The 247,131-nt window shown below is 41.6% G+C and overlaps 13 protein-coding genes and 6 long non-coding RNA genes across 68 annotated transcripts; 10 read left to right on the forward strand and 9 right to left on the reverse strand.

Annotated features, from left to right (window-relative positions):
- The first annotated feature begins 13,959 nt into the window (after positions 1–13,959).
- ntn2 (netrin 2) lies at positions 13,960–57,894 on the forward strand. 5 transcript variants are annotated; one of them, XM_082544078.1, is made up of 7 exons: positions 13,960–14,273; positions 26,667–27,922; positions 40,268–40,456; positions 44,834–44,983; positions 47,382–47,435; positions 52,261–52,335; positions 52,419–57,894. In XM_082544078.1, the coding sequence occupies exons 2-7, from the start codon at positions 26,872–26,874 to the stop codon at positions 52,802–52,804; spliced, it is 1,905 nt and encodes a 634-aa protein (XP_082400204.1). In that variant the 5' UTR covers positions 13,960–14,273; positions 26,667–26,871; the 3' UTR covers positions 52,805–57,894. The 5 variants fall into 5 exon arrangements, with proteins under 5 accessions (XP_082400204.1, XP_082400207.1, XP_082400205.1 ...); XM_082544081.1 differs by lacking the exon at positions 13,960–14,273 and adding an exon at positions 15,102–15,435; XM_082544079.1 differs by lacking the exon at positions 13,960–14,273 and adding an exon at positions 15,840–16,778.
- Positions 57,895–61,619: 3,725 nt separating this feature from the next.
- LOC309712901 lies at positions 61,620–92,339 on the reverse strand. 2 transcript variants are annotated; one of them, XR_014278446.1, is made up of 4 exons: positions 92,231–92,339; positions 90,714–90,788; positions 90,579–90,622; positions 61,620–61,679 (listed from the first exon to the last, which is right to left on the reverse strand). It is a non-coding gene; the product is annotated as an uncharacterized lncRNA (long non-coding RNA). The 2 variants fall into 2 exon arrangements; XR_014278447.1 differs by lacking the exon at positions 61,620–61,679 and having other exon boundaries at positions 89,814–90,622; positions 92,231–92,338.
- A 5,629-nt stretch (positions 92,340–97,968) lies between these two features.
- Positions 97,969–118,384, reverse strand: LOC309712897 (alpha-1,6-mannosylglycoprotein 6-beta-N-acetylglucosaminyltransferase B-like). Of its 12 annotated transcripts, none has more exons than XM_082544072.1 (18): positions 117,319–118,383; positions 116,843–116,906; positions 111,459–111,588; positions 111,220–111,368; positions 107,269–107,333; positions 105,669–105,842; positions 105,423–105,590; positions 105,160–105,329; positions 104,774–104,905; positions 104,192–104,325; positions 103,491–103,595; positions 102,767–102,900; positions 101,400–101,555; positions 101,176–101,322; positions 100,919–101,035; positions 100,728–100,802; positions 99,179–99,339; positions 97,969–98,866 (listed from the first exon to the last, which is right to left on the reverse strand). In XM_082544072.1, the coding sequence occupies exons 2-18, from the start codon at positions 116,883–116,885 to the stop codon at positions 98,695–98,697; spliced, it is 2,232 nt and encodes a 743-aa protein (XP_082400198.1). In that variant the 5' UTR covers positions 116,886–116,906; positions 117,319–118,383; the 3' UTR covers positions 97,969–98,694. The 12 variants fall into 12 exon arrangements, 11 of the variants coding, with proteins under 11 accessions (XP_082400198.1, XP_082400197.1, XP_082400193.1 ...); XM_082544071.1 differs by having other exon boundaries at positions 97,970–98,866; positions 116,843–116,958; positions 117,724–118,383; XM_082544067.1 differs by having other exon boundaries at positions 97,970–98,866; positions 116,843–116,958.
- Positions 98,814–99,230, forward strand: LOC309712902. The gene is made up of 3 exons (XR_014278448.1): positions 98,814–98,883; positions 98,989–99,057; positions 99,146–99,230. It is a non-coding gene; the product is annotated as an uncharacterized lncRNA (long non-coding RNA).
- A 4,726-nt stretch (positions 118,385–123,110) lies between the features above and the next one.
- tbc1d24 (TBC1 domain family, member 24) lies at positions 123,111–137,145 on the forward strand. 2 transcript variants are annotated; one of them, XM_082544083.1, is made up of 8 exons: positions 123,111–123,705; positions 125,814–125,903; positions 128,319–129,425; positions 130,383–130,541; positions 130,841–130,904; positions 132,031–132,126; positions 134,543–134,789; positions 136,121–137,145. In XM_082544083.1, the coding sequence occupies exons 3-8, from the start codon at positions 128,440–128,442 to the stop codon at positions 136,273–136,275; spliced, it is 1,707 nt and encodes a 568-aa protein (XP_082400209.1). In that variant the 5' UTR covers positions 123,111–123,705; positions 125,814–125,903; positions 128,319–128,439; the 3' UTR covers positions 136,276–137,145. The 2 variants fall into 2 exon arrangements, with proteins under 2 accessions (XP_082400209.1, XP_082400210.1); XM_082544084.1 differs by lacking the exon at positions 125,814–125,903.
- A 3,042-nt stretch (positions 137,146–140,187) lies between these two features.
- On the forward strand, positions 140,188–147,730 carry atp6v0cb (ATPase H+ transporting V0 subunit cb). Its single transcript, XM_082544281.1, has 3 exons — positions 140,188–140,500; positions 145,070–145,253; positions 146,736–147,730. Exons 1-3 carry the CDS (start codon positions 140,425–140,427, stop codon positions 146,941–146,943), a joined length of 468 nt encoding a protein of 155 aa, XP_082400407.1. The 5' UTR covers positions 140,188–140,424; the 3' UTR covers positions 146,944–147,730.
- Positions 147,731–148,235: 505 nt separating this feature from the next.
- Positions 148,236–151,923, reverse strand: nubp2 (nucleotide binding protein 2 (MinD homolog, E. coli)). Its single transcript, XM_082544280.1, has 7 exons — positions 151,816–151,923; positions 151,270–151,385; positions 150,186–150,384; positions 149,757–149,911; positions 149,404–149,514; positions 149,127–149,196; positions 148,236–148,696 (listed from the first exon to the last, which is right to left on the reverse strand). Exons 1-7 carry the CDS (start codon positions 151,829–151,831, stop codon positions 148,557–148,559), a joined length of 807 nt encoding a protein of 268 aa, XP_082400406.1. The 5' UTR covers positions 151,832–151,923; the 3' UTR covers positions 148,236–148,556.
- A 1,396-nt stretch (positions 151,924–153,319) lies between these two features.
- On the forward strand, positions 153,320–159,267 carry spsb3b (splA/ryanodine receptor domain and SOCS box containing 3b). Of its 2 annotated transcripts, none has more exons than XM_082544511.1 (7): positions 153,320–153,432; positions 155,480–155,615; positions 156,106–156,286; positions 156,814–157,001; positions 157,100–157,202; positions 157,281–157,406; positions 158,226–159,267. In XM_082544511.1, the coding sequence occupies exons 1-7, from the start codon at positions 153,392–153,394 to the stop codon at positions 158,726–158,728; spliced, it is 1,278 nt and encodes a 425-aa protein (XP_082400637.1). In that variant the 5' UTR covers positions 153,320–153,391; the 3' UTR covers positions 158,729–159,267. The 2 variants fall into 2 exon arrangements, with proteins under 2 accessions (XP_082400637.1, XP_082400636.1); XM_082544510.1 differs by having other exon boundaries at positions 153,331–153,432; positions 155,447–155,615.
- A 1-nt stretch (position 159,268) lies between these two features.
- Positions 159,269–162,519, reverse strand: eme2 (essential meiotic structure-specific endonuclease subunit 2). Of its 2 annotated transcripts, none has more exons than XM_082544513.1 (8): positions 161,986–162,519; positions 161,272–161,393; positions 161,089–161,187; positions 160,871–160,995; positions 160,688–160,751; positions 160,111–160,226; positions 159,838–160,027; positions 159,269–159,761 (listed from the first exon to the last, which is right to left on the reverse strand). In XM_082544513.1, exons 1-8 carry the CDS (start codon positions 162,404–162,406, stop codon positions 159,606–159,608), a joined length of 1,293 nt encoding a protein of 430 aa, XP_082400639.1. In that variant the 5' UTR covers positions 162,407–162,519; the 3' UTR covers positions 159,269–159,605. The 2 variants fall into 2 exon arrangements, with proteins under 2 accessions (XP_082400639.1, XP_082400638.1); XM_082544512.1 differs by having other exon boundaries at positions 161,089–161,190; positions 161,986–162,518.
- A 1,952-nt stretch (positions 162,520–164,471) lies between these two features.
- Positions 164,472–176,780, forward strand: mfsd1l (major facilitator superfamily domain containing 1-like). Of its 4 annotated transcripts, XR_014278492.1 has the most exons (15): positions 167,004–167,086; positions 170,257–170,360; positions 170,678–170,778; positions 170,874–170,983; positions 171,067–171,122; positions 171,225–171,368; positions 171,466–171,624; positions 171,706–171,821; positions 171,958–172,058; positions 172,241–172,352; positions 172,583–172,720; positions 172,859–172,998; positions 173,783–173,894; positions 173,991–174,877; positions 176,501–176,780. XR_014278492.1 is itself a non-coding variant. In XM_082544508.1 (14 exons), exons 2-14 carry the CDS (start codon positions 170,270–170,272, stop codon positions 174,144–174,146), a joined length of 1,536 nt encoding a protein of 511 aa, XP_082400634.1. In that variant the 5' UTR covers positions 164,472–164,561; positions 170,257–170,269; the 3' UTR covers positions 174,147–175,176. The 4 variants fall into 4 exon arrangements, 3 of the variants coding, with proteins under 3 accessions (XP_082400634.1, XP_082400635.1, XP_082400633.1); XM_082544508.1 differs by lacking the exons at positions 167,004–167,086; positions 176,501–176,780 and adding an exon at positions 164,472–164,561 and having other exon boundaries at positions 173,991–175,176; XM_082544509.1 differs by lacking the exons at positions 167,004–167,086; positions 176,501–176,780 and adding an exon at positions 164,473–164,555 and having other exon boundaries at positions 173,991–175,176.
- A 16-nt stretch (positions 176,781–176,796) lies between these two features.
- On the reverse strand, positions 176,797–179,643 carry LOC309713137. 3 transcript variants are annotated; one of them, XR_014278507.1, is made up of 3 exons: positions 178,600–179,643; positions 178,035–178,126; positions 176,797–176,891 (listed from the first exon to the last, which is right to left on the reverse strand). It is a non-coding gene; the product is annotated as an uncharacterized lncRNA (long non-coding RNA). The 3 variants fall into 3 exon arrangements; XR_014278508.1 differs by lacking the exon at positions 178,600–179,643 and adding an exon at positions 178,283–178,382; XR_014278509.1 differs by lacking the exon at positions 178,600–179,643 and adding an exon at positions 178,264–178,382.
- Positions 179,644–179,753: 110 nt separating this feature from the next.
- LOC309713132 (uncharacterized protein) lies at positions 179,754–184,292 on the forward strand. Of its 7 annotated transcripts, none has more exons than XM_082544531.1 (3): positions 179,754–179,796; positions 182,792–182,836; positions 182,929–184,292. In XM_082544531.1, the coding sequence occupies exons 2-3, from the start codon at positions 182,797–182,799 to the stop codon at positions 183,654–183,656; spliced, it is 768 nt and encodes a 255-aa protein (XP_082400657.1). In that variant the 5' UTR covers positions 179,754–179,796; positions 182,792–182,796; the 3' UTR covers positions 183,657–184,292. The 7 variants fall into 7 exon arrangements, with proteins under 7 accessions (XP_082400657.1, XP_082400652.1, XP_082400651.1 ...); XM_082544526.1 differs by lacking the exon at positions 179,754–179,796 and adding an exon at positions 179,824–180,834 and having other exon boundaries at positions 181,350–182,836; XM_082544525.1 differs by lacking the exon at positions 179,754–179,796 and adding an exon at positions 179,824–180,831 and having other exon boundaries at positions 181,350–182,836.
- Positions 184,293–184,382: 90 nt separating this feature from the next.
- Positions 184,383–187,888, reverse strand: LOC309713136. 6 transcript variants are annotated; one of them, XR_014278501.1, is made up of 4 exons: positions 186,672–187,888; positions 186,286–186,407; positions 186,060–186,151; positions 184,383–184,892 (listed from the first exon to the last, which is right to left on the reverse strand). It is a non-coding gene; the product is annotated as an uncharacterized lncRNA (long non-coding RNA). The 6 variants fall into 6 exon arrangements; XR_014278503.1 differs by having other exon boundaries at positions 186,286–186,402; positions 186,622–187,888; XR_014278504.1 differs by having other exon boundaries at positions 186,305–186,407; positions 186,622–187,888.
- Positions 187,889–188,021: 133 nt separating this feature from the next.
- Positions 188,022–192,701, forward strand: LOC309713131 (uncharacterized protein). 8 transcript variants are annotated; one of them, XM_082544518.1, is made up of 4 exons: positions 188,193–189,192; positions 189,711–190,253; positions 191,150–191,194; positions 191,287–192,701. In XM_082544518.1, exons 3-4 carry the CDS (start codon positions 191,155–191,157, stop codon positions 192,063–192,065), a joined length of 819 nt encoding a protein of 272 aa, XP_082400644.1. In that variant the 5' UTR covers positions 188,193–189,192; positions 189,711–190,253; positions 191,150–191,154; the 3' UTR covers positions 192,066–192,701. The 8 variants fall into 8 exon arrangements, with proteins under 8 accessions (XP_082400649.1, XP_082400644.1, XP_082400645.1 ...); XM_082544519.1 differs by having other exon boundaries at positions 189,711–189,936; XM_082544520.1 differs by having other exon boundaries at positions 188,193–189,164.
- Positions 192,702–192,791: 90 nt separating this feature from the next.
- On the reverse strand, positions 192,792–195,336 carry LOC309713134. Of its 4 annotated transcripts, none has more exons than XR_014278493.1 (3): positions 195,082–195,336; positions 194,469–194,560; positions 192,792–193,301 (listed from the first exon to the last, which is right to left on the reverse strand). It is a non-coding gene; the product is annotated as an uncharacterized lncRNA (long non-coding RNA). The 4 variants fall into 4 exon arrangements; XR_014278494.1 differs by having other exon boundaries at positions 195,032–195,336; XR_014278495.1 differs by lacking the exon at positions 195,082–195,336 and adding an exon at positions 194,715–194,814.
- A 4,994-nt stretch (positions 195,337–200,330) lies between these two features.
- LOC309713135 lies at positions 200,331–203,469 on the reverse strand. 4 transcript variants are annotated; one of them, XR_014278497.1, is made up of 3 exons: positions 203,148–203,469; positions 202,539–202,630; positions 200,331–201,371 (listed from the first exon to the last, which is right to left on the reverse strand). It is a non-coding gene; the product is annotated as an uncharacterized lncRNA (long non-coding RNA). The 4 variants fall into 4 exon arrangements; XR_014278498.1 differs by having other exon boundaries at positions 203,098–203,469; XR_014278499.1 differs by lacking the exon at positions 203,148–203,469 and adding an exon at positions 202,785–202,884.
- Positions 203,470–204,748: 1,279 nt separating this feature from the next.
- ift140 (intraflagellar transport 140 homolog (Chlamydomonas)) lies at positions 204,749–232,413 on the forward strand. 2 transcript variants are annotated; one of them, XM_082544514.1, is made up of 31 exons: positions 204,749–204,894; positions 205,310–205,473; positions 205,557–205,778; positions 206,596–206,717; positions 206,801–206,931; positions 207,426–207,601; positions 207,770–207,861; positions 207,938–208,044; positions 208,168–208,310; positions 208,576–208,779; positions 208,884–208,956; positions 209,052–209,143; positions 209,261–209,388; positions 209,490–209,607; positions 209,726–209,847; positions 209,946–210,072; positions 210,152–210,283; positions 210,440–210,475; positions 210,815–211,047; positions 227,924–228,101; positions 228,467–228,657; positions 228,769–228,864; positions 228,944–229,076; positions 229,271–229,411; positions 229,533–229,661; positions 229,811–229,993; positions 230,085–230,288; positions 230,472–230,684; positions 230,860–231,026; positions 231,172–231,313; positions 231,474–232,413. In XM_082544514.1, exons 2-31 carry the CDS (start codon positions 205,327–205,329, stop codon positions 231,651–231,653), a joined length of 4,362 nt encoding a protein of 1,453 aa, XP_082400640.1. In that variant the 5' UTR covers positions 204,749–204,894; positions 205,310–205,326; the 3' UTR covers positions 231,654–232,413. The 2 variants fall into 2 exon arrangements, with proteins under 2 accessions (XP_082400640.1, XP_082400641.1); XM_082544515.1 differs by lacking the exon at positions 210,440–210,475.
- Positions 216,525–226,936, reverse strand: tmem204 (transmembrane protein 204). The gene is made up of 3 exons (XM_082544532.1): positions 225,674–226,936; positions 223,471–223,626; positions 216,525–217,842 (listed from the first exon to the last, which is right to left on the reverse strand). The coding sequence occupies exons 1-3, from the start codon at positions 225,951–225,953 to the stop codon at positions 217,598–217,600; spliced, it is 681 nt and encodes a 226-aa protein (XP_082400658.1). The 5' UTR covers positions 225,954–226,936; the 3' UTR covers positions 216,525–217,597.
- Positions 232,414–233,105: 692 nt separating the features above from the next.
- ccdc78 (coiled-coil domain containing 78) lies at positions 233,106–237,640 on the forward strand (the record flags this gene model as incomplete). The annotated part of the gene is made up of 13 exons (XM_082544586.1): positions 233,106–233,171; positions 233,941–234,072; positions 234,161–234,247; positions 234,346–234,702; positions 234,823–234,873; positions 234,964–235,052; positions 235,301–235,379; positions 235,524–235,649; positions 235,729–235,925; positions 236,246–236,420; positions 237,245–237,288; positions 237,394–237,475; positions 237,562–237,640. The coding sequence occupies 13 exons, from the start codon at positions 233,106–233,108 to the stop codon at positions 237,589–237,591; spliced, it is 1,515 nt and encodes a 504-aa protein (XP_082400712.1). The 3' UTR covers positions 237,592–237,640.
- Positions 237,641–247,131: the final 9,491 nt, after the last annotated feature.

Consider the following 247,131-nt stretch of genomic DNA (forward strand, 5'->3'; position numbering starts at 1 on the left):
AGAGATACGTTTCACTGGTTTCCATTCGGGGTGACTGAAGAGATTTCACATATCAGAGCGATGACGCTGAAGTATTCTTGCAATATTCGTGTGTTTTTCAACCGGAAACCCCTGAAACTGTACCTCGCTTTATTAAAATAATAAAGGGTGAAAAGACTTTTGCAAATGACATATTTTTTTACAGTGTAGACGGCTGGGCTCCGAAGTGGAGTGGAGTTACAAACTACTATAAAGTTTCGGTGACTTTGTGTGGACTGTCTGACGCTCCACGCCGTCACAGCGATTTTAGAAAAGGCTGATTTACTACGCTGCTTAATGCGCAACGCATACCTCAAGCGCCTCCACAGACCTGGCATTCATTTGTCTCAACCGGAGAGCGCGCGAGAGAGAGGGAGAGCGAGGGGGAGAGGCCACGCACACGCATTCATCTCCAACTCGCTCATGCGCTTCGAGGTGTTAACATAATGGCTAAAATATGATTCAGACTTTTCAAACAGTGTCAGATGATGAAATCGCAAGAGCAGACGCGCAAAGCCTCCAGTGTCTGGGGTCTCTCTGTGTTTTTTACTCTGGAAGCTCCACACAAGTTCCAATGAGGTATTTGTATAGAGGTGGACTGGAGCAGACAGGCGCCTATTCAAGTCTGACCGCCCTGGAGAGAGCGAGGGAGAGAGAGAGAGAGAGAAAGAAAGAGAGAGAGAACACAAAGCCCATAAAACAATGGTCAACTGTTTTTGACGTTAGCAGACTATTAATTGGAGAGCCTGGGCATGCTGTCTGCAAGTTAAAGAGATATGGGCAATTAAACGCGCTGGAGACGCGCAGGGAGGGAAGGGGGGGCAACGAAGTCCCGTGAAATCAAAGAGCTGAGTAATTTTCTGTAAGTAGGGTTTTCTAAATTGTGTTTATATTATTGGTCTAAATACAATCAACGAGTTCAACAGAGCTATGACTAAACGTCTGAAAGCGGAGTGTTTCCACTGAGCGCATTTTGTGTGCCTTTAAGCCATTTGTGTGTTTTCTTGCGGCCAGAGCCGCATTTGACACTTGCCGCCCGGTTATTGTGACAGAACCGCTTAGGGGGGGATTTGGTAAGCAGAGGGGAAGAACGGCAGCATGCCAGCGAAGGAGGAAGAGAAGGAGCGGGAGGGGAGGGGAGCAGGGGCTGCTTTCCTTACTGTCAGCTTCTTTCTTGATGATGTCTCGGGGTTTTTAGAAACTGCGTCTCTGACTCGACGGCGCCACTCAGCCGCCCCCTCTCGACTGCGCAGAATGAGGCACTTTGGGAAACAGTAACCCTTTCAGGCTCTGCCCGGAGAGTATTTTAGAAGCGTGTGAAAGGCAATACGCCGCCCTGGCTCCAGCCAGTTAGGTGCGCACCTTTTAGAAACAGACCTTGCCAGCTAGTCAGATCACTGGTTCTCAAAGTGGGGTCCGGGGAGCTCCATGTGGCCTTTGTGGGGATTCCAGGGGGGATTGGGTGCTTAAAATGTCAAGAAAGTGCTTCATTGACAAGAAACAACAACATTCAATTGCAATTACGCACATTTTGGCACTCTGACCATGATCACAACCGCCAGATTTCTGCACTCTTCTTCAGTGGCAGGTTTACGACTTTGTTTGGAGATTTAAACTGAACAGAAATGTTCAGTTTGATAACTGATAACTGTCCTGAAGTTGTCATTTAATTAGATAAGCTCACATATCTCCTCGCTCAATCTGTCCGCCTGAAGTGTCAAATCCAGTCCACATCCACTAACTTTATCCCATTCTACAAATAGAAACCTTTTCAATACAGAGTTAATATAGAAGCGTCTGATGCAGCCGTATGTTAAAAGTGGACCTGTGTTCTTTTTCTTACACCCAAGGGAGGAAACAGTCCTAAAATGGGTAACTGTGCTGTCTTTACTTCTCCCCCCAAACTACGAGCTGGACTACAAACGGCTTTACATGCCCTGATCAAATGTGTCCATTTTGTTTTTAAAATCAATAAATCAGAAAATTTCATCATGAAATTGGGTTTGTAAATTTATAACCCTTTTATTGGCTATGAACAGACTTTTGACTGACATCTTATGCTGGAGGAAATCAGAAAAAAGAAAAACCCTTCCCATCAACACACTCATCATCACATTGTCCTTAAAAATGTCAAGACTCGTGTGGCCTCACCCCATCAGATGCTCAGCATCATCATCGTCTGACACCGCCCGTCTCCACATTCGTCAGCACCGACCTCCTGCGAAGTGAGCTACAATAATAAATATGGTTTGGTAGATATGTGCACACTCCGTACATATCTACAGCCTCACGTGAATGTAAAAGAACTCCCATATTTGCTGGCTGTAAAGAAAATTAAATGAAAGCCTGGAGGCAATTAGGATGGGGATGATGGGGGAGTAGGTGGGAGGAGGGGGTGACATGCTTAGTGGTAAAGATGATGAGTCTGTGTCTGCCTGATGATAGTCAATTATTCTGATGGATTGTGGTCAGATTGGGAGTGACTGTGTGTGTGGGTGGGTGGCAAAGGGTTTGAAGTGACACATCCTTACCTGTGTGGACACATCTTTATAGAAGAATATGTGTGCAAGTGAGCGTGCATGCTGATTGCATGTATGCATATAATCTTCCACAGGCACATGCACAACTCCAGTGTGTGTGTGTGTGTGTGTGTGTGCAGTGGGCTGACAGACAGACAGAGATGGAGACGAGGGTCTGTGGCTGTGAGTAAGGCCCAAACCTCATAGTTGTAAAAGCCAGTGAGTCAGCACTGGTGAGGTTATTGATGATGACAGGGTATTAGATTGAGCACTGGGAGGAGGGAGGGCACACACACACACACACACACACACACACACACACACACACACACACACACACACACACACACACACACACACACACACTTTCACCGCAGATGATACCCAGAATTCCATCACACCATCATCCATGGCTTGCGGTGTGTGATGGTATGTGTGTGTGTATAGGTGTCAAGCATTTGTTCATGTTGTACACGAGTTCTGTCTGGTAAGTGTGCCTGCAGAGCGTGTGTGAGAGAGAAGAGCAGAAGCTACTGTGACAGTGGGTTTTCCAGGTCCCCGTTTCTCTCAAATGCCTGAAATGGATGTCTGTGTTTTCATATGTGCTGCCAGTTTAAGATGGGAAGTCTTCAAGGAACTCACAGATGCCTCTCAGCAAACCTCTGCCGGGCTGATCCAGCTTTTATGATGCCAGGCATCCATCGCCGCGAGAGCTCGCAAAACCTGACCTGGAGTCAGTAGCAGTGGGCATAGAATTCATAACATGCCATTGCATCAACACAGTGGCCCATCTTTGCAGACAAACAACAGGTGACTGTAGTCAAATAACAGGTGTTTGTAATCAAACTCCAGCCATTGCCAGCAAGTGGTGCTTATGGTAATTAAGCAGAAAGCTGGGAGATGAGCACAGTGCTACTAAGAGTCATGAATGCATTCATTAATACAGGTCTGCAGACTCTGAAAACTGGATTGCTGCTAGTTTTGGTCTGGATGTGAGGTTCAACTGCATAGCTTCAAATCAGAAGAGTGCAAATGCCTTCTTTTGTTAAAAACCATCCTCTTACAGCAGTGGCTCCCAGACTTTTTCATCTAACATACCTCACAGGCACGTCAGATAGACTCAAGAAGCCCCTCATCAGTACCACTTACCACGCTTACTTGAACTAAGCTCCAGTTGTATCTACACTTCTTCCAGCTTACCTTTCACTCCTAGTGATGGCATTCAGCTCACCCAGGGTTAGTGAACTTTATCAACTGTTTATTCATACTGTTTCCTTATTATGCCAATCATTCATTCATTTACTTATATTACTGATCAATGGAACATCTATTCATTATGCTTAGTGACAACTCTCACGAGCTGTGGCCAACAGTGTCAGCTAAACCTCTACCAAATATTCCTCTCTATTTATTCAAAGTGTTCAACTAGTTTTTCAAATGTTTAGACAATCCATGCATTTCTCTAATTTTATGTGTTTATTTCTAATTTCTGCTGATTAGCACACCTTCAGTTAATAACTTCCTGCTTATTCATAGATATATCTAGTGTTTAACTAATGGCTCAGTCACTAGAGTCAAAATAGGACAGTGACCTCCTTGAGAACAGGGAAAAAAATCAACGGTTGCGCTGTGTTTGCATTGAATTTTTGTATTTTTTATTGTTTGTTTGCTTTTGGAGATTATTGTACTATGATGCAACAACTAAATGGTTGCCCAGGGGTTGAGCGTGCAGCACCCTTAACCTCTGGCCGTCGACTGTCGACTGCAAGGTGATTACAGCGCTCATGTGATGGGAGGCAACCTGTCTCCAAACAGTTGTCGTCTGACTCCGACTGGCTGCAATCATTCTCAGACAGATTGGTGAGTGTTTGAAAATAATTGCCGTCTAATTTATAAATGCAAACAGGTTGCAATCAACCTGCATGAGTCAGTGAGTGGAACTTATCTGCAGCCTGTCCCTTTAATATGGGGGACTCTACTCAACTGGTTGAAAAGTGGTGCTATTCTGGTTATGTTTCTTATTTAAAAGCATGGTTACTGAGCGCTTATGTCTTTTTTTTCTAGTTAAAAATTGGCATCCTGCAGCATGTATGTCAGTATTTGTGGAGGAGTTTCTGAATTTCCGTTTCAAATCTATGTGATTCTGGCTGGACTCTGGATGTAAGTAATTAATCTGGATTTCTGTGCATGTAGACAGAAACAGTTAAATATTATAAACAGCAATTGGAGCGGTAATTGCCAGCTTGACCCCCATTGGAAAGTGAAATGATAGCAGACTGAAGAAGAAGACAGCAACAGATAAATAGTGGTTGGAAACTTGCTCCCCATCTTCAAAGCAAACATTTCAAAAGAAACAAGAGCAGAAGTTAAAGTTGATTGCAATAATTTTGGTCATGTTCTGGTCTCCAACCATTGTTTTCCTTGTGTGACTGCAGCATAACATTTACTGTAACATTAGCATTTATCTCTTAATTTAACTAACTGTAAACACTTCTGCTCAGTTCCCCTCACTTTTTAATGAAGTTGTATTTCTGTTGTGGTTTAGCTGGACTAATCTTTCCATATAACCTCTGCTTTCTGTACTCTCCCTGAACCCAACTGCTCCTATTAATCACATATTACTATTAGTTTCCATTTCTAATCTGTGCATGTGAGTAATGTGAAGACTATAAGAGAACTTGTGTCTATTTTATGTGATTTGTATCCTTAAATGCACCGCAGGCAAACACATGCAGTGAGATCCTGGTCATTCTATATGCTTTCTCGCTGCTACCATTTTAATCAGTGTCAGAGTCACATTTCTGTAGTCACGCTTGCTGATTACTCAGTTTAACTCTTGTTAGATGTAACAGATATTTTAAGCTCAAAGTAAGGCCTAAAAATAGAGCTATGGGTGGTGTGGCGTTCTCAGGGCTGGGAATAGTGCATATTCTAAGCTCTGTTTCCATGGTTACTTGTGCCTTTATCGCCAATAAAGGTCTCAAATTCAGAAAATAGTCCCTTTGCATCAGTGTATACATTCTTATTCATTAAAAAAACTCAGTTAATTTGCCTTTATTTCATTTTTTTTTCTCTTCCCACACACCACTCAGGGGAGAACAACAAGGAATAAAAAGCTCACATATATACACAACACACACTTTTCTATCACTCATCACCAGCACACACAAACACTCCAGTGTCCTCATACATAAACGGTTTCTGGTCATCGTAGCAACACACGCAGGTAAACTATCTTTAAATTGTTTACCTGACCACTCAGCCCAATCGCGATACCAATAACATGAAAACAAACACACACTTGAATTTTCCCCCAATTAAAATCTATATTTTCCATCTCCGCTCTGCTCCCTGATTGCTGCTTTACTCTCTTCGCTAACACAAACACGCACACACACATACACACCTCCCCCTCACAGCCTGTCCGGCGGCTGTCTCCCAGTACCCCTCTGTGCGCCTAGATGGCATGCTGAGAATGTTTACTTTTGCCACAGTGTGTATTTACAGAGCCTAATAGTTTTTTAGGCCGCAATGGCGCCTCACTTCGTAACATGTGTACAACCCACCTACTCCTTCGAACTCCTAAACAGACACACACACACATAGTCTCAGACTCACACAGAAAACATACAACACCCCCCTACACCGCCGCCGCCACCACCACCACCAAACAACAAATCAAACCTCTGGTATTTGGGGTTTGGCAGTGGTGCAAGCTCGAATGCAGGCAGGTGACACGATTAAGCAGCAGCAGCAGCATGCGATATTACCTCCTGTGTGATTGGAATGAATGAAAAAAAGGGAAAAACAAGCATCTGAGGGGAGCGTACTGTGACAGGCTGAACGAATGCATGGGGTTCTTGGAATGAACGGCCTCGTGGTGTTTTGAAGGATTGTGCGTGGTTTTGCGGGAACGCGAAAGATTAATGAATGTGTCCGAAGCACCGTGTGAGCAAGTTTGTGAGGCAGAGAGTGGATGAAGTTTACCTGGATAAGCAGATTATGCAGACAAGATGGATTTGAGACGACTCCTTCCTGGTTAAGAGATGGAGAAGCTATCAATAATAATGAATGAGCACATTCATGGACTTAAAAGGTAAACAAGTTGCAACAAGAGTTATAACAAGAGGAGACCGGGGGTAATCATACAGTAAGGCATCAGTTCATTCATTTTCTTAACCACCCGGACACTGGAGGACAGGCGGGGCGCCCCCTGAATGGTTCATCACAGGGCTAACTCAGAAAAAACAAACAGCCATTCACCTTTTTGCAGTGAGCCCACTGTACTGGAGCCACCCCGCCGTGTGCGGTATTTTATTTAATAAGACAACTGCAGTGTTATTACTGGGATGGCTGGTGTTATGTATTATATTAAAACACAACCACAAGATTCATCCCTTAATAATAGTTAACCCATAAGCGGTTACAAAAATGCTCTTTAATGCTGTGCACTGAACACAGTAACCCTGATAATTAGACATGTTCAGACATGTGTATGTGTGTCTTTTAATGTTGTTTCTGTGTCACCTTAGTTTCCTGAAAGTCAAAAAAACGATGGTACTTTGCTTTCAAGTTACTTATTGACTGGAAACAAACTGGTATATGCAGCCCTCTCCAGTGGGCGATTAAACCATCTAAATGGCAATACCCAACTCATCTACAGCTCCTGTCTGGCACGTTATAAAGAACGATCCACCAACATATCACCAGATCATGGGGCAGTTTCTCTCCTGAGGCTGTAAGATGTCTGAAGTCATCCTCCAGCTTTGTTTAATGACTAAATTACTTCTCTTTTCTTTTTGTGGTTTTGGATCTTTTATTGTGTAGCAGTATGGGGCCCTACATAAGCAGACAATTAAATGATCTTGAATCTAGAAGCCTAAATTTGTCTATTCAGTTATGATCTATTAATATAAAATTAATGAGTCCTCAGCAGTCACCATACAATGAGGGAAGGGGGTTGTGTACAGAACAGGTATTAACTGTGGATTTTAAAACACTTAGGCCATTGTTTTATCTTCGTCCTTCCATTAGACAAAGAGCTTGAGGCAACCAAACAGGTGAAAATAAATAACTGGCTCTTTTTTCCCCCACTGGGCAACTATGCAAGACTCGGCCCGCCGAATCTGATGTCCTGACGCCTGTCTGTCTGTCTGTCGTATTCAGCTGAGGTGGTCTATTCAGGGTTAGGGACCAAGGGACACAGAAGCCCGAAGGGTGTGGACATGCATGTGTGTTGTTGGTCTCTCAGGGGGAGGGAGGTGGCACTGTGAACAGCAGAGAATGCCTGGTGATGGGTTACCAAAAACAGAGCACGAGGGGACAATAGGACCTGGGACATTCCTGACATAACCCCAACACACCAGGGAGGAAGTGGAAGGGGGGATTTATTGGTGTCAATGGCCCCTTGCCCCGAGAGGAGGAACGGGTGCCTCTTTTGTCCCCTCTGGCGTTGGAGATGGACTGAATCGAGACGCCTTGCAAAGAGAGGACGCCACTAAACACATACACACATAATCACTCCTTTGAAAGAAGAACCACCAATTAGGGAATGGACATATATGGCTATAGTGGTTTAGACTCAAAGAGGGAGGCTGTGTGTGTGTGTGTGTGCGTGTGTGCGTGCGTGCGAGTCTGTCTGCATGCACTTTTCAATAGGATCTGAATGTAAAGGGAGAGGCAAATAGGATGCTTTTCAGCACAAAGTGCACAAGGGCTGACCCCATGGGAACACCGCTACGAACTTGTTTGAATCAGAGAGCATTTAGTGGCATTTAGGAATGGTTCGAGTTACACTGAATGAGCCCACAAAGAACGGGACAATGTAATACTCTAGTAATTGGCTGGACAATTGTGTAGTATGTTTCACTTGAGAGAAATGAGTCTCTCCCTGAGTCAAATGAAACAACATCTTACTGTTTGCAGTGATTTTACAAAACAACAAAACATTAAGATGCTTTAAAAAAAAAAAAGCATCTCTTGTTTTCCTATTTTAAAGATTTCCTTGTAAAATTCATGCCACCCATTATGCACTTTAATATTTCTCAACTGATGAGAAGAAGCATCGTTTTGGTAATGGGAGGGCTGGTTTTAAATTGCATTGTAATTACTGACCCACCCTGAGCCTCCTTAAAGCTTATGCAAACCATATTGAAGGTAAATACCTCTTTTGTGAACGGAAATGACTACGGAAAGCTGACCGCTGAGCCCTACAAAGAATAATGTTTCTCCATAGACACTTGAGACTTGAGCCGTGCAGGAAAAATCAATGACACACTCAATAAGGATTTAATTTAAGATGATTGATTTAAAAAATATGAATATAAAGTATCTGCTGGTCTGAAGCCAGTCAAAAATCACACATTTTAGGGTCTGATTCAAATATATGCTTTCATTTACACCACAAATGACTTTTTTTTTTCAGGCTTTATACCTGCAGGGTGGTAAATTGATGACAGAGAGCTACAGGTGGGCCTGAAATCCTCGGGTAGAAGCTTTTTATCCCAGGAGCTACAGCACACCTGGGATCAGTCTGGCAGCTTTTCTGTGCAGGCCTGCTGTTAATCTCCACTGTTTTTGACAGTATGGATTAGGCCTTGGTCAGTGGTCACCTATTTTAGCTTCAGAGAAACACGCTAAGCTAGATCAACACTGTCATCTAGTGGGGAAATGAGGAGCTATCTCTTCCAATAAAATGTGTGCAGTATAATAAGCTTGTAAAGCTGTATGACCACACTGTGGTTATCTGTGATAAGCAGTTAAGAAGCTGACCTTTTACTGTTTTACAAGCTTGAGGTCTGTATTACTGTCATGTTCACATAGCTGTACTGAAGTGTTTATTTTTTGGGGTTGTTAACTTGACCATATTTGCCATGGATTGCATGGGATTGCAATAATCAGATTACTGACTCAATGATTAAGGACGAACAAATACATAAAATAACCTATTCTCAGTTTAATATTGCAGTAAGTTGTCATTCAGACTGGTTTGCATGGAAAACTCCGCAATATAGCATGCATATCAGCTAAAATTAGCTAATTAAAAGTGGAAAAGGCATTAAATTATTTATGAGGTCTAGTTGTGTGCAGTAATGGAAGTTTTGAGATGATCCCATAAAAACCGTGCCAGCGTAGCCTGTACTTATACTTCTAATCTAATGTGGCTCAGGCTGGGAGAGCAGCATGTCATCAGGGATGATGATTAATATGTATTCAGATTCTGAACACATTTTAACGACCACAAAATCACTGTGACTTTCACTTTTGAAGCTAAGTCGCAATTCCGTGGCCTACATACTAAACTTAGAAGATAAAAACAAAGGATTGATCCTATCGCGCTGATATTGATGTGATACCAACACCAACACTGGTTGCCTGATACCACACAGGTCATAAAACACAATAAATTTCCAATTATCCTGATTTAGTGTCTTCGTGTTTTGCAGAAATTGCAACAATTCTTTCCATTTTATAAGCATATATTGAAAAGCTTGCACTGGAGGAAATACTAGAACACCTAAAGTTTTCCTGGAATCGATTGGAGCTTTATTAGCCCATTATTTACCATCATATGCTTGACTTCAACCCTTACCATCATCCACTTCCAGCTCACTGCATTACAAATAATTGAGAAAGCATCTCTGTAGCCTTGGGTGGCATTGTTGTAGCTGTACAATTTATTAGCTAATCAGCAAGACAGTGCCAGATTCTGCTGCTCATGAATATCAGGGTGGAATGAAAACCAGAACATGAGCTTTCATTATAGAGTTTTGACTCTTTCAGTCGTTCTACATCTTCAGAACACACATAGAGTTCAAATGGGAACTCCCAAGCACTTCCAGCTGGCAACACTTTGGGATAATGATGCTGGATTCCACACAAATGAAGGGTCTAAATACCACCAGAGAGGCACCTGAACCACCTCCTTAATGCACAGACATGCATACATGTATGACTTCCAAGTCATAGCTTCTCTCTGTGGGTTAATCACACATGCACTACATACCAAGTGGGAAAGCCAATTTCCCACCGTCAGTCCTGACAGTCACTGCTGTCAAATGTAAGCAGCTACCCCCCAAGAAATCCCACATCAGGTCAACAGCATCCCCCCACAGAGCACACATCCTTTGAGTCTTCAGCAGCGCAGATTGGGTTACAGCTGATTCCAAGCTGCGACCTCAAGGTATCCTCATTTAAAAACTCTCCATGGTTGAGTCATCAGTGTGAGCTCGGAAGAGGCCACCTTCGGCGGCGTAACGTCAAAATGATGGATGGGACAATAATACCGATAGAAGAGCTATTGATAGCTCTCTTTCCTTAATGTTGACATGTTGATATTCACACCCCAAGCACTGTGTCACATGGGCAAAGAGAGGGCCTGCACTCGTGCACACACAGTGGACAAGGACATGATGGTATTATACCCATTAATATCACTTCCGTTCCCACTTAGGTCTTCGGGTCTTGAAGTGACAGCTGAGCCCTGGGCAAGTGAATGTGTGAGATGTATACCACAATGCCGCCGTCTTGACTTCAGTTGAGCTGGCAGAGGGAAAGTAAACATGCGGGGTTCCCCAAGAGACTGCTGTTGTAATTGGGGGTGTGCTAAAATGGGCTCGAGTTGTTTATTTTTTTTATTTTTGACCCTAATTGCTCCACATTATTGTTTAACAACAGTTGAGATTGCTGGAAGTCTAGATAAGGGGCATAATCTGTTTAAGGTTCTGCTCCATTCACCTCCACGTGAGCTAATGATGCTTAATAATTTAAGTATTTAAAGGTTATATAGACAAATGTGAGCCAACACTTCCTGAGAGACTGAAAACTCAACCAAGCAACAACCTTTTGGGATAAAAAATGAAGTTAAAAGGCTTGATGCTAGCTTCAGGAGTAGCATGTTTTTATTTAACTCGCCTATTTAAACTGTATTAAGGCTTTGAGTGAAACTTGGGTGCTATGTTATCTTGTTCAGCACTACGTTTTGGCTAAGTTATTTCAGAGTGAAAACAGGACATCAACATCCTTGCAACTTGGAAAAATTGGTGGTTTTACTGTGTTTGCATTGAATATTCTCATATTTGGCAACCATTTACAAATAGATGCGATAGTTTTGATTGCAGTTGTCTAAGTTGATGCATCTTTTAGCAATAAGGGACTCATCTCAACTGGTTTTCAGCTGTTTGCATTGTGTATTCTGGTTATATTCCTACATTGCTATTTCATTTTGCATTTAAATTGACATCCTGTAGCATTTATGTCACTATTTATATAACTGAATCAAGTGTACAAGGTTATTGAGTATGTAGATGGCAACAGATTTGCAGTTTTTGCTTATTTATCGCAGATTCACTCCATTAACACAAACAGATTGCATCTAATTTGAAACTTGAGCTTATTCAATCAAGACTGACTGTGCGTTATCCTCATTTTATTTCCATCTTGATGCATGAAAGTCCATTTGCAGACAGCAACTGACTGCGAGTGGTTGCAGACCTGGATTCTACGGTGGCCCTGAGAGGTCAAATGCACTGCCTAATAGCACACATGTATCTATAGTATTATATGACTGATGCGATTAAAGCACATGTTATTTTATGTCTGTTCCTGCTCACAGTTCAGATGAATCCTCAGCTTCTTTTAAGTGCACCTGAGTGCAATCCTTCACATGCTTTGGTTTCTGTTACATCACATCATTGTCTCCCCAAAAGACGTTTTTGTGTTTCATTTTTTTCCATTTCCATTGTGTTTCATTCAACTTTTGCTGTGTTTCGTGTGCTTTTGTGGCATTTTTTCTATTTGCTGGTGTTTTCTTAAGTTGCTGTGCGTTAAACCTCTCAGAATCCCGTCTTAGAAACAACCATTTGAAAGGCAACTCGATCCGAAGTTCAAGTACACACGGTTGAGCTAATTTTAGTCGTGCTGCACTCTCCAACCAATTTGTGTCTGTAGCCTTAAAGATACTGACACAGTTTAAACACAGTCTAAACATTTACATCCTGTTTTTGCTCAGAAAATTAGCATCCCATTTATTGTCACAGTACAATACACATCCCAGTTATTAACCACTCTGGATAGAAAGAACTAATGTTAGCTGATAGCATCCTTCTTGTCCAAATATGGTCATTTCTTTTAACATTCTTGTTTAAAAAACAAACAAACAAACAAACAAACAAAAACAATTGTAGAAACCAAAATGCCAAACTGAGGGTTTCAAAATATCAGCAAAAAATTGAGTGGGTGACATCAAAGTGCCTTTGTGCATCTTTAAAATACAGTCTGTGGGTTCTACAGATATTAAAATGTCAGCGACAGCTCATAAGTTCTGCATGTTAAAAAGTTTCTTACGCCCACATTTTCTTCTATAGGCCAGCAGGGGTGAACTCCTCAGGTCCTTAGTAAACAGTTTCCTATGTCCTATATTTAAATTTAAAGTATTAATAAATGCAACGTTATGTTCATTTTTATAAATTGTCATCTTCTTGTGTATCCAGCAGAATGATAAAGCTTTGTGGGGCCTAACTTGTGATTGATAACTTATAGTATGAGCAAAGAGTTCCCCTCTGTGCTCATGACGTCTGCTTTTAAAAACTAACAGTGAGAACGCTCACCTCAAGGATTAAAAAATAAGACTTTGCAAATCAGTCAGTGCTAACAGAGTGACTTTATCTGTGATTAAGTGCCAACAGAAGATTTCATTACATTCTGGTGAGTTTCCTTGTGTAGCTATAGTGAAAAAAAGATGGGAAAAGCAGTAAATGAAAAACAAATAATCCAAACAATCAAATAATATGGCAAAGTGATCTGTTTAATTCAACAACTTATCTGAACCTATAACACAGCAAAAAGAAATCCCGACATGAAATGATAGTATTTTTTCTTTGTGTATTTTACTTTATTTCAGCTGTGAGCTACAGACTTAAAAAATGTGTCATCACGCTGAAATCTGTTTGATTAGTCAAAAACGTTAATAATGATGATCGGTACTGTGTTAGTTCATATATAACGCTGCTTACTTGGGTAACTGAACGAAACAGCCCTAATCTTAACAGTAACACTTGTTTTCATGCTAAGGCATACATGTCTCCACGGTGGCCACGCCAGCTGATCCAGTTATATCGTGGAAATGCTCTCTTGCTTACTGCCATACAAACAACCACGAATCTTTTTTTGTCTCAGAAAATCTGAGGCTGATAAAACGTCAACAAAGGTGCACCTGGTGGAAATCCACTCAACTCACCAGCTTAATTAGTGACATGACTGGGTATCATTTTCACGTTATCTTGCTCTGAGGCAATGCAGAGCCGCCACTAGAACCCCGTGATAAGGAAAATGTTCAGTACTATAGCGCCACCTAAGTGTGAGTTGCATTTATGTACTTTGGGGCAGATTTTTTTTTTTTTTTTAAGGCACAGGTTATTAGTCTGACTGAGTATTACACGGTATTCGCCACAAGAGGGAGGCCCGTCTCCACTGAAAGCCAATTGGGGGTTTCCCCTCTGGATAAGGTAAGCATCTCTCCTTGCGCCCGACAGCAGGGGTGCCAAAAAATGAAGCGAGGAAACAGTCGGAGGCTGACATTTTCTCCAGGGTGTCCGCCACAGGGAACCTAGTGCCGAGAGCCCCCGGGCTTGGAACAGACAGACGGGGTTGTTTTGCAGACACAATCAGCAGACTGATCCAAGTGCAACAACTAAAGGACCGAGGAGAGCTCCCCGCTTGAATCCCATCTGACAGCAAGTGAGTGTGTTGCCTGTTGTTAGTCTTGCTTTCTTTCATTCTGTCTTTAACGCAGTCCAGCCTCTCCCACTTGTAACTGCAGAGATAATCTACCTAGATTACTGGCTGGATGGTGGAGCTCCTTTATTTCACAGGAATGCGTCAAAATTGTCCCCTCTCTCAAATAAAACGCGTGAACGTGGACTGCACTGCCCCCGTGTAAACAGAAACGCTGGCAGCAAAATGCCCCTACTTGTTTTTTTTCCTCCTTTTAACAAACCAAAGAGTTTGAGTATTTTGTGTTTCGGACAGTTTGTTGGATCAATTGATGAAGGCCTGCTGTGTTTGTGTCAGCTTCTCTCCATTTGCTGCCCTACTTTCTCAAACGTTTAGCACTAAACTCAAGTATTTTAATTCAAAACACTGGAGAATATTTGAAGCGCCTGTATCGATGTTCAATCTGCAAATCTGAGAGATTTTAATAAGACTGGGATAGAAATGCATCCGAAATATTAAGATTTACTACAAGATCCCATTTAGAAGCTTAACTCTTGGAGAGTTATTTGGAAAGAGTGGAGACAAACCACCTGAGATTAAGAACTAAATTGCTCTTATATAAATAAAGTATTAATCGCTGAACAAAAGGAGTCAGATAAACCTTTGTTTTAAGTTTTCTGGAAGCAAATCGAAAAATCCCAATATTCTGTCTCCACTGCACGGCTCCCCTGTATGCTTGCCCTTGCTCGTCACTTACTTTCATCAGACTTCATTAATTTTAGCCCACTTTCTGAGCCGTTGTCCCCTTTGTGTTTAAATCCATTAACTGATTTGAGTAATTTCCTTTCCCCCCCTCTCCGTGTCTCATTGTGTTCACTGATACTGTTAATTAGTATTGGCTGCAGGTGTGCTCCGTGGGCGTAGCGCACGCGCACGGGGTTGGGGGTTAATGCCTATTAATTTTAATTATCCGCGGCTTTGAATTCGTGTTTGAACGGTCTTTGTTTGAGATGAATTACTGGATGAAGGCAGGGCGGTTCCGGGCCCGGCCAAGCTGGGCCATGCTGTTCCCCCCAGAGGATGGTACAGTAAATCGCCTACAGGAGGAATGTTGATCAGCTTACAGCGGGCCAGGAGGTTCTCGGGATTTGATCGACCGCGATACTAATGACCGGCCTACCCACCGGTAGGCAGGCTGCACCTGCAATAACACGTAGAGCAACACGCGAGCTGTCGCCTATAAATTACCTGGAATTATGAAGTGAACTGCGGCCCGTCCTCGCGGTTCTGCCGGGCTGGTTTTACACGTGTGACAAGTTATCCTCTGTGCTTACATTAAATGAACTCTGCCCAAAAGTCCCGACACGGCCTATTTTATTTGGCCGTTTTGTGATAAACGTCAGCGGCTCTAATTGCCGTTACCTACGTCTGCGATACCTGCTTTAATTCTCAAATCCCCGAAAATCCATTTGCTCCCCCAGTGCGCCTTTGGGCACGCGCTCCCCAGACGGGCTGTATAAAATTGCCAGCACTCATCACGACAGACCGCATGCTCTTTAAAGTCACATGAAGGCAGTTAATGAGTTAATGCGATGCTGTCATAGCCGAGGGCGCAGGTCCACATTTTCTCTGCCAGAACGAGCCTCTTTTTACACAAGCGCACAACAGGCAGTCCTGGTGTGTTTGATTCCATGTTACTATTATTAATAAAGGGGGGGAAAGTCGGTTCCTCGACGCAAATAAATCCCGCGTGTGCTGGACTATTATTGGGATTAATAAGTCACAACATTCTGCATCTGCCTCTTGTTTGTTTGGCCCCCGCTAACCCCTGACTCTGTTTCAACAGGTTCAGCGTTGTGCGCTCATTACGACCTCCATATGGCTGCCTGTGAACACAGCCCGGCACGTAGCGTTCAGAGCAGGCAGCAGAGTAACTGCCGGTCCGTAAAGTGGCGGAGATGTATTTGTTGTAAAAGTGAGACCGTGGAATGAAATCAAATGATATAAGTAGTGTTTTTCTTCGCGCATATTTATTTCTTTTATTAATTGGGCGCCTCTTCAAATTACAGGAAAAATGAAACTTAAGTTATCCAAATACTGTGCGCTATTGGATATGCAGATCTCTCTCTCACACACACACACCCTCACTCTCTCTCACCCTCACTCTCTCTCTCGGGTGCGCTCTTTCTCTCTTGGTTTTGGGGGAAATCTGGGTTTGATTTTAACGGGGAGTAGCCTAACCCGGGCTCTCTTTACATATGGATGTACTGGACGCTCTTCAGTCGCTCTGAGCTTCGGACGGGGATGAGTTCGGTGGTTCATCTCTCCTCCCGCCGCTATCTTCTCACTTGTGCTTAACTATTTTTTAAAAGGAGACGAACGTGAGAAAGTACGCCTCACTTTTTTCCCCTCGTTTGGAGAGGACGGTTTTTGACGGAGCACGAAACTTGATGCTAAGGTGGATCTCTCGCTTGTAGGACGTCTTTTAAAAGTACTAAGTCAGCGGCTCTACCGTCTTGTGACACTGGGGTAAGTTTATAATTTGCGGCTCACCGTGCCTGTTTGTTCCACACACCCGGCGTGTGCGCGTCTCTGCGGAGAGCAGATCTCAATTTTACGCACCGCTTATTTTCCTAGTAAGTGACTCACGGCGCTCGCTGTGACGGGCTGTCCAAACCTGCTATTTGTTTTAAACGCAGGCAATGACTGTTATTACCGCATTACAGACTGAGGTCGTGTAAGTTTCGGGTTGCTGAATCACCGGGACGCGCTGGATCAGAGCGGCGGACATCACGAACAGGTGTCAGCCTCCACGGTTTACACCTGGCCCACGTGTCGCCGCAAAGGAAAAACAACAATGTCAGCCCGTGCCGAGGTGCAAGAGGTGAGCTATATGAAAGCCAGCTTGCATGCAACAGCTTCCAGGTTCGGGCACTGGCGCGTAATCGGTGCATTGGCCGCTTCTAATATTACCCCCTTTTCCGTTCGACGCCACCACGTGCAACTTGTGGTTTAAAAAAAAAAAAGGGACATTTATGCATTAAAAATGTTTAAATTAAGACACAGTAGCTCGTTTGGAGAAATAACTTGTCTTTATTATTAAAGGTCAGGAAAATCTGTCTAAATCAGGGTTGGCAAACATAAGTCCCAGGGGCAAGAATCGGCCGCCCAAGACTCCAATCCGGCCCACTTGATGGAAAATGTGTAGGAGGACATGAATATATGACTTTTGACCGTCCTTTTACAAGTTTTGAAGCCTTTTTTTTTTTTTTTTTTTTTTTTTTACTGATCCAGACCTTCCCCATTACCATTCATACTACCCCAAAGTAAATAAATAATAGATTTCTATCATTTTAAACATTACTGCTACACAGAATTTAAGCCCAAAGAGTTGTGCTGACAGATTTCATACATTTACTGCAGCAGCATTTCTTTATCATTTAGAAATGCTGTTGAAATTTGACTTTCTTTTTTTTATATTAAAATCTCTCTGGGTTTAAATGTGTAGTTAAGCTTCTGCACACTGACAGAAAGGGGAGTTTCACTGGTACGGCCCACATAAGATCAAAGTAACGTGTATGTGGTCCGTGATGTAAAATTAATTTGATACCTGTGCTCTAAACTCTAAATAGCAAATGATGATAATACATTTTTGCACTTAAGTCCACTTCCTGTCAGGGTGTGATGGGGAAACAATAGCCTTTACAATACTGATGAGGTTCACCCTCCCCGAGCTCATCCACTTCTCTGCTCTCAAGCAGGTACAAGCCTGGAAGCGAAAGCGAGAATCCCATACCGATGGCTTATCTTAACTGCTTCAATAGACTTAAAGTATCCCCCTATTGCGCTCTGAAACAGTGTCAGCCACTTGACCTACTTCTCACTCTCGCCGCAAACGCCTGGAATCGGTGCACGATGAGGGCCTCTGAAACCTTGCCGCTCGCCAAGGTCAGAAAGAATGTGAAATGTCAAGTCGAAGCCAGAGGAAAGCAGGGGGAGTTTAATGCATCTGAAGCAAAGGGCTGTTCATCTGGAGTGCAGCCACTGCTTCCCTGTTTTTGCAAATTAATCATCATTATTTAATTGCATCACACCCTGCTTCCATCAGTGACAGAGCGAGGGAGGTAGAGCCAGGAGCAGCTGAAGGCACATGATGTGGAGGCTAATCCAGAGCAACATAGTGCAGATTTTTATTAACTCCTTAAAGTGCGGCTGGATGGGGATGGTTAAAGCTGCAGTAACATAAGCAGACTGTTTTCTTCTGCCTTGAAGAGCAGGATTCCTCTGGATCTTGGCTCCGTCCACCTGAGCGAGTAAAGTCAACACTTCCACTATATTTTTCCTTCTGTGGCTTCAGCAGTTTGACGAGAGCGGGAAAGTAATGCTATATCTGTTTCTCCTAGTCGCATACACTGCTCTGTTTTTACTGTGTGTAACTTCATCCCCCTTGAGTCGAGCATTCGAATAAACTGTGCAGGCTGATTAATTAATAAGGTCTGCTCAACCACGAGCCTGTGGGAGAGGCTATCATTGAACTCACGATGCAGCTGTTTGTCAGGAGCTACCATATCAGATTCTGGTAGCTACAGGGATAAAACACAAGATCCAAGAATTAGAGTTTGATTTCAATCCATGAAGATATATTCTGTTTCCAACCTTGCATTTATATGCAGCCCATGAGCTGAATGTGGTGTGACAGAGTACCCACATTACATGCACTCACTCAGGCAGCATCTGTCTCCACTTCAGAGGTGAGAATGAAGTTGAAATACTATCTTGACTGCTGACTGAATTGCCTGTGTGATATCTCTCTGAGTGACAAATTAGGTGTTTGTACTTGCTTACCTTCTCTGTTAAAATACCCATCATTCATCAGCGTGATACCCAAGATGGCTCTCGCTGTGGGAAGAGGACCCAGAGGCAGAGATTCACATTTTATCCCACCACTTCCTGCACCAGCAAACGCTAGGCCTGCGTTTGCTAGCTGCAGATTTCATCCAGATGCAGTGTGTGTGTGTGTGTGTGTGTGTGTGTGTGTGTGTGTGTGTGTGTGTGTGTGTGTGTGTGTGGTCCACATGCGTATATCTGGCCCCACTTATTTCCTATCAGTATACTTATCTGACTTGGATACACACAGACACATCCATAGTGATGGAAAAGTGTTAGTGCCTTTACACTATGACCTCTGACCTGTGGGCAACTCCCCTACAGAAATCCCCCTGGGGTGTAGTAACATCGCCCTCAAGGGAGAATGAATAAAGATGGAGAGGAAAGAACAGGAAGAGGTGAAGCAGGCTTGTCTGAGTCACAAGCTTTGGCATCTGATAAAGTGTCTTGTAAATACAACTTGTTTGTCAAGGAGTGTGTTTAATGAACGCAACCTTCGGAGTATTTCAAGGACTTAATAAAACGATTTGCACCCCCTTTGGAGTTCAAAGTAGGTCCGTGCTTTTGGCTGTGGTGGGGTAGAGGTTGCTCTTATGCAATGGAAAAAAAAAAAAGAGGAAAAGAGACCGTTTTTCCTGTTAGGGGGGCTTTTGGGAAAACCGCGGCTCTGCCTACCGCAGCCAACCTTCAAAGGGTTTTAAAGGAGCGTTCACCTCTCTTCTCCTTAAATCCTTCCATGCCTCTGAACGAGTTACTTCCTCTCATACCCAGAAACGGCTCACCTGCCTCTCAAGCTGCGGTCTGGGTTGTGCTTATGTCCATGGGAAATGTTCCGTAGGGCAGCCCTCCAGTCCAACCGCTTCCTGAAAACACCACACTTTGGGAAGTTCAGCATTTCTCACATGTCTGTATTATCGCTGTAATCCTGCTACTTGATAGCTTTCATCCAGTGTTAAAGGAATTTGTTAGTCTGCCCGCCATCGTGGTCCGAGGATATCATCCATCTTTTTCGCTCGCTCTCTCTCTCAAGCTCATCTTGACAGCACATGTAGGGGAAATATTTCTTGTATTTGAAAACAGATCACAGCGTGACATAGGTGGCTATAAATCTTTGGACGCCGGTCCTTGTACTCCAAACTTTTACCCTGTCAGCTAAAAATCCAGAAAAAAAGTTTTTCCTCGTGGGAGCTTCATGGAGAAATTTTTTTTTTTTCAAGAAAATAGTTCCACATCCTGTAACGCAACATACTTATGTTCAGAATGATCCATGATCCATTTGGCTGTGACTCAAATAGATTCAGAGTTTGTAACTGCTAACTCACATACTTTATTTTGCAGTGTGATTTAAGGTTGAGCTTTCTGTAGGATTTAGTCTTAAAATCAGTTATTTTACCACAGATGTTTGGTTTGTGTCACTGACTAAATGTTTTTAAAAAAAAGGTCAAAACTAAAAAAGAAATTATTTAAATGCATCATATTTTATTATATTTTTTTAACTGTAGAGCTCATACTCGTCTTCACCCTACTTACTGTGTTTTCTTCTCGCTTTTTATGAGTGCAGTCACATTTAAAAGTGAAGCAGAAAACACATGAGTCGGATGTGTGGAGGCTCTAAGTTGGAAAAACAACTAAAACCAAAGGTCTTGTGTATTCATTTGATGTGTATTTTTGCCTGTTTCTGTTCTCACAGTTTAACCCTCTTTAATCCCGTGTAAATTCATGAGTAATGCCTAAAACTTTCTGTCTGCTCATGTCCTCTCCACTCCCTTACGCTTCTCGTTTTCTCACCGAGAGCAGGCTCACCTCACTGAACCCTCTTTTTAACAGACAAAAATATACAACAAGGTGTCCTATCAGCAGTTTTCGTGACTTTTTGCACTAAATACAAGGATCAGCAGCTCAGTACAGCTTCCCGTCCAGAGTCTGTGAGAGCCGTCTTAACTTCTCTGTCTGTCGTCTCTCCTCCTGTTTGGTTCTGGATCAGGTTCTGTTGATTTAAAGAACTGCTGTCAGACTCGGGGCCGGCGGTGTGGGCTGGGCCAGAGAAGCTGCTGCATTCCTCTGCTGGGCGTTCAGGGTTTCTCCCTGTGGTGTCTCTTTCTGTCAGATAGAAAGGTAGAGAATTTTTTTTTTCACTTGGATGTTTTATGATCTTCTGTGGATCTGCCTGCTGCGTCTCAAGCCACACAGACACTTTGAAACGGCTTTGTGTTATCCCAGAAACAGCCAGTACTATCTCATGGACTTTGCTTTAGCTACAGGAGTTTGATATAGCAGTAAGGTGATGGTGAGTAGTTTTGAAGGTTGGAATTGGAGGATTTGTCACATTATATACACACACACACACACACACACCCTCTGAGGAGACATAAGCAGGCTTTAAAAATTTGTTAGTGATCCCCGTGCTAATGACGCCCTCAGCTGTGAGAGGTTACACCCCTCTTTCCTCAGCCCTCCCCCTGCCTCTTCAGTGCCTAATGAATGCTAGTGAGGTACTCAGACTTTCCTTCACCCTCACGTACTTACACACAAACACACACACACCAATGGTAGGATCTTCATGACCGTGGAGATGGACATCATTAAGTGGGATTCAGGCTGATAATATCTGACCCCTGTTACCTGAAACCTGTCAGTCATGTTGATTGGTCTGGACAAGTTTGTTTATCTTTCAGGTGTGTGTGTGTGTGTGTGTGTGTGTGTGTGTGTGTGTGTGTGTGTGTGTGTGTGTGTGTGTGTGTGTGTGTGTGTGTGTGTGTGTGTGTGTGTGGGTGCAAAGTGGACAGGGATGTGATTCATGATTAATCAGAACTGTCATTTATGGCCGGTTCCATTTTCTCAAATATATAAATTTATGTTATTCTCTCATAAATGCCATCAATTAATAATTTATAGGTGTGGCACAAAAGCTAAAATAAACCTTGTGAAACGTGACTACTTCCTGATATCTGAAATAGAACACTAGTAGTTGATAAATGGATAAGATTGAGGGGATGGAGTAGATGTAGGGGATTCCTGTTGCTTTCCTGTTCAGCGGTGTAATATTCATACAGTGTATCTTTCCATGCTGATAATGAGAATGGAGGTAGCCCTGTTGTTAGCCTATTAAAAATCCCATCATGATTCCAGGCAGCCGGTAATAACCCCATTAGGGATTACTATACAGCAGGCTGGAGGGTTAGCAGGGTACCAATTTGGACCCCAGCTTGCTGTCATCTGAGACGGTCGTCGCAGAAGGCCTCCATTCAGTCCCACTTTGAGTGCAGCCAGCACACCGTCGCTCCAGAACAGCAGGAACGGCTCCCAGTTGGGATACAAAGTGGCTCAGCTGGTCCCTCTCCTATCCTCACCTCCCCTGGCGCCCTCCTCTTCACCCAAGCCAAATAAAGCCTCTCAGCCACTTCTGTTTTCCTAATCTGTGAACTCTGACAGAGGCGCCCACGCTTGAAAGAGAGACAACTCAACATGGGATGATCTCCCGGTGACAGCGAGAAGCTGAAAAAACGTTCCCAGGAATGTCTCCGCTGAAACCACCAGACCACCCTGTCATCTTCCTGTTCTTCTCTTCCTCCCTTTCTCTCTCGTCTGTCTTCCTGGATTTCTGCTCCCTCTATTCGTCGCCCACATCTCTTTAATCTAATTTCCTTTCCCATTGCCCCTCATCATCAGCCTTCCTTAATTGGGCTCACTGGTTTGATTTTTAAACCGCTGGATCTGTTCCGACTGCCAAATGGCCTGAGTAATCTTTAAAAACATGCTATGCAGGGGGAGAGTGAGGGCTTTCACTCTAAAAGCCCCATATTATTTTCATTCTCTCATTTCCAAAGGAGTCTATATTACTAATAAGCAAATAATTTAACACTGCCACAGCCCAGGATTTGGGATCAAAGCATGTTTGCACATTCAGGATTTTCATTGCCGTTATGCCACAGAGGAATGTTGTTGTGACAGTTTGCCTAATGTGCAGTTTGTATTTATCACCGCACTTCGACCAGCTAATCATTTTAAAATTACTTCTTTTTTTCTCACTTAAATGATGCCAGTAGGTTTGCAAGCAGGCCAACTTTAACGTGAAATGCAAAAGCGTAGCTATTATAGGAGATCAACATGGGAAGCGATGCATTACCCTCAGGTTAAATGTAACATCTTTACACTCAAATGTAATTAATTAGTGAGCTTGGGCAACGTGGCAGCCAGATTTTCCAACACTTAAACAGAGCCAGGATAACTGCTACACTCACTTGAACGAGAGTGGTTTTAATCATCTCATTTAACCCTTGGCAGGAATCATAATGTAAAAATATTGCATGCATGATTTTATTTTCTCCCACAACAATAAGAATATCTCTTTACTAGAACAATGTAAGCAAATCTGCAAGTCTTTTTGTTTCTCTTTAAAAGCTGCAGCCTCTCCTCGCTAACCCAACATTTCTGTGTGGGATTCGTCGTCTTAATCAGAAAGACGGAGACACTGGACTGCAGCTGTTGCTACTTGAACCACATTTAATGAGAGGCTAAATCTTTCCCACTGAGGGGAAGTCGTAGCTTGTTAAACACACGGCCAAAGCTATAGGCAGATAACTTTTTGCTGAAACAGATTCTTAGTATTTAAAAGGTCAACCTGCTACACCTCAGTGCTGATGTCATAGCAGAGATTAAAAATACCAAAAGGCTGATTTTAGTGGAAGTGAGATAAGTCTCTCGTGCATGCTGGCAACTGTTTCGGAGGGCGGACTGAGTGGAATTAAACAGCCGTGTCACTGTACCGTCTCTGTTTAACCTACATGCTCGTCTGTCAGACGCGCCTGACAGCACCAGACCCTGCAAGAGTCCCGGCAGGCACTTGGGCCGCACCATATTTAGTCATCCAAAGTCCAGACACAGACCCGTGCAGTCCTCTACCTTAATCTGTCTCCCCTCCATTGCACCCTCTCTCAATTTTTATGTCCTTCCCTCAACTCCCTCCCTCCATCTCTGTCACTTTCCCTCTTTCTCCTACTGCTCCCATTCATCTCTGTCCTTGCTTGCCCTCCCTCCAGTCATTTCTGCTTTATCACTGTCGTGCCCCTCACTGTTTCTCTCCTTCCCGTGTCCCTTTCCTTTCTTGCCTACCAAAACTCTTATATATGATTATGCCATCTATTTTTCTTTGGTCTGCTGTCCACCCACCAACTCTTTCTAAACATGCCCATAAAATCTTCAATCCTGTGATAATTTCTAGACCTTTTTCCTATTTTGTTTCCACTCCTATTTCCTCTCTCCTTCAGAGACTCCCCACAGTTTATTTTCCCAGATGAGCATGCCTCTGATGGAAGCCCGGCCTGGATGCTAATGAGTTGCTAATTCTATCGGCCGCCTCTCTGCGCCCTCCCCACTGAGTGTCAAGCCCACCAGCCTTACCATGACCGGTCTTTTGATGGAGTACGTTTGGTTGATGAACTCCCGTCTGTGTAACCGCTTTAACCTCCCTGACCACAGACACATGCAACCTATCTGTGTCCTTATCTATCCTGCCAAGACCTCTTAGTCCAGTCATTAATGAGCAGACCCATCCTCTCAATCCACTGTGCATAGTGTAAGAGGAAATGTGTTGTTTTTATTCTTATGCTGAGGTCTTTAACTTGCCAAGAAGATTATTTCTGAATGTCTGCTTCACATCTCAGATGTGTTAGGTTGTATTTCCCTATACTCACATATAGGGAACTTCCCACTATATCACTTTATACTAAATCCTACAACTTATGCTGTCATGTCCCAAAAGTTCTCTGTAATTTTTCTGAACTTTTTATTTGAAGTTGTGATGCATACATACAGTAGGTACAGAAGGACAACAGAGTACGATTGCACCTCAAACTATCTAATTTCACATTAAGATAGGGGCATTCGGATACTCTATAATACAGCCCACAACCCTTTTACAATACTGTGTAGATACTGCATTTCCCTTATGACATTGTATGTTTAAATAGAAAAACACCTGTATGATATTTTATCTCCTTTCCTTTCAAATACTCCAAATGTACCTGTTACTTTAAAATTATTAACAGCATACTTTTCTTCTTTTCTTTAAGAGTGAAAACTGTATCCAATGTTCTCCTGCATGTATCCATAACACACACATACTGAAAATAAAAAAACCTAAACCTAAAAAAATTACCTGCTTAATGTTGCTAAAATTAACACCACACAGGTTACACTCTGTAATGCGTGACAGAGATTGATATCGATATTCATCACATTAATTTTTCTAAGCATCTGAATTTATGCTTGACAATCAGCTGAATGGTGTTTAAGCACAGAAGAGGCATCCTATTTATTAGGACACGTGGGTGTTATTTTTTGTTTTTGTTTTTTTTGAGGATTTCTATGGACAAAATCCACAAAAATTGACTTTTTTTTTTTTTTTTTTTGATTGGCCACAGATGAAGCTTTTTGTTCTACAAAGATGAAGAACGATTCTGTAGTATAAGAAAGAGTGTGGGGGTAGAAGGAGGTGGGTGTGATGCATTGTAATTGAATTCAAACGGTTGAGGTACCTTCCCAACCCCTCCGCTGTCACTTTTAAAATGAGGCTCTTCTAGACTTGACATCCAGGGAAGTAAAAAGGGGATTAAGGAAGAAGAAACCTCAGGCCATATACATCTCTTTCTATTGTCTGCTTTCTTTGCTCTGGGGCTTTTTCTCCTTGTGCCCCTCGATCTTTCTCGGGGACCAAGAGGCCTCTCGTCAAGCACTCAGCTTATGAAAGAAGCCAGCCAGGTACCTGTCTTGACCCATAGATTTAGTCTGTGAGACACTGAGGCCTTTCTAAGTTCTTTTAAAGTGGAGTTCATTTCTCAAATACCCATCACTTTTGGTGAATTTTCTGGTTCAGCGAATAAACACAATGCTGCCTTCTTTGCGGTCAGCACTGTGTCACAATAGCGTTGCAACGGTTGATTTCCTGTAAAATTCCTCAAAAATTAGCAAGTAACTACAGCCTGGCCTTCGTATGTAGAATCCACCCCCCGTCTTTTTCTCTTTTTTTTCCCTTCTAGGACCAGCGCTTGCAGCAGTGCTTTGACCAGGGTCACACACGGTTCACTGCTCTGCCGCACCACCAGGGATTATGGGGTGACTTCTGCCATGCTGCTCAAGCATGACCAGAAGGCTTGGCCAGTTTTGACCTGAATAGCGTAGGACTCGAGTAGTGAATGAGAGGCCGGCATTGAAATTCAGGATGCAGCTACTTGCAGTCACTTATGTCTCTCTTTAAATGGTCACATTCTCTCTCTCGGGCCCCTCATCTGTCTGATCCTTTGACAGGCTTTCAGTCAATGAAAACATTCACTTGTGGCCGTACAATGTAAAAGATTTTATTTAATTTCCTTTATAAGGGGAAGTATAATTTGGTTTTAAAGATACACAACATTGGGTTTTTTGTTTGCTTGTTTTTTATGCAGTACATCAATGCCACTTTCCATTTTCTATCCTGTTATGGTAAAATATGTCGATGACATTGACCCTTGTGTTTATTTCTCTCTCTTACAGGAAAGGCTCTGGTCAGCCTGAAGCGAAGGGTCACTGAGCTCAGACACTCTTCTTCCACTGACTCACAAATTACACACTCACGGGGGGGGGAGTCACACACTGACACATCAGTGCAACGACGCAGACACTCAGTTTACACACTTGGGCAAACACACATACCCTCATCCTTGCACATAGACATCCAAACACAGGCCCCTTGAGCAGGATGAGGGAACCTTGGAGGTACCTGCTGGGCCTGTGCCTCCTGGCATGCTCAACCTTCACCCACAGTGCCGCTAATCCCTTCACAGGACAGCAGACTCCTCCAGACCCCTGCTATGATGACACCGGTGCAGCACGCCGGTGTATCCCTGAGTTTATCAATGCTGCCTTCGGCAAGGAGGTGATGGTTTCCAGCGTGTGTGGCCGACCTCCCTCCCGTTCCTGTAGCGTGGTGGAGCGGGGCGACGAGCGGCCTTCTGTACGCACGTGCCAAATCTGTGACGCAGCCGACCCTCGCCGTGCCCACCCGGCTTCCTACCTCACCGACCTCAACTCGGCCCACAACCTCACCTGCTGGCAGTCGGAGAATCTGAACACCTCTCCGTACAATGTGACTCTCACCCTTTCGCTGGGTAAAAAATTTGAGATTACCTACGTCAGCCTGCAGTTTTGTTCACCACGACCCGAGTCCCTGGCCATATACAAAAGCATGGACTATGGCAAAAGCTGGATGCCCTACCAGTTCTACTCCTCGCAGTGCCGCCGCATGTACAACCGACCCAACAAAGCAACCATCACCAAGCAGAATGAGCAGGAAGCTCTTTGCACAGATGGTCACACTGACCTTTACCCGCTGTCTGGAGGGCTTATAGCTTTCAGCACTCTGGATGGACGGCCTTCTGGTAAAGATTTTGACAACAGCCCAGTTCTTCAGGACTGGGTCACCGTCACTGATATCCGTGTGGTCTTCAGCCGGCCGCAGATGCCCCGGGAGTTGGTACTAGGGGCCGGAGGCAACACTGGAGGGAGGGATGATGACCCCATGGCAGTGACATCAACACTCCCAACTTATTTCTATGCAGTGGGAGACTTCCAGGTGGGCGGGAGGTGTAAGTGCAACGGCCATGCCTCACGCTGTCTGAAAGACAAGGAAGGTAAACTGGTGTGTGACTGCAAACACAACACGGAGGGACCTGAATGTGACCGCTGCAAGCCCTTTCACTATGACCGACCTTGGCAGAGGGCCAATGCTCGCGAGGCCAATGAATGTCTGCGTAAGTCTCTCTTCTTATCTGTCATCCGTTATGTGCTTTTAACAATGTTTTAGTTTTTCTGCTCTAGATATCTCGTGGATATAATCTGGATATTGCATGGGATCATTACTTCCGGTTGCAGACAATCATAAAAAAGTCTGAATTTGAACAACACTGTGGCGCAAAAATCAGTGCAACAGTGGCTGCATCTAAAGTTCTGATTGCATGTCTTAGCTGAGCAGATGAAAATTAGGAAATGCCTGAAAATTTCAATGTTTGTCTATTTTGTTGCGTCTTTTCACGGCACAGTTATTTTCAGGACGTGAGCTGAACTGAGAGGGCACCAAAAATGATTTTATACAGAAGCAACACAGAGAAAGAGCGAGCTGTAGAAAAGGATAAATATGAGTTGGAAGACCCGTGTTTGACTGTCATAAGAGTAATTAATGATGTTGCCAGAACATTATGTTGTTTATACAGGTGAAGAGTTGTGCGCTGACAACTTTGGCAATGTCTCTCAAAACACAAGCCCATACGTTCCTTTCATTTCTCATCAGCCTCTTGCATTTACTGTTCCAGTAGAGAAAAACAGGGCTACTGCACTCAACTACATCCTGAACTTGTCTATTTAAAAAAGGAAAAAATTGTTTTGCACAAGCAAGTCTAAACAGTGGATGACAACAGCTCGACTCATTGGCACACGGCTACGGCTAAGACTTCCAAGAATGTTATTTGGCAGCGTTTGCCGTCACCTCACAACACACTCAGTAAAAGTCATCCAGACATGCTCTGAAAGCATGCCAAGAAAAATCATGGCAATTTCTGTGGCAATTTTTGTAATGTAAGTAGATTACCTTTGTATAGGATCAGGCCTTTCTATGACACCAATTTTATGGCTGTACAAAGGTCTTGCTTACATGTCACATTAGCGTTTTTATCAGGATTCATCCTCTAATGTGTGGCTGTTTCTTTGGTGGTTACACATATATATATATATAATTATTATTATTATTATTTTTTTTTTTACAGCGTTCTTCTGTTGGTGTGAATAGACTTACGTTGAACTCAATTCAGGTCAATTTTGCTTGTCATAAAAATGTGTTAGCGTAGCAAAATAAAACCATATTAGAAACCACTGTCCCTGCTTTAACCTTTATGAAATAAAATTACAGCCAGAGAAGGAGGGGGGAGAAACAGGAGCAGAACATTGAAAAACTCAGTATATTTTTCTAACATGTTGTAATTGCCCTGTGAGCTGGCCTGAGTTCATATTTAGCATTGAACAGAGCCAAATCTGTTTAAAGGGGGCAGAGAGTGACAGAGCCAGAGAAGCGAGGCCGTTCTAGCCTTAGACTGGACTTAGAACTGACACGGGAGATTTCAACCTTACTTTTGGCTTTTCCTCCTCGACGCCCTCGCTTTCTCGGCTCACAGATGCAGGCACACATACACCTAACCCCTTTCTGTAACAATATCCTGTCAATCCCTGAGTGATTTCGCCCTCGTACTTTTGCGCACGCCCTCCTTCAAATGTCCCGTAGCCGTTTGTGAAGTGTTACGCCCGCTTTCCGTAGATCTCATCTCTGTGGGATTGATATGTCACTTTTACCCAGAAGTTCTGGCCTAAATAGCCCGGCTCCACGGGCCAACTACGATGACCTAATCCCGGTGTTGATACAGGGCAGTTAAAGGTCTTTGCTAGTCGCACGCTATACCTGATCACACATCCTGATTTGCCAACAAACCAGTCCCAGTTGTCCCTAATTTCACGTTCCACAAGCTTCTTTTTTTTTGCTTTTTTTACAGCCTATTCCACTGGAACCACTTCCAAAATATTCTTAAAGTAGCAGGAGGGCCTTTTAAAGAGGCTTCTCAGTGTATAAATAAAGCCCCTTAAGAAAAGAAAATGCTGCCGTGCCTTGTCGATTTCCCTGCTTGCTTTTCTTTTTGAGACGTTACACAAACTGATTGGGGGGGGGGTAAGAGTGGTAAGTTACATAGTGGAGGAGTCCCTTAGGTGTCATAAGAGGTCCTGGGGTTGTTTGGGTTTGGAGGGAGAGTCTGAAAGGTCACGATCCTCCGTGCAGGGGTGACGGAGTTAAGCTGATTGGGAGGTGGTTTGTGGGTAATGAGGAATTCAGAGTGGGCAGATTTGGAGCCACATCAAAAGCTGTTTTGCACCCTGCCACTGAAGCCGAGTCGGCTCTTGAGAAATTATGTGCCTCTTGGCTGATTTTTTTATTTTTTTTAATTTTTTTTTTACCCTTTCAAGTTCCTTTTAAATGTTGTGAAAGGTTTTGGTCTTATCGGTCTTGACTTAAATCTTAACATGCACAACGTGAACATCGCCTCCAACAGAACTTGGGTTTTGCTAAATGTTCGACATGCCCCGCACCAGGATTTCTGTCTGTGCTCTTGGCAAACTCGCATAGCGTCTCCAGACACAAGCCATGCGCACACACGCCCATCTGCCGCCTCCCTCTCTATGAATCCTGCCTCGAGACATTGGTTTACAAATCCCTGCTGTAGTAGTCGGAGAGGGCAGCCTCGTAAAGGATTGTGTCTGTTTGTATTGAGGGAGACATGATGGAAAAATCTGTGATTTATCTGCTCGGCGTCCGAGCCACAGGAGAGAATAAGGAAACAGATGGATAAGAGCTATTTGGTTAGTGGTTGTGATGGAGTGTGGGCTTTTCTGCTGGCGTGGCCGGTCTCGTAATGTAAATACTTTATGTTAACTTAAAAATATGAGACACTAGATCATGCCATAAATTGAATCTGCCAAAGTCGCACCGTAAGATGAAGAGCCCTCTTGTGGAGTCAACGACAATGTGACATCCTGAGTAGATGATAATTTATGGTCTCGTAGCTCTCTGTTCTTGGCTGTGTCCACAGCCGTCTCGGCCCTGTTTGGCTGCAACAACAAGCTGCTCTATTCTCGAGCCCTTCCTCTCCCTCATTTGTACTCAACCTGCAGGAAGTCCAGAGCACTGCTGGGACGCTGCGAGCTCGGGGCCAGACACCATCCATCCCCCAGTGGCCCACCGAGCCAGATCTGCTTCCAGTGTTGAGCCAGGCGCGCTGGTATGCATTAAACAGGGAAGTCATTTAAAGACTGATTGAACTGCTGTTTCGTCTGATTTGCCAGAAATGCAGGTGAGCTGCGGTTAGCAGCGAAAGCTGAGTGTTTCTGCTCTGCTGACGTCTTTGGGCATGGTGTTGAATGTTTTGAGTAGGAAATTTGACACACTGGGTCCACGGAGGGAATGAATGATATGGTATTCTTCTTTTTTTCTGCACAAGAGGGTTTAATTTTGAAATTAAACAACCAATCAGTCAAAGACCTTTTCACTGTAGACTCTCGTTATACCTCAGGCCATGTCATCACCTGAAGGAAATCCCACAAATTAGTTATTACCTCTGAAAAAAGTTATTAGCTGTTATATAATACGTAGATGCTATTAGATCATGTCTGCTTCACTAATGAAACAGTGGTCTTATTAAAATGTGACTTTTACAGCGGAAGAGGAAGGAGAAGCAGAACGGACAGATTTTTGCGAGTCTTGTCACAAACCCTCTCAAGCTTTTCAGGGGGCTTGTGGCTTTTTGTGGGCTCAGCTTATGTTTTTTGGAAACTATTAGCTGGAATTAGGGGGACATTGACAGATAGGTTTCTTAGGGAAAGCAGTGTGATCCAGCAGTGGTGTCAAAGCAAGAGGCCGGCCAGCAACACATGCTCAGAACCATTACTCTGATGAAGCTTTCAGAGCTGGAAACTCTGAAAGACCACAGAAGCGCAAATTCGCCGCTTTTTTTTCCTCTTTTTTTTTTTTTATATCTCTTTTTCCACCTTTTCATTTCTCTCACTGACAAGGGGCAGATGGTTATTCAATCCTTATTAGAATTTCAAAATAGGCCTCCATCCTTTCACAGCACCCCTCCTCCTCGTCCTCCTCCGCCTTCACCTCCGCCAAGGCCAAGCAGAGGTCAGGCCCGCGTTCCAGTCATGGAGCAGATTCATCAAGACACTTTTTAGAAACTTACTTGTTAGAAATGACCTCATCCTTAAACATCCCACACATGAAAGCATGGCACAGTATGCGTGAAGATGCATCAGCGACTGATTTCACAGATGAGCAACGTTTGTGTGCTTTTATTTTGAAATGAAAAGCTAACATCACCAGAGCACTTGGTACCTTAAACTGGTACAACATGGTCAGCTGAACTTTTTTTTTTTTTTTAATTATTATTATTTTAATCTGACTGTAGAGGCCATTATGAAATGAATCTTAGTAAGATGCTAAATATAGATGGCTAAGGATGTACGTTTGTTCCATTTTCCTAATTTCACTAAGTGACCTCCGCTGCCTTTGCCATGGAGGCAAAGGGGGAAACGATGCTTCAGTTACTTTTGTTTGTATGTGTGCTTGTTGAGGGGGCGAGCAAAAGAAAGTGATTTTTTTTTTTTTTTTTTTTAAAGAAACCTCCTGTGCTTTCAAATAATTACACAGCCGCAGAATGTTGTTTTTAAAATCATGCCTCTGGGATAGTTAGCGTGAGACACGAGAGTTATGGTATGGCGAGGCCAACAAACATAACATTAGGCCTCTGAATTCTGTTTTGGTGGGGTGCGCGCGCTTTAAGAATTTGAAGCAGGTCCTTTAGGACAGCAGGATTTGGTCACTTTGACTGTAAGCTTTGCTCTTTGCTTTTATTCCCTCTGTCAGTATTGCAGCTTTGGTTCGTGGCCAACCCGCAAGGGACTGATGCAGTTCTCATTCGGCAAAGCCACCCATAAAGGCTTCCTGGCAAGAATGAAGCGCGGTTAAACAAACGTTCAGGACAGCAAAGTGTCAAATAACAGCGCTTAATGTCAGCCGGGTTAGAATGCTGGATGCTCCGCGGCTGCCCGAGGCCAAGGGAGTGCGCGTTAGTGTGCGTACGAATCTCCTCGCGTCTGTGCATGTGTGAGAGCCACATGTAATCTGGAAGTGTGATGTAGCATTTCATCCCGGTGCCAAAGCAAACTGGTGGAGCTGCAGTGTGTGTGCCCACCCTGCTTTCCCAGGCCCACATCAACTCTCACCCACAGATGGTAGCAATCACCTCCTGAGGTGCCCTTCACCTCCAGCGTTGTCTTTGCTCTCTGTCCTCGTTGTAGCACACACTTCAGTGTTCCCTCTTCTGCCTGGACAAACTCACGCCTGCTGTTTTGTATTTCATCTATTTCGCCTCACTGATATCAGCCTCCTCCTTCTATCGCTGAATTCGTCATTTCGTAATGTTTTTCCTCTTCATATGTTGTTGCAAGTGTTTGTGTTCTCTTGCCTGGAAAAAGAAGAAGAAAGAAGTAGTATTTTGGCTGCCAGCCGGTATTGCTGGTGGCAACAAGTTTCAGAGGGTATTAAAAGAAAGTATGTTTTAGTATGCGCTCCCTTTTAACAGGTTTTCATTCATGTCTATACCTGACTCAGACGGTGGGGAAATAGACTGATCTAAGCAATCAGTCGCTGGCATCGTTTGCATTTTGTGTACTGCATTTGAAGTGAAGTCAAAAGAAGACTGCATCCATCTCCACTGAGGAAGTTCAGCCCATGAATACATCTTACAGACCGGATCTGTAAGTCAGGCTACCTCTGCTTCTCACTGCTGATTTAAACATCACCTTTACGACTCCAAAGCCGCTTCAAATGTTCAGCTATTATTGGGGTTTGAGCCACGGTTCTCCACCATTTCTGCTGTCATCTCTGGCCAAGGTGGTGAATTTTCACAGTATGTTCCATCTGTCACTTTCTATTTCTATTTCTAACCCAAACAGGGCATCTCGTGCAATGCCCAGAGGCTACATCATGCATGTGTGTGCCAAGAGTCAAGGCAAAAAGTAAAAACTGCTGCACTTTACATTGGTTCTTACTGATTCTCCATGATGATTTGATTGCACAACATCCTCTGCTGCTTCTCCTGATTGCATCTTATTGACTGTGACAAGGAAAAAAAGAGCAAGTAAGAGACGGAAAGCAAAGGCAGTGGCAGGACAGAGATAACGATGTAGGGATGTGAAGTGGACCAGTGAGGGGAAACAGAGCTAAGGACTCAAATCTCACTGACACCAGGCCCCCAACCTGGCAACCCTCCAGACTAATCTTGTTAAAATCTCTCCCTGCCTGATGCCATCCAGAGAGAGAAAGTGGAGATGCAGGGAAAAAGGTGGACGAGAGCGAGGGCCAAGGCAGGAAACGAGCAAAGGAGAGACGAGCGACCAGCATTTGAGATGGGGTCTTATGAAAGTAAAAAGAGAGGAGGGGTAGCAGAGGTATTAAGGGGACTCTTAAGTTCAAAAGGGCTCTTGAGAGCTTGCTCTTAAGCCAGCGGCGTGAGGCTAACCACAGAACCCATCAGAGGGAGGGGAAGTCTAAGAAGTGGTATCATATCTGAAATTGAAAGATGTCTGTGTGTATGGGGTGGGGGGGAACAAGAAGCTCTTGCATACTGTACTGAGTGTGTAATGCACCCAGCCGGATTTCCTGTTAGTCCTCAGCTCTGACTCTTTAAGTCATTGTCTCAGCTTGATGTCCACAGCTCATTAGAGTCTACAGATCCAGCAGAGCTTACATCTGCTTATGACTTTTATTTTATTTTTTTTTACCCTCAGTCCATATTATTTTGTGGGCAGCTATTACCTCTTGAGGCACTTATCACTGGTGTGTGTGTGTGTGTGTGTGTGTGTGTGTGTGTGTGTGTGTGTGTGTGTGTGTCCACACTGTACACTGGCTTGGCTATAATAAGGAGCTAATTAACCGGGTGTTCCCCTTGGTGCCCTGAGCAGGTGGCTGGAGCAGCCAGGTGGAACTCGGCCCAAACACACACACACACGCATTGGCATACACACATACACACACATGATGGCAGCAGCCCATATAGCAGAGCCTGTTTGGCCAGGCGAAGAGAGCACCCAAGGGGGGCTGCTGCAAGCAAGTCTGGACTGTGGCATGGGCCAAGAGGGGAAAGGTGGTTGGTGTGAGCGCACTCCAATTTTCAAGGACCAATTTTAGCCATGGGATTTGTGTTTCGCACAGGCATCCAAAATCAATTGGCTGTGCTCACTGTATACGTACGGCTTGGCTTTTGTTCGGCCTGAAGGAAAATCGAGGTTAGATTTATCCCGGAGATATGGAGTGGATGCAAGAGGGGTGATGCACTCACAAACACGCTCGCATTTTTTGTTGTTGTTGTTGTTGAGCAGAGTCTTTAATGGCCAATTTGGCATTCGTACTTGACGAGTCAACACGCGAACCTCTTCGGAGCACATTTCCTCGTAGAGGCATCTTAACACAATAACCGATATTAAGTGGTGTGGTGTGTGTTTAATTTTTTTTCCTCTCGATCTCGAAATATTTCCTCTTGTTTTGAAAAACACAGATCACCTAAGATGACGAACTGTGTAGGGGGAAGGTACCGGGTCGAAACAAGAACCGCAGATGAAAGTTTTGCACTTGGCACCGTTCGGTTTGATGACAGTGTGGTGAAACAATTCATTGCTCTAAAATTTTCCAAAGGGTTCTCCTCCTCCCTCCCTTTATTTTGGTCTCCGCATCCCTCCGTTTGCCAAGCCTGTAGCCTGTGTTTATTTGATTTCCACGACAACACGAGAAACCAGCTTTACGCATCCTTCGAATTGGACACTGACCCACGGAGGAAAATCGTTCACTTTGGGGGGCAATCACAGACTCTTTGCTGACTTTGCTGCCACCCACAGAAGTCCTCCCCCATACTGAAATGACTCTCCCCCCCCCGCCTTCCTCCTTTAGATAAAAATGAGTCTTTATGCACAGCACTACTACGGAAGCTTTGATGTGTTAATGAATTGAAAAATGGTCTTCAACAGAGTTCAGTTATCCCCGCTGAGCCTAATTTGGTTGAGAGGGTGTGCAGTGGTGGTGATGGTAGGGGGTGGCATTTTGGTGGGAGGTGGTGTGTGTGTGTGTGTGTGTGTGTGTGTGTGTGTGTGTGTGTGCGTGCGCGCGCGCGTAGGCACTTCAAAACAAACCCATAAACATTCCAGGATCTTTGGGGCAGCTGTAGCTCTGAGTTAACAGCACGCAGGGTGTGAAGTGCAGGAAAAAAAACACATGCAGGTAGCATAGAAACACCTACTTGCTTTTAATTTTTTTTTAGTGCTGATTTTCTGGGATTTGTTCATTTTTCTCCTGCACTTTTTTTTTTCTGCATCCATCCCCATTTGCGTCGTTCTTTTACTGTCAGATACTAAACTTTTTCCAATTCTTTCTTCCTGTGACAAAATGTCTGGATGTCGTTAAATCCTTTGCAGCTACACGTGCTAAATCATTTAAAGGTTAAATTCTGGAGCTTTCTTTTACATTCTCCACACTTAAGCGTGTCCAAGCTCAGTCCGGTCTTTGTTGGCCGATCTTATTGCACAGCTGTAAATCTAGAGGATGCCATAAGAGGTCCGCTGGTACTTCAGCTGGGCAGAAAACGCGATCCATCGCTTTCATGTTCTGCTACAAGGTGTTAATGGTCACAAGTGCTCACAGCTGTGTGTGTGTCTGAGATGCTTGATCACAATCACAGACCCCTACCTCCATGCCCCCACCCGCTTTCCACCCCTGCAGCCCCAGCCACTCAGTGTGACGTGTGTGTTCTTTGTCACATTTCCCTTAGAAGAAGTTGGACAGGCTGTTTAGATCTTCACATGCACACACACACACATGCAGGGAGTCTCTCACCAGTCGATGTATATTGTTTTTCCCACTCAAACCTGGGACCAACCATCTCGCCATCTAAGAGCAGACTAAGGGTTAAAAGGCTTTGAACTCATTTTTCAAACTTTGTTCAGGATTAAATTGCCCCGCTCCCCTAACACTGCCTTCATATTCCATTTTGGATAATTCTCCAGGGTTGAGAATTAATTCTGATCTTGGACTCTCCAGAGTATGAAAGCACAGCAAATAAATCCAGCAGGGTCTCTACACAAACAGCGCTGCCTTGATATGAATTTATACATAAAACAGTATTTTCATTAGCTCGAGGATTCCATACAAATTGGGCAACATAATAACCAGATGGAATTGGGAAACAGTCTGGGAATGTGCTCCCCTTTTTCTTCCAGGGCCCGCAAGAGGGTGAGTCGGGGGGAGACTTGGCCTCTTTCCCAACCAGGTGCCAGGCTTTCCTTTGAGTGTGGACAGCGATATGTATTGCTCACCATATGTGGGGTACTTATTGCTTAACATTTGCGCTTGAGGGATTCTCCTCCAGTGAAGTTGTCCTTTAAGTGATTGCAAAAGGCTCAGATCATTGAACTTAATAGAACTGGAGAACTGACCTTGGCTGGAGCAGAGAAATGAAAATCATCTGTAAATTATTGGGAAATATGTCTTAAAGGTCACACATTATACCATTATCATTATAAGTTCATCTAAGTCTCATATCTCTCAAGAATGTGCATGTCAAGTGTCAGCTTAAAATACAAAACGGATTTCTCATCCTGCAGTGGTTGTACAAACACGGTCTTTGCTGTGTTTTATAAAGTTTCCCTTAAATAAAATAGGGGCCTTGGCAGTGGCAGCTTATCTGGAACAGCGCTGTGCCTTCTCCTGCCATTGCAATAGATATCTCAGAACAGGAAAAGTAAAGCAAAAGAACTTTGGTTACCCGCCATAAGCCCAGATCCTGTAAGTATAGACTTACCCACTGTCTTGTAACAAAACTCCAGAATTCAGCCACACGTCTGAACCAGAACTGGACCCAGAGCAAGGAAAGAGTCTTACAGAATGAAATGCTGCACTAAATTTTCACATAATAGAGTTACCATTTCTGAAATCACTTGCATTATGGCTATTTATTTTCCACTTATGTACAATCGGGCTAACTGAGTTTAGCCCGCACTACAGGACATGAAGAGACATGAAAATACCCACTTGTAGCAGGCTCAGTATTAAAGGCATTTTTTGCTGGCCTTTTGTATTCTAACACAACGCTGGTGAGTAGGCGTATATACTCAGGTCGTGCAAATAGTTGCCAGATTAGCTGTGCAACATGCTAACAGTGTTTTCCGATCAGGCAAGAGTGGGTAAAGTGTACTGCATTCATCCAACACTAAACATTAGTTTGATTGTAGTATTTTTTCAGATGTATAGCTAAGAGCTTTACAGAGCTACAGGCTCAAACCAAAAAATAAAGAAGTAAAGGGTCATGGAGTGGTGGGGGGGGGGGCTTTGTTGAAGATGAGGACTGTGTAGTTGTGACATGACGTTATGGAAGGCCCTTATAAGTCGTTTTTAAGGTAGTTTCTGAACACAGTTTGAGTAAATCTCTATTTTTCTAAATCACTTATAGTCCACCTTTACATATTTGTAATGAAATGGGTACTGAGATCTCATTTTCTACGAACTTAGAACTTTTAAACTTATTTTGTTACGTGTTCTACAACTGGTTTCTTATTTTGTCAGTAGTAAACTTAATTACTGAAAAGATTTATATAATTGAAAATAAAAAAAACTGATATTTCCCAAATCTTTGGAACAGCATTGTTGTTTTAAAGGAGTGACAGAGTCATTTAAAAGATGATTAATTATTAATTGGTCTTTATATAAACACTAAAAACTTATAAAAGCGGGGGTTTAATACATAGAACATAAAAGTGACGTTGGACAAAATTTTATTCAGTAGTAGTGGTGATGATGATGATGATGATGATGATTATAAACTACCTGTTTTCATTGCCCATTATGGCACTTAATTACTTAATTTTCTTATTTATTTTACTGTTTTGTGTCTGTGTACAATGTATTTGTACATACTGTCTGTGAAAAGCTCTTACAAACTTTTATTTACTTACTCAACACAAAGGTGTAAAGGTACCATGTTGTGGTTACAGGTGTTGCAGGTGTGTTATGTACCATTTTTATGCTCTTTAATTCATACACAGCCGTAGTACCTTAGTAGCTCGGCTTTTTGCCTAGCAACTTCAGAGTGGTGACGTGTCCTCATGAAGTGACTGCACCTGGGCAAGAAATAGCTCTACAAACAAACAAGATATAATGTGTTAATTAGTGAGGGCTGGCAGATTTAGTTGCCGCCGGTCAGAGCCAGGCTAGGTGTTTGGCCCTCGTAAGAGGCTGTTCTCGCTAGCTTCATGTTTATCCATCTGGCATGAGGATGGTGTCAAACTTGTAGCCCTGCAAATATGATCATGTATACACGGAGTGAGTGGGTAAGACAGAAAATATACATTTCACATGTTTCTGTAACTGACCCCTCTGCGCCTTACCCTCACCCAGTGTGTTTTAACTTAGTCTCTGTTGCTACATCCTTCTTGTTTTATTCTAAACATTTATTGTGTAGTGAAATCTATTTCCTTGACGCCTCTCCAGTTTGACTAAAGTTAATGAATATCACTTTCTGTTGTGATCCTCTAATACTTCTGCTTTGCCACAACTGTTGACATTTTCACTCAAACAGCTCTGCTGTTGTTTACCGCTTTTCAAATGCATCTGCAGATAACTTTGAGCTAAAGCTAAGCTCAGCGACAGTTGACTTTGAAGCCACGGCCAAGTCTTCAGGTTCCAGGTCTGACTTTGATTTAACCAGCAGAGGTTCTGGATCAAAGTCTTACACAAGCAAGAAGTGTGGGTTTCTCATTAGACTTCTCAAATGCAAAACCCCCACGTTTAGATAATGAAAAGAGTTTATCAATAATGTCAGAGTTGGTGAACGCAGTTTTATGCTGAGGAATCAACGGAAAAGACTTGTGAGCAAAAGAGACATTAAGGAACCAGCTGGATTTCAAGGGTAACTGGGAGAGCTATAACCACCCCTCACATGTCCCATATATCCTGCTCGCCTCATTTAGAAGACAGCTAGCTCGAGCCCATTCCTATATCTGATTTGGTCTCGCTTTTAATAGATCTAAGAAGTCTTTACTCATCAGTGATTCATGAAATTAATGTCTCTCTTTCCAGTGATTAATAACTAATGGGCTGAGAGAAGCCGAATTCATTAATTATGAAATGGGGAAAATGAGCTCTGCAAATATCACTTTTGATTGATGAGTTCTGGAATAGCAGCCAAGCCCACAGATGCAGCATAGATTATAAACCACTTATTATTATTATTATTATTATTACACTGCCTTACTTGAAAATCTTTCCCAGCTCTCTTGTGATATACATACCCCACCAGTAAGGATATATTTTACTGCTGAGCGTGCTCCATGTGAACATTTCAGCCTGCTAAATTTATGTTTGAACCCTAAGATAAATACTGAGAAGTTATTGTAAACTTTTGTATTTATCCTCCTCACCCTTGCCAATACCATAACGGCTTTGCTCTTTCCCTCCGCAGCGTGCAACTGCAACCTCCACGCCCGCCGGTGTCGATTCAACATGGAGTTGTACAAGTTGTCAGGGAGGAAAAGTGGCGGGGTGTGCATGAATTGCCGCCATAATACCGCAGGACGCCACTGCCACTACTGCAAGGAGGGCTTCTACAGGGACATGGCCAGACCAATCACCCACAGGCGAGCCTGCAAAGGTGAGAATCTAACAAGAAGTAACAGTAGTGTTTATGAAGAACTTTATTACTAATTTTCCAACGTGGCTTTCAAGATAGTCTGTGCTATTTGCTGCATGAGCTCATTCCTCCTCTATACTTCTATTAGGCTTCAGTCAAGCATACTGCAGAACTGTAGCACTCATTCATTTATCCTTGATTATGATCAGAGCTCGCTCTTCATCTGCTGTCAGAAATATAACACACAAGTGGTTTCCTGGGAAAGAATTACCAACCACAAGTCACGAGCACGGATCGCTTCGCATTATGTCAGTCATTAATAGAGTAGAAAATATTTGTTTATAGATATATGTGATTATATGAAAATGTCCCAGATTATTACTTTAAATGTAGTTTAGCTTTTTCTTTGGCGCTACTCGGTGCTAAATGTTTACAAAATGTTCAAACAAACACTGATTGAGCCAGTCTATGTGTTTGAGAAAGGGGAGAAGTGGTAATATTTTATGAGTGGAAACATATGTTGTCATGGCAACTCTTACTATATATGTATATATTTAAAAAAAAAAAAAAATCAGCATGTCTGATTTGCCATACCATAGCAGAGAGAAATGATTTGATACTATGCCTGGAGTCTTTCTGGCCACCCCACCGAATGTTTTCCCCCCTTGCCCACACACCACATAATATTTTCATGTAACCAATGCATGTCTCATGGAAAATTGATTTCATTATTTCACATTTGCAGTGATATTTTTCAGCCCCATATTATGCTGGAAATATTGCAAAAATAACACTTGTTTCCTGTATTTGATGCTCGAGAAAATACTCAAATAAATAAGAGTGTTTTGTAGCCGTATGATCCAGATGAAGGTTTAAAAAAATCACTTCCAGAACATAAAAAACGGCACTAGTGAAAGCTGCCAACACTCATAGCCATGAAGATCTCCTGGCTGTAATTTCACGGTGGGAATCTCTCACTGGCTTCTCGTCAGTTTTCCTTCTGCAGCCTGTAATATAACACCGAGAGGTTAGAAATGGCATGATATCAGGCCGCAGTTGCCCATGGTAGTTTCAATGAGATGTTGAGCCATTCATCGTGTAATGGCCAAAAAAATTACAAAAAAAACCCTCCACAGCGACTTGGTCACATACCTTAAAACTTAAGTCATTTGACCTGTTAATGCACTGAAACAATAACAGAAAGGGATCTGCTGCACCCCTGACAACAGATCCGCTCTGAGATGTGCATCCCCATGTGCAAATGGTTCTCTCATCTTTCATTTCCTGCAGTACGTGGAAGCATAATGTTTTCACACACATGCAGGCCACTTGACACTACAGTTTGTCTGCGATCCAAGTCAAGTGATCAGGTTATAAACAGTTTAACACCCTCCTTTCCAAAAGCTCCAGATGTGACAGAATCCAAGCTTACATTTATAAAGCTGAGGGGGCCAGCTCCATGATTGATCCACAGCATTCTAGGAGATGTCATTTGCTTTTGCTCTCTTTTTCTTCATCTCTGTCTTGCCAGATGGTTTACAACCAGGACCTCTGATTGCACCCTGACTTATGACTTCCCTCACTCTGCCTTTCTACAAACCCATTAAACCTTTGTCTTCCTCTTATTCTCATACCAGCATCTATGATTTTCTTTCCAGCCCTTTGCTTTCCATGTCCTTTCTGCCTGTGACCCGGTCGCGACAGAGGTCAGGGGTGTGGTATTGTTGAAGGGGGTGCGTGTCATGTCGTCATGTCTGAAATGGAGTTACTGCAATAAAATACAGGTGTGTTCAGAGGAGGAGGCGGGAATAGAGGGAGGCTGGTGGGAAGTACAGAATCTAGAAGGGGTTGTGTCTGTTACTGATCAAACTTGTCCAGGTCTAGTTGTCTGTTCGCAGTGTGAGGCGTATTTGAAGGAATCTAAACACAAAACCAGGATTCCGGAAGTAACGTGGATATTTTAAGTCCGCAAATCTGAAAGCTACTTTCCATGACAGCAGACAAAGGCAGTCTTCCATGTGTCCTCACCCCCAACTGCTCTCAGCGGATGGCTGCCCAGCCGTGAGCCTGGTTGTTCTGGAAGTTTCTTCTAGTTAAAAGGGAGTTTTTCCTTCCCACGGTCGCCAAGCGCTTGCTCATAGGGGATCATCTGACTGGTTGGGGTTTAAGTATTAAATGCCTTGGTGTGACTGTTTTTGTGATTTGGCGCTACATAAATAAAACTGAAGTGAACAAAGTGCAGTCACCACAAGTTGAGTAACACAGTCACTTAAAATCACTTGAATCACCTAAAACAAGCAGACGCCTGAGAAAGGGACTGCAAATCCCAATGCAGCGCCTGTCACATCTGCAGTCACATGGGCTTGAAAAGCCATCAACATCTGAGGACATTTTTACAGCTTTCTAACTGGCTCTAGCCTCTGCACATAAAACCTCCGAAAAACAGTTTGAGGAAGGAAGGCTGGGGGTTAGACTGACACGACCAAACCCCCGTCTCCATCCTGCCTGCCCCTGACAGCTCGTTCAGATCTGGCCGTTGCTGGTTATTTACTGAACAATGTGAACACTGACAGTAACCTCTGAACTCCAAACAGTCAGAGTCTCAATTAGAAGGGAAGCGAGGGGGTCCTGTGCATCATTCGCAGTTTGTTTATACTGACCAGCCCTGTCAATGTTAAGTGATCAGTGCAGAGACAATAGCTTGTAAAACTCCTTGCCTTTGTCACATGTCTCTGCAGGAACAACTTGGGATTATGACATGGGTCATCTCACATGTGCTTTTCCTTTGGTCTGAAAGCGTTTTTCATTACTTGAAAAACGGTAAAAGTTGACGGACCAATGCACTATATCATTTGAGTTTTATTGAGAATGCAAACTTCAGGAAAATCCCAAATAGTTCCTAGCCAGAAGCAGAAGAAACTCTGGCTCTAAATGAAGGTGGAGGTTGCTGGCACAGCATAAAAAGGCGTCTGGTGACCCCCGGCACCCGAATTAGTCCTGCATCACACCCTGCCACATGCTTAACGTTCTTGTCCTTAGTTCAGTCGCACTTTACCAAGTGCCTTCAAAGCTCAAGTTTCCCATTGGAGTCTGCGTGACTCAAATAATGGGGATTTTGCACTCATGATGAAGCATCAGATTTACATCTCGGCTTCAAACAGTGTGCAGCCACTTTGACACCTGTAGACTTCGTTGGCCTTGCCAGAAAAGGCAGACACGATTCTAAAGATCTGAGCTGAGCTAATCTCCTCACACCCTGCCGTCATGCAGACACTCTTGGGTCAGTTTCAGCCATTTAAACGCTCGCGTTGCCGATCCAACAGGTGGTAGGGTCCTCTCCTTTGTTGTAGCAACTTTTAAAAAAAAAATCTGCGGGCGCAAATAAACACATTAACAGTTTCGTCAGGTGGTGGGAAGAAACCGTGGCATGTTAGCAGCTGCCTTTCCCTGGCAAGCTCTGTAGAAGTCTGCTGGATTTCAGGGTTTTTCCCTTGTATGAAATATTGGTCCTTCTTGCCTTTTCTTGATAAGCCTGGACAATTACAACTATTGTGTTACAGCTGAGGCCCTTGCAAGTTTGCTTTTGCCTTTTTTTTCCTTTTTTTTTTGTTAGTCTGAGAGTATTTTTCCAAAGTGTCAGACTGAAAACAAAGGGGGAAAAGGCAGAGTTTTCCTACTGGGTTTCATGGCTTATTGTGTTTTTGCTTTCACACTTCCTGTGTTCTTGTAAGCTTTTGTCAAATGGCTTCAACCAACACTCTAGGCCTCATATGATTAACTGCTCTTCATACATCCAAAAAAACTAATGAGTTAAAGTGGCTTAAATAAATCACCTAGAAAAGCAAACCTCAAAAGTCTTGCCAAAGTGAGGTGACCGGAGCATTGCCTGTTGGTGTTGGCATTTGGTGGGCATCCACGGAACTTTTGGGAAGTGATGAAACAGCAGAGCGTGTGTTACCAGGCAGGCAGGCACTAGGCTGCATGCAGCATTTAGGAAAGAGGAAACGAGCATTTGGTCTGCATCTCCTGCTGAAACTGATGCACTACATGCATCGTTCACCCGATCTAATAGCTTTCTGTGCTTTTAGTTGTCCTGTAATGTCCTCCACACAAATATCTTATTTCTCATCAGTTTTCTGGATATGCATGCAGTTTTTCACAATGCAGTAGTTTGAGAAACCTAGGTATAAAGGCTAAAGACATGTGGGCCCCCAAACATTCAGTATTAATGCAGTCAATCAATCATTAATCAATAATATTTACTGAATGTCGGAGGAGTTTTGTCTTATCATTTTGCATTTTGCAGCAGGTTTGATGAACTGGTATCTCTTATCTCTTTTATCTGCCCCACCACCCTCCATCCCTCTTTGACATCTTCCCCCAACCCCCCCACGCCAGCTTGTGACTGCCACCCTGTGGGCGCAGCAGGCAAGACATGCAACCAGACCACAGGCCAGTGCCCCTGCAAGGACGGTGTCACGGGCATCACCTGCAACCGCTGCGCCAAAGGGTACCAGCAGAGCCGCTCGCCCGTGGCCCCCTGCATCAGTGAGTAACTCAGACACACATCCACACGCAGCTACCAGTTACTGCATGCGACACTGATCAGATCGTCATGGTTAATTTTATCAGCTTGCCTGTGACTATTAAAATCTGACAAAAAGCATGATCCATAGCTAAAGGCAGCACATACCCAAACCATGAAGAATACAGAACATAAGTGAAAACATACTTTTATGTAGTCTTTCTGGCTATCGGACAGACATAACCCGTGTGTGTGTGTGCGTGTGCGTGCGTGCGTGCGTGCGTGCGTGCGTGCGTGCGTGCGTGCCGTATTTGGATATATTTGTGAGGACCAAAAATTGGAATGCTACACTACTTGTGGGGACAACAGTCAGTTATGGGGACAAAATGCCTGTCCCCACAAGTTTGAAGGCATTTTAAGTTTAGGCTAAGGGTTATGGTTAAGGCATTAATTTTTGAAAGGCTAGGGTAAGCGGCTAGGGAAAGACTTTTGTCAATTAGATGTCCTCACTAGGATATGAAAGTGTGTGTGTGTGTGTGTGTGTGTGTGTGTGTGTGTGTGTGTGTGTGTGTGTGTGTGTGTGTGTGTGTTGACTTGCATAGCCACTGAAACTGCAATGACATTTCATGGAGAAGAGCCCAAAACGTGAGCCAAACGAGCGCCCCAGCATAAAGTTGGGTTAAATTGAAACGCGATCCATGCTAAAGGAACAAAGAGGCATACTGTTGTTAACGCTTGTGCTGTTATTCTACTTTCTCTTAACTATGTACCATATGTGTTTGTGTGTGTGTGTGTGCTCTAGTAGCTGTGTTTAGGTTTTTGATTTCCTGTAACAAGCGAATGTGAGTCCACGCAAGTTACGAATTTTGCCCGTGGGCCCAGCACGTGTCTGTGCCACATTGCAAACAATCAAAAGATAGCCTCCACCAAATCAAGTCATGCCGCGCCGCCCAGTGCCGTGACCAGCTCTGCCACACTGCCACACGGTGCCATGTTGTTCCTCTTGCATGCAGCTCCGAAGCAGATGGCGGATAGGCAAGAAGGAGAAGACGACCGTGGTCATGGATGGCAGACTATACTCGTTTAAGTGCCATTAGGTGAACTGTCTATCGAGAACAAGAGGAATAGTGGGTGTGGGCATGCTTAAGCTATGCACATTATGACAACCCTGTCTGCCATTATAGCCTGATGTCAGCATATTACCCCTGGAGGATACTGTATCCCAAGACAGAAGACAAATCCATTAAGAAGCCAATTAGTATGATGGCAGCAACCCACATCTGAATGATCCTTTCATCATCTGTCTATCTTCACAAGATGTGGCCATCGGGGCAAAGGGTCTCAAAGTGGCTTCTAGCAGCTGTGCCTGCCTTCACAAAGCTCCGTGCCCTTGTTTGTTTTTGTTGGCAGGGTGTCCATAATTTTAGAGAGACAACTGCTGCTTTTGCCTCAAAACAGCTTTCCAAGAAACCCCCCTCTGCCTCCTGCCAACACACTCTCACACACTCGGTCCAACCCCTGAACCTCCAAATCCAATCAAAAGCAGATCCTCTGGGTGGATGCTAAGCCGGCGTTCCAGTAATTCTGTTTACGGTAAAAGGAGAGGGGCCTGTTGTTAGCATTAGCATTTGTATTGGAAAGATGCATACGATTAAAGGAGTAGTCCTGGAGGAATTCTACAAGGCACTTTTTTTTTTTTTTGTAGCCAGCGGGCACAACAAGGGAGGGCTGTATCTGTCTCAAGATGATCCCACCAAAATTGCCCCTTTGCCATCCGTCCATCTGTCTATACATGCTTGCATGGAGATTGCACAGCAGTGTTAACCCCACATCTGTTAGAGGAGGATGAAACTAATCTAGTGTAGCCACCTTGCCATTGTGTGCCTACTTTCAATGCGCTGACTCCTCCAAACTGGTTTATGGTGTGATTCTTGTGAAGCATCAACTAACATTGGACTTTATTTCTTCCAGTTAGTCTGAAGATCTCCTTAAAAAAAGACACTGAAACCACTGCATTAGTCTATGGCATGTATGGTTTATTTGAACCGGTCTTCCCTCTCACCACCAATAAGTATTCCTGTCAGTCTCTTAGCGTTTATCTAGCACGTCTGTCTGGAAAGCCCTGTGTATTTTCATAAGTTTGACATATAGTACACCACAAACCTACTGTGTGGCAACCCTGATTCTTCTTCTTTTTTTTCCCCAGTGACCTCAAATAGCACTTTTTACTTCTTCTCAGTACTATTTCCCATCCCACCCCCATATTTGGGATCACATTTAATGAATTTGGACACACTTTGTTTCTTTGACCACACGTGCTCTCATTGTAGGCCGGCAGCCAGATCATTTCAGACATACTTAAAAGGTGTGGACTTAGAATTAATCGTTGAAATAACTTTGTGTTTCTTGTGCGTGTTTCAGAAATCCCTGTGGTCAACCCCACAGCTGTCGTGAGCAGCACAGAGGAACCAGCAGGTTAGTATATACTCCTTGCACCTTGAGCACCCCTACTTTATGAGAGGAACAAAAACATAAAATACGTGTCCAGAAATATTAAATATTAAGGCGTGGAATAAATATTAATAGAGGGCGGGTTTGCTCATTTGAAGTTCTCAGGGAAACGATTGCACTGGGGACGGAAAAATTTTACATTGTCTTAAAAACCTGTGTCCTTGGCATAGTTTCCCCAACTGCTAGCCTCAAGTTAGTGGAGACACGCTGTGCTCAGACTTTAAGTGCAGCTTTAAGCCAAGGGCAGAAGATAGGCAGCTGAGGTGATTAATTACAGTTTAGTTGGGAGATATAGTGGAAGGGGAACATTGCGAGGCATGAAAAGAGTGTTGGCAAGTAACTGGGGGAAATTTGTTCAGTCACTCCCTCTAACACTCTAGGCTTCGGTCAATTACCCTGTCCGCATTTTTCATTCTACAACTGTTTGATTTAAATGGTGGTGTTGATTTGGAAACGTTGATTCATTAGTGGATTTATATCATATATTATCACTGAAGCGGCAGACTGTGCACCCCTCCCAAATTTGCTATTACTGCCATTCTTTTTAAAGCAATAATGGTTTTCTTGTTTTTATGTCCTTTCTCTTCTAAAAATAATACGTATTTTCAGAACCCTCACAATAAATTTTCCAACTTTAACTTTCGACTTAACTTTCGAGGTTGCATGCTATAAATTTTGAGGACTCGATTCATAGAGTTCAAGATGTTTATAATGGCTCTTACCGAGGTCCACATAAAAGGCCAAAATTGGTTGTACACTCCAAATAAAAACCTCCAGATATGTCTAATAGTGTGAAATGAAAAACATTCTTCTGGTGGAGAATTCGTGAAGTTTCTAAGGTAAATGTTGTAAACTAGCTAAGCTAAGCTTACCGGTTACTGGTTAGCTTAGCAAAAATCCTGGACAAAAAATGGGGGAAAGAAATGGTGTATTACAACAGATTAATCGTGGTAGGTTAATTATTGAGATTTAGAGCAGATAATTGCATAAAATAAATCCAATTGGGATCAAACTTTACCTAAATGATTTCAATTAGGTGAGGTGAATTCTAGCCAAAGATCTTTCATCTCATTTTTTTTTTACCATGACTATGTTTACAAGTGAGTGTAGTTAAAGTAAACATAAAATCAGGTCTTAAAATTATGTAAATACAACCTCAGAAGAACAACACATGATTATACTGTGTTATTATTTTTAAAAATGCTAACGCAGAATTGTGTGTGAAAGTACACCCTCAGTGTGAGCATCTCTATAAAAGCTGAAGTTCGGACAGTTTGCAGGTCTGGAGTATTCAATTGTGTATTAGCACAACATTAAAGAAGAAATGCATCAGAAATCATCTCAGAGAAGCAACTGATGCTGCTCACTAATCTGCGAAGTTGGAACTAGTAATTTGAAATCCATCATTGTAGAGTGAGAAAGATTATTCCACTGGTGAAAAACATTCAAAACCGTTCGCAGGAGTGGATGTCCCAGCAAATTCACCCCAAAGTCAAGACCGTACAATGTTCAGAGAAACTTCAAAACAGAAAGGCTACACCTCAGACTGCACATGCCTCAGCATGGTCAATGTTAAGTTCGTGATAATACGATTAGAAAAAGACTGGACAAGTATGGATTGTTTGGAAGTGTCTCCAGGAGGAAACTTCTTCTCTTTCGAACATGGCAGCACAACTCAAGTTTGCAAAATTGCATCTGGAAAAAATTCCTTTGGAAACATTGGAACTGACAGAGGGTGTACTTTCTTTTTACTGTGACTGTAAGTCCTGAATTTAATTTTCCTTAGACTCGCAGCTTCTTCACTCATTTACAACTTGTTCTGTATAACCTTTTACCGCCATCGCTTGGGTCTTTTTAACCCAAAGAAGCAGAGTCCAGCCCTTTCTTGTTTACTACTTTCCTGGGAAAATGTTACAGGGTCTAAGAACACAAGAGTCATTGATTGTCAATTCACCTCAGCTTCTACCAAACACACCAGTGCATTTCCCCCATCTTTCTCCTTCCTAAACTACCACAGAAAGAGCTTCACCATCAGAAACCTAAGGCCCCCAAAATCTTTTTGTGTAAGGGGCGTTGGATGCAATTTGTCCTTGTCATGGCACAGTGAAAGGGGCTCAAGGGAAAGAGGGCATCGAGAGTCTTGGAGCCAATTGTGCATGTTTTCAGCAGGCTGGCCTTCTGGGTCATTGGGCAATTCACCAAGAGCTTTTCCAGGTGATCACCCAGCAGTAAGTAGTGCTTCATGGGAAAGAGCATACTGTCGCCCCAGCCAGAGTTTCAAGAGCAGGTTAGCCACTGTATACAAAAACAGAGACCTACATACACAAAACAGCTGTGATCTAATGAAATCCATGCTCATCTCATGCACATGCACGCCTGTCACAGCTGCATGCATACTTACATGAATACCACATACTCTGTACTAATGAGAAAGCCCTTAAGTAGACTGTGATATTCTGCAACATTTATTTAAAGTAAAACGTACACACATGCACCACACACCTTTGCACTCATCCACACCTTCACTCATTGCAGCGTATTGAAAGTCATCTTCTTTCTCCTTTTGTGTTTCCCTTTCTTTCCTCTCTCTGGCTAATAAAATCTCCAGCACTCTGATATACAGCCAACCTTTCTGGACGTTTTAATGAGCTCCTCGGTCCCCCGTTTCTTCCTCCTCCTCAGTTCTTCCACAAAAAAAAATGAACAATACAACACCCTTTCACTCATACAACATTCCCAAAAGGGTCATTTTTCTCTTTTTTTTGTTTTTAAACTTGGACATTTCATGTCCAGCGATTTTTATTTGGTTTTCTTTGGAAAGCAAAAACGGCTAAATGGTTATTCCTCTTGAAGGGAACGAGAGATACCAGTCCACTTACCAGCGTGTGGTTTGTTGGTGGTCAACTTTTCACGTCCCTTCATTAGAAGTGACTAAAACTCTGTTTCTTTTGCAATTTCAGTTCACCATTTTCATTTTTTTAAAACTTATTTTGTATCCTTCTCATAGATTTTTATTTTTATGCTGTGGATCCAAAATTCAATGAGTCACAGAATCCAGCAGCCTGTGTCAACCACAGATGAGTCTTACTAACAAACAACAGCATTTTTCTTTCTGCAGCTCCAGTGGCAGAAATTGAGTTAAAAGCACAGTGAATGCTTTAAAGTTTAAAAGGGATTCTTATCATTGTTTTAGCGCACTTCATCTGTTTAAGCCTATTTAATCATGCTTATCTTCTCAGTTTCCCTTTTGCTCTTTGTTCTTGCAAAACATGTTTTCCGATCTCCGAGAATACAGACATGGCAAAACAAATATTTCAGGACTACAAGAAAATAAACCACGCGATGTAATTACATGCATATGCTTTCAAATCTTTGAAGGGTTCTATAATACAACTGAGAGTTTCTTTCCGACCTTTCTGGTCCATTGAAACTGCTGTACACAGCTATTCCTCAACATAAAATTACAAACAACTTATATATATATATATATATATATATTTGTGTTTTTTTTGTTTTTTTAATTTAATTCAGGTTGCAGGTAAGCTGTGAGTCATATAATAGAAGGAAAGGTGGCTGCTCAGGTTCCAAATGCTGAAATCAAGCGCCAAAGTGTTTCCAGCGCCACATGCCTGCTCTTTGGCCAAAATCTGCATGAGGGAAAAGCTGGATTGAAAAAGATGCTGGAGGACACAGAACAGCTAAACCAAACCGTGACTGGCCTTAAAGTCGGTCAGAAAAAGATCAGAGAATGGTCATCCAGCCTAGAAATCAATTTTGACTGTCATATTCATAAACGTAAAAACCACATCATTTGCAACCCCACCTACTAATGGTCAGCAGAGGTCATTGGTCCAGTGTGTGGTCTTAGTTGTCACTCTGGCAGCCAAGGCCTATCCACATTCATCCAACCATGACCTGCTTCCACCACGCTCTGCCTTTTCTCAAGGCCCCGGAGAACATGTCAAACTGAACACTTTTACTCCTCTGGTATGTTTCACTTGCCTCCCAGCACTGGCTGTTGCAGGGATTTGGATGTGTGATTTGTCAGAAGCTGTTTTTTAGCACACAAAAACCACACCAAGCCCAACTATTATTTAGCGCTGCTCCAGTTTTCCTTTCAGCCTTTGGCAACATCAGTCAGTTTGTAAAGGCAAGTATAAGTTTACTCAGTTATTATAGAAAAAAATACACATGTATTTAAAAAGTAGATCATGCTTTGATGTGTATTTTTTGTGTTTATAAAAAAATGTGAAATATATTAATGGGACGGGGAGTCAAAGTTGGCCTTTCTATATAGAAATCAGCACATATCACAATGTTATGTTTATATTTGCTTGATCACTGCGTTTTATATTTTAAAGTGATGTGACACTAATTATGCATTACAACGTGTTAGTAAGACTGAGCAAATATGAAAGATTCATGTGCTCCTTTGGTACCTTTTTCACCAATACTGTGACTGTGCCTAGCCTATAAATGCTTAAACACATTTCCACCACAAAAAAGAAGACTGATGACTTGTGTCAAAAATCTGTCCCAAAGGGAGGGTTCACAAGTGACTGGCATTTGGAGTCTGCAGATTCTGTTGACCATGATATTCTTCCCAAGGAAATCACACCGACTTCTGTTAGTAACACTATGCAACATTTGGTTCCCAAATCTGTCAAAATGAAGGATGGTTTTCAGTGCACCAAGAGAGAACTGGCCCCAGCCACATGTTGGTGGAAAACAAGCACTGGAGTCACTGCCTGCATTTCAGGTGTGAACTTGGTTGTCCTTATTTTTGCAGATTGTGAGTCCTACTGTAAACCAGTGAAAGGCAACTTGAAGATCAACATGAAGAAATACTGCAAGAAGGATTATGGTAAGAGAGCAGAATTCCTTTCCATACCATTAATTAAAAAGCGTAAAGAGTTTTGAGTGTGTTTCTTGCAAATGTGTTCCCAGCTGTCCAAGTGAACGTGCTGGACATGGAGACGGTGGGTGACTGGGCCAAGTTCTCCGTTAGCGTGGTGGCTGTGTACAAGAGCCGGGGCGAACCCTTAAAGAGAGGTGACAACATCTTGTGGGTACACATGAAGGACCTTGCCTGCAAGTGTCCTAAAATCCAGATGAGCAAACGATTTTTGGTGATGGGTGGCGCTGAAGGTGGAACGGGCCCAGGAGCAGGTCCAGGAGTCGGGCCCGGAGGTGGAGCCAGCAGTCCAGGGGCGGAGCGCATAGGCTTGGTGGCCGATAAGAACAGCCTGGTGATCCAGTGGAGAGACGTTTGGACGAGACGTCTGAGGAAGTTCCAGCGCAAGGAGAAGAAGGGGAAGTGCAGCAAAGCATGATTGGGAAAAGCAGCGTCCATCCCTACCTCTCCCTCCACAGCACTCAATCACAAATCCTGACTCTTGACTTCTCTTATCCCCGGCCACTCGAGTCCTTTCTTCTCCTCCATTGTGGGAACGCTGCACATTACAAAGACTGCATGTACCCTGCCTGTTTTAAGGACCACGTTTTGTGTATATTGTATAATTATTTTCATTTTTATTTTTCAAGTTTTTTTCATTGTAAGGCCACTTGTCTATTTGTCCGATTGGTTTGCCTTAAAAAGGGACCATTAAAAAGGGTGTGAAGTGTAGACAAAAGCAGGCGCCATTTCCCCCCCTCGACGACGGCAACTGAACTGTCCAACCCCCTGCTAAAAAATACAACCCCCTGACCTCCACCTGTCAAAACTGCCTGTCTTCTGCCATTTTAAGGTATTTCCATGCAAGACTACCAATGCTCACCCCTCACTGTTCTCTGAGGATTTTATTATAGAGTGTTTATCACTTCACAGACTGATATCAGCAACAAAACAAGCTACAGATCTCCAGCTTGGCCACCTCACACTGATGACCTTCAGAATTTTCCTGTCAAAACAGGCCTAATTTCTCAAGGTCTTTGCAGTATCTTCTTTGGACTATAGGACTTCTATGTCCTACGAGGAACCAAGGGCTCCCTTTGCAGGGACATTTTCCACAGCAAACCTCAGTCACACCACCACTGCTGCTGCCGCCACCACCACACAGCCCTCACAGAATAAACTGCTCACGTAGGCTCTTATACGGTCAAGTGCCCGATGTCACTGCTCATACTAGAGTTTGTATATCTTGTGTGGCTACTTTGCTATCTCAGCCATCCACATCCTTATTTGAGATGTATCCCTTTGTTGCATTGGGCACGAGTGAGTCACATCGCAGGCCTCTTCACCACTGTTCCCTCTTATGAGTGGTTTATAAAGTCACCATCATGACTTATGGCCTGTCACTTTGTGGAAGATGAAGCGGCGCAGACCGAATTTCAGAACAAAACCAACTTTTCCATTGAGACTTTTGCGCTTCATGGATATTCTCTTTGCTGGGTACAGCTCTTCCAGACGTTGCTGTGTGGCCAGCGTCACTTATGTCTTTAAAAATGGCCGAACATTTCATTGCGTTGACTGATGAAGACTGGCAGGCTTTTGTTTGCCACAACAAGAGATTGAAACAAGAGTTCCTTTTTCATGCAGTAAAAACACAAAAACAAGTTGGATAAAGAAAAGACGTAGCTGTGTTGTTGGGTTTTTTCGTTTTTGTTTTTCATTCCTTGCTTAGTATTTCGACAAAATGAATGAGCCTGGAACATTTTTAGTGCTCACTGATTGTATTATGACATGAGAGGATCATATTTCAGTCCTCATGTGCTTTGTTAAGTTTGCATGTTTGTGGGGTTTTTTCTTTTTTCTTTTGCTGGTCCATCAAATCCTTACAGGGAGCAGAGAGAGGTAAACTAATATGAGCATGAAGATCCAAAGGAAAACTTCCCAGGTCATCTTCCACCACTTGCCCACCCCAAATGCATAACCCTGTCATGCCTTGCCAAATAAGAGTAGTCAGTTTTTAAATTCAATTAAGAGACTATGAAAGTCAGGACCAACGAATTAACCGCAGAGAGACCCATCTGGTTGCTCTCAAGCTTTTTATCTGCCTTTTGCAGTTATTTCATTTTGTAAACGACTTTACAATTTATTTAAATAGAGTACAATATAAACACACACAGTTTAGTTGAGGGGCACATCAAGCTCACATAGCATTGAGTGTTCCTACAGGCATCTCATGCTAGCTTGTGGTTACGCTCCTTTGGCTTTGGCGGCATGTTTGGTTTGTCATTCCTCCAAAAGTGTCTCTCCTCTGCTCTCGTCTGTGTGTCAGCCACAAACTCCCTCCCTCCACCCCTCCCCCCCCCCCCCCGAATTCTCCTTTTAACCCATTTTGCATGTTGTGTATTTAGTGTTTTAGATAAGTGAAAGCACAGAAAGAGGCTTCCAGACTCCTCTGTGGTGTATAGTACTGCACTGTAGTTCTTGTTTTCTGAGAATGTAAATCAATCTGCAAAGAAAAGACACACAGGTAAATGGTCTGATTGTGTTTATGAAGTGTTATTAGAACTGAGGACGTCTAATGGCATGATATTTGATGCTGTTATGAACTCTGAACATGACTAGATGTTGTTCAAACGATTGTGGCTCTTCATGCTTTTCACTCTCATCAAGACATTTTTTGTTTTTGTTTTTTATAATACAATGCAAAAACAAGTTGTAACCAAAATGAATTATAAGCCACCACGACTTCTGATGTGTGACAAAAAAAAGGTTTTCTATGGCACTATGCTGAGGGCACAAATCCCACTGATGGAATTTCTCAAAAATGCAGAAGCAGTCCTTTATTTATGTGTCGGCTGTCCTCTGTGACCTGTCAGACAGGTGGTGTTACAGTAGCACCCGTGTCCGCATCTTGGTATGTAAGTCTGGCATTACAATGAATTGTCAAAATATTTGCCTCAGCTCCTTGAGCACCCAACACCCTCGTGAAGGAATTCCACAAAATTCTTTCTCTTCTAGTTTTCACGTGATATGTCACACTATAGGAACGCTTCCAAAAGAGGCTTTTTCCGATGCCTGTTGATCATTTTTGCCAGTTCAGTTTACCCAAAATGCTGGATAGTTCTTAAACTATACACATGTATAACTATCCTGCCTGCAAATCTTTAGAGTGTGGCACTGCATGGGAACACATTTAGCCTAAGGGCCCCGTTGTACCAGCCAAGCAGATAAAAGTGTACAATCATGTCAGGTTTTACTGCTCACATGGTCACAGATCAGACGGACATGTTGTAAGATGACTTGGTGGAGAAAAAAGTATAGATGGAGGCGATTTCCCTTATATCAGTGCCGATGCAGAGGTTTTTGTTTTTTTCAGAGTAGCGACACCTATTGTTCCGAGGAGTACTGTAGCAGCTTCCTGCACCATAAATGTTTAGGACTATGATGATGACGTTGCCTGTGGCGAACAAACAGACCAGCGTGAAAGGTATACTGAGGCATCCTGTCATGCAGCTACTGCGGACAGATCACACCAATCCACCACAGCAACTGATCTTGTCAATAGCAATAGGAAATAAGTTTCACTATAATGATGTTAAACAAAATGTTACTGGTGTGTCACTTCTGCCATAAAACATCTGAAGCCAGCAGCTGATGGATCACCATGTGTTAGCTAGCTAGTTTTAGCTAAAGCGCCCTTGCCTTTGTTTTAATAGTTGAGAGCTTTTTTACCTTCAAATCTAAAAGAGCAAATCAAATCAAGATTAAGCATGTTTGTGCTTTTGCACTGCAGTGTAAAGTGAAGGAATCTCCACTAAATGCACTATATGGACAAAAGTAGTTTACCTCACACCTACAAGAGCTGCTCAGGTACCAAAATCCATGTCGTGAAGCTCCTGGCACACAGCAAACAAGGTTTGCAAATCTGCAGTTACTGAGTCACAGGTGCACCTTAGCGGTTGCTCTGTAACCTCACATGGCCTTCCACTTTGTCACTATTTCTAAACACACCCATGTTTGCGATAATACCACCGATAGCTTATCGTAGAATATCTGGAAGAGGGGAAAAAATTACAAATGTGATGGATTTCAATGAGCTCTTTAGAACTGATCTTTCACAAATGCTTGTAAACGCAGACTGCGTTGCTAGGTGCTTCATTTTATACACCTGTGGCAATGGGTTTGAAAACACTTGAATTCATAAAAAGGTGTGGTCCAAAATTTTTTATCCATGTAGAGTTCAAGTAAAACATCACCAGAATGGAGCGGGATCACATCTTTGTGTGAATCCTTTAAAAGGGTGATCTAAACATTCATGGATTGTAAAAGATGAAATATTTACACGGTTCTCCTGCAGTTCTGTGGAGGGTCTGGTATGTAAGCTGGAAAAAAAATACAGTTTTCCCTGCAGGCCTCTGCACAGGTCACATGATCGAAAACTACGAACCAGCTTTTCCTTTTCTTAAGTGCCCACCCTGAACATCGAAATCAAAATAGGTTAAAATTGGCCAGATTTTGTTCAAGTGGGGGGTTAGGGGGTGGAAGTGTAGCGCTTGTGAAAGCTATTTTGTGAGCCTCATAGAGAGAGCCATCCTGTTGTTTTATATTAACAAGCCCAGCAGCTTGGCAGTGGAACTGAGACCATAACTGCTTCACTTTGCTTCCTCCCCCCTGTGTATTTTTTTCCACAGCGTTTATAGCATTCACAGGTGTGTGAGTTTGTGTGTTTAATTAACCTTCCCGAGCAAACAAGTGACACACACAACTTGCAGAGAGGTGAGAGGAAACTTATTTGAAGTTTAGCGTTTTTGGGTGGGGGTAGGGTTCTGAAACGGTCCATGATGAAGAATTAAATCACACAAATTTTCTTGGTCAACTTCCCATTGTTTGTTTTTTGACTATTTTTTTTTTGTCTTTGTGCACATGCGTCATTTTCATCCACACATTTGGCTTGTCCTGATGCATTTTTTTTTTTTTTAATATTGTAAATATGTACTGAACTGCCTCTGCCGTTTATGTTGTCTTTTGTAAAGCATCACTTAGCCTGGGATGACTCACATTTATGGATGTACAAACCAGATGATTATGGATGTTATATGGATGTAGAAACCAGGAACATATGCTTTCGTGATCACGACCAGAAGACGTGGTTCAGATATTACACAGAATGTATTCCTTTCGGTTTTATGTTGTTTCCAGACAACAACCACCCAATTGTAAATGACTTTGAGGTGAATGGAGTAAAAACGTGACTGACTGGACCCTCTGCTTTTCCCATAGAGGTACAGATGGAAACTGACACACAAAGCCCACCATGTCCTGTTACATTAATGTCCTGGGAATAATGGTTCACTCACACAAAAATTGTCCACCTACCTTTTTGGGGGGAACAAAGGGATCCTGCCCTCAGTCTAGCACTGCTTTTCACTTCTGTTATATCGAAGTCTTCCTTGTACATTTTCCTCTGAGGCAATGAACCACTGACTTTTTAATCTAAATGGTAAAAAATAAATTATTAGGTAATGAACTGTGCGTTGTGTTGATCATCTGTCTCTTTAATAGCGGCTATTAGCCTTAGCTGCAGAAATTATATAAAATTGATCATGTGTGTTTTCTCCATTGCTCAAACACAGTTGGCACTGCTCTGGTATGTTTCCACTCACGGGGGCTAGATGGGGGTTTGAAGAAGAGAATATTGGGTAGAGCGGCTCCCCTCCTCTATGAACGCTGCAAGAGCTAAAGCTCTGTAAATAAACAATGAGGCGCACACACACAGTATATACACACAATTTAATGCGTTCCTCACCTTGGAGGAAACCCAACTCCAGAGAAAGGCTCAAAGCAGGAATCTCCTTACTCTCTTTCTCTTTTTTTTCACCTACAGTGTCCTCTCTTCCTCATCTCCCCACCCACTAACCAAACAGGCCAGCTCCATCCATTCTCCTGAAGGTAAATTACAGGAAAGCAGTCATTTATCATCACTCTCCCCAGGCATGGCCACTGAGGCTCTGAGAATAGAGGTTTCACAGACTGGACACACACACACACTGAAACATATCTTGAATCTCTGAATCAAGCATCTCTCTCCTGGACATCCTGGCCTTCTATCAAGTTGCTGTTTATATTGAGTTCAGTTAACTATACACCAAAGCAAAACCGTCTACAACCAGAACAAAACTGAAAATCCTTTGTCCTGTAGGACATTCAGTCATTAAAGATGATCAGCATTTACATGAGCAAAATATTGCCTCAGTTCTTCGCTTCTTCTTATGAATAACAAAATAAAGATGTTAAGATGTTGTTTTACAAGGCACCAAGCTTTCTCCTTTTTTTTAATCTCTGTGACAACCAATAACCGAGTCCCAGACCCCAAACCCACTTTGATGTCACCCTTTATTTTGTAAAGTTCATTTGAAGCCTCAGCTTTAGCTTTTTGGCTACCATTAACTATTAACATATTGGGATGGGAGGGTGGAGTCCTAAGCTATCAATAAGTCCCAGTTACCTTGGTTAGCAAGGTTTATCCATAGACTATACTAGTGAATCACAAAGATAGGGGAATTCTGTCACATACAGTTTCCTTTTTCTTTCTTCAGTTAGAAACAACATTGAAAATTTGACATTTGAGTCTTCATAACAACATTTTACAAACTGCTGGTTGCTACATCGATTTTTAGCGATTAATCTTTGAGTGGTCGAAACTTTTAAGGCCTCAGTCACACAGGCTTAGAGACCAGCTGGTGGGAATAATGTGTGTTCCTTTACTGGTTGTTGAGAATCGCTGGGTGAACATCAGTCGAAAAGAGGGTGCAGCAAAGGTCCTTGTTTTTGCTTTGGTCACTAGCAGATTGCTGCAATTGCCTGTAGTTTCCATTGAAGATGACAACATGATAACACTTGGAAATTACTAGTTAAGTGGCTAAAAGCTGTGATTCACAGAGGCAGCCAACATGTTTCAAAGGGTGGAAGTTTGACTTTGAAGGCAAACATTCTCCGTTAATGTTTTGTGTTGCGCTTTTAACAGTTTCACTACAGCTCGGAGAGCAACGGTTGATTGTTTTTTTGACAAGTCAGTGTATTGCAATCTAGGGGAACCATGAAAATCTGTTAGCAATCAAAGAAAATGCTGGTATGTTTTTGGTGCAACGTGGCATACCTCTTTGTAACCAATTTCAGATTGCGACTGCCAGCAGTCTCCACCTCACTGATCAGCCTGCGTGGCCGGGGATTTGGCAACTGATTTCACAGCAACTGCCACCAACCTCAAGCAACCGCTTGGCGACCAGCTGGGAAATGCACATTTTTCCCTTACCACTGGTGGTTGCCAAACCTCATTGAAAGGTTTAGGGTTTTCAAGGTTTACCCATAAAGATGATCATGGCGATGTTGGTTTATAAAGTCCTGTTATGAAGACTCAAATCTAATCAGAAATAGCCACTTGGACAAAAGATTATGGGGTGCTAATTTATTAGCTATTGCTTGGTTAGCAAGGTGTATCCAGTGTAAGTGTGTCACACATGGGATAACTGCTACCACAAATATAGGACTAGGTTCAGCTGACTGGTCAGAATTAGATGATAACGGCAGCCCTCATTCAGAATGGCCAAACTCCTAATAATTTATAAGCTTCTAATACAATTCAAACAAGTCAGTTAATCACGAAATCTTTCCCAGTACAGCTTCTTTTATTGTAGAGACCAAAACCACTTCTTTTTCTTGTGGGGACTGATTTTTGGAGTCAGCTTCAAGTACCCACTTGAGCAACTCCACTTTTTGGTGTTGACTTTAGTTTTCAGGCCTGCAAGTGGCACTTGATCCAAAAAGCCCCTTAACAAGCTTCTTCTACACTATGTTTTCTAAAGTAATGCAGCCCACCTACTGTTTGTCTCTATAAAGGTTTATCAAAAACATCTACATTACTTTCCCTCATCACCTGCACTGCTCTCACGCTGCATTCATCTCTGTCAGCTAATTTTGTTTCCTTCACCTTGATGAATGCATCAGTAATGGAAAACCTTGATCTAAAGAGCTAAGGGGCTCCCTCATAGGGTTCATTGCGAATTACTGCTATAATGAAAGTTACATCAATTATAGCCAGTGTAAATCACTGTCACATTTAAGCTTTGTTTACTAGTGTTTATAGAATAAACTGACTTACGGGAGTTTTGTGAATAATTTGCTGCTTTGATGAAAAGAGAAACTAAAGTAAAGCCAAATATTGTCCAGTTTGTCCCCTCCCTATTCTACTGACACACACACAACCACAGGAACACACACACACCCATCAGCAGACGAAGGGGGCTTACCAATTGTGCTTTCATAAGCTGCCAAAGCGGCTTCATTGGATTTAAATGGAGCCTCATTACCACTGTGCTTCAAAGCTCAACAACGGCATTTTCCAGCATGGGGTCTCTGTATGTGTCTGCAGGTCTCTTTCCTAAGACTTTTCTTTTCCCCTCATGCTCTTCTTTTATTTTCACCGCAACTTACCATCCTAATGGTCTAATGGGACTTATTTCTCTTTTTCACGCCGCCCTCCCCCAGCCCCTATCTCTTTTCCATCATCTGTATATCTGTGAACACTCGTGTGTGTGTGTGTGTGTGTGTGTGTGTGTGTGTGTGTGTGTGTGTGTGTGTGTGTGTGTGTGTGTGTGTGTGTGGGTCAGCAAGTACTAACCCCCCGAAAACCGCAACAAAAATGTGGCAAGAAATCTGTGTGGACCGAGATCATAAATATTCAGTGGTGAAGGTCTGATCTCTTTCTCTCTCCTCTCTGCTGTGTGTCTGTTTTTTTTCCTTTTCTGAGTGAAACCAGCTGTCGTCTGAAGAGACGCCGCTCCCTCTGGATCTGACAACATGCGTGACAATGACCACACCTCTGCTCGCACATCTGTCATCCTTCGGTCTCTTCGTATTTCCAACTTTCCGTTTTTCCATTTTGCCTTCATCTTTCCAAGGGAAACATCGTCTTCTCGCTTTCAAAACGTTCAACCTTTCTAGGCTGCAAATGGGCTAATCACATCTCTTTTGCTGGCCAGCGATTTTCCAGACACAAACAGAGAGCGTCGGGAATTGTAGGGGACTGCCGCCGCACAAAACTGGAATTCAGTGCTCTCTTTTTTCCCATTTTATTGCAGAAACAAACTTTATTGGGCTAGTGAGTGATTGAAAATGAGTGAGGAATAGGGGGGTAATTTAAAACCAGTGTGGTCCCTGATAGGAGCATTGTGGACCACAAGCCTGTTCCTAATCCGCCCCTCAGCTTTGTGTTTGATTGGGTACTGTTGAAAATGGGGATGAGTCTGCCTCTTCAAAGCCTGTAACATAAGAGGAATGTGTGTGTGAGTCAAAGTGTGTGTGTGTCTGTATTAAGGTGATCACAAAAAGCGGATTGTGTGCAGATGGACAAATAGAAATTACACTGGTAAATTTTGCATAAGCCCTTTATGAGCTGTTTCACTTATTACTGAGCATTTTGAAGCCATTGCTTAAGCAATTACAGTCCTGGCTTCAGCACTCCAGTAATTATTAAACTTTCATGCCCGTGCCAAATTATTCATGTATTTAAAAAAGAAAAACAACAATAACCAGACACTCAATATTGTGCTTGGCTAAGAATGCCGTGTCTGATTGCGATGGGATACTTCAGCATCAAGATCAGGCCTTGGGTGAACATTTAGGTTTGGGAAAAGGGCTGAATACAAAAATTAGGGCGCGCCTGGGAATCTGAGGAAATACCAAAAAGAAAATATAGCTTTTTTATTAGTGTTTCTGAAGTTATGGTGACTGTAACGATAAGTCTTGGCATTAATATGAGCTGGCCACACTAGAATCTCAATTATTACTTGCCCTGTGGGCTAAATCGGGGGTTTCCAAAGTGGACACACACTTAACTCCCAAATATGTGAGAATATGAGGAAAAAATATGTGTGTAGCGGCACCCACTTTTTAGAGGGATAATCTATTCGGGATAAATCAAATTCAGAGAGCGTTGTCCATTCATAATTTAGAAGTGATGACAGAAAATGTGCCATTTGAGGAGTATCCTTATGCATTATTGGCTTTGCGATGCATGCAAACGTCACGGCCAAAGATTTGATGAAATATGCAAAAATTCAGGGGTGAACTGGAAGAGAAGTTGCATTTTAGATGAATATGACTCATTTTTTTGGAGTTCATACAGTATAAACAGCTCCTGGGTGGTGGTGGAGGAATGATCATGACAATAAGTTTTTTAATCACAAAGAAACAAAACAAAACAAAAAAATCTGATTTGAGACACCACCATGGATCACAGGTAGGTCCCAGGTTCAATAGTTTTTCCAAAGTTGCCAATCTTTCTCTCTACATTCCTCGCTTCCAAGTCTTCTATTACTCACTTATAAATTTAGGAAGAACGCTCCTCTTTCCTCCAGGCTCAAGCCCTTTTAAGCTCTACACCTCAGGCTATACTGTAACAGACTGTGTCAGGCTGGGCCGATCCACTTCAGGCCCCATCTGTTGGCATTTAGCACCAGCTTCCCCGCCTCTGCACAGATCTCCGGTCGACATTAACTGCCCTAATTTGTCTGCCAAAGCCCACTCTGATTGCTACCATGTGACGTTATGCGAAAGGTGAGGGATTCCTACTTATCTGTGAGGACAGGCAGAGAGCAGAGCAGGGGGGGATGGGTGAAAACAAGAAGGGGGTAAGCAGGGTTAGGAGGAAAAAAGTTAAGTAAAGAAAGTGATCAGGGAAGGCATACTATGTGAAAAAAGTGGAAATAAGATTGATTGTCAACCAGTGTTTATTAAATAGTTGTGAGATGTCCCAGATGGGACATGCTGTCATTCTCTACAGTCTGCAACCCAACATGATCAAAAATGTAAAAGACAAGTTTTGAAGTCTATTTTGTAAAGTTTTTCCATGTGGGATTTGTGTTGTAACAGTTGGACAAGCAGGGATATGTGGGAAGAACATGAAGGCATGCCATGCCTTGTATAGCTTAACCCCTTCATTCAAATGATGATTTTATGTATAGAATCATTTTCTTAAAACTGCCCTAAATATAAATTCCACATGTACTTCCAGAGACTGTAAAGCACATCCAGAAAGCATTCACAGTGCTTCACTTGTTCCACATTTTGTCATACAACAACAACAACAACAACAACAACAACAACAACAACAACAACAGCAAAGCTTGATATTCTAGTATAGCCTGCTTAGCTTTTGTGCAATACTTTGTTAAAGCATCTTTGGCAGCAATTACAGCCTCAAGTCATAAGCATGGTGGCAGCTGCATCATGTTGTTGGTTTGAGGGACAGATATATCCAAGACAACAACAACAACCTTGAGCACGCAGCCAAAATAACAAAGGAGTGAATTCAGTACCACTCTGTAAATGTCCTTGAGTGGCCCAGCCAGAGCCCAGAGTTTAACCCAATTGAACAGATGTGAAAATGGCTGCGCACTGACCCTCCCCATCCAACCTGATGAGAGGTTCTGTAAAGAAGAATGGGAGAAATTGATGTGCCAAGCTTGTAGCATCAAACTCAAAAAGACTTGAGGCTGCAATTGCTGCCGAGGTGCTTCAATATTAAGCAAAGGCTGTGAATATTTATTTACATGTCATAATTTACAATTTATTTTTCATGAATTTGCACAAATTTCAAGCATACTTTTAATCATTTTGTCAATTTTGTCATTAATTGTAATAATTTTTAGTTGAAAAATGAATTTAATCCATTTTGTAACAAGAAGCTAATTTATTAGCTATTGCTTGGTTAGCGAGGCATATCTATGGACTCAATGAGTGTGTCACACATGGGATAACTGCTACCACAAATGTTGTACTAGGTCCAGCTGACTGTTCAGAATTAGATGAGGATGGCAGCCCTCATTCAGAACGGCCACACTCCTAATAATCCACACACTTCTAATACAATTCAAGTACATTAATAACAAGTCGCCCCCTACTGGCCATTAGAAGGAATGCCAGTCTTAATGAATAGCCACATGCATGTGTACTCCTTAGAACAGGATTTTTGGTGATTTTCATTTTCAGAAATTTCTCAGTCCACATGAAATCAATTAATTAATATTCTGCCAATAAAAAATAAAGTACAACTTAGTTACAGGAATATTTCAGGAAACTGTCTGAATCTTTCTCATTCCTCGTGCAAAGTACTTCCAGCTTTTAAGCAGGGTCCTGACCTGCACTATTTCCTCTTTTAGAGGGTAAGTAGATGAAGTGGATGTTCATTCAGCCACAGATTAGCATCACTGGTAGAATCACTTTTCTCTAGTTCACTGGACATTATGTAAGCTGTAGTCAAATATTTCAGGGAGGAAGGTTGCCCTGGTTGGTCTGCATGTCAAAGATTGATATATAACTCTTCAAACCTGTTCATATGTTGTTGTCTGAAAAAGCTGACTAAACAGGAATCAGCTAAATAATTTAAGTGCAGGTAAGCTTTTTACATCCATTGCCCCAGCTGCGTTGCCTGTTGCAGTTAATTCTTCTCTTTCTGCTACAGTAAACATGCAGGTGTGTAACTCTGTGGGGTTATTTGGCAAAAGCTTTTGCACTGTTATACTGTCCAATGGGCCAGCGATCCTTTTTTGTCATATTTTTACTGCATGCTTTATGGCCTGTGTATCTGTGCATATGGTTTTACTTTAATTCTTTTGCAGTCATGCCTGCTGTGTGCGGTAGGGTTTGAGCACCATGACAGTTATCAGGCAGCGCAAGGCTGTTAATGTGCCCACCATCAGGTGTGATTATTTTATTTTCCATTTGTCGCAGGTGTCTGTATCGTTGACTTACTGGGAAATAATATTATGGTTAGAGTTTCAAGTTGCACAGAAAAAAAGAAAAGAAAAAAATTGAGGAGCTTCAAGGTAAACCCACATAAACTATCCTTTAAGAAAAAAAGCTGCTTTCAGCTGCTCCCTTATTCACAAGGGGCCACCACAGCGGGTAGCTTCGCAAGTTTGATTTCTCAGACTTTCTATCCCGGATGCCTTTCCTGATGCAACCCCGAAGAAATAAACGGTAAACTAAGGCAGACACACGGCTTTTCCTCCTTTCTTTATGCCTCCTTTCACCTCAGACCTACTGCCTTTAACCTGAAAATTTATCTCAGCAAGCCATGTTGAAGGCAGCCCATCTAACACTCCTTTTAGGTGGGTCATTTTGTGTTCATGGTTCACCTCTCTGTCCCTTATTCTGTATAAACGCTGCTATGTGTTTAGAGACTAAATACAGCAAAAGGCTGGAAAAAAAACAATGACCCGATCACGCTTTTGTCTTCATGTCTCTTCCACAGTGTCTCCCTCCCTTTTCCTTTCTCCCTCCCCTCACCCCCAACCTGTCGTGGTAGATGGCTGCTCCTCCCTGAGCCTGGTTCTACCTAAGGTTTCTTCCTGTTTAGAGGGAGTTTTTCCTTTCCACTGTCACCAAGTACCTGCTCGTACATGGTGCCCCAACTGTTGGGATTTTCTTTCTATTATTGCAGGCTCTTTACCTTACAATATAGAACATCCCGAGTCAACTGTAATTGTGATTTGGTGCTATACTGAGTCTATTTTCAATGTATTTTTTATTTTTTTGGATCTCAGTGTTTCACTATCTTTGTATTATCTTCCTGGCTTCTACTTCCTGTTATTTTGGTCTTTTCTTTTACCTCTGTGTACTTCTATACTGTCTGTCTTTTTCTCCCCTTTTTTGTGGTACTTTATCCTTCTCCCCTCGAATCAAGTGTATTGTAAATACTTGATTCCTCTGCTCACGTCATGGTCCCTCCCAACAAAGAGGGCACCACATGAGACAAGGAGGAGACACGACATGATCTCAGATGTGTTTTATTTTTAGGGCCAATTTCAATTAAATTCACACCATGGCACAGTGGGAGTAGAGATATACCTGTTTGTAATCACACAATCAAGGGCTGAAGATTTGATCATTTCTCTATACAAAATGACATGAATAAAGAGGACTAGTTGTTTAAAGAGTACACCTGTGTCTATCTCCACTGTTGTCCAGGTACATTTTTGAACCTGAGACATCCTTGAACATGACATACACAGCCAGGAGGACGGACTAGAGAGCACAAATAAGAGAAATTAGGAAAAAGCCTTCTGGTTTGCTTGTTCCCATCAGCCCCCTCTCTGTATACAGTCTTCTCTTTCCCTTTGCCAGTTCATCTGTTGTCCTGTATGTGTGTCAGCCCCTTGTTCCTTAAGCTTCTACCTCTTCAGTTCTGGGTTTCTGCTTTGAAATGTTCCTCTATGTCCTGTGTTTGGGTCAAATCACAGAAATGATCAAAAAATATGAGCTAAAAAACTGAAATGCTTAACAAAAATCACCACTTATCACTAGTGACACTAAGCGGATGCTACAACATTAAAGCATCTGGTACTATAGAGCAAGTTCACCATATGCAGGCTGTCTTTCTGTTGGTCATCAACTGGCTAAGTTAACTCAGTGATTCATATGAGTCACTCTCATTAAAGGGTTGGTGCTTGCAGCATCTGACCAATATACCAAGATTACTATTTTAGACCTACTACATTAACAAGGTTTAGTCTATTTGAAACCAGTATTAATAAGACAAAAGAGAATCTGATGGATTATAACTGAGCATTTTCAAATTCATATTTAAAAGAGAGCTTTAATTTTTATTTTGAATCTTAATCTGGAGCTCTGAGCTCTACAGCATAAGTCACCATGGCAATATACCTGGTAAAATACGGTCTGCCTTCATAGCACTAATAACCCAAGGTTAAACCCAAAGCTAACTGGATAAGACAAAGTCCTGGCTCATAGTACTAGCCTCTGGCGGGATATGCCATCTGCTGTGTTAGCAGAATGAGAGTTCACCTGGAAGACTCTAGCCAGAGACCCATCCAAGCTAATGACAACTCTTGACCTATATCCAATCAAAATCTGCCATGCATATGTGCCTTTAAATGCGCTGATGTAATAAGAAATGTGAATTGATCCATGGTGCTTTTGCTATTGCTTTTCAACAGCCCTGCCAGTAAATCACTCACTTGCCCAATAAAGTAGTACCACTTACTGGTTTGGAAACAATAAAAAAGTGTCAAACTGCAGAGATCAGCATCAATCTGTCTTAAATTATCCTTCCAAATAATACTTAATATTTTTCATTTATAGATACACAAACTCTAATTATTAAGAAGTTCTCAGATCTGAAAGAGCAGAGGTGCACTCGTCCTCCCCCATCCACTAGAGGAGGAAGTTCTGGACAACCAGACGCTTGTGTTTGCCAGGCAAAGCAGGAATCGGGCTCTTGGTTCAACAGCACAGGCACCTGTGAAAATATGGGTAGCACATCACGTATCAAACCAAATAAAGTCACACCGGTGTAAAGTATGGGCATACTCTGATGAAAGATGCCATTCGGCAGGCACACTCATGGGCCAATAAAACACCCTGCTAGCACGATGCTGGAGCTCGGGGCTAGATCTGGTTTTCAAGGCATAGAGGGTTAAGTTGTGTGGTCGCTCTTGTATTCACATTCTGGTTAAAGCAACTGATCATAAAAAAAGTTGGCTGTTAAACTGTATGAAGTGTTCTGGACTGCAAAAATAAAAGTATACAGTGACATAAGGTGTTGTAAAACACAAACAGACATACAATGAAGGCTTGGCACTGCAGTCGTTTTTAATAAAAGTGAATTCCAGTGAGTGTATATGTAATAGTTCAGTGGCTAGCAGGGCCATGCAGGGTCCAAGGTCTGACATGGTGCTGTAAAACCAGAGGAAACCACGCTTCCTGTCCCCTACTCCTGTTTCTTGAGCGCTAATAGTTGAAGCTAAGCTACGGCCAGGAGAACACAAGCAGTGTGGTAGAACCAGGCCGCAGAATAAGGAAGCCATCGCCGTTTTTTTTGGCACAACAACCTCAGGCCAGCATTACCAACTCATTGAGACTGCCAGCTGCTCATAAGCTCATAACATGCTGGACGGGCATTCAGGCACAGGCAGGAACCATCCTGGCATTATGCACTCCCGTTTCCTTTTCCTCCTGTCAGGAAAGAGTCATGCTCGGCAAAATGTTTATGGGCTTTCGGAGGGGCGTTGCGTGTTGGTAAATCATTACTTAGAAGAAGAAAAGGTGCCTCATTTTGCTAAATCGAGGGAATGGAAAAACAATCCACGCAAGCACCATAGGCCAGAAACTCATAACCGCTGGCTGTGTTTTTCCTCTTTTGAGCATGGGAAACTTCAGCCTTGCATTTGGGAAGTTTAAAGCAATAAATTATCCAAAATACTTTCACCATAATGTTCCATTAACATGCTTACATCACTTTTTGTACTGAATTTGGTTGACAATCATGTTTACTTTATGATTTTCACAGTGAAAACAACTAATTTACTGTAATCTTATTAAGAGGTGTATTTTGGAACTTTAAAATTTGCAACATGCATTCCAAAATCTAATTGGTAGGTAAAATATCTAGTGCATGTTTGAAGTTACTGGACAAAAAATCACCACTTCACATTTGAATAAAGATAAAGTGCAGGTGTACAGGCCATCCAGCAAATGACAGGGGGAACGATATTTTGAGATAGTGGACTGTCAGTGAGGCGCAATACAGAGGATCTTTGGCCAGTGCACCTGTCTGAGGTATCCCTGAAACCAGAGATGAGGCGGGGGCAGGGAAAACCCCTCTGAAGTCATTGCGACAGATACTCCACTTGTTATTTTTCAAGAATGTTATGACTTAGTGTCCTGTAAGTATGCAGAAGGAGACCTGTTATAGATTAAATGATGTATTCTGCAAAATAAAGCAGCTTCTTTTGTTGCCCTTACATGGAGACGCTTTGCAAAGTCTAAGTTGATGTTCATATGTGAAGGTAAAATCAGACCATTTCCTCAGAGATGACGCAGCTTTGCATGTAATAAAAAACACTACATCATGGAGAAGCACTTAACTTCACAATCTAATGTTATCCCCTCTGCTAAAGGGAGAAAACAGCCTACAAATGACAGTTATCTTCAGGGTCCAACTTATCAGGGTGTAGCTGTACCACACAAAAAGCATACATAATAACAACCAGGTGGGGACACTTTGCAAGCTCACTGGAATGTAAAAACCCCTGAATCTCTGTCTTGCTATTAAAAGAAACCATTGAAGATCATAGTAGAAATGATAGAAATGGCAAAACAGGAAGAAGAAAGAAGGAATTTGTACATCTTCTTCTTTAGAAAACCCTGAATGTTCATAAACAAAACAAATAAAAGCAAAAAATAAACCAAATTTGATTTCATAATTTAAAATTCACCGTACATCTCTGGCAGCAAGTCTTTTTTCATCCTTATATTTCCAGCCTCTTAGTCAGTTAAGGCCAGCTTTCAGTGGAAATCAATTACAAAGCACCTTTTGAAAAGTCCCTCAAGACCTGTTTGGTTTGTGGTGTGAACAGCGGTATCACATTACACATCTAAAGTGGGCTTCAATAGGCTACCAGTCATTAGAAGGTGCTGAGCTACAACACGGCTAACACCAGCCCTACAATAACCGCTGTGGTTATGACTTTTCAGCGGTGGTTACCACAGCACTGCTGCAGAGTTAGACTAGCTCGAGCACTTTGGAGTGAATTAATGCCGACTTGTAACCATTAGTGCTTTCCCTCACAAATCTGTGGACCTGAATAGTTATTTGTGAGTGGTTAATTTGAAGCAGACTTGTGACACGTGTCATCTGAAAAATTGCCTGTAACGTGATGTAAGGTTTGAATTTGACAAAAGTCCCCTGAAAACATTCAACCTTAGAATGAAACATTTATTTGCTACTGACTACAATCTGCAATTTAATATTTGAATCTTCTCTGTTTCGTTTAAATGTGTTTTTGCGCTTGTGACTGAAGAGTTTTTGTATATTCCTGCTGTCACTCAGGTGACTGTCTATATATTTCTCTGTGTGATGCAGGCTTTCATTCCTCCTATTCATTTTTTTTTCTTTTTTTTAATCAGCCAACATCTGGTTTTAATTAAGGGGCCATATGGAAGCCCCCCACTCATGCACTCCTCCTCCACAGAAGATGGAAAGTTACGCATATGTGCAGTCACATTTATACCTGAGAGGTGAAAGACTGTGAGTGATGAACACTGTGACAGACAGATCCAGACAGCGAGAAGAGAGATGTTTTGGGGGAAGCGTTTCCTTAATTTGGATTAAGACTGCTCAGGCACAGGAATACGAATCGCTGAAGTTGAATTTTTGATGATACAGTAATCAATATGAATGAAAAAAGACTTCAGAACGTGATACTGTATGTAAATTGCTGTTGTCGACGCTCTTTAAAGTCTAGCTTTTGCGCGTCATGCCTTCATCCAGTGAAGCCATGCTGTTGGTTTGAATTGCTGGCAAGCAACAAAGTAACATATAAAGCTTCTCATTTGAAACCGTCGGTTATTAAGTTACTTTTCAAACAAGCAATCTGCAAAGAATACTTCACACAACAGCAACCGCAGGATTTTAGCCCTCCTACAGCTATCACTCTGAGTGAATCTAATGAGCTTGTTGCTGGGCAAATGGTGGAGGAGAAACCCTGAGTATTACTGTGCTGTGCGCTAAGGTGGAGTCAGTGGCAACAGCAATTTTATCTACAGTATATAGCACGTTTCATTACACATAAAAACAATGTGCTTAAGTCTATGTTGGCCAATGATGCCTTAAAGCAAAAACAACAAAAATAACCTTTACAAAAATAAAATAGAAGTTAACACACGCATTAAGTAAGTCTCAAACTATGGCTGCTGCATTGTGAATAAGATGAGGTCTCCTTACTAATAATGGTAAATGGTCTGCATTTGTATAGCGCTTTACACAACCAGTCATCCACCCATTCACACACACATTCACACACTAATAATCTGGATTATCCTGCATAATAGAGTGTTGCAAGAGTCTAACCTGCTTGATATGAATGCATGCACCACTTTCTCAGAGTCAGTATAAGATTACAATTTTCTGATATTTCATACATTTTTAGTGTTAGAAAAAGTTCTCGTACACTGTCATAGCTAAGAGTGATGTCATACTAGTCCTCTGGCAAGTTTTTGACTAATATAGTTTTATTTAATGGAGGTTGTGCTAATCGGTGTTATAATCTATATTGGCAGACCAATCACAGTTGTTACATTGTTACAGAACCTCTATAACATTAATATAAAACAAGCTAATCTGTCTACTTTTCTCAGTAGTTGTAGTGCTGTAACCTCACTAATTATTTGTTAATGTTACTGTTAAAATGTACCATTGCCCAGCTTTCATGTTGACCTGGACACACTATGCGCAGTGCTTTTAACCTTGCTGTGCACTGTGTGATTTAAAATGCTGTACTCTCCTCAGTACAGCATTTTGCCCAACTCTGGTTTGGACCCAGGAACTGCCAAACCAGTCTAAGTCCTGAGGAGACCAAGTGCCAAGTGAGGTGTGAAGGAAAGGGAACGTGTCTGATGTTTGAAGGATGTGCTGATTTTAAGCAGTTAGAGAGCAGTGACATTCTCCTAATATAACTACATCTGTTTTCCCAATGTAGATGTATTACAATTTTCTGAACACAGCTATGGGAGTGAGAGGAACTGCTGCCTCTACGAGCAGAGGTATTGTGTGTCAAGTCATGCCGGCGAGCTGGCCACTGCGAGGGGGCCTCTGCTGAAATTGGGTATATCCTGGTACAGAATTGTTTCCTCAGCTGTTATATTTAGCTTTGTTTAGCTTTATTTTTCTTTCTGTTTTATCTATTTTAATTCTTTTCCTTGGCCCGACCTTTTTTTCGGTTTGGGCAACAGTGGATATGGCACACCGATCCACTACTTTGAGGAAAAAGGTGAATAAAAGCAGATGGGACTGTTTAACTGTTTGCCCATCCCTCACAGCTCTTAATAGAGATTCATTATGTTTGTTTGTTTTGTTTGGTTGAATTCTTCACCACCCAATTTAAGTGAATATGTGACTTTTCCTCAGTTTGAAATGTTGCATGTGTTACGTTACAGTCATTACCAAAAGTCGTTAAAATTCTATTGAATCTCAGTCAACCCTTAAAGCTAGCCTAAATTCCTAACAGCTGCCTCCTCGCCTCTGCGTCTTCAGCCCTGTTCTAGCACAAGGGTTTTACTCACTGTCTATTTATCTTGATGTCTTTCTTTGCTCTAGCTGCTGTCTGTCCTTCAGCTTTTCTCCCACGGTGGAGCGTACAGACAGGCTGCAGATGGCACAGACCTCCACCCTTTCTGAGTATTACACCTCACAGCCCCGTGCATAACTGTGGCAAAGCCGAGCTGCAGCAGTACAAACATACAGAAAGCCTGCATTCCTATACACCCTGTCGGACTGCTTAGCATCAACCCCTGACTGTTGAATTTTTTAGTATAATGTTGTGGATATGTTAGCATAATGTTAGCTGAGGTTAAATGTGAAGACAGCACAGCTGGTGCAGTCCAAGGATGAGAGAATCAGATCAACCACAATAACATTTTTTACTTTGAACTTAGATAGATCATCAGTTCCCAATAATATGGCAACCTGCCAACGAACAATTTAAACGATTTTATACGTTGGTGTTTTTCATACATGCGGTGCAACATATTTTAAAGCTGCAAAGTAAATGTTCTACACAGTCAAGAAAATGCCTCTTTCTGAGGAAGAACAGAGAAACTGAAATTGTGGCTTTTGTAACTTGTGTTTCCAGGGCTAAAAATGCTCATTATTAGTCTTTTAAAGTTGATCTTAAAGTTTTATTTATGGGCGGCTAAACTCATTTCAGTCATCTGGTTTTGGTGATGGTTCTATTTTCTATGCCTGATTAAAATTTCCTGCATGTGTAGACATCATCAGCTGCAGCGGTGTTGAGATTTTGGAGTATTACCAACAACACTGTCATCACTGTAGCAGTTCCCATTTTAATGACCTTGCCTTTCATTGCCTTAGTCAGACAAAAACAAAAAGCTTTTAAGATGTATATCCAACTTTGTTCCACTTTTACACTGGTGTTTTAATTCTGCAGATTTGGGAGGGTTATAATGTATCTTATAACCCTGCAAATAAAAACAAATAGTAATTGTTGCCTGAGTTATCTTACGTAATCTACATATTCTGATGTTATGGGCACCAAATGTCAAATATTAGCTGTGTGGCAGGCAGGTCGTGGGCCCAAATGCACGACCTGGGAAATGGGTATAAATCAAAGATATCATTGAGTCACACTTAATCATGGCACATGTTACTGGATGGGATTTATTAGGAAGCAGGTGAACACTTTGAATTTAGAAGCAGGATAAATAGGCAAAGGTAGGGATTTGAGCCAGTTTGATGAGGTCTGTATTGTGATGGCTAGATGACTGGGTCAGCATCTCCAAAACTGCAGCTCTTGTGGGGTGTTTCCAGTCTGCAGTGGTCAGCATCTATCAAAAATGGTCCAAGGAAGGAACAGTGGTGGACCAGTGACAGGGTCAAGGGCAGTCAAGGCTCACTGATGCTCATGGACAGTGAAGCCTGGCATGTGTGGATCGATCCAACAGATGAGTTAAACCTGGTTAGAAAGGTATCAGAATACACCGTACACAGAGTGCACGACAGTTTCTTTCATATTGGTCTGCATAGACTAAAAACATAAGGGAAGCATGAATACACAGGAACACAAGGAGTTAAATATAAACCCAACTATAACTATGAACAGAGCTAGATGAGAAACTAAAACCTGCTATTATAAATATAAAGAAACCAACCAGGAAATAGCATTATAAGAAAAATACAAAACTCAAAACAAATGATTCTCAAAACCAAAAGCAATAATAACTTACTGAAAACACAGGATCAAAAACGCAGGGATTGTTACAACCAAAACTATTTCTCCTTCAAATGTAATTCATCATAACTGTTACAAACTTGGAAAATATGTTTTGTTTTCTTGTTCTTGTTTTGTTTCTATCTTGAGAAAGGAGCCACAGCCTTCATGCCCGAATATGTCTGTACATGTGAATACAAGTTCGTAGCCAGAAACTAAATATGAGCTAAAGAAGTCCAACAATTCAAAATCACGCGATCCTTTCACTGGACTTAAATTCTCCTTTTTCGGAATAAAGAATAAATAAATTAGTTAAACTGTAATGCTGCAGGTTTTCAATACGTTTGTCAAGAATTTCATCCTTGGCAACAGATTCATCACTGAAATACAGGATTAACTGCAGACAGAAGTAACAAAGTACAAATCCCTTACTACTGTATTGTAGTAGAATGTACTACTTTACTTAAATATTTGTTTTGCTGACAGCTTTTTAATGTTACTCCCTGCATTCTAATACAAAAACACTTTCTACTTTCTTACATTTTAAGACATCCAAGGGCAGCTATCATTCCTCGTCATTCTTTAAAATCAACCTGATGCAACCCTAAATGGAAACAATGGAACAATAACACATAAAAGGTGTATCCATTACAAGTGCTTTTTGCACACAGCGAGATAAAAAAGGCAGAAAAATTCTACTTTATGCATCATTCATAGCACCATACACTACACTATACTCAGGGATCACAGTGAGCTGGAATGATCCTGAATGGCATTTTTAGTGCAGATGTTCAAAGCAAAAATGTGTCAGGGCTCTGTGTGCGGGCAGGCAGAGATGAGGATCCAAATGCAGGACTCGAACACAGAATTGAAACTCAAAAAACCTCAGCTTTATTGCTGGCAGAAAAACAAACATGGAGTGAGGATGGAACACTGAGACCAAGGACACAGAGGCATAATTCTGAGGGTACGACGCGACACTGAGCATGGGAAAACACAGGGCTTATATACACAGGGTAGTAACGGGGGAATCGGCAACAGGAGGGAGACACAGCTGGGAGAGATCAGGGCTAACGAGACGGGGGAGCTAAGCTGCACACACTAACATAAGACAAAAACTTTCACAATAAAACAGGAAACATGAATTACTAAACAAGCATGCAGACTTTACACTGAGAGACAGACAGAATGACACATGGAATCTGAACTAAACTAAACGTGAGATATAACTGAGAACAAATCCTTAAGCACGGATAAACAGAAACAAGAAATAATAATCATCATCATCACTACGAGAAGAAAACAATCCATGAAGCAGAAATAAACCAAAACATAATAAACTCAAAATACTGGGTCCAACGGACCCAGAACCGTGACAAAATGTTTTCTTAAATGGCACGTCATTTTGAATTTAACATGCAAACATTGAAACAAATATCAGCTGTTTATGTGCAGTTTGTCACACAGTGTGATTGCACAATGCTAATGCTAAAGGTACCTAAAGATTAAGGTACAGCTGGGATAACGTCACTCAGAAAGAAAGACAGGACAGTTTGACACCGGTTAGTGTCCAGCACTGTGGTAAAGTTTGCAGTAATACTCGCTATGTTGGACTGGTGCAGAGTTGCTGTTGTGCTCATGGTCAGTGTAGATCGAATTACATTTACGTTGATCCTGATTAGAGTCATTCACTGAATTCCACCTTTATACTAACTGTTTACTGTCTAGGGGTCAGAGATCAGCTCCAATAGCTCATTCTCACACACTTCCAACACTGCAGTGTGGTTCCCCCACTTATTGAATCTCACTGATCCCACCAAATCTATACTTTTATTCATTTATTTTAGGTATGGAGACAAAGTCAGTCATCTATAATGTAGGCAACAGTAGATAGAGCTAATTTTTTTAATTCCCTTTGATTTTTCAGCTTGTGTTCTACCAAACAGATGTTAGGTAATATTATTTTATCGTTGGCAAAAATAAAATAAAAAAATAGCTGGGAGAAATGTCCTCTAAGAACTGCTTTTTTACTTTTTGAATTTGCGCACAGGTACTTTTTCACTTTTACTTGGCTAATTTTTGACTCTATTTGAGCAACCACTGTGCGTACTTTTGCCACCTCTGATTAACTTTGAGTTAAATATTATTGTTTCTTTTAAGCAGACCCAGACAGCAGCCACAAACTTGTAAAGATTCCTTTAGAGATGCACACCTGAGCCGGTGTGACCTGTGCAGCTGTTTGCTTGTCTTGCTCGTTTCTTTTATAAGGGACAACAGTGAGTCAGTACTCACTGGGCTTTCACTTCAGTAATTCCTATCGGTGACTCCGACCCCGTCACCTTTTATCGCCTCACACACCTGCACATTCACTTAAATACCTGTTACGGCTGCAAACCCCTCATTTACTTTCCCTTAATGGCTTTTTCTCTAAATGACACTGGATAAGAGGATGTTTGTGAGCAGCTTAACATTCTGAGCAACTTAAACCTTACATAAATGTGCATTCGAGAACACACAGCCCGTTACCACATTAGGTTACACACACACGCTCACTTCCCCTGCATCCATCTGAATATCAGTGGAAGGTGAGCTCTTCCCATTGGGACCCATGCCAGTTTTCTTTTCATTACTCTACCTGGGAGCTGAACCCCCACTATCACAATAAGCTTTATTTTTATCGACGTGTCCAGACGGAAGCAGCATTCCAGGGAATTAGGCTCAGTTTCACTTGGCCTCCAGTGTTTTTAGGGAGTACTGTGCTCCAACAACTGCTGACCTCCCACCCCCCCTCACCTCAAATTGGAACACGGTGCTCACTAAATATCATATCTCCCCTGATATTGTATACTGTTGTTCCAGGACTGAGTAGAATGACTCCACTTGTCTGGCTTTCTGAAAGGCTTCACTGCAGCAGTTATTGGGCAATTAATTAAATTACTAAATGAGCGCTCACTATGTTTACACTCATCACACTGATAGCCATCTGAACTTGTCAAAAGCTACATGTCGCAGGCTTCTTTATCAGATGATAAGCAAAACCTCCTTGAATAGATGTATCAGGTGTTGCGTTTTAGCGCAGTGAGATGTGCCACCAGGCAGGGAAAACGCCAACTGCTATATGAACTGTAGCAAGCTATCATAGCGAGCATACTTCGGGGAGCTGTGTCACATATTTGTCTAGTATTATGTGTTGGTGTACTAGAGCATTTATCTTCTGAGGAATGGTTACAGTTGTCACAAAGTACTGCTGTTGTCTGTAAATCACAATTTAGCTGCTGCAGTTATAATACTATCACTTTGTGATACAAACTTTTTTTGTTCCTGGAGGTTTAACCATAGATGTTCCAATGTTTCCCATCAGCTATTCAAACTAATGCTTAAGTATGCACTTTGTGGAGAAGTAAGAAAGTCCATAGTCCATGTTAACTTGACTGGGAATCCCTAATTAGTTGTTGGTGTAAACATGTTAGCCCTGTGATAGATTTCCAACCTGTGCAAGGTGAACTTTGCCTTTTGCCCCAGGGTACATGGGTAAAAACTAAATTTTCCACCCATAACTGGAAATTTAGAGTTCGATATCTAAAGATTTTGAATTAATAAGTCAAAATTTAAAGAGATTATCTTGAAATTTTAAGTTAGCTCTGCTAATCAGGAAGCTGATTATCAGGAAGGACATCATTTCCTTGCTACCCAGAAGCAGAAGGTGGAAGGTTCCTAAAGGAGAGACACTCTAATTTAATTGTACGTACAATGACAAGAAACACATTCAATCATTCATACCAGTCACTACCTGAATTCAACTTACTAACTCAAAATTTCGAGAACATAAGTGGACATTCTGAGTTATTTTCTCAGTATTTTGACGTCTTAATTCAAAATCTCGAGTTATAGGATGACAATTTTTCAGTGGTGGAAACAATCTTTCATACTTCAAACATATGAGCAATGTTTTATGTGGAGTTTGGGCTATGATGCAGTGGTCGTGGTCAATAGTGAAATATATCTCAGGTCCAGTTGTATACATCTGTATACAGCCATTAAGTACTCTTAAACATTTTTTTACTTTTACTCTGCAGGGTTAGTGCTGCAAAGGGCTGCAATCATTTCTCAAACCTACCCAAGCAGTGTTTGAGTCTGAAATGATGAACTACCACGTGAAAGCAAAAGTTAAAAGTGAGTAAGCAGGACACAGATGTTGGGATCGCCTTCTTGATTGCAGACTTTCTTTCACTTCTTTTGTTTCTCATTGAATGAGGCCCATTTTGTTGCATCAAGGCACTGGCATCAAGGGACTTTTTGAACCTTCTAAACAAAACAGCACCATCTGAAGCCATGAAATGGGAACGATTGGGTGACTTTATTGTGTAATACTAAAAAAAAGCCCATAATCCTGATATGAGCTTAGCATCAAAATAATCCTTACTGTTCTTTGAAGCTCTCAGTCCAAAGGAAAAACTTCAAAATGCAAACAAAATCAAAACTTGATTCTTTGTAGGGCAGCTATAGAAGGTCAGTGCAGAGTACAGTCATGTACACAGGGGGCTTTTACCACATTGCTCACTGAAAAAATCCCTCTTTTGCCAACTGAGCACAACTCTAAAGGGAAAACCCAGTGTGGCAGGTATTTCCCAGGAACTCGGTTCTGCCAGGCTGTGGTGTTTTCATTAGAAAACCGAGCGTTTTTTCAGAATAAAGAGAAGAACTCAGTACTCAGCTTATGATAGGTCATTTACACAGAAAAACAACACAGTGTAGTAAACTCGGTATTTGAAAGTCTCACAATATTTCCAGGGAAGGCTGATTCTGGAGAAGCTTTTCATTATTAATAAAGAAACAGAGAGAGTTTTTATTTAAACCTGCTAACCACTGTGGACGTGTCACTTAAACTGACTTTTCCAAGTAAGAATGTGTGTAATTAATTATTTTTTCCACTAATTGCAAAGTAAATGTGTTGATTCATAAAAAAAGTTTGAATCATTTATTTAATTTAAATCCACACCATGATCCTTTCCCATCCTTGTAAAGCGTAAGTCAAAGAAGCAATACCATTAGTGGAAGGGTTAAACCGCCGCCATTGGTAACCACCTAATATCTACAACTTCTGGGTAAAACCACAATTTGCTTCTTAATGTCTTTGAAAAAGAAAATTAAAAAAAAACAGGTTTTTCTAAAGTGTCTCAAGATAATGTTAGTAAAAACATTGTCGGCCCACCTGTTAAGGCTCAGTTATTGCCACTTTTAAGGAAATAAACTTGTGGTAACAGCGTGCGCTAGCTAGAGCCTATTAGTGTTTTATCATCTAAGGCAGGCCTGGTTATGGAGGTTGAGGGGTTGACCTTGGGTACTGGGGCCTCCCCTCAGTGTGTATACAGATCCCCCCACTTTTAATTATGTGGGGATTACCCCTTTATATGAACAGGCTTTGTAGCATTAAAGAACCTCTTCCTCAAAAATCCTCCAATAAAAAAAACCCTTCTGTAGCATCACAGCAGGGCACAAGCCAATCACTGTCTATCCCCAGAGTCACATGTTCATCAAGTGGACGTCTATGTTCAGATGGAGCCATTCATTATGGAAAATACATCACAAAAAGTATAGTTTTACTCACTATGACTGCTATTGTGATAAGAATGTTTTCACAAGAGGTGTTCCCACACTTTAAGACTTTCCTGTGTTTGGATTGTGTAGCTCGTTTGCCACATGGACTGAATAAATTAATGGACTAACATGGCAACTCTTCAACCCCCCTTTAGTACTTTAAAAGTGGCACTCACGGTGGTTTTTACCTCCAATCTTTTACGTTAAGCCATGCCTCCTTGGCAAATGGAAGAAAGGAAAGGAAAGAACTGTAAAATCATACAGGAATTCTGTTTATGAGGCACCGCAACACAGTTTGTTGGAGCTGGCGATGGAAGTCCATGTCAAAGGACAAGCAGCTGGACCTATAGTGGCATTTACCAGATGTTTTACCAGAAGTCTTTTAATATACATAGACTGACATATTTAACAAGACTCCGACTTACTACAGGTGTATCCACTGTTTCGGTAACACAGTGCATGCACAGCTATCCACCTCGACGTCGTGCCAGCTGTGGTGTTGCTCCTGGACTTTGTTCCCCACAGCCTGTAGCAAAACCCTTGCACGCAACGTGCCAACTGAAAGCACCCCAAATCACACAAAGAGAGGAGAAGCCAAAGTGGGAGGGAAAGCCGGAGGAAGCCTGCAGAGGGTTTAGACACGGGGCAAAAAGGAAAAGCCCATTAAGTGACTTCTCTAGCTTAGCCAGAGAAAGTCATACGCAGCTTAAAAGGAACGACTAAATTTCGCCACTTCTCTGCTGCCAGCTGTGAAAAATTATGTTTGTGGATCATAATTGCAATCTTCATTAAAGTGGAGGAAATCCAAGAAATGGCTTTGTTGAAACTCTGTTAAGTTTGGAGAAACATTTGTTCAACTGTAAAGGTTACATTTACCAAAACTGAAACATTACAATAAAGCCAGTGTATACAGGTGGCTTGAGGAAAGAAAATGTAATGAACCCCCAGTTTTTTACAAGCCTCAAAACCCCTGTGTACACCTCATTCTGGGTTGTGCTTGGACTCTTTTCCTGGCACGTCAAGATGAAAAATAATAATAAAGACAAATATGTAAGCACTGAGAATTTTAAGCCACTGGGATGCTTTTGTAGATGAAACTCCCACTTATGAACGATGACCTTCAACAAAGGTGAGAAAAGGTGGTCCTGCTTGTTCTTTTTACAGGGAGTATTGCTGAGCTCTTGGATTGTGAAGAATAACACACAGTTTTCGCCAACAGAAATGAGTTGTAAGCACTGTTAGACATGTTCACCGACAGGAAGCCGAAAGCGTCTGTTAATTCAGTGGGTACGGACAGTCGCTTGGCTGATCACTGGTGACTCTGAGCTTTGCTTTGTTTTTCCAGCAGCTTTTCAAATGTTAAATGTGCTCACTAACCAGTTGTTTGCCATTTGGCACAGGCACACATTTGGAGTTTTTCACTTAGAGCAACTTCCTATTGTACTGTTAGTGAAAAGAGTGAGAAAGCATCCAGCATTTTAGTATAAGGAGGATTTTTGTGAAGTGACAAAAAACATACGAATTTAGATTTAAGACTTATAGTTTTTAAACACAAGTTTTAATTATCAAAGGAGCGAGATGACATGAGCATTTAAACCGGTTGCTTTACAGTGGACCCTCGTTCTAAAAATAACCCGCGATAGGTGAAATCCACGAAGTAGCCAACTTTATTTTTTAGAATTATTATAGATATTTTAAGGCTCTAACAACCCTCACTACACACTTTATACACTTTTCTCAGACAGGCATGAACATTTTCACACTTTTCTCTCTTGTTTAAACACTCTCAAAGTTCAAACCTTCGTAGAAAATAAGTCCAGTTTTATAGACGGAAACCAAAAATTAAACCCTGTTTTCAGGTCCAGAACATGGGACTAGAGCAGCTGCTAGAGAATTCAACATTATGAATCAATGGTACGGAAGTAGAAAAAGCAAGAAGAATGAGTTGAGTAAAGTTTGACGTATCTGACTGTTTTATTTCGCTTAATGCGCCTTATAATCCAGTGTGCCTTATGGTCCGAAAAATATGTTAACTTCTACCTTCCTTTAGCTTTAACTTTTTGTGCGATGGTTAGCGTCTTCCTTTGCCTTTTGGGTGCTACCGCAGATGCCTTTGACGGTGCAAAACGTTTCGTCGACATTGTTGTGTTTGTTGGGGAGAAAACTTACAACCATACAGTACAGCACTTCAGAGTTATACTGCTAGCGATCGAAGATTTATGTAAATTTGACAAGCTGAACGCATTCTGTACTGGACAGGAGACAGGTCTACAACCAATCAGGACGCAGAACACAATGCGCTGTAAAAAAAAAAAGAAAAAAAAAACATGCAAAATTGCACACAAAAAAATCCGCGAAACAACAGGGCCAGGAAAGGTGAACGAGGGGCCACTGTTTTGTGATGAGAAACATGTGGAAGAGTGACACCAAGAAAATTGCAAACTGAATTATTGTAGGGAATAATATAAATAATTTAGGATTGTTTTAGTTTCTTTTTTATATTTTAAAAATGAACAAAAAGCCTTTTAAGTTAGAAACTATGATTTTACAAGTGTAGTGTGTATTTGTCAACATATAGAAAGTACCGTGTACGAATTTAACATTTACCATAGTTCCTTCAGGGTCGATAAATTGATCTGAAGTTCAAAAGTGATAATAACGCTATATACGTATTGTTTGTATTGACAACATAGGGAATGCTACGTGATGATATATGGGGATTCTAAATATTACATTGGACCTCTGACCTTTTCTTCAAGATCAAATAAGGGCAAGATTTCATGAAATGTCTTTTGTCTTAAAGTTCTACTCTCTTTGTTTTATTGCGACTTTGTTACATACACTACAGTAACACGTTATAACCATTTAAATACAATACGTTCCTCTAAAAAAAATCAATCAAAAACTATTACGTGATATTTATGACAAATATTTTAAGAACTATTACTGCAAAATGACAACCAGATGCAAACGGGGTCTTGAGGTGTCATTCCTTTTTATTAAAGGATCTATTTAAAATAATACAGGGGGGTAACATTTTAAATAAATCCTTCATTCTTCGGCAGTTTTTTTCTTTTGTGGTAGAACCACCTCAACTTCCCTCCCAACTCATCTTATGCCAGTATTTGGTTACAAATCCTTCCTGTCACGTTTTTTTGTTTTTTTCAGTCATCACACAGTGTAAACACTTCATATGGGGTCTAAAATCTGTATAACAACCAAAACCACTTACATAAGCCTGGCCTGCTTTCTTATTAACATTTTCACAGACTCTGTATATCTTTACCGTTATTTTCCCATTTGTAAGGAACACTTAAATCAACAAGCTTCCTACTAACATTTGCTTTTCTGACACTGTTTAGGCTAGGCACCAAAGTTACATATATCCACAGCATTAACCACAGGCAAATATCTCCTATCTGATATTAGCTTTGCCACCATTTCCTTGGACATCATGGTTATCACAGTCAGCAATAAAACAATTTCCTGGTGGTCTCTCGGTATCTTTTTCAGTGCTGGCATACAGTGCTGTAACTGTATGCCAGGCGTTCTTTATTAGCAGCCAACATGAACCATTGTACACTCGTAACCGGAAGTACCCCCAAAAAAACTCTTTTTAGAGAGCCACAGCAACACCTGCTGGAACCCTCCGTAACAGCAGCAACGGCAGGCAGTATGGACAAACATAAAATTACTGTTATCTACACTTACTAAAAGGAAAAACTAACTAAGGAGAGATGAATAACTGTAAAGAAATTAAATAAGCAAAAGACAGGGTAGCTTGTGTGGTTGACACACTAAAATGCACAATCAAGCTAAAATGTGATAAAGCAGGCATAAACAAGAGACTGGCACATGAGACTGCCATTAAGCATTGGGCAACCAAACACGGTCACCAAGGCAAATAATCTGGGTTCTTCCACTAGCTAAAAACCAAGTAGAGTCGAGATGGTCAAGTCAAGTAGGTGCTAGTAGAAAAAAGTAGGACAAGAAAACACTAGGACAAAAAACAAGGGACTACAGGTCACCCCTCTAATCATGCTCTGATTGGAGCACTGGAGTCCAGGTTATGTTGCATTCACAGGCACAACTCAGGTAAGGAATGTTTTTCACTAGGAATTCCCCACATTGATACAAGTATCAAGCATTAGTATATGACCGGTTGGGAGTGAGAACAGGTTCATGGCACATGCAGTAACACCAGGTGCTGACTCACCTTCTTCTTCCCTCTATTTCATTCCTCTCGCTCCCTTTTGAATCTTTTTTCCCTCTTATTATTCTCTCTTTTTAATTGCAGATATTAAAAAAATTTCCAAATATTTCCCTTTGATGGGGAGGGATTCCTGACATCTCTTAGATGTCTGTGCTGCTTTGTGGTAACCCAACTCTGGTTGAAAGCATTTTCCTGGGAAAAAGAGGCGGCTCGCAATCGAAGGGGCACAGGGACACCTGTGGCTCTGGCGCGGCGGCGACTACAGATCATTCCTGGACGCGACTCAACACCGACCCAAGCACACAAATGCACGCACACACACATACACAGACTTCCACTCACACAGAAGAAAGTCCTCCGGCCTTCAACCTGGCTCTCCCCACATTTCCAGTGGCCTCTCCAGTTCATTCAGTGATGTGCACGCTAATGAGAGTAATATGTGAAAATGAGGACAGCTGCGTCTATAAACCCTGTCATCAATTTGTCCCAGTCATTAAAACTGGCTTTGATTGGCCTAATTGTGGTCAATCATGCTTGCCAATGGTGCGGAAAAGTACATGGTATCCCTTTACAAGGAGAGTGGATGATGAAGTCGGAGCGCGTTGCTCTGCTATGGAACAGTGATGGTGAAGTATATTCTTTATATATATATATTCAACCCGAGGCCAGAAGTGACCCATCTGATGAAGAGGAGAACACATAATGCACAAATGGCTGACAAGTTTAGACAGTAAGGTTGTCTTTCTGAATGTTAACTGCAACTCCTGTGATCCCCCCTGAACAATGTTTTATTTTTCCCTCCATAAACCAACTCAAACCTGCAGACCGCTACTCAAAACCAGTATATTATCTGATCAGGCTCAGCACCGAGCCGCCGCAGGATTGCATTCTTCAGACCTACATCGTGAGGTCTGCTGAGACAAAAACTTTCAGGTACTGTGAAACAAGACTCCTCCCGCGAGGCCATCGACTGTCACTCTTCAGAGCGAGGTGATTGACTCCCCGAATACTTTGCTCTTCAAACATCACATTTCTTATGCACACAAACACGTGCGCATGAGGAGAATGTGTGGCGGGCGGCCATGAGTGACAGCTACGCATGCCGGAAAAGGTGGGTGAAGAGGTGGGGGGGCTCAGTTTCTAGGAAGGTGTGATGGGGCAGCATAGGTCCACCAGGGCAGATGGCTGTGCCGGTAGGAATTCGTATTAACCCCCCCAAATTGTTTCCATGCCGTGGCCATCAAAACGCTGTCAGGTCACCATCTCTTCTCTCGTTTTCATTCTGCTTCATCCCTCCTATTACAGACGCTCACAGGCTTTGTTCTCTTACTTACTGGGTGTTTAGGGGGGGCTGTGATGTGTGTGCAAGTAGGTGTGTGGCTTGCCTGTGTTATATGTGCAGACTTGTTTCTGAGCCATCAGCAAAGGTCTAACCTCTTAAAAAGCAGTACTTGGAATAATTTAGGTGTAACTGAAAATACGTCTCAGGATTTCATGCATGCTCGGCAGCTGTAATCAATCTCTTTGAAGAAGTGGCCTGACTCATTTGGAAACCAAATAAATGGCCACTTTCGCTGAGCTGTTTGACATTAGTTTAACTGATTGTGGAAAATAGGACACTGATTTTAAGTACTTATGTCACTTCGGGTCTCTTTGTTATTTTTCAGCAGTTATCCAAACTAATATTCGCTGCACAAAAAAAAAAAAATCCTACAAATTAGTATGGAAAAGGAAGTCCTTCAGCACATTTTATGAATGTCCAGTAAAGTATCTCAACCACCTCTGATGTTGCTGTAAAGGAAGCAAATCTGAGGAAGTTTACTCCAAGTTCTAGTCCAAGGTCATGGTTCTGGGTCCCAGCTGTGAGCTGTTTGATGGTCGGTTGAGCTCAGACAGAAAAAAACAACCTCTCCCCTGCCTGTCAGACTAAAGGTACAAGGCTATGTGTGTCTGCGAAAGGTGGGAGAGTGAGAGAGCTCCTATTCGCTATTTTGGGGATCTGGGGATGCTGCGCGGGGTTACTCGGGGCAACAGGCCACGCCTGAGCGGAGGGCTCTGTGAGGAGGGTGGGAGTTGATTACAAGCAAATGTCCTCCATCATGATCATTCCATTGCAGTACATCTCTTTCATGTTTTGTTGGACTTGACCTGACCTTGGACATATCACTCTCACTTCATATCACTCTCAACAACTGTCACCCATATAAAAAAAAAAAACAAAGGGCCATAAAATTGGCTAAACCTTTTGGAAGAGCTTCTTACATCCCAGCACTTTGAGAATGCACTCTAGTCTCAATAATGCATTCCCGTGGTTGTTTCTGTGATATGGGGAGCCCAGTCCTGCTGCCGTGTGATTTATGAGAAGCATCCAGGAGACGAGGCAGGAACAGAAACTTTGGGATCTGATTTTTCATTGTTTTCCTTCAGAGGTGTGGAAACATTCAGCAAAAAAATCCCCTGACTTCTCCTGGTCTCCTGTCACTGGTCTACTTTTATCATGCTATAACGCTCAGTACCAGGAACCCATGTGTCCTTTTCTTTTTATGCACACACATGTTTTTAAAACTGTCTCGTGGAAAGGATACACCAACACGCACTACACACACACATACACACACACACACACACACACACACACACACACACACACACACAGGAATACATTTACACCTCAAAGACTTAGGGCTTATGAAGCAAATCCATCCACTGATACACACATCGCATTTCTCTAGAGAGGAGGAAGATGTTTTTTTGACGTAAGCCTCTCAAAGCAGTGGGATGTGAGAGGTAAATCAAACATCCTGCAGTGACACAGATGCAGCCTCCCTGTAGGAATACCGTTCAAAGATTTCCAAGTAGACTGGATGGCAAGTACACAGACCGCTGATGTGTTCAGGAGAGAGAAAGCGGCAGGGAAAGGGGACGGCTAGAAAGAAGAAGATGGGAAAAAAAGGTGAAACGATGCAGAAAAGATGTTGGCAAAGGATATGAGAAATGTAAAAGGAAACGATGTATTGTGAAAGAAAGGAAGGTGGCTGTCAGAGCAGCAGGAACAACAGCACAGACGAGACTGATGGGATGAACGAAGAGACACAAGCGGGGCTTTGGGGGGGAGGAAAAGATGCAGACGCAGAGTGGAGTGGGTCCATATACAGCTGATTAAAACCACATGTGTCTGCCTGAGGTGAGGACACCGCAGCGCTGCGCACACATGCGAGGAACGAATGCCGTCACTCGCACCCATCAGGGGTACCGCACGCTTGTTTTCACAATTTATTTTCTCCTGCCAACTTTCTGTGCTCGCAAAAACTTTTAACATGTCATCTCCGCTGCGTCTGTCTCCCCAAACGGATAAATAAATACACACAATTGTTCTTGGGCCATCTTTCCTCTTACTTACTCTGCTAATGGAACAATACTTTGGTAAGCGTTGCCATGACAAGAAGCTCCCTAGAGAAACCTATGCGGTCAGAGGAGTCATGGGAAGAGGGCAGTGGGGGAAACCGGATGCCCAGGACACGTCGGAGGGCCCGGTACTATGAAATGTATCACGAGTCAGAATTTCAGGTGTCTGTTTTTAAAATCAGTTACATTATATATTCATCATCTCGCTATCCTCCTTTGCATTTATCCAAATTTGTCTTTCTATGAGCTTCTTTTTCCTTTTTTTGGATTAAATAAATATACATTTCCGTGCAATTTGGATAGCTTACATCCTGACAACCTTCACATGTATTAGTGTGCGTGCTTTAAAAAAAGCACAAAAACAGTCAAATTACAAAAAAAGTATCCATGACTTATATATATCATCTTTGGTAAAATGTATTTAGGACAGCTGGAAGAGCCTCGAGAAAGGAGGGAGTGAAAGGCGAGGGGTAGCTGAGAGAAAAGGGGGCGAGACAGCCATGCTATGGGAAAGTGTTTTGGGGAAACCAAATTAAGGGAAAGAAAGGCTGGACACAAAGGCCTTTGAAAGTGGCAGACAGTTCCCTTGACATGTGCCTTAAAAGAGATGCTGCCGCTGATGCCAAGAAGGGGGGAAATGATAGGGGAGAGAGAATGGAAAGAGAAGGAGGAAAGGAAGGAAAAAAAGAGATCAAGGCAAAAGATATAGCAAAACTAAGAGGGCAGACATAAGTGTGCACACACAACGAAACTCATGAAGGAAGACAAAGGTGAAAAGTGGAGGGAGGGAGCAGGTGAAGTCACAATAGATGAAATGAGCACAACGGATAAGGACATCAGTGCAGGCCTGTGGTCTGTGGAGCAGACCAATTCAAAACAGCCTTCCAAGGTATACGCTTTCTGAGCATGCCTGTGCACGTGCACTTATGCATGTGTGAGAACACTTAAGGGAGATGGATGGTTGGCTGGCAATTGCGCACTTAAATGTTCGTGTGGGAGAGGCGTCAGAAAGCGGAAGCTGAATTTAAACAGACTGTAAAACAATGAGCATCTGCAATTGTCTGATCCAGTTTTCAAATCTGAATGTACGGTATGGCACAGTGTACCGCCCTGTTTGGTTTAACGCAGTGGTTGTAATGTTTGAAGAATAGGAGGAAAAGTTGTTTTTTAAAAGAGACTGATAACGAGAATATATTTCAGAATCTTAAAAAAATAACAAGTAAAATCCTCCCAGGTTTATTATGTTGCAAACATGTAGATAGAGTGAAAATGTAATCTGCTCCTGCCTTAATTTTGGCACTTTGACATCATCGAAACAAACCAAAACGTGTGAGCATGCGAGACTGTACCACTGCACCATTCCTATTTCTGTGTAAGCAGTGCCTATAAGCAGAAGAGACCCAAGATCTTCTGCGTCAGATCTAAACAGCAAAACGAATGTACGTTAAATCGCTGCGAGGTAATTTATGGAACTGAAGGAATAAATGACATAAAACGCCCACTTTGTGTGGCGCTGCTTGCTGATGATGTCAACAACAAAACTGCAACATGCTTTTTCTCATGCAGATCCAGCCTCTTTGATGCAGGTCGGCCCCTCTCTTTTTCCGTGTCTCCCCTCTCTCTCTCCTTCTGCCATTGTGTGTCCCTCAGAATTCACACTGGACTCTCTCCCTCTCGTCCTCACACACACACATTTTATTCCTTCCTCGGGGCTGTGTCTGACTCCGGCATGAAATCAATTTCAGAGCCTGCACCCTCCCACCCCAGCTTTGGCGCCCATTCTCTCTCACCATGAAGCGAGACTGTTGCTGTGCCAGCCTGAGAATAACCCCCACCACCACCTTAATGCCCCTTTCCTGTCCCAGAATCCTTCAGTGCTCTACCCTCGTACCACCAGGCTCGCTTCCGTCCTCATCATCACCTGCTGTTCAAAGTAGCTGCGGAGCTCTCAGCTTTCTGTTATATGTAGCCTAGATTTTGATCAATACATGAAATAGGAATGCTTAGTTTAAATATAAAAGTGCAACTCATGGAGATAGTTGAGACCTGCGCTATAGTAAGATTCTTTGTTTTTTGCTTTTACTATCAGGAATACCTATGAAAATGATGTCTGAGAAATTCTTACTGGGTTTTTTCATAAATAGCTTGCCTTTGATCATCAAAATACACTCGCAAAAGCTAAATAGGATCCCATTAAAACTCCACGAGGAGAAAAAAATCAAAGGCGTAACAACAGTTTGGCAAAGTGACAACTGCATGAAAAGGCTCGGAATCCCAAAATTGGTATAAAGTGACAAACAGTGAGTAAGTTGAAAGAGGGGTGGACATATAGAGGTCCTGTGCCACAGCTTTTATCACTGTTATTCCCTCCACTGACACACACCGTTCTTTCCTAATCCACACTGACAGAGTTTTCATCATCTGAGGAGGTGGGGACGACGGAGGACTGAAGGGAATTGGTCGAGGTGGGGGGACTTTCCTCCGCTCTCTCTCCCCGGTGGCGTTGCGCGTTGAGCGGCTGCAGCCGTGGCCACCAAGGCCCCCTTTGTGCCGGTAATCACCAGGTGGTGAGTGACGGCACCGTGGCCTCCCGCTCTCAGAGAGGGAACGGGGCTGGGGAGGGGAGGAGAAGGTGAAGAGGAGAAGGTGCAGGAGCGGAGCAGCCTGGAATGTTCCCAGAAGAGACGGAGAGTGCGAAAGAGAGGGAAAGAAAGGAAACGAAAAGAAAGAGGCCGTTTGACGAGACGGGAGAGGAGGAGTTGGAGCATCTGTACCTGTCTCACAGGTGCACCGCAGGAGGAATGTGCTTCGCTGTGATGACTCAATAGGGCTTGAACCGTCAATGAAATAGCAAGGGAAAAAAATCTTCTAACAGTGTGGGAATTGTCGGTATTTCACTCATTATCTTTCAAGTTCATCTCATAACCTTGTTTTATTTGACGGCTCCACTTTAACGAGCTGATGTCATATAAGCTCCAACCAGGCTCGCCGCGTGATTACCGCTATGATTTCATGTCTTGACTCAATTATGCTCACCGAGAAACGGCCGTAAGCACTGAGTGATGTTGAAGCACATCCGAGTCTCTGAATCTTGGGAACCAAGCGAGGAGTCAAAGTTCAGTTTTCCTTCCTCTGCCACTACACTTCTCTCTCTTCCCTTTTTTTCACCTACACCCCCTCCATCGCTGACTCACCTGTGATATAACAGCACCGACGTCCCCTTTTCTCGTTCTCTGTCCTACAGAAGCACAGATAGCAGTGTCACAGTCGTCTCTCTTTCACACACAAACACACACACAAATTCCAAGCCTTCCCAGCTGCCTGTGCACCTGGTCTAGCAGCTGTCATCACTGTGGTAACTGGCATACAGCAGGCTGTGTCACTATCACCTGGTTCATCTGCCTCTGAAGGAGAGAAAGAAATGGGCACAAAAGCAAGACAGAGAGGTGGTTGGGAACAAGAGTAAAAATTTGAAAGTGTGTTTGCACTGAATATCGGTAAAAGGACTGGTTATTATCTAGCGCCTTTCTGCTCAAGCACTCAAAGCACTTTATGCAACATGTCTCGTGCACCCATTCACACAAGGACTTTTCTTTGTCTAAGTGCTTCTAGCTAACATTCACACTTGAGTGAACGCATCAGGGGCAACTTGGGGTTCCGAATCTTCCTCAAGGATACTTTGGCATGTGAACTGAGAAGCAAACCACCAACCACTCGATTAATAGATGCCCTGTTCTACCTCCTGATCAAAAGCCACCCTAATATTGGACAAACAACCTATCGCATGCCATAGCAACTTCATCTTATACAGCAATTTTAATTATACTCATCTCCCATGCCCACCATACATCACTGTTAATAACTTCCACCCAGCTGCTCTTCATGTATCCAAGCAGCTATTGCCAGAGCTGAAAAAGGAAGCACAGAAGTCAGTGGAGTGGTCTCCAACCTCGTCTTACCTCTTCTGGCTCCAACAGAAAAACAATATGGTAACAGCCATAAAGGTAAAGTTAAGGTTCACGGGCATCTTTTAACATTTATGATTGCTTTCTGCATGCACTGAGGGTGAATATGATCCTCTCTGTTAGACGAGGGTTTATTTTACAAAAGAATTTTGTTCAGTGCCAGTGAAGCATCTTTGCAGGCACAAAGGCAGTAAGCAAAACAGCTGGTATTGTGTAAATGGATCCCTTAAAGTTACAGTCAAACATTCTTCAAGGCTTTTTATTAGAAAACAAGAATGTTGTGCTCATAAATATGCATTCATTAGTGTGTAATTACATCTTCCAACAAAGTGATATAGTCTCATAAACTTTAAAAATACATAGGAGCGGGTGGCAGTTTGTAGAAGCCACAGTGTTGCCCCACCATCTAGAATGCAGTGTCCAAGATGGACATAGCCATTCCACCCAATCGTGTTTTACATATGTGGCCAGAGACTGGTCACATATGTAGTACATCAAAGACGGAGGAGGCAGATTTTTATTTAGGCTCAAGATAAGATCATACCTATGTTTTATGCTCTAAGAAGTTGTCCGCTTCACCATAGAAACAGAAACACAAAGTAAAGAAACAATGTGAACCTCACACTCTTCCTGATAAAGAGTTTGATTAAATTCTCACATTATATGAGATTTTTTTCACTAAGTGTCTAAGTCTCACAATGTTAAAGCCACTTCAAAGTTTTGCTAACGCTGGCTAACAGCAGCTAACTGCGGCTAACATCGGCTAACAGGGGCTAACAGCAGCTAACAGTGACCGAAACACACTCTTACCAAAAAAAAAGTTCAGGATATGTTCAACAACTCAATATCACCGTCTTCAGACAGAAGTGAGCTTTACTTACTCAACAACTCCTATCGAGCTCTTTTAACAAAGTTTTACAGCCTCTTTCAGAGTAAATAGGCGTGGACACCAGCCTAAACAGACAGCCTACACGCAATACAGATGAACAGTGGCCGGAGCTCTTTGTCCTACGCTGGCCACAGAACTAGGATGATGCACTTGAATTGAGAGGGGTAAGAAAACAGAATCAATTTGATTGCACTATTTTACCAATCTATTGATATCTAGTAGTAAGATTTTACACACTGTAACTTTGAAATTTTTCTTTACATTTAAAACACTGGAAAAAAGCAGGTTTGCAATGGGGTTGCAGTGGCCTTACATTTGCTCTTGTTTGACTTTTTGTTTGTGGTGGACAAAAGAATGAAAGCTATGACTTGCTTCTGAAACTGTTTTAATTTTCCTGCAACATTATTTGTTCAGGTTGACGTTTGGCGCCTGTCAAAACCAATGATTGATCACCACCCAGAAATACACAGAAACTTGTTCAACAGTTCAAAAAGCCTTGCCCTTGCCTTTAAAACGGGTGTAGCAAAACAAGACTTTTAGAGACCCCCTGCACGGGCAGCTTTAATTACAGCAGAGGAAGTGGCAGAGCTTAACGTGAACCACCCTGCTTGGCTGTTGCTTCTCATGACTCTGAATGAAAGCAGAAAAGCAGTTTAATATCTTTTAATGTGCCTGTGTGTGAGAGAGTCGCACGCTAGCAGTGTGTGGCAAAGGCACCGTGCAGCATATGGGTAGGCCCGTCTGCTCTGCCTGTTAAGCAAGGGGAGGGGGGGGGGGACATCAAAAGGTGGATTTTATACCCCCCCACCCCCTCTGCACACTCGATTCCCACACCTCACTATAAATCCCACCCCAAAAGGAGCCATTTATGGGACAATAAGAGCCAATTTATGGGCCTCCAGAAAATGAAGGCAATTCAGAGGTGTGGGATGAAAGATGACAAGGGCATTCTTGAGGTTACAGCCGTTAGCTAGTTGCCCTGTGTTTTTTCACAACTCTACAACAACATTGAATTCTGAAGATGGAAAGAAGAGGTTGGGTATTAGAGGCCTGGAGAATTTTAGGCGCACCAGTTCAGCATAAAATAAGCGCACATACCAAACAAAATAAGCAACTGTTTTATTGAGTTTTTGGCTGCATGGTGTTCTGGATTTAGATATTAGTTCAGATTTCACATTTAGTCATGTGGCTGTGGATTTGTCTCAGCCTGAATGACCTTGCCTATCCCCTGGAGGTCACAAAACGCTTGCCGTTGAATACATACATAAAGACAATGGCATTAGCAGCTTTTTTGAACACACACACACATGCTAATAGACAGATGCACAGGAGAGGTGGACCAGATCACATCTGCCTCAGAGTTACTCAGGTGTGATGGGATTGCTAGAATACTGACATGGGATGTTTGAGGGGGGGGAAAGAAATCACAGAAAGGCCTGTGCTATACCTCAACTATTCAAGCATATACAACAGATCCCAGGCTTGCAGTGAGTGCATTGCCTGATGGGCGTAACAGCAAATCAGGCAATGCACTGCTGCTTTATCTAGCTGCTTGCATGGTTAATCGGTGAGCTACACTCAAATGGTGCATCTCTTTGAGGTTGCCCAACAATGAGTCAGCTACCTACATTAGGTCTGGAAACAACTCCCGAACAAATCAATGATTGCCCCATTTCTTTTTTTTTCTTTCTCTACTTCTTTTCTTTTTTTAATTCATTTTGTTTAATAGTCTGTAATAGTTACCACATATCATTAAGGCCAACCTCTGTGGCTTCTAACAGCGCTGTAGGCAAGCCAAGTGTTTGTTGTCGGCATTTTATTGGCTTCCAGGGAGGAGGGTTGTTGTTGTTCAGTGTAATCTTGGCACGCCAATAACAGGTTTCAATAAAAGCAGCTGCTTTCTTATGGTAGTTGAGCCGCTCTCTCCCCTACTCCTTTTTGCAAGTGTGTTGAGTGGAATAAATGGAGCGCTTCCTGTAGAGAAGAGTTTGAGTGTCTCCATTTGTCCAAACACATCTGCAGATTTTCTTTTCTTCTTTCTTGCTGTAGCTCTCAAAAATGTTCAGAAATCACTTGGTGCGTTTGTTTGTCTTTCTTGTCGTCTCTGTCACTCATTTCTACAGCAGGTTGATGTGGTTTATAAGCTATGACATAGCACAACAAGTTTAACCACACTGCCCCCTTCAGGATACAGAAGGTTATTGCAAATCAACCAAGATGAAATAGCAGATATTTCAAAGATTTTCTTGCAGTATTACATCTGTCCTTCTGAAGTAGGTTTGCATACTTTTGAAACACAGGTGAACAACACTGTACGACTAAACTAGATGTGTTTCAGTGATATTAAGTACCTATCCTATAATAATTCCGGCACAATCAGCACTTTAAAAATACAAAATAAAAAAGAGGGCAGTTCTTGCCCAACTTGCTGCACAAAGTTCCCTTAAAAATCCTTGTAACCATAAAGTCTGTCTTATCTATTGTTATATTGGCTGTAGAATTTGTATGAAGATGAAATGAGGAGAAGCGGAGATGAAAATAAGAGCAGAAGGAATGTTAAGACAAGTGGGCAGAAGATTGAGTAAAATTAGAAATAAGTCTGTCTGAAGTGGTGTCTGACTGGACACCGCAAGAAGATTGTGAAACACAGTGTAAACACCATGATTGATTGCACACAGTCCTGCAAATGTAATAAAGCAACAAAAGTTTCAAGTTTCCAGGAACTCTTAGAAAGAAACAAACATTTATGAGTAATATGTATAAAATCTTCCCGAGATTCTGAGTATGAAGCTTGATACTAACTCCTGATGCAGTACAAGGAAATATAAAACGTGTTAGCTCAGTTTTGTCCAGAACCAAAAGTTTGATAAATAGGAGTGAAGTCCTCCAGCTTTCTTCACCAAAATATCTCCTTTTCCTTGGCAATGAAATTGAAATTGCCACGACAGTCTACAGCTAAAAGATAAAGAAGTCCCTGTGTAACTAAAAGATATAATTTCTCTAGTGTAAAATTAAGAAGCACACTGATAAACATTATTGCATCTCTGCTGGAATATGAACCCTGACACAGCTTAAAGTTTCCTCTCTTGGTTTCCTTGAGGTTCCGTTGTTTTGGTTTTTTTCCTCTAAACAAACCATACAACATTAAAAATTAACAGGGTTTTTTCTGCTTCTTTGTTTTGTTGGGGGTTTAGCTATGCTGGTGGCATGGTAGTGTCAGTCTTTTGTTTGCTCTGTCACTTTGTTTTGGGAAATGTCAAGAAACAAAGCTTTATACTGATATTTATGGTTCCCAGGACATTAAAGTCAGTGGATTTTTGTAAACCTTATATACTTTGAGTCATATAATGACTCAAATACAAATAAACTTGGCATCACAATAGGGTGTACAAAAACTGTATATAAAAGATGGAGTTTTGAATCTGAAAAATAAAGCCAATGAAGAAGCATCTAGAACCTGCATTAACTTTTCATTTTTTAGGCTTCAGGCACATAGAAAGCTGCAACAAGTCAGATTATGAAGGCAACTATGAGAAAAAGACCCTACCGTAAACTTTTTCCTATTTGGTTTAAGGACAAGATGCTCATTTTGTAAATTAGAGCCATCCATATATTTTCAAAGTTAGATCTACTTCTGTCTTATGACATCAAAAACCCATGGCCAAAATGCTCAAGATAGGGCTTCATAATTGTTTTATGTCAATCTAAGCAGAGTTACTACTTGCCACCAAGCAAGGTAGACAAACTTTAAACAATGTCCAAAGTTTGCAGTGACAGTTGGCGAGACCTGACCTAAGAAGGGGATCCCACAGGACTTCACCAACATCATTAATAGTTGCTACAAAGGCCACTCGCTGACAATGAAGAGGAGTGGAAATGAAAAAGAAGAAAAAAGAAAGAAGAGGAAAAGGAGGATACAAAAGGAAGACAGTGCTCAATGGATAGATAATAAAGATTAAATATGCTAAATGCTAAACTAAATGCTGCTATCCTAAAGTATGGGGGAGAGACACTTGAAACTTACGTGTAGACATCTTTTTTTTTTCTTCTGTTTACTTTTTAACACTCGTTAGCTTAGCTAGCCAAGCAGCCTAGTGTTTACCAACTCTGCTGGCTGTGATGTCACCGGCAGTCATTGGCTCAAGCTAGAAGCTAGTAGTTATAGTTTTAACACTTCGTAACCTGTCACCTTGGTCTTGGTCACCTTGGTCTGTGAATTTTTCCCTCACTACACCAACATAACCTTGAATTTGCACGGTCTCAAGCACTGACTGTACAGATATTGCACTGAACAAAAAAAAATCTTGCATAGACAGCATTGTTGCCCTCAGGATGCACTGCAATCAGTTTCCAATCAGTCAGTTAGTCTATAGCACCAACATTTTCAGCTGTTTAAAATATGCTTTAGTTGTCATCATATTTTGTGGTGCTGCTTATCAATACTATTGAACTGGAGGTACAAATTTGCAGTTTGCAGCAATAACCACAGACCTCAAATTATCATCCAAATCACACAATGTCTACAATCAAATTGGTTTCTGGCAAACATATGGACTGTTTAAGTTCTGCACGCGTATACCCAATCAGCATGAGGTCAGTAGGCAACCATGGGGAACACTACAACCTTTGTCCCGGCTTGCTCCATCCGTACTTGGGCTTGTTTTTGAAGCCTCGGTTTGAACCCTCTGCTATCAGCCACCTGGGAAGTGAGTGACAGCTTTTATATGCCATAACACATGTAACTGATATGAGTCAATGTGACTCATCCAGAAATTACACACGATTTTCCACAAATTAGTTTCAGAGATGTCCCTCCGAGTCAAAAACAACTTTAATTTTCCTTTGTTTCAAATACCCTCCTGACTTAAAAAAAAGTCCATTTCCATCATCTTTGGACGGGTCCAGCTAATTTTGCAAAAGTCACATCTGACAGAGCCAGACAAATTCACAGAAATGCACAAAAGCTGTCACAAATATTGTTTTTGTGGACGATTTCACAGCCATTTACTAGTCTATCATGTTGTCAACTAGTCTTGTTGTCGCAGGCCTGAGCGGTCTGATCTCTGAGTGACAACATGTTCTGGTCACATAAAATGTACCGAAGCAAAAAAAAAGGTCTCTTTTTCCACCAGTTCATCAGCGTGTTGTTTCCAAGAAAAACCTCACATCAGTCAAGCTCAAAACAGCAGCTTGTTGCCATTGCTGGAGCCATCTTTGCTAACAGCTGTGCTTTGTAAGTGCAGCACCTCATCACTGACTGTGAGCTGTAGTTTCACCTTTACTTGTTATCATTTGTTTCTTTCATGTGTAGTTGTGCAACCGGTTGGTGGGGGTGATGAGAAAAGCCTGTGTGACTCTTTGAGCTTTCAGAATGGAAATGATTAAATGTACATATGTAAGATTTCCATTTTTGTTCATATCAGCTTGGACCGTAACGCACCCTTGGGCTCTCAACAAATCTGTAAGTCATGAAGCAATCGGGGAATAATCCTGGAACCCCAGTGCAAAATGAGACACTCGTTGTGATTAAAATCATTTTAAGCTTTAATTTCTATTTTTTTAAAAATCATGAAAATACAATTAATTCTGTCTTAACTGACTTTTTTCCCAGGTTTAAATGACATAAAGTTTGCATTTGAAAGCCAAACAATGAGTTCCTTCCTACAGCAATAGTGGGGAAGGGGGGGGGGGGCATAGATTTAAAAAGAGCTGAGGGGGTTTCCTAAGTCAAAGATGGTTGGGAACCAATGGTTTAGATGACAGTATAATAATGGTCATACGGCTGTGACCTCCCAAATGGATTCAGAGGTTATCCATGATTCACTCCGATAATGAGCCTCATCACTTAGGCTGTCACCCTCTCTCCTTTAAGGCCCCAGGCTAATATCTGCAGCCAGCAAAGCATGAAGGAGCAACATGAGCAGCAATCCCATGCAGCACTGGCCACTGTGATACATTACTGTAAGCGAATGAATAATTAGATACTTATTTTGCATAACACTGAAGCCTACTGCACTGTGTATGACTAGAGTAGGCGAAGAACTGATGTAAACTGGTCTGCTTTTGTACTCGCCGGTGCCAGTTTCCACTTGATTTAAACACATGTAAACACATTTTCCCTGAGGTGCATATTGCCGGCATTCAAAGGCTTTTTTTTCTTAAGCTACAGTAACACTTGACGCCAAGGGAAATCAGGCCTTGGATTTACAGTTCTTCAGCTTGTCAAGTACTTTAAGGAAAGGACATTCAGTCATGGTTACTTCCTCAGAATTGTATGTTATTTGAATGTGTACACGTACACAAACATGACTGCAAGGCTTTCAATGGCTTTGGCGGGAGAGCTGTCTCCCTTTTGTTGGGAATCTTTACCTGTACAGCATGCATTGCAGATGGCTCTTTGGTGCTTTTCCTGAGTTCTTTCAGTGTTACTTAGAGGCAGTCAAGACAGATTGCAACCTATCCAGTTAGGTGAGATTTGCAGGGACACAGTCTGCGATAGGACGGATCAGAGCCAGCACAACTGAAAAGCAGGGGCTCCTGCTGGAGGCCACACTGACGACCCCAAGGACTGTAAGAAGGAAACAAGTGGTTGAGTTCCGGCAGCACGCTGGCGCAACTTAATCCAAGCCTGCAAATTAAAAAAAGGTAATTAATTTATTTGCATATACAGTAGTGTACATGTTGATACTATAGAACATTCTACTATATTGCATTGTATTTGTTTAATGGTGTCTTTGTGATCTTGTTCAGTTTTATGGGGAATCCTGGATGTTGTACAAGAAAAACGGCGGTGATTACTGATTTTTATCTGCTGAAAAGGTTACACAGCATTAACATTCGGATCTTATTACCACCAAGAGATCTCAAACATGATTTTATTCATGTTTTGTCCTCGGTCTTTTTCCAGATGTGCATGTGTCAGTGTTTGCTAATTTCTCACCTGGTAAACGCAGCAGGGGTGTTGAGGTGGTGAAACAGAGCCGGCTCACACATGAGGGAGGACCGCCGGCACACACTCACACAGGACTGACCCAGTGGAGCGAGGTGAACCCTCAGAGCACTTTTTGGTGGCCAAGTAGGGACAGATTTACTGCAGAAGTTCTTGATGATAACAAAGAGAAGGAAAAAACTGACAACGATTAGAGTTTGAACCAAGCAAGAACTGAAAAATCGCTCCTCTATCTAACGCTCATAAGGGAACAAAGGCCTGGGAAACAATCCTGACTTTAACTTAAAATCTGGATTTATCTATTATATAGATACACATATACACACATCTTTGATAATATTCTGTTTGATAGATCCCCAACTGGAGAAATCTTTTTCTGTCAATACTTTACTCATATGAACTGCAGTTGTGATCAGAAGTTTCCATGCACTCATCATGGGCATGAATGTTATGGTATTGCTCTATTGGAATATCCAATAGGACCCAATAGTAAAGTTTAAGAATTTGGAGGTAGACCTCCATGATGATACCACCACTATGCTGATACAGTGTTGTTAGGTTTGAAAGGCTGAGATTTACTCCTCCAAACATACCTCTTGTCACTGTGGCTAAATAGCTTAATCTTTGTCTCATATGATCATAAAACATTTCTCCAGATGACATCTGGCTTGTCCACGTGGGCAGCTGCAAATTTTTAGTCAAGCTTGAATACATCAATTTTGGAGCATTGTGATGTAAAAAATCGCTTTACAGTGACGTTGGTGTTCCAGGAGTTTCAAGTTCAGGGCAGGCTTGAGCCTTCATGCTTCCTGCGTTGTTCCTGAACCCATATTCCCTTTTGAGGACCTTTGCAAAGAAGTGACACATCTGAATAACTTGTGCTTACGTGCAACTGTCTGAATTATGATCTTGGAATCTGCAGTTGTTTAGAAATGGCTCCAGCTAGTGTAAATCCACAGTTCTCCTTCTTAGCTCTTCACTGAGTTCCTTGGACTTTCCCAATGTTCTGAGGTCAATCCAGTGAGCACTGTCAAACAAATCCTTTTTGTGCCAGCAAAGAGAAAGAGTTGTAGGCTATCATGATCACTAATGAGATGTTAATAGGATTTGGCCTGGTCAAGTTAAAAGACCCTGTAGAACCTTAAACTTATTAAAAGATTGAAGTGAGTGTCTGTATACACCTGAGACTGTAAGTCTAATTTAAAACCTGTGAGGATTAGAGAAAATCCAAAATAATTACCAACTTGTGCACCCAATTTTTCATTTGTAAAGTCATTAACGATGTATGCTGTACAATCATTCCACTCTGGAAAGAACAGTTAAAAAAATAATTAAAAGCCCCAAATTATTGTGTAAAATTCTGACCACAAAAATTCCAACAAAGGCACCGAGGCGTCAACTGATAGGTTTACAAAGGCATGCACTCTTTTTTGAGATTTCCACACATTTCAGAACATACTTCATAAATCTGATTTATGACTGAAATTTGCTGGGGTACCACCTAATAATAATACTCCATCGCTTTTTTACATCTTTGTACCTGGTGAGTGATGTAACCAAGGACCCGCTTCAGCATTCCCACACAAGTGAACTCCTGAGGAGTGAAGGACTTCACCTGCAAGATCAGACATAAACACGCTACCTTAAATGGAATTTGGGGAAATAATATGTGTGCATGTTTGTACTGAGCATACAGTTTAACTGTGATTTAGTATATTTAGTCAAAACTACCTCACTTCTTAGAATCGCTTTGACGGCCTCGCGTATGTCACTCTTGTTGGTCACATCCACAGTCCATACGTAGGGTTTACCAATGAATTCCTCAGCATAAGGGTGCTGGGAGGAGATCTGCGATTGAAAATTATAAACTGTTATTATATCTTTGATAAAATATTGCCAGTATTTGGGATTCAACAATGAAATAACAATTTAGATAATATAAAATATTTATTTTCACGTTTTATCCCCATGATTTAAGAGTTGCTTGCCTGTCTTGTGGTGGGCTTGCCCTTGTAGAAGTCATTGCTGGCTGATGAGTGTGGAGGGTCAAATCTAGGCTGAATAAAGACACATCCCATTCCTATTGCCTCAATAGGTGCTGGACCTTCATAGGGGAAGCCAAGACCTACAAACAACTGAAAGGGAAGATTTATAATATTGCAGGTTATCCAAAATAATTCTCTTTCTACACTGTGATCGGCTTTAATTAGACCTTAGCTTTACGGAGAAGTTGTTGAAAGTGTTCCTGAGTCAGCAGTCCGTGGTTTCTGATGAAGCTGGGCAGATGCAATGTGTGTCCAGGAGGCTGATAGACTGTGGCGTGAGTCTCCAGTTCTTCACTGATCACTTTCACATACTCATATTTACCCTGGAGATTACACACAGAAAAACAACAACAATAAAAAAAAAACAGATGGATCACTGAGTACATGAAATTCAAGCGTGTTCAAAACCAAAATATACATGATATAAATATTTTCTTCTGTCCTGTGGCGCTATTTATCCATCTGGTGTAAGCTTCCCAATTTTGGTGATACCGGCTGTAGAAATGTTTGCCTTCACATCAGCATAACGGAATAAACATTGCCAGTCTTGTGGTTCTCCAAAAAAGTTCCAAAAAATGCCTTTTAAAAACAGAAATAACGATCAAGTTTCTCAAATAAAGCCACAAACTTTCTGTGAGCAACAGAACCATTTCCGTTCTACCAAAGTGAACCCACCAACCTGGCAAGCATGCAAATAAATGGAGTGGTATTTATATAGTATGGTATTTAACTGTTCTGCTCTAAGTGAATGAAATCACACCACATAAGCCATATTCACCCATTTACTTGGAATTACTTCTGCTCTTTAAAGTGAGCTCAACCTAATAGTTACATCGAGATCAGGGGTTCAGTGTTTCCAAAGTTTGCTCAACAATATTTGGTAACATGTAGACTGGAAGATGCCCTCTGCCCCCCTCCTAGCTATCTACCACTGATGAGACACTTGACATTAATGCTCCGTGTCTCATCTATAAGGTTTGCTAGTTGCATGTTTTCTTTGGCTGGCAGGCATAGTTTGGTATAAAGGCAAAAGCTTCACAACAATTGCCATGGAGCTTCAGATTTACTTATCTTTTAACTTTTCAACAATTCAAGTGGCTAGTGCCCTTAGTAACGCAGTTATTAGCAGTACCATCTAGAACTATCGTACTCGAGAGAAGGCAGACATTTTTATACCCAATATCTCCAGTGCAGTTCACACCAAAACATGAATCCTTAAATAAGTAGTTCTACAGGTCTGTCTATTAACAAGTATTTTTGAGTTTTGGGTGACGTACAAACTAAGATCTAGTCGATATGGTGGCCACGAGGTTTCAAACGCATTGCAACTTAAGGAAATGTCAACGTGTTTTTTTTTCTACTGCCATTGTGTTTTATTCAAGCTCAGCTGTGTTGTGTGTTTTTTAATAGTTGGTGTTTTCCTAAGGTTGCAGTGCATTTAACCTCTCATAGCCATCAAGTAGAGGACTTCTTGGCATAATTTGTTGTGAATGTTTGTTTTCTGGTATATATGCACTTTTTTTGGTCCTCATACCTGCCACATGTAGTCCTGTTTTCCATAGACCACCGCTATCCTGTCTTTCTTGTAGCTCACTGGCTCGAGCTCGCTTCCCTTCCTAACGGTTCCTTCACTCACAAAGCCCAGGAAGGAATTATCAGGAGTGTGAGCTGGAGAGAACAGAGCAAAGAGGACTTAAAGGAGATCTAAAAATAATTACTCAAGGGTTTGAACTTCAGCTACGTTCAGAGAGAAAAAGGTAAAGCAGCAAGTCAGTCCAGTAAGTTTTTGGTAGAAATGCTGACAGACTTGAGCAGAAACTTCTCCCTAACTTGGTGATTATTTTAACTAAACTGGATCAAAGACGGTGAACACTTATGAACCTATCTGCTTTGAAGATGACATAAAGAATAAGCTGATTGAGAGAAATGTGAAGGCTACTATTGCCGAGGACGCTTATTAGGACTATAGTTGAATAACAGTTTATATTAAAATTCTGCAAGAGGAAAAACATGCTGTGCAGCATAAATCATCCGCTGAAGGAAATGAGAACTCCACATATATAAGAGGGTTAGGTGTTTGGATAGGCAGCTGCCACCCTGCTGCCCTCTGACACACTGAGGTAGGTGTGAGAGATGAGTATTTACTTTAAAAGGAATGTGCCAGCAAAGGTGTGTGTTCAAACATCGATTTGTAACCTTTGCGTGTGTGTGTGTGTGTGTGTGCTGTCCTCTTGTCTCAAGATACTTGTTTAAAAGACCTTTGCCAAATCTCCCCTCATTCACCCAGCACAGAATTTCCTGCTGGCTCCTTTTCAGCTCCACTTGTCTCCAGCGTCTGTCTGGGTTCACCGCTTCACACACACCTATCAGATATAGTAGTGATATGCAATGAAACACTGCTATGGTCATGCAGCTTGTGGGGGTTTGGAGAAAAGCTGGGAGTGAATGAAGCGACCTTTGGTTTCTTCTGCCTGTTTACAGTTCTTGTTTCCTGTAATCCTTCAGTCAACTGTCTTCCTCTGGACTTTTGCAAAACAGAAGCATAAATGCTTAAACATTCTCAAACTTCATTCTTTTCTTTCGTCCTACCGTGTCCTTCTTCTGTTTTGTTTTCTTTCTGTCTTTTGGTCCTTCTCACATCCTCAACTAACACCCCCCTCCTCCTTTAGCAGGACAAATAAACAGTGTTCCAAGCTGAGGGATGAAGAGTGGCTCTCGGCCCAGGGCTTCCAGCTTTTCTCCATCTCCCGGCAGGGTGGGAAAGATGACAAGGAGAGGTGTTGGAATGAAAGCTCCGTCTGGGCACGAAGTTTATTTAACCTTAGCTGTTAATCCTCTCATTGTAAGGACACTTAGAGGGTTGCATTGGAGACATATATTTAGAGTGCATTTTAAGATAATTGTATCCATGCGTAGGAAAGACATAGGTACAAATCAACATGCGTACAAAATAACTTACGGAACATGGTCATGTACTGTGGAGGTTGGAGATCCCAGCTGCCCCACAGCGTTTTATATCCATGGCTACGTGCGTAGCTCGCAAAGTTAAAGGCTGGTTCAGTGCCAAATGAGTCCAAGATTCTGAAGCGACACCTAGAAAGATTGTTGTTTTTGTCATTCATTGATATACTTATTACTACATGTTTTGGCGCATAAAGCTGCAATCATCATGTGACATACTTATATTTAAAATCTCACAAAGCCCTGAATGTGTCGGGCAAATATCAGGGCCAATAAAAACTGGACAAAACAACATGTAAATGTTTAATTGCTTTGACTAAAGGATCTCACAGTTTTCCTACTTCACACTGAAACAATAATCCACTAAAGCAAGCTGTATAAACGTGTCATATAAGTTCAACTTTATGGAAAACAGAAGTAATTTTTTATTATTACTGGTGGTTTTTTTATTAATGACAATATCATTTTTTATTAATGACAATAATGGTAGTTTCTAAATCATTTATGACTACATCAAAAGTCTTCATAAGAAAGGACTTGAAATGTACTTCCTATATGATCCAGAAAATTGTTTATGTACTGGTAATGCTTGAAAGCCAGTCCCATGGCTCCTTGGAGGTGAGCGAGGCCATGATAGTCGGTATAAATGAGGTCAAAGGTGAGGGGCCTTTGGATCGGACAGCTGCCTCTGCCTGGAGCAGCACCTATCAAGCTGAATTAATCACAACAAACACAAGTCAGGTTCTAGAAAGGACAACAATAATATTGTTTCCCTCTTTTCATCACTACAGTGTAAAGTAATCACAGATTAGCTGGACTGACAAACACAAGGTTGTGTAAAACATGTATAAACTGGCTTTAAGGTCTGTAATTACATCATATATCAGTGATGCCAGAGTATAAATCCTATTCAGTCCAATTAACTAATGAAATTATGTCAAAATAAATAAAATTAGTAGTAGTAACCTGTGAAGTTGGTGCTGTGAGGTGCTGAAGATCAGGTTGTGGCCAAGGATTGTTAGGCAAGCGCTGAGGTCTGCCCACTGAACCAGTTCTCCTAAAGGACCACCTCTTTCCACCATTGCTTCAAAACGCTGGCCAACACTTCCAGATAGGGCACCAGGATAAAGCAGCACCTAAAGTATATAAAGTCCCAAATTATTATTTCATTGATTATCGACTATATAAAATGAAATACCTCAATAAACTTTAATCACTTATACATATACCCTCATCTGTGTGGAGACTGTGTTATTGCTGCTCTCTTTCATCCTCAGACCAGCCTGTATCCACCGTTCAGACATTTTTTCCACTCTGGAGCGGATAAACTTCATTGCTGGGCTGCTGTTGTTGCTGATCGCTTCATACAGTGGGAGTAGAGATTTACGTATCTCAGCCTGCAAATGATTATAACATGAAAGCAGTGAAAATGTCATCATTCCACATCGACATACACAGGCGCTTCAAGAAGCTACCTTCTTTGTGTGAGCTTGAGGTTTCTGATGCCATGGCAGACTAGAGTGGTTTCTTCCATCTCGAGGGGGACAAAAGTCCTCTGTCTGGCTGAGGTAAGTCAGTACGGAGCAAGTGGTACCATCCACTCCATAAAAAGCATAACAGGGGTCTGATTGCCACTGAGCCTGCAGGAACTGCCACAGAGAAACTTGTTATGTTATTAAACATGTTTTTTACCTGATCAAAATTGGTCTTTGTACACTGCAAAAACTGAACCATAAATGACACATTCATTTCACTGCCATTCATTTCAATACAACTGAACTCATTTCACTTTTATTTATATAGCACCAAATCGCAACAGCAGCATATCATAAGGTAAAGACACTATAATAATAGGGGGAAAACCCCAACAGTGGCTCCCTATGAGCAGGTACTTCGCAACAGTGGGAAGAAAAAACTTCAGTTTAACAAGAAGAAACTTCTGGCAGATCCAGATTCATGCTAAGGCAGGGCATCTCCCATGATTGGTTGGGGGTGAGGGGAGAACGATAAGACACACTGAAAAAGAGCTGGAGATTAATAAAACTAATGATTAAATGCAAAATGGTGCATAAGCACAAATAGTGAAAACAGAGGAGTGAAGAATAAAGGCTCAGTGCATCATGGGAAGCCCCCAGCAGACTAGGCCTATTGCAGTGTAACTAAGGGAGGATTCAGGGTCACCTGACCTAGCCCTAACTATATGCTATATTAAAAATGAAAGAGAGAGCGTCTTTAGGTAGAGAGTGAGTAGGTACCTTTTTAGATACTGTTTCTAAGATTTTTAGAACAGAGTACAATAACCTTACTTTTATCTTAATTTAGAAACAGTAAGTTAGAGGTCTTTATGTTTTTAAGACATTCCTGCAGATAAACTAATTGCTGTGTGTCATTTTGCTTCATGGGTAGAAAGAGCTGGTGTCATCTGTATAACAATAAAAATATACGGTGTACCTTCTAAGGGAAGCATTTATAATGTAAATAGAATTGGTCCCAGTACAGAACCCTGTGGAACTCCACAATTAACCTTAGTGTGTAAAGAAGATTCCACATTTAGATGAACAAATTTTTGACATTGCTTCCACATACAGTAGAATAGAGCTTTAGTCACACCCTCTCACAAAGAGAGAAGAGAGAGAAAAGTATAGATCAGGTGATTACAATGAAGGAACTAAATGCATTTGTCAGCAACAACTAATTTGCTTAGAACTTGATTGTGTATGGACAGCCACAGAGCGTCTTTTCCATTTACAAGGACTAGTATTATCGGGTTTTTAAGAAAATGCACAACACTTGTGTTACATAATGAATTTAACATATTGGCCAGTTACAGATATTGCGTCATAAAGCCATGGATGGAGCTGATACAATAACAAATCTATTAGCTAAGTAGGATTAGAAATGGAAGTCTTGTCTCTTGACCAGAAATAGATATTGACAAAAGTCATTCAAGGTTGAAATGTTTGCTAGGATGTCTTCATAGTAAAAATATTTTTTTTTTTAAAGCATTTTAATATGGGCATAAGCATTCCAATACACCAATTAAATTTGCACTCCAAAACATTTCCACTTTCTCACCTCCACCTTCTCTGCACATACTGGATATGCAGGATCCACTGGCACTTGACACTTCTCGTTGGACCCTGTGGGGTAACATATTAACCGTCAAACTTTTTTTTCCTTTTTATGGCACTTTTGAATGCACCATTATTCTTTAATTCCTGCATCAGTAACAAAACGTATACTGTTGAGTCACCTCAACTCGGCTAATGAAGAACAGCGGACAATAACTTTGATATACAACCTCTTGACTGAAATGTGCACAGTGAGTAGCAGCCATCAGCACAATGTATAGTGCTGCCATGCCTGTATGAGGTATTAGACTAGTGCTCTCAGAGACCCTTTCCCGTAAACCCCCCACCATCTCTAGCCCATGTCAATCAACTGGAATGAATGCACTCACGCACACCTGACACACCTGCCTCCTACCAAACATTCCCATTTACCATGCTGGCCTTGCCAAAGTACACAGTCCTTAACTGTGTAAAACAACCTAGTAAAAAGGGAAAGAGAAGAAAACTTGTAGGCTGAGCTGAAGCATGAGCACCTAAAAACAGTGTTATGCTATACGAGCACAGCAGAAAGAAAGAAAAAACCTTCTGCAAAAACAGGAGTATGGGCAGACAAGTTGGTGAAAGGACTCCTGGGTAATTCAGACATATTTTATGAGTGTGAGGTAATGTAGGAGGGAGAGGGTGAGGGGCGAATAGGCTGGTATTGGTGGGAAGTGTGTGCCTCTGAATATGCGGGTGGCACATGTGGACATGCATGTCCACAGAAGTGTGTCTACAAGCATATCCATGTGATGGTGTCTGTGTGGCCTAAACTATATGAATTCCACTTTTTGAATCATACTTACCCATCCCCGGCACTCACATACCCATACAATCCTTCGCGTGCTAACTGGCGTGCGTGCGTAACCCGACTCTCACCTGACACCTCACAGGAGGGTCGTAACGTAAACTTTTTTCCCTCCCCATGCCCAGTGGATTGGTGCTGGCTATGTGGGACTTGTTAAACTTCTATTCAAGGACTTCATCCCCCATAACCACCTGCACACACACTGACCTGTAGACCCACCATTCACACCTTCTATTATCACAGCTTGTTAATTTCAGTGTGTGGTTAACCTTTTCTAAGGCTGTGAACCATACATTTGGCTCAGAGGATCACTGTACCGATACAGGCACCCACAGAGAGGTAAGTAACCAGCCAATTATTGGGATTTTTTTTATTATTTAGTATAGTCAAAGCACAGTTTAATTTAAAAAAGTATAATTCTTATTGGATCTTGAACAATGGAGTGCTTCTAATGAAGGGAACTCTAAAATTAAGTTAAACTAGGAAAGATTTATATGCCCGACCTCTCAGTGAGACCCAGTCAGCCAAATTTAATCTCCTCAAATTTGGTTTTGGAAAACTTGAACTAACTAATAATTTGATTATATGTAAATTTTCCATGTCATTTTGTTTCATAGGTAAATTGTTAAATTTAATGGAATCTGATAAAATTAAATATACTTGATTGTTATACTGAAAATATTATACTGAATATATTTTTAATAATTAATTATTTGAAAAAAATACACCTTTGATTTTACATATTTCAGTTGCAAAGAATCTTTATATATACAGGATATACAGTTGTATACTGACAATTTACAAATTCTGAATGGAAAAAATAGTAATATAAAAAATGGTAATTCACTTTTTGCAAATTTAAAATTGAAGTTAAGTAACTATAACTTCGGGTTGTGCAAAAGTTTCGGCATCCCATTAAGTCATCTGTTTTGTATCAAGCTAAAAGTCTGTCTTTATTCTGTCTGCAATGTCCTGCGGATAACTATAACTCCTGAAATAGTTTTAGGTGGTCTTGTATATGTTTAAAATTCCCCTGCAGATTTTCAATAATGTTGAAGTCAGAGAACAGTGGGAGTCATTCCAAAAGCTTGAGCTCACACTCCTTGGAGATTTGCAAGGTGTTATTTTATCAAATTCCTATGGCTTTTTTGGCCAAATGGCACAATTTAGCATTTATTTGTCCCTCAAAGAAGTCTTTTATATCCAGACATTGCTTTACGTTGTTCACACGAGGACTTTTATGATGAGGCTACATGTAGAAGCTGTTAGTGCAGCAGATAAGAGAAGTTCTTTCAAAAGAGGACACACGAGCCACCGTCTGTGTTTGTTTCTATTCAGTCACTGATTTGAAAAAACCCAGTAGTAACTTGAATTTTTTTGAATTCTAAAATTGTTCGATTTGGCCATCGTAAGTGTTCTTTCCTTTCCCTGTTTAGTGCATAGTCAATTGACAGTAACACTTTATAATACAGCCCATAACTAAGGGCACAATTTTCCTGTAATTAAATAGGATTTCAAAGTGTTTAATTGAAATTACAGTGTAAATATATTTATCTAAAAATAATCAAAGGTAGGCAAAGTTAAGCCACTCTATATTTACCGAATACTTATGTTGAAAGAAGGAGAAATATTGTTTATTTTTCCGCTATGTTACCAATGAATAACGTAATACTTAAGGTTACTGACAGTATCATTATTTCTTTGTTTCCTGTAAAAACCTGACTTTTTACCTCCTTCTAGTGAAACTGCCTTTAAGTAGTTTTAGGCAAATATAATTGCAATTCCAAATAAAATACATTATAAAGCCATTTAATTACAGCGGAATTACCCCCTTAGTTGTGGGCTGCATTGTAAAGTGTTACCCACTTTTTTACTCTCAACTAGCATGCAAAGAACTCTATGAGCTGCATCCATAGATAGGTTTTTAGCACTCATGGACATATGCAAACCCGATGGATCAATTACAGGGTGCTTGGAGTTTAGTACCTTACCCAAGGATACTCTGATGTACAGATGCGGGAGCTGGGGATCAAATTACTGACCTCCTAAATTGGCAGACAGCTTTTGAAGTGTGTAGGTGATGATTGGCTAATGAGGAGATGTGTCTGAAACAAAAAGCATTATCTGCTCTACAAAAATAAAATAAAAAATAAAATGTGTGAGTAACTTCAGACTTGTACAACTGACTTCTAATTCTTGACACGTATGATTTGACACTAGGACGATTCAAAAACACTGACAACTGCCAGCACAACCCCTCAGCCTCCTAGTAGACACATCTGTGCTGTGAATATTTGAATGAAATTTAAAATATTCACAAGATTTTCAGAAAACTTCTTCTGACCTTGAGGTCAAGGTCACTGAGATTCGAACTCATCCAAGATTTTTAGTAGATACCCCTATGGTATAAATTTGAAACTCATACGTTGTCTCATTCTGAAGTTATGACATTCACATAGTTAGGTGTCCACGCCAGCTAAACCTTCTCACAGCCCCTATGCATATGACTGAATATGACAGGGTTTACTTTGTCTTTTGGTTCAGCAGATAGAGTTTCTTCCAGAAGTTTTTTCCCAGATCTCATCTTGACTACCACAACTCCCTCATTTTAATTCCTACAGAAACTGCAAGCTGGAATTGTTTTTTAGCTGCTTAGAGCGACTTTTGGTCAGAACAAGGTTTAGAGTCAGCAAATTTGCTCATTGTAGCTTTGAAGCTGTAGTGAGCAGAAAATTCCTAATCACAATTTTTGATGTGTTTACATTTGAAGAAAGATTTATTTTTAATGTCTGTTTGTTATTGTAGGGGTTGTATTCCCTTTATTTTTACTTCAATAATTACCACTAAAGCAAATATTATTTGCTCATGGGTGCCCAAACCATTGCGTACAAGTTTACAATTTCCACCCACAGGAAATAACAAATCCAAACTGAACAATGAAATACAAAACTGTCTCTTGAAGTCAAGAAAAAAGTGAGCACATATGGTAAGTCTATTCCTGTATCATCGTTTTAGTTTAAGAGAATCGAGGTTGATCATTGTAAACACAATGTAAACCATGTTAAGTCATTTAAGAAATATTGGAAGTGATAAAAGCCTGGACTTCACCTGTGTGTGATCTACGGCTAACAAGTGGTGTTGGAGCTTCAGCCTGATGGTGGTGTTGGTGGTGACGGCTGAGCTGATCAAGCCTCTGCGATACTCTTTTCAGCTCTCTTTCTACTAAACGAGCCAAACCTTGCTGGTCCTGTCTGAAGCTGGGAAAAAGCAGAAACCCATGTGTGACCACAAAAATGCACTATAAGTCATATCTATATTTAAAAATACTGAGCTCCACAAATCAATACCTTTGCAGCAGCAAAGTGAGATCATTTCTGGTCAGCTTGGAGCCATCTTTCTCTCTGCTCAGCCTCTGTACCTGAGTATTCAAAGCCTCCAAGCGAAGAGCCAGGTTACGAAAGCTAAGCCCACGCTGACCTGTAATTTAAAGTATACGCATAGAGTATGTCACATGTTGTAATCTAGAAGTGGTATTATTAAGTCTAAAATGAATATTATTAGTCTATTAAATAAAGGTATTCATAAAAACACACTCTTTCACTACAAAGAGCACTATTGCATTTTATTTGACTAAACTTATTTGCTCAAACCTTGTCCCATAAACCCCAAGAAATAGCAAACTCAGTGGGTTAAAATGTGACTTTAAGGTTTCCTGACTGAGCAACAATGAATGATGAACCAGGAGGGAGACCACTCTATTTAGCGAATGCTTGCACATTCTTTATTAGAGGTCACGCTAGTTCAAAATACTGACCTCACGTGCTTTAGAAAAGGCTCTTTAGCGTTCCAGTTTGCCGGTTGGACTTGAAGCAGACTGGGTTTGAGTCCCGCCCACAGCCCTTTGCTGCATGTTTTCAAACTCTCTTACTCTGCTGTCCTGTCTTTCTTCACTATCGCTATCTAATAAATCAAAAATTTAAATAAACAACAATAATAATAATAATCAAGCAAAAAGAAAAGTCTCTGAGGTGATATACAGTCATGGTTAGGAGTTTACATCCCCACCTCATGGGCATGAATTTTGGACTTTTAATGATTTCTTTGAACTTTTCTTTTTCAAGGGTAGATATGATTGAGTAGCACAAACTGTTACTGACCTAAATGTTGAATTTTCTTTGATCGTCAAAGGGTCAAAGTATACATAAAGACCCACATACAACCCCACTAATAGTTGGTTAAATTTCCCATAGCAAGTTCCACCTCGAGCAGATATTTATGGCATAATTAGTTCACTCTGCAAGGCAGAATTAGTATAGTTGATTTGAATTGTTTGGTTTCCTGAAATGGATCCAGCTTTTAAGTGTTGTCCACAAATTTTTAACAGGGGTGAATTCGGCGCTTTGGAAACACCATTCCAGCAGCTTAATGTTATCCTTCTTTAGCCGTTCCAGAACCAGTTTTGTTGTGTGTCTGGCATCATTGTCCTGTTGGAACACCCACTTGTGTTTCTATGTGCTCCAATCTTCTAACTGTTGATGTGAGGTGTAGTTGAAGAATCTGGAAGTAGTCCTCTTTTTTTAACTGCTCCATCCACTTCGTGCAATGCACCAGTACCACTGGCAGCAAAACACCCCCGAAGCACCGCGCTACCACCATCATGCTGGACAGTTGCTGTAGTGTTCTTAAATTTGAAAACCTCACCTTTATACCTTCAAACATACCTCATGTCATTGTGACCACTAGCTCAATTTTTTGACTTGTTTGACCATCAAACTTTTCTACAGGAGGCTTGTCCCCGTAGGCAGACGCAAACTTCAGTCGAGGTCAATGGTGTTGATTTTTTGGTCTGCACCTTCTCAGTAAGATTCATTTCAGTGTTAACGGTGACGCTGGTGTTCCAGCAGTTTCCCATTCATGGCAGACTTGAACCTTCCTGGTTCATGGGGTTTTCCTAACTATCTTAACCGATTTCCTCTCATCTAAGGGTGACAGTTTGAGTCTTCCTCCAGACCTCTGCAAAGTGGTGACACATCTGAATAACTTGTGCTTACGTATAACTGTCTGAATTATGACCTTGGAATCCGCAGTTGTTTAGAAATGGCTCCAACTTGTATAAATCTACAATTCTGTTTCTTAGCTCTTCACCAAGCTCTTCACCAAGTTTCTTTGGACTTTCCCAAAGTTCTGAGTCAATCCAGTGAGGGCTGGTGAATAAATCCTTTTTATGCTTGCAAAGAAACACTACCAGTTGTAGTCCACCATGATCGCTAATGAGAAGTTAATAGGCCTTGGTCCAGTGAAGTTAAAAGACACTGTAGAACCATAAACCTATTAAAAGATTTGTGTAAATTTATAATAGTCCTTCTGACAGTTGTAGACTTCTCACCACAACTGTACACATACATGAAAAAAGAGGTCAGTTGCCCTACGTCACCATACATACATCTTGCTAGTTGACCAAAGGAGGTAGGTTACAGTGATATTTTTAACACTGACTATTATGACAAGTTAAACAAGAACCCTCTACTTCTTGAGTTTGGGCATGTGGACGGAGTATATAGTAACTGGGTGACCTAAAGCAGCATTTTTCATTGTCAGAACCTCAGTTAGACAGCCCTCTAACTGTGAAAATAGCGACTGTATGTTGCCATAAATACTGATGATGATGCTTAAAGAGTTCAGAGTGAAACAGCGTAATATATTGAGGATGTCTTGACCAAACAAAAATTCTATTCACAAAGAGCATTTTAAAATAGTTTTGCTGGCATTGAGCATCAAATATTGAGTGCTACACTGGCTTTAACTTGTGATGCACAGAGAAAATCATAATGTCATTTCATCTTTGTTTGCTCAGCTGATTGTCAACATGTTATTACTGGCCTGCCAGGGCTCCTTTGGGTGCAGAGACAATGAGAGAGGACATGGGACCCTGCAATAACTTACAAGCTAACTGCATGACTGTAATAGTTCAAAGCTTGTAAAGATTGTGCAGCTAGTAAAATCATGTGTTTCTGTATGTTTACATGTCTGCAACCTTTACTTTGAAGTCGCAGACGTAGAAAATAGAAAATGTTTCAAATCAAATTCAAATCATTCCTCATTTGTGTTTTCTTTTTCTTTTTTTTCATATATTTGTCACAGTTACATGTTACAAATCCTTAAACAAATTCTTATAATAGACAAAGATAACCGGAATAAATACAAAATGCAGTTTCTAAATGATGATTTCATTTATTATGAGAAAAAAGTTATCCAAACCGACCTGCCGTATGTGAAAAAGTAGCTGGCAGCTAAACCTAATAATTGGTTGTGTCAACCTTGGCAGCAAGAAGTACAATCAAGCCTTTGTGATAACAGACAAATACTCTTTTACTACACTGAAAAAGAATTTTGGCCCATTCTTTTGTGCAGAATTGTTTTAATTTAGCCACAGTGGAGGGTTTTTAGGCCTGTTGTCATCATACTAACGTATCTTACTGGGGTTGAAGTACAGAATTGACTGGGTCTCTCCATTAGCCAATCAGAGGTGCACTTGCATATGATCATTGTCCTGCTGCTTAACCCAAGTGCCACTGAGCTCAAAGGCAAAAACTGCTCCCCAGACGTTGTCTTTCAGGATTTCCTGGTAGATCGCAGAATTGATGGTTCAATCAATTATGTGCATCAAAAATAAGCCTCTGCGAGATAAGCAGTTCAGAAGGTTGGATCTAAGAGTTCACACTTGGAAATTGGAGCAGAGATGCCAAAGGGATCAAACGCTGGGTCAGGGGCTCACTGGATTTTATTCCTTGTTGCCAAAAAAAATCCCCAAAAAGCAAAACTAATGCTAGAAAACAAACGCGTTCATAAATACTTTGTGAACCAAACATCTACGCTTTTATAGGCCCCCTGTCAGTCAAGCCCCCTTAGAATCATCACTTTTCTCCCTGCCTGCTGTTCTTCAGATGTTTTTCTGGGTCCTTTTGTGTCCTCCTGGATGAGTTGTCAGTGCACTGTTGGAGTCATTTTGGTTGGTATTCCTGGAAAGATTTGCCGCTATTCCAAGTTTTCTCCATTTCTGGATAATGGTTCTCGCTGTCGTTCACAGGAGTCCCAAAACCTTAGAAAGCCTTTGTAAGCTCTTGCAGCCTATTGGATGTCAATGTCTTTGCCTCTCTGTTCGTTCTTTAAATCGTACCATGATGTGTTGATTTTCAAGCTCTTTTAGCCTGCTTCACTTTGTCAGACATGTTCTGTTTAAGTGATTTCTTGAATCAGCAGGTCTGGCAGTAATCAGGTCACGGTGTGGAAAGTGAAACTGAACTCAGCTTTCCAAAACAATGTGGTTAATTACCGTTATTTCATAATTTAATAGGAGGGGCAATTACTTTTTCCACAAAGGGCAGGTAGGAAATGAATGAATGAAATCATCCTTCAAAAACTGCATTTTGTATTTACTCGGGTCATCTTTGTCTAATATTAAATGTGTTTGATGATCAGAAAACTGTAAGTGTGACAAATGTGCAAAAAATAAGAAATCCTGAATTTTCATAATACGATATCAGTGCAATCGGGCATCATTTTAAGATTTAATATATCAAATAACTTTGCAAAACTGCAGATTTTCCACAGAGATGAATGTTTGGTGATAAATAGGAGCTGGATTAATTGTGTACAGCTATCGTGGGGCGATCGTGGCTCAAGAGTTGGGAGTTCGCCTTGTAATCGGAAGGTTGCCGGTTCGAGGCCCAGCTCAGACAGTCTCGGTCGTTGTGTCCTTGGGCAAGACACTTCACCCGTTGCCTACTGGTGGTGGTCAGAGGGCACGGTGGCAACAGTGTCCGGCAGCCTCGCCTCTGTCAGTGCGCCCCAGGGTGGCTGTGGCTACAATGTAGCTTGCCATCACCAGTGTGTGAATGGGTGGATGACTGGATATGTAAAGCGCTTTGGGGTCCTTAGGGACTAGTAAAGCGCTATATAAATACAGGCCATATTCCCATGTGGTATTTTTTCCAGTACAACTACTGCTGGGTGGCTCTTTGTACACAACTTCTGGTGGGTCCCACAGAGCACAAAGCAATTGTGGCTGTGTGTGTCAGTGGCTTAAATGCAGGAGTGGGTTATACTGTCTGCTAAAAACAATTTTCCTAGAATTTGAGACGAAAAGCATCGGAATGTTTAGACAAGTATCATCTTTTGTGGTTGCATTTTGAAACCGATTCACTGATAGGCACATTGTTCAAGTCTTTCACAAAAGAGCTGGCTCTTTCTTATGTTAAGTGTATATATTTGGTTACTAATCCTCACAAGACAGCTATTTTTATTCACTGTAGAAGCATATTATGTATAAATGTATTCCTATGTGTGGCATTACCACACTTCATATAAGTCAAGTGAAGTGAATTAAGAAACCTTCCCAAACAACCTTGTCTACACCATCTTAAATGCCTTCCTTTAGAGAAACAGTTTAGCCAGACAAATGATTTTGGGATTGGCCACAAACCCACAACTGTCAGACGCCTGGGAGGGCCCACCGGGAACTGTGTACAAATCTTCATATAACACTGGCAAATCAGTCAGGTCAGATCTTAATCTCTGCACACAAAGAGCTTCTTTCATAATCACTGTTGCCCAAAACTATGGTAATGTGGGTGCGCGCTAATGTATTACCATTTTTGCATTTTCAGAAAAGTTTTAATAGGAAACTAAATCCACTTGTAAACTAAACTGTGTGTTCGTGTGTATGAGTTACCCAGATCCTCGGGTGAGCTCCCTGCAGGATCATCTCTGGTCATCTCCAGTGGCACCCACAGGCTCTGTAACAGCAGGGTGACCACAGACAGGCACAGACACAGCACCAGGCAGCCACTAGAGGGCACAATACACAGAGAAACACTCTACAGAACAATCAGTGGTCACCAAGCCTTTTTTGGTGTGATGTACCTCCACAGCCCAGCAAAATAGGCTCATGTATCCTTATTTGAAACTGGATGTTATTCAGTGTTGTGTTTTATGTTGACACACTGTAGAAGCCATTGTAGACTTTGTCCTACCTGTGAGTGGGTTTACTTTGACTCTAACTCTTCCACTAGTTTTATCTTTAAACTATATGCTAACACAATTTTAACATTATTGCTAGCTTTACCTATTAGCTACTCGTTTTAGATAATTATTTAAGCCGTTTTTATTACTTTAATATCCCGTTTCTTTTAGGTTAAGCCTACTTACCTGTTACTTTTGTTAGCAGTTGTTGTTGCTTGATGATAAGTCTACCTTTGGCAGACAGTTTAAGCTAACTATTTCAGCTACCCCATAGCCTGCGTTTTTAAACTGACAAAGGCTATGTCCACACGTACCCGGGTATTTTTGAAAACGCAGATTTTTCTATGTGTTTGCACCTTTCGTCCACACGAAAACGGAGATTTTTAAAAACTCCGGCCAGGGTGGATATTTTCTAAAACTCCGTTTTTGCATTTATGTGTGGACGAGAAAAACGGAGAAAACGCAGCGTCAAAGATGTGCGCCTTTTTTGACGTCACAGTGTGCGCCACGTTATTGTTTCGGTGAAATGAATTTCTACAATACTGTTAATTGTACTCTCTGCAGTGTTTAAATGCTTACATATATACACACATTTACTCTCCAGCTTTGTTTACTTTTTCCCACTGAGGCTTCTAGACTTCTGATTGGCCAACATTTCTACACGGTTAGGAATATAGCGCCACCTGCTGCTTTGGCATGTTCCTAGCAGCGTTTTCCTTCATTTCTGCCTTTACGTGTGGACGGGATTCTTTTTTAAAACGGAAACGGAAAATCTCCGTTTTCAAAAATACCCGTGTACGTGTGGACGTAGCCAAAGAATGTAATTGAATACAATACAGCGTTAAAGTCAGAAGCTATCCCTCATTTTTATACATTGCTTGGATAATGGGACATAGGTGATGCAGTTTACATGGAAATACAGTATATCAGGCAAATGCATGGTCATTTTGTATGAACACATTTATTCTTCACACAGTTTGAACTCTCTTAGGCATCTTTCATGTAATTTTATTAAGTAGTTTTCATTCATCATTATCCAGGCTTTTTCTTTTCTTTTTTTCTGTCTTGAGATGATCCCACTCTGGGCTTTGGCAGGCCAGTTCATGAGTTTCGTTGTGATTTTCTATCTAGATATACTTTTACTACATTGTTGAAAAATTAAGCTGTTGATAATTAGACTTTTTCCAGATGGTGGATCAAATCTGATGGTAAAGTCTGGCTCCTTGAAAGCAATATATAAAGAAGTGAGAGGTAGTTAAATACTTTTGCATAGTATTGAACTACCTCTAAAATATTAATTTTATATATAGGTGTATTTTGTTATCAAATCATAATTCACGTCTTTTCAAATGGTTGAGGGTGTAGTTTTGCCTTTAATCTCTAAAAATGCCCCCAAAGAGAACCTGTCTGACAAGACACCATTTGCTGCAGTAAAATCAACACCATCTTGTTGTTATTATTTCCTTTGATTGTTTATTTTTATTATTTATTGGCCATGCATCTTGCAGGAAATAAAACATCACTTTTTAAAATTAGTTTTCACCATGCCCAACCAGTTAAATGTCCTTTAAACTTTATAAATTTGGTTTTAGTAGTAACCTTGATGCGATTAAAAAAACACACACAGGCGGACTTTGCCTTTCACTAAATTCATTTAGTGAATGTGGAGAGCTAAATTGTTCCATGACTTCAAGTGAGGGGACTCTGGCGTGTAAAAACAAGTATTTGAAGATTTAATTGGGGCTTAGAGAGCCATCACTCTCTCTCACTTTCATCAGGCCAGTAAAAGTATTCACCCTAACCCGAAAACATACTGCATAGCCAGGCTCAAATGCCCACACAATAACTTTGAGGGCTCTCCTAGTGCCTATAAAGCTCCAGATTCAGATCCAGATCAAATTATTTTCCACTCAGTTGCATTTCATCAAAATTGTCAGTGCACTCATCACAAACTTTAAGCTGAACGGCTCAAAAGCCTCACAGGAGAAATCATGTTAAAACAAGTTACTGAGTAATGGTTGGCCTACTGCTGGTGATATCACATGCTGGGGAGATCCAGTTATGCACTAAAACCAGCTAAACAATTAGCTGTCAAAATGAAAATGACAATTTCAGGCAGCCAAAGGAAGAAAAGCAATATGTGACCTGTTTTTCTACTGTGAGCTATAACGAGACTGGGGCTTACCTACGAGGCCGCAGTGTGACGCGCATGGCCCTCAGTTTACAGGGAGTAGGATGTCACTGTCGAAGTAATAACATTAGAAATTCCAATAAATTAAACATGCACTACACTGCAAAAGTGGTACGGTTACATTTCTTATTAACTAATTTGGATTGAAGTGACAGAAAACCATTGTACTTTTTCTTTTTAAAATTGCAAATTAATGGGCACACTTTCCAGCTAAACTCCATCAACAAATTTTACAGGCATAAATAGATGTCAGAGTAATGCTGCTGCCTGCAGGAAAAACCGCCAGCTTGTTTGGCCAGTGGTCTTTCGGCATTTCTGTTATGTTCATTAGACTGATAGAGATGCTAAAAACAAAAAAACGCCTGTCACCAGCGTGTTGTAGGTCAGTGTGAGTCATACACAGAGATGTCTCAACAGTTTGCCTCACAAAACCAGTCAGCACACAGACAACCACACATTCAGAAACATCCTCACCTCTGTAGGCCTTCAACCCAACCCAGTGGCAGCCATCTGGCCTGCTTTGAAAACACAAACTTGAAAAAGCAAATAAAGTTAAGGACGGGACGTGGCTTGCCTCCTTTTTTACTTCTTTCCGCTCTCTTTTCCCTCCGTCTCTGGCCCTGCCTTTTCTCTCTCTCCCAGGGCCTATGGGTAGGCATCCTGCGGTAGTCAAGGGAACCAGACTCCCCTTTAAAGAAGACAATACCCAGAGTGCTGCTTCGGCCTTTCAGAGGTACAATGGAGCCCACGCTACTGGGTGTCACTTTCTTTCAGGCTCACATTAAGTCCTAGTAGTGAATTAATACACAAGCTGGGAACTTATTTAGGTAGCTCAGTGGGTGCAAAGCTTTGGTGCTAAATGAAATGTTATAGACACAAGATGGAAGGAACTTAATGACAGTGAAAATCATAATGATGGTGATAGAACAAAGAAAATGCCCACTCGAAAGTGTGTAAGTAACAATGCAGGGAAAAGATTGTAAGTTTGACATGTTATGTTGTAACTATGTCAGGGTTAGATAGAATTTCATGCGTTTGAGGCGCAGATTTTGGTGTATGTAAAAGTATGTTTCACCAAATCTGATTATGAATTACTTCTGAGATGGCCTTATAGTCCAAGTCCTGCAGTGGAAAGTGAGAAAGTGAAAATGAAAAAGGTCTTTCTAAAGCACTCCAGTGTTAACTTGGGCTTAAACGTTATAGCAGAGCATTTTTTTTAGGGACCTATATTTTCTTTGTCCTATTTGGCAGAAAAAGCTCTAATGTGTGTCACGTGTAAGTTAACATGATTCAGGGCAGCAAACATTCTAAGCTGGTTCCTTTAGGAGTAATTTAAGAACACAAACTCTACTGTTTTTGTGAGCATGTAGGCTACGAGTACATGTATGCTGTAAATACACTGCATCCGGCTTCTGAGAAAGTTCTTCCATTGAAACGCTCCAAGTGACCACCATGACTGGCAGTCATCAGGAAATTCACAGAAGCATAGTTGCCTTCTTAACCTGTTCCTAACTCTGCTTCATTCTTTCTCTAGTGCCAGTGGCAGTAAACAAAGTGGATCATGCTAACGTGGTCCCAGAGGACGCATTACGATGCATTTTGGTACAACTAGGATGTCGCAGTACAGTTTTCCCCCAAAGAGACATATCGGTGTCTATGATGTGGCCACACCTCTGGTAGAATGAAAAATAAAATATGTGGGCATAGACACACCTGTCACTTCATATACCTGCTTTATTGTGGCAACAGTCCTGCTGTTTAAACAGAGCTTTTCCTTTATTCTTCCCATTATAACACACAAAGAGCTTTTCTAAGAACTTGAAGCTCGGTTAGATAAGATAAGATAAGATAAGATAAGATAAGATAAGATACCTTTATTAGTCCTACAAGTGGGAAATTTCATGTTAAGCCAGAATGAAAGGACAAGTCAAACTGGCCCTCTCTTCTTGCTCAGATCATAAGTATACAGGGTAGTATACCTGAAGTTCTGTGTCCTCAGTAATATGTCTGGGTGAAACAATGTTGGCCACAGTGTGACTCCAGAGCCACGTGGCTTCCAATGCCAACATGTACAGCTGACAGAGACTGCGTGGAGGTCTCTTGGCTGTACTAACTGCTGAAAGAAAACAGTATTCACTGACTGATTGAGTTCTCTCTCAGGGACATTCCTGATTTGGCTTCAAAGGGTGACTTGTCCAAAACCTGTCAGACCAATGGAAGGTCCAGTGCTGCTGCACGACTCGCTCAGAGGGTCCATTGCCTCCTGACAGAGAGGATCTTCTTGGCTATTTGTGCCCTATGACGAGAATGTAGTTCAAAAGTATTGACCCACCATCCTTGCTAAAGAACCCCTTACATTCAGAGTGGTATCCACAAACTGAAGCCCTAAATCAGTCAGGGATGATTTAATCCCTTCAATTGCCTTATCTTCCCATCGAGCTAGATGGGGAGGTCAGTTCTCCTCATGTGATGCTACAGGTCTTTGTGTGGTACATGGAGGAGCTTTGAAAATCAGGTCCCTAATGGTCATTTGGACAGCAGTAAGTGGACCCTGTGATTTGACGGTCTCACCATGTGAAGCAGGGTTATTATTAAAGGGATTGGGGGGAAGGTGCAAAGAAGACCGGGTGTTTGTGAGACAAGGTACTGGCCAAAAGGCTTGGATGGTGAGAGCATCCACCCCCAGTTGGGGTATTTGTCTGTCTATTAAAATTGGCTCGGTTAGTATAGTGTGGTGACAGTGGATGACTGAAATAAACTGTCGACATGAGAGGACACATATACTGAATCAAAAACAGGGGTATTTAAATGGGGTTGCATAGCGGTGATCAAGTACAAGAGATGTGGGAATTAAATCAGAAATCAGAAATGAACCCAGTGTAGACTGTGTAAACGGGGCGATCGTGGCTCAAGAGTTGGCGGTTTGTCTTGTAACCGGAAGGTTGCCGGTTCGAGCCCCGGCTCGGACAGTCTCGGTTGTCGTGTCCTTGGGCAAGACACCTACCGCCTACTGGTGATGGCCAGAGGGGTCGATGGCGCAATATGGCAGCCTCGCTTCTCGCCCCAGGGCAGCTGTGGCTACAACTTTAGCTTGCCTCCACCAGTGTGTGAGAGTGAATGAATAGTGGAATTGTAAAGTGCTTTGAGTACCCGAAAAGCGCTATATAAATGCAATCCATTATTATTATTAAACTGTTGTTTTCATTTTTGTGAGGTTCATGTGCATCCCTGTGTTCTAATACGGATTGACTAAAGTAATTAAAGTACTGGAGCAAATGTATTAAGTTGCATTGATCCTATCTATGCTTTAACGGTGCCCTAGCCCCAACATATGCCTGCACATATGCTTCATGTAAGAGAGTGTGCTGATATTTGTATGCATGATAATACATCCATTCTGGCTGGAGTGGGAGGTAAATGGCGTCTTGGGTGGTGCAAAGTGTGAAATAGAAAAGACTTGATGAGTTATGAGTTATCCAGAGAACCATGTACATGGATGACAGATTAGATCTGCCTCACTGTGACATAGCTGCTCTCTTCTTTTGTCATTTCTGTGTGCTGTGCAACGTAATCAGTTTTGTGGTGGCTTTTTACTTATATTATATAGGGAAAAACAAATGCTGATATGTTTGTTTATTACTAGTAGTAGTATTTGCCCCTTTTTCTTTATTACTGAAGTACAAAATGACGGTATAAAAAGACATAGGCAGTGCGTGAGAGGAAGAGAGACAGAGCCAAATAACATTTTACCCAGAGTCGCTCTGTGATGGCCCCACAATTTAATCATCAGTAATAACTGTCATGTGTTGGGCGGTTGTATTTTGATGGTTGCTTTGAGTCCTGGACAAAGGCAGGGCTTGTTGTGCTTGCCAGGGTACTTCCTGTCCTGTTCCAGTGCCATCACATATTTGACACAGAAGGTCTGGAAGTAAACAGGACATAGCAGATAATGGGATCTACCACGCAACAGTACTTTTCTTCAGAAACTAAGCCATGGATAAATATTTGAGTTACTCTTTGTTGCACTCAGCAGAGTTTATGGAATTTCATAGCTTTTTGTGTAACATAAATGTTTGATACTGGCATGCCCATGTCATAAACCCCAAATTTGGCATGTCTGCTACTAATATTATATAGTTTGTATTCTAGATTTATGTTTGTATTAACGTTGGTTTTTTTTCACAAAAATAATCTAACAACCTAGTGAGTGTACAGATAAGTAACTGAGAACAGTTTATATTTAACCACTCCATCTGAGCCCCTGTCTGCAGCTTCAGCAGCTGCACGCTCAAAAACGCTGCGTCCGGGATTGGAGGCAGTGCGCATGCTCGAGGGTACTTAATATGAACGCTGTCTCCCGTCTCAAGACATCTCAGACTCAGGTAGGGATATTCATTTAATTTTCTTCTGACAGCTATTTATATATCGTCTTCCTTGTTGTGGAGTAAAGGTCATACTCTGGCGTGTTTCTAGCTTTGTGGATATGACACGCTTTTCTAAAAAATAAATAAATAAGCGGAAACATCTTGTTATAAACAAACTCCAAGACAGCCTTTGGACCAAATTAATTTGTGGTTGACAACGTCCATGCTGGCTAATGAAGCAACGTTAGCCAAGAGCTTGCTCAAATGTTTTAGCGTTTGTCCGTATCTGCACGCTTGTTGTGGAGGTTATGTGTTTAGCGAGTAGGTTTTGTGCGGCTAGTTAAGGTTCCGGTTGCTCCTGAATTGCACTGACAGATGCGGCTAGCTAAGGCTAACAGTGCTAACTTGGCAAGTGTGAATGGAAAAGGGTATATCAGATTTACTCCGGCGGTAATGTTAAATACCCTGTGACCCGTGGCCGCTTGTTTCGTGCTAGCTTATTTTGCCTCAGCTGGTTAGCTGACGTTAATCGTTTATAGGATTGAAAATGCAGCTAATTTGGAGCTGTCACCTCAGTATGTGATGACACAATTGTACCTGCAGCCTTACCTTAGCCGTTTGTGTGCTTTTACTGAGCGTCCAGAATGAAACTAAAAGCAGTAATTGGTTTTATAGTACAGCTAGCTAACAGTACAGTACGCTCTCCGTTAAGGCTAGCAAGAAGCTTCCTCCTCCTCCCCTCGGTACGTTTTACATTAATATCTGAGGCAGGTTTTGTTTTGTTTATTTCAAATGGACATGGAGCATCAAAAGAAGTACGGAAATGTGTGTGTGTGTGTGTGTGGGGGGGGGGTCTTTTCTTTCTGTAAATTTTCAGACACATAGTAATACAGCTGCCATCCCAGTGTCATTCTCATCTACATCTATTATCTGTGAATGTAAAGTGTATATAGTGATTAAATCAAACATTCTTTAGCTGGAAACCCTTAAACTATTACAATATTCTTTCTTTTTTGTTTTTTAAATGCCTACAGGAAAATTCTGTTATCTTGATGAAAGGTTAAAAATCTTTGCTTTGGTTTGCAATTAAAATGCAGTTTGGTTAGGATAAATCCAACCATTTGAGCCCTGAGATTTGGGAACTCGTAATTGGTCAAAATAATGGCTAGGCTGTATCAGTCTGACATCTTTATTGAGCAGCATTTGTGTAATTATTTTAAACAGGATTGCATTTAGATTTTACAGGTCACAAACAAAACAAAACCACAAAAAAAGGAAATGGCCGTAAAGCAAAAGTTTAGCAATTCTGTGGGACGAATAAGACTGTTTCACTTCTTGTTTTGGGGGTTCTTCAGTCATTCATAGTGATTGCACGCCTCGAGTGAGTTTTCCTTACTTTTCAGAGCCATGGTAAAAACTTCAGCTCGTACCTTTTGTTGTCATTAATTCCTTGTGGATTTTACGGTGTAATTCTCCTGTAATAGAAGCTGCCCTCTTTTCATCTTTGCCTTCTTTCTTTATTTTTAAATACAGATTTATTCTGTTCTTTAGTCACCCAGTGAAATATTCATCCTGCAAAACAAGACCAAAACTGCTCATTCCAGTATGTGGTTCATGAAATTCCAAACCTTTTTTCTCAGAACATTCCTGTGTTTAATGCGGACAGAAATTTCTATTTTTAATTCAAGCAAACAACAAGACCTGTGTGATAGAGCACAGTTTTTCCGATGAAGCCCAGACTACAGGTGTGACCGCACTATAAAACAGTGTGCGACTGTGCTACAGACTGCCAAACTATTCTTAGACCTAATCTTAGCCACTATATTATCGAGTCTGACTTTGATCAGTTGCACCCAGTGTCACGTGTATAATGGCAACATTTAGGTGAAACATGCCCTTATTTATTATAAGTAGGACAGTTATATCGCGAGTGCTCCCAGCTTCTCATGCAAGGATATGTTGATATCGTCCTCTATGTGACAGTTATATAAACAGATTTTTAATGACTGTCTCTTTTAGTGTATTGCAAGTGATCTTTGGACTGCCATCTTCATGTGACGTCTTGAGAAAGGGGAAATAAAAGCACCCAAAAAGATTGTGCTTCAGCTATTCTCCGTATGTTTCAGGGCGCAACTGATTTGTAGACGTACCATCTGCCTGTATCATGTGGGATGTGAAACAGTTAGTTAACAGCTTGTGACCTTCAACAATTACAGGTTTGGTTTTTTTTTTCTAGTAGCCAATTAAATCAGCCAAAGGTGTTTGCACACAAGTCATTTCAAGCTTTCACAGGTGTATGAGGTGTATGATGCACATGCATTTTTGTATTTGTCAGAACATGATTAGGGAAATTGATCAGTAGTGTGTCTTCATTACAGATTTACTGTGGTCATTATGCATTCCATCTCTCAAATCGCTTCTTATGGAAACAGAACTTTCTGAGTCTTTATTTTTGTGCATTTTTCTAATTTAACATTGCTACATATTGGGCAGTATTTTATGTATTCTGGTGTAAATACCAATGCTACATTTGTTATCCATTTATTAGTTTTTCTTTTTATAGCACTCGTTTTTTTTGTATTTTGTACAGTACCATGCTATAAAGTCTAATTTTCCACTTTCAGATATTCATATTTCTTCCTAATTGTATGCTTATCCTCAGCTAGCTCATATACACTAAATTGCCAAAAGTATTCACTCGTTTGTCATATAAACTTGAGTGACATCCCAAAAGACCCTAAGGCTACGTTCACACTGCAGGTCTTAATGCTCAATTCCGATTTTTTTTTAATCAAATCCGATATTTTTGTCTGCTTGTTCACACTACAAATAAAATGTGACAGCAAACGCGCTCTAGTGTGAACCCTCAAAGCGGCCCGCATGCACAAAAGAAGACGTCACACACAACGCGCTCTGTTTAGGCCCAGAACAAACAGTATTGTTTGACTGATGGCCGTTAATATAAAGACTTGTTTCATACTCTACATTTCCCAATTTTGCTTTAAGTTATAAAGTTATTTTGTTATTTACATATGGCCTAATAATTATCCTTATTGCTGTTTTAGAGCGGAGCGGTGCTTCAAAGGATAGTTTCAGATTTCTGTCAGAATCTGCAGATTATACAGTACAAATAAAATGTTCACGTTTCTCCAACGTTGTCTTCCCAACAGTTTCACTGACATCTACACTGGATGGCCAGGAAGCGTTCACGATGTCTTCTCGGGCGCTTCTCCGGCGCTGATAATTGGCGTCTGTCTTGTGTCAGTGACGTAAAAGACGGATTTAATGCGGCATGACCGTTCAAACAGCAGTCGCTTTCTAAAACATCGGATATGTATCGCATTCAGTACCACATACGAAAGTGACCCAGATCAGATTTGAAAATATCGGATTTGTGCCGTTCACACTGTCATACCATGATCGGATATGGGTCGCATAGCGTCAAATAAGTCGGGTTTGATGCGCTTTCACCTGCAGTGTGAACGTAGCCTAATTTATCCCAAAGGTGTCGTATCAGGTTGATGTCAGGACTCTGCACAGGCCAGTCAAGTTCTTCCACACACTGACCCAGATATCCATGTCTTTATGGACCTTGCTTTGTGCACTGGTGCGCCGTCATGTTGGAACAGTAAGGGGTAATCCCCAAACTGTTCCCAAAATGTCTTGATATACTGAAGCATTAAGAGTTACTTTTTACTGGAATTAAGGGGCTGAACCTAACTCCTGAAAAAGAACCCTCACACATAATCCCCCCCTCCACAAATTTTACGGTTGGCACAATACACAAGTACTGTTCCCCTGGCAACTACCAAACCAGACCCATCCATCGGTTAGCCAGATGGAGAAGTGTGATTCATCACTTGTGAGAACACGTCTCCACTGCTCTAAAGTCCAATGGTAGCATGCTTTACAGCACTGCACCTGACGCTTTGAATTGTGCTTAATGATGTTAGGTTTGGGTGCAGCTGCTTGGCCATAGAAAGTCATTCAATGAAGCTCTCTACGCGCTGTTCTTGAGCTAATCTGAAGGTCACATGAAGTTTGAAAGTCTATAGCTACTGACTCTGCAGAAAGTAATCAACCTCTGGGTACTATGTGCCTCAGCATCTGCTGAGCCAGCAGAGCCACTTTGTGGCTAAGTATCTGTCATTCCCAGTCACTTCCACTTTGTTATAATACCACTAGCAGTTGACTTTGGAATATTTAGTAGCACGACTGGGCATGTTGCACAGCTGACATCCTATCATGATGCCACGCTGGAATTCACAGAGCTCCTGAGAGCGACCCATTTTTTTCACAAATGTTTGTAGAAACAGTCTGAATGCCTAGGTACTCAATTTCTATACGCCTGTGGCCATGGAAGTGATTGGAACACCTTAATTCAATGACGGCGATGGGTGAGTGAATACTTCTGGTAATATATTGTACTTAGTGTAGATCAGGACTAATTAGATAAGTTCACTAAGGGCTCAGAAGGTGGAAGCCATTTTCGAACAAATCTTTCAAGTGATAAATATGAAATTTACATCGGTGGGAACTGAATAATTCTATGATGCTACTGACAGTTACTAATAATGCATGTGCATAACTATAAGCTTTTTTTGATTCTTGTCACCCTTGTTTTTTTCCAGTGACCACAATGGGCAGATAAGAAAGACAAAATATCTGCTGTGTGGAGGCTAGAAGGTTAGTAAGACCTCGGCAGATACCTCCTCTTTTCCTGCACGAGCAGTCCAGCAAGTTTACAGCACAATGGCTGAAGAAGACTATGGCAGCTTTGTGGACTGGAACCAGATGGGCGATTTGGCCAAGAGCAGCGGGCCCACCAAGGTGGACACTAAAGATCTGAAAGAGTTCAAACGGATGGCTCGACAAGGTTATTGGGCCAAGAACCACAAGCTGCGGGCACAAGTCTACCAGCAACTCATCAAAGCCATTCCTTGCCGTACAGTGACCCCAGATGCAGCAGTGTATCGTGACATTATGGGAAATGCAGCCACAAAGAAAACCTCCACCAACGTCCCACTACCAGAGTTTGTGGATGGAAATCCCATACCGCGGTACTGTCTGAAGCCGGAGGCAGTAGCCTCAGCCCATCAGATCATCAACTGCCTCGCTGGACACTTTCCAGATATCTCTCATTGCCCAGCTCTTCCTGCAGTTACTTCATTGCTCCTGCACTTCAGTGTAGACGAAGCTCAGTGTTTTGAGCATGTCAGCCGCATACTGGCATGCAACGAGCCAGGGAAGCGACTTATAGACCAGACCTTCCTGGCTTATGAGTCTAGCTGCATGACCTTCGGTGACCTAGCCAATAAGTACTGCACAGCTGCTCACAAACTGATCGTTGCCACGGCTCAGGATGTGATGGATGTCTACTCAGACTGGCAGCGCTGGGTCCTCGGTGACCTGCCTTTTAGCCATGTGGTTAGGGTCCTAGATGTCTACCTAGTAGAGGGCTATAAGGTTCTTTACCGCGTGGCAGTAGCCTTGCTCAAGTTCTATCGCAAGCATAAAATGGGAGCAGAGGGGGGGCAGGGCAACCAGCAGCAGGATTCAAACAAAATCAAGGCAGATATTCAGGTATTTGTTAAGGGCATTGCTTCCACCGTCACACCTGACAAGCTGCTCGAGAAGGCATTCTCCATCCGCCTGTTCAGCCGCAAGGAGATCACCCTGCTGCAGCTTACAAATGAGAAGTCCCTGCAGCAAAAAGGAATCACTGTGAAGCAGAAGCGGTAAAGTTTAAAAAAGAAAAAAAAGAAAAAAGTAAATGTTTTATTTTTTGTTTTGTTTGTTTTTTTAAGTGGGTAAATGTACTTTCTAAACTTCAAAACTGGGCTATTTCCTGTGCGGACACTTTGCTACACGCTGTGTTTATGTCTAAAAATGTGGCTTTATGTCATTACTCTGCTTTTTTTAAGTTAATGTTACCACATGTTGTATAATTTTTATAATAAACTTAACCAAATGGCTTCTCACAGTCCCATACTAGGAGTTGAGCTCTTTTAATAAAATTAATCAGTCCACTTTGTTAATCTAGCAATATGTGAACTCTAATGTTTCATAATTTACCATTACCTTCAGTCTGGAAATCTACTGCCATTAGAATGAAAATACTTGAACATGACTAAACTTCCTTCACGGTTTGTGGACTTCACCCTGGTATGCATGGCATGCAGACGACCAATATAAACCATTTGAAATATAATTTAGCACAAGTGTAGAGTAGATATGTTTACAGTCTTAACTGTTTTAGCATTTTTTTTATTTTATTTTATTTTTTGTTGGTAGCAATGCCCTCTGTCTTTTAAGCTTTATATTCTGGCATGCTGTAGGAAACTGTTTGAGTTGCTTTGCATCCTTTTCTCACCGTCTGTTCTTTTTTCTTTTCTGCTTGGTTTGTGCCACGATTTTTCCATGCACCATGTTCTGTCTCATCTGCACACCACTCCTGTGTTTGCCACATTGGTTCTTTTACAGCTCTAGGTGGGTGCTCTTTCATGGTTACACTTATTTCTGATACCCGTTTTAAATAACCTGTGACCAAGTTGCTGTTTTGTGGTTTGTTTGTTTTTTTGTTTTTTTCCCCCGGGGGGGGGGGGGGGTATTTTATACATATCTCTTCACTGTATGGGATGCTCTTTCCGAACCTCTCTCTCTTTCCTGTGTCTAAATTGCTTTGGCATCTGCAGGCGGAACGTGCAGCTGGCACTTAACCCTGACACATTTTCCTCGGAGATAGTCAGTGCCAAGGAGATGCATGACATCTGGTCATGGATCCCAGAGCGCTTTGCCCTGTGCCAACCACAGCTTCTCTTCACAACCTCCACTCACGGTTGCAGCCTGAACAGGTGCATTTTACAATTTAATTAAGTGTTAGCTGCTGCTCATAATTTACATTTTATAACTTTGAATGAAATTAATAACTAAAAGTTTGGGTAAATCTGAATTTAAGGTTACATTTTTCTTTTAATGGAGTCAAATCAATTTCTTTCATGGCTTAAAGCAACGGCTTCTTGTTTTAATAAAGTACAAAATACAAAAGTGTGTTACTGTTGCTGCATTACGATCCACTGGATATGTGTTAGTTTCAGTATTAGGTGTTTAATAAGACTGTTGCAGTGAATTAAATGTTTTTCCTTTTTTACAGATTCTACTCGCATTGTGAGGGCCACGAACCCACTCTGCTCCTCATCAGGACCACAGATGGCGATGTAAGTAGCATTTTTTTTCTACTGACGTAAATATTGTTTATTTTGTCTGAAGGAAACAGTGGAATGTGCCATCAGATATTTTATTATGATCAACGAGCTAAGATAAAATACGAGTAAAATGCGACCTCATATTTGGAACCAACCTTTGGGCGATCTCGATCCAGTCTGTGATGTGTGAGAAGGAAAAATTAAGCAACCTCATGAGTATTACTCATACTTTGTACATTTTGTCACAATAAAGAGGAAGCAAAGATCAGTTTTCTCTGAACTGCAGAAAACTGAACTGCAGTTTGTGACTCTGCTCAGCGCTGCTGCCTCTATGAGCTCAGCGTGATGACGCTTGAACCAGCACTCCACCTGCTGCAGCCTCTGTGGTGGTGTGACCCTCCAGCTTGCAGAGGATCTTCAGAGCAGAAGCACTGCTGTCACCGGCTGCAGTCCAAGACAAAGTGGAGTTTAACAGTCTTATCAGTAAATGGATTGGATTGTTGTCAGAGACGGGCATGCATAAATGTTAGCTTAATTTTTCTCCATTTAGGGATGCAGGTCTGTACTGAGATTGCGTTAAAGTTTGAGTTTAATGCACAAGTAAAAACGTTTGCACAAATGTCTTAACATATTTCTGCACTTTTTCTTTCTATGTTTCTGTTTTGGTTTCTTAGTTTAAGGGCTTTTGCCGACCCCCAAGTCATTCTTGCCCTCTGACCCTCCCTAATATATAACTATCATTAGTTTCTATCTTTGTCTGATACAGGGAGCATCAAAGGTAAAAATGTCATGTTTGACAAGTAAAGTCCTTCTTAGCACATGCAATAGGTGTGACCTACTCGTAGCATTAACTCAGTCATTGCTCTTTATTTAAGGAGCTAAAGAGGCTAAGATTAGGTTTCTGTTTTTCAAAGTAGACTCGGGTTATATTTTTGTCCTGGGTTCTGTGAACTGGGTTTAAAGTTCCTGATTATACATGTGTCGTATGATTGGATTATCCTGGCATTAGTGTTGGCATCTTACAGACACCACAGTCAGAGTCCTTCCACTTGCTTGACTTTTGTCACAACCGCTGAAGGTGAATAAATCCACAAATTATCTCACTCATGCAGTTTTTACTTAATTTTTTTTCCAACAGGTATGCGGAGCGTTTCTGTCCACTGATTGGGAGGAAAGGAAGAGAGGAGGCAACAAGTTGAGCTTCTTCGGCACAGGGGAATGTTTTGTCTTCAGGGTAAGATTATTTTCAGTTATCTAGTAGCAAAAAACCAATTTTTTTTCTTAAAGACATCATTTGAGTCATTTTTAGAGATAGTTGGAATTTTTTTGTAGTGCTATTGTATGACCAGCAGGGGGTACCATCTATCTTTTTTCAAATGTTACTGTTGTCAATATCAATGGCCCCAGTTGGTGTATCATTTGGAGAAGTTTTCATACTAGGGCACAGTTCCCTATTCATTGACATGCTGTCAAGTGCAAAAAAAACAGCCACTCTTGTTGCTATTCTGGTGGCAGCAGTGCAACATTGCCTAGAAATAGAAATAAAGACTGGCTGTCTGTTCCCTTCTCTATGAATTATTTACTTGGCTAACTGTGTAAAGCTCAGCTGTGTGCTGTCTGAGCCTAGACACCAGAAAACACAGTCATCTCAAACACCAATACTTAAGCACACACATATCGGAAACTCCTGTAACCCGAAGCCCTCAGTATCGTAGCAGGCTCGTACCTGATACCACACCTGACACACACGAGAGACAGACTCCAGGACCAATGTCTATTGGATGGGCAGTAGAGGTTTGAACAGGACTAGGAGAAAATTAGTAGGATACAAGATAATGTATGCCATGCAAACATTAGAATAACCCTACCAAAAAAAAAAAGTTATCAGTCTCCAGAAGACGTAAACTTAAAGGTCTTACCTTCTCTTATGGGATTTTTCTTTTCTTTTTTCTATCGTTTACATTTTCAAATTCAAGAAAAGGACCTCAAACTGATGTTTGAGGTCCTTTTCTTACATGATCAGTAATGCCCCTTTGACAAGTCTCACAGCTTTCTAATGCTTTGCTAAAAGCTGTGAAGGTGATCCTCCATTCTTCCTTCATAAGGCTTCTAGTTCTGTAATTTTGGGACTTGTATCCACTTCTGTTTTGAGCTCTGTCCACAGTTTTTAGGTAGAGATTGTAAAGAGGAAAACTTCTGCTTTGTTTGTTTGTCTCTTTTTTTTTTTTTTTTTTTCTATGTGGTTGTATTTTTTTAACATGTTCAAAATAAAGATTACATTCAGTTCAGTTCTGTTTGCACCTCTTCAAGGAGCCTATTCTAGATTTTCAAGTGTTAGGGAGAGAGAGATTTTTTTTCAAAAACCTAGAGAAGAGAAGATGCCTGAAGAATGAAGAAGTGTACTAGTACAGATTTTCTAAAACAAAGGCAACGTGCAGAGCTGTAGTACCTACAGAAGAACAAAAATGATGAGCCATATCAAGCTGGAAGGAGAAGTAATTCAAATGAGTACATGAGTTTAAATACTTGGGGTCAGCCATCCAAAACAACTGACCGTGTAGAAGAGAGTGCGGGCAGGATGTTGTTAGTGGAGACGAGTATCACAGGTGATCTGTGACTGAAGGATGGCAGCAAGAATGAAAGGGAGGGTTAAAAGATGTTAGTGAGACATGCTGTGATGTATGGTTTGAGCACATTGCACTGACAAAAAGACTGTGGATGAGCTGGAGATGTTAAGATTTTCAATGGGAGTGACCAGGATGGACAAGATTAGAAATGAGTACATATCAAAGAAAGCTCGTGTTAGAGCTTGTATTGTTTCTCTGCTTGACTTAATTTACCCCATTTTCTCCAAACATTTCTTTATTCATTGTGGCCATAAAGCTTTGTTTCAACTTCATCAACACACTGGATTAGTTTTCTAATGTATGTGCCATGTTTAGATGTTCATTTGAAATCTTCTGATTGTAGACTCGTGAGGCATAAGAGAGGTTTTCTTCTGATGAGCCACGTTTTTGCAGGTGTTACGGCACAGTAAAGGTGCCACACCAGAGTCTACTAAATCATCATGAAGCTGCTCTGCAGTAAAAAGCTGAGTTTTCTTGTTTGTAGTTCTTAATGGTAAATTTCATGACTAGAAATCCAAGAAAATCTTCTGAGAAAACTGCTCCAACTTCTTAATTACATCTCAAACTGAGGACCCCTGAGGCTGAGTGTCTCCTCTGGGAAAATTTCAGAGTACCAGATGGCTGCTTAGAGGAGAATTTTTAAAGTAAAGTAAAAGTTATGTTAAAGCTCCAAACTTCTAGAGTCCCCCATCTTCTGTGTTTGTGGTGTGACTCCCCCCCCCCCCCCCAAGCAACAGTTTTGTTAAAGAGATTAGACGGTGCTGCCTTAACTCAGCAGTGGAAGACAGAGCTATTGAATTTGCTTGGTGAAGAAAATTCCAATGTCCACAGGAGACTGTTTTTCCTAAAGAATGCTAAATTCCATGATGCATCTGTTTGTTAAAATCAGGATTCATTTTGGGATATTAACTAATTTATGTGATTTTTAAGAAAATGGGTGTTTTGTTCTATTATTACTTCATTTAATGTGTAGTTTTCTGGTGTGTAGTTGTTAATTATAGACATTTCTGTTTCTCTTGTTAGCTGAAGCCGGAGATGGAGCGTTACGAGTGGATAGTAATCAGTCACCCTGAGCTGGCTTCGTCCATCAAGACCCAGGCTCAGAAAGAAACGGCAACATCTGAAGACCAGATCACAGACAGCAATAGCTTACAGCAGCCAGAAAAACCTCCTGGAGAGCTGTCACCATTTCTGTCTGCCCGCCACTTTAACCTGAACTCTAAGAATACTTCTATGTTCATGTCTGGAAATGTTGACTCCATCATAGTGGGTGAGTGGACTTTGACAGTATGTCTTTTATGTGTATTTCCCATTTTAAAGCGTGTTTTTTAAATAGTAACTTGTATTCTGTCATAATTAGGAAAATTGGTAAAGAACTAGCGCCTAATTTCTTAAAGGGGGTGCCATCGGCGTACCTAATTCTAATCAGGTGCTGTTTTAAGCACACTGCTCTCCCCCTACATGATTTGATGATGAATAGTCATCAAATTGTCAAATTCTGAACACATTTTAATGACTTCTAAATCATTGTGATTTTTACTTTCCACAATAGTGAGCTATTGGTGTAAAACACACTTTTCAGCTTTTAATAAATTTTGAAACTGTATTTTTAGAGACCTGGAATGTAAATGTTTTTGTGATTTGTAAAAGTGGTTTATGCTAACTCTGATCAGTAATGCTAAAGACCTTTACTGATATCCTTTGATTTTAAACAGGGTAGCACTTGATGGAAAGCTTTTACTGCACATGCGGTAAAGACTTTTTGCAATCTCAAACATTATAAATAACATTACTAAAATACTTAAACAGAATAATGAACCAAAGAATGAGTCTGGATAGTTTTATGGTCCAAGTTTGATGTTTTATTGTCTGGGAAAATCCTGTTTCACCAAATGAGCAAATGTACTCTATTGGCCTGAGATCTATTGACTCTGGAGGTGGTTTAGTACAGTGAACTCACTGTCATGTTCGGAAACTAGTTAAAGGTGATTTGAGCATTGTGACCTGGTGTTTTATCCTGCTGAAAACAGCCATCAGAAGATGGTGCTCATAAAGTGGGAAGGACACCATCAGCAGCAAAGCTAATGCAGACCATGGTGTTTGAACAATGGTCAAGAGACACAGTGTGCAAATATCCCCCACACCATTACACCACCAACAACCTGGTGTGGTCTTCTGCTGCTGTAGCCCTTTTGCTTCAAGGTTGCACGTGTTGTACGTTGACAGATGCTCTTCTGCATATTTAAGTTACTGTTTCCTTCCGTTAGCTCCTTTTTTTTTGTGGACCAGTCTCTGTAAACCCCAGAAATGGTTGTGTGGGTAAAATCACAGTATATCAGCAGTTTCTGAGTTTCATACCAACCCAATGACCACATTCAGTCACTTAAAACACCTTTCTTCCTTATTCCATTTCTCAGTTTTAACTTTACCAAGTAATCTTGACCATGTCTACATGCCTACTTGCACTGAGTTGCTGCCACACTGATCAGATGTGTTGATCACTATATGTCGATGAAACAGTGTTAATATTAAAGAATCTGCTTGGAAGAAGTGCTGATCGTTGGTAACTCATGCAAACTCTGGCATCTTCTTTCCGATCAGGAGGAGGCAACGGCAACGCTCTGTATATCGACTCTGAGCTGAACCACGGGCGCACTGGCAGTTGCACTACCTTTGACAACCCGCCCCTGTGTGCAGAGAGCTTCCAGATTTCACTGCTAGAGGTGTGGGGCTTCCAGGACACCATGGCCTCATAATGCTGAGCACATACATGCAACACATACTTAGGTATTCATCCACAAACACTTAAACATGTGAAATAAGAAGTCAAGTGTTTTAGGTGGAAAACAGACATGCAAACAAAACCACATCCGTCCTGCAAATTCAACTCTGAATTACTTTTTTAAAAAAATGTATTAAAGCAGTTTGTTCAAATTTCTGCAAATGAACAAAAATGTTTCTTTTTTTTCCTGTTTATTTTTGTATTTATAGATTTGTGTACTCATTTTGTTGACGTGATAATGGAAATGTCCAGGATCAACCTGCTGAGCAAAAACATTTGATTTTCTGAATGTAAATTTAAGTCCTTTTTTTCTTCTGTAGTTTATCTCAATCTGCCAAACTCATTGTTAAGCTAACTCTGCAGTCCTTACATTACTATCAGGTCATGAGGTTTACAACAGCATGTGTGAAGTCGAGTCTCCGTGTTTGTGATATATGATGAACAAAAGAACCTAGATGTTAGAGAACCTGTCGTATCTTCCCACACTTCCTGATATATCGTGATGGGAGATCTGACAAATGAATTCATGGTGTAAATGTTTATGAAGATCTAGTGAATTTTTATGTTGCCATTTTGCACCAGCTTTCTCTTTGAGTCTGTGATGATTGTCTCCCTTTTGTGCAGTATATGAATATAATGTTGTTGTTGTTTTTTCTTCTCCTCTACATCATTTTCCTGTTATTTCCGTCCTTTCCAGTATAAAGATTGTAATGAGAAGTTGAAACGCTGTCCTGTTCCTAAAGTGTCGTTGGGGGGCCTCTGTGTGAGAGTGTGGATTTGAAAATGTGCTTCAGTAAAGTGTCAATTGAGTAATTGCAAATGTGAAAATACAGCATTAAGCTTTCATCAGAGTCATTGTGTTGTCATTGTTATTTTGTCTTGTTACTGAAGGTGTTTTCACCCACACACTGCAGTCCAAAAACAGCTTTAAACATCCATTTCCCTAAAACAACTCAGTGTGAGAGTAATACTAATGAATTCACAGTGAATAAATGGGTGTAAGTAAAAGTATTTCTACTAGTGAGAATGATTTTGAAGCGAGCCATCTGCTGCGGTGAGGAAAAGTGAACTCCAGACCCTGATTCTCCTGACATTATCCACAGTTCACATTTGAAGATTTAGCTTTCTAATCCTTTCAAATCTGTCACGTTTGTTCCTGCAAAGCAAGAGTTGCATTTTCTCCGATTTTCACAGAAGTGTGCCACATGCCTTTACGGTCAGCTGACCACACATTGTCTTGTGTTTGCTCTGTACTCCCAGCGGTTACTTTCAGTTAGCCTTTTCCCAAAGGGACTGCAAAGTTATACAAGTGTATACTGAAAGCCATATCACATAGGGATTGAGTTTTTTTGGGAGGGGGTTGTAAGCCTTCAAAGCACCTCAAACCCACAGAGAAATCTGTGATATTAAAACCACAACTGACACCCTAATTAGCAGAAATTAAATTCTTGCAAATTGCATATAAATCTGTAGTAAAGCTCCAGCTTTAAACTACTAAGAATGACAAGTAAATTGCTCAGACACACGCACCACGTCTATTTTCGTTTGGCTGTCTTGTGCATGTCTCTCTTTTGTGGAAGCTGACACTGACGCTGCATGACTGGAAAATATTCAGCAGATATGAGTCAGATATAGTTATAAATATATCTTGGTAGTGAGCTGCGCTGCAGAATTCAATTCATAGAAATCCATGCCACATTTCAATCAAACCTAACAGAGAAACTGAGCCTGCTGTATTTGAATCATGCATACCTACCAACTCACAGCTGTGGAAACTGATACACCTGGTTATTTATCAGACATTTTATTTGGCATGTCAATGTGCAAGCGATCAATGTCAGTGCAGTCATATAAATTAAAAAAGCGCAAACTGATTTGCAGTGTGTGTGTGCGCGCCTCGCTGTAATGTATCTGCAGAGATGCAGCAGCTTAAATGGCGAAGGAGTGGAGTAATTCCTTCTTTTACAGTAAGTGGAATTGACTCTGTCTCACCAAGGCTGTGCTCTCCATTCAGGATTCACACTCTCCTAATCGCACATGCACGGCTATATTTAGCTGCTCCTTTGGATGCTGGTCTGGCGCATCTCCTTGAAAAACCATGCTTCTTAGCCTCGAGGAATAAGATGCTTAAGTGTTTAACAGTACACTGAGACTGGTCTTTTCCTTGACCGCCACCCCTGCCACTTGGCTTAGTGAGTGGGTGGGTTAAAACACAGGCTGAGGAGGTCCCAACGAGTACTGATCTGATTCAATGACTGAATATTGCAGGAGCTGGTACTGGGGTGTGTGTGTGTGTTTAAAATGATGTCGAGGATTTCTGTTTCTTATGTAAATTTAGACACTGGGTATCTCAGTGTTGTTATGTAAAGGGAAAATTTTACATTATCTATGACATATAACATGTGTGGAACTGAGCAGAATCACTGAAAGCTAAAGGATGACAGTGTGCACTGACACTTTGTAGCAAACGTGCCTTTCATGATGCCCTTGTGAGAACTTCTCACAGTTCCCTCTTTCCCTTCCTTAAAAGTAATTCCAGAGATCAGCCAATAAATTATAGCGTATGCTCTCCTTACAACACAGTCATTACCATTTACTCAAAACAAACAGGAATCAATGAAGTGGGTATGTAGACTATCACATTACATGCTATTAAATAAGATAAGATAAGATAAGATAAGATAACTCTTTATTGTCATTGCACAGTCATACATAGTACAGTAGTACAATGAAATTGGAAAAACTGTCCTACGTCGGCACTACATATAACACAACACGACACGATATGACACATCACAACGTAACAAACAACACAACACAGTATATTAACTTAGTATAAAAAAGAAGAATAAGTGTATGTGTATTGCACACTGTTATTATTGCACATTAATTATTATTGCACCTTGTTATAAATATAAATATTATTGTTAGGCTCTGAGTATGAACACTATAATCCAGTCTCAGCTGAAATGCTACACACCTCTCTCTTCACCCCCCCACCCGGATCAATGAGTGTTCAGTCAAGGACCAGAAAAAGAGAAAACAGAAATGAAAGTCATTTCATTCATAGTGACCGTTTTGCTACCAGCATCACCACACACACAAACACACACACCATCCCCATCTCCAAATGTTCTGTTCTTGTTTTATACCCCTGATTTACTAAGATACTGGCCAGTTAAAGTGATCGAAAGGAAGGAGGCCTGTGGTCCTTGTGGAGAAATGGCATCACGAGTCATGAGGCTATTACAGTAGCACTGGGGGAGGGGGCCTGCATGTAGTGCTGACTTGACTAGGCAATGCAGAGTGAGCAGGGTAAGAGGAATAGATGGGAGAAGAGGAGGAGGCATGGGGACTGCACAAGCTTTCTCTGAGTCACACATGCAGACATTCTTCATCTCTAACTCGGGGTGCGAGCTCTCATGACCCCTTCCTCTTTCTTAATCTCAGTGAAATGGGGATTCTCCCACTGTTATGTGGTACATTACTGCATATCACACCTGACTGCAAACCACCTTCCACTAAATGGCCCTAGCCCGGGTGCAAGGTGTAGAAAATAATAAATAAGATATCTATTGCTTTCACCCATCATTTCGTCCTCATTCTTCAGAAGGGTGAATTAAATGTAGATATCAAAGGGAAAGCCTGCAGCGGAGCATACCAAAGTGAAGCACAATAGGGGTGACCTTTAAAATAAAAGGTGAAAAGAAAGAACAAAAACGCTGTTTTTGCTCAGACTACGTCATTAAAACATCGCTTTAAACCCGTACATTTTCTTTCGTAAACAGTCTGTGTCGAACAGTAAATCATTAACCTTTTTTTTTTACTGCGCCCCCCTCTCACCCTGTCAGTGATAGGTTTTGTCCGTACGACCAGTCAGGTGATATTTTCCGCTTCGCCATTTTGTACTGCTGCGCCGGGTATTTATCGCAGAAGTCGTGACTGTTTCGTTTACACTGTTAGGTTAGGCGACAAGAAGGTTCCTTCTTAGTATAGTCGCTTCAGCATTTCAATTCCGTGGCCTTCGACAGGTTTCGTGAAGTGCGCTTTTTGACACACCAGATATAATTAATTTTGTATATTTAGTTTATTTTTTTTTTTATACCGTAAAACGTGAGAAAGAATGTCGTCTTCCGAAGGCCCCGAGTACGCCCCGTTCTTCTCAGCGATGGGTGCCTCTGCGGCGATGGTGTTCAGCGGTAATTATAAAAGGATTATATTTCATATATCAATTATTATTTAACCAGTGGTGCAGTTTTCTTTTGCAGCTTAATCCTTTTTGTGTGTGTGCATGTGTCCCAACGCGGCGATCTCAGCCATAGTACTTCTTTCCGAGCTAAGTGTGAGGGCCGTCCGCTATCGTGGCAAAGCTAATCTCGAGCAGTCGTTTATTTAGACTTCGCTGGTGCAGCCAGTGATTGTTGGCGTGTTCCCAACTTGCTAATTTTTAGTTTGTATTTCTTTGTGAATACAATTGTCACAGCTAGCCTTCCCGCTTCATCATGAGACTGCGAGGACTAGTCAAAGCTAGTTGACTAGCTGATGACGACTACAAAAGTTAGCTCTGGCGTTAGCCTGTTTTGTCTAAAGCAAAAGGCACGAGAGAGGAAGGGATGCGAACATATACGATCGTGCCAATACTCTATTCAAATAAAGTAGTATTATGAGACTGAGTTGTAATATGGTTCACTCGTAACACAGCCTTTTGTTAGGGTGCTTCTTTTAGGCATGTTGGGTTGATTGCCACTTTCCTCTAAAATGCCACCCTGCTGCATTAAGGCTACAAGGGTGTTGAGTAATAAGTTGGCGGAGTTGTATTAAGAAAGGACGCAATTTTAGAAAGTGAAACTCGTAAAGCTCGAGTTTTTTCGCTCTACATAAACTGTTTGAGTTTTGTTTGTAGCGTGTTATCGAAATTACTGGTTGGTTGAAAACCTCTTTCTTACAACTGAGCACTGGAAACCAGGATCAGCTGGTTAACTTCCTTATTGGTGTAAGGAATGACACAAGATCACATGATTATCACATGATGAGCCTTCTGACTCGGAAATGCCATCTGGGTATTTATCTTCTTACACGTTAACTTCAGGATGTTAAAGTTAAGAAGTCAGCAGGGAATTGTTTTAAATATCAAGTCATTGTTAACTAGTTTCAACAGGACTGGTTTCAGGGCTTTAAGATGGAAAGTGGGAAGTAATATAAAAAGTGAACTTTGATACCTGCTTGTTTTTTTTAATTACAGGTCACAATTGTTTTATGGACTATTTCCTAATTTAATACTTCTCTTCCTTTAATTTGGTGTAATGGCAGTAATGTTTTTCCACACTTCAAAAATAATTTCACATTGACAAAGTTTACAATCATGCTGCAACAGTTAAACCACCAAGCCACTAATTGACCAATTTACAGAGTTGTAACTCCAGGCATGAGGGAGCTCTGTCATATTTATCTTGTTGATACCTTTTTTTCAAGACATCACAAGATCTGTGAAAAATTGGCATTTTCAGACCTCATCATGAGATTTCATGAGCTGCAGCAATTCAGATTCAAATATGATATAGTGAGTGCAAGTAATAAGTAATAATGCCCAGCGATTAATCATGTGTTATATGTAATTGCCCCATGTTAGAATACTTATTATTATTTTTAAGTCTGTGATGGTGAAAGAGTAACAAGTGGGACACTGCAGAGAAGAAAGGGGGCTCGTGCTTGCATGAAAATGGGGACTTTTTATGAATCGAGCTTCAGCTTTGAGCAGTCTAATTGTTCTGTGGTTTCATTAACAGGAATTGTTGCCTGTGCTTCTGTGACATCAATCACTGCAGTGTACATGAGCTCTAAAATAGTGGCTGCCATTTAAGTTTATTCTCAACATGTCGTACTTTAAGGGGTTGGCTAAAGATTCTTACAATAGAATATTTTAAAATGTTTGAACGTATCTGCTGAAATAAGTGGATGCCTTGGTTTTTAATAACGGCACTTGGCGTCCTGCTGTCACATGCTGTGAGTTGCAGCAGTGGTGTCAGGTGATAATGAATTGTTTTAGTGATCTTTAGCTAAGAACAGGTGTTACAATCTGTGGGACAAGTAGCACTTCTCCTGTGGCAGCATTCTTTCTGTTTCTCCTCCTTCATGAATCACCACAGCACCTTTTCTCTCTGCAGAACCAATAAAAATAAAATGTAGATTTATATCCTGATTGACAAACCTACTGATTGTGGGGTTGATGCATGTTCATTGCTTGAAAAACTGCTTCTCTTGCGCTGCAGTAAATTTTCGATTTCCTGCAAAGCTTATTTTTCTTTTTTCTGCCTAATCATTTTTAGAAAGTGATTTTTAGTTACTTGACCTTTAATTAACATTTGCGTTATTTCTCTGTCTTCCGTGTTGAGAGATGATTGGTGATGGCACATATAGGTTCTAGACATCCCCCTCAAGCTTCTGATGCAATATATCGGTCAGGGCAAGTCTTAGTTTTCACAACCAGCATCTTTTCCTTTCCACGTTGCAGCTAGAAGTCCTGTTTTCTAAGACTGGTTAACGGTTTTCGAATGAAGAAATTGCAGTTTCATGTTGAATTTCTTTTCTTTCCTCAAAACCAGTGCTTCCTCATTTATCTGCATTCATGGCAGACGGATGGGCTGTCTGCTGCGTAGGCATTTCGCATGCAAGATCATCTCTAGCTGCAGGCACCTCCCGCTCTGACAGAATAAGACGTCATAAGGGCATCCCATACATAAAATATTCTGTGGGTGGAAAGGAGGAAAAGCTCTTTACCTACGCTGCGGGGATTAGGATTAAAATCCAGAGGTTTTTCTTCCACACCACTGTAGAAACCATTCTGCCACACATCAAACTTTTAATCATCAGGACAGAATAAGAATGTTTATCAGCGCTCACCTGTCACGCTTGAGTAAGGCCTAATAGACCAAGAAAGAATAGTCGAGGGATTATATTACTGACTGTAATGTATTACACTCACTGATGATGGACGGCTGAATTTTTCTAAACTTTTAAATAGACGAAGGCTGAAGTGTGTTAGCATATTGCCCTGTAGTCATTTGGTTTATCAATATAATAGTTTTCTTTTGGGGAAAATGCTTTAAACATCGCTGCTGTCTCAATCAGTTTTTATATTGAAGCACTTCGGTCAGTGTCACGTCTAATTTAAAGCATTTACACCCCCGGCTGAAAGTTTGGCACCTCCAAAGTCAAAATGAAAAGTAAAACTCTTTTTCTCACTTCTTTTGGTTCTTGCAATTCTCACAAAAAACAATGCCCAGTCATACAAAGACACATCTGAGTAGATGAGCAGGAGTGATTTAACCTCTAGTGATATCATCAGTCTGATGTTAAATCAATATAAGTAGTGAGGGGGGTGTGGGCTGGCTGCGGGCTGGCTGCCATGTGCACATTTGTGGATTGGCCTGAATCTCCTTCCTGTCTGTCTCTAGATCTGTTTGCCAGATATCCTCGCAGCTAGTCTTATTTAAACTGACCAGAAAGCCATCTCTCCAGGCTCTACACAGTGCAGGACACCTCGGGCTGTGTTTACCAGGCTGTCTCCAAGGATGATCTCACAAGAGACTTTTCAGATTTAATCATCATCTGCGTGTTGGCTACAGAGAGCCAAGAAAATGACATTGTCAGGGCATTGGTTTTTACACCACTGATATGACAAGGTCAGCTTAAGATCATAGTGGCCTCATAAATGAGAGGTTACAGATTTACACTTTTTTTTTTTTTCCCCGTATTCTCAAATATTTTGTTACATGGGATTTGCCAGCTTGGTAACAAAATTTGAGTGCAAAGGCTGTATTGAGCAATATTGTTGAATTTGTGAAAACTGAAAATTTCCCAATAAAAATGTGAATGTGTTTATAGCCAAAATGGTGGCCCATACAGAATGTAAGCAGTGTGTGGTCAGAGCTTTGAGCTGTTTGCTTTGAAGTGAATGAACAGGTTTGCATTAATGTGCACACACCTTTGACAGAGGAAACCTTGTCAAACCAGCCTCTCTGATTCTCGACCCTCTTTCAGCCTTTTGTTTGTATATTGAGAAATGAGCCACATTGACCTTTTTTGTCAGGCAGAATTATGACTTGTTGTTAATGGATGTCTTTTCTTCTATATTTGTTTATACTATGCTTTTCTCATTTCGAAACGGGCAACTATTGATTTTTCTTTTACTCTGCTCCTGCCGTCAGACTTGTGTGTGACGCAGACGGTGCCGTTGTAAGTCACAGATCAGCAGAGCTAAATTCGCTGGTGAAGCTTTTTGTTCTCTACGTCCCCCATTACTTTACAGCCTGACAGGCTAAAGATGTTACACAGCAGATGTTGCAGGGTTGTGAATAAATATGTATTCACACTGCAGTTTTGTGTGTGTACTGAAGCCCAAAGTTCTTCAGAGTGTGATATATATACAGCTCTGCAGCCTAATTCTGAAATAACATTGGTTGAATGAGAATACATATTTAATTGTCTAAATCTGTATTTGTAGAAAATGTTTTCATTGGTTTCAATTTGAAGGGGAAAATTTCCCAAGTAGAGCCATGTTGGATTTTTAAAGGGAACAGAAACTAACAGCTGTGTCGTTGCTCCATCTCCTGTTTCGCTTCTGCTTCATTATTCAGCTCTGCCTTCTGGGTTCAGTCATCTGTCTACCAGCCCATTGTGACCTGTGACCTGTGCATTGTAGTTTATGTGCTCTAGTTTGCTGTGTTTTTATTTATCTAACTCGTTATCATTTCTGTCATTCCTTACAGCCTTGGGAGCAGCCTATGGCACAGCCAAGAGCGGTACAGGTATTGCTGCCATGTCTGTGATGAGGCCAGAGCTCATCATGAAGTCAATCATCCCTGTGGTCATGGCGGGTATCATAGCCATTTACGGCCTGGTAGTAGCAGTGCTGATTGCCAACAACACTGCAGAGAAGCAGTCTCTTTACAAGTGAGTTCGCCTGACAAATTATTTTCTATAGATGCACAATTTGCAATTTTTCTTTTTCTTTCTGAAAGACTGACCGTCCAGTTCTGCTTTTAGACAATTTGGATTTCATTGTGTGTACTCTAATTTGGAATATTCAATCATTAAAGGACGTTCTTCCAATCTCGCTCAAAATAATGAGTTCTGGGATGGTGAACAGGGCAAAGAAAAAGTGTCAAGTCCCTCATTATCTAAGGCCAAGTCACACAAGTATAAAGACGAGATATATGTATAAAAATATATAAAATTTCAATCAGTTGGTAAGCAATTGCTGGCAGGCACTAGGTGAAAAAGGCCATTTGCACCAAAAACCACCTTATGATTGCTTTGGTTGCTGCATTTTCCAATAATTTCATGAACAACTCAGACTTCTCTGCAAACAGTTGCCAACCAGGAGCCAAGTGGTGGTAAAACTTGAACAAGTGCAGACGTTTTTGGTTTCTTTCACACTTTTCAGCCTTACTACCACTTGGAAAGTAGTTGGTTTGGAGAGAAGTCAGCCTCTTCCATCTGAACCTTGGGCAACCACGACAACCTGCTAGCAACCAAATCAATCACAAGCAAGTTTTCAGTCCAGCACTGTAAGCCTGTTTCACCTATCACCAGCCAGCAGTCATTCGCTGGCAGGTCGGATATCACATTTTTCCGTAGCAACCTGTTTCACGGTCGCCAATCTGTTGCGGGGATAACTGATCAAGACGGACAATTATTCACACTCCATATTTATTATAAATATTAAGAAATATTTGTTCCAAACATCCTTGATTTCTATCTTAATTCATTTATTCTGTGTAATGCCTGACAGTATGGGCAGTGTGCAGTATGGCCATATACAGGGAGCTTTACCAGAAAAAGTAATAAGCTATTGAAACTGCTTTTTTTTTTTTTTTTTTTTTTTAAAGAAGTAAAAGTGTTGTGGGGTTTTTTACGCACTTCACTGAGTAACGCACATGATTTGTTTGTTTGTTTTGTTTGTTTGTTTTTGTTACTACACAATGGAAAGGTATAATGATCTGGAGATGAACACCACATGATCTACTTTGGTTTTTTTTTTGTTTTTGTTTTTTTAAATTTCAGAATGACTTTTACTCAGTATCATCAGACTTTTAGCTGCTCTGAGTGTTTGCCTGGGCTATCGAGTCCCTTGCTATAAGGAAAGTCTGTTAATTGAAAAAATGGGGAATGAGTCATACTGTTGAACTGAGATTCAACAGTATGACTCAGTAACTGGGGGGAAGAATCAAATGAACATGTTGGTGATTGAATAAAATGTTGCATTGGTTACAGCTTGTAAAAGAAATATCAGCTTTTCGGGTCACTAGACTTGTATCGAAGGACAGGCTGTGATTAGTCACATTAGTCTTGAAGATGCTCTGATTTGTGTCAACTTCAAAGGTTAAAGCAACATCTTTGTGCTAACCACTGTCTGTGTCTCTCTCTGTGCAGGAGTTTCCTCCAACTCGGAGCTGGGCTGAGTGTGGGCCTCAGCGGACTGGCAGCAGGTTTTGCGATCGGCATTGTCGGCGACGCGGGCGTGAGGGGCACAGCTCAGCAGCCAAGGCTTTTCGTGGGCATGATCCTCATTTTGATTTTTGCTGAGGTCTTGGGTCTCTATGGGCTCATTGTTGCTCTAATCCTCTCAACAAAAGGTTAAAAAGAGAGAGGAACGGGTTTGGGCGGGGGATTTTGGCACGCAAGATGAAAGAAGTGATGCAGGAGGGGTAAAAATAAATTAAAATGGCTCCATAAATATGGTCTTATCTCAACAATGTGTACAGTCGTCCCAATTTGATAGTCAACTTGTAAATGCGCAATGTAGTGATTTGTCTGTCTTGTGTGTGGGTGTGTGCGTGTGTTTAAAAACAACTGTATGATGAAGATTCCTTTTCTCCCTCCACTTATTTCAGGCTTTGAGGCCAGCTTGGCCTCTGGTCTTAGAGAGCTGACCAAAGGGCCGTACAGCTTTTCTTTTTTTCCCTCTCCTCCCATATCAGCCTGGGAGTTGACACGGTTTCTGCATTAATCTTGAGGATCTATTTGTAAAAAGAAATGTGTATGGACTAAAAAAAAATTTTTTTTTTCTTTTTCCACTGATTTTATTTATAAGAAATTGTTCTTTGAACTGTTTAATGCAGCAAAAGTCTCTTAATTCCCCAGGATATATACATATATAAATATATAGACATATAAATATCTATATAGATAGATTTAATGCACTGTGGGTTAATCGTGATAAGTGGTTGGAATTCCTCTGGACGTAATTCTTGGTTTAATAATTAAGATTGCCTTTAGTATGTTGCTGGTGGAGTGGGAGTTTTATGTGTAGCTGTATTCTAATCATTGCGAACATTCTCAAACTTCAGTGTTTTTCCTGTAGTACTGCTGTTTGCATTAAAAGTGTGTGTGCCCTGTGTTGGGGTCTCACAAGTGTAATTTCCACATTTCATCTCCTCTCCATCTTATTCACCTGCCCCCTTCTCCTCCCCTCATCCGTGGATGTACTTCATCTCTTCCACATTCCAGCCGTAAGAATCCTGCATGGGTTTTAGTGTTTTGTTGCTGTTGGAATATGAACCTGAAGCACAGGCTGGTTTCAGAAGATTATGATCCAGATCAAGAATCAAGACTTATGATATCAGATTTAAATAATATCATTGCAAAAAATGAGGGTTAAATGGTGTTTGGGAGATGTGTTGTAGGATGTAACAGGGAGATTAGTATGCAAAATTCGACCTAGTTTCCTACATGGACTTGACCAATTTGATCTGGAGTCTTGTTTTCTGAAAATGGTACTGCTGCTGACGCATTTTACTGAAGCACCAATCGACAAACCTGTATTGTCACTGGTATTGAATTTATCCTGATGTGTCGACGTGAATGTTTTCACAATTGAATTAAAGATTCCAACTTAGATTTGACTTGCGTCCAAACACACAGACTGTAGCGTTTTCAGTACTCCATATTTTATTGTCGTTTAAAGCCTCTCTTGGGCAGCACAGCTTACCATCGTATTACAGACCAACATACAAAGAAAGGTCAGCTGAGTTGTTAACAGTAGTTATCTTTGTTTTGTTCCGCGCTCAGAGCCGACAATCTTCAAACCACAACAAGTGCAGCTTCAGCAGACATATGCACAAAGTCTGCTGTGCAGCAGAGATAACGGACACTACCAGCATGATCAGTAAATGGTTACATAAGGCTGGAACTAAACAAAGGAAGTCAACACTTCTCATGTAGTTTTCACACCACAACTATGCAAAATCTGTCTCAGTCAGTTTGTAGGCTGTTGAGCAAAGTCTGACAAATACTGCTAATGGCACTGAAGGTGGCACTGTCAGGAAATGACTGTGTGAAGTCTCTGCCCTCCTCTATACTGGCGCTGAGAAGAGGATCCAATGGCACACAACCTGAAATGAGTGAAAAGAGATGACTGATCCCACATGAGGTTAACTCTTAATACACATCCCAGCATCCTCTGTTAGTAGTGCAACTCAAATTAGTCATTGATGAAATGTGCTATAGTTTTGTGTGCTGGCTAAAGCTGGCGACTCAATGCCACTGGTGAGCTGATCGATCTGCATTATTGATTTTCACACAAAGTGGTTATGCAGTCAGGAGAAATTATTGAATTATCTATTCATCTGAGTGACACCTACTGATCAGTTATGCATCATTCTTTTGAACAAAGTGTCTGCATAGACTTTAAGCAGCATGGAAGTGATGGAAAACCCCCAGAATCATGACTGGTGGGTCAGGAGTGACACTTCCTGCTAGTGTACTGAGACACCTTGTGGCTGCATGCTAGCATTACAAGTAATTCACTGCTGTGACTCTCACCTAGAAACACAGACCCAGTCGTTTTGGCCAACTCTTCACCACCACCCTTTGAGAATACATTGCTGCACTCCTTAAAAAAAAAACGAAAAAGGTAATGATTAAAATAAAATCAGGTTATTCTAAATGGAGAACCAAAGAACGGAGATAAGACTAGAAGAGTGCTAAATAAACATAGTTTGGTGAGTAAATAACTGAGGACATATTAAAAGGAGCACAGTGTCTGATAAGTTGTATATTTCAGTAGAACAAATAAACAGCAGCATAAAGGCTCACTCACAGAGCAGTGTGGACAAACAAATCCACTCATGTTCTCTACGATCCCCAGGATCCGTACACCTGTCTTCTTGCAGAAGGTGATCTCTCTTCTCACATCACCTGTAGATACTGCCTGTAAGAAAATACATGACCAACTTACTTTGAGTGTCATTCATAAAAGAGTGTTTTTATTAGCATGCATTAGGTGGTCCAGCAGTTCTGTCTGTAATAATGACCCCAATAAAAGGAATATATGACAACATATTTTGGTCTTTGCAGAAAATACTACACAAGAGAGGTGCAGTGATGGCCAGTGTTCTTATTTACCTTACTATACAAAACGTGTGTTTTTTCTTGCCTCATTCTGATATGTACCTGAGGGGTGGTGACCAAAATGGCTCCATCCACTCTGTGCTTCTTAAGGTTTTCCAGTACGGACAAATGCTCATCTGATGTCCCGGGCGGTGTGTCCACCAGCAGCACATCCAGCTCTCCCCAAGCTACATCTGACACAAACTGACCAATCAAAGCTGTGGGTAAAGCACATGCAGACATGGATAGGATGAATGGTAGAACAAACTTGAGCTCAACAGCAAAGTCTTCAAACACTGGGCTGGTGATGCAAACAGTCACATTGCACAATTACTTAAACTTAGTACTGTGAATGCACACAGGGTTGGAGATTCTTGGGAAGCACAGGGTGCTTGTTTGTGGTGCTCTTCAAGACCTCAAAGGATGTCTTGAAGAGCACCTTCACAGGTCTTGTACAGTTCAAGCCTTTCAGATTAGTAGTCTAGCAGATACCGTTTTTCTTGGGACCCCTCCACACCACAGCTTCATCTGGGTCCTCCAATAGAAAGCCAATAGACATAAGGGCCAAGCTCTTCTGGGTGTCAGTGTATACCGGCACCCAACCCGAGTCACACTGGTGCACGTCGGGCTGGCCCATACTCAGCATACGAGGAATGCTTGGCCCACAGAGGTCAACGTCGAGGATGCCAACCTGATTAAACCAGAAGTTCCTGAATGAGCTTCCCATTTGTATGAACATAGTCAGGCATAGCAAAACAAAACAGTAACACTGATGGGTGATTTCTCCATTTAAAAAAAATAATGAATCCAATTAAGCATTATAATGTGTTGTAATATAACAGCATGGTGGTAGGGCTGTTCGATGTAACGATATCGGATGACGATACAAAAACATATGTCGTTTCATTTTATGCTATCCTTTGTTTCGTGGTGTCGCAAAATAAACTGTTTACGGTAATATTTTTTCATGTTTTGATGGTCACTGTAGTGGCTTTATTAAAGTTCTCTCTTTCTCTTATATTTAATATAACCACACTATGGACGGACAAGCCCCTGTTTTTATGCGTTGTGGTTAGCAACAATGACGGTAACACCATCGCGTGTCCGCTTGTTTATCTTCCACATAAACCTTTCACAATAAAGCTCAAGATCCTGTTGAGACTTTTCAAAATAAACTGAATCACGTGAAAGAGCAGATTATTTACGGATGAGAAGTAAAAAAGAGCCGCCAGGTGCTAAAAAATAAACCTTAGACTCAAACGTTAGAACAGGCTTTTCCCCACAGCACTCCGTGTAATAAACACTCACAAAGAAAACGGTGGCTGTTACAACTTGTGTCTAAAAATGTATAGTTTCATGCATCGGTTAAAACACTGGACTCCAGCTACATGACGCGCAGCTGGAAACACTTCCCGCAAGATGGAGCTGCCCGAGATTCACAGAATTTACAGAAAATGTTACATTTTTGTGATTTATATCGTTATCGGGACGATAGATGTCTTATATCGGGATATGAGATTTTGGTCATATCGCACAGCCCTACATGGTGGCATATCTTGACATGAACTAAGCTCACCTTCTTCCCAGCATGCTTCAGGGCCAGCGCCAGCTCTGTGGTGATGGTGCTCTTTCCCACTCCTCCTTTCCCTGACAGAACCAACACAACGTGTCGGACCTGGCCCAAGTTTCCATCTGATTTAAAAAGCAGAAAAAAACTAATAAATTAAGGCTTTATTAGTTTAAATTTAAACAAGCTATGAGACATTCTACCTAATCTGGAAATAGGTTTTAGATAGTGCGGAGGGCACGAGCCCAGTTCACAAGTTCAGCATCAAGTTACTGTCGTTACAGTGCACAGTAACTATATAATTATACATGTTTATTACAAACTTCACTTTTCTAAGGCGATGAAGGCCTTTTACTGAGTATTGAACGACACGGTGGTTAATCCTTAGCAAACGACAGTCAAACATAATCTGAAACGGTCAGTTAGCTTCTGGTAGTTAATTGGCTAAATTAACCGTCAACTACCGTCTCCTAGCATGACAATACACAAAATATATGATAATTAAAAACTGCAGGTATTTGCGAATACTTTTGTTCGCCGGTAACTTCGACTTACCATTAATTTCTTCCATATTTTGGATATCAAATATGCGCACAGAACATGAGGGATCAACTTCCGATATAGTCACGCAGCACCTATCCAATCATACAATACATCCTACATCCAAGTCCCGCCTTTCTTTAAACACAACCAATAGGTTTCTGAAGGGTAGTGCGCTGCATTCAAGAGCGAAGCAAACGTTCAAAAACACAGAGTAAACACGCCCTTGACTGCATGACAATGGTGATCATTATTTTAATCTGGGTCGAAATCTAGAGTCCTACCACGCCAATTTTTTTTAATCTTTGGTTGAGACTGTTATCTGACCAGAAAGCAACAGTTTTAATTAAATGTCGTGTTTAAAATACTTTACTTCCTTTGACTACGATGACCTGGATGACTGAGAACCTTCACAGACACTTTACTTCTGTGTAAACGCTTTTTGGAGAAAAGCAGAAAAAAAATGCTTTTGTTAACGTTGCTGTTGACTGGGAACACAAAAACAAACCACAGAGCAACTTGTTGGGACGGATGAATATGGTTTATAGTTTTTGGGGTTATAAGACTTTATTACGAGAGGAGTGCCAAGCCCATTTTAGAGAAATTTCGGAGTGACGCACAACACCCATGCCCATGGATTTGATTTTCCTCTTTAGCGTTCTCTCTTTTTCTTAAATGGATCGTATTGAAGATGTGTTTTCACAATTCGTCTTTCCATTTAAAACACAAAACCTCGCCTGAATTGGACGTGCACACATTTTCAGCCTTTTTTTCTTTGTTTTTTGTAGACATACAGTGTGGGGAAAAATCTTAAATAGGAATGTGACGGGGGGCGGGGGGGGGGGGGGGGGGGGGGGCAGATGGGATATTGCACAGTGGCAGGAATGAGCAGCAGTACAGACTGAACAGTACAGAAGGTTTTCTTTTGTGGCAGTTGTTACAGTATTGCACTTTTTAAAAAATATATAAATATCAATAAAGTGGAGTGACCAGTGCAGATTAAACAGAGTACTTGTAAAGCAAACAGACTCCTGTAACGTCTGCCAGATGGTAATAAGGAGAAGAGCTTATGTGCTGGGTGGCTGTGCTCCTTGATGATGCTGTGTGCTTTACGGTGAAGACAAATGTCCTGAATGACAGGAAGCCTCATGCCAGTGATGTGCTCTGCTGCCTTCACCACCCTCTGTAGTGATTTACGGCTGCTGGCAGAGCAGCTTCTGTACCAAACTGTAATGCAGCTTGTCAGCAAGCTCTCAATTGCACACCTGTAGAAATTTGAGGTGATTTTGGCGTTCATGCCAACTTATTCGTCTCCAGGTTTGTATTATCAGCAACCCACAGATCAGAATCTGTTCAGTAGCAACAATCCCACAGCATGAATATACCCTATATATAATTAATATATAGTTATTATGCTTTATAAATACCGCAACTAGGTGACTACACAAACCAACATGAACTCCTCCTCCACACAGGTCTTATCCAATAAGCTGTGAAGAGGGCGTGGAGAAGTAATGTTTACTTCTGTCTTGTAAGAAGTGGGACAGATGCACGCTGCACCCGTGACACACTTGGATATAGAGACACACCAATGAGCCACTGCAACACAGTGAGCAGGAAGAGTACAGCAAGGTAAGCACAGAATTCCTGCTGGGAATGACACAGTCCTGTTGCACTGCCTGTTATATATGTGCTAAGATAAAGGATCTGATCATATTTAACGGAACGATTCATCGCAAGCGTTATGAAGTAGACAGCATTCCTTCATGAGGAAATGGATCAGATTCAGGTACATGCGTACATTTTCAGTAGTTTTAAACGTGCCTTCATTATTGCTGTGGCAGTCCACTGGCACCATACCTGTCCTTACATAGACTGACAAAGGAGCTGCTCAAACTCGGTGCTCCGGATGATGATGCATTTAGAGTAATGTAGGGTAAGGCCCAATTAAAATGAGACTGGCTCCAGACTAACTAATCTAAATTAATGGCACTCTCCTGCACCTGTTTGCAAAGCGGTAACCAGCTGTTCCCTGCAGGCATTAACCATGAGAGTTAACAACTCAAGATGTGTAGTTTTTAGCAAATAAAGGCTCTGGTTGTGGTTTGGGTCGTTAACTGTATGTTATTACAGGGTATAATAAGTCTGCTACTCATATTATTTTGTAAACAAGGGTACATTTCAGAGAGGCAAACGCTGCCATTGAGGCATGTGATTGTGCATTTGGTAAACAGTTTGAATAAGATTAGATTCGATGTTTGAAAAAGCACACACAGTCTGGTGATGTTCTGGTTATTGCATTTGTAATTACAGTGTTTTTAACGAGTAAAGCTGACTAAGAATGGAAACAGTGTTGTTGACAGCTTCATTTGTAATTGACTGCAGTCAGCTATTATTGTAGTCTCAATAGTGTGTGCGCATTTTATAGCTGTTTACTGGCTGCCACTCCTTGAGCCTGTTTCTGCCAGAGTTTCCAGCCTGTTTTCCTCCTCACTGTTGCCAAGTTCTTGCTCAAAGGTGGTCATATGCTTGTTGGAATCTTTACGTTACAGCTTGAGACGACTAGTGTTGTGATTTGGCGCCATATAAATAAAACTGAATTGAATTATTGCTCTGTTAACAGCCAAAATCACATGATACAAATGATATAGGTTTCTTATTTTAGCTGTAATTGCTGTTACACCTGACCCACTTATCAGTGGTCAGGTGACCCTGGGAGTCCTGTGAAGCATGGGGGTCCTGTGAAGCATGGGGGTCAGCTTTAAAAAGTCAAAGGCGTGCATGAAAACACATCCTGTTGCTAACTGTGGCATATGGGACAGATGGAAATAGAGAAGCTGACACACAAAGATCATTCGAGGTGACTAGAAAGGCTTCCTCACAGTAAATCGTGCAGCTTGTCTCTAACTGTAATATCATATATGGAAGTGAAAAATAAGGTCAGCAAACAAAACAGCTGAACTGACAGAGAGTAGTTTGGATTGACCTACTTTCAGTTGCCCTGCAGGTTTGTTAGAAACTGGTGAAATATGATAGCAGTGAGAGGTGGTTCAGACATGTTTTTGGGCCTGGGCCTTATTTTGTAGTTAAATTTAGATGAGTCAGTATGCTGCTTATTCCTAGACGACCCTCACCAGATTTTATACAAGGGGGGAGGGGGGGCTTTATATTAACTAAAGTGTCATATAATTATATAGTGTAGTATTAAGTGGACACGGCCCTGAAAAATAAAGGCATTAGACTACGTGTCCTTGGGGAGTGGAATGCTGTAGACTCTCGCTCATGCTTGCCTGGGAAAAAATAGATAACAGGGGACCATCTTCTAGTGAAAAGTTGCTGAAACGCTGTTGTTTAGACTTGAATGAGCGAGCTGGTAATAAAACTGTTAGGGGCACACCACCATTTTGAGATCCGCGGCAATGTGTCATGCAGGAAGCGTCTCTCTTCTAGAAGTATTGTGTAAGAGAATCAAAGTGTGAAATGATACTGAGCAGTGTGTTGTCTTCCATCGGATGCCTATGAGGAATCAAAAGAACTCGGTGAAGTGTTGATATTTAACAAGTACACGTACAGTGCTAAGCAGGAGTTTAGCAGTGACTGCACTTGACATAAATAAGAAATACGTGGCCTCCTGTACTTGTGCCAGCTGGTCATCAGGTGCTGGGTTGGCTTTCCACAGAACTGCAATGCTAAGAAGAGGCAGAAACGGACGGGCTCGGCACTTGGCCTGGAGTCAAACCTGGCAAGAGACAGATGCCATGGCTGTGATCCAGTCATCAGACAGAGAGGAACAGGAGGGTCGGACAGTCACACAGGTGAGACTTTCCTGTTTGTGTTTACTGGAATATAATTGAAACTGGGCTAAATGGAAAAGTGGTTTCACTGGAAATGAAGAACTGTATCCCTGCAATGTGAAACAGAATAGTTCTATTTAGAGTAAGTACAGCTAGTTTTTCCACTTGGACTGTTCACTTTCTGGAATAGCAGTGTGTGAAATGTGGTCATGACATGACAGCATGCCCAGTACTTTTAAAGAATCTTCTAAGTTTACTTGCTTGTATGCATGACCTCACATCACTAGTGATACACAGTGTTCAAAAACATAGCACACAAGTTCCCGTCTGGCTCTTTAGATTGCAAACTTTCCCCTTTTTTTTCCATTCAGCCTTGGCAACCTATGTTGCTCTTTGATAGCAATTTGTTGTGATCCTGATTCAGCTCTACTGCTGGAGCTCACTGCCCCCCTGGACTAGGGCCACGTCCGTGGACTTACAGGATCCTGTTTGTAATGTTTGCGTCAACCAGATCAGTGACTTGGAGCCTGAGGTGGATTACCGGGCCGGGTTCCAGACTGTCTCTGAGGTGGTGGCATTGCCAAGCACAGTACCAATGAAACAGGAGTCTTTCTTCCACTGTGACCCAGAGGAAGAGCTCAGTCCGCTTCTTGGCGTCATCAGTGACTGTCTCTATGGGGAGGAGGACAAAGGTGAGCAGAAGCTGATGAAAGACAGCATAAAGATGCATGTAAACAATATTATAATTTGGGCATGTTGTAGAGTCTTTATATGCTTACGGCTGTCTGTCGGGGAATATTAACACTATATTCATTCATATTCCAACTTCTGTGCATTGTAAAGGTGTGATTAGTGCCACAACAAGCTTTCACTATCAGTGTCATGTTTAAGGTTCAGGATGGTCAGAAATCAACATCTTCATTTATTTCCTTTGCAAACTCATGAACAGAATAAGAAGGCTGAGAGTCACGTACACACTGATAGATCTAACACGCTCATGATAAGCAGCTGTAACATTTACCCATTAAGATGTTACCAAATTATACTGAGCACAGCATATAGCGGTGCCATGAAGTTTAAAGCTATTTGATCACAGATCCCTCAAAACTGCATGATGAACAGCCTTAAAGTGGCGGTAGATGAAAAGCCAAGAAACGTCGGTGTGCTTCGTTTTTGGAAGAACATCTGGCATAACTGCTCGTGCATGGCGTGTGTCCAGGTTTTGACTGGGTGTGGGATGACCACTGTAAGTCCTCTGGAGCCTTTCTGAGCTGTGACAACAGGAAGGTGAGCTTTCACTCAGACTACAGCTGCGGCACCGCTGCAATCCGTGGCAACAAGGAGCTTGCAGACGGCCAACACTACTGGGAAATCAAGATGACCTCCCCTGTCTACGGTACAGATATGGTGCGTAAGAGAAGCTAAAAGAATACTAAAGTTGTAACAAAGTGACCTGAACATGAACATTTTTAAAATGTTTGTTTTGTTTTGCTTTTCTGGTGTAGATGGTGGGAGTTGGAACTTCAGAGGTGAACCTGGAGAAGTTCAAGTACAACTTTGGCAGTCTGCTGGGCCATGATGAAGACAGCTGGGGGCTCTCCTACACCGGTGAGTTATCAGATATAATGACTTTGATTGATAAGAAAACAGTAAATAAAACAAAAATGTTTCTCTGTGTGTTCAAAGGTCTGTTCCAGCACAAAGGGGACAAAATAAAATTCTCTTCTCGGTTCGGTCAAGGCTCGATCATCGGAGTGCACCTGGATACGTGGCACGGCACCCTCACCTTCTACAAGAACCGGCACTGCATAGGTTTGTGTTTTCCTGCGTTTTAAGGATAAGTAGAAGCTTTATTTGTCGGTTGCAGTTGCCTGCAGCTGAAATGACAGACCTACTCGACCATACATAAAATATACAAACACTGGGGAGACAGGTCGGGCTAGGCAGCAAAAAAAAGGGATGGACAGTGAGATGTGTAACACATAGGGGCAATTCAGGAGAAAAAAATGGTTTCTGCCCATGATGACTTCCAACAAGTGAGTCATCATGAGGAGAAAACAAAAACCTCCATAGCACATAAAGAAGCACAGATATCATCACACTGTAACACCATGAAACACAGATAAGCAACATAAGTGGGGAGGGTGGGTGCACCAATGTACACAGTGGTCATGGTCACTGCGATTATTCGCGCCTCCAGCTGAGCCGCTGTCTCCATCGGGTGGGAGGTAAGCATGGGAGGAGGCATTGGATCCATGGAAGGGAGTGTGGTGAGTGCACGTCAGTATCAGTGTGCATGTGTGCGTGTCGGGGTGTGTGTCCTGAGTTCAGCTTGAGAAAGTGTCCTTTCGCCTGTTAGGCCAAGATCAACAGTCCGCAGCCTACGCAGGTGGCCTTGAGGAATAGGGCAGAGAGTCAGGTTGTTCTCGTTATCATATCTCTTGGAAGCATGTTGTTGTTCTCCTCGGTGTCAACCTTCAAGTAGCTGGCGCCATCGGGGGGTGGGGGTATAGCCACATTAGAGATGTAGGTAACTGGTTTAGGGCGAACGGACTGCATCCATTTTTCAGTTAGTTACGTTTGTCTGCATATTCTAATAATCCCAATGGGCTCTGCCTGTCCTGCCAACAGGTGTGGCTGCAACAAGGTTACACAACAAGAAGTTGTACCCCATGGTGTGCTCCACAGCAGCCAAGAGCAGCATGAAGGTGATGCAGGCCTGCTATACACCCACCTCCCTGCAGTACCTTTGCTGTGCAAGGCTGCGCCAAATGTTGCCGTGTTGCCCAGACCTGTTTAATGCCCTGGATCTGCCCCCTGGCCTGCGTGTCCTCCTCCACATACAGCTGGGCTGGGTCTTCAGCCTCAGCAGCAGCCCCGAACCCTCAGAGGAGCAGGAGGATTTCGGCAAGACGAGCCTGCCTTCGAGCCCCTGCCCCAACCTGAGCCCGGTGTCCAGTGCCTGTGCTTCCCCCAGCCCCTGCACCAGTCCGATTCCCAACACGGACCCTTACCCGTCACCTCAAACTCATTCCAGCGCTTGCTCCTGTCCCCCATCTCCTCCCAGCAGCGACTACGAGAGCTGCTGCTCCGAGCCAGAAGATTATCAGTGCAAAAGGTGCCGTTGGACTTGACCACGTGGTCCAGCGGAGGAGATGTTTGACAAAAAAGAAAGAAAATTGGCACACAGCTTTTCTACCGTTGCCACAAATTTCTCCTTTTGTTGATCACAGAGAGATATTTTAGCCAACATTTGAGTGGATCGTTGCTTATTTGTTTGCTATGTAACAAGTATTTGTCTTCCACATAATGTTGAAATGAACAAGAACAAAGAGTGTGTGTGTGAGAGAGTGTGTGTGTGTGTGTGCGAGTGAGAGATGAGGCCTGCTGCCATTTAAAGAGGTTAGATTCAGAGAGAGAAGAGGCAAACAAAAGGTAAACTTCTAGAAAGCCGTAGACTCTGGAAGGAACAGAGGTGCTTTTTGATACTGTGAAATCGACTTTTTGTAAACGTGTTTTGTAATCGCCATTTTGCTTAAATGTCAAAGGTAGCTCTGCACTGCACTCTGCAGTTTTTTTTTTGTTTCATTTTCTATTTCCAGTTTTTGCTACTTTTCTTTATGGATTTTCTTACTCAGGTTCATTCTTTAAAATAAAACCAAAAAACTAGAAAGTGCCTGCTTCAGCTTATTTATTCTAGAAAGATTCATACATATACATACAATTTATGCAGCTTATATATCTCCTATTTATACACAAAAAGCTGTGCTGAAAAACAGTCATCACATTATTCCCGGTACTCCAGATTATATTCTGGTAATCTATACATTTAATCTGCAGGAGTTAAAATGAGAAGAAAAAGTGCTTTTCCTGGAAAGTAAATCTCAAATCCAAGGCATATTTTTAACTTGTAAACATCAACATTAACATATTAGCAGCCAAGTGGAGACAGAGCATTATCAGAAACCAGATTCGTCCTCGCTGATGTCTCCCGGTCTTCTTGCTCTCGGATTAGTCCAGGACCAGCTGGGGGTTGTGGGCTGTGAGGCAGCGATAGACTCGGGCTGAAATCTCCGGTCCCACGCGTCTCTCTTTGCCTCCGCTTTTCGCTGAGAGGCCCGCGAGCAGCCCTTTTCTGTCCTCCTCTGACCCCAAGCTGTTATAAGCCTAAAATGAACAGAACATATTACAGAAGAAGAGTTTTTCTTCACGCAAACCTTATCAGACCACAGCGTCTCCTCACCTGTAGCAGCAGCTGGGGAGATGGATAGGATGCGGTCACAGCAGAGGCCACAGCAGGGCTGACTCTGTTCAGCTGCTGGATCTGCCTGCTCCAGACCTGAATCAGGCCGGAGCCATCCTTCTCTACCCAAACCCCACTGGCCCATGAGCCATCCACGCAAAAGGGCAGTTCTGCTCCCTCTGTCAGGAGTCTGCAAGAGCACAAAGTGGAGGTTTCATTAATTCACAGTCAGCCGCTATACTGTCTATGTCAGGGCACAGAACTGTGGCATACTTGAAAGGGCGTTTGGACAAAGCTTTGGTGACAGCACAAACATGATCAGTGACCTCCTGCCAGCTATCCAGGAAAACCACGGAGATATTTTTGTAGAGCTGTAGATACACGAGAACCTGGAGATGAAAGCGTTTCAAAAAGAGAGAGAGAGAGAAAGCTATTTGTTATCCATCAAGCTTTTTTGAAGATGTATACGAGTTCAAGATTCAAAGTGTTTATTGTCATGTGTACAGAGAAATAGCATCTCTCTGTGCAATGAAATTCTTCCTTTGCTGTCCATACACAAATGCCAAGTTAGATAGGGTTGAAGGAACAAGACCAATAAGGATAAAAATAATGAAAGATAAATAAATAAGTACAACAATAAGTAAGTGAAGACAAGTGAGGTACGCAGATGTTGATGTAAATGGATGTACAAAGGAGCTTAATGTACAAAATGAACTTAGTGTGCAAAGTGTCCTGATGTGCAAATTGCAGTTGACGTAGGTCAGCTGTGAGTTGTGTGTACATGTGATAAAATTAAGAAGTAAGAATCGCAAATCCTTGAAAGAAAGACAGAGATTCAAAGCAAACTGACCTCCTCAATGTCCAGATGATCCATCCCCAATTTGTATTGTAGAGGCACACTGTGGGCGTTTGACCTGTTGGTAAACAATAGATCAGGTCATACAGTTTCCGCACTTTACTTATAATCAGAAAGTGGAGAAGTGAAGGAGCCACTGGGTAACAGAGGAAGTTAAGTATTCCCAGTTAAGCTGACCTGTAATCTGGCTCAGAGTCTGTCACTAACAGAGTGACCACCTTCTTGCCATCACGGTTGAGAAACTCCAAAATCGGACTCCAGAAAGACCCCACCCCCGTCTCCACCGCTTGGCTGTGGATAATCTGCGGAGTGGCAGAGCGCAGTGTGAGTTCGAGGAGCCACAGCTCCTTCATACAGTCAATGACACCATTACAACAGCTCAAAGGACTGCTTACTCTATTCACAGAGATCACTACATCCATGAAATCAGCCAGACTCAGGACCAGAAGCACCTGCTCTTCCTCCTCCACCACTGAGACCATGCCACCTTCTCCCTGCTAAAGCCAAAACAGTAATCCCTCACGGGAATCAACAAAAATGTAGCAAATTGCTAAATCTAGATTGAGTGAGCTGCCTACCTGAGGTAAATCTTGGGTCCAGGCGATGCTGCCAACGAGCTGCTCGCTCTCGATGCTGAACTTCCAGTCAAGGGAAACCAGAGTGTCCAGCAGGACGTCTGAGCCATCCTGCTGCAGAAGAACTGAAGAAAGATACAAAACAACACAGCAATTTGTGCGTTTTTGTGCATTATAAAGCCCACTGCCATCCCCGCAGGAGTCATAGTCAAGGAAAATGACATTTTTAAGGTGGTGCCTTTTAGGCTGGAAACAACAGCCATTACTTAAACAGTACTTAGGTAATGGTTCTTAAAGATTTAGACAGGCCCTTGCAAGGAGCATTGAGTCACTGATGTGGAACGTAGACCAGGATGGAAATGCAAGACTGCAGTTTGACTTTGCTGCACTTTTTCCCCCTTAAATTCAAACTGGACATCTTGTTATTGGTAATGACTGTGGAGTGGGGGCGTGAACGCTTTTGAGCTTATGCAGGGTGTTGAAGAAGTAAAGATGCCGTGGAAAACTGTATCGTAAACTAGAAATACAGAAAATACTCTTTAAGAGACAGGGATGGGATCATACATGGCACAAATACAGTCAACACAAAAGAGATCCTACCTGTGTCATTTTACATCTGCACATATTTATTTATTTATTTTTTAAAGTTGGCCCCAAATTGTAGTTGTAAAGTTAATTTCCGGTGACACCTGAAGGCATCCCTGTGTCCGTGTGTACCTGGGTGTATGCAGACAGTGATGCATTTGAGGCAGTTTTCTGGCCGGAGACTCTTGAGGGTCTTGGCTGCCTCTCTCCTCCTCTGCTGCTCCCGTCTCCTCTCCTCCTGCTCCTGGGCTCTGGCCGCTCTCTGTTTCTCTCTCGCCTCCTTCCTCTCCTTCACTTTCAGCCTGTCCTCTTCTATTTCCTCCTTACTGCGACGTTTCCTGGCAGGACTCGGTGTACCGGACCCACCTGCTGCTGGAGGAGCCAGAGCAGCAGACCCCCCCCTATTTGCTGCTGAATTGTGTGAACCCTGCTCCTGCTTTTCTGTGCTGGCTGTCTGGATGCTGTTATCGCTGCCCAAACCGGGTTTTGTTTCAGCGTCGCTGTCCTCAGACTCAGAGATTTCCCACGTTTTAGCTCTCCGTAACAAAGACATCTCACATGTTAGAGTCACAGCCGAAGTCCTTATTTGTAAAACCCTGAAAAAAACTTGGGAATATCTGAGTGGTACGGCATTGTTTGTATAAGCCCACGATGGTGTTCGATGAGGGACAAATCACCCAAAACTCGCGATACTTAGTACTGATGGGATTTCCAGCTCTTTTTAGAGAACCGTCTCTTTCGGCTCGACTCACTAAAAAGATTCGACTCTTTCGGTTCCCAGCCGACTCTTCAGGTTGTTTTGTTGCTTTAATTAATTTATTATTAACAACAATATAAAATTGTGCTCAAAAGGAATTACTATTGTAAAAAAAAAGTGGTTTTATTTATATATGTTTATATATAAATATATACGGTGGTCCCTAGAGACAAAGCACTACAAACTCCAAAGCATGTACAAACTCCAAAACACATTTCTAGCATTAACTGAACTTCCAAAACAGAGCTACCTAGATCACTTAAATTACACAATTGAAAGCATATGTGTATTGTTTGTGTATTTATACACAAGCACTCATATAGATTCAAATAATTAAAAAAAAAAGTTCATTTACCTGTTACTACCACACACCAAATCCGGTCGTTGGTACTTTCTGGCTTGTGTAGCCACTAGGATCCTAGCATCCTAGAGCACTTCTGTTGTGGTTTGTACGTGTTTTGGAGTTTTTATGTGTTTTGGTGTTTGTACATACTTCGGAATTTTTACGTATTTTGGAGTTTTGACGTGTTTTGGAGTTTTTACGTACTTCGGGGTTTGTACATGCTTTGTCTCTAGCGCCCACCGTAAATATACTTTAATTTATTCACTCCACATAAAAGGTAATAAATAAATCTTATAATACTAAAAACAACTATTTACATTTCTACTTTTAACCATTTAAAATTTCAGCTTTTTCCTGTGAAACAAATTAAAAGTGAAACAACACAAAACACTGCAAACCACAACACAATTAAATATAAATTAAAATATGAAAACAAAAAGAGCATGCACATTCTGTAAAGGTCCAGTTTTGTTTATTGATCTAAGCCTGAACAGCTACGCGTAGTGTCCAGTAGAGTAATTTGCAGCCCTTGGAATGCGGAGCGAGGTACATGTTTTAAGTTGTATTTCTTTGCTTAATTGATATTTTGTTGTATTTTCTGCTTTATTTGAGTTCATATTTGTAATAAGCGTCTAAGAAAATGTATTTTGTGTTTCTGTTTAGTTTTCACGGTGCATTGGCGCACCTGGCGCACTGTTAGATTCTGAATGAATCTCAAAGTAAAAATTACTGCACCCGTCGAGGCTCTCTCTATTTCTTCCTTGGTCCGGGGGACTGCTACAGTGAAAACTCGATCGCTGAGTGAAGGCTACTTGCTAGCTCCCATGCCAGATGAGTGCAGCCCGTGCCACGAGCTGGGTCCGTGTGTCAGCTGTGAGAGATTTCTACACCAGTCAAGATCATCTTTGCTTCGTTGCCTACTGTTAGGTATTTTAGTACCATGGGAGCATTTACTGGATATTGTTTTATAGTGACATTATGCAGGAAAACTCTGTCATTCAATAAGGCCCCTTTGTTTTAGTTATTTTTCTCTTTGACCCAAGAATTGATGTGTGAGAATCACAGGCTGGTACAAGGTTGAAATACCACAGAGATCACTCCCTCAGCTACATTAGTTTCTTAATCTTTTAGACGCCTGTTGAAGGCCAAATGGTTTGTTTCAGATTTCACTAATGAAAGAACTCTTTATTTTGTGCCTTGAAAATATGTCGCTGAGATAATCACAATTGTAGCTGAACTGATAAACTACACAAAGGATGCTTCTTCACCCATGGGCAGGAAGACGCTGCCTTATCTTGGTCTGTACTGGTTTAAACTGATAAATCTGCTGTCTTGGGAAGACAACCTGAAGCAGTCTCTGTTTTCTTGTTCTCCCAAGCTGCTCCCGAGCTCGTACTAACACGCTGAATGGCATGCTTGAATATTACTTGAGAATATATTTGACTGTGTTACAGACTAAGGGACATTCTCTGCTGATAGGTGAAGGTACATTCTCTGCTGATAGACGTCCACGCCTCGGAGGAAGTCGATCCACGGATTAGGCCCTGGAAACCGTTTCCTTCACCTACCTCCCCTTTGAACTCTGATGGTCACTTTACGAAGGTGCAGGTATTATGCCCATTAAGGACTTTGCTGATAACAGGACTCTGCACTCTAATTCAGAATTACTTGCCTTAAATATTTTTGTGGTTACAGCCTTAAAGGTATACTGCATTGCACTGAGTAATTACAATCTTTAAATTGTATGGGTTTATTCTTCTTGAAAGTAACGTATATCAGCGGTATTTACAGTTACATTTTGTCTAATATGTGGGTGCTAATCTGTTTATTTATGTGATGTAAACGTCTGATGTGAGCATTGTTTCCAAAAGTAACACTCACGTAAGTTTAAGTCCAGACGTTATCGCATAGAGCAACATACACATTACAGTAACAAAATGTTGAACGCTGCTGAAGAAGCCGACGACTCAGAGCAACAAGGAGTAAGATCCAGCAATCGTGAAAGGCATTTAACTGAAAAGGGTAAAGAAATGCAGGAATATGAGGCAAAGAAAAATGAGAAGGCATTTAACAAAGCTTATGACACTTGGAAGAAGGCAGCTAAAGAAATCAGAACAAAGCTGAAAACTTTCTGCTCACCTGAAGAGCTAAACAATGCCAGTCATGACATAAGAGACAAGCACGCTGTAGTACAACAGCATTATGAACCCGTTCGCCGCAGCCAATCCATGACGCCCGACATTGTTAAGCGAATGGATGCTTGTGCAGTGCTTACAACTGACATTTGTGAAGTTGTTGCTAAACGACAGGAAAATATCGATCAGCTCTTTAACGATCGCCTTGAAAAGGAAAGAGTACGAGTGATGTTAAACAAAAGGGACTATGGTTCTGTGTTTGGTGATACAAAAACTGAAACGTCGTTCCCAGAGGGTTCAGTTGCACGCTCAAAGGCAGATTCTACTGGCAGTCGTGAGGTGGAAGCAGAAGCTGAACTTGCAGCCAAAGTGGAACAAGCAAAGGCCACACAAGAAATATTGGCACAGGAAACCAAGATCAGCCAAATGGAAAATGAGTGGAAAATAAAGGAAGTGGAAACAAAGGCAAAGTTGGAGGAGGAAAAGACTAAACTTCAACAGTTAAAGGCAGACAGTGAAGTGAAAGTAGCAGCTGCACGAGTAAGAGCCCTTAGCGCTCAAAATGACATTGAAAGCCATGATCAAGTGTCCTGCTACAACTTAGAAAATTCCGCAAATCTCCCCAACAGCGCACCACGGCTCTCTTTAAATCCACAAGCACCAACATTTAGACTAGGGCTGCCACAAATGATTATTTTGATAGTCGACTAGTCACCGATTATTTATGCGATTAGTCGACTAATCAGATCATCATCCACTGGACGTAAAACTACAGCTTATTGCACCAGCAGCATCTGCTCTTATATAACTATCATTAGCTTACAGCTTTAAGCTTTTAAGGTGCTAACTAAAAATAAAGACAAGATGATAGTTTATTCAATTTTAATGAAATTTGCAGATTGTTTCGGTGAAGTTTAATAAACTCCTTGCTATCTAAAATATAACAGGACAATGGAGTATATTCTCCAGCATCTCACACTTCTGATAATCAGCTGTCTGCTTGACGTTTATTCAGCTGTGTAAAAACTATAACTTTAATCTCAGACAAACCGATTTACTCAGGAACAAATAAAATACAAAAAAAAAAAAGCCAAACAACAACATTTTTAATTTATCTAAGTGACTTATATATATTTAACCTGAGTAGCGAAAGACGGCGGTGGGTTTGAAAACAATTTGCCGGGAGTCCGGTGTTCTCACGGCGCTAGTGACCTAGCCCCCGGCTAGCTATCGAGCTAGTGGGTAACAGACGTCTCCGAAAACGTCGGAGCGCTTTTGAAAATATGTGGTGTCCTGATAAACTGAGCCGATATTTGAGGTTTACACAGCTACATTCTCGGCTGAAAATATGTTAAACGTTTATTTTGTGACCCAGAAAGAATAATAAGAGTAATATTAAAACTAACTAGCTGCCGCCATTGTTGGAAACTGAGCTGGGCCGCGCTATGAATTCTGGGACACAGCTGCTTCTTCTTCTTCTTCTTCGGGGTTTAACGGCAGCTGGCATCCTTGTACATGCAGTGCTGCCATCTTCTGTTTCAGTCCGTTATTACACTCTTAAATCCTGCTACTTATTCCTGCGTCTTTTGGGATCTTACAAAGCTTCAAACGACGCGTCGACTATTAAATCAGTCGTCGACGATTTTGATAGTCGACGTAATCGTGACTAGTCGACAAATCGTGGCAGCCCTAATTTAGACCTCACAATACTACTCCAGAACGTGAAGAACTTAGCTTAGTTCAAGCCCTCGCTAGCTCTCTTACCCTAAACAGGCTTCCTGTACCTGAGCCCACCATCTTTAGTGGCGACCCCCTAAAGTTTATGGATTGGAAGGTATCCTTTATGGCACTAATTGGTGACAAACCTTTACCTGTGTGTGAGAAAATGTTGTATCTAAAGAGCTATCTTGCAGGTGAAGCACGAAAGGCAGTAGAGGGATATTTCTTCCGCAACAGTGAGCAGGCATACGCAGGCATTTGGAGCGTTTTAGAGGAAAGGTATGGCAGCCCATTTGTTATCCAAAGAGCCTTTAGGGCTAAACTCACAAAATGGCCTAAAATAGCTGCCAATGATCCTAAAGCACTGAGGGAGTTGGCAGATTTTCTCCAAAGCTGTGCAGAGGCTATCCCTCAAGTCAAAGGCCTAGAGATCCTTAATGATTGTGAGGAAAATCACAAGCTTCTAAGAAAACTGCCTGAGTGGATAGTGCAGAGATGGAGCCGCATTATGGTGGAGGAGCTAGACAAAAGCCAAGACTACCCCAACTTCGCTCGCTTTACAAAGTTCATACAAAATGAAGCTAAAGTAGTTTGCAATCCTGTTGCCTCACCATTCCTAATAAACGAAAGGGCATCAGAAGAGCGGCATGTTAAAAGAGCGAAGGCACTCAGTACTACCATCCAACCAAAGTCTCCACCAATCCCAGTATCTACTTCTAGACCTAAACCCCCATGTTTGTTTTGCAAAGAAGAATCGCACGGCATAGCTAAGTGTCCTGCTTTTGCAGCGAAAACTAGTGATGACAAGAAAGTTTTCATTCAAGAAAATCGTCTCTGCTTTGGGTGTTTGAGGAGGGGTCATGTAACCAAAGAATGCAGAGGACGTCACTCCTGTAGTAAGTGTGGTCGGCGTCACCCCACCTGTCTACACACAGAAAGAGTGAATGAACCTAAAGAAAAGAAAACTGAGGATTCTAAATCCCCAGATGAAGGTGCAAACAAGGAAGTGCATAATGTTATGACTCATGTACTAACAAGGAAACTATCTTCCACATCCAGCATAGTACCAGTATTTGTGTCAGTTGCATCTGAGCCTGAGAAAGAAATACTTACATATGCCCTGCTTGACACCCAGAGTGACTCATCCTTTATTTTAGAGGATTTGGCCTCAGAACTAAATGTAGACGCCCAACCAGTGCAGTTAAAGCTTAGCACCATGACTTCCGTCGACACAGTCGTTGCAAGTAAACTTGCCAACAACTTACAGGTGCGTGGGTTTGATTCTGAGACTCGTGTCCGAATAGAACACGTCTACTCTCGTGACTTTATCCCAGTTGACAAGTCTCATATCCCTACCAAGGAAACTGCACTTCAGTGGCCACACCTTGAAGGCTTAGCTAACAAGTTACAGCCATTACAGAACTGTGAAGTAGGTCTATTGATTGGTTATGACTGCCCATCAGCACTAGCCCCCCTAGAGATCGTCACAGGCAAAATAAACGAACCTTTCGCACAAAGAACCCTACTAGGATGGAGTATTATTGGTTCTGGTAATCCTCACCTAGACAGAGAAGGTAACCAGAGTTATGTGCACAGGATCACAGTCAAAGAAATGCCCATACCATCAGCCACAGAAGTACTCAAAGTCCTAGAGACTGACTTTAATGAGAGAAACTATGAGGATAAGTATGTATCACAGGATGATGTTCGCTTCATACAAATCCTCAGTGATACAATAAAACAAAGATCAGATGGGCACTATGAGATGCCGCTTCCCTTCAAGGGCAATGATCCACCAGCGCTTCCCAACAATAAGAAGTTAGCCACAGTCCGACTGCAACACCTGAAGAAAAGGCTAAAGGCTGATAAACAGTATCATGAACATTACTGTTCCTTTATGAGAGACATTATCAGCAGTGGTGATGCAGAATTAGCACCTCCTTTGTCTGAAGGCAAGACTGCATGGTACATCCCACACCATGGGGTATATCACCCGAAAAAACCAGCCAAGCTAAGAGTTGTCTTTGACTGTTCAGCAAAATTTCTCGGTGTCTCATTAAACGACACTCTTCTCACAGGTCCAGATATGATCAACTCATTGGTGGGGGTACTCTGTCGTTTCAGAAAGGAAAATGTAGCCATAATCTGTGATATCGAGAGAATGTTCCACCAGTTCTCTGTTTGTCCAGACATGCGCAACTATCTGAGATTTCTGTGGTGGCAGGATGGACAATTAGACAAAGAACCCAGAGAATACAGAATGGCTGTACATCTATTCGGTGCCAGTTCATCCCCTGGATGTGCTAATTTCGGCCTGAAATATTTGGCACAACAGTACACAGCAGACTATCCTAAGGCCTCAGAGTTTGTTGAACAGAACTTTTATGTAGACGATGGTCTAACTAGTGTCCCATCAGTTAAAGAGGCACAAGAACTCATCACCGAAACACAAGCACTTTGTAGACTTGGCGGTCTACATTTGCACAAGTTCAAAAGTGATGCGCTTTCCCAGCTGGAACCCTCAGACAGAGCAGACACCACAGAACTGCTTGATCTCAAACCTGACACAACAGCTGAAGGCCATGTGCTCGGCATCCAGTGGTCAATCAAAAATGACACTTTCAGTTTCAAAATAAACACTAAGGACCAACCTCCTACTCGCCGGAGCATACTGTCAGTGATCTCATCCCTGTACGACCCACTAGGGTTCGTAGCTCCCTTCACCTTAAGAGGCAAAGGTATCCTACAGGAACTGTGTCGCAGAGGCATTGAATGGGATGACCCCCTTCCTGACAACTTACGCTCACGGTGGGAGGACTGGAAAGATGGGTTGGAAAGACTAAAATCAAAGGTTGCACTGCCTCCACCAGGAAAGTTTGTGAAAGAGGACTTATATGCAAGGAAACGTTGGCGCAGAGTCCAGTATCTCACTGAGCAGTTTTGGAGTAGATGGAAAAGAGAGTACCTTCTGAACATATCTATGAGACAGAAATGGCACCTACCACGTCGAAATCTTAAAGTCAATGACATAGTCATTATCAAAGAAGACATGCTTCCCAGAAATCAGTGGCAACTGGCTCGAGTGGTTGAAGCTCCAGAAGAAGATGACGGTTTGGTCCGCAGAGTCAAGCTTCAAGTTGGCGATCGGGGCTTAATAAAGAAGCAGGGAACAGCACACAAACCTCACGTAGTTGAGCGACCTGTTCAAAAGCTTGTAGTTCTATTAGAAAATAACTAATTGATGTTTCAATCAATACTGTCACATACTGTACTGTACTGCAAATTTGGGTATTAAGTTGTTTAAATGTACTTACAAAAATAAATGGCCAACATCAAACTATAATCAGTCCAATGAGCAGTACAGAACCCTGATTGTAATTTATATAATGTTTTATTTCTCTAGGACACCTGTAAGTTACTTAGCAACAAACACATACGTTTCTGTCCAGGTGGTTTTAAGATATGAGTTTCCCAGTATCAGCCACAGAAGAAGCGGCTATGATTTTTGACGCTGTTTCTACAACGAAAACGATGGCGCAGCCAGCGGAAAAAGGTACGTCTCACTGCAAAGTTAATTATTAAAAACACAGCAAGTCAGCACAGATTACTGATACGAACCAGACCTCTGCTTGTGACCCTGAACACGCTTCCCTAAAATCTCAGCATTTTATACTTCCACTGGGATTACAGAATTACATACTTTTTTCTCCTTAAAAACAAGCTAAAAACCAAAACGCACAATAGCGCTTTGTTGAAAGCCAAAAATGTCCTCAGACATAAAGACAAGTATTTGTTATATTGATCTGAGGCTGTTGCCTTTTTAAATCACCTGATGTTGCCCTTTCTTTATTGTGCTTCACTGTCTTGCAGCATACTATTGCTTTGTGGTGCTCTTCTTTAACTGTCTGCTGACCTTTGGGTCCTACTTTTGCTTCGACATTCCCAGTGTGTTACAGGATCAGTTCCAAGGGGTGAGCAAGAGGCAGCGCTGCTTACAGATCGCATCAATATTGCACGACTTGATTATCAGCAGGGAAAGACTGATGTTGTTTTTAATGTTTGACAGAACCTGACGTGTCCCAATGCGACGGTGATCAATGGGACAGTGGACTGTGTGGAGGGACTGGGGATGACCCCTCAGCAGTACAATCTTCTCTATGCCATCTATGCTTGGACGTAAGCACGTTAATGCATTGATTTCACTGTGAAAATGCAGAAAAGTGGCTTATCAATGAGAAGCTTCTCTCTGTTATCAACAGGAATGCAGTAGTGGTGATCCTGGCTGGATTCCTGATTGACAAATTAGGAAATCGCTGTAAGTTTTGTTTTATGTTTTCTCTCTGCATGGTCTGCAGTTATTTTTAATCTACTGACAGTAAAATGATGGTACAACCATTTCTTTTGCTCCTCTTTGCAGTCGGTGTGTTTCTCTTCTCTTTTCTCTGTGTTTTGGGCTCATCGCTGTTTGCTCTCGGCTCCCACTTCAAGGGATCTCCCTACTTGCTGCCGCTAATGCTCACCGGCCGTCTGCTGTTTGGATCAGGCAATGGATCTCTGATTAGTAAGTTCTCTTCATGGATATGAACAAATATTCTCTGCAGCATCGCCTTTGAGGAGCATTTCTTAACCACTCAGTTACCTTTCTCCTTCTTCATTAGTTGTTCAGAATCGCATCACAGCCTTCTGGTTCAAAGGGAAGGAGTTGGCTTTGGCTTTCAGCCTGACCCTGGCCCTCTCGCGGCTGGGCTCGGTGTTGAACTTCTTCCTCACGCAGAAGTTTGAAGAAAAATATGGCATGCAGTGGACACTCTGGGGTGGTAGGTGACGAATGCGAAGAAATCTCAAGGATTATGGTGTGGTGCCATGTGACCTGGGTTTCTTATGTTATTGTTTCTTAGGCGCACTGTTGTGTGTGCTGGGCTTCACTTCCGCTGTCATTGTCAGCACCTTGGACAAGATTGGAGTGAGACAGCTGGGTCTCGATGGAGCCATCCAAGAAGAGTCTCGCAAAGTGGTACGATCAATATCCTTTAATAATAACAACATGCATACATAACACTGAAGATTAAAACCTTAATTTTTCAGTATTATGGACACACTAGTGATCTGTGTGTGGAGCATCATTTATTGTTGTGTGTTTTTATGTGTAGAGGATTCAGGATGTGAAGCTCCTGTCAGTAAGATACTGGCTGCTGGTTCTCACCATCATGTTCTTCTACAACGGCGTCTTCCCCTTCATTGCTGATGCAAGGTAGAGTTCTCAACATAAAGTGTGAGCATAAAGACTTGTACATGCAGAGCTGCTTTCAGAGTCATCCGTGAAACTTAAACCTGCATTCCTCTAAATACAACAGCACGTATTGCAAGTGATACTAGTGTCACAAACATTTACATCTGTCTTCTTCTTTTTTCTTTTTTTTTTCCATATCCCAGCAAGTTCATCCAGGATAAGTACAGCTACTACAGCCAGGAGGAGGCAGCTTATATTGTGGGAGCAGTCTATGACAGCTTAGTGGTCCTCTCAGCCATCGTGGGCATTCTCATTGTACGTATCTTTAATTTAAACCCAAATCTTATTCCTGTCTTCAATTCAATTTTATTCATACTGCACCAGATCAAAACAACTGTCCCTGTAGGGTGCTTTATATGGTATGCTAAGACCCCCCATGAGCAAGGACTTTGTGACAGTGGGAAGAAAAACTCCCTTTTAATAGGAATAAACCTTCATCAGGTACAGGAGGAATCTTGAAACACTCTCGCTGTCATGCGTTCCAGGATTATGTGGGTCTGCGGGGAGTTTTTGCATTGGCGAGCGCCGTCTTCACGCTGCCCGTGTTTGGACTCCTGGCTTTCACTTTTGTCCCTCCTCTGGTTTCAACCATATGGCTGGGAGTCACCTACTCCTTTGCGGCTGTGAGTGCGGATTTTTTTTTTTAAATTCATTTTTGATAAATAAAATCTTAGACGTCAGAGTTAAAATGGTAAATTATTACAATGAATTAATGTATTTTCTAGTATGTTAAACTTGTTGCTGCCTGTGTGGCATTCCAGGCCAGCATGTGGCCGTCTATTCCCCTTGTCATACCTCAGGCAACTCTGGGAACTGCCATGGGCCTGGCCACCTCCGTACAGATGTTTGGGGTCGGGATCTCCAATCTCATTGTTGGACAGATACTAGGCACCAAGTCCAGGTGGGGAGAACCTGACATTAGAATCTCATTGCAGTGCACTTGTTTAGAAGGTACCATGAAAGCTGCAGCAATCGCTTCAGAGTGTCGGGTCAGAACATTTGTTAATGTTCACATGAGTGTGGAACAAAACAGCAGAGTCCAAGTTGTCGTTCTTCATATTTAAAATTGAGAAGTGTGTGTGTGTGTGTGTGTGTGTGTGTACAAAGCATAATAATGCAAACCAGTTACACTTCAAATTACATCATACACATAAAGATACAGCTGAGCTGTACTCAAATGCAGTATATAAATAAATAAGCTGGCATATTACTTCAGACTGGTTATGTAAACCTAAAGTCAGATAATATGAATTAACACACATACAGCTATGCAATGAAAGCAACTTCACACTATTTAACATCCAGTACACAGAGCACAGAAACAACAAATCTCTCTGCTAGAAGCTAGTCAGTAATAAAATCTGTTATGTTAGCGAACTGCCACTTATGCAGAACCTCATTTAAACAGAAGCACAAAGAACTGCTCATATGTCATCAAACACGCTAAACATGGCTAAACAAAAACATGACTAAGTGAAGTACATCTTTAAACATACGGTCTCATGAGCACACGCACTGTCAGTTGTTTAGCTGCTGTTTGTCTCTGAGATGAAGCTGCCCACATGCACACCTATGGTGCATTCAAGGGTACATGGGAAATCCCACACACAATTCTACCTTTTTGTACAGCACTAATTGTCCTTCCAGTCTTGTTTAGCTCTGCAGTTTCTCCATTTGTGTTGCAGTGAAACTAAGATCCCGCTGTGGCGTTGGCAGAGGATGATGATCTTCATGTTGGCCAACACCATCAGCTGCATTGTGACCTCAGTGCTGCTTAACGTTGTTGATCACAGACAGGTCAGACATCTGAGGTTACCTCATTTGGTTACCTCATGACTTTATTTTCTCGAAACACTATCAGCAGAAAGTTAATGATGCCCCCCACCCTTACAGGACGGGATCCTCAACAAGACAACCAAGAAGTCAGGGCAGGCACAAGAAGGCTCCAAGAACTCGGGCGCAGAGAAACTTGAAGTGAAAGCCGCTCACCCAGGCAGAGGAGAGGAAGAGCCAAATGAACAGAAAGGAAAAAGTGCACACTTTCTTTAGTAAAGTAGAAGTACAGATACCTGGGTTAAAATAAAATACTCAATTAAAAGTTGAACTACTGAAGCAATTTTTTTACCTAAGCAAGAGAGAAAAAGTACAGGCTCTGAAATGTACTCAAAGTAGGCAAGTAAAAAGTTCTTGAAGGACAATTCTACTGAATTGTCCTTCAAGAACTGTTAAAATGACAATCAATCTAATTGAAACAGCTGCATGTTACAGATGTGGCCTCAAAGATTTGTAGTTTAGATTTAAAAGCACTTAATGTAATGAACTCAGTCATTTTCCATTCGTTCTGCAGTTTGTTCCAAGCTAAGGGTGCTAAATGAACAAAAGCTCTCTTACCAAATTCAGTTTGGGCAAATATACCATTTATACTGTCTTTACACTAGACAGTATAATGTTGGAATTCAGTGAATGAATCTAAGCATCACTACTATAAAGGGACTGAGTAAGGTGCTGCTGAAATGGTGGTCAGCAGTATTTCTCATGTCAGAGATAACAGAACTACCATTAAAGTCAACCTCAGGTCCTTGGTCGCCTCCCTGACTGAGATACTTCTTGCAAGAAAAGCATGTGAAGAGTCCTGCCAAATCAAAAGGTCTTCTACTTCAATGTTCTTTAAGTCAAAGTGTTCCTGAATGCTTCTGAAGTCATTTTGTAAGCGTGGATTTTCTTCGATGTCATGTTATTCGTCTTCACATGCAGTGAATGAGTAACTACCATCTACTTAGGTATGTGTCTGCTTGTTTGTTTGTTTTTAAGCAATATTTAACTCATTACCACAGGTTGATTTCACTCAGGTTATTAAATGACAGATTTTCATTTATTTGACTTTATCTACAGGACATAAGTAGATAATTCAATTTTAAAACACATTTTATCTCTGCTGAAATAGCTATAATAACTACTGCCATGAATAACTGTGTGGACATTACTGCTGTTACTAAATCATGTTATATACACTGAACAAAAATATAAACGCAACACTTTTGTTTTTGCTCCCATTCCCCATGGGATGGACGTAGAGACCTAAAATTCATTCCAGATACACAATATAACCATCCCTCCCAAACAGTGGTCACAAATCAGTCCAAATGTGTGGTAGTGGGCACATCTGCTATATTGAGATAATCCATCCCACCTCACAGGTGTGCCACATCAGGATGCTGATCTGACATCATGAGTAGTGCACAGGTGTACCTCAGACTGCCCACAACAAAAGGCCACCCTGGAATGTGCAGTTTTGACTCACAGCAAAATGCCCCAGATGCCACAAGCAATGAGGGAGCGTGCAATTGGCATGCTGACAGCAGGAATGTCAACCAGATCTGTCGCCCGTGCATTGAATGTTCATTTCTCAACCATAAGCCGTCTCCACAGGCGTTTCAGAGAACATGGCAGCACATCCAACCGGCCTCACAACCGCAGACCTCGTGTAACCACACCAGCCCAGGACCTCCACATCCAGCAGGTTCACCTCCAAGATCGTCTGAGACCAGCCACCCAGACAGCTGCTGGAACAATTGGTTTGCACAACCAAACAATTTCTGCACAAACTGTCAGAAACCGTCTCAGGGACGCTCAACTGCATGCCCGTCGTCCTCATCGGGGTCTTGACCTGACTCCAGCTCGTCGCCGTAACAGACTTGTGTGGGCAAATGCTCACATTCGATGGCGTCTGGCACGTTGGAGAGGTGTGCGCTTCACGGATGAATCATGGTTCACATTGTTCAGGGCAGATGGCAGCTGAGAATGTCCCAGTTCTTGCATGGCCAGCATACTCACCGGACATGTCACCCATTGAGCATGTTCGGGATGTGCTTGACCGGCGTATACGACAGCGTGTACCAGTTCCCACGAATATCCAACAACCTCGCACAGCCATTGAAGTGGAGTGGACCAACATTCCACAGGCCACAATTGACAATCTGATAGACTCCATGCGACGATGTGTTGCACTGCATGAGGCAAATGGTGGTCACACCAGATACTGACCGGTTCTGGGTCCCCAGACCCCCAATAGTGCAAAAAACTGCACATTCCAGGGTGGCCTTTTGTTGTGGGCAGTCTGAGGTACACCTGTGCACTACTCATGATGTCAGATCAGCATCCTGATGTGGCCACACCTGTGAGGTGGGATGGATTATCTCAATATAGCAGATGTGCCCACTACCACACATTTGGACTGATTTGTGACCACTGTTTGGGAGGGATGGTTATATTGTGTATCTGGAATGAATTTTAGGTCTCTACGTCCATCCCATGGGGAATGGGAGCAAAAACAAAAGTGTTGCGTTTATATTTTTGTTGAGTGTAGTTATGGATGTTAATTAAAAGATTTAATGATCTTGCAGGCCAACAGGTTAACCCACAAATGTTGGCAAATGGAGATCAGGAACCTGCTAATGGCTTCCTGAACGATCTGTATCTCGCTCTCCGTGATTATTGTTGCTATCTACATGAGCTAATAGCTTCAGTACTGGCACAATATGACAATTACCTTTACGGGGACGAAGATGATGACGATGATGACGACGATGATGACGACGACGACGACGACGATGTTCAAAATATTCATGTGAGGGACAACGGTGACAACGATGAACAGCACGGGGATCACAATGCTGTGGTTGTGATCATGTATCCCCATTCCAAGTGGAAAAGCCCCTCAGACACTTCCATGGTGCATGACAAGAAGGATGAGAAAGCATTCATGGTCCATCCATCCGTCCGTCAGCGTAATGCCTAAAAGTTTATTCAGATGTAAATGTATTACATTTTTAAATAAAGATCATCAGTGTTTTTAATGACGCTGCATTTCATTCATGTGTCTCTATTGGACAGTGTTGTAGAAGTTACAGAAGACAGGAATCAGTTCCAGCTTGGCCTGACATTTGATCACTAGTGATGTGTGATACCACTGATTTCCTTTCCGATCCCATACCAAGTAAAATTCAGGGTGGTATCGACGATACTGCTCTGATACTTTGTACAAAAACTTTACTCTTTTATTGTATCTCAAATTATAGCGTCATAATCATTACAGGACATCAGATTACTTGTTCTTATCACTTAATAATGCAGAATTCATCATATAGAAATCAAAAACCTGAAGTTGTGCACTATGTGAACACCTTGCCTGCCTGCAGCACTAAAGGACTCCCTGAGAGACGTCTGTCTCACCCTAGCAGCACCCGTCCTTCTCCTCCTCTTCAGTTTGCCTCAACATAAGCTCGTCATATTCTGTGATATGATTTACTTTGAGGTGTTTGACAAGGTTAGTGGTGTTGCCACAACACCTCACTTTCTTGCCACATGTATCGCAAACCACGTCTGGGCTGTTTGTGGATGTAAAACATGACTCCAGTTACGCTCAGCCATTGTTGTGAGTGCGCACGCCACAGGCTGCCACACATTTATACAGCCGTATTTCACACATGACTATAAAAGGCGGAAGAGGGAGTAGTTCTTTCCAATGTAGACAATCTGAATGATAGTTTCTTTCCACTGTGTTCCTGTTAATGAAAAACTACAATTTACCCCAAAATGATTCAAATATCGATACCTTCTGTTTCCACATCTGGACTTTCTGTTGCTGCCCACGCGGGTGAAACTTTCTTTGAAGTGGCTCATTGAAGTTGTAATTGATAATCAATTCCCACACAATGAGAGAATCCAATCAATTTGTTTATCAGGGGAAAGGTGTGATTTCTTAGGACACTGGAGCCTAACATTAACTGGTTTAAAATTAGCTTATTTCCATAAGAAGAAAAACATACTGAGAAAGAGATCACCAAAATATACATGTACAAATGTGAAATAGTCATATGTAGTGTGAAAGAGCTATTTGACATCTTTAAATTCAAAGTAATGTATAAATCCACTTACATAAAACATGAAAAGGCGGCGCAGCGATGCCCATCTCAGCCAGTGTATGATGGTGGGGCAAGATGGCAGCTTCCACAACATGACGCCAGCTCCTATGTATTTTTAGTAGATAAATGATACGTTTATGTATCAATTTGTTGGAAGATGTAATTACACCTTAATTATGTAATTAGAAGCAAAAATGATTTTTTTTTTAAATCAAATCACCTCAAAAAATTACTGTACTTACTTTCTAAATCATTCTTTACCTCTGAAAGGGGTGGCTGTGGCTCAGGAGGTGGAGCAGGTCATCTACTAATCAGATGGTTTTTGGGTCGATCCCTGGCTGCTCCAGAGTGCATGCTAACTGTCCTTGGGCAAGACATTAACCCCAAGTCACTCTCTGATGCATTCATCAGAGTATGAATGTGTGTGAATGTTAGGTAGAAAGCACAGAAAAAGGGCTTCTATGAACAGGTGTGAATGAGGCAACCTGTATAGAGCGCTTTGAATGTTCAGGTAGAGTAGAAAAGCACTGTAAAAATTTCTCTGTGTTGATTTCTTTTGGACCTCAAACATTACTCACCTTGTTGCAGGTTTCTTTATTAATGCTGAAAACCCAGAATGGAAACTGACCTTACTGCTTCCTTCCTTTCCAAACTATTGCGGCTCCTCCAACCAACGGCCGCGGCAGGCTAAACATGAGGACACAGATGACGTGCAACAGTAAACACATGAGATACACCTCTGTACTATTTGCTACTTTTATTCCACATACAACTGTCCACTGTACAAATCGGCACACGGCCTCAAACCATTAAACAAATGCACAGACTGCACAAATAACTGCAACATTTACTATGCCAAATTTCAACATTGGCCTATTGCATAACTTAGTGCAGAAGTATACATAAACCAAAAGATGCATCAAAATGATTCAAGCTGCGCTCAAGCTGCAGTCAACAGAAGGTTTCGCCTCATGCTCACCCTACCTTTCTGCTCATTAACATCAGGTGCCGTGAACAGGTGAGTGCAACCACATTTATCACACCCATTAAATCCTTTTATCTCATTGTGTTTGAATAATTGTAATTCCTTCTACTGGGATCTCAGCCAGAAGTCCATCTTTCACCTCCAGCTCATTTAAATCTCAGCTGCCAGACTTATAACAAATTCAAAGAAATAAATCATCATTCTCCTCCTCACAACCTTTTGGGTATACGATACATGGGTACAAGCCTTGTTACAGATTTGGTCACTTTTTATGAACCAAGTCACTGCCTGCATTCTGCACATCAGACACTCTTAGCTGTCCGTGCAGCCTGGCTCAATGCAAAAAGAAAACAAACCGTTTCGTGTTTTAACTCTTTGAACTTTTCTTTTGAGTTTTTAACTAAGATTTTATTGTGTTCTTTAACACACTTTGTAACTGTTTTGAAAGTGCTAGGCAAATTAACTGTTAACTATTACTGTTATTATTGTTATTGACAGTCTGGAGCTTTGGCAGTATGGAAGGTGGATGCGAGAGGGAGACTTCATGGAAACCACCTTTTTCTTTCCCATCACCATATTCCTGAATGTTTCCAAATGCATAGGTTAAAAAAAACAAAACTCGTTGCTTTTTTAAAAATTCTGCAACACTCAGAAATCCTAGCAGCTGGCACCACCAATGGACGCATAGCAATGTGGAGGATGGTGGTGCAGTCGGGTAGCAGTAGACACTAAGCCCCAGTGGAAACTGCAGACACCAACAGAAATTGGAGGAAATGTCACTCAGCTACAGGTAATGTCTTGACCAGCATTAGTGCATTACTTTCGTTTGGTTTAATTACACTTTTATTTTAACTGGAGATTGACAGTAACAACACTGTTTTTCTTTGAGCCAAAATTTCATTGAAGGAAATTTCAATGCAGCTTTGATGCTGGATGGAGACAGCAACGCATTTTAAAACCCTGACTTGGACTGTGGGAATCAAGTCTTTACAATACGCACACACACACACACACACACACACACACACACACACACACACACACACACACCAGCCTGACCAATAAGAGCCAAGAGTTGCAGTGATAGGCAGGCTGAACCAGCAAATAGCCAGAAACAACTGGTCAGTGCAGCACCGCCTCAGGTACCACATACAGATTTTAACTGGCTTCTGACTTTGTGTGGTGTGGAGTATGCTAGATTTTATATAAATATGGATGAGATTAGCTGGGGATGAACAAAATCTCCTTCAGCAACTATTAAATAGCCAGAAGGGGCCAGACAGTCAATATATTAATTCAGCGTTCCTACAGAACAGACCGTAAAGCATTCCCAAAAAGTCAAAACAATTATTTTAGCAGCTGATTTCTGTACTTAAAAAAACCCCAAACAAACATTTATTATAGCTCTATTATGTAGGTAATGTAGGAGACGTGGACACAAATACACAGAGGGTTAACGAGGGAAGTGGGAGCACACGGGGAACACAGGCGACACTGATAATCATAACGAGACACGGCAGGAGTAACACAACACTGACGGGAGACTATCAAAGTAAAACAGGAAGCACACAGAGACGCAGACCAGATTGGAAGAGAACACAGACATAGCGGGCTGGGAAAACATGGAATAAAACACAAGGAGGAGAAACGAGGCATGGGGGCTGGCAGGTACACAGAGGGGGCACACAGGGGGTAAAGTCACGAGGGGAAATCAAATAAGCAACATCTTAACAGAACAACCGAGGGACCCTAAAGCTGACATCAAACAACAACAATACAAGACACACAAAAAACCAGGTAGAAGTCCCAGGACCATGACATGCAGGTGGTTACATATGGTTAAAATGATTCAAATGCACTAAGTATGCATGTTTTTCATATCAATATAGTCCATAACTTGATTACTGTCTGTAGCCCACATGATTAAACACTTTAGTTACATAAAACATGTGAGGTTAGATTTTATCTACTGTATAGCCTGTATAGTAAATTGATATGTAGCCCAATAAGTATAAAATCCAGAAAGCTACACAACATGGGACGGTTCATTTACAAACACAGTTCTAACTTGAGTTTCACACAGTTTTTATTAGAAAACAATCAAATTGTTAAATGCTTCAAGTACACAAAATGTCAGAAATCTGCACCGTCATGAACAGAAATTTAAACCTAATTTTTCGTGATTTGTTGATTAACCCTCCGAGGTCTAAATCCCACGTTGTGCACATCAACATCACAGATTTGTACAAATAAAATTTATAACAAAGACATGTTAAATATTAAGCACTGGAAACAGCTTGTTGTTTTGTTGCCATAGCGTTTTGTTTTGTCTCCATTTAAAAGATATCAAAATCTGAGCAAACAACTTGATGTCAAAAGAATCTCTGCACATTCCGCAGTCTTTGCTGCTAAAGTGACATCACAGCATTTAAGCATGTTTGAATGAAAACATCAGCATATGAACACAAAACTGAAGAGACACTGCAACCGAATGAAAGCAGACCACTATTTAGTGACATTTGGACGTTTCCCTGAGGATTAACTGCTGTGTAATCTACCAAGAACTAAAGTAAGCTCAAATTTCAGTTTATAAACTCAAGATCATTTACTTAAATATATAAAGCCTGATTTCCCTGCTTGCCAGGACAGTATTTATGTACTTTACATTGTGCAAGACTAGACTATATTTTCCATCATAGAGAGGATGATGTGGATCTATTATTCAGGAAAACAAATGAAGACTTAACTATTTGTCAGCTGATGTAATATTTGACAAATGATACATAAATTAGAAAATGTTCTTAATCATATCTTAGAGTGACAGAAGCTCTTTTTAACACGATTATTTCTCAGATTATTTTGTTCATTTAGGAAAATAGAGAAGACGTAAGTTTTGTTCTCAAACAAACTATTAGAATTTCTGAGAAACTGAGCCTACGTGCACATGTACACGGCTATTTTTGAAAGCGCAGCTTTGTCTCTGCATTTGGGCCTTTCGTCCACACCTAAACAGCAGATTGAGTCACTGAAAGGTGAGATTTTTAAAAAGCACGTTTTTGTGTTTAGGTGTGGACGAGGAAAACGGACATTTACTCAGGCAATGTCAAAAGTGTGCGCCGCTGTTGAAGTCACGCTGTGGCCACGTTATTGTTTACATGAGATCAATTTCTACAATGGCAGATGTAGACAACATACTGTGTCTGTTAATCTTAGTATCTGCAGTTTTTACACGCTTACATCAGACGTGGATTCTACATTCAACACAGACGCTCTCCCAACCCAAATCCTGACGTCGGTTTGGAAGAAATGTAATTTAAAAAAATGACATTTATGTATGCTGTATGCATTTAGTCCATTCCAAAGTTGTGAGTCTGTCTTTAGTTATTAACATTTGAAACGATGAAGGCACGTGAAAGTAACACAAAATTAGCTGCTTTTCCAGAAAAAGACAAAAACTTCTCAGAAGTACGTAAGGTTTTATGAGGTTTTCCCACCCAGGCTTCTAGACTTCTGATTGGCCAACATTTCTACACGGTTAAGATTTGGCGTGTTCTTGACAGCGTTTCACTTTGTTTTTAGTGTTTAGATGTGGAAGGAGATATTTTTTCAAAACTGCACATGTGGACTGGATTTTTATTTTTTTTTAAACGAAAAAGGAAAATTGTCCGTTTTCAAACATAGCCGTGTACGTTTGGACGCAGCCTAAAGTCATCACAAAAAAAGCAAATTCTCTGAACATTCTGGGTTGAGGTTTAGTGATCATTGTTGTTTTGTGTTCCTTGTAGTCAAAATGAGTGCAAGTGGAGACGGACCACAAAATAACCAAAACGGTAAGCACATGTACTCAGTCTTGAAATTGATGAAAAACAGATTTTCAGCAGATAGTTATGGATGTTAATTAAAAGATTTAATGATCTTGCAGGCCAACAGGTTAACCCACGAATGTTGGCAAATGGAGATCAGGAACCTGCTAATGGCTTCCTGAACAGACTGTATCGCGCTCTCCATGAATATTGTTGCTATCTAGATGAGCTAATAGCTTCAGTACTGGCACAATATGACAATTACCTTTACGGGGACGAAGACGATGACGATGACGACGATGACGATGACGACGACGACGACGACGACAACGACGATGACGACGACGACGACAACGACAACGACAACGACGATGACGACAACGATGACGACAATGACGGCGGCGACGGCGACGGCAACGATGACGATGACGACGACGACGATGTTCAAAATATTCATGTGAGGGACAATAATGCCAATGGTGACAACGATGAACAGCACGGGGATGCTGTGGTTGTGATCATTTTCAATGTTGGTGGCATTGAAAATGAGGAGGCATTTGAAGGCCGCATGGATGTTCGCCAGTACATCCCAGAAGAGGACCCTCAGCCAGGTGTTTCCAGGAAGAGGTCTAGAGAGAGGGATGAAGAAGATTTAGGAGCAAACAAAAGAATGAGATGGAGCGATGATGACTCTGAAGTATTTGAAGATGCGCACGAAGAGCTTGAACACGAAACTGGAGGCTCGAGGAAGCGTTCCCGAGAGGATTTTGAGCAAGAAGAGGAATACTTGCCTGTGTGCAAACTTCAGAGGTGTTCAATTGAGTCGACCAGCAGCAATGAAGACTAAGACTACTTCGACGGGTTTTTTCAGTATCCTTTCAGTAATCTGATGGCCTACTCAGGTGATCCTGAATCCTCTATGCTGCAATAAGCTGGGCATACACTGTGCTGCGATTTTTCAGTCGCGTTATTCGGCTCCTGATCAAACTGTAGGATTGACTCGCAGGGGTGAGAAGTTTGATCAAGGCCAAACTCGGGACGATCCCCAAAACGATCGCACGACTGAAAAATCGGCTCAAAATGGGCCAAAAATCGCACAGTGTATGCCCAGCATTAGGCTGCCGGGGGATTCCCATGATGCACTGGGTGTTTCTTCTTCACCCACTATGTTTAATAGACCTCTCTGCACTGAATGGTACTTGTTATTAACCTCTGTCTCTGTTCCATGTCTTTATACTATTTTCCTTGCCCCTCCCCAACCGGTCGCAGCAGATGGCCGCCCCTCCCTGAGCCTGGTTCTGCTGGAGGTTTCTTCCTGTTAAAAGGGAGTTTTTCCTTCCCACTGTCGCCAAAGTGCTTGCTCATAGGGGGTCATATGATTGTTGGGGTTTTCTTTGTAAGTATATCTTACAATATAAAGCGCCTTCAGGTGACTGTTGCTGTCATTTGGCGCTCTTTAAATAAAATTGAATTGAAAATTAAATAGATGTCACTGTGATGATTTCTTCCCTGCATAGAAAGCTTAGACCCAAATGCAGATTCAATGCACATGGTTAAACTATTTATAAGACTTTGTTTAAAGAGAGGGAATGGAGAACGTGGCTCGAGCTAGGAGTGTCAGCAGACAGCAGGAACCAGAGGAAAAGCTATCGAGAGACTGAACACCTGGCTCCTGATGGGAACAATCCAACGGGAATTCTGCAACAGAGGGAGAAGAAGTTGCTGGACGGGTAAGGGAGTTTGAGGGTAGGATGAGTACGTTGGCAGAGGAGACCTAAACACAGGGAAAACAAGGTTAAACACAGGGAAGGAGCACGCCAGAACTGGAGCAGAGGGGAAGCCTAGTTACCACTGGAGATGGCAGAACAAACTGGCGAGGAGTAGCAGGCAGCGCTGGTTTAAGAAGCCCTCCTGCTGATTGTTTGCAGATGAGGCCCAGGTGAGATGCTGGAAACTCCACCTCTGAAGTGTGGACACAGTATCCCCATTCCAAGTGGAAAAGCCCCTCAGACACTTCCATGGTGCATGACAAGAAGGATGAGAAAGCATTCATGGTCCATCCATCCCTCCGTCAGCGTAATGCCTAAAAGTTTATTCAGATGTAAATGTATTACATTTTTAAATAAAGATCATCAGTGTTTTTAATGACGCTGCAGTTCATTCATGTGTCTCTATTGGACAGTGTTGTAGAAGTTACAGAAGACAGGAATCAGTTCCAGCTTGGCCTGACATTTGATCACTAGTGATGTGTGATACCACTGATTTCCTTTCCGATCCCATACCAAGTAAAATTCAGGGTGGTATCGACGATACTGCTCCGATACTTTGTACAAAAACTTTACTCTTTTATTGTATCTCAAATTATAGCGTCATAATCATTACAGGACATCAGATTACTTGTTCTTATCACTTAATAATGCAGAATTCATCATATAGAAATCAAAAACCTGAAGTTGTGCACTATGTGAACACCTTGCCTGCCTGCAGCACTAAAGGACTCCCTGAGAGACGTCTGTCTCACCCTAGCAGCACCCGTCCTTCTCCTCCTCTTCAGTTTGCCTCAACATAAGCTCGTCATATTCTGTGATATGATTTACTTTGAGGTGTTTGACAAGGTTAGTGGTGTTGCCACAACACCTCACTTTCTTGCCACATGTATCGCAAACCACGTCTGGGCTGTTTGTGGATGTAAAATACGTGCGCACATGACTCCAGTTACGCTCAGCCATTGTTGTGAGTGCGCACGCCACAGGCTGCCACACATTTATACAGCCGTATTTCACACATGACTATAAAAGGCGGAAGAGGGAGTAGTTCTTTCCAATGTAGACAATCTGAATGATAGTTTCTTTCCACTGTGTTCCTGTTAATGAAAAACTACAATTTACCCCAAAATGATTCAAATATCGATATTTTAATGTGGAAACCTTCTGTTTCCACATCTGGACTTTCTGTTGCTGCCCACGCGGGTGAAACTTTCTTTGAAGTGGCTCATTGAAGTTGTAATTGATAATCAATTCCCACACAATGTGAGAATCCAATCAATTTGTTTATCAGGGGAAAGGTGTGATTTCTTAGGACACTGGAGCCTAACATTAACTGGTTTAAAATTAGCTTATTTCCATAAGAAGAAAAACATACTGAGAAAGAGATCACCAAAATATACATGTACAAATGTGAAATAGTCATATGTAGTGTGAAAGAGCTATTTGACATCTTTAAATTCAAAGTAATGTATAAATCCACTTACATAAAACATGAAAAGGCGGCGCAGCGATGCCCATCTCAGCCAGTGTATGATGGTGGGGCAAGATGGCAGCTTCCACAACATGACGCCAGCTCCTATGTATTTTTAGTAGATAAATGATACGTTTATGTATCAATTTGTTGGAAGATGTAATTACACCTTAATTATGTAATTAGAAGCAAAAATGATTTTTTTTAATCAAATCACCTCAAAAAATTACTGTACTTACTTTCTAAATCATTCTTTACCTCTGAAAGGGGTGGCTGTGGCTCAGGAGGTGGAGCAGGTCATCTACTAATCAGATGGTTTTTGGGTCGATCCCTGGCTGCTCCAGACTGCATGCTAACTGTCCTTGGGCAAGACATTAACCCCAAGTCACTCTCTGATGCATTCATCAGAGTATGAATGTGTGTGAATGTTAGGTAGAAAGCACAGAAAAAGGGCTTCTATGAACAGGTGTGAATGAGGCAACCTGTATAGAGCGCTTTGAATGTTCAGGTAGAGTAGAAAAGCACTGTAAAAATTTCTCTGTGTTGATTTCTTTTGGACCTCAAACATTACTCACCTTGTTGCAGGTTTCTTTATTAATGCTGAAAACCCAGAATGGAAACTGACCTTACTGCTTCCTTCCTTTCCAAACTATTGCGGCTCCTCCAACCAACGGCCGCGGCAGGCTAAACATGAGGACACAGATGACGTGCAACAGTAAATGGTAAATGGCCTGTATTTGTATAGCGCTTTTCTAGTCCCTAAGGACCCCAAAGCGCTTTACACAACCTGTCATCCACCCATTCACACACACATTCACACACTGGTGATGGCAAGCTACAATGTAGCCACAGCCACCCTGGGGCGCACTGACAGAGGCGAGGCTGCCGGACACTGGCACCACCGGGCCCTCTGACCACCACCAGGCGGCAACGGGTGAAGTGTCTTGCCCAAGGACACAACGACCGAGACTGTCCAAGCCGGGGCTCGAACCGGCAACCTTCCGATTACAAGGCGAACTCCCAACTCTTGAGCCACGATCGCCCCATGAGATACACCTCTGTACTATTTGCTACTTTTATTCCACATACAACTGTCCACTGTACAAATCGGCACACGGCCTCAAACCATTAAACAAATGCACAGACTGCACAAATAACTGCACCATTTACTATGCCAAATTTCAACATTGGCCTATTGCATAACTTAGTGCAGAAGTATACATAAACCAAAAGATGCATCAAAATGATTCAAGCTGCGCTCAAGCTGCAGTCAACAGAAGGTTTCGCCTCATGCTCACCCTACCTTTCTGCTCATTAACATCAGGTGCCGTGAACAGGTGAGTGCAACCACATTTATCACACCCATTAAATCCTTTTATCTCATTGTGTTTGAATAATTGTAATTCCTTCTACTGGGATCTCAGCCAGAAGTCCATCTTTCACCTCCAGCTCATTTAAATCTCAGCTGCCAGACTTATAACAAATTCAAAGAAATAAATCATCATTCTCCTCCTCACAACCTTTTGGGTATACGATACATGGGTACAAGCCTTGTTACAGATTTGGTCACTTTTTATGAACCAAGTCACTGCCTGCATTCTGCACATCAGACACTCTTAGCTGTCTGTGCAGCCTGGCTCAATGCAAAAAGAAAACAAACCGTTTCGTGTTTTAACTCTTTGAACTTTTCTTTTGAGTTTTTAACTAAGATTTTATTGTGTTCTTTAACACACTTTGTAACTGTTTTGAAAGTGCTAGGCAAATTAACTGTTAACTATTACTGTTATTATTGTTATTGACAGTCTGGAGCTTTGGCAGTATGGAAGGTGGATGCGAGAGGGAGACTTCATGGAAACCACCTTTTTCTTTCCCATCACCATATTCCTGAATGTTTCCAAATGCATAGGTTAAAAAAAACAAAACTCGTTGCTTTTTTAAAAATTCTGCAACACTCAGAAATCCTAGCAGCTGGCACCACCAATGGACGCATAGCAATGTGGAGGATGGTGGTGCAGTCGGGTAGCAGTAGAGGTGACACTAAGCCCCAGTGGAAACTGCAGACACCAACAGAAATTGGAGGAAATGTCACTCAGCTACAGGTAATGTCTTGACCAGCATTAGTACATTACTTTCGTTTGGTTTAATTACACTTTTATTTTAACTGGAGATTGACAGTAACAACACTGTTTTTCTTTGAGCCAAAATTTCATTGAAGGAAATTTCAATGCAGCTTTGATGCTGGATGGAGACAGCAACGCATTTTAAAACCCTGACTTGGACTGTGGGAATCAAGTCTTTACAATACGCACACACACACACACACACACACACACACACACACACACACACACACACACACACACACACACACCAGCCTGACCAATAAGAGCCAAGAGTTGCAGTGATAGGCAGGCTGAACCAGCAAATAGCCAGAAACAACTGGTCAGTGCAGCACCGCCTCAGGTACCACATACAGATTTTAACTGGCTTCTGACTTTGTGTGGTGTGGAGTATGCTAGATTTTATATAAATATGGATGAGATTAGCTGGGGATGAACAAAATCTCCTTCAGCAACTATTAAATAGCCAGAAGGGGCCAGACAGTCAATATATTAATTCAGCGTTCCTACAGAACAGACCGTAAAGCATTCCCAAAAAGTCAAAACAATTATTTTAGCAGCTGATTTCTGTACTTAAAAAAACCCCAAACAAACATTTATTATAGCTCTATTATGTAGGTAATGTAGGAGACGTGGACACAAATACACAGAGGGTTAACGAGGGAAGTGGGAGCACACGGGGAACACAGGTGACACTGATAATCATAACGAGACACGGCAGGAGTAACACAACACTGACGGGAGACTATCAAAGTAAAACAGGAAGCACACAGAGACGCAGACCAGATTGGAAGAGAACACAGACATAGCGGGCTGGGAAAACATGGAATAAAACACAAGGAGGAGAAACGAGGCATGGGGGCTGGCAGATACACAGAGGGGGCACACAGGGGGTAAAGTCACGAGGGGAAATCAAATAAGCAACATCTTAACAGAACAACCGAGGGACCCTAAAGCTGACATCAAACAACAACAATACAAGACACACAAAAAACCAGGTAGAAGTCCCAGGACCATGACATGCAGGTGGTTACATATGGTTAAAATGATTCAAATGCACTAAGTATGCATGTTTTTCATATCAATATAGTCCATAACTTGATTACTGTCTGTAGCCCACATGATTAAACACTTTAGTTACATAAAACATGTGAGGTTAGATTTTATCTACTGTATAGCCTGTATAGTAAATTAATATGTAGCCCAATAAGTATAAAATCCAGAAAGCTACACAACATGGGACGGTTCATTTACAAACACAGTTCTAACTTGAGTTTCACACAGTTTTTATTAGAAAACAATCAAATTGTTAAATGCTTCAAGTACACAAAATGTCAGAAATCTGCACCGTCATGAACAGAAATTTAAACCTAATTTTTCGTGATTTGTTGATTAACCCTCCGAGGTCTAAATCCCACGTTGTGCACATCAACATCACAGATTTGTACAAATAAAATTTATAACAAAGACATGTTAAATATTAAGCACTGGAAACAGCTTGTTGTTTTGTTGCCATAGCGTTTTGTTTTGTCTCCATTTAAAAGATATCAAAATCTGAGCAAACAACTTGATGTCAAAAGAATCTCTGCACATTCCGCAGTCTTTGCTGCTAAAGTGACATCACAGCATTTAAACATGTTTGAATGAAAACATCAGCATATGAACACAAAACTGAAGAGACACTGCAACCGAATGAAAGCAGACCACTATTTAGTGACATTTGGACGTTTCCCTGAGGATTAACTGCTGTGTAATCTACCAAGAACTAAAGTAAGCTCAAATTTCAGTTTATAAACTCAAGATCATTTACTTAAATATATAAAGCCTGATTTCCCTGCTTGCCAGGACAGTATTTATGTACTTTACATTGTGCAAGACTAGACTATATTTTCCATCATAGAGAGGATGATGTGGATCTATTATTCAGGAAAACAAATGAAGACTTAACTATTTGTCAGCTGATGTAATATTTGACAAATGATACATAAATTAGAAAATGTTCTTAATCATATCTTAGAGTGACAGAAGCTCTTTTTAACACGATTATTTCTCAGATTATTTTGTTCATTTAGGAAAATAGAGAAGACGTAAGTTTTGTTCTCAAACAAACTATTAGAATTTCTGAGAAACTGAGCCTACGTGCACATGTACACGGCTAATTTTGAAAGCGCAGCTTTGTCTCTGCATTTGGGCCTTTCGTCCACACCTAAACAGCAGATTGAGTCACTGAAAGGTGAGATTTTTAAAAAGCACGTTTTTGTGTTCAGGTGTGGACGAGGAAAACGGACATTTACTCAGGCAATGTCAAAAGTGTGCACCGCTGTTGAAGTCACGCTGTGGCCACGTTATTGTTTACATGAGATCAATTTCTACAATGGCAGATGTAGACAACATACTGTGTCTGTTAATCTTAGTATCTGCAGTTTTTACACGCTTACATCAGACGTGGATTCTACATTCAACACAGACGCTCTCCCAACCCAAATCCTGACGTCGGTTTGGAAGAAATGTAATTTAAAAAAATGACATTTATGTATGCTGTATGCATTTAGTCCATTCCAAAGTTGTGAGTCTGTCTTTAGTTATTAACATTTGAAACGATGAAGGCACGTGAAAGTAACACAAAATTAGCTGCTTTTCCAGAAAAAGACAAAAACTTCTCAGAAGTACGTAAGGTTTTATGAGGTTTTCCCACCCAGGCTTCTAGACTTCTGATTGGCCAACATTTCTACACGGTTAAGATTTGGCGTGTTCTTGACAGCGTTTCACTTTGTTTTTAGTGTTTAGATGTGGAAGGAGATATTTTTTCAAAACTGCACATGTGGACTGGATTTTTTTTTTTTAAACGAAAAAGGAAAATTGTCCGTTTTCAAACATAGCCGTGTACGTTTGGACGCAGCCTAAAGTCATCACAAAAAAAGCAAATTCTCTGAACATTCTGGGTTGAGGTTTAGTGATCATTGTTGTTTTGTGTTCCTTGTAGTCAAAATGAGTGCAAGTGGAGACGGACCACAAAATAACCAAAACGGTAAGCACATGTACTCAGTCTTGAAATTGATGAAAAACAGATTTTCAGCAGATAGTTATGGATGTTAATTAAAAGATTTAATGATCTTGCAGGCCAACAGGTTAACCCACGAATGTTGGCAAATGGAGATCAGGAACCTGCTAATGGCTTCCTGAACAGACTGTATCGCGCTCTCCATGAATATTGTTGCTATCTAGATGAGCTAATAGCTTCAGTACTGGCACAATATGACAATTACCTTTACGGGGACGAAGACGATGACGATGACGATGACGACGATGACGATGACGACGACGACGATGACGACGATGACGACGACGACGACGACGACGACGACAACGACGATGACGACGATGACGACGACGACGACAACGACAACGACAACGACAACGACGATGACGACAACGATGACGACAATGACGGCGGCGACGGCGACGGCAACGATGACGATGACGACGACGACGATGTTCAAAATATTCATGTGAGGGACAATAATGCCAATGGTGACAACGATGAACAGCACGGGGATGCTGTGGTTGTGATCATTTTCAATGTTGGTGGCATTGAAAATGAGGAGGCATTTGAAGGCCGCATGGATGTTCGCCAGTACATCCCAGAAGAGGACCCTCAGCCAGGTGTTTCCAGGAAGAGGTCTAGAGAGAGGGATGAAGAAGATTTAGGAGCAAACAAAAGAATGAGATGGAGCGATGATGACTCTGAAGTATTTGAAGATGCGCACGAAGAGCTTGAACACGAAACTGGAGGCTCGAGGAAGCGTTCCCGAGAGGATTTTGAGCAAGAAGAGGAATACTTGCCTGTGTGCAAACTTCAGAGGTGTTCAATTGAGTCGACCAGCAGCAATGAAGACTAAGACTACTTCGACGGGTTTTTTCAGTATCCTTTCAGTAATCTGATGGCCTACTCAGGTGATCCTGAATCCTCTATGCTGCAATAAGCTGGGCATACACTGTGCTGCGATTTTTCAGTCGCGTTATTCGGCTCCTGATCAAACTGTAGGATTGACTCGCAGGGGTGAGAAGTTTGATCAAGGCCAAACTCGGGACGATCCCCAAAACGATCGCACGACTGAAAAATCGGCTCAAAATGGGCCAAAAATCGCACAGTGTATGCCCAGCATTAGGCTGCCGGGGGATTCCCATGATGCACTGGGTGTTTCTTCTTCACCCACTATGTTTAATAGACCTCTCTGCACTGAATGGTACTTGTTATTAACCTCTGTCTCTGTTCCATGTCTTTATACTATTTTCCTTGCCCCTCCCCAACCGGTCGCAGCAGATGGCCGCCCCTCCCTGAGCCTGGTTCTGCTGGAGGTTTCTTCCTGTTAAAAGGGAGTTTTTCCTTCCCACTGTCGCCAAAGTGCTTGCTCATAGGGGGTCATATGATTGTTGGGGTTTTCTTTGTAAGTATATCTTACAATATAAAGCGCCTTCAGGTGACTGTTGCTGTCATTTGGCGCTCTTTAAATAAAATTGAATTGAAAATTAAATAGATGTCACTGTGATGATTTCTTCCCTGCATAGAAAGCTTAGACCCAAATGCAGATTCAATGCACATGGTTAAACTATTTATAAGACTTTGTTTAAAGAGAGGGAATGGAGAACGTGGCTCGAGCTAGGAGTGTCAGCAGACAGCAGGAACCAGAGGAAAAGCTATCGAGAGACTGAACACCTGGCTCCTGATGGGAACAATCCAACGGGAATTCTGCAACAGAGGGAGAAGAAGTTGCTGGACGGGTAAGGGAGTTTGAGGGTAGGATGAGTACGTTGGCAGAGGAGACCTAAACACAGGGAAAACAAGGTTAAACACAGGGAAGGAGCACGCCAGAACTGGAGCAGAGGGGAAGCCTAGTTACCACTGGAGATGGCAGAACAAACTGGCGAGGAGTAGCAGGCAGCGCTGGTTTAAGAAGCCCTCCTGCTGATTGTTTGCAGATGAGGCCCAGGTGAGATGCTGGAAACTCCACCTCTGAAGTGTGGACACAGTATCCCCATTCCAAGTGGAAAAGCCCCTCAGACACTTCCATGGTGCATGACAAGAAGGATGAGAAAGCATTCATGGTCCATCCATCCGTCCGTCAGCGTAATGCCTAAAAGTTTATTCAGATGTAAATGTATTACATTTTTAAATAAAGATCATCAGTGTTTTTAATGACGCTGCAGTTCATTCATGTGTCTCTATTGGACAGTGTTGTAGAAGTTACAGAAGACAGGAATCAGTTCCAGCTTGGCCTGACATTTGATCACTAGTGATGTGTGATACCACTGATTTCCTTTCCGATCCCATACCAAGTAAAATTCAGGGTGGTATCGACGATACTGCTCCGATACTTTGTACAAAAACTTTACTCTTTTATTGTATCTCAAATTATAGCGTCATAATCATTACAGGACATCAGATTACTTGTTCTTATCACTTAATAATGCAGAATTCATCATATAGAAATCAAAAACCTGAAGTTGTGCACTATGTGAACACCTTGCCTGCCTGCAGCACTAAAGGACTCCCTGAGAGACGTCTGTCTCACCCTAGCAGCACCCGTCCTTCTCCTCCTCTTCAGTTTGCCTCAACATAAGCTCGTCATATTCTGTGATATGATTTACTTTGAGGTGTTTGACAAGGTTAGTGGTGTTGCCACAACACCTCACTTTCTTGCCACATGTATCGCAAACCACGTCTGGGCTGTTTGTGGATGTAAAATACGTGCGCACATGACTCCAGTTACGCTCAGCCATTGTTGTGAGTGCGCACGCCACAGGCTGCCACACATTTATACAGCCGTATTTCACACATGACTATAAAAGGCGGAAGAGGGAGTAGTTCTTTCCAATGTAGACAATCTGAATGATAGTTTCTTTCCACTGTGTTCCTGTTAATGAAAAACTACAATTTACCCCAAAATGATTCAAATATCGATATTTTAATGTGGAAACCTTCTGTTTCCACATCTGGACTTTCTGTTGCTGCCCACGCGGGTGAAACTTTCTTTGAAGTGGCTCATTGAAGTTGTAATTGATAATCAATTCCCACACAATGTGAGAATCCAATCAATTTGTTTATCAGGGGAAAGGTGTGATTTCTTAGGACACTGGAGCCTAACATTAACTGGTTTAAAATTAGCTTATTTCCATAAGAAGAAAAACATACTGAGAAAGAGATCACCAAAATATACATGTACAAATGTGAAATAGTCATATGTAGTGTGAAAGAGCTATTTGACATCTTTAAATTCAAAGTAATGTATAAATCCACTTACATAAAACATGAAAAGGCGGCGCAGCGATGCCCATCTCAGCCAGTGTATGATGGTGGGGCAAGATGGCAGCTTCCACAACATGACGCCAGCTCCTATGTATTTTTAGTAGATAAATGATACATTTATGTATCAATTTGTTGGAAGATGTAATTACACCTTAATTATGTAATTAGAAGCAAAAATGATTTTTTTTTAATCAAATCACCTCAAAAAATTACTGTACTTACTTTCTAAATCATTCTTTACCTCTGAAAGGGGTGGCTGTGGCTCAGGAGGTGGAGCAGGTCATCTACTAATCAGATGGTTTTTGGGTCGATCCCTGGCTGCTCCAGAGTGCATGCTAACTGTCCTTGGGCAAGACATTAACCCCAAGTCACTCTCTGATGCATTCATCAGAGTATGAATGTGTGTGAATGTTAGGTAGAAAGCACAGAAAAAGGGCTTCTATGAACAGGTGTGAATGAGGCAACCTGTATAGAGCGCTTTGAATGTTCAGGTAGAGTAGAAAAGCACTGTAAAAATTTCTCTGTGTTGATTTCTTTTGGACCTCAAACATTACTCACCTTGTTGCAGGTTTCTTTATTAATGCTGAAAACCCAGAATGGAAACTGACCTTACTGCTTCCTTCCTTTCCAAACTATTGCGGCTCCTCCAACCAACGGCCGCGGCAGGCTAAACATGAGGACACAGATGACGTGCAACAGTAAACACATGAGATACACCTCTGTACTATTTGCTACTTTTATTCCACATACAACTGTCCACTGTACAAATCGGCACACGGCCTCAAACCATTAAACAAATGCACAGACTGCACAAATAACTGCAACATTTACTATGCCAAATTTCAACATTGGCCTATTGCATAACTTAGTGCAGAAGTATACATAAACCAAAAGATGCATCAAAATGATTCAAGCTGCGCTCAAGCTGCAGTCAACAGGTTTCGCCTCATGCTCACCCTACCTTTCTGCTCATTAACATCAGGTGCCGTGAACAGGTGAGTGCAACCACATTTATCACACCCATTAAATCCTTTTATCTCATTGTGTTTGAATAATTGTAATTCCTTCTACTGGGATCTCAGCCAGAAGTCCATCTTTCACCTCCAGCTCATTTAAATCTCAGCTGCCAGACTTATAACAAATTCAAAGAAATAAATCATCATTCTCCTCCTCACAACCTTTTGGGTATACGATACATGGGTACAAGCCTTGTTACAGATTTGGTCACTTTTTATGAACCAAGTCACTGCCTGCATTCTGCACATCAGACACTCTTAGCTGTCTGTGCAGCCTGGCTCAATGCAAAAAGAAAACAAACCGTTTCGTGTTTTAACTCTTTGAACTTTTCTTTTGAGTTTTTAACTAAGATTTTATTGTGTTCTTTAACACACTTTGTAACTGTTTTGAAAGTGCTAGGCAAATTAACTGTTAACTATTACTGTTATTATTGTTATTGACAGTCTGGAGCTTTGGCAGTATGGAAGGTGGATGCGAGAGGGAGACTTCATGGAAACCACCTTTTTCTTTCCCATCACCATATTCCTGAATGTTTCCAAATGCATAGGTTAAAAAAAACAAAACTCGTTGCTTTTTTAAAAATTCTGCAACACTCAGAAATCCTAGCAGCTGGCACCACCAATGGACGCATAGCAATGTGGAGGATGGTGGTGCAGTCGGGTAGCAGTAGAGGTGACACTAAGCCCCAGTGGAAACTGCAGACACCAACAGAAATTGGAGGAAATGTCACTCAGCTACAGGTAATGTCTTGACCAGCATTAGTACATTACTTTCGTTTGGTTTAATTACACTTTTATTTTAACTGGAGATTGACAGTAACAACACTGTTTTTCTTTGAGCCAAAATTTCATTGAAGGAAATTTCAATGCAGCTTTGATGCTGGATGGAGACAGCAACGCATTTTAAAACCCTGACTTGGACTGTGGGAATCAAGTCTTTACAATACGCACACACACACACACACACACACACACACACACACACACACACACACACACACACACACACACACACACACCAGCCTGACCAATAAGAGCCAAGAGTTGCAGTGATAGGCAGGCTGAACCAGCAAATAGCCAGAAACAACTGGTCAGTGCAGCACCGCCTCAGGTACCACATACAGATTTTAACTGGCTTCTGACTTTGTGTGGTGTGGAGTATGCTAGATTTTATATAAATATGGATGAGATTAGCTGGGGATGAACAAAATCTCCTTCAGCAACTATTAAATAGCCAGAAGGGGCCAGACAGTCAATATATTAATTCAGCGTTCCTACAGAACAGACCGTAAAGCATTCCCAAAAAGTCAAAACAATTATTTTAGCAGCTGATTTCTGTACTTAAAAAAACCCCAAACAAACATTTATTATAGCTCTATTATGTAGGTAATGTAGGAGACGTGGACACAAATACACAGAGGGTTAACGAGGGAAGTGGGAGCACACGGGGAACACAGGCGACACTGATAATCATAACGAGACACGGCAGGAGTAACACAACACTGACGGGAGACTATCAAAGTAAAACAGGAAGCACACAGAGACGCAGACCAGATTGGAAGAGAACACAGACATAGCGGGCTGGGAAAACATGGAATAAAACACAAGGAGGAGAAACGAGGCATGGGGGCTGGCAGATACACAGAGGGGGCACACAGGGGGTAAAGTCACGAGGGGAAATCAAATAAGCAACATCTTAACAGAACAACCGAGGGACCCTAAAGCTGACATCAAACAACAACAATACAAGACACACAAAAAACCAGGTAGAAGTCCCAGGACCATGACATGCAGGTGGTTACATATGGTTAAAATGATTCAAATGCACTAAGTATGCATGTTTTTCATATCAATATAGTCCATAACTTGATTACTGTCTGTAGCCCACATGATTAAACACTTTAGTTACATAAAACATGTGAGTTTAGATTTTATCTACTGTATAGCCTGTATAGTAAATTGATATGTAGCCCAATAAGTATAAAATCCAGAAAGCTACACAACATGGGACGGTTCATTTACAAACACAGTTCTAACTTGAGTTTCACACAGTTTTTATTAGAAAACAATCAAATTGTTAAATGCTTCAAGTACACAAAATGTCAGAAATCTGCACCGTCATGAACAGAAATTTAAACCTAATTTTTCGTGATTTGTTGATTAACCCTCCGAGGTCTAAATCCCACGTTGTGCACATCAACATCACAGATTTGTACAAATAAAATTTATAACAAAGACATGTTAAATATTAAGCACTGGAAACAGCTTGTTGTTTTGTTGCCATAGCGTTTTGTTTTGTCTCCATTTAAAAGATATCAAAATCTGAGCAAACAACTTGATGTCAAAAGAATCTCTGCACATTCCGCAGTCTTTGCTGCTAAAGTGACATCACAGCATTTAAGCATGTTTGAATGAAAACATCAGCATATGAACACAAAACTGAAGAGACACTGCAACCGAATGAAAGCAGACCACTATTTAGTGACATTTGGACGTTTCCCTGAGGATTAACTGCTGTGTAATCTACCAAGAACTAAAGTAAGCTCAAATTTCAGTTTATAAACTCAAGATCATTTACTTAAATATATAAAGCCTGATTTCCCTGCTTGCCAGGACAGTATTTATGTACTTTACATTGTGCAAGACTAGACTATATTTTCCATCATAGAGAGGATGATGTGGATCTATTATTCAGGAAAACAAATGAAGACTTAACTATTTGTCAGCTGATGTAATATTTGACAAATGATACATAAATTAGAAAATGTTCTTAATCATATCTTAGAGTGACAGAAGCTCTTTTTAACACGATTATTTCTCAGATTATTTTGTTCATTTAGGAAAATAGAGAAGACGTAAGTTTTGTTCTCAAACAAACTATTAGAATTTCTGAGAAACTGAGCCTACGTGCACATGTACACGGCTATTTTTGAAAGCGCAGCTTTGTCTCTGCATTTGGGCCTTTCGTCCACACCTAAACAGCAGATTGAGTCACTGAAAGGTGAGATTTTTAAAAAGCACGTTTTTGTGTTCAGGTGTGGACGAGGAAAACGGACATTTACTCAGGCAATGTCAAAAGTGTGCGCCGCTGTTGAAGTCACGCTGTGGCCACGTTATTGTTTACATGAGATCAATTTCTACAATGGCAGATGTAGACAACATACTGTGTCTGTTAATCTTAGTATCTGCAGTTTTTACACGCTTACATCAGACGTGGATTCTACATTCAACACAGACGCTCTCCCAACCCAAATCCTGACGTCGGTTTGGAAGAAATGTAATTTTAAAAAATGACATTTATGTATGCTGTATGCATTTAGTCCATTCCAAAGTTGTGAGTCTGTCTTTAGTTATTAACATTTGAAACGATGAAGGCACGTGAAAGTAACACAAAATTAGCTGCTTTTCCAGAAAAAGACAAAAACTTCTCAGAAGTACGTAAGGTTTTATGAGGTTTTCCCACCCAGGCTTCTAGACTTCTGATTGGCCAACATTTCTACACGGTTAAGATTTGGCGTGTTCTTGACAGCGTTTCACTTTGTTTTTAGTGTTTAGATGTGGAAGGAGATATTTTTTCAAAACTGCACATGTGGACTGGATTTTTATTTTTTTTTAAACGAAAAAGGAAAAACGTCCGTTTTCAAACATAGCCGTGTACGTTTGGACGCAGCCTAAAGTCATCACAAAAAAAGCAAATTCTCTGAACATTCTGGGTTGAGGTTTAGTGATCATTGTTGTTTTGTGTTCCTTGTAGTCAAAATGAGTGCAAGTGGAGACGGACCACAAAATAACCAAAACGGTAAGCACATGTACTCAGTCTTGAAATTGATGAAAAACAGATTTTCAGCAGATAGTTATGGATGTTAATTAAAAGATTTAATGATCTTGCAGGCCAACAGGTTAACCCACGAATGTTGGCAAATGGAGATCAGGAACCTGCTAATGGCTTCCTGAACAGACTGTATCGCGCTCTCCATGAATATTGTTGCTATCTAGATGCGCTAATAGCTTCAGTACTGGCACAATATGACAATTACCTTTACGGGGACGAAGACGATGACGATGACGATGACGACGATGACGACGACGACGATGACGACGATGACGACGACGACGACGACAACGACGATGACGACGACGACGACAACGACAACGACGATGACGACAACGATGACGACAATGACGGCGGCGACGGCGACGGCGACGGCAACGATGACGATGACGATGACGACGACGACGATGTTCAAAATATTCATGTGAGGGACAATAATGCCAATGGTGACAACGATGAACAGCACGGGGATGCTGTGGTTGTGATCATTTTCAATGTTGGTGGCATTGAAAATGAGGAGGCATTTGAAGGCCGCATGGATGTTCGCCAGTACATCCCAGAAGAGGACCCTCAGCCAGGTGTTTCCAGGAAGAGGTCTAGAGAGAGGGATGAAGAAGATTTAGGAGCAAACAAAAGAATGAGATGGAGCGATGATGACTCTGAAGTATTTGAAGATGCGCACGAAGAGCTTGAACACGAAACTGGAGGCTCGAGGAAGCGTTCCCGAGAGGATTTTGAGCAAGAAGAGGAATACTTGCCTGTGTGCAAACTTCAGAGGTGTTCAATTGAGTCGACCAGCAGCAATGAAGACTAAGACTACTTCGACGGGTTTTTTCAGTATCCTTTCAGTAATCTGATGGCCTACTCAGGTGATCCTGAATCCTCTATGCTGCAATAAGCTGGGCATACACTGTGCTGCGATTTTTCAGTCGCGTTATTCGGCTCCTGATCAAACTGTAGGATTGACTCGCAGGGGTGAGAAGTTTGATCAAGGCCAAACTTGGGACGATCCCCAAAACGATCGCACGACTGAAAAATCGGCTCAAAATGGGCCAAAAATCGCACAGTGTATGCCCAGCATTAGGCTGCCGGGGGATTCCCATGATGCACTGGGTGTTTCTTCTTCACCCACTATGTTTAATAGACCTCTCTGCACTGAATGGTACTTGTTATTAACCTCTGTCTCTGTTCCATGTCTTTATACTATTTTCCTTGCCCCTCCCCAACCGGTCGCAGCAGATGGCCGCCCCTCCCTGAGCCTGGTTCTGCTGGAGGTTTCTTCCTGTTAAAAGGGAGTTTTTCCTTCCCACTGTCGCCAAAGTGCTTGCTCATAGGGGGTCATATGATTGTTGGGGTTTTCTTTGTAAGTATATCTTACAATATAAAGCGCCTTCAGGTGACTGTTGCTGTCATTTGGCGCTCTTTAAATAAAATTGAATTGAAAATTAAATAGATGTCACTGTGATGATTTCTTCCCTGCATAGAAAGCTTAGACCCAAATGCAGATTCAATGCACATGGTTAAACTATTTATAAGACTTTGTTTAAAGAGAGGGAATGGAGAACGTGGCTCGAGCTAGGAGTGTCAGCAGACAGCAGGAACCAGAGGAAAAGCTATCGAGAGACTGAACACCTGGCTCCTGATGGGAACAATCCAACGGGAATTCTGCAACAGAGGGAGAAGAAGTTGCTGGACGGGTAAGGGAGTTTGAGGGTAGGATGAGTACGTTGGCAGAGGAGACCTAAACACAGGGAAAACAAGGTTAAACACAGGGAAGGAGCACGCCAGAACTGGAGCAGAGGGGAAGCCTAGTTACCACTGGAGATGGCAGAACAAACTGGCGAGGAGTAGCAGGCAGCGCTGGTTTAAGAAGCCCTCCTGCTGATTGTTTGCAGATGAGGCCCAGGTGAGATGCTGGAAACTCCACCTCTGAAGTGTGGACACAGTATCCCCATTCCAAGTGGAAAAGCCCCTCAGACACTTCCATGGTGCATGACAAGAAGGATGAGAAAGCATTCATGGTCCATCCATCCGTCCGTCAGCGTAATGCCTAAAAGTTTATTCAGATGTAAATGTATTACATTTTTAAATAAAGATCATCAGTGTTTTTAATGACGCTGCATTTCATTCACGTGTCTCTATTGGACAGTGTTGTAGAAGTTACAGAAGACAGGAATCAGTTCCAGCTTGGCCTGACATTTGATCACTAGTGATGTGTGATACCACTGATTTCCTTTCCGATCCCATACCACGTAAAATTCAGGGTGGTATCGACGATACTGCTCCGATACTTTGTACAAAAACTTTACTCTTTTATTGTATCTCAAATTATAGCGTCATAATCATTACAGGACATCAGATTACTTGTTCTTATCACTTAATAATGCAGAATTCATCATATAGAAATCAAAAACCTGAAGTTGTGCACTATGTGAACACCTTGCCTGCCTGCAGCACTAAAGGACTCCCTGAGAGACGTCTGTCTCACCCTAGCAGCACCCGTCCTTCTCCTCCTCTTCAGTTTGCCTCAACATAAGCTCGTCATATTCTGTGATATGATTTACTTTGAGGTGTTTGACAAGGTTAGTGGTGTTGCCACAACACCTCACTTTCTTGCCACATGTATCGCAAACCACGTCTGGGCTGTTTGTGGATGTAAAATACGTGCGCACATGACTCCAGTTACGCTCAGCCATTGTTGTGAGTGCGCACGCCACAGGCTGCCACACATTTATACAGCCGTATTTCACACATGACTATAAAAGGCGGAAGAGGGAGTAGTTCTTTCCAATGTAGACAATCTGAATGATAGTTTCTTTCCACTGTGTTCCTGTTAATGAAAAACTACAATTTACCCCAAAATGATTCAAATATCGATATTTTAATGTGGAAACCTTCTGTTTCCACATCTGGACTTTCTGTTGCTGCCCACGCGGGTGAAACTTTCTTTGAAGTGGCTCATTGAAGTTGTAATTGATAATCAATTCCCACACAATGTGAGAATCCAATCAATTTGTTTATCAGGGGAAAGGTGTGATTTCTTAGGACACTGGAGCCTAACATTAACTGGTTTAAAATTAGCTTATTTCCATAAGAAGAAAAACATACTGAGAAAGAGATCACCAAAATATACATGTACAAATGTGAAATAGTCATATGTAGTGTGAAAGAGCTATTTGACATCTTTAAATTCAAAGTAATGTATAAATCCACTTACATAAAACATGAAAAGGCGGCGCAGCGATGCCCATCTCAGCCAGTGTATGATGGTGGGGCAAGATGGCAGCTTCCACAACATGACGCCAGCTCCTATGTATTTTTAGTAGATAAATGATACGTTTATGTATCAATTTGTTGGAAGATGTAATTACACCTTAATTATGTAATTAGAAGCAAAAATGATTTTTTTTTAATCAAATCACCTCAAAAAATTACTGTACTTACTTTCTAAATCATTCTTTACCTCTGAAAGGGGTGGCTGTGGCTCAGGAGGTGGAGCAGGTCATCTACTAATCAGATGGTTTTTGGGTCGATCCCTGGCTGCTCCAGAGTGCATGCTAACTGTCCTTGGGCAAGACATTAACCCCAAGTCACTCTCTGATGCATTCATCAGAGTATGAATGTGTGTGTTAGGTAGAAAGCACAGAAAAAGGGCTTCTATGAACAGGTGTGAATGAGGCAACCTGTATAGAGCGCTTTGAATGTTCAGGTAGAGTAGAAAAGCACTGTAAAAATTTCTCTGTGTTGATTTCTTTTGGACCTCAAACATTACTCACCTTGTTGCAGGTTTCTTTATTAATGCTGAAAACCCAGAATGGAAACTGACCTTACTGCTTCCTTCCTTTCCAAACTATTGCGGCTCCTCCAACCAACGGCCGCGGCAGGCTAAACATGAGGACACAGATGACGTGCAACAGTAAACACATGAGATACACCTCTGTACTATTTGCTACTTTTATTCCACATACAACTGTCCACTGTACAAATCGGCACACGGCCTCAAACCATTAAACAAATGCACAGACTGCACAAATAACTGCAACATTTACTATGCCAAATTTCAACATTGGCCTATTGCATAACTTAGTGCATAAGTATACATAAACCAAAAAATGCATCAAAATGATTCAAGCTGCAGTCAACAGAAGGTCTGCTGCATCTCAGACACCATCGCGCTGGCAGAAAGGGCGCCAGAGCCAGAGCAGCGGAGAGGCGAGCTGGAACAAACCATTTTGGGAGGGGGAGAGGTTATCTATCATATTGTTGCTAAAGTGTTACGTCTCAACCAAGTACTGTATGCTTTTCATATTTTTAGTAGTGTGTCACACAAACAGCTGAAGCACCTCCCGAAAATGGGCTAAAATCGCCCCTGGTTGAGATCATGTGACTGATCGGCCAGTTGAAGAATATTCCATTTCTTTGCCTTGAGAAACTCTTTGCATTTGCAGTTTGCTTTGGGGTGCTATCCATTTGCACTGTCAACTGCTGGCCGAGCAGTTTTGCAGCATTTGGCTGAATACGAGCTGAGAGCATAGCCCTGTACAGTCACATCATCAATAAACACTAGTGAACTGGTTCTATTAGCAGCAAACTCTAATCTGTCCTTGCTAATTGTTTGCACCTTGTAGTAAACCCTCTGTATTTCCATTCGTGAAGACATCTTGACTGTAGACCATGACAAATTACTTTTAGGTCTTTCAAAAAGGAGCACTATGCAAAAAATATATATTTTTTAAAATTTCTAATCAGTTAATGTAGGCTAGTACTTTTGTTAAACCCCTTGAATTAAAGTCTTCATTGTTTGATCTAAAATCCACTATGGTCGTGTGCAGAGGCAAAACTACTATAAAATGGGACATTATCCAAAAATGCAAAGGTGTAATTGTGTTTATTGTTATAATGGTTGATGCTCGTTAAACATTAACAGAGCTTCAAATTAGCACACTTGCAGGTAGTCCTTGCCAGCCAAAAGACGCTGGATGAGCTGATGGGCTGCATTAAGAAGAATATAGATAAAACCTAATAGACTATTTTGTGTGTTGAATCATGCAATGCAACTTGTAGGATCGAAGAATATTAATGTGTAGGTTGAAAATAGCATAATAGGCTACCTTTAAAACCAATGAAAGCCACCTCACTGATCAATTTAAAAAGCTTTTTAAAATATGAAATGTTTGCGAAATGACAACAGACAACAGTAAACATGCAAATGTCACACAGTTCAAGGCACTTTCGGTTTTGCAAGGTTATCTCGGCTAAACATTTTCGTAGAACTGACAATATTCATTTAGAATGAGTAAAGCCTGTGACAGCTTCATCAGAAATTAATACTCTTTGTGTCTGATTAGGCTTCTCTCAGTTTAGAATTAACTTCGACAACTGTCGGGTTTTTCCGTCGTTTCTCTTCGCTCCACCTCCTGTGCAGTCTGTAAGGTTGTCAGGGGCAACTGGGAGAGACGCTTTACGCTCACACCAGAGGCTACGCGACAACACTGGAAGTAACTGTCGATGTCTGAAGCCCTTTTCAGTCTCTACAGATAAGTTGGCGTCACTTTAGAAGAAAGTGAGCTGAGGTGGGTTTCGACAAGATGACTGACTTCGTTGAACGTTAGCGAGGGCCAGCCATAAATGCTAACTTTGACTAGCTTATCTGGCTTAGCTAATGTTAGCTGCTAGTTGAAGCTATTTTGGATTTATCGTCTTTCCAGTGATGCTGCTATCTCCTGTAATGCTACAGTATCAGCCGGTTTTGTCAAGTATTACGGTGAACTTATAGCTTCACTTAGGTCTGCATTGTTTACTGTCTGCATGTATCCATTAATGAACTAGCCATGTCAACTCCAAAAAAACTAAAACAAACACACAGCAACCTAAAGCAGAGAATGATACTTGACTCTACATTTTAGGGCTAACTTGTAATTTTTTTTCCAAAGCTTAACAAACAGAGGAATCCATCTTTTGTCTTTTGTCTCTCTTTTTTTAATATAGAGAAGTACACGGGAGATATGGCGGTCTATTTTGATCACCGCATTGAGGCTCCTGATAGCAGTGATGTACCCTTTCAGTTGACCTGGCACTCAAGTCTTCCTATATTGGCTGTGGCCTCAAGCAGTCCTGCCACCGGTGGAAAAGTAGACCTGTATCTGCAGCAGGTAACCTCGGACATAAAAGTATGTAACATTTCTCTCATATTGACACACACAAATATCGTCACACCTATCTGGTTCATGTTCAGGGGGAGTATGTGGAGAGCTGCCATGTAGTTCGTCCTCACCAGCCCACAGGGCTGCGCTGGCATCCAACAAAGCCAGTTTTAGCGGTAGGCTGGGATAATGGAGAAGTAGTGCTGCTGACACACCCCCCTGGAGATCAAACAGTCTTGCCCGGTGTACATACAACCACCATCAAACTGCTGGAGTGGAGCAGCTTTGGCAGCCGCTTGGTAACTGGTGATGAGGTGAGTTTTTTGCAATAACGTCCTGGCATATATTATTATGTAATATAATAATATATGCCAGGACGTTATTGTCTTTTACATGCTGATGTTTTCATGAATGATGGATCAGTTTTAATAAGATATAATCACTTATTTTTTCTGGGTATGCACTCACTGTAAAATGATGGACTTATTTAAAAATGGCCTGATAACCCTTTCCAGATTGATCGAAGCAACAATTGCTTCCCTGAGATTGTTACCGACATGGCGTGAACACAGACTGGAAACTACCTAACCTTTGTTTTTCAAAGTGTGTACAGCATACCTTTAGTGTCATTTTTTTACCGCAGAAGATTGTTTTGTTTTTTTTAATCTGAAGTGGACATTGAAAAAAGTCATACATCCTTTTATCTCATTGTGTTTGAATAATTGTAATTCCTTCTACTGGGATCTCAGCCAGAAGTCCATCTTTCACCTCCAGCTCATTTAAATCTCAGCTGCCAGACTTATAACAAATTCAAAGAAATAAATCATCATTCTCCTCCTCACAACCTTTTGGGTATACGATACATGGGTACAAGCCTTACATGTTACAGATTTGGTCACTTTTTATGAACCAAGTCACTGCCTGCATTCTGCACATCAGACACTCTTAGCTGTCTGTGCAGCCTGGCTCAATGCAAAAAGAAAACAAACCGTTTCGTGTTTTAACTCTTTGAACTTTTCTTTTGTGTTTTTAACTAAGATTTTATTGTGTTCTTTAACACACTTTGTAACTGTTTTGAAAGTGCTAGGCAAATTAACTGTTAACTATTACTGTTATTATTGTTATTGACAGTCTGGAGCTTTGGCAGTATGGAAGGTGGATGCGAGAGGGAGACTTCATGGAAACCACCTTGTAAAACATGAATACAAGAAACCTTTAACTTGCTGCATCTTCAGACCGTCCACACCTGGAGAGTAAGCAGCCTTCGAAGTCCCATATCAAGTGGAAGAGTATGACATTTTTTTAATCAAATACTATTTTTTGTATTTTATTATAGTGATGTGGCAATGCTAGCTCGAGCATCTGTGAGAGGAGATGAGCGTGCGCTGGACAAGTTTAGCTGGAAGGGGGCACCTCTGAAGATGGGGCCACAGGAGGGACTTGGATTCTTTATCTGCACTGCAGATGGTAGGAGTTTGTGATTCCTGTTGGAGTTTGGAAAATTAAATCATTTGTTATTTCCAATGCATTTGACCATACTTTCTTTAAGACACAATTTGTTTTTTCATTGCCTTGTATAATTTTGTCTGAGGCCAGCAGTCTTCTGCAGTCACAGCCCTCAATGTATAAAGGCTGTTTATTTTATTTGTTTGTTCTGTAAATTGCATTGATGATACTTTGCTTTATTTTTGAACAGTTACGAAGAACAGTATGAGAAAAGTATTCATGGTTTTAGAAAGTCTGATTAATCCAGCAGACTTGTTGAAAATTATATCAAAAGTGTATTTTGCCTCTGTGAAGCAGTAATCCTGTGGGAGTCTCCAGAAAGGGGAAAATACAACAAGCTATAATGCTATTGATCCAGAATCCAGTCTGATCTTTAATAAATATGAACACTTTGTGGTTTGAGCTGTCAGATATTCCACTTATTTCATCTTTAATCCCATGTCTTATGCATATAGGTAAAGTCCATAGTGTGGATGAGTATTGTAAGACGAGTGTCCTTCTCAGTGTGGAGGGCTCCATCAAGAAACTTCTCTACATTGAGAAGACAGAGGCCCTCGCAGTGATCACAGAGAACCTCATGCTGTCACAGTATGCTCTCGGACCTGAGGGTGGAGCACAGGAGATTATGAAGGTATACAGAAAGATTTTTTTAAAAATATATATTAACCAGTAATATCAACATGAATGATCAATCTCAGTTACTTTAATTATTAATATACTTGAATATGTGTGCCCTTTTTATATTCTGTGCCAGGACTAAAGATCAGTGTGGAGTAATGCGTGACTTTTTTTGTGACAGGGTAAGTTGAGCAGCAAATCCGGGCAGAATGTAGACGTTGTGTGGACAGAAGATGGCCTCCTCATCACTGCATCCGGGGAGCAGGTCATCAGGTCAGTATATACACACTGAGAAAAAAAACATGTAAATTTCAAACTTGAGTAATAATGTCCCTGTTGAATATTTTAGGCTGTGGGATCTGGAAAGAGATGACAACTATGTTTTGTCTCTTGATGAGACTCTGGGATATGAGAGGGGAGAGATGATCAACTGTGTTTCATACTGTGCAGGCAAAGGTAAAAGTTTTCACAGAATTGTAAATGAAAAGAAGCTTTTTCTTTCCCATCACCATATTCCTGAATGTTTCCAAATGCATAGGTTAAAAAAAAACTATTTTTTAAAAATTCTGCAACACTCAGAAATCCTAGCAGCTGGCACCACCAATGGACGCATAGCAATGTGGAGGATGGTGGTGCAGTCGGGTAGCAGTAGAGGTGACACTAAGCCCCAGTGGAAACTGCAGACACCAACAGAAATTGGAGGAAATGTCACTCAGCTACAGGTAATGTCTTGACCAGCATTAGTACATTACTTTCGTTCCATCCATGTTCTACCACTCCAGGTCTATCCCAGATGTCATGCCAATGAAGAGTCATCAGTTAAACTAACCAGTACAGTACTCTGAACAGATACTTTGGCTTCCTCCCACAATCCAAACATGCATGGGTTAGGGGTGTTTCGATTACATTACATAATTTTTTTAATGATTATGTCACAAACCATCTGTAGTGTTCTGTTTAGAAATTCCACTTTGATCTATCCTTCAGTGGGGCTCCAACCTGAATCTCCTGGCGGCAAACAATTCAAACACAGTTCTGATCCTCTGTGAGCATGTGATGTCAGCCCACTTCAGCCACCAGGTGGCAGCAGTGCAGCTTTCCCCAACACAGCTCAACATCACTCAGTTCCACACAGGTCTGCACTTTTCTCTGCAGTCTGACATACATGTCAGAGGGGTGTGTGTTACTAAGGTAAGGGTAGAGATGAAGGCTTTCACAAAGTATTCCTGTTGGTGACAAGCAGAAGTTTAAACTGCTGTCATGTCAACATAACTTTCTTTTTGTCACACTGTCAGGACTCAGTGACGGTCTGGAATGGCAAGCAGGTCACTGTGTATGAGCTTTCAGGGACAAGTCTGCGCAATACAGGTACAGCACTCACTGAAAAAACAGTAAACAGCGCGGTTTCCACCTTTAATTTCACCACATCTGCTTTCTCTGCCTTACGTCTTTCTAATTCCCAGGATCATTTCCTTGTGATTCGCACGTGGTGGCTGTACACGGCGAGAATCTTTACACTGTAGAACCAAACCGGGTACAAATCCGCACACCTCAGGTCTGTTTGCCTCATATATTTATATAAACACAAATATGAGACAGCTTATCAGCTGACGTTAAGTCAGAGTGGATTTTAAAGAATGTAAACATATTTGATCTTGGGTATTGCTTTCAGGGCACAGTGAAGCAGCTTTTAACCTTCTCCAAGGCAGAGGGAAACCCTGTACTACTCAATGTGCGCCAGTCCTATCTGGTGGTGGGCACAGACACGGCAAACATCAGAGTGTTCGACCTCTCCAGAAGGTTGGCATTCACGTGGATGTTATCCTGGTTAAAACAATTTAAAAAGAAGCCTCTGTGCTTTTTTTATTGAATCTTTATCAACATGTTCTTTGTCCTTATAGAGATGCCAAAGCTCACTGCAGCACCAAGAACCTAGCTGACCAGATTCCCAATCTGGGAGCACTAAGGTCAGTTAAATGTAATGCTAATGGGAGCCAAGTCAGCATCCTAATCTCTCAGGTGAGTGTACTGTGAGCACATCAAACCTTGCTTCTATTTCATATTGGAAATGTAATGTCTTTATATCAAACTGTGCATATTTAACTTAAATGAACTGTGCGAGATTATTTCCTCTCAGGTGAATGGGCGACCTGATCACAAAGTGTACTTTTATGATGTTGAGATGGACACTGTGACACACTTTGACTTCTTCACTGGCAGACCTTCTAGTGGTATCTCACAGGAAGAAGAAAGTGAAAAGTAACCAAAGTAGCTTTCGTCTGTTTTTATTGTGTTCGTGCATATTACCTTTTCCCCCCTTTGATTACATACTGTGCTCACTCTGTTCTGTTTTCCAGGCAGCAGTGGTCGCTCAGCGGTCACTCTCCTGTGTCTCATTTTTGGGATGAGAGTGAACCTCGTCTTTTTGTCTGCGAGACTGTGCCAGTCAGCTCTGAATCCATATTAAATAGTTCCTTGGATATGGTAAAGACCACTCCTAAACACTGTAATATAGTAATAACTAAGGGGTAGTTAAAAAGTATGATGGCTTCCTTTCACTTAGGTGGATGTGGTGGTGGTGACCCTCTTCTGCACACAGGAGCATGGGCTCCTCCTGCAGGACTGCTCCCCTAGACCTCCAGGCATGCAGGCGCTCCTCGCTCTGGATGTGCCCTACTATTATTATAGCTGCAAGGTGAGGACTGAGCCTGTGTGTGTTCTCCATTTAGCTGGGGTGATCCACATATAAATCTGTTGCTTAATTTTTTTGTGTCATGTATCATGTGTCTTTTTATTTATGCTTGTCATTATTCTTATGTGCAACTCTGTGTTTGGTCCAATACACCCCCAGCTATTATTTCGGAGGGGTGATGTATTTCTGCCTGAAGTAAGTGTCTGCTCTGTACGGTTCGTTCAGAAAGCCTCAGTTTTCTTTGTTGTGCTGTGATTGTGTGTGCCTTGCGTTCCATATAAGAAAACATGAAAACTCCAGCCAGCACAAGTGCATCTGTGGAATATCTACAACTCTAATTGTGCACAGCTAAAAAAACACTTAATAAGTACGGTAGACATGTTTTGTGATCCCTCCTACTCAGTCTCTAGTGCTCATTGTTCCCCTTTGTATTTCACATTTATTTTATTTTTAAGTTCTCACTTCACAACATGCTTATTACGAGTGGGTCTGAATCATGTGGGTGCTGATCTTACTGCTACATATTTTTACCAGCCAGGTGAGAAGGATCAAGGGTTAATAGAGGTTTCGGCATCGTCATATCGAACCCAGCCAACGACAGGGACGCCCTCCCAGGTCCCTCATATGGTGTCCCGGAAAGCTCTTAGAGACTTTGTAGGTCTGGAGAACTGTGAGAAGGCCACTCGTGACGCCATGCTCAACTTCAGCTTCTACCTGACTATCGGTGACATGGATGAAGCCTTTAAGTCTATAAAGCTCATCAAGAGGTATGTTTACATCACAGATGCATGTGTCTTTCTCAGTGGTATTTGCTAATAGAGGAGGCATGGAGCATGGTATTTGCTTCTGTTTGATAACCGTCATCACATCCCCACCAATCCACTAATTGTTTCCACAGGGGCTTTAGTTCAAAGACAAAGCACACAGCACACAGGGGGTAGCATTGTTAACACAACCTTGACAGTTCTTGGAATGCTTTCCAATGCTCTGCAGTGGGAGAGCTACAACAAACTGTTGATTTTCATTTAATCTCATTTTACTCAGCACCTTTGACTGTTAAGGTCAAACTCTTACAATAGCTCTGTAACCTTTAGTGTGCTATGCTCTCTTAAAGTCTCATGAAGAAACTGTCCCTGCTTTTTCAATATTTTCAAAATTTGTCTTGCCTCTAAAAACATACAGGGTATAAAGGATGGATGTAGGTGTCTGTGTCATTACCTGTTGGTAGGTGCTGCCTGGTTATGAGCTGAGAGTTTTCATCGTCACCATTTTGGCGTTTTATAACCTTACATGACAGTTGAGAGGTGGATCTGACTGTCAAGCACACCGCACTCTCATTCGTTAACAACTTGTGATCGTCAAGTCATTGGCCAATGAGCATGCACAGGTCAATCTTTCTTTCTGACTCTAATGATAAGTATAATTTACAAAATGAGCTTAATGTTTTATTCAGTATGACCTGAGTTGCTAAAAGCAGAGTATTTATTGATGTCCACAGAAACCACGGGAGCATATCAAAATTATTTGAAAATTCTGACTCAGTAACTAAAAATTACTTTATTTATTCAGAAGTTTGAGTTACTTTTGAGATACTTAACCTGAAATTTGGCTTGAAAAAAGTTTTTTTCAATTGGGTTTCTATCGTTGGTCCTTGCTGACAATTACAATAAATAGAGGTTTAAAGTACATTAGCCTTAATTTTTCAGTCCCAGAAACGACGTCCATCATTAATACTGTTAGTCCTAAGCAATGAGAGCCTTTGTAATTAAACACCTGGCAACGAAAAGTGATGACACACCAATGATCTTTCAATTTGAAATCTCTATATGGATCCTTTAAAATAACTCACTGTACATAAATTAGATTAAAAACACAGGACATGATTAAGGGTTTTTTGTGTGTCTCTGTTGAGGGAAGGAACTCTTCAGTGTGTATATGTGTGACTGTTTCTGTTAGTGTGCGGGTGTGTTCTGAGGGGATGTACTTTTCTAAACATTAAATCTCACACACACACACACACACACACACACACACACACACACACACACACACACACACACACACACACACACACACACACGTTCGAGGTCCCCCTGCCAGTTTGGTCCAAAGCGAGTGCCCCTTTTCCATTCTTACAAACATTAAATCAGGTCACTAAAAGGATGTGTGTGTTAGTTCCTGCAAGTGTGTGTGCGTCTTTGAGAAATTTATGTGATATCAGCGATGATCTGATATTATCTTTAGGGGAGTACGTGATCCAGGGAACAATTCTGCTGTAGCGTTGCTTTCGCACGTACAAACATTACCCAAATGGGAAAATAGCATAAAAACAAACAAATGGGAAAACAGCTTACACCATTGGCCGGATATTCCAAACTGTTTAATAGGCATGATGACAGGTTTACTTGGTTCCTCATTGAAGGCTATTTTTACTGCTGCGCATATTTTTTTTTTGAAGATTTGTATTGTGTATGATTCCCGCATATCTCCACCCACAGAATTATGCATTTCCTGCAGTACTAACCTGTATCTTCAGGGACTTGTCTCTATGATGCAGGTCTGAATTAACAAAGGGTCTCATATTTAAATCTGACTCTAGCTCGTGAACCAGAATTCATTCAGATGTAGTAGATTTATTTTGAGGAAATATCTGGTGGAAACACTAGAGGCAATATGCCTGTTTGACATGTGTGCATTAAAAGGTGAGATCACCTGAGTCACAGCTGCATCAATGTGCACTATAAAAGGCCCTTCCTCCCTCTGATAATGAAACCCACAGTATCCATGGATGAGATATAAAACATGTAACACACTTTGAAGGTGATGTTGTCAGTATCAAAGTTCCTCCTGCCGTTAAAAGCAGTGTGTCACATCCAGGTTGGGATGTCTTACTCAGTGCACACTGTGCTGCTTCCTCTCATTCACATTGTCCTTGACTTTTAAGTGACATGCTGCTACAAGATTATCTTCCCACACTTATGCAAGCAGTCTGTTACAGTCTTTTTCTTTTGAATTTATTCTTTAGAGCCAAACTTTCCTTGGAATTAAATGACTCAAGAAGGTGTTCAGGCTGAGACTGGTGTGATACATTTGACCCTCATGACCCCCATTTAAGCCAGTTGTCACTGGAAAGAATGAGCTAATTTTAGTTGTTCTTCCCTGTGAGGTTTTCATTCTCCAAGGAACTGATATCGTCATTCAGTACTTTTTGTACCATCCTTTGATGCTTCAGGCTAGAGTCAAGTTCCTTATTATAATAGTACAACTGGAAGTTACTCTGAGACTAGGTTGTTTTGGATTTGCTGAGATATAACTGCTGGACATGGTTTCGGGGTTCAACAGCTGTGATGCAGCTGTACGCGTATAGTACTATGAGAAAGTGCCCCCCCCCCTTTATCTTAGTTTTTTCTATATTTGTCACAATTACATGTTTTAGTTCATTCATTAGACAAAGATAACCTGAGTAAATATAAAATGCTGCTTTAAAATGGTGGTTTAATATTTTAAGGGACAAAAACTTTCCAAACTTACCCAATGACCTGTGAAGAGGTAATTTCCCCCTAAACCTAATAACTGTGCCACCCTTGGCAGCAAGAACTGCAATCGGGCATTTGGAGAAACTGGCAAAAAGTGCTTCACATCGCTGGGGAGGAATTTTGGCCCACTCTTTGCAAAACTATTTTTAATTCATATTGGAGGCTTTTTAACCATGAACAGCCTGTTTAAGGTCAGGCTAAAGCATCTCATCTGTTTAGAGGAGTGACGCACCAGGACTTGCTGGTGTGTTTTGGATCATTGTCCTGCTGCATTACCAGAGTGAGCTTGATTTTTGTGTGATGAACTGATGACGGACATTCTCCTTCTGGATTATCTGGTCGAGAGCATGGTACTATCGTCACACTACCACCTCCATATTTGACTATTAGTATGAGATTCTTTGTGTTAGTTTTACGTCAGCAGTCTCTTTCTTATTGTTGAATAATGAACTCTCACCTTAACCAAAGCAAGTGACCCTCGCAGTTTTTTAGATGTTGTTCTGGGTTCCTTTGTGACCTCCTGGATGAGTCGTAATTTTGGCATACCGGCCGCTACTGGGAAGGTTCACCTCTGTTTCAACTTTTCTCCATTTGTGGATAATTCAATTCAATTTTATTTTATTTATATAGCACCAAATCACAACAAAAGTCGCCTCAAGGCGCTTCATAGATACAGAGAAAAACCCAACAATCATATGACCCCCTATGAGCAAGCACTTTGGCGACAGTGGGAAGGAAAAACTCCCTTTTAACAGGAAGAAACCTCCGGCAGAACCAGGCACAGGGAGGGGCGGCCATCTGCTGCGACCGGTTGGGGTGAGAGAAGGACGACAGGATAATGGCTCTCACTGTGGTTCACTGGAGTGCAAGAGCCTTATAAAATGTCTTTGTAACCTGTTCCAGAAAGATAGATGTCAAGTACTTTGTTTCTCAGCTGTTTCCTTAGATTGTGACATGATGTGTTGCTTTTAGATTTATTAACATATTTGACTTTGTCAGACATGCTCTGTTTAAGTGATTTCTTGATCCAGCAGGCCTGGCAGTAATCAGGTCTGGGTGTGGGTAGTGAAATAGTTCATTCATGATTAACAAGGAAGGCACACAGAGCCAGGAGGGTTTGGATATTTTTTTTACCTTAATAAATGAAACCATCACTGAAATCTTTTTCTAGATTTAAAATTTGTTTGATGACCTGAAACATGTGAATGTGCAAATGAATGTGAGTGCGAATGGTTGTTTGTTTGTCCCTATGTGTTAGCCTTGCGACAGACTGGCGACCTGTCCAGGGTGTACCCCGCCTCTCGCCCTATGACAGCTGGGATAGGCTCCAGCGCCCCCCGCGACCCTGAAAAGGATAAGCGGAAGTGAATGGATGGATGGATGGACCTGAAACATGTAGGTGTCACAACTGTGCAAAAATAAAAACCCACACTTTTTCACAGCATGTTGGTCTGATGACTCAAACAAGCTCTCCTCCACACAGTCCTTATTCATAAAGTGCTTTACAACAGCGGTCCCCAACCCCCGGGCCTCGGACCGGTACTGGTCCGTGAGTCGTTTGGTACCGGGCCGCGAGAGTTGAGGCTCAGGTGTGAAATGTATGGTTTTCAGGGTTTTTATCGGTTTTCAGCGTTATTTTGTTATTGTTTTTATCGTTAACTTTTTTTCCTGGGTCTTTTCACGTGTGTTATGAATAAATCTTATTTTTTTGTGATACCGGTACTGGTTTTATTTTGTTGTATTTATCTGCGACACCTTAAAGGCCGGTCCGTGAAAATATTGTCGGGCATAAACCGGTCCGTGGCGCAAAAAAGGTTGGGGACCGCTACTTTACAAAATCAAACATTACAGCTCACTGCTGGATTTTCCCTTTTGAGTGCAGTTAGCCAAACAGCAAACAGCCACTTACTACTAAAGAGACAGTTTCTTAACATAAAACACATTTTTTCTGCCAGGAGCAGCACAAAAGTGATCCCTTAAACTGGTTTTTAGTTTTAGTGTCCTTATTTTCCTCCGAGTTATCGATTCTGTCACTAGTTAGCTAACATAAACTAATATAGGGCTATTTGCTGCAACCAACCAACCACATTCCTTACTAACAGAAGATGACGCTAAACATGTTTTTAAAACTTTGACTTTAAACACTTATTTCTTAAATCCAGCTTCACAGACAGTGTTCTATGTCAGTTTTTGAGAGCAGGGCTCAGTGATGTAAATTAGCCTTTAAATGTGTAGCGTTTCATGTCCTCTTTAAATCAAATCTGTTTTGGAAGCAGCCATCTTGGATCAAATATTGAGGAATACAGAGGAATAAAAATAAAAATCCTGTAAAGAATCAGCAGGCAAATCCAATTTAAAAAAGAAATAAAGTTTGTTGACTTTGCCCCAAAATTGTTTTTTTTTTTCTCTCAACACAGTGACATGATTGGCTAATGTGTTTCACATTAAGATAATTAATCAGCTCTTTGGGAGCATGGGCAGGACAACTGTCATCTTTAGTTTTTCTTCAACACATTTCTGTCCCACTTCTCCTCTTAATGTAATTTCTGGTTAAATGTTATGAGAAGACAACTGCTGATAAAGAATTTCCAGTTGATAAATGGTTAAAGTCACTAGAAAAATGGTAATTCATTAAAATAAACTTTTAATGAATGAGCCTTTGTCATGATGTTGGGCACCAAGCAGCAAAGACAACAACCACTGCTTGATTATACTTACCAATAAATTTATTGAATTTACATGATATACATGGTATATTATTATTTTAATGTGGAAGTCCCACAAATAACCTGGGTTTTTTTGCAGAAATATGATATGGTCATTACTACTACTTATGATAGCGCTATGGTATTATTTTTTATATATATTATATTAATTTAGGTATCGAGTATGTACCAAAGCAAGGAGAGAATCATAAAGGAAGCATCATGAAAAATGAACTTAACTGAACAAGTTGCAGTACATCGGCAAAATAGCTACTAACAATTGAAAAAAAAACTATTCCACAATTATCCATACACATTGTTTAGTGGGTTATTTGTCTTTTATCTTTTTTAAATTTTCTTGCTTCAAAGTATTCTTGGAACATTATAATATATCCTCGTGTTCTTCTTTCATTTGTTCAAAATGCCATCTCTCACTGGCTATAAAAAAAAATTAAATATTGTCACTGATTTGGCAAAGCACGGCCCAAAAGCTAACTGAAGACTCTTCAGCTTTTATCCTGGCATGTTCCCTACATGTAACATATATAATTATTATGTGCATAACATTTTTTAATAAACTTTAAACTAGTGAACACAAATATGAGGTATTCTAGTATTATAATTTCAACATCTTTCATTTTCTCAAATTTATGATTGTGCAGGAGACCATTTCATAAATGCACCATTAATAAAATATGTCAAGTTCCAGCTTGATCTTTTCATATGAATTATGTTTTATGAAAGACAGTCCTAATCCAAATTCTTTACTTAACAGATTACTCTGGCTTGAATACATGATTGAATCATGCAGGATTTGAATTTCCCTGGAACGTTAGGGCTGCTTTATACATTAACTTTAGTTAAAAATGTGAAAACTGTGCACTAAATAGCAAAATATTTATCATATCTCTATTGTTGGAATGGGAGAAATAGAATACGATTGCAAGCGTATGTTAGTCCAGCTGTTGTGGGAGCACAGGGGCGTCGTCTTCTTTTGAGAGTCCCATTACTGTCACGTAGCTGGAGTTAAACATGAAGGGTCCTGTCACTGGCGTGTCATGTGAGATCTCCTGAGTTCAACAAGGCGACTCCACATAGTCATTGTCCAGACGTGGGTGAAAAGGTGACGCTAGTGAGGGACTGATGATTATAACTCGAGGTGCAAGGCAGTCATCACGGCGGTGTAAAATGTTCCAGATGAGCATAGCCGCAGCCATAGTGGCCAGCAGGCAAGCTGCTATGTCCATATAGCAGGAGTAGGAAAGGTGGGTGTTGGGCCCGATCTTATAGAAGGTCACAAGTCCAATAACCAGAACAAAACCTGCAACGGAGCAGAGAGAGAAAAATCAGTCAGCTGTTATTTACCAATATCAGGATCCAGTGAAATACAATTTGTGCTTTTTCTTATTTTAAATTATGAGGTGCTCTTCTATTCAAGCTGCATCTTGTTTCACACTGGAAAAACAGACAAGGTCATGTTTCATCTTGACATAATTACTGAGAGACTCAGAGTGCAAACACTGTGTTGGTGAAATGAAGCGTTTACAGGAATGCTAGCAACTCCTGTGCACATTCAAACCAGGTGATCGAGGTCAGCATGACCATGAGCTGGCAATGTTGTGTTGTACCAGATGAGACTTTTGACAATTAATTGTAAGGTTGAGACAGAGTCTCTGGGATCGTTTTAAGACATTTTAGTTACAACAGTTAATAAAATGAAACCTGCAGTGGTAGAAGAATCCCATTCTCTCAAATTTGGAAATGTATTGGTAAGTTGAAGCATTAAGATTTCCTTTCACTGGAACTGGCCAACCCAAGAAAAACAACAGTTACGATTTTTGTTTTTTACCTTTGATATTTAGAAGCCCAAGTGAAAGAGACTGCTTGGCCTAATGTACAACTGAAGTCTCTCTGTGGCTTTTAAAATCCCACATACTGACACTTAGACCCCATCACTGTAGTCACTGTATTGCTCAGGAAGGCCAGAGCTATGTGCGCAGCCTTTGATTTGGGAAATCTGTTTCCTCTGAGGAAGAACTTCAGAAATCTCAAGATTAAAGTTCTCAATAGCAGAAAAATATCAGAGCATGAATACAGGCTTGGAAAAGCCTTTGAGATGTTTTATCTCCTGCTGTCTTTGATTCACAGGAGCTTGACTGAAGCAAAGAGGAATTCCTGCTTGCATGCGAAGTTATAAAGCCTTAGTCTTTAGTTTCATGCTGTTCCTTTGATCTTTATTTGGTTGTATCAACATTTTTCACTGTCTCCATGGCCGCTGTTGTCCTACTTCTTTACAGTTAGGTACAGTGTGTCTTAAAGCAACACTTCTTGGGGTTTTCCTCATTCAATGCCTTCAAGTGTGCTCTGGAGCCATTATATAGTTCAACAATGCTACATGTCTAAAAAACCTGCCTCATCCACAGTGGTATAAATACAGGGACCAAAAATAATCACTGGAAATAGGGATGTTAGTGCATTAGGATATGAATCATTCGGTTTCCTGAAGCAGTCAGTGGCACCAATGAGGGAAGTTCATTTATATTTCTTTCTCTACCTCCACTGTAAGATGGTTGTCATTGTTTTAAATGAGGATGTGGATAATTGTGTCTGTATATCAATATGTGTCCACTACACTGTGTATGTAAGAATGTAACTGTTTGCTCATGTCTGTTCATGTTTAACCTGTCTGGCTCCTTATCCAAGAAAATGAATAATCTCCTCTCCAGCTTCCAGCCAGGGTGGGCTGTGTGAACCTCTTTCCTGGCAGGGACTTATCTCTCAAGCTTCCTTCCCCTGCTTCCTCTTTCCATCCTTCCTTCCTCGCCTCCTTGCCACACCCTGAGCTCCGAGGTTAATACATTTACTGGACATCTGACACAATGTGTCACAGAGAAAATCTTAATGAGTCTTGCTGCTATGTGACTGGTTCTTGGAAATTCCTTTGGCCCTGCATTTTCCTTTTAGCTAGTAGTGACCTACTGAAGTTGTCATGATGTCTTGCTTCTCACCAGGAATCTATTGAGCCACAGACTTTAAGACACAAATGTGACTTATTTTGGAGCCAGGTTTAAAATCAGTGAACGGATCGTACAAATTCACTAATCACCTGCTTCTTAGTGGGATGTGATCTGCAGTGTTGACATTTGTCACGTTAGAGCCGTGTCCATTCAGAAAACACATTCCAGAGTTGTCTCACGGGGTGAAAAGACCACTATTGTGCTTTCAGTCTGGACCAGCCAGTGTTGCTGAGATATGGCTCTATGCAGCTTAATATTGTTATTCCACACACTCACACTCTACTTGCAGTTGTAAAGCATTTTGGCACGTCCGAAAATGAAAACATTCCAGTGAAAGGGAGCGATGGGCAAAAATACCTCCATTCATTCAGAAGCGAGCCCCATTCAGTGACTCAGTGGGGGAGGGCTGAAATGGGAGTGGGGAATGAATGAATGGTAGAGGCCTGCATAACTATCTACACTCAGATGATTTGGTCTTCTTTGGGATTTTTCAGCCTTTATTTCCAGGAATTATGGCTCAGTCACTTCATTATTATTGAATCTGATGGTTATTTTTAGAATTGATTAATTGTTTATTTGTCCAACTGTCCAAACCTCCAAAAATGCTCCAAACTGGATGGCATTTTTATTATTCATGTTACTCTTGTGGTTTTAGGGATGGCACTGTTAGTCTGTTGTTCGTTTAGTTGGGCTACCGCTGTGGCCCAGATTAACGTGCTGTGCAAAAGTGTTGAGCCACCATCATTTCTTTATATTTTCCGATGGAAATAGGTGCAGTTATTTATTGAACCACGTACCAATATACATGGAAATGCAGTATATAAGGTAAAAACAGAATTTGCTTTCCAGATGGTATTGTATGATGGATCAAAATGGGACTTTTCTGTGTGCATTTCAAACCATGAGAGATCCTCCACCGTGTTTAGCAGATGGAAATATAAACCCATCCATCCATCCATCCATCATCATTCTCTCCTGCTTATCCTTATTAGAGTTGTGGGGGGCTGGAGCCTATTCTAACGACCCAAAATTTAAATTTTGGATACATCACTCTATCAGACCTGTTTCTACTGATTTCCAGCTCAGTTCTTGTGTATTTTGGCAAAAGCCATCAATTTATTCCTTTCCCTTCCTTCCCTTCCACTGGCACCATTGAGGTGTCACTGCTGTTCATGAGGCTTCAGTAAACAGTAGATGGATCATCTGAAGGGCCAGATGCAATTCTCATGGTCCTGTTTCAGGTCTTTTCTGAAAGTTTTTCTTTTATCTGTTCAGACCATGATTTCCAGATGCTGTTCATCTGCTGTCGATGGGCCACTTCTTCTTTTGTCTTCTGTTTGTCCAGTTTTCACAAATCTTTAAAGACTCACCATGCTAAAATACGCCAAGTTTTAAACCTTTAGCACTTTGAGAATCGCCCTATTAGTGCAAAAGTATTATTTTATGCCCGTTAAACAATCAAACAAAATGGTCTGGTGCAAGGACTGAAGTAAAAATGAGTGGAAGGCAGACAATGTCTGAAGAAAAACTTCAGCTTCAGAAAGCATGGAGAACTTTTGCTGAAGACCACTTTAATAAATGACCAGAAAGCCTGGCTTGAAATAAGAGGTGGCCCAAGTTTTTTTTTCATAGTGCTTTAATACAATAAACATTGGATGTATTTTCAAGAAATTTGGTTGAGACGGCCAAGCTTAGGATGGTGTAGGATTAATGTTGCTGACTTATATCTAATGACTCTTGACTTACATGTGCAACTACCCCACCCATTAGATCAAAGTTTACTCTCATCTAGTGACACATCTATGCATTATTCAGGAAATACACATTTTTCCCAAGTGACTGGTGGGTACTTGGAGGTTGCTGACAAGTCTTTAGGCCGGTGTGACTGGAGCTTTAGACTTCTAGTTTGTCTAAAGAACAAGCCTTGTTTGTGACCTTGAGAAACATCTTGCTGTTATCCATACAAAAAAAGGCTTAAAGAAATGTGCCTTTTTTTATTTTGAATTTATATTTCATAGGCTAATATTTGGAAGTCATATCATTTTCTAATATGTGAAAACATCTGCCGAGCCTAGAACAGATAGGTCTGTTTGGTCTGGATTGATCTGTTAAAATAATGCTGTTCTGCCTTTAAGACATATTTATTGCATGTCACAGAGTTTTCACGTAGCAAATATTAGTGGATAGTTGCTTTGATACACGTGTTACGTGTATGTGGATATGGGAGTGTATTTTAAAAACATCAGAAAATAATATGAAGTGAATAATATGAAATGATGAAGAAAATAATATAAGTGTAGCAGTTGTTGAGTTTATTTTTATGTATGTAATAAACTCAAACAGAAGATTTCTATCAGCTGGAAGTAGCAAGTTAACTTCAGCTCCAGTCGTCAAAATTCGAATGTTTAGTCTGTTTTTTTCTTAGTTTTGGTAGTTTTATCTGCTGTCCATGTGTTAAAGATGTTCTCTGGAGCAATCTGTCTTTAAGAAAACAAAGGAGCTCAGTATATACAAGCGACACTTGTCATCTGATTTTTTTTTCTTGTGTCGTGTCCTATGAACGACTATGAACTGATAAACTTCTAAGGTCAAGATTACATTTTGATAATAACCTTTTTGTGTCAGAAGAGTAAAATTGGAAGATCAGATTTTTCCAGAGAGTGTTATTTTTTTTAATGTCAGGGAAGTAGGTGTGTGCTGTAAATTTCTTTTTAGAATGCCAAATCTATTATGCTGCTGCCTTTGGTAATCGTTCTTTTGTGAGATGAGCTCTTGGCCACTGAGGTGTTCCTCGTGTTGTTGTCTAATATAGGAAAATGCAGTAATACTGGGTGGGCCTCAATCCTCTCACCAAGGTCTTTAGATAAAAGCCATCAGCCCTGCTGGAATTTGTCCTGAATAGACTAAAGATAAAGAGGAGATTCTTTACTTGCAACTACTCTTAGACACTTTGTAAACAGACATAAAAGCTAGGCCAGTGTATCTAGAGTGAGGCAAGTCCCACCCTGCTGTCATGAGTACCAAAGGACATTTCTTCACCGAAGCTCACTATAAACAGACAATCACGCCACAACACACTCTTAACATACACAAGCATATATGCACATATTCCCTCCTGTCAGTGCACACACAAACACACAGTCCCCGTCGAAAACTGTCTTTCCCGTTAATTCCCCCCTCCCCTCTTTTTCCTTCTTCAGCTCAGGGGTTTGCATAACAGGTAGTTACAGACATTTCCTCGTCCTGAGCAGGGATATCCTGGCGCCCGACAGTCGCTCCCTGGCTCACTGCAGCTTTGGTCCATGGATTTTGGACTAGGACTAAATTTAAACCCACAGCAGACCCCCTTCATGCTGCTCAGAAACCAAGCAGCTGAGTGACCGCAGCGCACAACACACTTCCTCAGCAGGGGCACCGGGACAAGTCAATACTAGGGGACACTTAATGTCGATAGTAGAGGATGGATGGATGGATGGAGGGATCGACAATGGATAGATGCTAGTTAATTCCAATTGCAGTTAATCCTGAGGATAGTACAGGTTCTATCTTCCTCTCGTTTTCGAAATTTTGACTGAATTGATGGAGAGTCTTATCAAGTCAGATTTTGTTTCCGCTATTGTGACCACTTTTCATTTAAATATGGATGAGTATCCACATTTTGTAAAAATATGGTCTATGATGCATTATTTTTTTTTAAATTAGGGTTTACTTTTTCTTAGGTAGACTTAAAGGATAAGATTTGCTAGTGTCTTAAGTTTTTCACAGTAACTTCCTGCAGCATTTGAGGCTTAGAAGTCGATCTTCAGTATTGGAAAGTTGCCCAGTGCAGGTCCAGCTGTGATTACAGCCCAATTTTATGGCACTAAATTTTGGATTTGGTTAAATCTTTGCAAATGGCAAAACACTTAAAAAGAGGGGATGCTGGTACTTACTGGTTAGTTGGAAAAGTGCAGCGATGGCTTCTTCCCACCACTGGGATTCATGTGAGATGAAGGGCAACTTCATCAGGCCTAGAAGGAAGATCAGCTGACCTGCAGTCAGGGCCACTGTCGCTATCAGGTTACATGCTCGCATCATGTTAAACTGCACTTGAAGGACAAGAAGAAAAAGTTGTGTCATATTTCTGGCACTGTGATGTAAAAGGGTCAAATATACACATGAAAAACTAAATGGCAATAATAGTTTTTAAAGGATAGCTTTATTATATGTCTGAATTTTTGAAGGCACCATAAAACCAATTTACTAATTTATTTAAAATGTACCCACGGTTTCTAAAAAAAAAAAATCTAGTGCAAAAACAACACAGAACATAGAGGCCACCTCTTCTTCTGAAACACTGAAGGATTTTTGAACTGTGGAGTATAACTCATCTACTTTTGAAAGTAAATATAGGATTTCAGCTTCACAGTGGTTCAGAGCTGGTTTGTCTTGTTTCAGTTTTTTTATGTGTGTGTGTGTGTGTGTGTGTGTGTGTGTGTGTGTGTGTGTGTGTGTGTGTGTGTGAAGGCAGGAATGCTCAGGACTCTTTTCCTCTGGAGAACTGCAGTTATACTTGCAGAATTGTAATTACGTGCAGAATGTGGTTTGGCATTGTCTTGCTGAAAAAGACAAAACCTTCCCAGAAGCAAACGCTGCCCTGATGGCAGCATACGCAAGTATCCAGACATTCTGCACTTTGCCAGTGCCTTATGTACTACTCCATCCCTATACCATCACAGATGCTTTGGAACTGAGCTGGATGGATCTTGTCTATAGCCTGCTGGACAGACTGTCCATGACTCTATCTATCTCATATAAGATCATTCCCAGAAAAGGCAGCTGTGTTTCTCAGTCTTGTTTATACATATTAATATATTTTTTGTGTGTTTGTTTTACTGGTTGATGTGACTCAGGGGATACAGCTGATCATTCCCTGATCTGAAGGTAAATAAACCTGTTCTTAGATAGTGCTTTTCTACTCTATTTGAGCACTAAAAGTGCTTTGTACAGCATGTCTCATTCACCCATTCACACAGTACCTTTTTCTTCATCTAACTGCTTTCTATCTAAGATTTACACACACACGCACACTGTGATCACGCCAAGGATAGCAAAGCATCCATACTTATGAACCATCATCCTTTCAATTAGTAGATGACCTGCTCTACCTCCTGAGCCACAACAACCCCTGAAACATCCATCTACAGATTTCCCTTGAAGACATTCATGTATTCATACAGTCCAGTAGATACATTAAGTGGTCAGTTAGAGTGTAAAACCTCTACATGAATACCAGTTCATGTTCAATTTATGTTTGCGTGTTAGAGCTTGAACTTTTATTTGTGGATGCAAAAACTGTGTTCACTTTGATTTTAGAAGTATGTAGATTTCTCCAGATTATCTGAGTCTTTTATTTATGGCAGTTTATACCGCAGATGATGAAATCATGCAAGGATAAAACTCCTATATTGGCTGAGATTTTCTGAAATTGTCGAGGTTTCTATGTTATGTTATGTTTTTTGAAGTTTTGTGGGGGGAGGAGTTCTGTTCTTTTGTGACCTATATTCCAGTTTTTTTGTTTTTTTTGGAAACAGGGTTATAAAATACACTTCCAGCACAGGAGCATTGACACGATTACTATTTTTTCATGAATGGTAAGTCACTTCTGCCATTAGTTGGCAGCGCTGCCCAGTGACCAGTAAAGCTGGCCAATGGATTTCCAGCATTTCCCAGACTTGTTCTTGAATGACAGTTTGGAGCTTATTATTAGAAGCATATAAATCCATTGTAGCATTGACTTTGACTGAAAAATGTAGCTGTTTTATGGAGTACATGCTACAGATTTTTGGATGGTTGAATACATTGGATAAACTTGGAAGTTAGGAGCTTGGATTTAATTCATGGATGTCAATTTTACCCCAACAGTGAAATTCTTCAGAGGTGTGTTTTCATATGAAAACGAACAAAACTGACTACTATATAAAACTCTGCAGTACAGCGATATCTGCAGCATTAAGTGTATTTCTTTTATTTATAAGGATGTACCAATGTATCAGTCAGCAAGTTTAACAAGACAAAGGTTAGACACTTTTTTTAAAGCAGACATAAGCATGCTGTGATGTCGAATGTAAAATCTAAAGTAAAGTTAAAACTTACATTTGACAGTGCTACGGGATTCTTGGTAGCCTGCATACTCAGAGCCCCAACCAATGCTTTCACATTGCTTCTGTGTGCCTTGCCCCCTTCTGTCAGCCTGGAGGTCGTCACGGCCCCTCTCCCCGCCGTTGGGGCACATCTTCCATAGTCCCACACTGCGCTTTCGGCCGTCCTCCAGAGCCTGCAGAACCCAGCTGGGTGTGACGGCTGCCACATTATTTAGGACCAGGGACAGCAGGGCTACGGCCACCGCTGCTACCACCAGCCTCTGCAAGGCCATGTGATGCCCGGCACCTGCCACCTCTCCCCCTCCGTCGTGCCCCTGCTCCGAGTCCTGTTCGAGCTCAGTGGGCTGCCAGCTCCCTCGCCTCTCCTCTGGGCCAGGAGCACTAGCAGTGCTCTGGGCCCCCTGGCTACTCTCCACCTCCTCCACCACCACCTTCTTCTTTCAGCTATTAGCTAGTGTCGTCCCAGCTCACCCAGATCACCTCTGGGTGATTTGGCAAGAGTTTTGTTTTAGGGCTTAGCTAAAGGACATCTCCATTCATCCTCATTCAGGAGTCGGTTGTCGTTGCAGCAGATCCTCAGCCCTCCTCCTCAGACAGCAGTGTGGGTACGTCGGGATTGATCCAACTGGCACCTAGGTCCATTCCACTGGCTCCGGCTGACTGCAGCTTGACTCTTGGATCTCAGTCCTTGCTTGTACTTTTATCTTCTGCTTTTCCACCCTCCAGTGCTCTGTTTAATGCACTTTTCAGACTTCTGGGTTTGCAGTTGGTTTATTTAGGTGTGCAGTAGATCGACTTTCCTTTTCTTCTTCTCAGAAATGCCACATTTCTTCCAGAAAAGTACAGATGACAAAAGTAGATTCTTCGGAGAGCGTTGCTAGGAGCTGACTCGTAGGTGGCTTTGCTTTGACTACCCAAGACTGTCTCTCAACTTGAAGAGCCCCTGCTGCCTGCCTGGAACAAGAAGTCCTCTAGCCCACCCCCTTTTGCCTCCTTCTATCTTTCCCCCCTCTCACTCTCTCTTTTTCTCTGTTGCTCACTCGCGCACACACGGTTTCTCTGCAAATGTTTGCGGTCAGAGTTGAAATGCAGGGGAGTTGCAGTTCATCATAATCCGAGGAATCACTTAGCAGCTGTAGCAAGCACTGAACAAACAGCTCCCTCCTTCATGATCACTTTAAATATGAGCCTGTGTTTGTGCCAGTGCGTTCATGTGACAGAATGTCCAAAAGACCCCCTCTTAGACGTCACTGTTCGGTATATTCTTTTGTCTGGAGACCAGGGGGCGTTTGCTAAAGTCTCCACTCTCATGTACAACAAACATAGTGACTGCCACAGTCGGCCAGCAACAGGATGTGTTTCCTGAGAGGAAAAGAGGATGGGAAGAGAGGCCAAATGTAGACCTGTTTCTTCTCTTGTCTTTCCTTTTCTGGCTCTCTAAATCTGGCCACTCAGAGTAATGTGAACATGATTTTTTACTCAACATTTTTAAATAACCCAGATTTTTCCCTCCCTCTGTTTTGTTTTCTATTACCATAAACAGTAAGACTTTGGCTGCCACCTATTACTATTGCTTTTTTTCACTTTGTCTCACTTCTTATAGCAAGGCCCCTAAAGATTTGGGGTATTTCCTGTTGCCTAACTTTAATAAACAGCCCACATCTGTATCAGCTAAAGCAAGGAGGAGGGAGGGGATGGAAATAGAGACCAGATGGCTGTGGAATCTTATATTTGGAATTGAAACTGAACTGGGGGATGGGGTGTGTGTAAAATACTTGATTTACGTCAGAGAAAAGGAAAAAAGAAAAGGAAAGATAAAGAATGACCTCTGTTTTGAGTTTAAAATCCTCTTCTCCATCTTAAAATGTAATAATTTCTAGGTTATGCTTTTATCAGTAAACAGGATTGTTTGATGGACATTCATTATCATTGTTTGATATTGGAATGATACTACACCACTAAAAGTCTGACCCTAGTGACATAAAAGCATTTAAAGCCTTAAGTCAGGTTTGTCCCCATATTCACATGCATTCAGTCTAACTATCAAATATAAGCTTAAATGGAACCAGACATAAGTGGAAAATATTAAATACCTACCAACTTTTAATTTTTTTCTATGTATATATTTACTTATTTGTGTATGTGTGTATAACTGATCTTACTGTTGAATACTAAAATGCCAAGGCAGTGAGCCACACACACATCATCCTTGCAAACAAGCCATTTCTCCTTTCTCTTGTAGTAAAGCGGTGTGGGAAAACATGGCACGGATGTGTGTGAAAACCCGCCGGCTGGATGTGGCACGCGTGTGCCTTGGGAATATGGGAAATGCCAGGGCAGCAAAAGCACTAAAGGAGGCGGAGGCTGAGCCTGAACCAGAAACCCAAGTTGCGATGTTGGCCATTCAGCTGGGCATGCTGGTGAGATATTAAAGAATCTTTTTATTTTCGCCCCAGACTATAAGAAAGAATTGCAAAAAGGGTTATTCCTCTGTATTTGGGTTCAGGTTGCAACTTAATGTGAAAACTCCATAAGAGAAAAGATTACATTTCATTTAAAAAGACAAGATAACTTTAAAAAAAGGAACTTGAGTTTATAAAATCATTCTAGAAGATAATTTTAGTCATTTTTAAAACAAAAAAACCTGCGATCCAGCTCACAGAAATGCCACATGCTTTGGCTACAAATAACACATCCTTCCTTTAAGTTGTACCACGCACAGACTAAGGGACTTTCCGGGCCAAAAGCATTTATCTTTCCATCATCTTTTCCTGTCTTCCAACAGGAGGATGCAGAAAATTTGTACAAAAGCTGTCAGCGCTACGACCTGCTGAACAATTTCTATCAGGCTTCTGGTAAATGGCAGCAGGCTTTGGAGACAGCTGAAGTTCATGATCGCATCCACCTGCGCGCCACGTACTACAGTTATGCCAAATACCTGGAATCCATGGGCGACAAGACACTGGCCCTCACTTAGTAAGGAAAACAAAAGCTTATTTATTATTTGGTCAGTAATGTAGTCGTGTGTGTCAGAACAACTATACAATAGGAACAAAGTGTGACTGATTGTTATCCTTTTTGTTACAGCTATGAGAAATCAGACACACACAGAGTTGAAGTGCCCAGAATGCTCCAGGACGACACGTCATCTCTAGAGATTTATGTTAACAAAATGAAAGACAAGTAAGTCCCGGCTCTCCCTTTATGGTTAAAAACATCTGAAATGCTTTTAAACACCAGGCCTTCCATATGTATAACTCAGGAGCATCTATAAGTGGTGGGCCCAGTACCTGGAGAGCCAGGCAGACCTGGATTCTGCACTGCATTTCTACGAGTGTGCTCAGGATTATCTTTCCCTCGTTCGAATCTTCTGCTACAGGGGGGACATTCAGAAGGTGACTCAGTTTTTAAACTTGTAATTTTAAAGAATTTGATCTTGAAGAGTTGAGTTTACTGATTTATATATAGTGTCTTGTGTACTTAGGAAACATGTATAGGCTTGTACCACTGTAAGCCACTGTAAACAGTATTGTTATTCTGACTAATTTACATTCTTCTTTTATATGATAACATTTTTGAAATTTCCTAGGCGTCAGAGATAGCCAACAATACGGGAGACAGAGCAGCTTCTTACCACCTGGCCAGGCATTACGAGGGACATGATATTAAACAAGCTGTTCACTTCTACACACGAGCCCAGGCCTACAATAATGCTATCCGACTTTGTAAAGTAAGGGTTTTTCAGCAGCCTCAGTTAGAAATATATATCTATATATAAAGCAAGACTTTTTTTCTTTTTTTTGTTTGCTTTCTTTTTTCCCATCGTTGTTTTCTTGTGTTTCTCTGATCAGGAGAACGGCCTGGATGACCAGCTGATGAACCTGGCCCTGCTCAGTAACCCAGAGGACATGATGGAGGCTGCGTGTTACTACGAGGAGAAAGGCTCCCATTTGGATCGTGCTGTTGCGCTTTACCACAAGGTGTGTTTTTTTTTCCTTTCCAGTGAATGGATTGATGCATTATAAATCGTTCCACAAGGGGGGGTGGTGGTATTGTTAAATACATTTAAAGTAAGCAATGTGAAGTAGATTTTCAACTGTGGCTATATTTATTCATTTCTTTCTTATAGGCTGGCTATGTGTCCAGAGCTCTAGAGCTGGCCTTTGCCACCGAGCAGTTTGGTGCTCTTGAGATGATCGCAGAGGATCTCAATGAGAGCTCAGACCCAGCCCTCCTGGCTCGCTGCTCTGACTTCTTCAGCACACATTCCAAGTATGAGAAGTCAGTGGAGTTACTGGTAGCAGCCAAGAAGGTACCGCTGCGACACAGCATCACCTGTCTGCTCGTAAATCCATTCATATGTGCTAACTCCTGCTTTTGTGTCTCCACATTTGTGTACCCAGTACCACCAAGCCCTGGAACTGTGCGTGACGCAGAACCTAACGATCACAGAGGATTTGGCCGAGAGAATGACTGTACCTGATTCGAAGGATATGTCCGAAGAGGCCCGCAAGGAGCTGCTGGAGAGGATCGCTGACTGTTGCATGCGGCAGGGCAATTACCATCTGGCCACTAAGAAATACACACAGGCTGGCAACAAACTCAAGGTAATTATCAGATGTGCTATACACTCATTAGGAATTCTGTGCATAGGATGTATCTTGCCTGATACATATGCAACACCTAATGTGTCTCCTTGAGGGAAAAAAAAAGTATGCGTCATGCTGTTACACTGGAAACGAAATAATTGTGACTCTAAAAACTTAAATTATTTTGTTTCTTCTTAACAGGCAATGAGGGCGCTCCTGAAGTCAGGCGACACAGAGAAAATTGTTTTCTTTGCCAATGTTAGTCGTCAGAAAGAGCTTTTCATCTTGGCCGCCAACTATCTCCAATCTCTAGACTGGCGTAAAGATCCAGATATCTTAAAAACAATTATTGGTTTCTACACTAAAGGCAGGGCACCGGACCTGCTTGCTGGCTTCTATGAAGCTTGTGCTCAGGTGAGCAAAATATCAGTTCATTTGGCCGGTTTGTTTTGACGTTTATATTGAATTATATAATTGGAACAAAAAAAACAAAAAAGCTTGCCTCAGTATCAGAGCACATCAAGCAAAATACAATTTATAGATAAATCTTGATGATTCAATAAAAAGTTATTTTGTTATCATTTAAAAGGTGGAGATTGATGATTACCAGAACTATGAAAAGGCTCTGGATGCTCTGACTGAGGCATCAAAGTGTCTCTCAAAAGCAAAGGACTCTTCAAGCGGACAACAGGAAGTGCGACTGGCTGATCTGCAGCACAAGATCACCTTAATCAGGAAGTTTGTCCACATACGCAGGTACGAATATGAACTCATTTTCATTATTTCAGTTTTACCGTAAGTTTTAGTTTTCATCATAGAACGGGTCGTTTTTGATGGATGTTTCGTTATTGCGCGGGTCAACCTGTCTGCGAAGCTTTGAGCTCATCACATTTGTCTACAGTTTGTACATCGAGGATGCCAGCGAGGCGGTGCAGCTGTGTGAAACCCTGCTGGAGGAGCCAGAGCTGGACCCTGCTGTGAGGATTGGAGATGTGTTTGGTTTCCTTATCGAGCACCACTGTCAGCAAGGCAACTTCCAATTGGTGACTGTCTTCTTTTTCTAGATTTTTCAATAGGTCAGATTACACTAATCACATTAATGTAGGGCTGTAATGATTCATCATGTAACTCAATTTAAAAAAACAAATCCTTGGTGCTACTTTCTAAATTTTTCTATTTGTGTCCTTTGTAATTCTTTTCCAGGCCAATCGTAAACTGGAGCAGCTCCAAAAGCTGTTGCCATCCCAGAATGTTAGCTACTACATCAGCCAGGCCAGCCTAGTGGCCCTGCAGAAAGAGCTTGGTATACCTATGGATCGCAGTGACAAGATACACATCTCAAAGGAGGAAGATGAAGTGGAGGAGGATTTAAACATGTTTTAACCCAGTAAAACTATATCAAATATATCTGCACTTTTTCAGACCGGAAATAACTGTGGAGTTAGTTTTGTCCGAAACAACTTACATGGGAGATATGAGGGTTGCCAAAGTCACATTATGTGGACTGAGCACAGCATCTGTTTGCATTCAAAGGCACTCGACTATCAGATATTGAATGAGTACTGTGGAAAACACGAAAACTAAAACGTTTGTGTGTGTGTGAGCTGCAAAACATCAAAAACCTACACAAGATACTGCAATATGGAGTTAATGTATATGACAAACTTGGCCGAGGTTGCAACATTCTCCAAAATGCTGAATATAATGAACATTGAACCTCTATCCTCTGCAAAGGGAAATCATGTAATGCAGCTGTTTTATTCTTAAATTTAAATCCTAGGTTTAACCTTTTTCCAGCAGCTTTTGTGAACGCAGAACGCCTTTGAGCTAAACTTGGCTCTGAATGATGTTATAGATTTATCTCTGTGGCTTTATGAACGACTGTTTTTACAGGGATTGATTTATTCCTCATGTCTGACTGTGGTTTACACACATTTGGTACAATTTATTTTCATATTCAGCTGATGTATTAAATGTAAATATCTTCTCAGTGTCTTGACTCATCTCTGTAAAGCCTTTTGGAGCTATTTTTGATAACACGAGGCCACGTCTAGCAGTACCATAGACTGTGAATTAATTGCATTGTTCTTATACATTGTAAAGTTCCCATTAAAACATCAAATAAAATGAGATGGAAATCATAGTTTTTGTTTTAGCTAGATATGCAAAAAAGCTCACTGCACACTGACTGAGGTGTAAAGCTGTTTTTTGTGTTGCAAGTGCTGCTGGAGTTCTAACCTTTTCAGACTTTTTTAAGTATCAAGGTGTAGCAGAAACCTCGACTGTGCTTCTATTTTTTTCAATTATCATGATCACCTTTTGTGTATGAGAGATAAGATTGTTATGTTTGGCTGAGTTAGCATAACCCCCTGTCATTAGTTATGATGTAATATAATGAGCGTATGGTACTATCTTGGGTTGTTAAGCTAGATTGTTGAAGTATTATAGAAGAGCAGCTATTCCAACTGTGTGCTCAAGAGGGCGCCGTTGTCCATAGAATTGTACCGTAGTTCTTTGATAAGGGACTGAATTAATACAGTATAAAGGATAAATAGAAACAGCGGAGTCGCTTATAAAACTGTTACTGTTACCCGTACTTCATGTTTTACCAAGCTAACTTTAGATACTAACAGGTTAGCAGGCTAAGAGCGGTCAAATATGCACCAGAATACATTTACTGTGACATGTGGTGGTGATAATACACATTTATTCACGATTGGTATTAAGTGAAATCTGAAGAAAGAGTTTCCACACATGAGTTTTGTTTGTGTTGTGTAGTCATGGAGAGGTTGTTGGTGGATACAAGCAACAGCTGACAGTGGAGGGGAAGAAAAGATGGACGGCCAGGACCAAAATTCAAATCAGCTTCAGGAACGAGTTCAAGCTCTGACAGGAGAAAATGTGAGTAAGACCTTTCCCATTTGTCTTCTTACTAAGTATTCTCGCTTTTGGCAAGGTAGCTTTACCAAAAAGGGTGAAATGATCACACAGCAGCAAAACTGGAGGCCTTGAGACTAGTGCTTTTTATGTTTGCTTTCTTCCAAAGAAATTAACAGTTTCGAAGTTTTATAATGGGTTCATTTTAATGGACAAAGAAGAAAAAACAACCTAGAAAAAAATAACTGATTAAATAAAGTTCTAAATGTATTTGCATGTTATTGAGTGAGATACCTGATCTCCTTTAACCCAGCCACAACTGGCTGTGTGCCCATGTGGTGCACAGCCAACCAACCAATTGATCAATTAATGATACTCCTGATCGTAACTGTTATATTTATAGAGCACACCTGTCCACAGAATTCTAACCTTTCCAAAGAACGTCAGGGACAGGATTGTACACCTGCACAAGGCTGGAATGAGCTACAAGACCATCAGCAAAGAAGCTTGGTGTGAAGGTGACAACTGCTTGTGGGATCTTGTAAGGGTCCCTATGCACATGTGTAGGCAAACTTATCTGTTTGATTCAGAGAAGTCTTGGCAGAAAAGTTGTGTGGTCAGATGAAACCAAAATTGACCCGTCATGTTTGGAGGGAGGGAAATGCTGAGTATAACTTAAAGGACACCGTCCCCACAGTCGAGCACAGAGAGGTGGAGGCATGATACTTTGGCGCTGTTTTTCAGGGGATCAAAGAATTATTTCCCCCTCTGTATAAAATGTGTGCGTGTATAGTTGCAGTGGCGTGGCAAATACGAGCGTGTCCTCACCAAAGTGGGCTACCTGGAGACCAGACTGAGCCACCTGGCCAGCTCCAACACAGACCTGTCCTGCAGGCTGGTCCAGAGTGAAGAGGAAAGACTGAAGGTGCGTTAAACAAACATGAGTCATAATTTAATTGTGAGTGTATACTACAGAACTAACCTTTTTATTTTCTCTCCCAATGTCTGTTTAGATCTATAAGGAGCTTGTAGAGGAGAAACTTAAGGCTAATAAGATAAGAGAACAGTATGAAGAAGAGACATTTGAGCTGAAAACCAAGGTGAGGGTTTTTCTACAAATCCTTCCACAACAAGACTGCTGGCAGGATCATCCTGAATCACCTTTTCTACACTTTTTTTTCCTTCTCACTCTGGTTAGGTACTTAACCAAGAAGGTGTGATAACAGAGCTGGAAATAGAGCGAGACAGGTTGCTCAGGGAACTGCAGTCCACTGAGACATGCCTGAAAGGGAAAGAGACTAGTGGCCAGGACTTGACTGAGGAATATGCCACACTAAAGAAGAACTACCAGATTCTGGCTGAGGTCCACGATAAAGAATTAGCCAAGAGTGGAGCGCTCACAGCAGAGCTGCTGGTGCTGGCCCAGGCCCAGGACGCCCTCCGCAGGCAGCTGGAGGAGCAGCATCAATGTGTGAAGACCAGCACCGAAGGTCTTCATGGGGAGCTAGACAGGGTGCGGGCTTTGATCACCCGCATGTCACATGACACAGTCAAGGTGAGGCAGTAAATATCGAGCTCCACCATAAGGAGCAACTTTAAGTTGTTAGAATTAGAATACAGATTCTCATGTTTTGTTATGTTGTTCATTTGAAATGCTTGTATGTTGTATTGACAGCCTGAGGAACAAGCAGAGATGGAGAAGGAGCAAAAAAGCATGCAGAAAACTGTGAGTCCTTAAGTTTCAAAATAGTAACCGTCGAAGTTTATAAGTCTCTGACTGCCTCCCTCAGCTTTTTCATTCATCTTCCTCACGTAGCTGCTTGAAAACCAAGATGAGATCAAAGACAAGCTGGAGGAAATGAAGAGCAGCTACAAGGAGCAGCAGAAGAAACTGGAGGAGAAAGTGTGCGAGTGTTTGTCATTTACTTGTGCAAAAGCTCAATGAAAATAAAAGATCATTATCTTTGCATTTCCAGTCAGGATGTAGTGCGTCCCAGTGTTTGCCCCACATGCATCTGCTTTGTGGTTGCCTCTTTGATTTTTTTCTGCTAAGCTGTGGCTTTACTTGCTCTGTGCATGTGTGATGTGGTCTCTTTGCTTCTTCTCTGTGGATTTGTGCTCTCTTGTGGTCGTGGCCTGTGTTTGGTCACCAGGGTGGCGATGGGTAAAGAGCACCAGCAGATCCACAGAGCGATGCACGTTAGCCAGCAGAAAGTCTCTGAGCAGAGTGCGGTGAGCATTCCTGGTTATTACCACTGTTTATATGCTGATTTGTAATGCTGTGATAACTTTGTATATCCATCCCTTGCTCTGTTTAAACTTTAAACTTTATAGGTGGGGGGTAATGATGTTCTGTATGTGCTGTTTCCTTTGAAGGCCCTGATGTGCTCTCAGAGACAATTAAAGGAGGCAGAGGAGGAGAACTCCAAGCTGCAGCTGCAGGTGAAAGAGCTGATTGAGGAATATCGCACAAGGCTCGTGTGCTACTTACAGGACATAGCTGTGAGTAACGGCACACACAAAGCAGGTTTGATAGTAAGACGTGGCAGTATTGATAAGACCTCTGCTCTGTGTAATCCAGGACTACATCGATGGGCTTGAAGAAAGTAAAAGGCCGTCAGAGCCGAGTAAGATGAGAGGATTCATCGACAGCATGCTGCAGGATGTTCGTTTATCCTACAGGGCGAGGGAGGAGCAGCTCGCCACTGCTGCTCGCTCGTATAAGAAGAGACTACAGAGGATCACCCAAACTCATCATGCCCTCCTGATTGCATACAGGTGATGCTTTCTTTGTTTCATTCCTATTTGTTTAGACGTGATTGTTTATGAGCTGCAGTTTAACAATGGTCTGATCCATTTACTAAAATTTATTGTAGTGTGTATGAAAACGTTCCCATAATTAGAGACAGCATGTAGGACATGCTAAAGCTTGCACATAGAGCATAATATAACACGACTACTTTGGATTATTTTGTTGCAAAGTTATTCTAACCCGGCAATGTCCGATCTTTGTTTGAAGTCTGTGGGCGGGGCTGAACTCAAGCACTGCCATCAGCGGTGTAATAATACCTGGTTTGTTCCTACATGATGGTCTTTAGGCTTCAGAGGGAGCAGATCTTGGCCAAACCAGAGAATGGTCTTGATCCCGGACCTCCAGAAGCCCACTTCAACTTGGAGCCAACTGAACTGAAAGATGCAATGGAGAAGGAGCTCCAACAACTGCACCAGGACAAAGCAAGGCTGGAAGGTCAGCTGCAGGCGGCCTGGGAGCAGGTAGCACAAAGCAAAAGTCTGCTTTGAAGTGGAATGATTTGCTTTTGTTTTGTCTCGTGAGTGCTTATTTTCGGTCTGTAGGGAGTCGTCTTTGTTTCCATACTTCCCGTATTAAGAGACTTTCTTTTGTTGGGAGTGGTGATACTGAAAATATTGACTTTAAAGTTTGTACTGCTGTTTCACTACTGCAGAGGTGGATTCGGATCATGTAACAGCACTCATATATAAAAGTCGCTGCTCTGAATCAGTTTTTTTTCTGACTTGGTGCCATGCAGAGCCGATTTTACTTAAATACGCTTTCAGAAAAAATAACTATTTGAGAACATGAGTGTAAATCAGAGAAATACTCACTGACTTCTCTAAAATGAGAAGTTTAGACTTGTTTCCAGTTTAAGGAAAGATTACACTTACTGACACCTTTATTATTGTTCAACTACTTGTTAACACAAAAATCAATTAGCCAATCATAGGGCAGCAATTTAATGCATTTAAGTATAGAGTCATAGTCAAGACAAGAAGTTTAAACTCAGGATAAACTTAAAAACGATGGGCTGCACCAGCAGAAGACCACAGTGAGCAAAGAACAGGAAACTGGGGCTGCAATTCACATAAGATCCCCGAAAACTGGACAACAGAAAAACATTTCCTGGTTTGAGAAGTCTTGAGCCTGTCTCTGAACCTTGCATAAAAACAAGGTGAAAGCATGGATCCATTCTGCCTTGTATCAGCTGTTCAGACTGGTAGTGGTGGTATAATGGTGTGAGGGATATATTTTCATACAGAGAGGATCATTCCTGATCTTAAGCCTGACTTTTCCGTTTTAGGTGGCTACGTTCAAAATACCCATGCAAAATATAAACCGTCAGCAGTGAGTGTCACTGTTTTTTTTTCTTGCTCTTATTTTTATCAGATAACAAATGTGGTCAGCTGTGCATTTTGTCAAATAAATGTTTGAAAAATGTGACTTTACCAGGCTGGACAAACCGGAGCAGCGATTCGAAGAATCCTGTGGTGACATAAGAAAACAGCTGAAGGAGCCCACTGACTCCACACCGGTAAACAAATCACTATTTTCAGCTTTTTATACTGTCTGATTACATACTTAATATGAAACAAAATGCTAATAAAAGGTTATTTGAAGATTTCATTCCTTCAAACAGGTGTCCTTTGAGAAGGAGCGTGCCCTTCTCATGACCAGAGTGACAGTTGCAGAGGCTCAGGTGCTGGAGTTGCAGGACTATATTGAAAAGCACCTGAGCAGGTCAGGAAGTAGCTTGATGTGTAGGTTATAAAACGTCGGCTCTCAGACGCATGCTACATTGGTCTTGACTACTGATTGCAGGTATGAACAAGAGATCGCACATCTGCGCGGATTACACGGGACAGTAGAGGAGGCGGGGCGTTCCCAAAGCGCCAAATCAGCTCAATGCTAAGGAAACAAGTAATAAAATTAAAACATCAAAATAAAATTAAATATATAACATTATGAATTTGTAAAATTCTCTTTTTTTTCTCAGATCTCAATATACTCAGTATAAGTGTATTTAAATAGCTCATTTTAAGCATTTAAACCTGTCCCATCAGTAGGTGGTGCTGCGAGCACTGATGGTCCCCGCTATGAAAGCGCCCGTCCTCTCAAAGAATCTGGCCTTGAGAAAAAAATGCCTGGAATGTTTGTAGAGCTTATGTCAATTTCACGAGTTCGGGAGAAGAAAGCGTTGTGACAATGAGGGGTCACCGTGGTGAGAATAATGTCATTACATGTTACCCAGACACATGCACGCCTGTGAATGCTTTCCCCTCAATACAGCGTTGAGTACTGTCAGGCAGACAAGCCAGGCTTTTTCCAGAATGAGGGTTCATATTTATAACCTCAGTGATGGTGTGAATGGGCAGCTATTCCCTTTAAATCCCTTTAACAGTGAAAGGGTCTGCTTTTCTTTTCTTGTGAGATTGGTGGCTGGGTGTCCTGCCACAGTTCACAGGCAGAACTTTACAATTATAAAAGTCTCTTTAGCGTTTTTTTGAAATAAGAAAAAAAAACAATGTCAAACTTTACGTTGAAAAATTTTTTTTTTTTAATGTTCATGCTACCGTACTGTAGAGGAAATGATGAGAAAAGAAGAGATTGAAGGAGTCATACGCATGTCACCCCAATTCCCATTTCTGGGGGCATGCCAGCCATGGGAGAGAAAGAGGGGGGGCAGGGGTGTGAAAGTTTGAGAGGAATGGGAAGTGGGATTTTGTTAGTAATGTATTACACTCCCAGGGCCCTGGGAAAAGGGGTAGGGGGTGTTCAGCTTTGGGTCTGTGCCAACAGTCACTGTGCCAAAACGCTGGGCGCTGGAGACCACTCCTCTCTATCTGTGGGAGAGCCGTCTGTGGGAAAATCAAATCCAGGTTTGCCGCTTGGCCACCGGTCGTAATGCGTAAGCGCGGATACCTCCGCAAACTTGCACAAAATTAATTTGCTCTTAGTAAATAAATAAAGAGCACGCAGTGGAGATTGTAACATAGCAAGTGCAGAGTGCTCTGCTGCACCACAGCTGGTCCCCGAGGCAATGTGCCAGGACCCCCCCCTTAAGATGGGAAATTTTGACTCCATAGTATGTGAGCTGCCATTTATCTGCTGCCACATATGTGACCGCTATTATGAAGTAAAATCTGGCCATAACCGTTATTAGATTAGATTTAGATTGTAGACATCTAAATGGAAAATTTCATTCATGGGAACTAACAAGTAAAATATGGCAAAGGCTTTGATTAAATAGTATAAATGAGTGTCACAAGAAGGATTGGTTGGTAGTTATTTTAATGTAACAGCTGCATTAAACCACACAGATATCCCGTTAATGGCTTAGTGAAGAGTCTGGCTGACAGTAAAATACAGAAAAAAATGTTAATGACTTTTTTCCAGTTGAAGTGGAGGCAAAGTGCCTGCTTCCTGCAAAACCTCCAAAAATACGAGCAGTTAGACAAACTGTAAACTAAACACAAATGAGTTTATGTGAATCCGGTGCTCAGTTGATGAGAAAGCTCTTTGTGAGGTTAATATGAGCTCATGGGGAGAAGCAATCATTCAAATGAATCCACCATCAGTGTGATGGGCCTTTTGTCTTTTCAGTTATAGTGATATTTCTCTTAGAAGGATTATAAAAACTTCTATTTATAGCAATTTTCAGACCCTTAAAAAGAAGTGAGCAACAGAGTCATTTTCTTATTGATATAACACAAATGTGTACGAGCGTGCAACCCGAGGAGTCACCCCCTGGTGGCCATTGGAAACAATGTTGTTTGAAGGCAATTGTACTTTGGGTTCCTTTTTAGACGTGGGTGCCAGTCCAAGGCTGCTGCCTGCAGAGGCTATGAAAGGCCCCAGTCGCCCACGAAAGCAGTCAGTGACCATCTGGCAACCACCGGTCGCGAGGGAAAAAATGTATTCCTCGACTGGCTGGCAAGTGACTGATGGAAGTTGATGCCAGTCGCTGTGAAATTGATTGCTAAGGCCTCTGTCACACTGTGCTAGAGACCAGTCTGTGACCCCCTGGAAACAACAGGTTGCTAAGGAAAAATGTACAAGTGGTTGGTGAAAAGTTCCTGAAGGTTTCACAAGGTGAAACTGGTAGAGAGTTATATGGTGCTTTGTTTGCTAGCAGACTGGAAGATGGCACTTTTGCCTCACAGCAAGAAGGTCTTGGGTTTGAATCCACCCTCTGGTCGGGGCCTTTCTCTGTGGGTGGAGTTTGCATGTTCTCTCTTCCTCTCACAGTCCAATGACATGCAGTTAGTGGGGTTAGTAGGTTAAGTGTTTGGTGTAAGGTGTAGGGGTTAGGTGACTTGTCCAGCGTGTGCCCTGCCTCTTGCCTCATGGTAGCTGGGATAGGCTCCAGCCCCCTCACAACCCTGAACTGGATAAGTAGAAGTGGATGGATGGACTGCTAGCATCTGCCAGCAAACACTTGCCAATGGTTTGGGAAATGCACATTTTTCCCTAGCAACTAGAGGTCACTGACTGGTCTCTAGGCCTGCATGACCAAGGTTGATGGGTGTAATGGGTTAGACTGCAGCATTTTAGATTTCAGCATCAAAATCCAAACTGAACGAACTCTGTTATTTCTGATCAAGGGTGAACAGTTTAAACGCCACAAAGACGAAATTTATTTCAGTTAAATTATGATACATTCTTTAATATTTCTACTTTACTGATACCAAATTAAAACTGTGATTAACACATCCGAGCTCATTTAACACTTTATCTCCCCTTTTCTGTCTTTTTAGGCACACACAATCATATACACAATAATTTATCATTTCAAATTTATTTCAAATTTTTATCTTTTTTATGTTCATGACATATTTATTTTGTTTCTGTGTCTGGGTTTCTTGGTGAATTGTGAATGAAGAAAATGCTGTGTTTCAATAATTTAAAAAAGTTCTGTTTAAAGTTACCCACGCAACAATATCATTTATATTGTCGACAGAAGGTTGCGTCACATTCACGCAGCAACTATAGGAGCGCATGGACCATTATCACTGAGCTTTACATGGAATCATTGCAATGCAGGACCATGACCTAATCAACATTAGCAACTACATGGAAACATATGATGCTTATTTACGTTCCCTACACTCTTCTGTTTTGTCGATGATACTTTGGGCGCGCATTTGTTTTGGTGGTGGGAAAGTGGTGAAAAGGTTGCACGAATGTGTCGTTCTGAGGATGGGAAGTGGGGTGTAGCGATGCGGAGGAAGTACCTCACATGGCTCGCGATGGGCCGCTCGTCAAGAGCCCCTTTGTTTTAGGAGGTTAATGCCTAATTGATACAAGCTTAATGAGAGTGGGCTGTGTGTGAGCCTGGGGTGGAGGGGGTTGGTGGTGGTGGTGGTGGGGGTGCTGCACGGCCCTGCCGTAATTGGAACGGACAAGCCTTGTGTGGTCGAGGGGTGTACGGGGAATGGATTTCTGGGAACGCAAGGAAAGTTGAGGAAGAGTGGGAATGAGGAAGAAAAAGTGACAATGAGTGCGAGGAATGTGGGAGAAAAATCTGGTGTGATAGTGAGAGCATCGCGAGATCATGAGAAAGAAATGTAGTGACGATGGGGGGGGGACGACTCGCTGTTCTCATGGATGTTTAGTTCTAATGGAACTTTATTGTTTTACGAGCTTCCCATAAATCGCTCGTGCAGTGTACGATACAACAACTGCAGACCTACCAACATCAACTGTAACCGTTCTCTGAGACACCTGTCGTTTCTGATGAGCTGTCTTTTCACCCCCTCTTTCAGTCTGACAGTCTGAGACTATTCACGCAAGAGTCCTCAGCTTCCCTCCAGACAAGCTTTCAGTATGAAGGCTGGAGAGGCATTAAGAGGGAGGAGGGAAGGGGGCAGGAGAGGGGTGCACAGAAGAGACGAGCCGTGCACTTTAGAAACCTTGAAGAATTAGGACTGAAGGCTTTGGAGAGTCTGGGTGGCTGCAAGAAAAGGGGGTTAAAAAAAATTGTAAACGGGTCCTGGTTGCATAACTATAAAGATGAGAGGGAAAGCAAGATTTCATAAATTGAGCTTAAGCTGGGTGTGCTTCAAACAGCCGTGCTAAATGATGATAGAGTGAGTGTGGAAGACTGGAGAGGAGGAACGGTTACAGTACTGGTGAGAAAGACGGGAGGGAGGCGGCTCAATGAACAGGAGTGAGTGAGAATGAGGCTGAGTGTCGGTGAGGGAAGGAGAGAAGGGCAGACCCTCTGCGTTCCCACACTCAGCAGGTTCCCACAGTAGACCCAGCTAATCCCTGTCTTAATTGGGGGAGAATTCCAGCGCACATGTTCCCCTGGAATGAGCAGGGAAACTCAGGGAGCATCTGACACATCAGACAAGCTGCAGCGGCTGAGCTGATGCACAGTGTGCCAGTGCACTCTGTTGGAATATAAACACACCGCCCGACTGTCAGCACATCTGATGCATAAATGCTTTCACAAGTTACACTTTTTTTCCCCCTCCCCACCCTTTTCACTCCGTCCAGCGCGAGAAGTGTTCTCGGCAGCCACTTAGCATCGCTTTAACCACATTCCAAGAGTTAAAATTGTGATTTTATGAATGTTAAAAGCAGGCGTTGGTACTTCAAGACTTTCACGCTTTCAAATGTTTGGGTTTCACTGAATTCCAGGAGCAATTTTTAGTCACGACAAGTTTCTGTGTTACGTCTCTGAGTTTAAGGATGTTTGGCTGCTGGTGATATTGTTGAAAGGAATACACTGAAGCTCCAGTTTGGACTCGGGAGCTAGACAATGCAATAGGTCTAGGCTGCTTCCCATGATACAGTGATGAATGTTTCTTTTTCATTCAACCGTTTTTTCTCAGCATGTGTTTATACACCACTCTGCATTTAATCGTTAGTTATTACTCATCTCTGGTTCTTCTCCACAGTGTGTCTCACCCCCAACTGGTCTCTCTGAGCCTTGTTTCTGCTGGAGGTTTCTTCCTGTTAAAATTGAGTTTTTCCTTCCTACTGTCCCCTAAAGCGCTTGCTCATAGGGGGTCTTCCCAATGTTGGGCTTTTCTCTGTATTATTGTAGGGTCTTTACCATACAGTATAAAGCACCTTGAGCCAAATAAATAAAATAGTTAAAACTGAATTGAATTATTGCTATAGCAGCAGAGGTATGAGAAGTGATTATGTCTCAATATCAGATTTCAAATACATTTATTTGCAAATTAGTCTTCATTTTGTTACAATAAGAGAAACAGTGGTTGGAGACCGTGGAGTGACCAAAATAATGGGTGACTGACTGTATTAAGGCTAATGATTATACAGGTGGAGGCCAATACAGGCAGCTGTAAGCGATGTCTGTCTGCGATGCCTCACCTCAGCTAAACTGATAACCAGACCTCCCGACTGGGTTTGTGATGTTGGTACCTGTGGTTGGAGCATTCTTAAAGCAACTAACTGACAGGTGGTCTGACTAAATAACAATCTAAATAAATCGAAATATTTGTTCTAGTTTTGCTGAATAGTATTTTTTTTGTACATTAGATTAATTACAGTAAATAAATGAGGTCTCTGCTTCTTTTTTAAAATATCACAGTAATTAACTTCTTTAAAAATCTATTGTTAGAAAGTATCATGGGTTTTTCAGCTAGCTTTCAACTAGCGAAATGCTAGAAGTGCTCATAGTAAGACTAGTATAAGATGGTAAGACTAGATTTTAGTGAAGGATTGTACGTATGAAAAAATGATCACTTGGTACTAGACTCAGTGTTTTATAATGAACCCCCACCACACACGCACACACACACACACGCCTTTCTGCTGAAGAACCTGTGCTTTCTGCAGGTTTAGTTTTTAAAGCATGACGTTTACATTCACACCTACCTTGCATCGTGTCTGGCTGATGGTGCAAAGGTATTAGTGTAAGGAGGCTTTGAACTTCTCTGTCAAGCTTTGATTTAATTTTTTTCCCTCATTTTAATCAATACTCAGCTGTTTCTGCTTGTGGAACACAATCGACCCCTAACATGAAAGCGTCTGAGGGTGTGCACCACTATTCTCATTTTTTGGATTATTTTGTCTACTGCCTCTCACGTGATGGCCGGCTTCACCCTTCCCTCGAGGAAGGCTGTTCTGAACAACTATAAACACCATTCAACTTAAAGAGACGACCTTCTGACTTTTAGCTTTCCAAATACTAAAACATAGAAGATGTAACATTATGTATTAATATGCCCTTATGTTAAAAGCTGGCTATTTTCTGTGACATGCAGGACAGAGGTTGGAAATCAAAACCTTACACCAAAGCTAGAGAACCTCGAGAAGCAAGACAAAACGACAATTTTTCATTATTTTTTGACTGATATCGACTAAATTTCTGTGTCAAGCTACTTGTTTTTCCTCAGTGAAAATAGACAGGTTTTACAGCCCTGTGCACCAAATGTATCTGCTGACAAATCCTGCCTCGAAGCTGTGTTGGGCAAGAGAACATTGCAAGGAGATACTAGTAACACAACAAAACTGCAGTTTCGCTCCTGCCTACCTCTTTCCTTAATAAACAGTTCGAACAATAGGTATAGTGCAATACGTCTCTGAGGAGGTAACCCAAGACAGCTACTCCACAGAGCAAGATAACAGGCGAAAAAAGCCCAAAACAAAATAAAGAGCAAAAGGAGAGGCAGGCAGTGCTGCGCTGCAAGATTAGATGGGAGAAAGATAGAGTGGGTGGGCACTTTGTGAGAGAAGAATTCAGCTAATCTTCTGGGGAAGTTTCTCCCTTTTGTGTTGACAATCAGAGAGGTTTTTGTCAGAAAACCATAATCCTGTTGGTTAATTGGGAGCGTTTAAAGGCCCGGCTGAAAACAGGTGTATTTGTGTTTGGTGGGTCGACCCTCTGTCTGGAGTTTGTTATGAAGAAGGCTGACGTCAGCTGCACGAGGAGGAGAGACAAAGACATCAGTCGTCCTCGCCTAACACCGAATTCTGCTGCTATGTGAGGTTATTCCAGGAAACAACTGTGCAGAAATGCAAGTCACACCTCAAGCATGATCGCATCATAGTGAGAATATTTCAAAAAAGGACACTGTGATGTCATCTGCTGCTTGGCGCGCTCTTGGGTTGAAACTGTAAGGCTGTCTTCCTGTATAGACTTCGTGCCATAGGACACCAGTCTCAGAATAAGCCTCAAGTGGCCATTTGAGGAACTGCAGCTATTAGCTCCGGCGCTATAGTGATTTGAATTCAGATGTGAATTTTGTTCAAGTGCAGCAGAGGATGAATCCTAATCAGTCCATCTGCCATGTTTCTCGTCTTCCTTGAGCACTGAGTGACCCTAAGTGGCATTATTAAGGTGTGATGTCAGTGTGTGGAGGTTTTTGTGGTTGTACCCCCTGCCGGCGATGTCAGCCCCAGCTGTGTTCAGCTCGACGCGGTGCTAGCGAGCCTTCGCTGGAGGGGGTTGCAATTCATTCCCTCTGTCTTTTCTTACAATACTTTCTTTTTTGGCGGGAAAGCACCAAAGACGCTTCTTTGACCCAACTTGTGTTTCTTTGCGGCAGGGCCCGCCTCCAACCTCATACACCATGTCCACCCTGTCTTGATTGATTTTCAGTGCACATTTTGGAAGGGATTAAAGCCATCTGCAGCCTCTCGAGGAACAAAGGGTGCTACTCGCTCTCCACCCTTTAGCACTTCAGAGGGATAACATGGGCAGAAAAACATGCTCTTGCACTGCTATACACTTGTTCTCTATTTTGCTTTGACCTCTCAACCCACCCAAACTGCCTACTCTACGTTTTGTCTCCCAAATGTCGCTCCGCTCTGTGGACTTACCAGTTTTTCCAAAGTGCTCAGTGCAGAAAGATCGTGATTTAAAAAACACTGTTGCATGTTGCTGTAGAGGTTTTTCCATGCGTATATCAGCATGGCATGAAGTGAAGTTTCCTTTTGGAAATCACCTCTTCCAGCTGTTACGGGGTGTTATGGGAACAAGAAATTGTCAGCTGGGAATCTGGGAAGCCAAAATGTGGTCATAGAAGTCTACAAGGACTCATCCTCAGCTGGTGCCGAGCTGATGGAGAGGCAGCAGGAATCACAACCACCGAGTCAAACAAAGAGGTGGATGGACCAAGTTTTGTACGAGCTAATGTTCAGTTACCGTGAACTGTGGAACAACCATTTGCATCTGTGGGAAAATAAAGCACATTGAAATCCCTGGCTGTGTCTTCATCACTTCTTTGACCACCTAACGTGTGCAACAGTGTAACTCATCACCTCAGCTTATACACCAGATAAAAAATGTAACAGCCTTTGGGATAGAGGCCGAAGAGCTTCAGAGGTCATTTAAGAGCCTTCAGCGCCGTTTGGCACAAAGAGACTGAGGTTTGAGATCGCTGTCAAGTGTGTGTCAGAGCATCGCAACCACTGTTTTAGATCTACGACAGCACAACAACCAGCAGCTGTGGACCCAAGTTATGGAAAAGATTAGATGACGAACCCGTGAAAAGACAGCTCCAGCGAGGGAAAAAGGATCCAGATGAAGGATTAGTGTGAGAAGCCGCACTTAGAGATCTGGCAGCGAGCGTACCGAAAGTTTGTGTAAGAAACGCAGCTGATGATCTGGCAGTTACACAACCACAGAGAGAGAAGCAAAGCTGGTTTCAGCTCTAATAAATAGCCAAAAACAAAACAAAGAAACAAGAAAAAACTACGTTATAACGCCGAAAGCAGTGCTGTTGCATATATTTAGGCCTTATGTTGCGATTGTGTCAAAAATCCCCAGAATCATTTCACATTAGGAAAACTGCAAAACTACCTCCGGGTTTATTATTAAGTTTGATTCATCCTCAGATTTTTTTTTTAAAGCTGGATAACAGGAAGAGCTTGTGCTGAGCCTCAGCAGTGGGTGGGGTGTTCTGCTGTGCCGTGTTTGGGCGCACCTTTCCCCCCGTCTGCACTCTCATCTCTGGAGCTTTGTCTCCGGCCACTTCCCTCTAAAGTCCGCACCCTGGAACACTCTCCCACTGCTTTGGATTCTCCTTTCTTGAGTGCTTCCTGCTTTGCTAAGCTGAGCATTGAAGGAGTCGCTGCCATCAAAAGAGGATATTTGACGACAATCCCCAAAGTCTTATTGGGATTTTTTTTCTGTTTGTGTGCATTTAAACTGAGCAGTGTAACTGTGTTGTGTAACTGTGTCCTTTTAAGGGGTTCAACCTGGGGTCACAG

This window comes from Aulonocara stuartgranti (assembly GCF_965226115.1).
Source record: "Aulonocara stuartgranti genome assembly, chromosome: 8".
Classification (NCBI taxonomy): domain Eukaryota; kingdom Metazoa; phylum Chordata; class Actinopteri; order Cichliformes; family Cichlidae; genus Aulonocara; species Aulonocara stuartgranti.

Coding starts and splice junctions, on each gene's coding strand:
- atp6v0cb (XM_082544281.1), top strand. CDS start 140,425: ATGTCGTCTTCCGAAGGCCCCGAGTACGCCCCGTTCTTCTCAGCGATG. Junction 140,501..145,069: donor TGCGGCGATGGTGTTCAGCG/GTAATTATAAAA, acceptor CATTCCTTACAG/CCTTGGGAGCAGCCTATGGC. Junction 145,254..146,735: donor GAGAAGCAGTCTCTTTACAA/GTGAGTTCGCCT, acceptor CTCTCTGTGCAG/GAGTTTCCTCCAACTCGGAG.
- LOC309713131 (XM_082544523.1), top strand. CDS start 191,155: ATGAGTGCAAGTGGAGACGGACCACAAAATAACCAAAACG. Junction 191,195..191,286: donor ACCACAAAATAACCAAAACG/GTAAGCACATGT, acceptor ATGATCTTGCAG/GCCAACAGGTTAACCCACGA.
- tmem204 (XM_082544532.1), bottom strand. CDS start 225,953: ATGGCCTTGCAGAGGCTGGTGGTAGCAGCGGTGGCCGTAGCCCTGCTG. Junction 223,627..225,673: donor ATCCCGTAGCACTGTCAAAT/GTAAGTTTTAAC, acceptor TTGTCCTTCAAG/TGCAGTTTAACATGATGCGA. Junction 217,843..223,470: donor TGCACTTTTCCAACTAACCA/GTAAGTACCAGC, acceptor GCTCCGTTGCAG/GTTTTGTTCTGGTTATTGGA.
- ift140 (XM_082544514.1), top strand. CDS start 205,327: ATGGCGGTCTATTTTGATCACCGCATTGAGGCTCCTGATAGCAGTGAT. Junction 208,045..208,167: donor TTCATACTGTGCAGGCAAAG/GTAAAAGTTTTC, acceptor TGCAACACTCAG/AAATCCTAGCAGCTGGCACC. Junction 210,284..210,439: donor ACTATTATTATAGCTGCAAG/GTGAGGACTGAG, acceptor ATACACCCCCAG/CTATTATTTCGGAGGGGTGA.
- LOC309713132 (XM_082544531.1), top strand. CDS start 182,797: ATGAGTGCAAGTGGAGACGGACCACAAAATAACCAAAACG. Junction 182,837..182,928: donor ACCACAAAATAACCAAAACG/GTAAGCACATGT, acceptor ATGATCTTGCAG/GCCAACAGGTTAACCCACGA.
- nubp2 (XM_082544280.1), bottom strand. Junction 149,912..150,185: donor GAGGGGTCCCAAGAAAAACG/GTATCTGCTAGA, acceptor CTTTACCCACAG/CTTTGATTGGTCAGTTTGTG. Junction 149,515..149,756: donor TTTTGGTCACCACCCCTCAG/GTACATATCAGA, acceptor ATTTTCTTACAG/GCAGTATCTACAGGTGATGT.
- tbc1d24 (XM_082544083.1), top strand. CDS start 128,440: ATGGCTGAAGAAGACTATGGCAGCTTTGTGGACTGGAACCAGATGGGC. Junction 130,542..130,840: donor CACGGTTGCAGCCTGAACAG/GTGCATTTTACA, acceptor CCTTTTTTACAG/ATTCTACTCGCATTGTGAGG. Junction 132,127..134,542: donor GGGAATGTTTTGTCTTCAGG/GTAAGATTATTT, acceptor TTCTCTTGTTAG/CTGAAGCCGGAGATGGAGCG.
- mfsd1l (XM_082544508.1), top strand. CDS start 170,270: ATGAGTTTCCCAGTATCAGCCACAGAAGAAGCGGCTATGATTTTTGAC. Junction 170,361..170,677: donor GGCGCAGCCAGCGGAAAAAG/GTACGTCTCACT, acceptor ACTGTCTTGCAG/CATACTATTGCTTTGTGGTG. Junction 171,369..171,465: donor AGGCAATGGATCTCTGATTA/GTAAGTTCTCTT, acceptor CTTCTTCATTAG/TTGTTCAGAATCGCATCACA.
- eme2 (XM_082544512.1), bottom strand. CDS start 162,406: ATGTCTTTGTTACGGAGAGCTAAAACGTGGGAAATCTCTGAGTCTGAG. Junction 161,191..161,271: donor GGACCCAAGATTTACCTCAG/GTAGGCAGCTCA, acceptor TTTTGGCTTTAG/CAGGGAGAAGGTGGCATGGT. Junction 160,028..160,110: donor TTGTCCAAACGCCCTTTCAA/GTATGCCACAGT, acceptor GTGCTCTTGCAG/ACTCCTGACAGAGGGAGCAG.
- LOC309712897 (XM_082544072.1), bottom strand. CDS start 116,885: ATGACCAGAGATGATCCTGCAGGGAGCTCACCCGAGGATCTGG. Junction 104,906..105,159: donor TCACAGCACCAACTTCACAG/GTTACTACTACT, acceptor TGATTAATTCAG/CTTGATAGGTGCTGCTCCAG. Junction 103,596..104,191: donor ACAGTACATGACCATGTTCC/GTAAGTTATTTT, acceptor TATATCTGATAG/GTGTGTGTGAAGCGGTGAAC.
- spsb3b (XM_082544510.1), top strand. CDS start 153,392: ATGAGCCACTGCAACACAGTGAGCAGGAAGAGTACAGCAAG. Junction 153,433..155,446: donor AGCAGGAAGAGTACAGCAAG/GTAAGCACAGAA, acceptor TACTTGTGCCAG/CTGGTCATCAGGTGCTGGGT. Junction 156,287..156,813: donor CTATGGGGAGGAGGACAAAG/GTGAGCAGAAGC, acceptor GCGTGTGTCCAG/GTTTTGACTGGGTGTGGGAT.
- ntn2 (XM_082544078.1), top strand. CDS start 26,872: ATGAGGGAACCTTGGAGGTACCTGCTGGGCCTGTGCCTCCTGGCATGC. Junction 47,436..52,260: donor CAGCACAGAGGAACCAGCAG/GTTAGTATATAC, acceptor TTATTTTTGCAG/ATTGTGAGTCCTACTGTAAA. Junction 52,336..52,418: donor ATACTGCAAGAAGGATTATG/GTAAGAGAGCAG, acceptor ATGTGTTCCCAG/CTGTCCAAGTGAACGTGCTG.